Source organism: Numenius arquata, chromosome 7 (assembly GCF_964106895.1).
Source record: "Numenius arquata chromosome 7, bNumArq3.hap1.1, whole genome shotgun sequence".
Taxonomy (NCBI): Eukaryota; Metazoa; Chordata; class Aves; order Charadriiformes; family Scolopacidae; genus Numenius; species Numenius arquata.
The window spans coordinates 57,706,096-57,989,005 of record NC_133582.1 but is presented as its reverse complement, the minus strand read 5'-3'; the positions used below and the strand labels follow the sequence as shown (position 1 = coordinate 57,989,005).

The 282,910-nt window shown below is 37.6% G+C and overlaps 1 protein-coding gene across 2 annotated transcripts; it reads right to left on the bottom strand.

The window, feature by feature from the left end:
* Window positions 1-71,579: 71,579 nt before the first annotated feature.
* Window positions 71,580-264,094, bottom strand: AGMO (alkylglycerol monooxygenase). 2 transcript variants are annotated; one of them, XM_074150588.1, is made up of 13 exons: window positions 263,923-264,094; window positions 257,614-257,744; window positions 243,969-244,120; window positions 183,948-184,051; window positions 178,358-178,453; window positions 163,192-163,258; window positions 161,583-161,648; window positions 161,400-161,479; window positions 160,159-160,293; window positions 159,556-159,672; window positions 151,254-151,336; window positions 149,974-150,079; window positions 72,228-72,930 (listed from the first exon to the last, which is right to left on the bottom strand). In XM_074150588.1, exons 1-13 carry the CDS (start codon window positions 264,049-264,051, stop codon window positions 72,850-72,852), a joined length of 1,347 nt encoding a protein of 448 aa, XP_074006689.1. In that variant the 5' UTR covers window positions 264,052-264,094; the 3' UTR covers window positions 72,228-72,849. The 2 variants fall into 2 exon arrangements, with proteins under 2 accessions (XP_074006688.1, XP_074006689.1); XM_074150587.1 differs by lacking the exons at window positions 257,614-257,744; window positions 263,923-264,094 and adding an exon at window positions 244,341-244,612 and having other exon boundaries at window positions 71,580-72,930.
* Window positions 264,095-282,910: the final 18,816 nt, after the last annotated feature.

The window sequence follows — 282,910 nt, the reverse complement described above, 5'->3', positions numbered from 1 at the left end:
AATCTGAGCCTTTGTGCACTAAGAATACTCAAAACAAGTTTGTTTCTCATGCAATTTTGATTTCTGGTCTTGCTGCAGTGCAAAGTATTTTTGCATTTTACTTTAGAGTCAGGATGGAAGAGGAAGAAAAAAACCACAATCAATATACCCCCCCACAAATATCACAAACTGCAAGAACCCTTGGCCTGAAACAGTAGTTCAGTGAGGAGGACTGGATTAGAGAAGAGACTGTTTGCTTTCCTTCTAAGCCAGATACATTTGTAAGCCTTGCTGGACGGTCTCCTGCCTTCAACAGGAACAAAGGAAAAACGTCACTTAATCTTGCCTTGTGGTTAGGGCAGCTCTCGGGCTATAAGTTCTCTAGGTTCAAGCCCCATGAGGTTAGGGACATCTAGAACAAGAGTCTTTGCTTCATGAATGTCAGAATCCAAGGTTATTGTATAAAAATTATCAACCATTTCCTCCTCTGTTGCATTCTCAGAATTTGGACTCAAGCAAGGAAGAGGCTTGGAAAGGGAAGCTCTGAGAGATACTCACTGAGGCACCCCTTTGACTTCTGTAATATGCTACGTGGCTTTAGCCTTCTTCCCTTCTGGAGACACCAAATCACCAAATAATTTTCCAGAGGTTGTTTTGGTGTTTGGTTTTTCTTTTTTTCCCCCCCTGTTGTTTTGTTTAATTAACAGAAGTAGATGCCTACCTATCTTTGTCATCTGAAAGCCTCTCTCCATTACCTCATGGTGAATCTATTTTCCTAATTTAGGTTCATGGTCTACTGGGCAATTCAATCAGCTTAATCTTTGATCAGCTGTAAGAATGAGTGCTGTTAAATTGGCAATGTTTCCTTTGTCCAAATGATCAGGGAAGCCAATAAGCTGAATTAGACATACCTAGCTTTGGCTGAATGGCAATATGCATCTATCCATTTCTAAATGGTATTTATTTGTTCAGTTTTTCTTTCTTTCAAAGCTTGTTCCCTGAACTTTCTTACTGTTAAGTCGGATCAGTAACCAGGTAGTTGTGTGGATGGCATTTTTGATTTCTAAAGTTAATGGACTGTTTATTTACATATTTTAATTCCCATGTTATTCCATATTTTACTTTTTTCCACATTCTGAAGAGATGTTCATCTAGCACCCTTGCTTGAAGAAATCAAGCCCTGTGATTTTAAGTTCTATGCCCCCAGCCCCCGCTGCTCTCAATCACCTTCCCACCTACAACTGCGTGCTCAATATTACCATCCTTAACTGAATCCTGAAGTAAGGTAATTGACTACACTGAGATTTTTTAATATGCACGCTTACTCGCTTTGGTTAAAAAGTACAACATAGGTGTTTGTCAGTCATGGCTATTTTATGATCTTAATTGCCTCAGTAGTCAGTTGAGATTAAAAAGTTAATAGCTAAAACAATTATTGAAGATACAGTAACAAAAAACCTGGAGAATTTGCCAAAGAATAGTTTTCTCTCATTTCACGCATTTTAATTCGAGTTTTCAGTGCCAAAACATATTAGAGGCACTGAGCCACATGCTTTATTTTCTCCTTATCATTAGGTTTACTCTGAATATTCATAGTTCTCAACACGCTGAGATTAATCCACACCATGCCATCCTGCATCATTGATCTCTCTCTGAAGTAAATGAAAACAGAACATCTAGCAATTCTCAGAATGTGATTCTCTGGAATTTAAATTAAATATTAAATCAAAAATTAATGTTGAAGACTATAGTTTTACGAGGAAATTTTTTTTTTCCTTCTAAAAATGAAATTTCTGTGAAGTTTATGGAATATATCCTGAATAAGTTTCTTTTAAACAGTGAAACAGCTTTATCTGGGACAGGTATATTTTGTATAGGCTTAGCTCCAAACCAGAAAACCATAAAATTGCAGTGCAGAGGGCAGACTGAAAGATCCAAACAAAAATTAACAATATTTACGTTTTGCTAGTGCCCTGAAAACAGCCCCTCAGGGGACTATAATACAATTATAGTATGAATAAAAAGAATAACTGTGAATAAATGAATAACTTCTAAAGCAACATTACAAAAATTAGATTCAATGGGAAAGAACATAGTGTAAATCTATCCTGACTGAAGTAGTAGTTTTTGTATATATTTTAAAAAGCAGTCGTCATGCAGCTATCTGAACTTTTTAACAATAGTATTTTCAGAGGAAACTGTACACCTTTCCTCAACCATTGTAGCAAGTTTAGGAAGGCTGAGAAGCTGCTTGCCCCCTTGACTAATGTCTTTGTCTGTGCTGAATTCTCCAGAAGCATCTAGTACTGTAGTTCATAAGTGTCCCAGTAGATGAAAGAAATGAGAGTTGTGGAAAACCACACAGGCCGTGTGAGAGACCAGTGAAGATTACAGTTAAAATTGGTGAACATAAGAAAGCATGAGTTTATACCAGGAATAAAGATCTGTACCTGTTCTCATTTGGCTCACCTTCTAAAAGCCCTAGACAGATAAAGGCCACACAGCCTTTATGGTGGTACTTCTGCCAACATAAATGTATAAGGAGACAAGAGATTCTGTATTAAAAAGTATGGTCTATATGTTACTTGTGCCTGAGCTATGAGGGAAAGAAAAAAAAGCATAGAGGGAGAAGGTTCCTTATTCATGCAAATTGAAGTAAGAAGCAATAAATGTATTAAGAACATGTTATCATAGCACTATAACATTTAAGATCTTTTAGTACAGCGGCTGCGAAACTGGAACCCTAAACTTCCACCTTGTGCATCTAGACCTTGGGCACACTAGAATAAGTGTTCTCCAACTGGGTTTAAAGATAGCCAGTAAGAAATACTTAAGAAAATTGCACACAAGGACATACACCCTCTTTTGGGTCATATATGCTCTATTCAACTGCAAAAAGATCTTCAAAGATCCACACTCCTCAAAATTAGCACCTAGGTCTTTGAAAGAGATATTAGCTGGTTTCTTCTCTTGAAACCCAAGCCAGAGAAAACAGTGATCTCAACCAGGCTATGCGACTTCCTTTAGGAAGGAGGAGTCACAAATTCAAGCCCTTTTCAGGCAAGGAGAATGGTGCCCACCTGTTGTAGGCAAGTTTTTTAGTACACGAGGAGAAAGATCTTCTCTCTTCCTCCTGCTGAAGCTTTACTATTGTTCAGGGAGAAAAACAGAGTGATACATTCACAGAAAATACACTGCCAAAGACTCTGAAAGAAAATGCCAAAAACTGTCTAACACATTGACCAGAGGAAGCATCTCAGAGAGGTGCAACTTCTAAGAAAAATTTAGGATTTTTTAGTAGTATTTTTAAATGGTAATTTGAAAAGGTTTCTAAAAATTAAACCACTTATTTTTAAGTGTATTTTTTCCTCTGAAGAAAAAGCTGTTTAAAGGTGTGCTCTTTCAAACCATTCCTCAAAAGCACTTTCTGTGCTGTAACTGAATAGAGTTGCATAGATGAAGAAATCAGAGGAAAACAGAACCTTGAGTTTGGGAACAGGGAAGGAAAGACTATTTCCTTTCTCCTTCCATGGAGAAGCATCCATGTTGATAAATAAGTAGAAAGATCCTGAAATTAACAGATAGTTCTGACGAAGAACAAATTATGCAGCCAGAAACAACTAAAAATATTTCAGAAAGCAGTTAGTTACTTGTTAATGCATTAACCAATTAACATTAGGCAACAGATAAGTGAGACTGTTGATAAACTGGAAAAATAAATTGAGTCAGGATTTTTAATACATGGACTCCTACTCTTCACTTCTAAAACGCAAATTCTGAGTAACTTCAATTTATTCAATTCTTCATGACAGAGAAAGTTCTCTTGTCTCTGGAAAAAGTATCACCTGTGTACTGATGAGAACAATAAAAGGTAAGTGTATGCGACCAAATCCCCTGCAGCATAAAGTCATTAGAGTGAGCCTCTCCTTGAGGGAACAGAATTAGATAAATACTTGAGCAGTAATACTGCTGAAAAATTTATAATTGAACGAGAGTGAAGGTGGACTGACTACAGCAGGCAGCAACAATTTTTTTAGTTGGTGGTTTAGAGCCTATTGAGAAAATTTGGAAATTGAATTAACAGATGAAAGCCTTTGGAAGACCAGTCTTATAACCACTTTAAAAGAAAAATGAGCCTTATTGCCAATAAAGTCAGTGAGTTTAAAAGAAATTCCACCCCCCCTCTCCCTCCCATTCTCCCATGACTAAAGACTAAAAATATTAGCCTTGTCTCCTTCCTTGTGAGGAAAGAAACGTTTATCAGTTGTTCTAGCAACTTTAACTTAATACATCAAAAGTGTTCTATTTCAGTTGCATTACAAGCAAGATGGTAAGTTGGGCTTAAAAGCTATCAGAGACCAAAAAGAGAAGGTATTTATTTGGCTGCTCTTTAGTTTTGGCTTCATATATTAATCTCCAGTCAAGTAACAGAATCTCATTTTAATGACAGATTTTTTAGTAAAGATTTGCCCTAAGACTTTGGCAGGCCAAGAAACAGTAGAAAGAAAAACTTAGAGTCAAGACTTCCTTACAGGTATACCACAAAAAAGTGTCCTTGACATTTTATTCTTTATTGTTTCAGTGTATAAGATGCCATTATTTTAAAATCATGAAGAATTTTAAAGAATGCATGGCTATGTGTATACATGCATAAATGCTTCCTTAGAATGTTATACTTCACCAAAAGTTGTGGTCTAATATAAAATTTAATATATGTAATAGTGCCCATCATTGCTGTCCGAGACAAATACTATATATAATATAATACTCACAGCAGTCAAAAACTGGAGTTCCTACAACAGTCAGTGAAAGCTGCTTATCAAATTATGTAATCTCACAGGGCCCAAATAACAGGATTCTCCACTCTGCATAAGTGGAACTATTAGTAAATCCAAAGATGAAGCAATAAATTAGTACATTTAAGGAATATTTTTGCCCCAGTAAATACCATTCCTTCTTCACAAAAATGGATGCCAGCTGCTTTTCATTTCTTTTATCCATAATGATGCCAATGGTGGAAAAATTACTTATATTTAGCCTATATTAGTGTTAAAAAAAAATTACTTATATGTTCTTTTTCCTACTGCAGGTCAGAACTTTATCTAATCATGCTACATACTAAACTCAATAATAACATCATAAGGAGAATTATTTTTTAATGGTCATCTATTCCCCGTCATGTCAGGATATGGAGAGGATCAAACTTGAATTAAACAAAGGAACAGGCAGGTGAGGGGACCAAGAAGTGCCAGCAACGTTTCTCTTCATTAGGGTTCCATGGCAACTACAGTTAGCTTGTACAATAAATTATTGTGGATTTTGAAGTTGCATATTACTGCATTAAAACCCTAAACTTCAGCACACAAATACAAGAAGTGTGCAGTAGGTGTACCAGTAGCAACACAACGTGACAAGTGGTCATGCTCTATGAACTGGGAAAACATCTCAAATAGCAAACATCCATTGGATTCAAGCGCGTTCCCTTTGGATAGTGCCTTCACATCCTTGGCAAGCAGAATCAGCAAACCTCAGATAAACTACAACCCAGGTAGGAAAACCTAAATAGCTTTGTCATGCCAATTCCATGGCTTGTTGTTTCACAGATTCTGCCGTGCATGTTTTCACTGAAGGCAGGAGCTCATTTATAAAGGCTCACCCTCCATATTCTGGCAGTACAAAGGAGCTGTCATTCCCACATTTGCACACACCATGGTTAAAGCCATAGGCATGTCTTTTGGTCTGAGCAAAAGCCAAGCTCGCTGCTACATGCTGCAACCCAGAATTCCCCATCCCTTATTGTCCATTATATGAAGATCCCAAAATGCTAAGTTTCCTACCCCCACATTAGACCAGAATTTTATTCTGGTCTTTTATGATCCCATAGGTTTTCAAAATAACGTTTAAGATACCACACTAACTTGGCTGTAGCAAGGTACTTTCAATAAATCTGCTTTCAAGGAATGGGTGCCTTTTCTGGTGACCCTAAAGGAAACAGTTTGTGAAGAGAATCAAGGATGTTATTGAGATTAAAGTTAAATAGTTCTCTTCACCCTACACCACCAAGTTTTACAGTGAAGGTGAATTTTATGTACTGTTCTTGAATTTAACCAAGTTACAGTTTGCCAGATTGATTTGAACTCTGCAACAACCGTACCCTGAACTACCTGGAACCCATGAGCTTTTGTATTTATAAAGGAGAATCAAACGTTGCCACTTTGTGAATCGTAATTCCTTCTTATCTTCTGATCTTTCTAGGATGGAGTAAACAGTTTTCAGCATTATTTCAACATTCTGCATCAGCTCAGTAAGAGATTTGGCCTGTAATACATTAACTTATATTGGCACACTGCTTATATGGCAACAATTTCCAAGTAACACTTCCAGTGTCCAGTTATTTGACATTCAGGAATACTTTAAGGATGAGATATTTGCATTTAGCAACGCTTAAAAAAACAGTTAATGCAAAATTTGTCTTTTATGAATTTTTTTAGTTGCTTTTTGAATTTTCAGCATCCACAGTAGTCAAGACAAGCTGTATCATGCAGTCCATAGATCAAGGCATTAATGGAAGTACAGGTATAACTGCTCCTGCTGCCAGTTGGGGAAAAACAGAGACAAAAACAGAGCACAGTTGGATGGCTACATAGCCTCCTCCTCCCCTTTTAGGTAATTTAATGGATATTTAGACACACAGAAGTCACTTTGAAATCTCCAGAATATAAAAATAATGTCTGCTTCATCTCCTGTTAGCTGTGGTTATAGCCTATTTAACAGCGTATAAACATTTCTAGTTTAAACTGATAAAGTAGACACTGGTTTTGCCTACACTCTACTGAACCAGCCTTTTACAGTTCATCTTCATGGACTCCCTGATACCAAAATGCTTTGAATGTTTCACACAGTTTTGTACACCAACTACTTTAGTAAATCAAATTTAACATAAGTGGTGTTTATTTTTCGTACCTTTCTGCCCCAATAATTTCTTTTAAATAGAATTTTCCCTTCCCAATGTGCTTCCTCTCAGGAGAGTTATTGGTCATGCATATTAAAGGATAACAAATTCTTACTTTTCCTATTTTGTGCAATCACCTGAGAGCACCACTCCCAGCAGAAATCAAGCCTCGGGCTAAAGATGTACTATCGAACCAGTAAAAACTAAACAGTATTTGAATTGCAGTTGCTGGAAAACATCAGTCCTATTTCTTCTGAGAGATTTGTAATCTAATGAATGAAGGTAATTCTATCAGTCTGTAGCCACACATACAATTTACGTTCTGCAGAATGATAGCCCCTAACAGCAACTTCACTAAAGCCAAACATGAATAGAAAAACTCTGCTCTACGCTTTCCAGAAAGCGGACACTACACTGACATCAACAGCAGCGTTAAAACTAGAGGCCAAAAGGATTATTGTGTAATTTTCCATCAAGCTAAACACTGTCTGTGCACACCATATGATCTTTCTTCATCAGGATTGGTGTCATTTTGCTGTACTTTCCAGTACTTTCCATTTTAACAGTAATTATTATAATTAAACTCCAGGAGTGAGGGCTAGGGAGTAGGAGTTTGTGGAGGTGGCACAACTGTAACTTTAGAAAACAAAGTGAAACATTTCTAGTGAAAGATTTTGGCAACAAAGACTAAGAAACCAGATTTGCTTTTGACAATACATTGACCCCGTTTTTCAACTAAAAATTTGACTTTACATCAACTTCAAAATATAGGCACAGGGGAAAGACATCATTACTTTTCCGTAGCAGAAAAAAAAAACCCACAACAACAAATTTTGCAAAGTTATTCCTTTTAGGAACAAGAATATCTTATTAAGGGGTGGGAAGGGGTGCAAAAATTGCTTGTTAGAATTTCTGCTACAGGTATTTTGCTTTACCTGGGTGATTATAGAGGATTAAATTTTATGAACCTGTGTATATAGAAGTTTCACAGAAATAAATTCTTGTTGGCAACCTAATTACACTCACTTGCAGCTTTTTACAGGGCAACAACTAGCTGGAAAAAGATTTCTAGGGTCCAGATAGTATATCTGAACACCAATCCCCCTACTCAATACCTTATTCCCTAGGGAGCACTACTATTTTAAAAGCAACAAGAAAAGAATCTTCAGGTTTCTTTTGTGACTTTATTGCCACATACTCCCCTCCTTTCCAATCAAGTTCAGCACTGACTCTGCTGTTGGTATCACCTGATACCATCACCTGATATTTCTGATGGAGGACTATTGGGGGGGTGTGTGTGTGTAATAATCAGACAACCCCCAAACAGAAAGCCCCAACAAACATCCTCTTTATCCAAATATTCATTGACATGAAAAAACAAAACCTGAAAATTCTCTTTTGATTGTGCAAGTGTGACCCTTGAAACTAACTATAGCTGCAGTGAAGCCTCTCTGGTACGATATCTTTCAAGTTTTTTAAGTCTATGTCTGTGTACTATACATAATTGCTGAGATGTTAATGAGGATCTGGGACAAAAACAGTAAGGAAGTCACTATTTTGTAAAATTTCACTTTCATGCTTCCTTAACATTTTCTGCTCCCTGCTAAGCTTCATCTGTATGCTCTTTCCCACCCACCGCCCATTCCTTCATCAAATATACCTAGTGAACAAGAGAGTCTTTTCTGTTACATTACTAGCATGCCTACTTACATACTTAAAAACCCAGTGTTTGTTGTATTTGGTGCATTAAAAAAAATATTTTTATTGTTTGCAGTCCTTGAGTGTTAGAAAATACTCAGTACTTTGCCCTCTGGTTCATCATCTCTTCCTTTGTTTTCTTCCTCTCAGCCATTTTTCTGGGGCACTTAAGGGGAAAAGAGTTGCCAATAATGGAAAACCAAACAAATGAAAAAACAACCAACCAAAACCCAATCCAGGACCACAGTTAAAATGAAGGATTTCTCTAGGGTTTCACAAAATAAGTGAAGTTTCTGTTGCTGGCAGGTGACCAATTATCCTGTAAAACAAGGAGTAGAACAGATTTGATATTTTCTCTCCTTTGAGAAATCCCTGCAGAAAATAGTCACCTCTGTGTTTAAGGTTTTGGTTTTTAACCTTTCTATAGATATTTAAATTTAATTTAATTTAAATAGATATTCAGCCGCTTAGAATTCCAGAGAATGATTAAGAGTCTTGTTGAGCCTTTAATAGAGTCTCAAATTGTTAGATTATAAATTTGCTGACTTTAATATGTTTCTACAGAACACATTTGATTTCATTAGTCTTGCATCAAGGCCTACCTCCCACCCTAATAGTCACAAATCAGGCTAAGCACTACGAAGACAAGACATTTCCTCAGAGGCAGAGACACTGAAGAAACAGCAAATAGGTATATTCTATCATTATTACATCTTTCTAACCAGTTGTATGGATGATGTTGAAGATAACGGATAACTTAAAAACATTCTGTAGGTCTTGTCCTGAGGAACTATTCATGATTTCCATGAAAAGTATTAAGTTGAAGTTACACAGATGTATAATGAAACTAGACAAGCTAAACCATTAATTGTCTTAACAGCGCTTAAGTTTACATTATTTCAGCTGAGATTTTAGCCTGCCAAAGTACTGTAGACTTAACGTGTATTAAAGTTAACATCTTCACCCTACCCAGTAAGCCAGTGAATTTTACAAGCATTTGCATCGTGTACTCTCAGCATGAAATTCCTTTTAACGAGCAGGCAGACATATGTACCAGTTTAAACCAACAGAAGGATACACTTCCTGGGAAAGTTCCATGGGATAGTTCAGCTGCTGACAGCCAAGGTGACAGAGATTAGGTCTTACTCAAATTCAGACCTTGAATACCTCAAATTGAGGTATTTCCCACTTCCTTCCCCTCACCACAAGCTCTTTTTAACTATGGGCTGGAAACACAAGTAACCTGCAGCAACCAAACAGCACCTTGATGGTAGGTTTGTGTCAAGTTGCAATTGCATTTGGTGGATACAGGAAGAAATACAAGATGTGCTATTAATTTGTCAAAGGAGATAAAGACAAGTGTGAGCCCCAGCCAGCTAATATTCGTTGATATTCCCACTCTGCTAGACATGGTGTTATTGACCCTTCAGGGCATGGGGGGTGGTGTCAAGTCCAAAGGAAATAAGTAGAATGCTATTTTCACACTAGGGACACAGATTAATATCTCTTCATAGCCCTAAACAGTTTAAATAGGCAAAATACCCAGAAGGAATTTTGTGATATTCTGTATGCGAGACCTATATTTATGACACATAAGAGCAATTTTCTGCTATACTCCCCACATATGCTCCTCATATGTATCTTCCTGTATTTTGCATGCTTATCTCATTAAAAAGCCTTCTGTTGAAGTCCTACCTGGAAGTTTCTACACTTCAAAGCAACATGATATTTCTCCCCTTTCCCCCCCCTTTCTGTTTTTGATGCTATCCACAGATCCCAGACTCCTGGGCTGAAATAATTATTGAATCAGATGACGCTCGGTACAGCACTCGTCCTCAAGATGCTGTTCTGACAGTATCTCAGTAACGACTCTGCTTAGCACATTACTTATTGTGTATATACATTAGCTTCTTGAAGACATTCAGACATACCAAAACCCACTTTCCCACTCCTGCTATGGTTGGCATAGCTGAAATTGTGACCACCAGGATGTCTTCAGTTATCTCAAGTTTTTTTTTATCATGATTTTATTTCATAGTGCCAGACAGAGCAAGACAAACTAAACAGGCTGCTTCTAACCAGAGGGACAGGAGATAATGAAAACTTGAAGAAAGTCTTTGCCAAATCTTTCTTCTTCACGATTTTCCCCTCTATGACAGAGTTTGTAATACTTGGACAATGGATGAGATATGGCCTGTAGTATAGATGGGATAACATGGAAACCTCATCCAGTAAAGCTGCTAACTGCAGAATCTGCCCTGTCAACCAGAAGGTGAAGGCAATGACCATGGCGGACTACTTTGAGCCAGTGTTCCTGCAATCGTTATCATGAAAATAAATTTGAACCTGGTACCAAGGCCACAAGTGCACTGACAGAGCCTCAACTGCTCCAGTCTCACGCAGGACCTACATCCACTGATACTCAATTCCCAGTTCTCGCCTGACAAAAAAAAAAAAAACAAAAACAAACAAACAAAAAAAACCACAGTGGAAAGCCATGATAGATGACTGATCAGTTATACATCCCACAATTCCTAGAAGGTATCAATCAAGAAAAAAAACCCCAAACAAACAAGTTCTTATGCCACAAATTGTACTCAAGAGGACAATTTTCCAGAAAGTTGGGTTTTAGGAAGAGAAAGAAACAACTTTGTGTCCTCAAGGTGACAGCTTTTCTCTAAAATGTGTTTGAACTACAGTGGCCTCTAGAGTATGACTCAAATCATATTAAATTTGGAGCATACAACTATAAAGAGACGGTTCTGTGACACAGAGTTTGCAACCTCAGGATAAGAGAAACGAACATATTCAGCAAAGCTAAGGTAGAAGAAAGGCGTCAAGGACAGAAGAAAGGTGGGTACAAACAGGGCAATAAGCAATTTTCACAGCATATGCCTGCTTTTCTGCTGGTACATAACATAATTACATCAAAGGTACTTTTAAAGTGGAAAAGAAAAGAAAGAGTCCTTTGAAGCTCTCCTCCTAAGCCTTCTTTTAGTCCTACTGCAGCCTTCCTTTCTCTTCAAAGGGGTTTTCCTCAAGGGGTTTGGCTAAACAATGCAAACGCTATGGTGCGGTTTATTCTGACTGCTGGAGTTTTTAGATTTCAGGTAACTGCAAATAAGAGCCTAGTAGGATTCTGAAGAGCTGCTAAGCCTCTAACTGCAACCTCAAGTGTCCAAGTGCTTTGAATTCTGGCCCAGAATTAGAAGCCCTTAAGCTTGAGTTGGACAAAGTTTCCTAAAGGGCTATTTAGCAAGTCAAATTACTGGATGGTGTTTCAACAGCAATAATCACCCACAGATTCTGCTGTCCTCATTTTCTTAGCTTAAAGTTTTACCTACTTTTCTTTAGCTCTATGAAATCAATCTATAAAATAAGAATTATTTTCATCTGTTAAAAACCTAACCCTACAGCAATAGACTTGCGGTCGATGCATGACAATACCGTTAAACTTCAGCTTTCCTGAAGACGACTTTGAGACTAATTTATGACATTAGCAAAACATAAGTTAATTAGTGCTCAAGATAAAGTACTGAACTGTTTTTTAAAGCAATACAAATAGGACCTTAATTTAAGTTATTTCATAGGATCATAGAATCATTTAGGTTGGAAAAGAACTTTGAGACTGAGTCCAACCATTAACCTAACACTGCCAAGTCCACCACTAAACCAGGTCTCTAAGCACCACGTCTACCTGTCTTTTAAATAGCTCCAGGGATGGTGAGTCAACCATTTCCCTGGGCAGCCTGTTCCAATGCTTGATAACCCTAACACTCCCCTGGCGCAACTTGAGGCTGTTTCCTCTCATCCTATCACCTGTTACTTGGGAAAAGAGACTGACTCTCCACCTCACTACAACCTCCTTTCAGGTAGTTGTAGACAGCGATAGGTCTCTCCTCAGTCTCCTTTTCTCCAGACTAAACAACCCCAGTTCCCTCAGCTGCTCCTCACAAGACTTGTGCTCTAGACGCCTCAGCAGCTTCATTGCTCTTCTTTGGATTCACTCCAGTACCTCAATGTATTTCTTGTAGTGAGGGGCCCAAAACTGAACACAGTATTCAAGGTGGGGCCTCACCATTGCTGAGTACAGAAGGATGGTCACTGCCCCAGTCCTGCTGGCCACACTATTTCTGATACAAGCCAGGATGCTATTGGCCTTGTTGGCCACCTGGGCACACTGCTGGCTCATATTCAGCTGGCTGTCAACCAACACCCCCAGGTCCTTTTCCACCAGGCAGCTTCCCAGCCACTCTTCCCCAAACCTGTAGTGCTGCATGGGGTTGTTGCACTTGGCCTTGTTGAATTTGTAGTGCAACATTATGGATTGATATAAACTAAAGCTTCAGGTAAGTGGGTTATAATTAATTTTTTTCCTTTGTAGCCATGTTTTCAAAAGAGACCCACTAGCACCAAAAAATAAATCTTGAAATTTGCCAATATAGAAATTATTAAGAAGACTCATGTGTAAGGGTCCTGACAGTGTAAAAACTGACAGAGGAGGCAAGTCTGAAATTACTTACTGCAGCTGAGACTGCTTATTCAGATTTTTTTTTTTTTTTTTTTTTTTTTTTTTAAGGTTAACCAGAGTCTGAAATATGCTTATCTCCTCCTCCACCACCCTCCAATATGTAGTTTTCATGCCCCTGGACTGATTACTATGAAGGGCTAGTCTGAGACAGCAGCTTGTCCAGGCAGCAGTGTTTGAAACTGATCAGCCATAGAAACTTAAATGAACTTGCTATTTCTGATTTGGTGAATTCATTCTTTTGTTAAAATAGTCATCCAGTGTGAACGAATAAGAAAACCAACCAAACAAAAACCCAAACGCAATGAAATCTTTCATAGCCTACATACCTTAGCTTATCTGTCCTGCACATCCAGAAGGACTCTAGATCTCCTTCTCTAGAAATATTCAAAACCGTCCTGAATGCATTCCTGTCCAGCCTGCTCTGGGTGAACCTGCTCTGGCAGGGGGTTGAACTAGTTGTTTTCCAAAGGTCCCTTCCAACCCCTACAATTCAGTGATTCTGACTAACTACACCAGCATGACTTCAGGCCAGCACAAGAGAGGCGCTATCAGTGTAATCAGTAATTGTACAACAGCTTTAGAGAACTCTTCATTCGCAGAGGGCACACTTACCCACAGCTGTTCAAGGCTCCCTACACCATACACTGCAGAGCCGTGGATAAGCTCTTCCAGCTCAAGCAGGCTGGCAGAAGAGGAAGGTCAACACCCACAACACTTCTGCACTGCCTGGTTTGTGTCAGCAGATGTTGGCATTAATCACAGTTAAACTATAGCACTAGCACCTGATCTTTGCAAAAGACAGCCTATATATCTTCTTCACATCTGCAGCTAGTAGTCACATCCAAAAGCATCAGAATGCACCCAGTAAGAGGTATATGTCCATAATTCCATCAGCAGGAGAAGCTGTATCCTGGTTTGAGGAACATCTGGGAATACCACCACCTGAAGTAGCCACAGAGGGCCCTAGGACACGGCCGGCTTACTGCATTTAATCTATCTCCTCTCACAGAGAGGCAGGAAATTACAAATACTACCCTTCTTAAGTTGCTCAGCACTCTAGATGGCCTTAACTCCTGGCACTTTTTCCACCGCTTGCCCTTCAGAAGTAAGCAGAATCAGTCCAAGCACCTCCTTTCTCCTGAACGGAAGACCAAAATCTGAATTAGACATCTGGCAACCATTCCTCATGCTTCCCTATGACCTTCCTAAGTCAACTCCCCTCCTCGCAAAAATTCCCCTTTCATGACTCCTCCATAACTGCTCCTCACCTGGTACAAGAACCTCTCCTTTTACAGCAGCTGCTTCCAGGGGGCTCTTTACCACAGCAGGAGATCATTAAGCTCTTCATTAACCCCAACCAGGTTGCTGCTGTCCTACCCCTCATCTTAAAGAAAGAGTCCAATTCCTTGGGGATACAAATTTATAACTTTTGTAAATCAAGCTTGATTTTTCATGTGTTCAGCTGTGCTACTAAGAATAGGAAAAAAAAAAAAAAGTTAATTTAACATTACACCAAAGTGATTTAATGTTTCACCGGAGTGAAAGTAAATAGTACTGATTCATTTCTTTTTCCTGGATAAACACTTTGTGAGCCTACAGAATAATTCTTGCAATTGCTTGAGGATTAAACTTTGTTTCCATTTTCTTAGAGGAGGTGCAGCCAGATAACATGAAACGTAAACAGATTTTGTACTCTTAACTGCTGCTAAAGGAATGTGGGTATTTATAAGTAGTTAAAGAGAACATTTATCTAATGGGAAAACCTGCAGAATTTTTTAATGACACATTTAAAATAATTTGCAAGGACACGACATGAAAAGATGTGAGTTGTGTAGTACAACTTTAAACAAACAACAGTCGTGCCCTGATTGTGGGTGACAATGCACTAGGCCATGAAGTGACACATAGACATACCTTACATACCTTACATCAAAAGCAATTTGACTTCTAGAAATTCAGTTTCACATCCTTGAAACTTTCACTCTCAATTTCCAGGTTGCTGCCATAAATACATAAAGTGACAGATTATCCCATTACAATTTGCAAAGGTACAAATACGTGAACAATCAGAGTGTTAAGCTCGGTTTCTCTGTCAGTTGTTTTACAATGGCCCAATATTTCTTTTCACATAATCGCCTCAGAGCAATGGACTGATACACTCCTAACCTTTTGTCACCTCTAAAATAACATTCTGGAAGTAATTAGAAATCTTTGTGGTCCATCTTTCTTCAGCTTCCTCTTTGCATGTACATGTCTTTTTCTTCCTCTGGAGCAGTCTAAACAGACATGGAATCATGAAACATACAGAGACAATAGTTGTTCATAAATATTTATAAGCTAATGAATTCCAGATAGTTCATGATTATTCATCAACAAATCATACAGTGAAGTCAAATGAATTATTCACAAAGTTAGTTTATGGCTTCAGCATCTTGAATTAATTATTACAGGTTTGATTCCTTTTGAGTCACTCTGGATAGCATCCGTCATGATTAACGTGGCTCGAATGCACTGTTAGACAAATCACGGAGTTCCGGAGAGCGAGAAGCGGAAAGAATAATTTTCCCTTGTTTATTTTATCTTTAATCACTTACATTTCATTAGTTATAAACTGAAAATTCACCTATATGAGAATGGTATGAATCATTTTCAATTGTTAAATTGAAATAAGTCAAAAATATAAAAACACTGCAGGCAAATATAGTTGTTATTTCTTCCTTCCCCTCTTTCTTAAAGGAGGATTAAAATGATGTTTTGGGGTTTTTTTTACAAACATCTAAGTAAAAAACACTGATGCCTAAAAATAGCTTTATTTTTCTTTCTGGAAAGTACAGCTCACCAGGGAATGGCTTGTGTTTACATGGAATATAAAGTTTTTTTCTGCTTACATTAAAACTAAGCTATTCTACTGTTTGGGTTTTTTTTGTTTTTTTCCAAAACATGTCAGTCATAATTTACTTCCTACATACTTACGGAAAAGCAGGTGGATTAAAATAGGAAATAGAATCCCATATGCACTACAAATAACCACATGAAACAGTGTGACCCGAAGGAAAAAAGGAAGACCTCAGGTTACTAGGTCACATTCTTTGTTTTAAATATAAAATAAATGTATTTTATAATAAGAATTTGTGAACAGTGGTGAAAGATACGTATCATAAATTGTGAATCTATTTCACCTGTTTTCTGTTACTAACAATGTTATCTTCAATACAACGATATGTCACTTCCACACGTGGCCTTTTGCTCAATCCCTGTTTTCACTTATTTACCTTATTCATGAGTACTGAACTGGGACTGGCTAAAATCCTCTTCTATGACACAAAATACCTTCAGATTAAAATTTCCTAGAAATTATTCTTTTTGCTGAACAAGATGTCAATTTTTTTCTGACTATACTATGTAATTTGATTCAACCTGCAATAACTTTTCCCCTGTAATCTTAAAGGACACTAGCAAAATATTTTCTTCAGTCTCCTTCAGGAGATCCCACTGTCTCTTCTTGGCACTGCTTGGAAGTCTTTTATGTTCCACGTTTAAAGCAATGGCTGGCTAGGATCCTTCTTTGGTTAGGGAAGTTACTTAGTTTTATAAAACCTAAGGCACTTAAAGCCTTCCAAGGCAGAAGTAGGAGAAGCAGTTCATGTCACCGCCTACAGAGTGCCAAGAAATCCGTGTGAGTTGAAGCCCTGCTGTCTGAATTGTTGCTTCACCCTGACTACTTATTGAAGAAAAGCTGGGTGTGAACCACTGCTGGGTGCACACTGGTTTCCATTGGAAGGAAAGCCAGGATGGACAGGGAAATACAAGAGAGGACGCTCTATACCTTGAGATATCAGGGGATGAGGACTCCAACATGCATCGTGGAAGGCATCACTCCACTGCGGACACACAGACACTCTTGTGTTTCCTATAGGAACAACTCTTTTTTAAGATTTGAATGATATATCAGAACTTTCCAGAGACTGGATAAAACAGAGTTTGACATGAATTTTTCACAAAACTGAAAATAAAAGCCTTTGTAAAAATTACGGTGTAATAGATAAATAACACATAGTTGGTCTTACATAATTGGCAGTTATATAAATATTTGCAAGATTACTACAACCAGAAGGTTACCATTAATACTCACTAAATGTCAACAGCACTAGGTAGCAGGGGCTTAGACATGCAATATGATTTGATCATTGAAGCAGACATGGTAATTGTTCCTATAAACATGCCCAGCCTAAAATGAGGCAATTTGACTTGTTACAAATACCTTTCACTAAAGGGTAAACTAAGCAAAATTACTTTGCCATGAACGAGGCTTTCTTGTTTAAAGTCCCACAACCTGCCTTTCTATTAGTCAGGCTTTGAAGATATCAACAAGTCGTGCCTCTGTCATACACTCAAAACTCCAACTGTTCTTGCTTCTGTTATGAAACCTTTTATCCTTTAACTTTTCCTCTGGCATCTTTTATGATTACTGAAATTTTAAAGAAAGTGTATATGAGACTCACGCACAGGGAAATGTGAGTTTCTAACCAGGTAAGTCAGGAGTGTTGCTATAAGGCATAGAAATTAGCAGACATACAAAGAGGCAGGTGTCACAGATCATGCAAGTCCTAAAATTAAGAATTTTGTATTTCACCTAGATCAATTTTTTGACCTTATGCAATCACATGTACACAAAAATCAACAAAGGATGATCTAACCAAGAACGTAGTTCAATCCTAAAAAATAGCTATATATGTAAAAAATACCCATGCTTTCTATTGTCTTCATCAACACAGTTGCAACTTGGTATTTTTATCAATTTTTGTATTTTTATTCTACAGGTATTTTATTCGTAAGATCTTCACTACTCTAAGAATTCCACATCACTCTTTATTTAAATAACACCATTTCAGGGGGGAATAGAAAGTTGTTCCTTGGACTGTTTTAACATTTTTGTGGTACAGTGAAACCTTAATAATCCCAAAGTAGGAGAGACAGAAATTCTTCCAGCCTCAAGGCAGAATCCCATCCTGCTGAAGCAGTGATAAGAATCTATATGTCTGCACAAAAAAGGAGGGCTGTGAGTCGATTGAAAATGTATCCCCCCTCCCCCCCAGCATGCTGCCATTAGACAAGACCAGGAGACTAGGTAGAGATCCCAAAAAAGTATTTGCACTTCACGTTTTCTGGAGCCATGCTTCAAGGCCAATAATCATACAATTCTGTGACCATCTGACTCTGTGACAGACTTACAGATAAAACAGATATATGGTGAATTGGGTACTTTTGTCATAAGTCAAAATACATATGGAATGAACACACAGGTTAACCAGATACCAGATGTTATGTATATGTTAAAGAGGGTGCCTTAATTTGCTTGAAATCTGAAGTCTTGAGGTCCTCAAGTGTTTCTAACTCACTGATAGCTCAGTTTCTTACATATGCAAGTTCTATTATGAAGTATTTGTTTTATTCTTCTGCTTATAATTCCTAGTTGTAAAACAGGATTCCCTTAATTAGATACTGTGCATAGAAATGAAAAACAACCCCTGCCCCAAAGATCTTACAGGCCAACCATAAGAGAAAACAGATGGGCAGAGACAGATGGGGGAACAGAAGGAAATAATGAGACTTCTATGATGGATATAAGAAGTTTAACGATGCTGATCATTTACCCACGCATGGTAAAGTTTGCCACAAGTATGATGCTACAGAGAGATTTTGTAGAACTTCTGCATTACAGCCCTTTTCTCTCTCCTGCGGTAACAAGAGCACTCCTGCCACACAAAATAGCACAGTTCAGGAGTAGTTACTTGCTCAGTAATTGCTTATTCACATATATTTTGCTTAAGTGTCTCTTGGAAATTAGCCATCTTCTGAGCCCTATCACAGTGGGGAGATAAGGAAGAGATAGTGTTTAAAGCCTTTTGCTACTATTCTGTTTTGCTAATGAGGCATCTTCAGTTTGATAACACTCTGAGGACCATGCTTCCTATCAAGGGAGCAAGAGATAATAAAAAAATATTATTTTAATATCAAGGTAGTATTATTTAATAAGTAATTACACAGACCCCCCGCAGTGTTACATTTTTAGCAGTCGACTGAAATTTACTTCTGACTGAAATACATTTGTAGGTCTTTAGATGTTCACTTTTTTAAAATTATATTTGTGAAACTTTGCTTTGCTAGAAACTGAAGATCTTATGAATTTGTAATGTGTTAAAGAAAATCCACGAGGGATGGCTGTGTCACTTTTGGTTTTGTGTATAAATCAAACTTAAGCTCCACAATAGAAACAATGATTTAAGTTAAACAAGTCAACATATATTTTTCTTGTCTGTTTCATACTACATGCACAGGACATCTGCTCATCTAGAAAACAGACTGCATGTTTTTCTAAGGTTAAAAAACATATCACAAAATAGCCAAATTAATATATTATGTTTTATTGTTAAGCGGAATTACATATTTCTTGTCAAACAGATATATGAGTCTGTAGTATGAATATGTTGAATAAAGTAAATGGTTAGCATACATTGTCTCTAGAATTCAGATGAGATATTACAATGCCACTTTGAACATAAAATGCATGTGAAACTCTCCTTGCTCCCAAGAAATGGTCAAACCAACACAAATACATCAATAAATCATAAAGGACATTGATCATTCTACTGTTAAACAGAAGCATTACTGCACTAAACTACTTTGTAGTTCTTTCATAACTCTTGATATTTGAGGAATGATAAGATTTGTCTGATCCTCCAGTTCTGATATGGATCAATTCACATTTACGGCAGAACTTCATTAATTATGTTAAATTATGATTGAAATGCAAAGTAGGACTGATGGACATTGTGTACCTGAACATAAGGTGTTCTGGGAGGCAATGCCAAATCACTGAAGAGTACAAGTTCACTCTGGATAAAATGTTAAAAAGGCAAATACACTGGAAAGAAAATAAGAAATCTTCACTTAGAAGATCAGATCACGTAAACTCATAACAATTTTTGATTGTCAGCAACCGCCATTTCACGTGTAACGGCACCGTGGGATAATGACACTATCAACCTTTACATTAAAGATCTGTGATGTCCAATCTCCAGTCACCACAAAAGCACCCAGAATTCTTACATAAATTCCAGGTACCAATGATTTTCTCTGTTCGTGCACAAAAACCTAGTTTTGCTTCCCTTTCCTCTTTACAGATTAGGAAAATGGATCAGTTCACAACTGGCCCCACTGAATTGAATACAAAACTACTACTGACTTCAGTGCAAAGGATTTTCACTATAAAATTTATTTTCTTCTTTTTTTTTTCTGCCTCACAGCAGTGCTGCCAAGTGGCTGAGAGTAAAAATAATGCATACATTTCCTGTGAAGAAACTAGAGCTGACCAGGTGCAAACTACATAGTATCTTAACTGTAACAATAACTGAGGAAAACATTCCTCTTGAATTACCTACTGAAGCCACATTGTTTTTCTTCAGCTTCAGTTATAATATAAAATTTGAACTACATTGGTACATTAGGGTTTCTGACAGTTATTATAAATCTAATGTTCCCTTGGAATAGCTATAAATTATAGCCCAGCCAAATTTCTAGTCCCCCTTATCATTTCTTTCAACTATTTCCCTTCTTCCTTTTCTTCGACATTTTTCTTTCTCATATGTGATGGTACCCTGCCTTATATGGACTGGACAAATTCCCTTTTCCTGTGATATTCCTCTCTACACTGAAATGCCAGGCTAGTCTGCGAGGAATTTTATACACATTGTCAAAGATGGCTGCATCAGACAAGATAACTTGGAACCTGATGATTTCAACCTCACTGCAGGCTACTTTCTCCAGATTCAAACAGAATTTATGTTTATTCTTTTATCATTTCTGTTTTTCTACACAGTTTTGCTTGCCACTTCTTAACCAATCCTTCTCACTGTCAGAGAATCACCACACAGTATTGCAGATACCTCCTCCTCTGGTAACAGTTTGGAAAGGGAGTTATAGATAAGCTCTGTGTGGGCTGCCTTCTGGATAAACCCATGGTATTTCCACTGAATAAACAAATAACCATAGGAAAGAAAAAGGTGTCAGGATGAGGACTTCAATAATATTGCCACTTTCCTGAGTCACAGCAAAATTTGTGTCCTTGTAGGTAAGAAACTATTCTGAGAAGAACGTAGTAATGCAAAATTAGGCATTTCTTCAATGCAATTAATATAAAAAATACACACAAATTCTGTTTCCTTGTGAAGAGATGGAGGCAAACTACGTCAAGGTTCTTTGTTTTCTCAGACAAATTTTTTCATCACATTTGCTACTTCCCCTGATGCTGCCAAATGTGTCAGATGTGTCTGTCTTTTGAGTGTCTCACACAAATGTAAAATGCTTAGCAAACAGCTTTCTTTTTGTGCTTCAGGCCTTGACCTTGATACTTAAGAAACTGCCATAACTCAAAACTCTCCATCTGGGCTACCTAGCCTCAAAAACCATGTCTAAGGACTCTCACGTTTGTTGAGCAGCTTTTTTGCAAAATAAAGAGATTTGAAAGAGGAAATGGCAGGCAAAAGAGAGCCTTTTCACAGCTTCTGTAATGAGAACCTCTGAGACTGAACACTGCAATACAAAATGGACAATACAGTAACACATTTTTATTAACACCACACTTCACTGCTTGATTCATGTCACAATTATGTAGTGTACAATGCAATACAGCTCAATGCAGCATAAAGTATCCACAAATTCTGAAATATTCTGCTCTCACAAGATACGTAATATCCACGTTCCTCGCATTTTACAAGTGTTCAAATCAGCAATATTTAGCAATATCTAAAAAGAACCCTAAATTTATTACTAGTGTGATTTTTCAGGGACGACTTTAGTTCTGAATTCCAGTAAGGAATGGTAGAAGTATATTTTTAAATAATTTAATGCTTTCAAACAGCCCATTGTTCTACATGTCCTTGTAGACATTTGAAAAGCTACAAGATTTTAATAATTGAATTTTAGAGAGATCGATTTTATATCAGAATATAATTTGCAATATTTAGAACCAGCTCCATTTATCTTCTGATTTTATAGGTTCCATGCAGCTGTGTTATGTAGGGCACAAATGGCTTCAAGTGCTTCATGAAATCTAATAAAAATTGAGCTGTTTCAAAGGAAAAGTAGATCTTACAAATGTGTCGTAGCTAACCTTAAGCCCCTAAATGTTTCATATTCTGAATTGCTTGCTCCTAAGAAGCTAAAAGAGAACATAATGCCAGCAAGATTTGCATCCACAAGACATAAACCATAAAATTAGGCTAGTGTGAAAAAAGACATAAGCTGTTACTGATAGTGCTCAGTGTTCTAAGGCAGACAGTGAAGATCCGAAAGGGTATAAAACTGACTTTCAGCCATCAAATCAATATGATACTTTTTAGAAAGTCAATTCAAAGTCTCCTAATTCATAGTGAAATAGTGATAGATTTAGAAAGAAAAATGTATGCATGAGTAATCCCCAACAGTTGTGAAGGCAACTAAACTTGTCTGTAGGCTGGACAAAGCTTGTACTGAAGCTCATTATCTGACTGGGATTGGGAAAGTCCCTCAACTGTAAGATTTGGTCTCTTTCTCACAGTGTTTGAAGAATTCAGACATTCAGAAGAAACATACTGCAACTGCTATCTTGGCAACAAAGCAGATGGGCAGCAACAATGTATTCCTAAGAGCGCTATATACCAGCCCCACCCCAGACAACATAACTATTTCAGCCTGGGGCTTTCTGAACATGAGCTCTCATCTGCTTCATTAACGTGAGAATGGTGACTGGTGTATACAACCAACACATTCAAACTCAATTAAAGTCCGGTGTTTACGTAAGTGTATTATTCTCCACGTTTGTTATGTGGTAAGAAGTCCGAATGAAGAGCTAACCTGTCAGAGGGCAGTAGCTGGTAGAAAGGACTAGGAAGCCAATTAAAAGGGACAGAAGCACCAAGTAAAACATGGTGCTGAGAGGTAGTGTTGGCAGGTGATATGGGCAGAGAGGTAAAGAGAATGGCGCTACAGAAAAAAAAATGAATTAGAACTAGCAGAATCTGTTACTTCTTAGAGAGAGGGCTGGCTTTTCTTGTTATCTTTGTTTTATTATACTAGAATTTTATTACTCTGTTGTCAACTCTAGGTTTTCTTCCCTCCCCTCCCCCCTTCCTTATGCTTTCCCCTGTGCATATCTCCCTCTTAATTTTCAGTCTCCATTTACTCAACTCCCTTCAAACCACCCATGTTCCCCCTCCTCTTGCCCCTTGTTCAGGAGTGGTGTACTGTGTTTCACAAACAACAGAACATTTACTCAGAGACATACATTTGGTTTTAATAGTTCCACTTAAAAGCATTCAAGTTGAAAATGTTTCCTTGAATAATATTGCAGACCTTTTCATAAAGAGTCGGTGTTTTGAACATCCAGAAATCAATGCTATGTCTGGCAGTATGCTTGACATGAAAAGAATTAAGAGTAAGGGAATGACATATTGTGATGGGAGTATGTTGTGTATCTGAAGATCAATGTCATAATATGTTAATGAATATGAGAGTGACGGTTTCTAACACTGAGAATTACAGGTTTCTACCATTTTCAGCCGCTGCCGAACAGCACCATGGACAGTAACAAACGAGCCCCTGGAACGGGCAGCGCTGCGGAGCCCTGACGTCCAGATGTTGCCACCTTTCATCATTTCCAGCTCTTGATAGAAGACTGGATGGCTCGGGACATACTGAGCCTTTCACTTCTATCATGGCCTATCTCCTAGTGTTTAAAATGATGTGTGAAACATTTGATTTGCACCACAGAAGTATTTTAAATTTATGCTTGGTTCCGGTGTACCTCCTGCTAGTAAAAATTCAGTAAATTATTACTTTTTTTTCCTTCTCATGCTAACTTTTGAAGTTCTTTTTAAAATCTAGCTAGTTATCTTCAGCTCATACTAAGCTCCTATCGCCTGGTGAATCTCAGATTTCATTAGGAAAAGTCCCACTGCGAAGCAAAGAAAGAGTTCCTATTTGAGAATTACTTTGCTTTACAAAACCCTAAACTTTCCTAACCATTTTCAATTCAATAAAAAAAGTTTCTTAAAACACCATCCTTTCAGACCTTGACAAGTAACTCAATCATGAAACAAGGCTTGAGAATATATTTTTAAAGAAAGTTAAGGACATGGATGGAATTTATTTAAAATGTGTGGACAGAGGAATTTTGTGTGTAATGTTCAAAATACCATCAAAACATTCCAGTCGCACGTCCAAATTACCATCATATCTGGGCTATTGGTTTTTAATGCAAATGCAAAAGCCCATCTCCAATGCATTGACTCTGATATTCAGTCAGACTACTAGACAGTCTGCAAATAAAAAATTGCAAAGCTGACAATTTAGAATCTCCCATTATGAAATGAAGCTACTTGAATTTCATTGCATCAGTTCATCCCACATCATACAAAAGAAATATTCAAGGTGCTGCCAATCTCAACCATCAAAAATGTGCAGCAAAGATTTATATTATTGTTTATAAATTCAGTTCATATTAAGAGTAAAACGCATTATAGGGAAAATAATATTCTTATATTTAGCCCTTCAGGAACAAAAGCAACATTGACATATAAAATATTGCCATCTTCTCCAAAAGACTTTTGATTTTAAAAATCACTGTCATCCCACAAAATAGGCAAATGTTTTCTGTAATTCTTTTTAGTCTCACATTTCAGAACACAATAAATCACTGAAGTACTTTCCCTGCATTACTTTGCATGTATACTGCTGTTCATTGAAAGATTAAAAACAAGTGGAACATCAAGCCGAGCAATCAAGAGTTGATTTTGTATGCTGGCAGCTAGCTTGAAAACAAAAAGCCCTCAAACAATCAGCTGTGATTTTCCTGTAGTTTGAGTTACAGAGCCCTGGGAATGCATATCAATATACTGTATCTTCAACGCTGCATATTTTACTTTAAAAGTTGAAGATTGTGATATTTGATTATCTATAGAGTCATAGACCACTACTTCACATCTACAGAATCTGTAGTTCTTGTACCTGTGCTTTGAACTGTTAATGTTTACTTTTCAAAATTAAAGCTTTAGATTTACCTGCAGTTCTATTTGTATTTGTTAAGAACATAAACATAATCTTGCGGATATCCATCTAAATCAGGATTACGCAGAAGCCAATGCAGTTGTAATGGTTAGAAACAGAGTGAACTCAGCATGACGTTGAGTTTATCTTCTCCCAGGGGAGAAAGGAATGCCTATGGATTTGCAGTAACATTAAGCCATCATTTAAAAAGCACTTTTTCATTCCAGTTTGAAAAAAAGTTTAGTTTAAAGCTTAGTTTTCCCATATAAATTGAGAACAAGTAAAAAAAAAAAAAAAAACCAAACAAAAAAGTTAATCATATAGTCTTTTGATTAAATCAACCCAACCAAATACTTGTTCTATAAACTGTGATTACTCCTCTCAAGTTTTTTGGGGAGACTTTGTTTGCTTTACAAGAGGATCAACATTCTTATGTGAAAAAGCACTGCTGCAGGGGATTTGGTTTTTTGCTTTTTACTGCAACACACTGGATGCCTAAAAGTTCGTACTGACAGAATGAAAACAATCACTAAAAGATATTATTTCTGAAAATAGACCTCTATGTATCTACTCTAAAACCACAGATGTTGAAGTGTTTCTGCATCTTGTCTGAAAGCCATAATCCTGTATTTACATTATTCCAGTTAGCAAGTAGACACATGAATTACCGTTTTGTGTTATTTGATGGAAGCAAAGTTTCACAGCCACATGGATATTTCGTGTCCATAATCCCTCTTCCACCTTACCCATGACACTCCTCTCTGAGACACTGTGTCCCTATTTCAAATGCACTGATGCCTGCAATCTCAGGGAAATTCTCCAGAAAGAGAAGAGTTTGCACTTCTGAGCAGAGAGTGTGTGGGAGATGAATTGGTCACATTCAACAGCTGCAGCAGAGCTATTTGTAGTCTAAAATGGGCTAGACAGGCTTAGATGTGCAAAGAAAAAAGCCTTTGCTGAGGTGTTACCGTAGCAGTAAACACTGCTATATATAGCTTGGGCAGCTTGTGAATGAACAATCTTGCAAAAAAAGCCTGAATCCCTAAAACAGAATAAAATTAAAAAATATGGAATATTCACAGGAAATATATGAAAAATTCTTTCATTTTTTTTCTCAGCGGCACTGTGTCTCCTTATTTATTGTTACTGATCTTTTTACCAAACCTTGCATTTTTGATTTATCTACATGCAGAAAGTGAATCATGGTCTGAAACAGTAAGGTTTCTTTTGTTGTAGTGAGTAGAGACTAATGAACTTTAATTAAACTGGTTTATATAGTACCTCATGATTCACAGCTAGTGTATAGAATGATGTCAGTTTATAATGTGCAGTGTTTCGCCCTTGCACTCCACTTGTTTATTTGTATAAAATGTGAGCTTTACGTCAGATTCACAGAAATCTCTGAGAACCGAGTTGTTTGTTTTTTTTTTTAAGTAAATGCAGCCTTTTGTTTCCCCAAATCCAGTGTGTAGCATTGCCCATTTTCAGTGCTAGCCTCCCCATTTTACTAAATTATATTAAATAAATATGTATATATGGATAAATGTGGAGAAAATGATGCCTGAAGTTCTTGAAATCATTCTTAACCAGCCCAGAGGATAGCAAATTTCTTAACTACGGCAGGTGTCATATTTTAGTTACTCACTGACTCCAAAAGGCAGCAATTCCACAGTGGAAAGAAACGTGACAAAACCTGTACCCGTTGGCAGATCCAATTTTAGTACAGGTCTGTCAAAACTACCATCATGTCATACGAGAATGTCTCAGCTAAAATTTTTTCATCCCACAATGCTTCATTTCCAAGTTTTAATACCTGTTCTCTCTCCTGAAAACCATACATGTACGATATACAAGTGTAGTCAGAGTCAGCTGAGCAGGATACATTTTTTGTGAGCTTCGTGATAAAACACTAACAAGTTATCATTATAGATATTATCTGAAGTGTAATTATCTTTTATGACCTTTTCAGTGTATTCCTGTTTTATCTTTTAATACAGAACAATTCCTATTAATTAATGCTTGCTGATGCAACAGCAAAGACACGTTAGATTGCATGTATCAAGTTAATGCACTGAGCCTCCTTACTTTGAACACAGGTCCAGATGAGTCATTAAAAAGTTCCAATGAACAGAAAGGCAATAAGTAGGAACATCTACATAAAACTGTACAGTATTCAGAAAGTTAAGCTCCTAATAATCCATGCTAACCTTAAATTCTCTGACTACATGAATTGTTTTACTCTGAAACAGCGAGGGAAAAAAAAATCACTTTACTTTTGTGAAATGACTCTATGGCAACTGAAACGAGAAGCATTTGGCTTTAATTCTTCTACTGAATTTACCATTGAGAAGCACAAGTTATTTCGCCACCCTTTCAACGTTCTTAATCTCATTAGAATTGCCTAAGAAGCAGAGTCATGGCACAGTTTTAAAATGAATTTTTTCTCCCTATACAGAACATAGGTGACTGACATGATTTTATTTGATAGAGGAAAACCTCTAATTTGGAGGGAAAAGCAGCAGTATTCTTTCCACTTGAGCATCTGGAACAACAGCAATGCAATTCTTACTGTGAATTCCGTACACACACTGCTATTTTGAGATTTGAAGAGTTGCAGTGCATTTTTTTTTGTGACAGCTTAGTTCACAGCGTTATAGTTCGCCACAGAAATTTAGGACCTGAGCCAAAATGGAGGCAGTGGAAAGGTTCCCATTGACGTCAGTGAGCTTTGGATCAGGCCCCAGACAGCTAAGGACTGGGATGGTTAACTTGCAATTAATTTGCATCTACACTGACCCTAGAACAGTCCTGGTAGGAAATTCCTCTTTTGCTTTTACAATTGACTTTAGCATCTTTTACTGGTAATTTTGAGAAAGTACTAATTAAAAAGAAAAGAGAGGAAAAAAGAGAAAGACACCTACAGGTTTTCCAGGGTAAAACAGAAGCTTATACTCAAATTTCTGTATAAGCTGTATTTGCTGATCTGTAATATAGTAACAGAATCATAACATTCCACAACGCAATGCCAGTAGATACAAAAGTAATTTTTCTTCACAGTTCAAGATTATTGCCTTTAAGGGTCTGAAAGTTTTCTCATTTAAACTAAGGTGCCTGCAAAGAAAGGAGGAGTCTGAATCTAATCACTGAATTACAGTGATGACAGTGAAGTATACATTTCAGTTTATAAGAGAGCCGTTTCTGCTGTTTTAATGCGTTTACTACAAGTGTTTTTTGAGAGGTTGAAAAAGGCTACGAATGTAGCGTGTCTGACAGAGGATTACTAGCTTATATTGCAGTGAACAGCTTCAGCAGAACTACCAAAGTAAACAGTGACAAAACTTATTATTCTATTTCCTTATGCCTTTATATTCTAAGTCTTTTTCTTCCTAAATAATAATGTGTTTTGGCTCTCTACTTCATAATTTGAGCTTGGATTTAATTTTTTCTTATGTTTTGCATCACTTATGCTTAATTCTCTAAAAATGCAGACTCATTTTTCAGTTAATTAAATATTATATCTTTGTGTGAGAGATGCATTGTTTTCACAGACTGCAACTCATAAGCAGCTAGAATTCACAGCAGAGATGAATCATAGTTACATGTCACAAGAATGTGACGTATAATTAATGTCATTGCAGTGAATTCATAGGTTTCATTTCACTGAAGTTTTCTAAATATTACTGATAAGGCCTCATATTCTAGTACTTTCTCAGACACTTGTGAAATTTAAAAAAACAACTCATTAAATAAATATCAAAGCCATAGTAGGCAGGTTGATGTGATGGAAGCAATTACTCAGGTGTTCGTATGAACAATCTAATGAACATTGGAGCCATTTTTATGATTGCAGCAGAACATTTAATTTGAAGGAATAAATCTCCCCTGAACACTGATTACTCATTTCATATAAAAGGTAATTTTATTTTCCTGTGTTGCACAGAAAACAATACTGGTAGTCATATTCATTTCAAAGAAATGGTTTATTTGTAAAGCTTTTATTTACCCTGTGGGGAGTAGGAACACTTTCAGGCAATGTTTTATGTTCATGATGAGTCTGAGAAGCCTTTGCTTCAATGAAAATATTTTCCTTCTGCAATGTCTAACATTTAGCACTTACTCATAGGTATTTCATAGCTGTAGATGGTAAAAATCACAGTGGGAACTAGGGAAAAATAGTTTGACTTATTATTCTTGATTATAGAGAATTACAGTGCAAATGTAGAAAAAAAGTGCATGTTGCAAAATGGGATAATGTTGGAAATATTTAGGAATACATCTCTGTACACCTACTTCAGTAATATGCAACATTATGTGGTATGTCACTGAACTCAGCTACAATGTCTTTGACAACATAATGGAGGGAAATACAGTCACCCTGATCTTTTAGTCTGTGGGTGACTCATCCAACTAATTTCTAACTCTAGAAGCGATTTTAGATAGACATGAACAAAGACTGTTGGAATTAACACATTTTCAAAGAAGTACAAAGTTAGGGAGATAACCTCCTAAATTTGGGTATAGTTTCAGCAAATTTATAGCTAAAAAAAATAATGGGGGGAAAAAAGGAAAAACAAGATACACGAGTGCTCAGAATAATCGAATTTTTTCCTTTGACATTTTCAAATCATTTGATTTCATAATCAAAATATTACAACTTCAGTGTGTTTTTGTTTCTAAACTGCTTTTAACTCACGAAATATTAGGATATTAGAACGTTCCCCAAATAAAAACAAATAGTCCCAACTCAAGATGAAAAAGAACCCATCAAATATAACTGCAATAGCTTCCTTCTTGACCTTGCAAAGTTTCTGGCTCAGCCACTGAATCAAAACATCATTATTTGTATAGATCTTCCTTTCAGTTTCTCTAGGGACTGTTCTCCCTCTCTGGAAGTGGAATGATCATGCCCCACTATCTAAACTAAGTTGAAATACCAATGTAGTGACTTGTGTGATATGGCTACGCACCAAACAAGGAGTTTTGCATCTGTTAAGAAAAATATCTGGATGTTTTCCTGAAAGTTTATAACAGCGCAAGTGAAGACAGAGAGAGCATGTTCACTTTGTTGTACTCATCTTTCTCACTTTTGCAGCAGGAGGATGGGAACACCAACAGCTCTCCTCTGACTATTGCCGTTGCATCAACCAAGAAAGATAAGTGATCTCCTCTTATGTACAAGAGTTCGGAAATGTGAAAAATGATGAACCATCTCCCAAAGTAAAAACTGAAGCATAATATTTCTCAACAACAATATCTATTCAAAAAACTGGGGCAAGATTTGTAAAGGTCCTGTTTGTCTCCCACCTGAAGAATAAGTCTGGTGAGAGACGTGTTCAATCAGGTGTGTAGCTTTGGGCTACTCACCATTGACTCAGTCCCTGTCTGTATGAATGTGATGGTTAGATGTTTGAGAAATATAATGTGTTCCATACCAAAAGTGAAAACTCAGAAAAATAAGAGTAATTAATAAGATTTAACAAACATGGATTATGTCAGTTTACTTAGAAGCTTTGCCTTCTTTCCTGTTCATTTTTTAAAATACAACTTTATTCTCCATCATAAAAAATAAATAAAAACAGGTCCTCCTAAACTCAATATGGAAGTTTCTTGAGACCAAGATACCAGGTTATTTATAGGTATTTTAAAATATTGAATACATGTTTCATTAGTTGATTACTTTTAGATGTATATTTTGAGTATATATATGAGATGTATATTTTGAGAATATTTTTGCTGGAGACAAGACTGACTTCATAATTTGTTTCTAATTGTACTGATTTTCAGAGTAAAACCTCTGTTTAACAGCTTTAAATTCCTTTTCTTACAGAAAAGATATCCATAAAGCTACTTTAATGCTGTTCACTTTCACTTCAAGACATTTCCCATATATCTGTCTGACAGTATCCTTGCATTCTGTTACTACTTTCAAAAGGTGAAATAGTTATAAATCCTGGATGTTTAAACCAGTCTTAACCCAGTTGTTTAGGTCAGCTAACAACTCAGCAAATCAATGGGAAAAAAATGAAGAAAACATGGATATTAACTAATTGGTTCATAGCTTCTTCAGTATGGTGTAGCACGTTCTTGAAGACACAAACTCAAATGCTGTTATAAGTATTCTTTTGCAAAAGGTTTATCTTTTCTGGTTAAAAATAGCAGTTTAAAATAATGGGCTTCATAGTAACTATTAAAAAAAAAAATCAATTTGGTGTTGACTTGGAAAAGATACGAAGGAGATTAAGCAGTAGAAAATGTATATTTTCTTGAAACAAAAATATTCTTTTATCATCTGTGATATTTTGATGCTCATTGAAAGAGTGATTGTAGTCACTTCTTTGGAATTAAATTATCCAAACTCTGTGAGCTGACTGCTACAGATGAGATAATCTGACACGTGTAAATATATGAAATGGGAGTGGTTGATAAGAGACATGTGAGGATGTAGTCCAGCACCCAGGAGAAGAAACAATAAGAGTATGTCACACCTCAGTCGATGACAGGATGTGTTTTGCAATACTGTTTTTAGTTTCACTAGGATGCTTAAAGCCCTGAGAGGCCATAAATTCTTATACTTAGTAATTACATGGTATTTTTTGGATTATTATTTTTTTTTAAGTGCATAAAGTGGGGAAATTCATTTATACTTCCAAATCTTCAACACCTTTAGAAACTTCAGGTTGTTCCCTACCGAACCTTGAACACTTCAGCTGGATTTGTTGCCTTTTCCTCTTTGCTCTCCTGCATGGCATTATGACGTCATTGACCAAGAATTTGGACCCATCTGCAAAAGGACACTTAGGGAAGTTAAAATGAATTAACTGAAGGTGTGAAGTGAACTGCATCATCCAACTCTTGCGCTGCTGTTTATTTCATATGAAGGTTGACTTGATTAAGGAAACTGGAGGCCACTCTTCTGAAAGAGAACGTCCATGCAGTTGTAATGCAACGTAGTCTAACTTCACACCTTCAGCTAACTCCTCCTAATTTCCCCAGTGTCTATGTTTGGAAAAATATCCTGGAGTCACACCAATCTTTGAATCAGCTACACAATATTTGACTATAATACAAAATTGGCTCCATGCCTGGAACTTCTGGTCTCTGATTTTCTCTTTCATCCAGCATTTTTTCTTCTAATATTCCAGACAAGTAAAGTCCAGATGTTTTCTGCTGTTGAAGAAAGCAACCAGAGTACCTTAGAGGTTCATCGTTTTACTTTCAGAAAACATCAAATTTGGTCCATTTCATTTCAAAAGCATAGATACAGTTTGCCTGTGGATTGATATTCAAATACTAATTATTGCATAGTACCTTAGGGCTTCCTAGTTCTTGCATGCCTTTAAATGGAATAGGGTCCTGAATTACGTGTCACTCCATACAGTGATTTGTATTGCTAGAGCATGCAGGGCCTGAAACAGTTAAACTGCTCACCCCGCTGGTAAAATTGACTGTTCTACAAACATAGGTACAGATGTCTATTACAATAAATACCAACTCCAAGTCACTATTTTCTCGAAAGTTCCTGATCTTTATAACGATTTATCAATTATGTGGTTTGAAACATGAAACACTTTCGGAAATAAAATTGAAAAAAACCTAATTTTAATTCTCTTATAGCATTATATTCACTTAACTCTCCTCCACAGCTGTCCCCATATATCTTTAGCTGGATCTAGACTGGATTTCTTGAGACATTTCTTGAATAAATACTGAGGTTATGTCAGTCCTAATGATTTATAACCCAGCCTCGTGTTTATCAGTGAAAAACAGTAGTTCTTTTGATCCTACAGAACATATTTATTAAACAGGAAGAAAGAAATTCTACTACCGCTATGCCAATGCCACAATTTCATTCATCCTTCCTCTGCACAGTTTTTCTCCTTGTTCACTTATGCATTAGAAAACACTTAAAGAAACTGTAATTAATTATCAGGACTTTTATTTGTCTCTAATGTACTTTTATTTCACCCTAATTACATTATTTCCTCTGAACCATGTCTTAATCATATCACATTATATCACAGCTACAGTAAGGGTGCAATTTGGTGGCTTTTGGGTGAGGGCAATAATCAGGAAGATGTGTACATCCCCTGAATTGTATGATACATTGCCTTGTAAAAGACATTGCCTGTGGTCCAGAGAGCTGGCCAAGGCACGGTCCCAAAGATAGTGGGGAGTAATACAGGTGCTCTTTCATCTCTTGATTCCTTCATATTCCTCTGAAAAAAAAGTGTGTAAAACAGACAATTACAGAGGGTGGCAAAATTGCCAAACTATGCTAAAGGTGTTTTCTCATGCCACCAAGTCTACTCTATTGCCATAGAGCCCTGAGCAGCATCTTTACACCTGCCATAAGGCTGACTACTCACAGGCAGAGATTCCGTCCTAGCTCCTTTGTGCACACCTGTGCCTGGTACAGACAGCTCTGACCAGGAGAGCACTGCTTTCAGGGGGTTATTATTGGTATCATTTTAGACCTCTCTGGAATTTCTGTCTCGATTTTTGTACTATCATTATAGCTTGATACAAGTACAGATGCCCGCACAGGAGAAAAGGAAAGGCCCCTTGTTTCTAGCAAGTAAGAGACTTACAACAAATACTTTATTACCTTGGTGGTATTACTTGTTATGTACTTATTTCACATATTATACGCAGGCAAATGTAACGATGAATGCAATTCCATTATATTCTGGTTCCTTCTCTCTGAGCCCAAAACCATCATAGTGGTTTTCAATGTTTAATTTCCCTTAATTTTTTATGAGTTATTTCCATAGTGCATTATTACCATACCGTTTTATAACCACTGGTTGTGTTTTAATCAGTTGAAAATTGAAGCAGAAATCAGCAGAACAAAAAAAATTTAGAGATATTTTCTTTTTAAATTTTGCCTGACAAACATACAGATGTCCTATATCTAAAAATAATACTTCATAGCATCCTTTTTAATTCTTACAATTAAATAATTTTTGAAGTGTGCAAATTAGATCATTTATGATTAATTGTACAGCTGCTACCAATATGCTTTCTGAAAATCTTCATGTCTCACCCAGAGTCCAACTATCACAAAGTCAATGCAGTTATGGTTAGATTTAGCATGTGTGGTTAGATTTAGATATTTGTATAACATTCCAGAAGCCTAGAGGCAGTCATGTAAATAGGTTCTCAAGCACAAGCAAGGGGGGAAAAAAAAAAAAATAATAAAATCCAACAAGAGATCTACTACTGAATATTGAGGATACGTTGAAATTAAGCAGATAAAATGGTATTTCAAATGCTCAAGCTATATTACGTTTCATGGGTTAAGAAAGAAACTGCCTGTCAATATATTTCTGAGTGGATCATTGACAGAAAAAGGGTCTTTAAAAAAACAGAAAAAAAAAAGTTAAAAAACCCAAAGGCTGAAACCTGATCTTATATTAGAAACAATGGTATCAATCTAAGATGCAGCAATGAAGTTTTCAACAGGTTACCCAAGGTGATAATTTGAAATCTTTAATTAAAGACTAAGTTTAAAAAAAAATAAATAATCTTTCCACTTAGAAGTTCTGACCATGTGTCAAAAATTACTGGTTGAAAATATAGTTTGGGTTTATTTTTTGTTCAATTTAATTTTTCTTGTTCATAGTAAAGAACAGATCAGGCAAGCTCTCTCTAAAACATTTATGTATTTTCTCTCGTTGGATTTCTTACAACTTTTACTAATAATTAGAATAAGTGCATTTCTAAACAAAATAAAACTTTAAAATCTAAAGCCCAAGATATGGGATATCTTCTTCCAGATTAACAACAAGAAGAAAAAATAAACTCATATCTAGCATGCTATAATCCCTTTGTTCTCTGATTCCATTCTGGCGTCCCTAATAAAGTGCTGTTGCCATTCCTGAAACATCATTGTAACAAATGATTATGCCTTGCAATTCCTTTGGTCACTCATGTGAAGACGTAATATTTGGGACAGACATTGCTTTGGGGACCTTACTACTGAAAGGGAGCAGATTCAGCTAAAACCACGTGGACCTGATTTCCTGAATAGGAGATGGGGCTGGTACCAAGTCACTTCCTGGAGAAGAAATATTCAAGTAGAATTTTTTTTCAAGCTCTAGGATTGCCTATGTTATTCTGAGAGCATATCCACCTCTCCAAGAAAATCTGAAGCTAAGCAAGCTCTAGAGAAAATAATAGTCAATATCTCTTTCTCTTACCTATGTATTGGCTGCATAGGTTTTACTCAGCACTTCAAAACACAAAAACCATCTCATTCTCCAAGAGCACAGGTATGTGTTGTTTGAATACAATTTACTCCACTAGAGTAAAATTTTCTGACTCGCTGATCTTACCACACAGATTTATTTTTTAATTTTTTCTCCCTTCGGATAACCAGTGGAACTGTTAGTTTCTATCTGCAACTCTCTAGGAAATAAAAGTATCATGCAAAAAATATAAAGAAAAAACCCCCAAAACCCCAGCAAAACCCTAAGACTTCTAATTTTATTTCGTTAAGCGACAGTAAACCTGTGTCAAGTGATTTTATCTATTCCTACAGTAAAGGAACTGGAAAGGCATCAAAAAGCCCAGTAAGATCCTATTTAGAAACAAAATTGGACAGCAGCCCACTATCCCTCAAGAACGTATTTTTCTTCCCTTCTTACCACCCCCTTTTCAAAGCCACCATCTGGGATAGACACTTGCGTGAAGCTGCTGTAGAAGGAGCAAACAGGAAAGTGGTTGGTGGAAAGCCACTGGGGAGGTTCTACCGTCAATAAACAAACTGAAAAAGGCACTCTCTCTCTTTGCCACTCCCCTGAGAACACAAAGGATCATTTGTACGAATTGGTTGAAAGCTAGTCTGCTTTCCTCTTTTCCTCACTCTAGGTATTGCTGAAGTGATGTATGGTTTCCTTCTGAACGTTCACAAAGCTCAGCTGGGGGACTTCCAAGGATGGATTCTGCCCATGTGCGTCCAGGCTTGCCTACTTCCATCTGGGCTTCGGAGAATAATTGCTCACTTTCTACAAATGTTTTAAAGTGTGGACAAAAGACTAACTGAAGCTAATTTGTTTGTGGCCTTTACTTGATTTTGTAATAATTTTCATGTTGGCATATTTTTTGCAATTGAATTTGTTTCATTTATATATTTCATTAAAAATCCTCCTCCCTCATTTAACAAAACAACATTATCTCACTGACACACCTATATATCGCCAGTAAAGGAAGAAAGGATGAAATATGGCAATGCATGAACAAGCCATACATTTGAGCACAGATTTTACTTCTGGTAAATGCACAGGCTGTTTTTTCAGTGCCTTAATATCATATAATTTTAGGGCAGACAGACATTGCAATATAATTCTTTTCAGCACATTTTCTGTGGATTTTCACTGGCATATTTGATGTAATTCTACATTCTTCTCCCTATTTTTCTTCTCCCAATTTTAAGCATTTTTTCTTATCTTTATCCTTAAACAATTGTGCAACAACGTGGATTAGACCAATCTTTGCATTATACCTACACAGCACAATGACATTCCCAATGAATTTTAAAAGTAGAAAAAGGTATCCTACAATTAATATGCAACAGCTATTCTGTTCTGAGTTCCTATGTTGTTACTGTAAATTCCCCATCCCTTAAATTTTTGTCATTTTACTCCATTTCTTAAAATCTAAAGCTTTATTTCTTGTATATCTACCATATATTCCAATTACTTTGGGGGTTACATGTTTGAGCTGAAATACTATGGAACAAAACTGCTATAAAGCATGTTACAGCAAACGTGAGACCTTAGCAACTGGTGATACAATATGTTGGATTTAGTTGCAATTATGAAGTGATTAGAAATATCAAACTGCAAAAAATCACTTTGTATCTTTGCCAGAGGCAAAAATTACAATTAGCCTTTTCTCACAGTGCAAACACATGCTGTCTGTACTACAACAGTTGCAGATATATAATCTTTTTTATTTCGTGACATTGAAATTTCTTAATCATATCAGTTTTCCTAATTATCATTCAATTAAACAGATTTTCCTCTAATTACACTTGCTGTTTAAAAAGAAAAAAAAAGTTGCCTTTCCTAACCTTACCTTTTACTCTCTTTTGGTTAGTCTTATCTAAGTAACTTTAAAAATTGTACTAGAGTGCCACATGAATTTTTAATGGAATACAAATAATAAGGGTGAAAGGCTCCTTGTAAGCTTAGAGTCCAACCTCTGTTCCATGGCAGAATTAATTATTTCTAAATCATTCCCAGTTTGTTTGTCTAATTGGTTTAAACTGATGGTTAAACTTTTGGTTTGTTCTCATTCTTCACTGTCCTTACTGCTGTATTTGGTGCTTTAAGATAAAGTGTTTAAATCTGCCTTATTGTAGTATTGCCCTGCTCACTGTTTATTCTTCATCATAACCACAATGGAGAGAAAATGTACTCCTTTCCTATTAGTAGATAACACTGAGATGTTGGAAGACTTCCATCATCCTGTAGTGTTTTTTTTGTTTTGTTTTTTTTTTTATTCTCTACACTAAATCACTTCTTTCAGCTTTTCCTCATAGGTCATGTTTTCAAAATTTGCAATAAGTTTCTTTGCTCTCCTCTACAATTTCCAATGGCATTTCTTAAATTTGATAGACAAAAGGGGACAAAATACTCCAGCTGCTACTAATGCAGTAGTATTAGGTAAAATAGAGATGTTACACTGAATTTATTCAATTCCTAAAACGTTCAGCAGTCTGAAATTGCTGGTTCACATTCAGTTTGCAATTTGCAGTCAGTTTGCAAATCACAGTAACTAGTAACTTTCTCAGGAACTAGTTCTAATTAACAGCAAACCCCCAACTTGTCTTCCTGCATTTGATGATGTCTACCAAGGACAGAACTCCGCACATATTTAAAAAAAAAAAATAAACCAGAAATGCTAATAATAATAATAATAATTATTTATTATTATGCTTATTATTATTTCTCCATTTTACTAAGACACTTCGAATTACCAGTCCATCTTCCAAAAAAGTTGTACCTACTTTTTACTTGCAACTGCTGGACAGCTGAGTGAACATAGTCTTAATTCTATTTGTCCTTGTTAAAATACAGAACGGTACCAGAATCAGAAAAGATCGATGAAAACTTTCTATGAACACATCCTTCCAGCGTGCTTGGTAGCAATTGATTCCCACTCTCTTGGTAGAGTTACCCCATTAGCTTTGCACCCACTTTAGAGCACCTGTTTCCTTAACTTAATTGGAAATTCCTTAGATAAAAAGAGGCATTAAGGAAGAAGCCGTATGATAAATCTTATTCATTATGATGACATCTTGCCATGTATGTTTAACTTTCCTATCAGAGTTGACTCCCTCATTGGGTTATAAAATAAGTTTAATTTGGAACAGCATAGTGCACATCACTACTTGGCAAAGAAGCTGAAAAGCTGTAAGACCTTTTTCTAAATTTGTAATTATTTGAAATGGGTAGAAGTACGTCCTGCTTAGTACCCAGATATCATCGTCATTATAATAGAGTCCAGAATAGCATAAAGAAAATGCACTAGTGAGAGAACATAGTGCAGAAGACTACTCCAAGTCACAGCTAGGTAACCAGACTGTATGGTTCAATTTTTATGTACTAAGGCTTAGAATACAACTTAAAAGAAATAGCAAAAGAAGACTATTAGATCTCTTTTAAAAAAGTGGAAAGACTAAGTCTAGTTTTCCATGGCTATTTTTTCCACATAGAAATAACAAAGCTGACACCACGGTTATAAGTGAAAATAGAAGCAGTCAGCTGAAGTAAAGGGCATGAAATAACTGTGGAAAAAGAACAGATTATTTTTATCCTCTGTTTTGATATTGAAGACTGGTTCACTGCCTGTGCCGGTGCATTGCTGTTGGATAACTGAAATTACTCAAACTAGATATCCATGACACAATATGGATGGGGACACCCTGTAGGTTCTCTGAAAGCACAGTAGCAATCCCCAAAATCCTTCTCATCCTCTTCAGTCTATTTGCCTTTAAAACCTCACAAGAAGTATTGCAATCCTGTTACATATTCAAAGAATAACCTTAGCTTTGTCAGAGGGGCTCTTCTGCCAATTTAAAAATGGAATTAACTTTTAAGAAGTTCACCTCCTGTAATCAGGAAATTGCATGGAAGAATAATTATGAACAGAATAATATTCACAAACTGTCAAAGTTTATGAATGCAGAGATATACTTTTAAAAAGTACAGATGAGAAAGCAGAATTTCACATTTGTAATTAGTTTTAAGTGAGTTTGAAATACATTCCTTGTGTCTTCAGACACCATCTTGTGTGTAAGAGAGCCAGCACACTGTTCGTGTTATGATAGTAAGCTGCCTAAGGATGGTTCAGAAGTGTAGTAAATTTGATTTTAAATGTAAAGTAATTTGAGAGATTTCTTTCTTCAAGCCCTGCAATGCAGGAAATGCATTACGAACAGCTCTGTTTTTCAAGCACCCTTTGCTAAGGAAACTAGCCATCGAAGCAGCTGAAGATTTTGGAACAGCTATGAGTGCTTTGCTCTGCCTGAGAGCTGCAAGTGCAATCACAGCCTCGGCACCCCCAGCCACTGGAGAGGAGTTCCCCATAAAGGTCTGAAAAACTACTTTTTTATTCTTCTCCAAGCCACCCTGCAAGAAAGTGCTGGTTTTGACTGACCAAAGGCACATTCCGTACCATATGAATATTAACCTCTGCAGTGCAAAAACCTGACCATGTACACAGAGAGAGACCTCCGACTGTCATGGGTTGTCTAATCTCACTTCTCTTTTCATTCTGCTCCTGCATCAGTCTCTACCCATCTCATGTCTCTCTTTTTACTACTCTGTGCATCAGTGCGGTGAGGCAGAGACCTCTTTTTATTCTGTAATTGTATGCTCTATAGCACCAAGGAGCCTCAGGCTCGATTATGGCTCCAAGGTGCTGTTGTAGCAGAAATAATTATGTAGTAGAAAAGGAGAATGGGATGATCTTAGAGTTTTATCTCTGCCTAGGGCCAAAGACCCAAATTGGAAAAAGCTATTCATTATGTCTGCCAAGTTATCAATTGCCAAGTCTTCTGCAGAAGGTTGGTAATTGTAACAATTCTCATTTTACAACGGGAAAGCTAAGGACAGAGAATTAGACCAGAAAGGTATGTTGTGGAGGTTTTTTTGCTTTGCTTAGTTTTTGTGGAACAGGTTAAGTATTCACATAATTAAGTATGTGTGAACAAAACAGAACACAATAATACCTTTGATTGCACTTTTGAGCACAGCGGTCTAACCATTTCATTGCTATCTTAAGTTCTATTCTTAACATACAGAAAAGGTGTTGCTAACCGAGCCTCATTAGTTATTTCCTGAAATCTGAGAAAAGTGCTTTGAGGTGCTTCCCCTGGCAAAGCGTGGTTGTTAGCTAAATTAAAAGCCTTTCTGATAAAGATAAGTAAATCCTACTGTTATATATTTCCTACAGTAAACTCCATTCTTTCCGAGCAGGTCTACAGCTGGCGTGTTGTAAACTCATAATGCAGAATCGAAAACTCCACATGTAGCTTTAGACCTCTCCTGCAAAACTCTCTTCTGAACTGCCTCAGAGATGAGGCCGTTGGAATGGGTAACATCACTCTTCTGCAGTCATTTCAATCCTCACAGAGCTCTAAGGCCTTATGGACTCTCTCTAGAACTTGCATGTAAAATTTTACCTGTAGAGATACCTGTATTATCCATAATACTTGGTGGCTCTTTAGCATGGAAAGAAAATGCTCAAAATTTGGAGTAAATCCTTCAAGTGTAAAAAACAGGTATCGTCATTTTAAAATACAGAATAGATGAGTCAGCAGAAGTATCTTCCAATTCAAATTAAGTCTAGGATACTTTTTACACAACACTATTAACACAGAGCAAAAGTACTACTCAGTACTTGAAGCCATTTACATTCTGTAGATGGAAAAGCAAGCAATCCACCTTATAATATAGCATATAACCTCAGCTGATAACCTAATAAAAACCACAAAGTAATGAAACACTATGTTGAAGGAAAAAAACCTCACAAACAGGCCAATGAGACTTTTGGGAAATGATAGCAGCCGTGCAAGACATGCATTTGAAGAACCATCTCCAGGGAATTAATGACAATATTCAACAAAATACCTACAGTTTTCTAGGAGATCTTGGACAAGTACTATTTCCCAGTTGCCAAACTGACACTGGTGTAGCTCAAACCAAAGTGCACAAAGTTTTCCCCCTCCACACAAACACTTTTTCAGAGTAAAAGAAAAATAGATAAATAAAAGAATAGGCATGAATCTAGAAGAGATTAGTAAGGAAAAAAAAGTCTAAAGATATCCTGTATTTTTGCAATTAGCAAAGGAAACGATGTTTCAGAGTAGCATGGGATACATAATGTCATACTATATAATTTTCACACTTATCCTTTGCTGCCCATCCCTATTAAAGCGGTGAAATGGTTGAAGAACTTGAGATGGTCCACAATTCCTGTACAAATTTCACCCTGTATGACTTCAGTCCTTTTGTAGCATTTTCTTATATTGTCATCTTTATGTAACTATGATGAAGTTATGTTTAATGTAATGAAATGTTACCCAAAGGTTTATGTAAGGACTGGAATATGGAAACTCATGTTTTTCATTTGTTGACTCAAAGTTGAAATTTCTGCAATACCGAACTTATGAAGTTTATTTATATATTTATTTATTATTAAAAGGTCCAGAGTCTGAGCCATACTAAAATTGAAATGGCTGATTCCTGTATTTGGCACACAAACTGGAACTCCAGCCAAATGTAAGGAAAAGCTTTTTCTGAAATGGAGCTTGATTTCAATCATATGTGAGTGAATGATGCTGCAAGGTGTTAATTTCAAGTCTGTCCCCAGGTCATAAGGAAAGCATTTGGAGTTTTATGGAGATATCTCATCATTATCTCTTTCAAAGCCTCATCAACTTTGGAGGACAAATCTGTCTTGGCCAAACTGGTACTAAAAGGAAGATGTTCATTTAATCCCACTTAATCTTTTTTTCTTCTCAACATCGGGCAAAAGGGCTTTTGTTTCCATAGTTTCTAGGATATTTCCTTTGAACTTCTTCCAGAATACTTTTATCTCTTCCACATGCACTGACACACAATCCTACGAAGTATGTATGTATTTGTGAAACACTCTGTGCTTCATTACCAATTCTTCGCTGGATGTAACAGAGGAAACTTAGTCCATTGTTAAAGCTAAATTTCTGACTTGCTGATTTAGGTGTTTTAATACGTAGTAGTGTATTACTATAAATTGACTTCAGAATATTACAAGTGGAAGATTAAGTTAATAACATTTATTCTAAGAGCTTTTTTGAAGTTGTTATTGTGCAAAGCTGAATCCTTGCTAGTAGGTATTTGGAGTCAACATAGCTGCATGCTTTCTAAATTAAAGAAAACATTGTTTTGAAAATAAAATATGTGCTTTTTTTTAAATTTGGTATCAGTATCTGTATACTGGCAATAATAAAATCAGGAAAGCTAAGTTGTTTTTTTGGTTTTTTTTTTTTGTTTTTTTTTTTTTAAAGACAAAAATCTGAACTTTAGTGGAATTTATCTAGTTTTTCTACCTTGAAAACAATTATATTACTTAAAAAAAAAAATTTCCATTTTGGTCTTCAGGATGGAACCATTTTTAGCACTCCTCCAAAACAATTCCCTTTCAATTCAAAAAACAAGATTTAATCAAATGAGAAATACCTGTTCTATCTATCTAGATAATCTATCCATTCAAAACTGATGTCAAGTGCCCATGAAAAACAAAGAAAAAACAAAATTCAAGGTATTTCTTCTCTTAAAAGATTATTTTTAGAAGCTTGTACATAGAAAGATAGACAACCAGTTCCATGGCCTACGTAGTGGTAATCAAAGTGTGATTCTCTGAACATAGATGACTTCTAAGGCACCAAGGAGTGAGATGCGCTTGCAGTACAAAACAATGCTCAACCCCTCTTCTCTTACTCTGAGGTTTAGTGTTCCACATGCCGCTTGTCTTGCTACTCCTTTCATTGCTGCCTGCATAGCTTGCTAAAAAGCCTGGAAATATGGTCTGTACTGGGGGTGTCTCCAACACTGGATACCAGTAGTGGTATGAAAGCTATGTCAAAATGGTGCTATTTGGGCTGCCATCTTTTTTCCCAAGGGAAAGAGGCAACAAGTGGACTCCTTTTTAGCAAAGAGATGATTCAGCATCCAAATGAAATAAATAAATAAATAAATAAAAAGGATATAGGGCTGGAGTGTGCCTCCTTCCTTGCATGGATGTAGTAGATGAAAGGATAGAATTTCATTGTAATATCTTTCTTCAAGAAATTGAACAAACCCAAACCAAAAATCAAACAAGGTTCTCGCTAAGGCCAACAAAAGTTCTTTCAAATGTTGTCAGTTAATTTTTGTAGGAAAACACACAAACAGATGCACTAGCTTCATCTGACAAATGATTAAGGCTATACAAAGTCCATAAAAAGCCACAGAAGTCTGTGCAAAAGCATAGACTATGTTAAAGATCTCCCACAACATTAAGACACAAACCTCCCAGTATCTTGATAGTAAATAGCAGCCTCATTTATGTTCTTTTATATCTACAGTCTGAAAAGTCATCATTCAAAAAAAAGTTTAATCAAAGACTCCGTATCATATGTTCCACTGCCTTTAAAGATTGTTAGCAATCAATGAATTATTAGGAATGTCAGGTTTTCTTCAACTGAAGTATTCAGTGAAAATAACCAATAGCTGAAGTTTTCTATTTGCAATTATCTAAATACAGTTGTCTACATATTGGATCAACAACAGAACTGACCGATCTTCCACTCAGGGAATGCAAATGCCCCCAAACACAAGTGTCATTGACAGCTCAAGAAAAATACATACCAGAAGGGCTCTTTCTGATAGGTAAATTGATTTACAGAAGCTTTTGGCCTCTCTGAGAAAGTGATAAAGGGATAACAATAAAGACTTGTCTAAAATCATGCCTAAATTCACTAAGTGCCTGGTATCCCTAGTTCTCTGAAAACCATTGCTAAACATTGTGGGAGTGGAAGGTTTAGGGATAGAGATGTAGATGATTAGGCCATTCTTGATTCTACTGACTCAAGAAAAATAGTGATCAATTAGCCTAATTCCCTTCTGGTTCATCTGTTACAGCAGAATTTGGCTGAAGAAGTCCACCTAATTCATCTTGATATAAGAAAGAAATTTTTTTACAGTGAAAACAATCAGTCACTAGAGCAACCTCCCCAGGGATGAGGTAGAATCCCTGTCTCTAGAAGTTTTCAAGATGCAATTGGACAGGGTGCTAGATAATCTCATTTAGCATCCCTTTCCTTTGAAAGGTTGGACTGATGATCTTTCAAGGTCCTTCTAGTCTGGGCTGTTCTATGATTAATTCTGTTTGTAAGTGATCTGGTAAAAGGTTTAACCGAAGTTTTTTTGCTGCATGTTGTTTAACTTTAGTTAACTATATATATCCGTGAGATATGTGGAGAAGGTATTAAACAAGGAATAGATATGACAAATCGAATCTGGTGTGAGTGCAGTGACAGAGGTGTCTTCTCCAGATGCTTCATTGCTCCAAAATGTCATTTCATTTACGTGTGCAATGTGTCTGCATTGGCCCCAGTAGAGTTCAAAAAAGGATCATAATTTGGCTGCAAAGAGTAATTTTAAGTCCATTAGACCATTAAAACAGATCCCAACACATCTCATTTATTAAAAGGAAGGCAATGTTTTGTGAAAAATAGCTCCTTATTCCCAGATGGAACACAAGCTGCTCTCTGCAGTCACAGAGACGTTTGGCAGTTACGATGTGGTGTTGACACAGCTGCAAGCCCCGGCAGCTGAGCCAGTTTCACATGGCTCTGCTCTTTTCTTCTTCCCTCTTCCCCCTCAAAACCTAGGGAAAAGTACTGGACAGTTTCTTACCTGCCCTAGTTGGTTTTGTGCACAAGTCATTACAAGACTCCCATCACTCTCTTGTTTGATGTAGGCACATTTGGCTGCTCTACTTTCAGTAGGGTTATGCAGTCAGCTTGATGTCTGTGTTTGAATACAAAATAGGTTGTCTACACGACTAGGTCAAGAGTTGAATGACGACAGATCAACTAAGGCGAAACACAGATGAGCTAACTCACATGGGTGGGAGTGAACCATAAAAAATAAATCCATATTGTCTTTGTTTAGCCAGGTGTCTTACTGGATCTTTCACTTTTCCTAAACATGAAAGCCTTTTGTGTCAAACTCAAAAAGCACCATAAGAGAAGAGAAGGTGGAAAGGAAGAATACATTAATTTTTCAATGTTAAGACCCAATAGGGTTGTGAAATGTTTCTGCTTTAAATCACCAAATAGTGATGCACTACAACTGTTTTGCCTGGAAAAGCACTAGATGAAAACTAACACAGCACAGACTCCTAAAACACTAGTCTACCTTCCTTACCTTTTTTTGTGACTGATGAGTAACTGCTTTATATGACAAGCTCCTGTGCTAAGTTACATAAACATACTTTGATACAGTCAGATTTGTCCCCAAAGCAAAGTTTAGAGTTTTCACCTACCCCTGTTTTTAAAATACCTTCAAACATTTAACGTTCTTGTGACAATTGCTTATCCTGCAATAGTTTCTAGAAGCTCCTCCAGAAAACATTTTCACTGTGAATATAAGGGCAAAAGGGCAGAAGAAAGAAAGTTTTGTTCTTCCACCTCTTCAAGCTTTAAATTGGTCCAAAATAGGAACTACTGTGAGATACACATTACAATTACAAGAAAGAAAGTCTTTTTCCTTGTTTAGAGAACTGGTTGATGAATTATCCATTTGTGAACTACTGGGGAAAAAAATATGCTTTCTATGGATGATTTTAGTGTATTTTTTTTCCATAGAAAGCAAGGTTCAGGGAATAAATAAGACTGGTTTTAGAACCACTCTCTGTATGCAGCCATCATTAACTTTCTGCGTCAAGAGTATATCGACTGCCAATTTTTTTAAAAAAAGATTATTTCCAATATTTTTCATTCCATCACATTCGATTCAACTCAGTTTTGAATCCTGTATTAGTAGTAAATTTTTTTTTGTATTCTTTTGACAAATCTTAAGCCAATAAAATTAAATTTAGTAACACTGACTACAAATCCCAAAATTTAGCTGACGGCATGTCAAGTATTTTTAATACCAGATTTAAATAATAACACTTTTATAACTTTAGATGCTGTTATATAAGCTTCTTAATTGTATAGTGCTCCCTTATCTATGAAGCAGCTTTTGCCACAAACAGAATCAACACTTCTCTGTTGGCTTTAAACTATTATGATACCAAAAAAAGTATCCCGCATTTGCTACGTTATGAAAAGCTGTTGGGTGACACTTTCACAGTGCTTGGCAGCCCCAGCATTCCTGGCAACTTAATATTCCAGGAAGGAGAAATACAAAAAGTTCCTTCTGGGATCAAGTAAACAGGCCCCTCTGGTATACCTAATGCATATAGGCAGTCAATGAGAGGTAAATGTCTTTGAAGACCTTTGAAAGAAAGACCTGTATGACTAGATTTGGCATGTCCTTCCTCCCTTGACAGGCACAGAATTCAACCTCAGCAGTTTGCTGTAAATCATTCTGGGGCTCATCTATAGCTGGGTGGCTCACTTTGAACGCAACATAACCACTCTTTCAGGCTCCTCCAAAAGGCAGCAACATCTTGGTTGGTCTAAGGTGAGAGTAAAACAGATGGAATTGCTTACCTCAAACTTTTATGGTAGCTGGAGGAAAGACAAGTATCTCCAACTTCCAACAAGGGCCTCTAATCTAGCCTTTGCAATAAAAGGAATTAGATTAGGAGAAAGAAGATCGCCATCTTCTTCCCAATGACCAACTGAAGCCTTTAAAAAGTCTGTGTTTTCCAAGAAATTTAAACATTTGAACTATATCTATCTGCCTAAATTTGGATCAGGACGGGCTGTACACATCTGTCTCTCTATACAGGCATTAAACCCCACCCCCACCCCAAAAAAAAACCTCCAACAACAACTAAAGTTGCATACCTGGGGAATTTTCATACCAAATAGTGCCTAATGACTTTATATATGAAGGATTAACTATCCGGATTTCTGGCTGGGATTTATGTTTTATGGTTGCAATTCTCTTAGTGCCTAAGTGGGATTTGGGGATATTGGATCACACAATACTTGGCTTTTGATTTAAATTGTATATTCACATTCTACAGTTAATGGGAAATCATTGTACTTCACAGACCTCACAAAAGTAATGAAATGTAAATAACCAGTTAGAGAGAATATGCATTCCATGGCAATTTTTAGAGCTTTTGGAAGACAGAAAATATGCCAGATTTGTATTTAATAGACAGGCTTTAAAAAGCCCTAGATAAAAAAGTGGTTTCTTGTAGCTGGGTTTATTTTTGGAAGAACTGCTGTGTTTTATCCCATGAGGCCTGTAGTTCTGATGCTTCCTGAATAGATCTTGACCTTCTGAAATTCACTTTGCTAAAGCAGTTACAATACAGATTACACACCCTAAAAATAGTAATTCTAAGGATACTTCTGAATTTTCATCTCTTTTTGACTCCTTCTCGAGGCAGTTAGCATGCAAGAGGCCTCTCCTCTCTTTGGAGTAAAGATGAGGAGTGAAGCTACCCTAAGAAAGCTTATACCTGGATAGAATGATAATCCTGCAATTATTTGCTGTATCTAACGAACTGCATATAGCTATTTCTCATGATTTAAAGTTAGAATTGGAGCTTGAATTAAGACTTCTGTAAACCTCCTTCCTCCCCTCAAAATGTCTTGCCTCTTCTTTAGTAGGAGTCTGAATGCTTAACATAAGGCATGGACCACCTTCAGAGACATCATACTTAATAAATAACAAAATACTTTCTTGGAGATAAAATATGGTCCCTACATATTACAAAAAAACATTTGAAGTCATAACCATTTGCTAGATGTTTTTAATTGAAGAACAAACCATTCAGAATAGTAGTTACTACTAGGTTTAACTAAAAGGACGAACTAATTCTTCATTTAGAACTCTTTGAGGAATTGGAAAAGTTGAGTATTTCCTTTCTATTTTCTCTGTATGTACTGTTTGTACAACACAGAATCTACTGTTCTCTCTGCATCTTCAGACAGGAGCTGAGACGATTAGATGGCCACAACTTACTCGAGGACTTTATACATCTCTTGTTGCCAAGAGCAGATGACATGGTGTGGCAAGACTTTATTGGTCCTTCTTTTCTGTCTAAAAGCCATCCTGGACAACTACATGCTTTTGAAACCAGTATGAGTTTGGTTTTTGATTGTTTTTTGTTTTGTTTATTTGGGTTGTTTGGTTTTGTGGCTTGTATTTTTTTGTTTGTTTGTTTTTTAAACCCACACTTTCTAGAATTCTGATGTATTGTTGCCTTCCAGCTGCCCTTTGGTAATGGTAAGACTGAGATGATAGATCCAAGACATTAGAAGACAACTATCTGCTGAGGAACCGTTGTGTTGGGAGACATACCTCTCACAATAGTGAGACAGACAATTCTTTGTAGTAGAGACACCAGTTAATACCTAACAGGTATTAATTCCTGGAGAGCATGTGACATTTTGTCTGGTGGCTTCCAAATTCTTCTTGTGACAGAGTTTGGTATCTAAGTATGAAGTAATCAATCTGTCAAAGCTGTTGATGAAGCCACAGTGTCATCACAGAGTCCATGAACCATGCAATGGTTCCCAGAAATGGTGCTCCGCTTTGACTACCTGTCGTCACTTGGGCCTACCTCTACCAATGTCTGAAGCCAACATACCAATGATCCAACCACTACTGAGCCATTCCAGAGACTTAATTAGAGGAGAAACTTTCTGCATCAACCAGATACCATATTAATTCAGCTATCCTTAAGATTTGACCTTTGTCACGTCTGTTCCTTCTTCAGATGTGCAAAATAATAAACATAGCCTGATGCACTGGGTCCAAATACTACGAGGATCTACCTCTCCTACAGCTTAAATATGAAGCTTTACTTCATGTGGAGGGAATCATTTCCTTACATGTTGACTGATGTTTTTTGCTGGATATCATCAGGCAATTATTAAGACTTTTGAATTGGTTTATCTGATTTACCTGTATGCTAAATACACAGTATCTTTCTAGTCTTTTATCAGAACCACATGGCCTGTTTATGACATATCTTCAAATGTTATTTTTGGATCTCTTCCAGTCTACGTGTCTTGATTTTACAATGACACTGGTGCTTTATATAGATCTCATTTAGTCCTTGATGGACTACAGACATCCTGCTTGCTGTCCTATTATCCAGCTTCTTATCAGTTTCACTCTAAACCATTATTTCAGTTGCACAACTAGAGTTGTTAGGTCAACTCTTTCTCAATCTACCGTTTCTAAAGTTACTTGTTCCAAGTATTTGAGAAGCTTTTTCTAACTAAAGAAAATAAAATGCCTTTTAAGACAACCACACGGGAAAGGGCAAACAGACAAAAGGTAATATAACAATAGTATAATCTATACTTTGTGAAACAGAAATACCCCTTGCATAAGTTGAATGCCTGCGTAAATTAGTTGGGGCATTTGTTTTCAAGTGTGCCAAACTAAATCAAGTTCTCCTTTTTGGAAATTTCTGCAGTACGGGAATTTACTTCCCACCTGTCACCAGGTTTTCAAAGTGGATCTGACCAATAACCTCAGACTAGAAAACAATCTCTTTGGCAATGTGTTGGTTCAAGAATACGACAGGTCATAAGTTTTTTTTTCTGAAGGGAGACATTCATCCAGAATGTCATCAGATTGAATCAAATGTTCTGTTTGCAGGCCTTGTGCTCTCCATTCTATTTGAAGGGAAAAGCAGATGTCAGTTCTTTACAAAGAATTAACAGTATCATCTTTACAAACTTTTTCCCTTTCATTAAAAAGCTCTGTCTAGAAATTTCTGTACTTCTACCCTTTTTCCAGCACAAAACTAATTGCACATTCACTGACATGAATGAAATAAATCAAATTAGGAGCACTGCATTACTGTTTCTGAAAGTACAAATTAAAGCTATCAGCTTCCGTAGCACCAAATATGGCCTGATCTTAGTACACTACAGCAGATAGCTCATTGATCTATGTCACTTGTAATTCTTGAACATCATATGCTAATTTCTACTATTATGAACCCATCACTCTTGAATTGTGCCGATGTAGTTTAAAAGCACTGGATTTTGTTGTGCTATTCTGTTCTTGCTGCTTTCTTTAGTTACAACTATTCTACCTCTCTATCAATTAAGCCTATGTTAATTTAAGTGCAAGAAGTCTTCTACACAGTCCTTTCATACAGATCTCATGGTTTTATCTGGATGATCCATCCCAAGACTAGAAAAGGAAATTATGAAAACAATACAGTGCATTTTCTAACCAGGAGGTATTAATACCAAGTGTGAACATATAAAGAAATGAAACCTCAGAACTTATTTTTCTCCTCTTCTTTAGGATTCTCATACTTTATTTTCCCCATTGTGACTTAAAAATGTTTGTAATTTGATAAAAATATAAGACTGAATGTAACTGTGTATCATCTGACTTAATAAAAGAACTGTTTCTCAAACTAATAGATGGGGAACAGTGAAAGTAATACTGAATTTTTCCATCTCATTCTTTGATTTGAAGCTGAATCTAAGAGAGATACACTTTCACACTCTGGGGAAAGAAATAGAAAATTAATCTTCCATTGCTGTTATGACTCTGTTAGCAGTGGGATATGAGGTCACGCTGCTGCCTCAATAAAGATTGCTCAGCCTCCTTCGCCAAGTGCTGTGGTCCTGCAGAGTATGAACAGCTTGTCTATGAAAGACACTCTGAATGCGGTGGCTCTATAAATGCCTAGCCTGTGCTGTTAATAAGGTATATCAGCTGGCAAAAGTTCCCGCAGATGACTAAAGGCTATTGAACAGTAGTTTTCCAGCCTTGCAAAATTACTCTCTCCCCCACCTTCTCCTTAGAAGCCGCCCACAGAAAGGCACAAATACAGGTAGAACTGTAAATTCCCAAGCTGAAAGGGATAAAACCAGGGATTTAATGCCCACTTTCCCTCCACCATTTTCCTGCAAGATGGAGGATATAACAGAAGATGTAGGTGGGTGGTATAGTGGTGGTTCCATAGGCACCTGCAAAGCAAATACTGCAGCTACTGACCCCCTGACAAGGCTGGGAAGCATCTGGATCCCATTGGTAACCACCCTTAACATTACCTGTTTGTCCCCTGCATGGTGCACAGCATGTCTACTCTATCAAGCTGCATTTCTGAAAGGCCCACAGGGAAGACGAGGACAGCGGCTGCAACCATTTTAAACACATGCAGGCCAAGTTCCCTCTCCCTTTAAAACGTTTCCACTTACTACCCTCACTACAGCAGAATTTAGAAGACTCTACAGCTCGTAAATATCATCTAATATTGGCATTTTCCTACACCATCACGATAAAATATTCGACTGCAGGGCCTTAATAGGACATCTAGCAGATCATGTCAGAGAAGAAAGGGGAATAGATCAAAATATGGACTCACTGGATCTCTATCCACCCCACAGCCAAGAAAACAGGTATTCTGTGGCTTTTGGCAGCTTAACACAACACAAAAAACAACTACTCTGGCTGAGGAGAAAAAAGCCAATGTCAAAGGATGAAATACAAGAACAGGGCACTTTGTAGCTTTCTACCAGCCTCCAATGCCTTTAGTGCTTCATTTTAAGCCCATCGTGAGCTGCACTTGGTTCCTTTATTTCAGTCACTAACAAGTTCATGGAGATGTTCATTGTAAGTGACTAATATGAGTTTTTAACACATACCCTATTCTTTGAAAAAAGGTTCTACAGATCAGCTATGTATATGAGGGACCATTTTCGTCAGTTTCTTTTGAACCTGTCTCCGACTACTTAATGCCTACTGGTTGATTGAAAGGCTGAGAGAGCTGAGACTTCTTAGCCTGAAGAAGAGAAGGCTGAGGGGGGACCTTATTAATGCTTATAAGTATCTAAACGGGCGATTGAAGGAGGATGGAGGCTGGACTCTTTGCAGTGGTTCCCCGTGACAGGACGAGGGGCAATGGGCACAAGCTGCAACATAGGAAGTTCCATTCAAATATGAGAAAAAACTTCTTTCCGGTGAGGGTGCCAGAGCCCTGGAACAGGCTGCTCAGAGCGTTCGTGGAATCCCCTTCCCTGGAGATTTTCAAGACACACCTAGATGCAGTCCTGCGTAATGTGCTCTAGGCAATCCTGCTTTAGCATGGGAGTTGGACTAGATGATCTCTTCCAACTCTGAAAATTCCGCGATTCCATGATTTTGGGGTTTTTTTTGGTTCCCCCACCCCACAATGGGAAAGTATGGCAGCAATGTTTGCTCACATTCCCTGTGCTACTAACCTACTCTTGTCAAGTCTCCTATCAGTTGTCTTCTTTCCTTCAACCTCTTGGTTGAGATATTCGGCTCTCTAGACTTTTACTATTTGTAACAGAAGATAATTCAGATACCTATAAAGCAAAGGATGGCACCAAAAAACACCAAACCAAACCATCCCCAAGGGCCCCAACACATCCAGACTAGAGTGCATGATAATTTTAGAAATTATGCATCTTTCTGTGCACTATTGTTCTCTTAGGAAGAATACGATCCATTACACCTAATAGCCAGGTTTATGATGACTGTAAGTCCAACTTTACTTTACAATATTTAATTGTTATTATTTTGTCTCAAAAATGGAGGCATGTTATAAACCCTAACTATAGGGTCTGAACATTTCAGAAAAAAAAAAAAAAAGCAAAAAAACCCACACTTCAATATATTATTTTTATTAATTTACTAACAAAAAGCCTTTAAACTTTGAGCTTCCTTCTTTTCTTGACATGATGATACAGTTTATTTACATGAACACCCTGGCTTCCCTGCTTTCATCCTCTTCCTGCTCACCAAACTGGAGGCCAGTCCAGGCTCCCCAGCCTCCAGCTCCAAGGTCTGGTGTCTTTCTTTTATTTGCCCACGTTCACAAGTCTCTAATCTTCACGCACAAATACTTCACGGAGTTTCTTCTCTCAGTTTTTTCCACACACTCTCAAATCAAGATGACTCTCAACTCTTCTGCTCTTAAGTTCACAAGTGTCATTCACCCAACTACTCCAGCAAAGTATAATGGAAATCCCCTCCAGTACCAACTTTTAAACCTCTTTTCCAGACTTGCCAGTCTCTTGCCTAATCCTGCAATAAACGCCTTTAGAAGGTTTTTTGTATCTGTAGGGGCAAATCAAGGAAGTTTTCTGTCTCAGAGTCTGATATTTAAAGAGAGATGTTACATTTATAGACCATTTTAAAGGATATAATTATATAAACACAATTTAATCATTATGAGTCATTGTGGATATGGAAAGAGTAAATCATGTTAAAGAAATCTGGTTACTTTTTTTAAAAAATGAAAAATGTTATTAGCCTAGATAAACCAAGAGGCTTGACATTGCTGGATTTTTAAAAAGGTTCAGAGGAAATTCAAAATGATGGATCATTTTTATCTTTAAGAAACTTTTCTTGTGAATGGAGTAAATCTTTCTTAAAAATAAGTTTTAAACTTTTCTGCAATATCAAGCAATTGAGACCCAGCTTTCATATCTGAAGGTCGGTATCCTGAAGTCTGACTCCTTTGCATCCTTGATCTTTAGTTTGGGTTTTTCTGGGGAACCTGTGTTTCCTGTAGAGCTGCAGTAACTTCAATAGATTCCAGATCTGATGTAGTTGCCTGCCCTAAGGGATCAGCAGTTCCCAGATACCAATCAGTACTCAGAAAAACCAAGTTGGAGGGAAAATGGAAAGGCAGTTACTGAGAAGTGAAGTCCCACAAGACCACAGATTAACACCAGCAGATTTTCATATTTTATTCAATGGTCTAGATAAAGCTGTAATAAGTCAGATCATTAAATTTGCAGATGATACTAAAATAAGGGGAGTATTTAAGACTCAGAGGGATGTAAGAATAATCCTGACATTAACAAAATGGGCTCAGAGTTGAGATAGGAAGTTAAATAAGTATCCATGTAATGTAATGAAAAGCGACTTGCTTCAGAAAAAAAAAATGCCCAGGACACATGCTGAAACAGTTACAACTTAAATTATACCAAGCTAATTAATATGCAAAGAGAGAGAGAGAATTACAAGTTATACTTGCATTGCCATTCATATTCATAGTTTTAAATGACAGTAAGAAGACATGACCCCTGTCCTAAAGAGATAACAGATTAGCACTGACAAAATCACACACTATTATTTAACACAGAAAGACAAGGTGTTTGCCAGCACAATCCAAAGGGAGAGCTACAGCCCTCTTGACCAATCAGTTATTAACAAGACTCAGAATGACTGTAGCCACCACCACCACCGTCTACAACTTTCTACTGTCTTCTTCCCTACAAATTTATGTCTGATTAGACACTACTTCAAAATCACACAGATAATTTTTGAGAACATGAGTCCCCAGGTATGAAAAGAGCAAGGTTATATTACCTTGCTATCTGAATAATACTCAACAAAATTAAATGCCCATCTCTAAGAGGCAACCCCCTCCAACAGTAAAAAACCCCCAGTCTCTAGAATTAGGCCTCCAATCTCATCTCAATGTTGCATAAGAAAAAAGATCTGAGAATAAAGCAAGGAGAAAGCCAACAAGATACAGAGGAAAGGGGGGTGGAAAATGAAACAACAACAAAGTAAAGAACAAAACAAACCTTCAAGGAAGCTAAAGGGAAAGGTCCTTAGCTCTAGTTCACAAAAAAAACCCCAAAAAGCCAACCCAGAAAACACCATTAGACACCAAAACAATTTTGTTTATAAAGCAAAAAGACTGTAAAAGCCAAAGTTGCTCTCTATTAATACTACTGCAATAGCATGTCATAACACCTACCTCCACATTAGAGTACCTCTTTTCATTATACCAGTGAAAATTCTGAGGAAGACTGAAAAGAAATCCCTCCCAATTTACCCTTGAACCAATGCAATCATTTACATCGAGGGCAGCAAGTTCCCAGGTGTTCTTGCTTTAGCCAAATTTCTTCACCTAGCCTATTAACAGCCCCAATTGGTTACAAGTGTCCAGCTGTAGAGCCTTAGTTAGACCTACTGTTTGTTACAATTCGAAGAACAGAATTTCAAGGAAAAACAACAGCAGTGTTAACAGAGAGAAACTGTCAAGGTCATATGATTCATTTATCTAGGAGCTTAGCAACAAAGGAGAGCTGTGAAATACTGTAATAGCAATAAACCAATGGATTAACACAGCATCAAGCAACATCTTGAAGGAGATCAAAGTAGTAAATAAAATGAAATGCAGTGACAAGAATGAGAATAGGGTGTTCGGTTTCCTAACGGTATGAAATAGTGAATGAATTGCAAAGGACCCACACATCTTAGAGCAATATAAACAGAGAGGAGGGAAAGAAAATGCTAGCAAAGCTTTACCTCAGTTAATAAGCATTAAAATAAATTTCTATTTCTTCCTTAATGAAGCACATTAGTGTCTTTCCTAAACAAATAACATGAACTCTGATGTTTATAAATAATGTTACCCTAAAACATTTAAACAAAATGTAGAACAGTTAGAGGATATAATGAAGTACTATTTAAGATTCCCAGAAAACCAAATAATTCATCTAGCCTACACTGCAGGAAAAAAAAAGAAAAAAGGAAAAAAGAAAATCAGTGACTCATACTGGTAAGCAAGCCCTCTGATTTCAGTTTAGAAAACACTGTTTGAGATGTTTGTGAAAAGAATGCATTACAGTAAGTGTATCAATATCAATCAAGTTAGAGGATATATATATAAAAAGTACACTGTATCTGGAAGCATTATACCACACAAATAAAGCCTACAGTCTGTGGTGTAAATTGAATAGAAACTGTTACAATATCACAAATTCCAAGCAGTGAAGATAAAACATCATTTTAATATAAACTTACCAGAGAATAAAACCATTGTGAACGAAGAGCATGCTAGGTGTCAGGATGACAGAATCCCTTGAACTCAATAAATACGGGTTTAGCATCCTTCAGTCGTATCTCATTGCTGCAAGCACCAAATTACATCTGCAAATTTCTTCACCTCTATCATATTTGCTGTTAAATATCAAGGTCTAAGCTTGTATAAGAATGTGTACAAGCAACATTAAGAAGTCTAATTTAGCAATACTACTTCCTATGTAAGTCTGTAATTCCTCAGATACAATAATAAATATATGTAAATGGTTACTTCTTAATAGCAACTGCTATAGAAGTTGGAAGAGATCCAAAATCTGAAATCTTAATTTCCCGCTACTTTTATCCTTTGTGTCTCTGCTAGTGCTGCCCCCACCCCAGCCACCCACCCACCCACCCAACTGGTCTAAAAGTTCACTGTTGTCTCTCAGTCTGGTTTGCTTCCAGTATGGAATAAGTCCTTCAAGGATTCTGCACTTAATGACACCCAATCTGAGTGAGTTTTCACTTGGTTGAATAATTATGCATTTCTGTTTGGAAGAGAAGGTTAAGAAAGGAAGTGTTTATTCCATTTCTTTCTTTCACATTATACTGTAAAAAATACACAGGTTGCTCTAGGGCAAGAAGGGTGAGGAACTCTGATACTACAGGCAACTAGTCATATTAGCAAGCAATTCCAAAACATCTACTTTCAAATTTTTATTCTAAATTTATTGATGATTATTTTATCCATTGTATTTTAAGGCTTCTTTGCCAATTAGTTTACCAGTTCCTCCTTTTTTGATGTTTGCTCTCTGAGTACTTAAAGGTTATATGCAAACTGCCATTCTATTCTCCAAGGTGCTGGTGTGCATCCCGGCTGTGTCCTGACTACCTGCTGGCACGCGGCAAGGTTTTCCATATCTCCTTCCATCCCTATGGTGCAGACAGCTGGTTACACTGGTCTGAGAGCAGCATTTTTCGTGTCCTCAACCTGAACAAGAGGAACTCCCTGTTAATTCCAGCTACCCTGCAACTTACAGGCAGCCTGGACAAAGCAATCCTACTAGCTCTTAGATTTTGGTTTGTTTCTTCAAAAGATGAGTCCTTTTGCAGCCTTTAAATAGCCTTGGTGCCTTCCTCCTAGGCACCTCCACCTAGTATAGATGACTAGAAATATATCTAATACCATGGTGTTATGGACAGGATCTCATCAGTATCTTGTAAAATTAGAGCTTTTCTACCTTAACAAGGAATTTCTCACTGAGTACCTCCTCCTTTCTCAACCACAGCCCTTTAGAAACCCCTGGAACTGACTAACAAACCCAGCTCTTCCTTCTCAATTACTCTTGGTCACTTGTGTTTTGAGTTAAAAGCAGGGTTTTGTCATTAGCCCTTCAGTGAATGGCATTGCCGTTCACATTACTAAAGTTCATTAGATTTCTGTTATTCTATTCCTTAAGATTATACTATATCCAGATTTGTCTCTCCTGACAGATTTCAGCTTTATGAACTAATTTTAATTTCTACACTCATTCTGTGCCAAAATAATTAGAGAAAAGTTAAATAATAATAGCCCCAAGACTGAGTCATTTTTTATCAGCTCCTTCTAAGAAAATTAAAACAGGTGAACTGGGTGAGATGAAAATTTCCCTTCTACCTAGATGCTTAGGGAAAGTATATGATTTTTGTGTTGAATAGCCCATGATAGATATTTTTTTTATTCCATAAATCCATCTAAGTATTTTTGAACTTCATAAACACTTTATATATTTATAACATTCTATAGATGTAAACTTCACAGCTTAATTTTGTGGCAGGTGAAACAGTACTTCATTTTCTTTTGAACCCAAGAGCCTATAACTTCATTTGATCTTACCTAGATTTTCCGATTTTAAAGAAAATTAATAAGCATCCCCTACTGATGCCCTTTCTACTTGTGATGTTATAGACCACAGTCACATTCCCTTGCAGACGGATTTTCTTGAGGCTGAAAAGACCTGGTGTATTTAGAAATCCATTTTGTCTGTTTCCTTACACACCTTACAATTCCTGCATTTATCATAATCTCTCACAGCTTTGCTAATAATTTACCAAGCAGCATTATATAAAATTATTTGTTAAAGTATTGATAGATGATATATTATACTGTTCTTGTCTAAAAAATCAGTTACCCCATGTAGAAATGGAGCAATTTAACTGGCATGACTTTATTTTGGTTAACCCATGCTGCATTTTATTATGTTTCCTGTATACCCTTACATTTTTAATTTTTCTTTCTTTTATTTTTTAAAAACTTTTGAATTCTATTGAGGGCAGACTAATGATAGTCAAATTACTTCAATAATTTTCTCCTTTTATCTAATAGAAGTGTCGTATCTGTTGTTCTCCAGTGATGAAAGCATCTTTATTCCTTCATTATTTTGGAACAGAGAATAATGGGTGCGCAAACTTGAACTCATTAAGCTTACTTAGTTTTGTTTCCAATAGTTATTTTCTTTTTTATACATTCAAAGTCATGAAATTTCCTCATTTTGCTTTCATGTTCTATATCTTCCTCTTAATTTGAAACTGAAACAAGGCATTCATTTAGATTTGTAGCCGTGCTTTCTGAATTTATTTTTCCATAAAGTTTTCTTTGCTGATGAGTTCTTTTTTCCATTCCTTTTAGATTTACTCCTAGTATATTCACACCATGACTATTCATCTAGTCAGGCTTAGAAGTTTTCCTACATATTTATGTTCCTCCTGCAGCCCACAAATAATTCTTTCAACTTTGCAGCTCAGGTTGTACGACCTGTTTAGGTGTCATTGGGAGGGATCATTACCTCAATGCAGTGCCTTTCCACTGCTTTGCATTGACACGGACCTGGTGATGTGCCTGAACCCGCAGCCTGAATGCTGGGGAAACTGGTGTATCCAGCATCCAGGTGGCCCTGCGCAGAGCTGCAGTCTGTCACAGCTGAGATGAAGGTGGATTTTAATAAGACAGGACAGGCTCAGGCAGGATGTCTCTGTCCTGTGCTCTCAGGACATAATGTTCCAAGAAGATTATTAGCACAGCATCGTGCAAATACGGGCTGGGGCTTTTCTGAGCTTATGATGATGATGATGAGTGTGTATGATAGAAGAGCAGTACAGAGAGGCCTAAAAACCTTTACAGAATCTGCTTGAGGATGGTCAGGCATATTAGAAGTTCCAGGCCATACCAGAACCAGGTGCCTATATAAAAGACCTTTGTGGTGTCCTTACCCTCTGTTTCCTGTGATCTTATTTGCACAGATTTTACTGAGTTTTACTCATTTCAATTAAATAAATTTCTCCCTTAATATCTATCTTCAAGACTAGAGAAAAAAGCTTTAATTTGCTGCTTCTAGTATTCTCTCCTCACATTAATTTGAGCAAACAATGATCCTGAAATCACAGGTAGGTGGAGAAAAGCAACTCTACAGTGTTTGCTCACTTGAACCAATGTCACTGAAACTGCTCATACAAGCCAAATGGAGCCAGTACCAAACTGGGATTGTTCTTATGTAGCAATATTTGCGCAGAAAAGTCACAATACGCTGACTAAACTACTTGATTCTTTCCTATTTTATCCTTTTACAGACACTCTTAAAGCACCAAATAATGTGATAGAATTCCTATTAAATAAATGAAAAGTGAGATTAATTTGGATATATTTTTATTATAAAAGGTGTCTTTACAACATCATTAACATTTTATTTCTCCCTCAGGCTCTGTGAATGCTGAATAAGAATGGAGAACATAATGCTAGCTGTAAAAGTTGAACATTTCTCACCACGTAGCAGGAGAAATGGATATATTATTTATATGAGAACAATAATTGATTTATATGGTATATGAAGGGGTTTGTGCAGAGATTTGTGAAACATACAGTTCAGAAAATAGTCAAGTTATTTGAGGCTTTACCAAGTACTTTTGCACTCAGATTGTTTGAGTCAATTATGTGTGCTATTCTAGGATCATACTTCATCTCTTCATTTCATGGTAAGATCCTTGTCTGACTAGCTCCCCGACTGAGCTGTGTTTTTATTATCATAATGGAGTCAATAGGGTATAAGCCATGTTGCTATTGGTGAAGATACACCAGAATAAATAAGAGAAAAAACAGATCCTAAGATATGTGAAACAGTACCAAGAAGTAAAATGTAATTAAAACCTTTGGTTGTTTAAGAAAATAAACTTCCTCTAAACATCAGAATTAACTGAAATCAAATCATATGCAAAAAAAACTCAAACCAAAATAAAATCCTACCAAAATCTATAATCTGAGGGAATAATGAAATCTTCTGCTTCTTTCATCATCCAAAATATTAAGGAACTCTATTATATCCCTGTAGAAAAGAAGAACACAGGAAAAAGTCCCCAAAGTCACAAGCTGTAGCAAATAAACACAAAACTTTCATATGAAGATATTCATCATGGGCCAAATGTTATGGAGAGACATGGGTTGAGGAAAATAAGGCACATTTCTCTGGTGTGCATGAAGGCACTCTGGGAGTCCTCAGGAGAATGAGGAACAGAAGGGAAAGAGGCTGTCCTGGGGACCATGCTTGCCACAGCACATTCTCCTTGTGCATTTCAGATCTCCTAATTTCTCCTGGAGATTTTGTGAGGTAGCGTTACTCAGTACTGCCTGCTGCTGACACCAGGGGCTGAATGTTAAGAGTCTTCTGATAGTACATACACATTTAAAAAATGTAAATACAGTGGCTAATTTATTGTATTGTAAATCCATTGGCCACACTTATTCATTGTATATCAGTCTTGCATCTCTGGACAAGTCCAGGACCCTTGCTGTAAATTCTAAACGGACACAAGCCATATTCACAATATAATCCAGAGGTGTGAAGATGGCTCGCTTAGAAAAAAACAGAGCTAATTTCATCCTGAATAATCTGGATGGCTTTGTCCCTTTGACAGTACAGACTTTATTTGCTTATGAGGAAGGCTTGCCAAGTCTTTGCTGACTGCCTAACTGCTACTGTACCCACGCTGTTAGACTTGGTCTTATCAATACTTGTCAAAGTCTCGTGTGTATCTATAGGGGACTCAATCAAACCCTGCATTTGTTTCACTTTGAGGTTGCAACTTGGGTTGATGGGTCTCTTCTAAACAAACTTCAGACATCTGAGTGAGTTTCTAAGCTCACCCATCATCAAAAGAGAGAAAGGTACATTTTTTTTTTCTTGAGACTGATTTGAAGTTTTGCCATATTTTTCATTTTTGCATTGGTATTTTCATTCTTGTATGTGTTTTGATGACAGGTATGTATCTGCTTTTGTTTTGACTGAAATTTTTAGTTGCCAAACAATTTTTCTTTTACTAATATACATATGGATTTTTTTTTTTCTGGAGATTATTCTTCAAAGCTCCAATAGATGTCACTATCAAAATATAAAAGAGAGCTGGCTGTGTAATGCAGTCAAAGAGAAAGGCAGCAGGGAAGCCTTGCTCACTGGACTGCTTCAAATCCCAGCATGACAGCATAATTCATTAAGCTACACGTTGAAGTCAGCAGCTGCCAGCCAAACAGTGCACGTCTTTTCATTCTTTAAGCCCTTATTATTAGATCAAAAATATCTAATAGTTTCACTATGAAAGCAAGAGTAAACCTACTGAGCGTCTGGGCTAACAACCACTTGCCTGTTAGCTTTTTGCTCTGTCCTGATTCAACTACAAAAAATGGCCTATCTTTTCTTTAAGCCCACTTTGCACATTACTACGCTCTTTTACAAATGCTCGTTTTTCCTGTTGTTTTCAATAGCATCTGGAGTAAGTCTGTTATGAAGCTTTACTATTGCTTTTGGAATGACCTGTCAAAACATGACAGCACTGCTTGAAATGCGTAAGTAAAGCTTACGAGTAAAATGATTTCAGAGCTATTTGCCCACGCTACAGAAATCTTTCAGCTTTTGTACTGACCAAGCAGTTCTTTTTTGTCTCACCCCTAAACCTTCAGAAAAAAAAGCACATTTTCTGTGTGACTATTGGAATCTTTCATTGTTCTGAATCTTTCTTTTTTATACTGCTTGGAACAGAGCAGCAAAACCCTATGTAGCTACTGCGTCAGCTCTACTGCATGATATTGAGATGACTACCAGCTATACTGCTTTGTAAAACAAGCTACTTTAAAAAACAGTTTGTAGACCCTAATTATTGGGAACACACCTAAGAATGGGAGACTTTCTACCTTCAGAAAACCTAATGACTTTTTCTATAATCCTCTGTAAGAGATTTATATCATATGGGATATGTTGAATGTCATTTTGATCAAGTAGTAGAGCATTTTCAGTGGTGCAAATTTTTCAAAAAGTGCATCAGGATCCATCCCCAAACTACATTGTACCACAAGATGTCAGTATCCAATACAAACAGCTCCCATGTTCATGACTCCCTGTGTTCTGCTTGTGAACCTTGTTCCAGTTCAGGGTTATTTTGAGCAACAAATATGTCCAAAAAGTTGCCAGCCTATTTACAAGCAACTAGCTGAAGGTCCAAAGAGACAAGAGTAGCTGAATAATTAGTTGCAAACTACCTATCCAGCCTAGAGCCCTATTGCTCTAGGAGGTCTTCTCACTCTGTCTAGATTCTTGGACCCATGCATTCATTTGAAGACATAGACATTTGGGTGGTTCTGCTAATGACAAGTCTGTGGCTCCTGGTCTAGAGAACCTTTGTATTTTTACGCAAAAGTCTTCATGAAAAATTCTGCCCTAAGCTACAAAACTTACAACATGCTACTGCACTTACCTTTTAAACCATTTCTTACAGGGAATTTGGCTGAGCCACAGTTTAATGAGCTTAGGATGTGAGGAAATTCAATGAGCCAAAAAGAAAAAACAACCAAACACAAAGGTCAGCACAACTACCCAATTTATTTCAGCCAAGGATCAGGCTCTTCTTAGTGAAACAGTGTAGGAATAGGACCAAGCTGCTGCTTCTGTCTCATCTGCCTAACAAAAACGTTTTTCAAGCTCAGCTTTGCTTTGGGATGATGGGAACCTCCAAGAGATACAAACACCAGTGCATGCTGGAGACCACTAAGTATGAGTACACACTACAGGTCGTAGGGTTGCTTCCCACCAGAAATGGCAGCACCTGAGCACATATAATCTAGAATTAGTTCTCAGTGAACACAGCAAGGGGCTTTTTCATTTGCTTTTTACCTGCTGCTTCTTGTTAAAGGAGGGGTTACTCTTTGATCTCTCACTAATCCTCTCTAATGCGCAGAAACCTTACCTGTGAGACTATCTTCATCTTGGAATCAGCTCATGATAAAACAGCATAGAATCACAGAATCACAGAACCATAGAATGGTTTGGGTTGGAAGGGACCTTGAAGATCATCGAGTTCCAACCCCACTGCCATGGGCAGGGACACCTCCCACTAGACCAGGTTGCTCAAAGCCCCATCCAGCACAGTCTTGAAGCAAACCCCAGGTCCTCCCACATGGTGTCTAAGCAGTTTACTTCGGTGACCACCTCCAGAGATTTTGTAAAATGAGCAGTCAGAAAGCAAATTGAAACTGCACAGCATCCCTCGACTTTTAGAAGAATCTTGCATGGGTAATGCATTCACAGGAGATGATGCTAGGGTCCTCAGCCTACCTGGCTTTCCCCATTCATGTAGTTTCCCTGTAGAAGCTGTAGGAAAGACACTGAGACCTTTCAAAGAATCCGGTGAGAAAAAGTCAAAAGCAGCAGCCTCCAATAGCAATTGTCATAGCGCAGAAAAATCATTAATGGGATTTTTATTAGTCAGATTTTCTCAGACATCTAGAGTACAGGATTTTACCTAGCCTATAATTCTATACTTGCTATAAGGATAAAGAAAATAAAATTTGAAATAAGCAATGACCACACTATGAAAAGATGAAATGGAAAAATTTGTTAGGACTTCCAATGCATAGCTGAAAAAATTAACATATTTTCTCCAGACAAGCAAATAAGACAGAGAAATCATAAAAGAAAAGTATATTTTGACATAATTTTAGCTCACTTTTCCAGTGAGCAGCATCAGAAGCTGCTCCCCAGAGGAGGCAAATGTAAGAACAAAACCATGTAGTGTTATTATTTTGCACCTTTTTAACCTTGGCATCTGCTGCATACGTAAAAACATAGAGATTATGACTGCAGTTACTCAGAAATACTAGACAGTCGTTAAGAAATATGACTATGCCTTCTGGAAAACACAAAAGTATAGCTACATATCCTATTCTGTGAGAATTCAGACATAAATCTCTACATCTTAGAAACCAAACTAATATCTTCTAACCAGACAAGCTTGAGGGCTCAGGCACTATTAATTCTGTTGCTCTGAGATCTCCTTAACAGGAAAATGGGTCTTAAAGTTGAGTATTTTCCACAGAATATATTTAGACTACATAACTACATTTTCCATAAGTTCCAGAAAATCTTCCAGAAAAAACAAAAACATCCCAGTGCACATTTTTGGCAAATTTGACTGAGCTCAGACTGAGCAACTGAACTTGAAATGTTGAGTTACTTTTACTAATATTAATAATACAGTGATTAATATTTTTTAACTCTTACTAACAGTAGCATTGGTCATTACTGTTTTTTCCCACTAGAATCTGACTGCAAGTCATCTTTGATAACTTCTTCAACATACTGTTAAAAATTAACTTCATAGCTACTACCCTGTGTTACACCACCTACAACTATATTGTTTGTGAAATGCTATCTAGAACCTTTATGATGTGAACTTTTGTTCATTCTGAAAATTCAAAAGAAATAATCTTTTTAAAATATTGGACATCTGCACTCACTAACCAGAAGCAGTTTCTGCTGGTGATTCACAAGCATTGCACACAACCCCATATACTCATCCTGTTAAATGAGAAAATTACAGTAGGAAATGTACTAAATTATGCAATTTAGTGGACACATTTATACCAGCTTCAATGCCCAGTGCTACATCTCGCCAATTTTCATTATCTTGCATCTAAGTGCAATAGAATCTGACAGGACCTTAAAGATGTGTATTGCAAATACATGTCAAATGGTCAAACCCACCAGCATACCTTTTCATCTTCCTTATTCAAGTATTTGTAGAAAACTGCCTTCTCTGTATTAGAAGACCCATGTGTTTTGCACTTACCCAAGGCATAGTGATGGAGAACTTCCTGGACGAGAGAAACCCAAAGAAAGAATAATAACAATAACCCCCACCTACAAATAAGCCACAGGAACTGTTTGTGGACCATCTTCTCTGTCATATCTGTTCTTATTAACTTTCTATTTTGAGTAAGAGGTACTTTGTGCTATTCACTTCTGTGCCTGATAAGCTTGCAACTGTCAACCTCCCACTGCACCTCCCTGCCAGGGCACAACCTCCCACTGCCCCAACAGGGTCTGCTGTAACCTGTGCTCCTTCCTCACTCTGCAACTTTTGCTGCCCAAGTCCACTTCTACTTCCCCACCTGGAAACGCTGGAGAAGGGAGACCGGTCATCTCACCTTCGGCTGCTTGATATGGTACAACATCCACCTCTGCCAACGCTCAGATGTCTCTCAGGCACAGTGAGAAATGAGTTATTTTCCTTGTAGCATCTTAAGAGCCTGTTGATTCCTCGGGGAAAAATATTACAGGCTTCCATTAAGAGGTGCAAAGAGGAAGCCATTAGTAGTGTACAGCAAGTTTCCATGGTCCTGTAACACCCAGGACTATGCTAACTAAATTCCAACGCTACCACAGGGCTTTCTTGCAGAGAGAAATCCTGGGGAAAAAAATACTGAGCAATAATTTTGGTTCTGTAGCACAAACCGTTGTTGATTGTTTTTCATTAATAAGGCCATTTACACACATGCTACAGTCCAATTATCAGGCATAATTAACCATAGACATCAGGCACTCTTAAATTTTCCCATGAATAATCGGAATATTGCTGGTAAAGAAAATAATATATTTAAGTATATATCTTATTATTGGTCATGAAGGCAAGAATATATTACTCCTCCCTTACAGCTGTATTTCAGGGAAAATGTCATACATAAAATAAAACCAAAGGTGATCTGACCTTCAGTGGAAAACTTTGCTGTCAGAATCTTAGAAGCATCCCTTTCATTTCTCCCACCGATCCCTGATCATCAAGCTTTTCTCTGTTAGACATCGCTGTGAAATCCAGTTTGTGGTGATGGATAGGAGTACTTGAGGTTTTCCAAAAATAAGCATGTTGATACATACCTACACTACTGCAATGTATAACACCTCACCCTCCCTGAAAGCATTTTTTTTTGCACTGTGATTAAAAGAAGAGAAAAAAAAAAATCTGTGCTTTCAGAATGATTAAAGGTAATGAGTCAGCTGTGAGTCATGAGTGGAGAGAAGGTAAGGGGCTGTTAGAACTGAAATCACAAATGCTGCTTCTTGAAGCAAAGGAGTAATGCCAGTATCTTCAAATAACAGGCTCATGACCTCAATGCAGATAGACACCAGCAAAAGACATGATCACACTCTGTAAGTTAGTAGGCTATTCTTCAATTTAAAAATTGTAGTTCAATTGTCTTACAGTATTTTTCTTTCCTGGCAAAAATTTCTATAATAGTAATTTATGTGCTGATAAGTACTTATATTCAAGGTTTCTGGAAAAATGTAAGTAGCAGAAACACCACAAATTCCATAGGGTTTAAAATGTTCCATGATTTTCTTTATTCATTTAATTTCTTTTTAATCAAACATTATTACTACTGGGCTGCCTGCCTCTGCCACAGTAAAATCAGCAGGTTAGAAAATAGTGGGTAAAAACTGTGGCAGTGCATCCTGAGGCAGAGAGAGACAGTGACAGCTAAAGCACAGCACTGAAGGGACAGCAAGTAACTAGAAGGAATTAATAGCAAAGAAACAGGAGAGGGAGTAGAAACTGGGGAAAGGGCAGTGCTCTGTTACTGGAATGGAAATAGATAATAAATCCTTAGAGGACACTAGGCAGATATACATGAAATAAATAAATATAACATTAACAATGTATGAGAAGTATATTGTGTGTTTTGAATACTAGAAAAGCCTGTTGACTGATAGGAACAGTAGCGAAAGAGAGAAAGTAGTCACCTTTAGGTAAGTATGTTTGGCTCTCATCTATTAAAATAAAATAACATATTTGTGGATATGAAATATGCCAATATGTACCTCCACACATAACAAACCTAAAGCAAGACAGAAGAGCAAAGATAAATTTGCAGAGATAAATAAACACAAAAGAGAGACAGACAGAAAAATGGGAAGAAAGACTAAAGGAGGAAGCATTGAAAATTTAGCAAGGGGTGGGGGGGAGAGAGGATTCATTTAGCATCACTTTTCTTTGCCAAACCATAAACACAAGGACACTCAACAGTTCATTCTTACTCAATGTTTCCACATTTTTCTGCTGTTTTCCATAGGTGGGGCAAAAATGACAAAGGACCGAGCCAAGTTTTCCATTGGCCCTGATATTAATATGGAAGTGCTTCTCCAGTGTGTGAGATATCTTATTTTTGCTTTACCTTGTGGTTTGAGTCTGAGTTTCAAACTCGGTCTTTTTACACTTCTTTCCTCTGTAGAAAGAGAAAATCCTGAAGTCCGCAGTACATCTCTTGTTTGCTTTGACCAGAACCTCTGGGAGTGACAGGCAGCAGGACGCACTGTGGCTGAGGTCTGTGCGTCCCAGAGTTAGAGGGCAGTGGCCCCTCAAAGAACTGGCTCTGCATCCCGCTTTGTTTTAATTCCAAACTGAACAGGTCAAACATCAGCAGGGAACCAGGAAACCCAGCAAAACTCTGCCTTATGGCCATTGTATACGCCTACATCGGAACCAGAGGTTTTATGGAAAAAGTATAGACCAAGAATAGCTTTTTCCCATTCAGCATTAGCAACCCCAAGAGCTTAAAGATCATGAGTCAAGCCTCATGTAATCACTAGGATGGTTTAAAAAGGAAAGTATTTTAAAATATTACCTATTAAAATCTTCTTGTTTGCCTTTTAGATTTTGAACCTCTATAACTCATTTCCAGCAGTCAGAAACATTTGTTAAAGACAGTAAATATGTAAAAAAACTACCACCACAATTAAAAAAAAAAAAAAGGAGCCAGACTTTTAAGAAAAACTTCAAATATGGGCAATATAGTTTGCATGATAATGCAAGATGTGGCAATGCTTTGAGCATTCTCTGAGAGTTACTGCTTTTCTTGATGAACTCCATCGCTGAGCCATAGCTTGTTTTAGCACAAGAGTAAAGAAGAAAAGTCCAAACACTTACCTTTGGGGCCATTCAGCTCAGCAGTGTCTAATCACATGACATAAACCCCTGAAAGCTCGCAGAAATTTGTCTGTAAAAAGGAAGCTTTAACTATCTGATCAGCTCCCTCATTGTAGATAATGGTCTAAGTAATGATGTCCCTAATCCCACAGATTTGAGAGAAATCTTGAGACAGGAAAGTCAAGAGAAAGGGCCCTGAGTCCATTGTACCCAGTATGCATGGCTTACAGCTTTAACTGTCATCATTTACCCATCAAAGGTCTCTGATTTTAATATAACACAACATCATGTCAGCCACTTACAGGAACAAGTAATTGTGCAACTGTATTACTTTTAATTAATGCACCATACCACAGCTTGAGTTGCAGTAAATATTGCATCATTCTTGTTTCCATACAGGGAATGCCGTGCCCTGATCCTGAGGTCAGCAGCAAGTTTTTCAGTGACTTGAATGGCTCAGGGTCAGGTCTCAAGTGAATACAGGATTCAGCTGCTTATTGCTGGGTTTTTGGTAACTTGATAATGCTGTGTACACAGTCCGGGAAAGGCCCTGTGCAGGGATGCAACATTGCAACAGCTGGAAAGAGCAGGGGAAATAACTTTTTTAACATTCTTGCTGAAAAAAAAGTTCTGTTTATCTACATTTTTCCCCCAAGGTGTGCCACCGGGGAGTTTGATGACAAACAAAACCAAAACGGAAGTCTTAAGCAACACTGCAAATATGACAAATGTTATTTATGAAATTTCTTGGGCATGCCAGGCTAGGGTTTTAGCCTGCAGAATATTTTTGTTTCGAGAGACGTGAAACAGTGTCTCTCTAAAAGAAAAATAGTTACTTGCACAAAATCTATTAGTTTTGCATCAATACTTTGTTCACTAACATATTCACATAATTCACCTGATTTCACTTGATCCCATACAATTGTTCAAACCAGGCAATATGGCCAGACTCTAAAGAAATTAGCAATGGGATATTTAAAAGGTGAGGGAAGAAGGGTAAATTACCAAAATGTCACTAATACATCCTAGCAATAAGTGATGTTTGCAGTTAGGATTTAATTCATTCAATTAACTGTATGCAATATATTAACTACACATAATTCAATTCACTGGCCATCCAGCCTCCAGGGTCTCTCGATTACTCAAAACCAGAGATCTTCCGGATCACTGTTTCACTATATGGAGCTGCTGTAAAGACAGTGTGAACTAGATCCACTATTGGTGTTAGGTGCCTAAAATACTGAAATATTTTATATTTAAAAACAATCACGACCAGCAAGTTGACAGCGATACAGCTACCTACCACAGAGCTAATGGGAGAATGATGGAGTCAAGGGTGTTTCTTCGAGCTTGTTCAAGCTCGTTCTCTGGCAATGGCAAGCCCTCTCTTCCAGTCTGTATCCAAAGGATCCACCCGGTGGATGTTCATGTGAAGTACACCCAGGATAAGCCTGCTCAAGCCTTCAGCCGGAGGAATCGTTCTCAGACTGTACGTTGCTCAGTAGGTGATGGGAAGAAAGTTGCTCCTCTCCTGCACTTTACTTTCAAACAACCTATAAACAACGACAAGTCCTTGGAAGTAGGAAACTGGGATTTAAAACCCTTGGAAAAGAGGAAATTTATTTGGCTTCTGCTTTAATGACTAGGTTGCTTTCATCAGCCGCTTTTTAGAAGGGACTCAGTTCTGTTAGGCATGTTCCTGATGGTGGAGGTCCCCCCTGCCCCACGAGGCTAAGTGGGGCTGCCAAACCAAAACTGAGGAATGCTTCATTTCCAGATTCCCATCAAGCTGAGAAATGAGACACTTTTAAGGTAGGAAAGTAAGGTTTCTGTAGAGTTCAGGATCCCTGAGAGAGTAGGTTGTAGCAGGGGTACATTTGGATTATACTTTGTGCTTGGGTTTTGCATATTGCATCTATTAGAATTGACCTTATAAAAGTACAACTGTTTTCTTTCAGATAAGATCTTAGTTAAACTACTGTCTTTTATATTTGTCACTAGTTTGTCTGTATTTGTAGGCAACTGATAATGACTAGAATGAGAAACCACTGATTTATGAAGAACATTTACATCTTAATCTGAATTTACCTTTGAAATCACATTCCTTTCATTACTTCATATAAATAAATGACATTCATTAGGATATCTCTAAAATTCATTTAATTCAGATCTTCATTATTGTCCTCCAAAGACTGCAGATTTTTAAATGCAGAAAACGTTAAATCTTTATCCTGTTCCCGTTTCTGAAGGATTGATAAGGAAACTGACTCTCAATATAACTCTTTGTTATGTTACTTAGTCATTATATTAAACTGACCTTAATATATTCCTTTAAGGTTTATGTCACTATTACAAATTTTGAAAATATAGGCACACTAACTTATGGGATCACATATGAACTTTGTAGATTGTGTTGTACTTCTGGAATCAGATTCTGTCATTTTCTTAAATATCCTAGAATAGTTTTGTAAGGAGAAGATCCCAAATGCAATGCTTTGATTATGGTGAGAGACACCATCAGTATTGCTATCATCCCCATTCCACAGATGGAGAAATCCAGGCAAAGAGATGGTAAGTTTTGGTCAAAACTGGTAATACCAGAGAAAGGTCCCAGCTGTCACACCCTTGTGTCAGTCATGAGATTATATTTCCACTCTTGAACTCAGAGGTATATATTTGTATTTATCCATTTCTAAAAAAGACATTGAAAGCCTACCTTGTGATGAATAAAAGTTTGGATTAAATTTCTCAACAAGTACTTAAAATCGCTTTTCCTCTAGGGTTTTTGTGGGCCAGTTTTTTCATCTTGTATTTATGTAAAGTGAAGAAGATCCACAAGTCCTCTATTTAAGCATGCCTTCAGTTTAGGAAGGTATTATCCTTGCTTTGCACCCCAGGTATTAGTGCTTCTAATAAAAATAACACCTGCTTTCTCAATCAAATATTTCAAGGTCTTTGAGCATAATCTAAAGTGACAGGTACAAGGCACTTGATACACAAATGGAGTAACTTAAAACTTGGGTTTCAAAGTAAAAATTTATGTAAAATTAAGCTCATGCTATCACTAGACATTGGATCAATTTTATTTATATAATATTATCGTGTTTCTGACAATTTATTGGAAACATCCAATTATGTAGGCAGTGGCATCTGTTACAGCTAGAGACTGAAAATATGGGTTAATTAAAAGTAGGCTATCTATCTAATCTGAGATGTCTGTTAGCATGTCATTAACAAGCAAAATGGAATGGGAAAAAAACCCAACCCAAACTTAAACGCCTTTTTTAATCCAGGTATTATTACTAGTTTGAAGCATGCAAGACAGCCCACATTTTTTAGCTACTTGACTTTAAGCACTTCTAAAAGTCTTGGAGCCAAATAAAAAGTTGGAAGAGTGCGAGGAAAGAAAAACAACCCAGCTCCAGTATTTTTGCCAATCCTGCTGTTTGGAGACTCCCTTCACCATTTGTATTTAATTTTCCTATCTTAGTACAAACCATCTTTCCAACAGCTCCTGAAAGACAAGACGTGCATCTCCCCTGAGATTACCCCAGCAGGAAATCACCAGAAATTAAGGGCCCAGCCTTGCAAATATTTTGTCACGTGAGTAACGTTAGTCAATGGGATACCCATGTGCAAGTGCTGGCTTGATCAGTATCTAAAGTTGGCAACTGCAGGTGTACTCCTTAAATAATTCAGTCTAAACTGCAAGTCTGCATTATACAACACATACATTGGCCAATTTTATTGAAGATGTTTCAACTCATACTAGTTCAAGTTATTTTATCATGCTGTTTTTAATCATTTTCTTGCCTTGACTACTCATCCGCATGTAGCCGTATGTTATGAACACTGAATTGGGCATGACATTGAGATTCTGGTGTAATTCAATCATTACGGAAAAACTGACATTCACATATGTTTACGTTTAGCCTCGATAGGAAGACAGTCAGTCATTTTATACCAGCTTAGAACAGATATGATTTTAATTATTCCTCTTCTAAAAAATACTTTTCACATAGGATTATTAACAAAATCACTGCAAAATGCAATTAGTTTTACATGGTTTCTAAGACTTTGTAATCCTTTGAATGTAAAAATATATATTGTGACTGAATATTTTATTTAAATTGGAGGAAAAGTAAATATTTTTTTAAAAAATCAAACAAAAACGTCCTAATGAATCTTTCAAACCTTCATACGAAATCACAAACCTCTCCTATCATAAACAAAATGATTGTGATTCAGTAAGAATCATGGTTGATTAATTCTAAGGAACTTAGAAGGTTATTCCAAAGTGCTGGTTCCATAATTAAAGTGATGTTAGATCTGCTCTTTCAGTGATGTTTATCTTTGGATGAAGTGATCCGCTTCATAATTTGGATTCCCCAGAATGCAGCACTGAGGGAAAACAAGACCTACAACACAGAATTTAAAATGAGAAACATTATGTAAGATTTTTTAAATTATACTTGTCTGTAAATAAAACAAATGGGTGTAAACACAGAGCTCGAGTAGAAAAATTACACAAGAATGCCAGGTATACAGACAAATTCACTTTAGGAACGTATGCTTTCTTTTTTCTATTATTCTTTATTGTATACATTTCTGTTTGAATTTGTTCTTACTGAATGATATCAAAACAAGGTAACTGGCAAAGTCTGCATGACCTTCCCTATTTGGTCATCAAGGTCGGATTTGAAGTACTCAGAGTCATATATAATAAGACAGGACAATAATAACACCAGTTGTGAGAGAAAGTATGTGCAAAAACATTAACTGCTTTTTTGGCAAATGATCTGAAGAATGCTGACATTGCAATTTGCGTGGTAGGGTGCAAATACCCAAAGTAGCCTTAAATATAATCTATGGCAAAAGAAGTGTTCTAGCTGCACTACAACAGATCAGTACTTATTCCCCAACCTGCTATTTATGACTAGATATAAACTATATCGGAAACACCTTGAAGATACAATACTCTTTGTCTTGTCCTTGAATCTACACATCATTTTTTTTTTCATCAGTGAATTTTAATGAGAGATCTAATATTTTTTTTTCATTAATTTATTTGCTGAAAACTTGGGATGAGTAGGAATTATGCAAATAAAGCAGGGTAAAGGGTAAAGTCTAATTCAAGTAATAATATAATTTAAAAAAAAACAACAAACAAACAAGAAAGAGAGCAGGTCAATAAATGTGTGCCCATGTGAGTATGTGAAATTTTGTATTTTAAATTTCTTGAAAGAAACGTTTGTCTTTCACATAGAAAAAATGCTTTAACTTAGAAAATTGCAAAATTAAGACAGCTGTTATGGGTTACTGAACTAAGTGAATTTTTTTACTGTGAGTTAAACCAAAGTTATTTTGTTGGAGTCTTTCAGTCTTGTTGTTTGACGGGACAGAGAAAATTGAAAAGGAAAGGAATTCTGGAGTCAGGTTATGATAATTCTTTTTTAAGGACAATCTGCAATCAAAAGGTACTGACTAGGACACATCCAATTTTATCATTAACATCATTTAACATTCGACATTTAACAATACATGGTCCAAAAATCTACTTCTGTCCTCATCTACACCATCACTCACCAGAGCACATGAGATTTGAACATCCAATATAAATAATAAATCACCGTAACACCTAAAAGTTACTAATTCTGCATTCGTTGAAGGGAACATGATAGAATCGGGTCTGATCCCTCTCAACCTACTTTGGAACAGGTACAGGTTTCATATAATCTATGCAGTACATACTTAATAGCACAAGATGGAAGTAACACAATGTATCAGTAAGTGGAATTCAATCAAAAAAAAAAGAAAAATAATCAAATCACCATTCAACCTCTATCAAAACAAACTGCCTTCAACTATTTTCATTCAAAGCTTTAATTCTACTTGGGCAAGGGTGGGCAGTCTACTGTGTTTAAAACTTCTGATGACACTGTTGGTGCTGTATTTCTGGTCCCAAGACTCATAAAATTCTCACCAAAAGACCTACTTATAAGAGTTTCAGATCTTTAGGGATGAAAGATTTAAGTTCTTTTTTTTTTTTTTTGCTTGCTTTATCACAAACACCTTGTGAAACTGCTTAGCTCTATGTTAGAGTTATGGAATAGAAAGACATTTTAAGCAGTGCTGCAGGCACATACTCTCCGTGTTTTGTGAGATACCTCATTTCTATGCTGAGATGCCCCATAGAAGAAAAACAACTACAAATAACTACCTTTATTTCTGATTTGGCTCTTATGTAATTGAGATGAGTATTAATCGTGACATACATAAAATGATGGTTTACATATAATGTGCTCTTACTGTGGAAAAATTCTTTGTCGTGCTATCTCCAGAAACAGATCTTACCCACTTGTCATAATTAGTACTTCTCTGACACGTTACTAAACTCCTTTCATTCCTTACCTCAGAAAGATCACTCCTATTCCTGGAAGATGCATTAAATATAGAAGTATTTCATTTTCAGAAGCAGCACATTTAATGACTGAGGTGCAGGGCATTTGTAGGGGATTAATGACTGCTGGGAGATGATGATCACCTGAAGAAGCACAGCCATGGGCCATTAAGCCCCAGGAAATGTCCTCAGCTAAAGATAGTTATTGCTATTATAGCCAGAAAATGAAAAAAACATCTCGGGTGAATTTTTCTTTTTAAAACGGAGTGATGCAGTTTCTTCTTTCTTAATTAAATTCTTTATTGTGAATTTCTTAAAGCATGCAATCAATGCTTGTGGGGGCGTATTTCAAATTGCAGTTATTACCTCCAGAACGAAAAACCACATACTGCACATTGTGGATCTGCAGAACTAGTTTGGCTTCATGATTCTATAAAAGTATTGATTCACTGCCTATCAACGTCAGGACTGCCAGTACTCGATGGAAATAATGTATTCATGAAACAATAACGTTGCAAGGTTGTAGGGGACAAGGTTTGAGAAAAACCCAAACATCAGGGAAAAAAATTAAGGGGCCACATCCTCCCTTGCAGGACAGCAATTCTCTCTGGCTCTACTGCTATTACACCGACCTGCCCCAAGCAGAGCCAACTGAATGGGGCTACCAAGCAGAAATTTGCTGTGTAGGTTGGAGTTCAGTTTCTTTTGATTGCTGCTACATATTTTGGAGTTACAACGCTTGACCCACTTGAATGAATGGTGCAATCAGGTGATGTCAGCAATGGAAAGCCGAGACAGTACGTGCCAGAATTTTGAGCAGACAATAGCGTAGGCAGCAGGAAGCAGCAGAAGAGCATTCCACCAGGCGACCTGAACTATAGTTGACCGGTATTTTTCTAATGCCCTTCGGAAAACATATTTCCTGAATCCTATGTGCAGATATTTTGCAGTTTCTGTTCAACTCTCTTGCACCCTAACAGGTTGTTTTTTGGCTTTGGGGTTGGTTGGTTTGTTTTTTTTTTTCCCCTTGCAGTTTCTAAATTATTGTCACAGAAATTCTCATTTCATCTTGTATTGTCCAAACCAACTAATATTTGTCCTGGATAAAAATATTCACATATCACTTTCCTAATTCAGCCAGCTTTGCAATAAAAAGGTAGAATTAAATAGTATACTTTTTTTTCTATTTTTAAACTGAAAAAGTTGCACCCCCAGCAATATTACATAAGAACAATAGTTTCACTTCTCTCTTCAAATGAAAAATTACTGTGGATGGTGGTCATGTATGGATTAGCAAGGCCTAAAAGTAGAATTTCTCACAACTGTATTCCTAGCAAAGTTAAATGCAAACTTTTTGCCACCTTAATATAAGCACTTGTTACATTTACCTGTTCAAATAGCTACAGATTAATTATAGACTGTGCTTTAGACTGTTGGAAGATGACAGTCCTCTTCCAAATATTTACATTACTTCCTTTCATACAGTCTATTTCCATACAGCCCCTAAAGAAGCCTACAGAAATGAAAATAACATTCTTCACAAGAACAAAGGTAGCTTTACTAACGAATTGACTGCAGAACTGAGTCTGCTCTTCACAGGAAATCCCCACTGGAGTGATCGAAGTTTATTAAGGCTGCAAAAACCACTTTGAAATCATTAGCTAAATTCAGGCACCCACTTCTGCATGATTAGCTTTGTTGTTGATCACTAATGTTATTTTCTGCCATTTTCTCTTTTGTATATATGAGTTGCCTAGACACAGTGTCTTTCCTCTTGTTGATTTTGTCTGGATAGAATTACAAGGCTTTAGACATCAGTCTAGAAATGTAGAGTCATGTCCAGGTAGCCCTGCTTTAAAGAGGGGGAAGAGGCTCGAACCACAAGACCTCCGATCCCTTCCAATCAAAATCAAAGATTCTCTGACGTTTCTCAGATTCTGCCCAGATGTGTTAACTCTAAATTTTGTTGAAGAGAGAATCTGCAACTGTGCAACTAATTGGCTATATCTAGGGTACAACACCAAACAGGCACGTTTTTGATACTGAATTATCTGAACACCTCTGTGCTGGGTAACACATTCCTTAAATTTGCCCTTGGCTGTTCACATCATAAAGTGGACCCGGTACTGGAAAATGTGATAAGCAACGAACCCTCTCATTGTGATGCTGAGAACTGTTTCATGGACAAAGATAATCAAACATGATTATGGTTCTTTTTATGTTCTTTATCTACAAATCTGGACATGGCTTCTTCAAAGGCATCAGAAATCATTTCATACTATCAATATTAATGATAGAGTAATTTTTAGACTTTATCTGAGAAGGCTATGTCTGGGTAATGTTGTTGTTCTTTACTAGAAAAGATGGAGAGCACGAACTGATATAACAGCTAATGAAAAATACTACTATTAAAAAAAAAACCAAAAGGTTGAACAAACTACTCCAGAGTTTACAAATACCTAACTGGTGCAGTTTTCGCTAATACCCTTGCTGTTTTCCCACTTCTCTACACAGGACTGCTTCAGGTGCTGAACTACACAGAGGAGACAGAAAATATATGTCTCAGAAGCGGGGAAAGTGGTTCACTATTTCTGGAAGTCAGGCTTTGGGTAATAAACACATTCCCAGTGCAATGTCTTGAGATGAGCAGTCTGAGGGTAGTAAAGAAATGCCATGGCATTAACAGCAGATCCAGAAATCACTAATCTTGTACAGTGCACAGATTAAAAAGATTGCACTAGCAAACAAGTTGGAATAACCATACCTAGAAAGGGAAACCAAGAAACAAGATGGTTCCTTATCTGTTTGATGCCTTCCATATACTTGGAAATATCTGGAGAAAGGACTGGGAAGCTGATTATTATTTTTTTTTTTTTTTTATGAAGGAACTGTGGATAGAAGGGAACAGGGACAACTATGACAATAGCGGCTTCATAGTCTTTATCCATGATTTCTGTAAAAGTAGCAGGAAGTCTGGAAATTCTCCGTAAGGGTTCATGACACACATTCAGACTATTGGTGCAGCATGTATCTCGCTGATTCAGCGTGTCCCCGACATAGAACAAGGTGTGTATTAAGAGGCTGTTGGTACACACGGGATTAAGCCAAGTATCTTCAACTCCCATGAAGCCCATTGCTAGTTTGCTCACAGACTGGTTTCTTGCTACTATGATTTACCTCATTAATTTTATACTTCATTATTAACAGATAATGAGAAAATAATAGGGAGGTGATATATACATCTCCTTCCTACTCTGTTAAATGTTTTAAACATTCTTTCTTTTATTAAAATATGGTCTGAGACTCTAAAGCTAGATAACGCATGAAAACATAGGCTGCAAAAGTCCCCATACCTTAAAAGGCTTATATTACCTATCCAGGAAAGACAAAGAAAGATCTGGAGAAAGGATATATATTCTTCTGTTGCTTTCACAGCTGGGCACATCCCCAGTATGAAATCAAGTGCGCTGCAGAGATGCCTGAGCTAACAGGGACATAAGCTGCTAAATCTCTCTCAGCCCAGCACCAGGTTGACTCTGACTTTCCTGGCATTGCACACAAGCTAGTAAGTCACATCCCTCAGCTAAATACAGGGGGATTATTACACAGGCAGTGCTATTGCAGTTATATTTAGACCTAAAATGGCTTACTTGCATCCAGCATGGTATCTTGTATCACGTCCTTCACTCAGGAGAAACCAGCCCATAGCCTCTCAAATCACTTGTGTAGATATAAGTATTCTATTTAACTGTTACCTATGAAATTCCTTCTCTCTTGGGTCACAGAATAACCCACAACCTAAGCACTAGGATTAGGAAGCTTTTACCTCATTCCCCAGAAGACAAAAAACCCACTAAAGTGGGAAGTTTTGCCGTCAGTCATGTGAATAGAAACTCCAAAGCATGTTAATAATTATTAAATCTTCACCTTGCGATGAGCTAATGCAAGCTGCGGATGGTATCAACATTATACTCATTAACATACACAGAAACTTCCTGCATCTCTTCAGTATGAAATTTGTTTTAAAATATGTTATTGAAACATTTGAGAATATTTCCCACAGTAAGTTACCTAATTCCATCTAGAACTAATTTCTAGATCATTCTTCAACGTTTAGCCATGACAAGTTGTCCCCAAAAGTAAAACCCTGTCAGACAAAAAAGTCTTCTTATCTGTTCAATGAACATTTAAAAATAACTTCTGGACCAAGTCTGTTTTATTGTTTTGCAAGTACATTCATTATTTAGTGACTATAAATTGTCAGTTGTCATCTGAGCTCAAAAATTTCATGACCTGCAAACAAAATATATACTTTGTTACACAGAGTATAGTAATATTTTAGAATTTCTGTTTATTGTTCTTTCATATTGCCTTAGCTTCATTTTGGACAACACAGTACTGAAAAACAAGTTCAAAGATCAACAGTTTTAAACGACCTTAATTCTGAATGTCACCCTTTTTAGTTTAAATATTCCGCAGTTTTTCAACTTCCATTTTTCCCCAAAGTTGAGAAACAACAGGCATGGAAATTTTCTCAATTATTATATTTTAAATGAACAATTAAAAATAAAGCTTTCATAAAATTAAGAAGACAAAATTTACTCAATCTGTAAACATACCAGTTTAATCTGTTGCAGGCTAACAGGCCAAATGAGATTGAAAGTTATTAATAGCTGTTCAGTGCAGAAACGAAGTATTTGAGATAGTCCTGTCTCAGTCTGGCTGAAGCTGTTGAGTTTATTTTCTTAAACATTTAAACAGGAAATGTACCCATTGAGATGAAACATCTCATTTACGTTTATGCCTGTCAGCAGCTGTAGCATAATTACATACACCCCACTGCATCCCTTATAGCTCAAACACAAGTTGTAGAGTAAAAGACATCTGCAAAGAACTATTTCACTTTTTAAGATATTATATAAATTATATGCAAAGAGTAGTTTTTTAATCTCCCTTATTCAAGAAACATCAAGCTCATTTTAATCAAAAATTTCCTGCAGAAATCTTATATTTAATCAAATTTAAATTGTTCTCTTAGGCTAAGAACAATTGAATGCTTTTAAATGCATTACTATATACGAGAAAGACTGTACGTGTATATTTTTGGGATAAGAGTAAGGGTATTCCTTTTGTCATGGGTTTAAACACAGTTGAGGCACCATACTGCTTAATCCCGTGTTGAGTAAGTTTTACTTAAAAGATGGAGCAAATTCATTTAAAGGAACTCATGCAGGAGGGATCTCTCCTTTATGCCTGCATCCTTGCTTGAAAATACAGGAAAACTACAGCTACAGAATAAAAAAAAAAAGAAAGATTGTACTTTGTACACAGAAGAAAAATTGCTACACATAACATTTCAGAATTTGGACTGGATATCTACAAAGGTAATTCAATCGCTTCAATCCCTTCATTTTTATGCCAGTTTAATACCAAACTGACGTTGCAGGAAAAACGTTAGGTAAGTCAGTGTCTGACATCGTTGTCATTAGCAGACGTAAAATACTGTGTTTCTACATGGATGGTTTCATTTCAAAGCGTGGCTATTGTGCGTAAGCACCCTGGCGGGGTGATGAACAGAACCAAGAGCTCTCTGTCAGCCTGGAGAGCTCTGACAAAGGTGGCTGCAAAGTGGAAGATCTCCACTCGCTGGTATACTAAACACCCTCTTGAGAGAAAGTTGACTAGCTATGAGCTCTAAAATGGGAATTTTTCCATTGTGCAGGGAAAAAAGTATTTAAAAAAAATAATCCCAGCCTTTAACTATAACCCACAGACATTAGATCACTGACGGGAAAAACTTTGCTGCAGATGTTGAAAAGAAGTGATGGGAAAAAGCTGGCTACTGTGACTAATGGCAAACGTGAAAGAAAGGAAGAAGAATGTGCAGAGAGGGATAAAAAAAATTGAGTGACAAGCAAAAGGGATTTCCAGCACAGTGAACAAACACCAGAAAAGTATTCAAGAAAGACAGAGGAAGATCAAGGCTAAAAGTCATTCAAGACAAAGATTGCTCTTAAAGCCAACATGTCATAAGGAGAAATGAATCCTTTCATTGAAAAATGGAGAATACAGAAAACTGTTCTCAGCATAAAAAACCCCAAACCAAACAAAAAACCAACTTCTGAATGAAGGAAATGGGTTAATATTCATTGATACCATAGAGGAAAAAATTTGCCATAGAAGATACACATCCAAGTTAAAGATAGACAGAACACACCCATTCTGCTGGCCAACTGTCTTTTGAGGCCAAAAGCAGTAAACTGTGACTTTTTTTACTTTCCAAGGAGAAGAAAAATGCGCTGAGGTCAGTCCAGCCCTCTGTCCATCCCTTTACATGGAAAAGTAGATCTCCTTCTGGCTACTGGTGCCTCTCTTTCTTGCCTGCTCTCAAGACGCTCTTCCTGTGTTCCGCCTAGTTGTTTCTATTCTTGTCCGGGGAAACTCCCATTCCCAAAACTCACCATCTTTTGATTATATAAAAGTTGTTGTTATCCACATTAACCACAGATATATTCAAATCACTGATATTCCTACTCATTAAGTCAAGCCAATGTAGTTGTATTACTTAATTACCTTACAGAAAAAAAATATTAATGAAAGTGATCCATGTGACTCTCTACTAGAAAAACTAGGGAAATATGGTCTAAGTGAAACTTCTGTATGGAGGGTACAAAACTAAGTGGAAGAAATGTCCAGAAAGGAATAATCAATTATTATATCACAAAATGAGAGGGGAAATAGAATTTAGATTAAAAAGCAGGCATGTATACCATAATATTTCTAAAATACAAAAAACTATGAAACATCTTTTCCTGTAAAACAGGAGGAGATTTAATAATGGTTTTAAAAAACTCTGGAGATCCTGAAGAAAATGTGTAATTTAATAGAAATGGAAGGCACTAGACTTAAGAGAAACCAAATACACAAAAAATGCAGTGAGGAATAATCATTAGTCAGGAGTAAATCAGAAAAAAATTGGAGAGTTGGAGCAGTTCACAAACAAAACATGTCTTAACCATACAGTGCTGGTACAAAAAGATGCCAGTATCAATGTGGAAGAGATTAACAGAAGCGTTTCATGTAGCCCCTATGTACTGATCCAGCCTGCTGAAAGGTGATGAAGTCTTTAAGGAAAACATAGATAAGCTAGATATAGTCATGAAGCAGACAACAAGAATGATAAAAGATTTAGAAAAGATGACATGTAGGAAAGCTTGAAGAAATTCTGCTGTGTATTCTTGAGAAAAAAACCCCACCAAATCCACACCAAAAACTCGGGAAGGGCAATAAGAGCAACCTTCTGACATGTAAAATAATAATGCAGAAAGAAAAGAAGGTTATAAGCTACTGGTCAGAGTGATAAAAACAACAAAAAAAAATCTTTTTAAACTGAAATTTTCATTAGATAATAGCTGGCCATAAGGCCATAGCATTGGAGTCAGCTCTGGCCATAAGGCCATAGCATTGAAGTCAATGCTCCACAGCATTGGAGTCAATGCTCCATAGCATTGGAGTCAGCTATGAATGAAACTGCAAAAGGTGTGTAAATGGTCAGACAGGCATGTGTCTGTGGTGTAGCTGCACCGGATCCTTCTCCAGTGCAGGCTCCCCACCAGCCTGGTATTTCTGTTTATTCACAATGAATGGAAAAGGACTATTGACCTCTAACTAACATTTGCTAAGATCTGCTTTGCCAACAGCGGCTAATAAAGATGAGACTGCTAGCACATGGAGCAACCATTACTTAGCAACTATTTTTTTTTTTTTTGCCATAATCAGCCTCGTGCCAGATTTCATTCTCAGATGTGGTTGTCACCCTAGTAAAAGGACGAAAAGCAGAATCTGCTGCTTCTTTAATTATTATTATTATTTTTTTCATTTTCTGGCATTAGACAGGGTTGAACTTGCTCCCCGTCAGATTAGTCATAGGATTATTACATTTAGAGATCAGCTCGCATTGGCTCTTCAGACGAGAGCTGCAAAGACCGATGGTGGAAGGATGAGCTAGCTCACTCCTATTTTACACTCAGCACACACACTACACTAAAAGCACAGGACTGTACAGCCAAAATCATCTGCCTCTAAGACCGCGAAAGAATAATCAAAGAGATACAGTAAAAACCTGGGATGCTGGGTTATTCAGTTGGCATTCCTTGCCATAGATTAGGCAAGACATTTAGTCTTTACAGCTCCTTAGCTGTGAAACAGACAATGATTATGTCTCACCAAAAAGGAGTTCCTTTCCAATCCCTGACTTACAAAAAACTAAGATAGTTTCATTCACCACATTAGTGCTGAGAAGACAATGACATATCAAAAGGACAGAGATTTGACCTTCTGTGATTTTTTCTCTGACAAGTCTCAGATTCTGAATTTGTACTTTTTTTTTTTTTAATCTCAACAATTATGTACAACGGACATCCTTAAAAATCAGATAATTGCATGCATTTCTTATATCGCTCCAGCTATTTAGCAATCTTAGTTCCATAAGTCATGGCACTGACCACATGAAGAGCTAAAAATGGTGTGAGAATTTGTTTCCATCTCATAATTACATTGGTTTAAAAAAAAAAAATAATCACAAATCACTATATCATTAACAACTGCAGAATGTTGGAAAAAACACCAATCCAGGCTTCAGTTTTACAGAAATATATCCTCTCCTTATTCTAAGTTTTTGGCTTGTTTTTTTTTTTTTCTCCCTATGTGGAATCCTAGATTAAAAAGGATGTTGTGCCCTAGATATGCTTGTTTTGGAAAGGTTACTTGGTATTGTTGTATTTGTATGTCAAAGGGAGGACCGAAGTCTCAACAATTGTTAACCTCTCCCATGGTGTGCTAATAAAAGGTCAGAGGCCCACATGTGGCTTGCAGCCTGGGGAATTTCTCTCAATGTTCTGCCAGGGATGGACCGCCCGACCGGTTTCTCTCATAAGTTTTAAGCCATAAACTGCATCCTACTTGGCTTGCTGTGCCAAAACTGGACCCAAGGGTATCCAGAGTTTTGGCTGATGGGAAAAAATGAGTGCTTCCTATGGAAGCCACAGCTGTTTTCCTGAGAGAGAGAGAGAGCACAGATGCTCAAATATTTCTCTATTTTCCGTTTCTGACTACCTGTTCTGGCAGCAGCTCCGAGAAAGGGGGGAGGACAGAGGCAGGCATCCAGCTGCTTTCAATAAGCCTTGGCAGCACAGGTACTGATTCCCTAAACACTGAAAATGTTCAAAAAGAATTTTTCTGGATTTCAAACTATAAAAAAAGGTGAGACCATGCACTAATACCTCCCATCTTCCCCCCTTGAGCAGAAATTTAGTTATCAGGATAAAGACCTTAATTATGAAAGCAGAAACTATTTCAGGGAAAAAATGATACTGCATACTATTGAAAAGATATCGCTCATAGAAGTGTTTGTATATATATATGTATAAATATACGCACACAGAAATTCAAGCACATATATAAAATATCTATATCCTACACATTTTCTAGAAAGATTTGTTTCTTCCATCAGACTGTAGGCTGAATGTCACAATATGGATTTGATTTTGAATTGTGGGGCCATATTTATCCCTAGTGTAACTCTGTAAGTCAAAGAAAATACATATGCAAAGTTATATTATGCATTGATTTGGCCAAGAATTGTATATAAAATCAGCTACCTCATAAATTTCATTGAAATGACATACATTAGGATGTGGCTTATGATACCGTTTAGTAACTGCTTAGTAATTATTCATATCTGCCATATTTTTGCCTATACGTATTGAAGTCCAATGACCTTTTCATAAATATACTTGGTCAAAAGTGTACGCGTCAGCTCTGGACAGGTTACATAGCGGCTTCAAAGCCCTTCAATATTTTTCTCCAGTTCTACCTTTTGAAGTATTATATAAGTATTTCTTAAATGGGGTTAATTAGTCCAATTAAAGCACAGTTAATTAATGTAAGTAAAAATGGAATAGTAGGTAGTTATAGCTGGTATGTAAACAGCAGAACAGCACATACATAAGACTGTAAAAATCCTGAATTTAATGGTTATTCATTGCTCAGTGAATCAACAGAAGAACTATCAGTTAAGCTTATAGTTTACTAGTTTATTTGCTTATTTTTAAGGACAGCTCTGACAGTCTGGTTCATGGCTGCACCTATTTGCTACCTGCAGTGCTCTGTCAGTGCTTGCCCCTTCTCTCGCAGCCTCTCTTCCTATGAAATGAAGAAACATCTGTCTATCAACAGGGAAAGTAAGCAGATAATCAATGTTGTCTGCAAAAAGCTTTGCAAAAGTGCTCTGGGAAAGAGCAGCTCTATAAAAGTGGTAATTCTCCCCAACAGACAATCAAAAAGGCATTTTCCCCGCAAGATGTCTGAATGACTGCTTAAAGGCTCGCAGGAGGCTCCTTGAACAGCCACCAACCAGTCTCCCTCAGGGCTCTCCCTCTCCACCACATTGTTCATCAAGACCTTTAATTTATATTCAGCCCCCTAATTTTTTTGTTGCTTTTGTCTTGATCAGCGCCTAGACATCAGACACCTATTTCTACTCCAATTCAATGATCAAAGTATGCTACCAGTGCTCTTGCAGTAAGACCTGAGCTGGTCTCCAAGCCACTCCATTCCCCAGACAGAGCAATAGCTTTGGCTTGACAGCTTCCACAAAGGTATTCTGTAAGAGGGTGTCTGAGTGCTACCCCAGACCAGAGAAGCTTTCAAGCTGGTGAAATCAAATCCAGCGTGGTAGATACAATATTTCTAAGCCATAAGGATAAGAAGTTAGATCCACTCTGAGAGATGATCTCACAGCTCAGCCACGCTGGCTGCTGCTCCCCCCTTAGAGGCAGAAACCACCAGCAAGATGGATCACCTAAGAATCCTTCTAGGAATGGAACAAGAGGAAGAAAGTGGTTTTGCTTGACCAAACCATGAGAAGTCAGTGAGTCTGAGCTGGTAAGGAAGTCACAAATTCAGAAAAAGAACTACTGTATTTAAGCCACACCTTGCTCAAAACTGTTCAAACAGGGGAATGAGTTATGGGAATTCTGCTGCCTGTGTTATACACTAGAGCTTGACTCTGTCTCACTTTCTCCTTTGCAACTCATTCATTGCACTTCCAAAAGAACCACTGCCTGACCTTTCTGTTTTCTCGTCCAAGTATTTGTAACGCAGAATCTGATAGCCTAGCAGCTAAAAAGTGAGCAATCCTCCCTTTTTTTCTCCAAACGAAGTGACAGAGGGTCTTTCAAAATGTCAGATGGCTGCCCAAGATAAAGTGTCCCTTTGTGACAATAAGAATCAATTCCCCACTACCTATTTAAGAAATAATATAATCTTTTTCAATGGTTCTGCTAAGGATCAAAGACGTTTTGCTGATGCCTAATTAACCTAGGATTAACCTATATATATGGTATATGGTTATCTCTAGTTTTAGTTTAGTTATTTGAAATATTTTGCTGTGCTAGCTCATTTAATTATTTTTCTACCCTTCAACTGACTCGTTTTTATTGAAAGTACCTCCTACTTTTATGTCCTTCAAGCAGTCTCAGAATAGAAGCTTTTTGCAGCTATGCATATACATCAGCCAAATCATACTTTCAGCAGTACTATAAAAACACAACATTACTTTTCTTTTTTGTTGAAAGCCTGCATACTTAAATACTGAATCATACAGAAAATATGGAAAATAAGTATGTTATCATAAAAATCATTAAAGCGGGAGAGTGAAAGGGGACAGGTTTACAGAAGTGTAGACGCACTTCTGACAAATTCATATATATGTGATATAAGATCTAATCTTGCAACCCTTACTCACAAAAGTAATCTTATTGAAGTCTATAGGAATATGCACATAAAAAATACAGGATTAACCCTGAAAGCCTGAAAGAAATCAACTTATTTTTTCAGCTATGAGAACAAATATTGCATCATAAAACAAATGATGTCCAGATGAGTAAAATAGCTTTAGCAACAAGATAATCTTATAGAAGACTTATAGAAATGTCTACAGTGATGACAGATAATAGAACCTGAGGAGAGGCAATTACAGACAATATGGAGTACGGCCTTGAGTCTCCTCCTGATTGTTAAAGAAATTATTGTCAGATACTGCAGGAAGATTAGTCTGTATCTAAAGGCATTTACTACTGATATCATAATACCACCATCAGAGATAACTGATGTTTGGAATAAAGGAGAAGCTAACTGGTTTAAAAAGTGACCTATAAACACCTCTAGTTGCCCCTAACCAGAGGGGGGGAGGGGGGGAAGGGGGGGGCGGAAAGAGTGAGTTCTCCACAGGTTAAAAAAAAGCTTATCAGTCTACAGTAGTATGTAAATGCATTGAGGAATAAAGACAAAAATGAAGAGGAGCCAAACAAGTCTGAATACAGATGTTGTATTTTTGAATAAACAAACATGAGTTCTTCATTAAACAAACCCACACAATGATCTAATTTAAATGCATAAGTTTACCTACCAATGTAGGTAGTACCTTTCCTTGGGACCTTATTACAGGACTGATTCTGATCTGTGGAAGAGGAATGAGATCAACCTGCTTTCCTGTGCTCACCAGGTCATGAGCCATGCTAAAATATTGGGGAACTGTAGGACAGGAGGTGGCTCCCAGAGGATCTCTTCATCCACTCAGGGGGGCCTAGACCTGGCATCTTCCACAGGCCATTTTGTGATGGTATCCCTATGTACAGTTTCCAAAACAGGCCTTGAAAAGCTTATTGTAAAGTTCTTCTCCCACACGCATCCATAATAAGGACAAGTAATAATCGTAAAGTGAAAATGTAAAGTGAATTCAAAGTCTGTTGATTCCTCTGTGAATTTATATTCAGTTATGAAATATAATTGTCTCAAAAATATAAGAGAGAAAGAAATAACATTTATTTCTACATCTTTAACATAGCTAACCAATTTTAGAGTAAAATAATATGCAAAACCAATCAGACCTATATTAGTGATTTTATCTTCATATACTGGGATATATTCACTTAGAAAAGAAACAAACGAGAGTTCCATTTTAACGGTGTAAAACCTTAACCAGGGAGTTGTGAAGAAGGTGTAGTTGATTAAAAATGAAATAAAATGTGTAGTATGAAACTTTTATCTGGAAGTATGAAATACAGGTAAACACATGTACGTCTATCATTATTCTGTCAAAATGTACTGAAGCTCTTGTGTGGGACTGATATGACTGGAGCCTATTACAGTGATGAGGAGTGGGAAGGAAGAACCTATCAACCCAGAAGATATAACTGCAGATTTGTGTTTGTTTTCTTGGCATTTTTTTCATTAAAAAAAAGCATATGAAAATGATTTATCTCCATGAAAAAGTTTCTTTAAGGTATATTTAGATGTACTTTTAAAAGAATAATTTATTCAAGACGTCAACTCTTTTGTTACATACAATTTTTACAGAAACAGAATGACCTCACAATAGATTTATTAATCAAAATTATTTGGCTATTTCCTTATGGGTTCTGCTTTTCCTATAGATCATGCCTTATTGCAAATGCAAATATGATGCAAATGTGTCTGCATCATATTATTAACTTTAATAATTTTCTATGATATCTATGTTAAACATATGTCTAACCTTGTATGAAGACATCCTATTGTATTCCAGACATCTGCCCTGTACACACTTGACAAGGTGCTTGACAACTTTTGGGAAGGCAGCCCCTGGGAAGCCCCCAAAGAACTGTCCCTTGTTTCCCGAATCCAGTTGAGCCTATTTGGTGCATCAAGGCTAATACAACAGCTTTTATAGCTACCAGTAACGATAACTGGTAACTATATATACTGGTAACAGGTTTAACACTATCCAACCACCCTGATTCTCCAGCTGAAATAATCAGATGGACATTTACAGCCTTTGTTGACTGTCTTGACAGTCTTTGGCCACAAATATGGAGTGAGAATTGAATACTTGTTTCCCAAGCCATAGCAAGCAGGCAAACCACTCTACCAGCGTGCTCTCAAATACGGCTCCTAGTTCGTGGAATGGTAGGTTTTCTAAGGCCTTAGAGAGGAAGGAAAAGACCTGCAAACTGCCATCACCAGGTCAAACATATGGTGGAAGAAGCACCATTCAGAAAGAATCAGAAATTGCCTCATGCATGCAGAGTGGCACAAGGAGGCCTATTTACTATAGCAAGTCAGTGCTATCTTCTCATTGTTAAAGAAATAACTAAATGCCAAGAGATCAGCAGCATCCTAGCATCATCTCCATGTTGGTAGAGATCCCGTCTTAAGCTTACTAAAGTAAAAAATCTAAAAACTCAGGCTCTTGGGACACATGACAAATAAATGCACAAAGCACAGTGGACAGTTGCCCCTTCCACAGAACAGCAGCACAACTCACATAACTTCATCTTTGCTGCTCTCCCAAGGAAGGCACTCCTCACATACTGATGGTTATAAGTCCCTGTGTAGTTCTGTCTGGTATCCCACCTGTAGTAGAAACCAACTGCACATTTTTCTCATGTACCGGCCCCTCACGTACCCAGTTCCCATCCAGGACAGCTCACACTGGACTCCATCCGTGAATACATGGATGGTAATAACATACCTGAATAAATTATGGGGCAAAAAGGTCACAAAGAATTTTAGCTAATGGAAACAGCATTAAGGATTTATACATTCGTATCATTAAACTGCTTCCTAAGTGATATATTCTCTTTGAATAGGGAAAAAGGAACATGCAGCTTCTTCATATTGGTATACCATTGAAGGCCTGGAGGAAAACTGCAACCAAAAACTCAGATGGTTTCAACAAGTTTAGCTCATGCTTGAAGGACAGTCTTTGAAAAAAGCCCAAATAGACAGACAGACAGGGAAGTGCAAATGAGGAGTTGACACGTAGGGTGTCATTTTCCCTACCCAGGGCATTAAAGGACAAATATGGCTATTGTAAGTCACCTCTACGTGAAGTGGACATGATGGACCAATTTGGAACTTGGATTCTTATCCCTGCTCAGGTATTGTAGTGATGAGAACATTATAAACAAATATATATATACACTAGAATTCCATTACACGTACATTTGTGTTTCATATTGTGGAATTGATATAAGAGTTACAGGGGATATGGGTATTAGAAACATATGACTAGAAGAACTTTCTGAATCGAGTGCAGTTCCCACAGTGATAAGAAACCACACAAACAAATATTTTGTCCAGAAAAACTTACAGAACATAACACAAGCTAAAAATATTTCCCCAAGTGCTTTGCTAAACTTTAATCTGTAATAAAATCACAAAATCTATAACTGCTATATACAACAAAAAGATGAGGGAAGCCATAGTGGCATTCTAAGAAGCACACACAGAACTGGATTACAGATCCTCAAATTCCTGGCTGTATGAGACAGCTTTTCTCTTCATGCTCCAGATAAAATCTAATAACACACCACAGAACAGAAATATATTTTCTACACCAGAGTGTCTGAAGTGACTAATGTAGCCTAGAGAGTGCTTTGGAATTTTCTGGGAGGAACATAATATAAATTACATAGCATTATAGCAATCCACATCATTAATTTTTATATTTATTAATTCACATAATTAATTAATTACCCCTTGGAGAATTTGTGTGGTTTCTATAAATAATTGTGTGGCCTGGTAATCCATCACAAAAGATTTATTGTGTACATTTATTTGTGGAATGCTTAGCTGAAGCAGCACTCAATATCATACCAAGGAATACAGAAAAAAAAGACAGAAAACGAAACATGCATGATTCAGATAGAACAGCAGTGTGGCATGGAACTACGAGTAAAAGTGAAATAAAAAAAAATTAATTTATATGAACAGGTAGAACACTTCAAGGAAATAAAATGCACATAGTAAACTTCAGCTATAAATCCTAAATCTTGCATCCTATCAGAAAAACTCCAAATCTCCAAATTAGAAAAGTTGTGTGGAGCTTTTGATAATAGCCATCTGAGTGGCTAATTTAAAGCGAGATATTTGTTCCTTTCATATCAGAAACTAGTATTGCAGTTCAAATGGACAGCGGACCAAGTTGGAAAAAAATATCAGATATCATTTTATAAAACTCCAGAAGATTTTCTTTTCTGAAAAAAGTTTCAAGTCAGTGCATCTGGGATATAAGCCTCATCGAGAAGGTTGAATTCCCTCTAAAGTTCCTTTCCCTTACTGTTAAGAGTTTGGTTTCAGCTTTTTTATGAGTTACAGTTTATGAAGTAGGACATGGAACGTCCTGTCACCAGTCAGACCTTTTTGATACACAAATAATCTTCTGCAAAATATAAGCACAGTGAAATTAATTGTCTGAAGATCTCTGGACTAAACATGTTGGCTGCTTTTTATCTCCTGTGGTTTAAAATTTTAAAATCATCTCGAAGTTGCATCTTCATCTTATTATAACTATATACATATTCTTATCTTTGTAAAATTGGTAAAAATAACATAAAATCATAATAGTAACATTTTGTATGCATTCTTCAAGGGATAAACGACTACCAATATACATGACTATTGAGAGTTAAGCACCAATAACAAAAAATAAACAGTGACTCATTTTAGTGGCTTCAAACGTAATTATTTGTTGTGTTTGGGCGTTTTTTATACCAAAAATATCTCATCTTCCAACCTATGAAACTAAAGATGTTAATGTTATTACATAAATGAAATTTATCCCTCTTATTTTGTGCCCAATTCTCATTTATGTGAACTTGGAAGAATGATGAACATTTTAAATTAAACACAATCAAAACGACCATGTTGGTAATCTCAATTTTAGTTGTTCTCCGTTCAGTATTTTAAAACTGGCACTCTGACCTGTTAGTTTGTCTGCATTGCCACCTGGAGGACCTCATAGCAAAGTCAGGTTGAATTCCTTGAGGGAGATTCTATGTTAAAGCTCCAAGGGTTAAAGCAGCTTCTTGTGTTGCAGGAGGAGCCCAGCTGTGGCTTCCCACTGCCCCCTGCAAGGGAGAGCCCTGAAAAGCTCCAGAGATAGCCTGGAAGACATCTACCCACCTAACCACATACATGTGTACATAGGGGATGTACTTCTCCCGATTCCCCTCTCCTCCAGGCTGTCTTTTCTCATGTATTTGTTGGACTACTAATTGTGACGTTAGTTTACATACTAATAATTGTATTAGTTGTCTTAAGTCATAACAGTCTGACACTAGCTCACAGTTAGCTACCACGTATGAGACGCTGAGGAAAAGAGAACACAACTCCTTGAAAGCTGATGACTGGCAAAAAGGAGAAATTAGGGTTTTCCAGTCCAGCTGGCCTACTTAACAGTGTGGCAAATACTAGAAAAAAAAAAAAAAATCAGTCAAGAACTTGGTCCATTTTTTAAAAAGACAAAACAAACCCCCCTACTGATTAAATATGGAACAAACAGCAGCTTTTTGAAACTACTGGCCTTAGATTTACATAAAAACCTAGAAACAACTGAGGAAGAACAAGCTTCCAGGTTGAGCAACAGAGATTTGAAGCAAACTGCATCCATCGGAAAAATGAAGCTTCAAAAGGAATATATTGACCTGCAGAACATATCCATAAGACATCGTATTTGGAAAGGAAAAGAAGATGATGCTACTTTAAATGACTGTAAAGCCAAGTCTTTCATAGTAATCAGAGATAAAGAAAAATGTTTTAAAAATAACGCAAATACAGTGGTTCTGTGGAAAGTTAGAGAATAACGTATGACAGCAAGAAACAAACTTAACTGTTTTCACCAAAACTGCCGTATTTGCAAGAAGCAAAACTTTTTAGCAGAACCTGAAAACTTTTCCATATGTCCTCTGAAGGAACATAATCCTCCAGTCATGTTTTGGTTTTAAGTCTGGCTGGTCAAGCAGATAATGTGCCAATCAGTGCAGATCACAGTCTTCCCCATGGATCCAAGTCCTGGTGTACTTGTGAAAGCAGCAGATGTCACCCAAGACACGGAGGTGACATTGCTACAGCAGGGGAGAAAGGCAGTTTCGGCAGGAGGTGGATCAGTATGAGTGAAACAACCCCCATCAGAACTGTCCGTGAGATAACTACAGCTAGAGACTGGATTATTAAATGGAAAATCCTTATTAACCATAAGATGGACACAGGTACAGAGGGTTAATGTGATACCAGAGGTCTCACTAACAGGCCAGAAGAAAAAAACTTAGTCTTACGGAACAGAGAGATTCAAAGTTTATGTTATACACAGCGTGTGAGCACGAATTAGATAAAACTACAAGCAAAAGCCTGGAAAGTTGGAACAGTTGGCTGAGTGTTTCAGAAGAATAGTCTACAGAGATAGAAAGGCAAATGGAAACAGGAAAAGAGAAGGGAAAAAAGCTCACAAACTTATTTTACTAACAAGAAAGCTGAACCTCCAGGAACTAGAGAAATCCCATGGGATTACTGACAGAATGTTACTACAGAAGTTACTTCTGCAAGAGGGCAGGTTTTGGGCTGCCTTTCACAGTACCTGGGCATGAAGAACCGTCCTGTAGCCAGGACCTGTAAGGACACCTTCTGCTGCTTTTAACCAGAAGGCAAGATCTCAGTTCTCGATCCTACCTCTTTCCCAAAACTAGAATGTTGATGGTGTTGATGCTGTTACTGCAGCCACATCTGAGTGCCTGGATTGGATGTTTATAGGCTGCTTCTACAGCAGGAGTTCTCTTGCAGTAACTGAGGGAAAGCACTGGTTGGATGTGGTTGCTCCTCAGCTCTTTGTGCTCCACTGTGTTTAAGGAAGAGAGAATTAAGCTGGATGTAAATATTTGTATCAAATACAAATGCTAACACAAGCGTACCATTTCATTAGGCCAAAGCCTCCTATTGACGGATGTGGAAGAAACCCTTCTAAAATATTCTGTAGTCTTAAAGGACTATGACTACAATATAAAACGGATGTAAAATAAGAAACCCTCAGTGCTCTGATAGAAAACCAGAAGACTCCAACATGGAGGTGAGAAGGGTAGATGTAGTACAGAATAAAGAGTAGGGCCTCCAAAACAGTAAGAGACAAACTTACTTTAGCACGCTTTAGCACGCCAAGCCTACTAATCTGGTTTAGTATTATGCTGGATAGTCCTTATAATTCTTCTACAGATTTCTACACAGGAAATTAAAGTCTGTACTTACTGTATAGCTGTTACTTAACTGTAACTGTTAGGCTTCAGTTAAAGTCTCTTTCTTGAGCAAAAGAGTGCTAAAAAATAACAAATCAATAAGCTGCTTGAGACACATGTGATGAAGGATTGATTTGGAGGCCAGAGATTGTTTCCTACTGATGGGAACAGCCTTTGTGCAAACTAAGTGCTTTTTATATAAATATCAAATCTATGTAAAGAGGAAATTTTTTTAAGACACAGCAAAGAGTAAGCAGTATGTATAAAGGGATAGAAAAGCAGGGAAGGGACAATCCCCCAGAGGAGCTTAAATATTAGTGACAGAGAGAAAACAACGGGGCGGGGGGGGTGTGTGTGTGCAGAAAAGAGAAAGAACAGAGTCAGGAGAAGGAAAAGCAGCGAGAAGGGCTGAGAAGAGAGGCTGCAGGAGATGGAGCGAGATGAACACCACATAAAAGCACAAAAAGAGAAGAGGAAAGAAAATTAAGGAAAGAAAGAACCAATAATAATAGAAAAGAAAAATAGAAAATGGAAGAGCATAAAAAACGAAAAAAAACCTAATGGCTCATTCTAAAGGTGTGCAACAATTGAAGAACAGTGGATTAAAAGGAAAAAAAAAATATCTACAAATACTCTCTTTATATAGTGTGTACACCTTTCTTTTGCAGCCTTCCCAGGACAAGCGGCTTGCTGGTGTTTCATGAAGTACAGGTGTATGGAGTGGCTACACTGTCACCCAGGGGCCGACGTAGCCATCATTAGTGCTGTCCTGCTGAATGGGGCAAGGTTTATCGCAGGACCCTCTAACCCGGGGTGTTCTGCAACCCCACCAAGCTGTTCGGCTGCCATTTCATAAAGCAAAATTCATTTGCCAGGAAAAGGGTTAAATTTAATACAGCTGGACAGCTGAGCAGCTGCTTTCATGATTTAAATAAAAACAAGCTGAAATCCTCGCTGTCAGCTCAGTGATATATGACTTGTAATGGGATGTTTCCAACCTTTTCTTCCATATGGTCGCCTACGTTAGGTAATACACACAGCCTACAGTGCAACCAGCTTCCCAGAAAACATCTGGGTCCCATTCCTGCTCTGTTAGCTTCAGTGTTGCCTCCCACAAACACAGATGATTCATAGGACAACATCCCTTTGGTTAAGGATCAAATTAGGACGTTTCATTGATAATTTTATCATGCATCCCAACTGGAGTTATGGGAAAATGGAACTCATTCAAAAAAGAATTTCTCCACACATATTTCCACCCTTCTATCTGCAGTTGATAAAGTTAAGATTTCAGAAACAGATTTTAATGACTGCTTAGGAAAAAAAGAAAAAAAAAAAAAAGGAAAGAAAAAGCTAGCCTATCTCCTATGAAGAATGCGTTTCCGCTTGATTTCATCTTCTCTCTTGCCTAATTTTAGAGTATTTCCCCCTTTAAAAATGTGTTTGCTGACAGGAAAATCATAACATAATATTTATTTCTGGAAGCTGAATCAAACCCAGTTATTTCTTCTATTGATAAGAAATTAGGATCTGCTGTAAGAAAATTATTTCATGTTTTAAAAGATTATAATGGAATAAAGAGGAAATGGAGAGTCTGCCCTGGAGCTCATGGCGTGAGGGATACAGGCTGGCTGCTAGAAGTCCTGTTAAGAACAGATGAATTTGGCAAATACCAGCCAGTCACTTCTCTAGATTAAGTCCCCAAATACTAATTCAGAACACCATCGAATTACCTCTTTCTGAGAATTAAGGCCTATGCTGGTATCCATTACTTGTTTTTGTGGTCATACTTTAGAACGGGAATAACTGACAATGCCAGAATTTATGCAGCAATTCACTGATTTGTACAGTTCGTTGCCCACATCAATCAGTTGGTTTATGTGAATGTCTTTAAATCATGTTTTCCCAAACAGTCTAAATTCAAGATGAGTTGCTTTGGTATGATACATTACCCCATTAGTATTAGTTACAAAAAACAACAGCAGCTGAGGTATGACATTTCCTATCTACTCAGTTTTCAAAATGCTATTTTTTCCCCCTCACAATTCTAGTGAGTGACAGAAAGTGGATTAGGGAGAGAATATAATTAGTTGAATATTATTAAATAATAAGACAGCAGCTTGCAAACACATCTCTAGCATCATTTCATATTCAAGTTTAGTTCCATTATTTCAGATAAGTCAAAATAATATAACAATGCTCAACAAAAAATTAAGAACCTGTCAGAATGACTCTCTGCTTTTTTCTTTGGCACATGTCTATTTTGCCTGGGTACTAACATAAAATTAAAAAAGCTAAAAAAGGATCAGATTCTCATCCACTCCCCATCCCACGTATAAAATAAGATAAAGCATAAACCAGCAATATTCTCCCAGGGGCAGATGCATTCCTAAGTTGGTTTTCAAGAATCCCCTGGCTACCTTAGGATAGTGCTGGGCCACTGACACGTATATCAGGACTATCTGCCAGCACCGCAGAAGCCCTGGGTCGTGATCCTGCCCATAAGGAAACAGAGACTGACTACTATGAGGCCGTGTGGATGTAACTAGAGACAGGCCTCCCTAACCCCAGCCTTTCAAGACTTTCTAAATCATGCTGGGGCTGGTGGTGCCGGTCCCTGAGCAGAGCAGAGTCAGCGCTAACAAAGACTTACAGCCGCCCCACTCCCAGCTGCCAGCTCCATGGTGCGCTCAAAGGATATGCAGCACACATTCTCACCCAGTGCCTTACTGGGATTTACTGAAAGAAAAAAAATCAAGGCCTGCCTTTGTTTCGGGAAGTCTGGTTACATTTTTTGCGCAAAGACCTGCTGGTCCTTTTGTTTCACTGACACTTTGCTGAACAGCTCAAACTGTGATCGGTTGTGCTATAAAGTCTGCCATCTGACACCGTGGGATGCTCTGGAGTGATAAAGTACATGAAGTTTGTTAGAAAGTTGTTGCTTTTACTAGTAATTTACTTAAGTAATTTTTTTCCCCATCAAGTCACAATTTTTCTGTCAACTTAAACAACATTCTGTTGACGTGTCGGCAAACAAAGAAACTCCTCCAACAGCTTATACTCAGCAGCTCAACAAACTGACTCAAAAGGCATTGACTCAAAGGATACGTATTGCAGAAAAGTTCTTTTCAGAATTAAGATGAAGTGCATGAGATTTTTTCACATTGTTTACTCTGCTGTTAGTAGCAGAATTCACAGCAGTCCTTTACCTTTCAGTTTTGCAGAAAAGTATTTCATGTTCTCTCTAACAGGTCATTCGCTAGTGAAGACAAAATGTAATTTAAATTACTTAATCTTTTTCTGTATGTGATATTAATTTTTAGTTATTTTGGATACATTTCTCATCTTAAATACAAAATGTAAATTAATATAAAGGTTAATTTGAGTGCTCATTATCAGATTCTAGCACTGACACAATATCAAAATGCATATTATCTACCCCAGAAGTGACTTATCATGTGGAATGTCAACATGTTATAATGCACAGAGGAATTCTCAGTGAATGTAAATTAACGTGAGTAAATTTCTGTACCGTTTATCTGGAGAATGGAAGTGGTGGAAGTAGAAAGCAGAGTGATCATACCATTAGCAGTGGAAGTATCAAAAGAAACCGATCAGCTTTCAGAGCATGTGAGAATATCCCTGGGTAAGACACACGTGCTCATTCCTGTGCTGCCGATGCTTAGAACTGCAAATCCCATCAAATTCCATAGAAAGAAGGTGGCTAGACCAAAGCAAAGCGGTTTCGGTTGAGAAGAAAGTGAGATCACAGAAACAGTACTCTTTTTCTTTTTTTCTTACTTATAAACAGATTTGAGAGACCTTGTTTGAAAAAGCAGAGAGGACAAAGACGAAATATGCAAAACACCAGGTACCTGCCAAAAGGCAGAGGAGCTCACACTAAACCACAATACATTTGTTGCCAAAGTCTCAACTTCCTTTACACCTGCCTCAGCGACTGAAAAGCTTTATGGTGAGCTGAGACTCACTCCATTTCATCTCACATCTACCTTAAGAATTTGAGTAAAATAATACTAACCTGAAGTTTAGATAATGTCTGAATTCAGAATTAAATACTGTTTGATACCTAAAGACACGGATATGGCATTTTTGCCCCAAAAGCTAAAAGCATAAAAGGGTTAGGGACTGCATTCAGCCTTAAATATGAAAAATAATGCCATCATCAAATTTCACAGAGGTCTTTATGACATGTTGAAATGGGATTAGTTCTAAGCAGGTGGTATGCTTAAGTTTTAGCTTTCATTTCTTGGGACTATTTCATTCTTTCATTTCATTTTGTCCCTCCCCTTTGCACCTTTTTGATGTTATTACTAGGAATCAGCCATGATAGAAGCTCAGGAAAAAAAATTCCCAGAACGATACAACCATGAACAATGAAAGCACAACTATGAACTTTTCTTGAAAACCAAACTAATGGAACTTTGTCTTGGCCACAAGAGCATGTATTCAGGTAACTTAATGTTTATTAAGAAATTATATCAAAAAGACCTGCTTTCTTTTCCACGTAGTAGGTATCCAAGATACCCTATGCACAGAACTTTTCTTAGTTACAATTTCTAAGGCTATTTAACTAAGTATTATCAATGCTCCAATCATGACCTAGCTTGAATGAAGAAATGCTCTCATGCACAGGAAGCTTTTCCATGAAGAAAAATATGTATTTGAAGGAGGTTTGAAAGACCATTTAACTCAAAGAGGAATGACAGGCATTCCTTTCTCAGAAATACACATACATCTGCAATTCTTTAAGATTCAGCTAGATGCACATAAGTACATGAAAAACTGTAAGCAGATGACAGATTTAAAGTGTAGGAAAGTAACCAGAAGGACCATCAAACTAGAGAAAATTCCCTTTCTCTCTTGTGAAAATTAGTATGTTCCACTGGGCAAAATCCCGAACTGACTCATGTCTGTAGTTCCATCCTCCTTAATGAGACAACTCAAAGAGGTAACAGGGGACCAAGAACTGCAGCTTCTGAACACTCTTTTCAGTTTCTTGTTATTGCACACTGAGGTAACCAATTAGGTTGAATAAATGTTAAAAAAGTCTTCCAGAAAAATGACTTCCAGTAACTTTTCTTCATCTGCTTAACAGACACGTTGGTGCAAGGGACCTCAGCAGGAACAGTTACCTAATCTGAAACATTTGATTCCTGCCTGAACTAATTATGAGGATATTCCCAGGCCATATTCCCTCATTTCTGTTTCTTGAGATAATTATTTTCTTCACAGGAACTGATTTAATTTTATTTTTTTTTAGGGCAAAGAGATGTTTAGGGTGACTTTTCTTGTCCCTAACAAAGGTCTTAGACTGAATATAGGTGTTTTTCATGACTTAAGCATTTCAGAAATAACCATAACTCACTATTAACCTTTGGACTTCCCACACAGCCCTGAAAAGTAGTTCATGAAATGTCCAGGGCCACTGTAACTTGATTCTCTTAAAAAATGCTCTCAAAGTTGTACGTGCAGCCAGTTAAAAAGCACTATAGTTCAAGACATGCTGGTCATACTCCTTTGTGATCACCACACCTTCATTAACAGTGTGGAGGTTTCGAAGATGGCCGTGCGTCATTTAACATTAGCCTATGATTCATGAAAATTTTACTTCAAGGAAAACAACAAAAAATTAAAATATTATCACAGAAATACTGTTCAATAATAACATTGATGCTAAACTACCTACCTAGCACCCAATTAAATGACACATTGAAAGAGAATGTGTCCTGAAGCCCGAGAGTTCACAAAATTGCTGGGTGGGGAGACCAGGATGGTTATGGGAAGGAAAAAAGCCTGGAGCGTAGGAGATAATGCATGTCCAGGGAGAGGCGCAAGATGATCTGCAAGCTTTCTCAAGGGTGGATCAAGGCTTCAGCAACAGGAAGGTCAGAAGGAAACAGCTGGCAAATAGGTGTGGAATAATATTCTTGAAGAAGGCTTATGTGAGGGATGCAGGTTTGAACTCTGGCTAGCCTGGGGAGTTGTGTTAATCAAATTAGAAGTCAGAGCATAGCCCTGCCAGGAAGATGATTCTTCAGTGACAGGAAGTGAGTTTTTATTATACATAAAGCCATGGGACTAACCAAAACATTTCTCTGGTGCCTCAGAGAACTTTTTAAAATGTCTGGGCATAAACAAATGAACAAAAAATGTTGTAAAGATTATTTTTACTTTTTAGGTAGTAGAGGTCTAACCATCATAGACAATAATGGGAATTGGGAACCAAATACACCTTCACATACTCTGTCTATGGTGTCCAGGCTCCATAAAGAACACATAGAGCTTTAAAAGTACTAAAACCAGTTTGTAAATATAGGCAAATGGAGGAGTGATTCACCTAAGCTGCTCAACAGGAGGGTTAGGCCTGCCTCTCAGAGATGTAGGAGCAAGGGAAATGCTTTCCTACCCTTCGATATTTTCAACTCAGAACTCTCCCTTGGATCTGAGTGCCAAAAAGCGTTGCTAATTTTAAAGTAAAAATTACAGGAGATTCTTGTACCTTCTGGATGCTCTGTATGACCATTGAACCAGAGACAAGGAGTACAGCTTGGTAGCTCGATCACTCTGTTTAGCCCTCAGACCTTGAGTTCAATTTCTTCATAGAACATTGAAGATTTTCAAAGAAAACTGAAGAGCTTCAACCAAAAGAGCTTGAGTGCAAGCATCCCCAGAAAGTACTCTGCCCCTCTCCTGATCAGTAGGGGTCCTAATTTTAAAAGCATGGGCAATATCAGATAGCAGAAAAGCATGGTGAACTTGCATCTTCCTTTCACATCCTAGGCAGATTTAAGACGGGCATTGCCACCACTACCCGTTTGTTCTGTTTCATGGGTTAAACAAGTGATGCAGTAGTCAATAAAAAAGTAGCTAAACTCACTTCTCTTGTGCACGTAGGAAATAGGAAGACATGATGTTGGCCAAATTAAGACAGCGGTAAATCAATTCACTTACAATTATCCTTGATGCACTATTTAGGTAACTGTGCTCTGAACCTTGCTGAATTAGTATAACCCAGCAGAAAAATCGAGAAATAACTTGTCTAAGACTCGGGCTGTAGTCTGAGCAGCAGAGCTGTATCTGAACTTGTCTGGTATGTATTTAGAAGCCAAAATGCTGGTGGCTTAGGCCACCTCCCAGACTTAGGGACAGATGTCTCCGCAACAGCATTAAGTGTAGTGAAGGGCAGAGGAGCAAGGGGAGAGTTTTGGTGCGATGCAGAAGTTGGATGTAGTTGCATGAAAGGTAGTCAGATGTGTATCTATCTGTTCGACTTTGAAAATATTTCTAGTGATATTCTGTACGTGGATGCTTTTAAATACCTTTAGACATATGATAAAAATACTTGTGGGAAGACACTATGCTAGCTTTGAGTTATCCTCTTTCAAGTGGAAAAAAGACCCAGTCATTTAGAAAGTAGTGCTGCTTACATATTACTCCAGCATCCAAAACTTACCATATATGCTTGTTCATCTGGCTAGAAGTTAGGTTGATATCTTTCAAATGCGCTTTAGAGAAGACTGTCCAGAAAAAAACCTCCCCAAAATTCTTTTCTTTAATTAAGCCCAAGAACTTATTGCAAAAAAAATAAATATGATCAAAAGTCTTACGGAAAGAAAATATTTCAAGCAGATTTGAGTTGTTTGAGTTTTGCAAACCACTCCAAATTTTTATGTCTTACAAAATCTAAGACTGGATGAAGAGTGATTATTTAATTTTAAATAGTACTAATTTCTGTAGCCCTGGGGTAATTATGAGGTAGGTAGTATATCTTAATTTTGCATGCATTTTGAATGAAAAATGTTTTGTAGAAGGCTGTATTTTGCATTCAATACACTAACATTTAAAATGGTATAAACTGTATGACTGTAACATGGTGGAATTTGGCTCAGAATTTTAAAAAGAAACTCTCACCATAAGACACAGTAAAGAATATCATATTTAAATAAGTTTAAGATGTTTTCAGTCTATTCTATTTTATTCAAGAAGACATTTTTTCTTTAAAACAACATAGAGAAGAATTATATTTAAATAAGTTTAAGATGTTATCCAGTCCATTCTTTTTTCCTTTAAAAAAATATAATTCATCTGTCATGAAGACAATTATAATGTTTCTCAGAGATCCCATCCACAGGAATAATGAAAATACCATTCCTATACAACCTATCAAAAGAGAGAAAAAAACCCACATTCTAACATGACAGACAGACAAAATCGCCTTTAAAAATAAAATTAAAAGGAGGAAGCAATATGATAGCTTGACAGGTTTTGCTGACCATAATTAAATGCCAAATCAAATACAAGTCATGCTTTTTTGATCTGCCATTTTCAGATACATAGTAGAATGACTCAGCAGTGCCACCTTTATTATTTTAGAAAATACAAAGAAAAACTGTCATTAACACCCTCCTCCACTTTCTCTCCCACATAATATTTTTTCTATAGCTTCTTTCTTAGTAGCTAATCATGATTTGAGATCACAGTGTATTTTGTTACTCTGCCTAGAGTGAAAATCTAATTATCATTCCCTGTTTCATAGCTCCTTGGAAGATTAAAAAAACCCCACAAAACAGAATTAAAAAACAAATACAAAACCCATTAAAGACTAAATAAGACTGGTATAAGACTTCCTGAGATACAGGATGCTTGTCCTATCTACTCCATCGTTTTGTCAGTCATCTTTTGTGTGATCCCTAGAGTTCATATACCTTAAGGTAATATCATGATATTTTTAGGCTATAGCAATAAAGTACATTTTAAAGCACAGGGGTGCTTTCTAAGGAGGGGAAAAAGAAAATGAAAGAAATTTTCCAAAGCTCCAAAGTTAAGCCTGGTTCTGCTGAAAGCTGAATATCTGAACCTGTAGACATCCCGGTCACCCACCGTAGCTGCCAGCCTTAGCCACATGAACTGAATAGGACACCAGCATCATCTCCAGCTCTTTCACCACCACCTCTTTTTTAACAGCCTTTGGATATCCACAAACCACCCCTAATCTTCAAACGTGCAAAATTATTTTGGCCTTTACTCTCCGTTTGCCTGCAAGATGCACTTGCTATGCAGCACTTTCACCTTCTGATGCACAACACAATCTGAGGTAACCCAAATCTGCTAAACCCCCCAGATATTTTTACATTTAGCATAAACAGCATTTGCAATATTGGAAGAAAAGTTGCTTCTTTTCACAAAGAGGTAAGAAATTGTGATGGAGCAGTGGATTAAGAAAAGATACTTGGGAGTGTCTCATCTTAAAGTTCAGAAAAAGAAAACAAGAACACTTCTCAACAAGTAGAAAAATTAGGAAATCTTGAAGGAAATGCTCTTTTTACTCAATTAAGCATAAATCCTATGGAACTGTTTTACAATGTGGATGCCTTATGTGTACGTGCTTTTTATCTACTGATTTGGGGCAGGGAGCGGGGAACAAAGAGCAACTGATTACTCGCGTTTTTTACCTGTGAGATGGAGTCAAGCTAGAGAAAAATTTGTAAGAGTTTATGGTGGTTGTATGCTGCCCTAAACAGTTTAGGCGAGGTTGTGTTGTTATTTTGATTAATGCCATGCTAATAAAGTGATTTAGGTGTTCCATCAATGCCATTTGACACGAAAGCACTGTAACTCAGTGACTGGGGACAATCCTGATGACTCTGAATAACAGTTCATGTAGAATGAGCACATACAGACATTCTGAGACTTATACAGGAGACTACATCTGAATGCATTAAAATGCAGAAATCCTCACTATAGAAGAACTGAAAGGGGTTCCCGAGGGAAGTTAGGGTGTCTGTAGCTCATAATTTGAGAAAAAAATATGCTTGTCTCACCTTCAGATTAAGGGAGGATTTATACGCATCTTTGTAAACCTGAATGAACAAGGAAATTCAAAGGATTATATTAAAAATCTCACCATCCCAGCAGAGGTATGGAACTTCTGCTGCACTGCTAGAACTCAGGTCATTTGGAAATAGTTTGATAGACTGAATGATATATTAGAAAGAAACATGGATTTATTTCATGCTCCTGCAGTGCTGAAACAGAGAATGGTTTTGTTAAGTAGGTGATTTTTCTACTTTAAAAGCCCAGTTTCATACCAAAAAAGGACCCATTTATGAACTCAGTTATACAGTCACAGACTCATTTCCTGTCTTTATATTTCCAGTTTGCTTTCAAAGTTATTCCCTTCTGCAATTTGCCTTTTAAAGGAATAAACTTCTATTGAAATTGTGGGGGCAGAAAAAAAAATAAAAAAAATCACATTTCCTCCAATGCACTTGTGAATTTCATTATATGTGAAAAGCAGTTTTTAGCTGCAGAAGCCAATATTGCTTAGAGGAAGTAGAGTGGAGGGGCAGCTGGAGGTGAAAGGCTAGTCTATACTTTCTGTGACCTGTCAAGCTGAAGCACACACACGTGATGTGGGCCACTCGCCTTTTATTCCATTTCATTTGGAATAGGACAATTAAGATAGCCTAAATTTATTTTTTTCTAATTCAGTGTGTTTTATAATGAACATTTTTATTTTGAACCCATGAAGTTCAACAAGGTCAAGTGCAGGTTCCTGCACCTGGGTCGGGGCAACCCCCGGTATCAACACAGGCTGGGGGATGAAGGGATTGAGAGCAGCCCTGAGGAGAAGGACTTGGAGGTACTGCTGGATGAAAAGCTGGACACGAGCTGACAATGTGTGCTCACAGACAAGAAAACCAACCATATCCTGGGCTGCATCAGAAGTGTGGCCAGCAGGTTGAGGGAGGTGATTCTGCCCCTCTACTCTGCTCTCATGAGACCCCACCTGGAGTGCTGTGCCCAGCTCTGGGGGCCCCAATGTAGGAATGACATGGACCTGTTGGAACGAGTCCAGAGGAGGGCCACGAAGCTGATCAAAGGGATGGAGCACCTCTCCTATGAGGACAGGCTGAGGGTGTTGGGGTTGGTCATCCTGGAGAAGAGAAGGCTCTGGGGAGACCTTATAGCAGCTTTCCAGTACCTAAAGGGGGCCTACAGAAAACATAGGGACAAACTTTTTAGCAGGGCCTGATGCAACAGGGGAAGTGGTAATGGTTTTAAATTAAAAAAGGATAGATTCATCCTAGATATAAGGAAGAAATTTTTTATGATGAGACTAGTGAAACGCTGAAACTGGTTACCGAGAGAGGTGGTAGATGCACAATCCCTGGAAACATTCAAGGTCAGGTTGGACAGGGCTCTGAGCAACCTGGTCTAGTTGAAGATGTCCCTGCTCATTGCAGGGAAGGTTCAGATTAGGTGACCTTTAAAGGTCCCTTCCAACCCAAACCATTCTATGATTCTATGATTTCCTGGATAGTTTTCTAATTACCAACTTTTCCAATTTCTTCCCCCATTTTAGGTTTTCTCTGCATGAGAAAAGGAATCATTAAAATACCTTGATAACCTTCAGCTTACAAAGGTTACATCTTATCTCTCAGATGGAATTTCACCGTGTGACAATTTTTGTTGCAGCTAATTGAAAATAAAACCTAAATGGCACATAGCTGAAAGAGTAAAAACAAATCCATAGTCTCTCCTCTGTATCATTATCTCTCTGTAGATACCTCTACATGAAAAAAATAATACAGCTTCTTCTGTGGTTAAGCTGTTTGTATGAACATACTGCGTTTCTAGGGCCTTCAAAGCCATTTCTGAAATGCTTCATAATATATAACATTACAAAGAAATTCTTAAAAATACATCTAAGTAGGAACTCAGGTCTGCAAATTTCAGATTTGAAACTTGTATTGTAACATCTTGACAAATTAATTTAAATATTGTTTGCAGAGCAAGTACAGAAACAAGCAGATAAGAGACTTCCCTTAAAAATATATCTGTTTCCACAATGCATCCCACTTAATAGTTTCAACAGAGCTAGTTCAATTGCAACAAACCTAGTCCACAGAAAACGATTCAGTAAATTATATTTTTGGAATAACTGACCATTCCTATTTTGATTGATTATAGGTGGGTTATTAAAGCTCAAGTGTATGTCTGCATGTCACATGAAACTTTTTTCCCACACAGAATCAATGTTCAGGTGCTGAGAAAACTGATGGGGTGAAACAAAGGCTACTTCTTGTAAGCATCAGCATTTTGGAAAAGTTCAGGCTTGTTTTATTAATTAAGATGAAATACTCATAAGAGATGGGAATGTCCATGGTTAAGCCAGCTTAACCACTTGTTTGTTGACATGTCCCCAGAGTAGCGGAGCTGGGCTTGGGGAACAGCTTCATAATGCATTTAGTGATGTGCAAAAGATGCTAAGCAAAAAAAGTATCGGATTCCAGCCTCAGAGAAAAAGAAAATATGAGCCCTATACACACAAGAAAATAAAAAGAGTGTACAAAAAAAATCTTGAAAATAGGGCCAAAAGTGTCAGGTAATAGAGCAGCAACATGCTTTCGCAGATCTCCGACTACCAGAGTCTTGGCCTAGCTCCCAGCTTCAGAAGCTGGATCAAACTAATCTTCATTTTGCCAAAGCTGATGGAAGCTCTAAAAATGTAGATCTGAGCTACAGCATAAGAAGTGGAAGAATATTTCTTGCCTTATACTATTTTTCAAAGCACATAAATTTTAAAATTAAATGCTGGGACTCTGCAAGATTTGGACTATGCAACAGCCAAAATAAGTTACCAAAATTAATGGAAATAGGGCAGTAAGCTTTTTCAGGATTATAATGTGATGCAAGTGTTGGGCAGAGTGATGACAAGTCTGCTGCTCCTCTAGATATCTGTATTTCATCTTTCTGTGCTCAAAAATTGCACATAGTTGTTCCATTTACAGAAATCAACAAATTCTTGCATCTAGATTTGCACTAAACAGAACCATTTGTCAATCTACTCTAGCATGAATTATCATTTAACAAACCTCTGCAAGAAATTTTGGGTTATAAAAATTTGTATTAAAAATACTAGGAAGGGTGGTTTATGAAGGATTATCTCTTCAAAACTAGAGACAAGTGATAAGTGTGTGCACCCTGAGATCCTGGGGATTAAAAAAAAAAAATATTAGAAGGTTTGGAGTAGAAACACAAAGTTGATGGCTCACACTTACATATCACTTTCAGGTGCAACACTGGGTTGAAAGAAAATGGCATTGCTGGACAAGTTTGACTCTGTTGTAACTTTCTGGGTCAAGTTAGGGAAATACTAATTAATAAGGAAGTTGTGGATGCTCCATCCCTGGAGGTGTTCAAGGGGGCTGGATGGAGCTTTCAGCTACCTGGTCTAGTGGGAGGTGTCCCTGCCCATGGCAGGGGATCAGAACTAGATGATCTTTAAGGTCCCTTCCAACTCTAACCATTCTATGATTCTATGAAGTCATATACAGGTATTTTGTCAAGAAGCATATATGTGAAGTCAGCATGCCATATTGTGGTGAACATGAACATCTTAGTTAACTCATAGAGGGTACATCTGCACTGGTTTGTAAAGTGACAGGTTTTATAAGAACAACTAATACTTATCTTAAATAATAATATCACTAACCATGCCTGAGTTGGTAACCCCAACTGCAGCAAGAGAGCTGTCCTGCTAGGGAAAGATCCTTACATACACACTTTCCCCCCGTACATGAAAATACTTGCAATATTTCCCAACATATAATACACATACCCTGCTTTATTTGGTGGTTTGAAGCAAAAGAGTAACTTTAAGAATGCATCCCTGCAAACACTGCAAAATACTCTTTGCCTGGTATTACTCACTTCAACCACCCTAACACCTAACCAACTTGCCAACTTTACAACAACTTTACAAGTGCCAACACCTTGCCACTTTACAAGTACTGCTTTGTAAAATGACTTGGGATCTTTGATTGACCATTTTCCCCCTCTGTTTTACCTGTCCTGTCCCTGAACTGTGGAAAAGAGACTCTTCTAGCATGATGGCATGGTGAACCTTAACAGACACCTAGGTATTACTGTAACACAAGCAATAATAACCTAAGGTAGTGCTGTTAAGTCAGTGAACTGACTTTACCTAATTATTTCTGTTATACGAGTCAGTATCTTTCAGGCCTGGGCTGAGTTGTACTGGGTATGGTTTCCCAGAAGTAATGTAGCCTCCCATGATCCTTATATTTCTCCATTTCCCCTTAGTTTTCTCTGTGAATAGCCAGTTAAAGAATAAAATCCTTACTCATTCAAAACCTAAACCAAAACTCCCAATTTGTTTGATAAGACCTTTAAAATAGCATAAGAAATGGAGCTCCTCAGTAGCGGATTGCAAGAAGGGGCAAACTAACCTGGAGACAGAACATATGAGAAGATAAGGTGACAAACTCAGGTGGATGTTGATAAGGGAAAAAAGTGAACTCTGCTCACAGTTGGTATAAATATTGAATTTCCACCATATTTAGGAAGATGCTCAGGTGCAAAGAATGCATTTACCACAGTGTTTTATTTGAGGTCAGTATACTCAAAAAGCAAACCCCCTGGTTATCCCCATTGCTGAGCTTTGCAGCTCTGAGGTGTTAGAGCTGGATTCCTTTGGGATGAAACTCAACTGGAAGATGCCCTCTGGCAGCATGACCAATAGTCTCCAGCTGCCACCGGGCATTCAGTCTGCAGACCAGGCTACAGCAAAACATACAGCATGGGCTAAGATCCTCAGCGCCAACCAGTTCACTCTAGAGATGAGTTCCTGTTAAGCTGCACTGCTTTCTAGAGTGGGCAGAGCCGTATCACGCAGGCACTCAAGAGACAACCTGTAGGGCTCATCAGTTGTGCTGATGTCTCAAAAAACAATAGGAAATGTTATTTTCTGAAGCAAGTGAAGAGTACAATGAGCCACACTTACTGTTTTTGGAGGAAAACCAAAACAAACACACACTTTTTTAAAAAGTGGAAGAAAGCATCTGAAATTTTGAAACTCCTCAATAAAAGTTTGTTGTGGTTTTGCTTGGGTGGCTTTTTTTTTGTTTTCATAGTGCTAGTTTCATATTCCAACTTTTGGGAACAAAAAGGGCAAGTATGGAGTAAACAGAGTAGAGAATGACATATCTTCTAGGAAATTTTATGACATAAAACTACCTAGAAGTAGGATGCTGCTGACACATACTGGCAAGAAATTCAGTCATAAACGGGAAGATTGGTAACAGAACTTCTTGTGTGTTACCTCATTCATCCATGAAAGAGGAATACTCAGTGGTGAAAGCACAATTAATACCCTGTTTCCTTTAGGATCAATAAAATGCAAGAATTATAAGAAATGCTAATAGCATTGCCTTTCTACAGCTGAAAAAATGTCAAACCTCCTAATTTTTAGCTAGAGAAAAATTATCACAAAAGATGCTAACGTTTTTAACAACAATAATTCCGTTTAAATGTTACCATTTTGCACAAACTTTGCAAAAAATGAATAAAATAATATTTATAATATTAAGTCAAGTTATATTAGGAAGTATGAAATCATATGCAACAGAGAAATATATATGTCTCTGTGAACATCCAGAAATAAATACTTTGAGCGTTTCCTAAATATTTGTTAAGAATACTGGAGACCTATTAAAATGTAACTTAAAAAATATGGAATTAACTTTTTACATACATCAGAAGTGTATTTAAATACAACGTGCATTTATGTTGCTGTTGGAATATTGAACATAGCTCGTAGGAAAAGTTATGGGTGATTCATGCCTTGTTGTTTTGGAAGTTTACATGAAAGATGACGGTATAGCATGCAGCAGAAATTCTGAACAAGGAGTGGTGAACATCTGTGCTGTTTCCTCTCTAAGAAAAAGAAAAGTTCATATCCCACCCAGGGAGAAGAAATGACCCTGATAAAGAATGTAAGTGATCTTGTTTGACCTGTGACGCAAGACCAGTGCTGACCTCTGCCGCCTAACCACAATGCATGGTTTTTGTTATAAGAGGGAGCAAGTGTGCATTGCTAAAAAGGAATGCAAGGAATATGAATGATGCTGAAAGCCAGGAGAATGAAATATTGATTGTGGAAGTGAAAGTGTGTTTGTTCAGGTAGGTATGAAAGGCTAAATGGAGGAGGAAGAGGAAGAAACACAAGAAGAAAATTAAAATAAATATACACATAACCAAGCCATTCCCAGTCTAGAAACAAACCAAAGAATATGCCACTTCCTTGTCCCTCCTCAGACCAATATTGCTCTTAAAAACATACTACAACTGCTAATTATAGAATTTAAAGCAATAAATAACCCCAATATTGACTCATATAGTTACAGAAATACCAAAATGTTAGTCCAACTCTATTTGGGAATGTTAGTCATCAGCATTGTATATTATTTATGCAACTCTTCAAATTATAAATTAAGTACTTCTAACTCAGCATATGGAGAGCATGATTAATTGTTCTCATCCAGAAACACCCACTCCACTCATCTTTTTTCTTTAAAAAAAGCAAACACTCTTATTTGCCAATAGCTGGATGCATAAATATTTCTAATGTCAGTATAAAAACAACACACTGTTCCTGAAAAAATGAGCACGTGAAAGATTTTAATTGTCAGCCTTCCCATGTGGTAACATTAAAGTAAAATAAAATACAATTGGCTGCTTACTCACAATGTCTGCTATCTACAGTACAGGAAACAGTGTGCTTAATATCCAGCCCTTATAAACATATTGTCTAAGTCTTTTGTTAAATATGATTAATGCAACAGATGAAAAGCTGAAGTCAAATTTAATCCATGCAGTCTCAAAGCACAAATCAATGCACTTCTTTTCACATTCGAGAGGAAGGACAATTTATTAAGGGAACTCTGCAAGGAAAAGAATTTATTAAAGGAATTCACGCCAGCTGAAAATTTGGCCTCCAATTTAAAAAGTGACTAATAGAAAAATTAGAGAACGCAACAATAAATCTAATTATGTTGCAGCTATTTTTTTCTGGAACACTTTAATCCTGAAATATAAGCACAAGACTAGCATTAAGCACAAAAGAATAACAGTGCCAGGTCTGATGTACTAATTTGGGTAATCTGTGAAGCAATTGGACAAAGAGAGTCTAACCTGTCAGCAGTCAATATGCAGTACATTTTTAGCAACAGTAAGAATATGTTTAGTGGAGCTGGATGACTCAAAATACAGGAAATATAACATGGAACTTCACATCTCTGGGTCACAGGTCCAAATATAACCCAGGGCAGGATCCACAGTGCAATAATTAAACTTTAGGGACCTGCTAAGAAATTGTAACCTAGATGCCACTCACTCTACATACATGCTTAAGACACCTTATGAACATACAGGGGAAAATAAAAGTACTCAAAAGGAAATCCAAGAGGGCTAGGACACCAAACAAGGAACTGCAACCAAAAATCACAGAAAAAATACCTTTTCTCCCCACAGAATAAGCACTTCAATTATAGTGCAACTGAACACTTCTGGACCTAACTGATGATCTATAGTATAAGTCTATCTCCAGGGTCAGGTATTCAAGCCTATTTCCTAACATGAGCAAGAGCTGAGCAAGATTCACTCTTCTTAAGATGTAGTCAGAGAAACAGGTGGTTGTAACTGTACCAAGCTTTTACAAAGTCACCCTCCAAAAAATTAATCTATTAAAAAGTCACAAGAGAAATTGTTTAGGAAAAACTTAAATTTTCTCCTTAGTTCACAGGAGTTCACACTCACATCCACTATTTCACATGCTCCAACTGCCATACTAAAATCTATACTGAAAAAGGGAAAACACTCTTTCAGTCCTGCTGAAATTGTTATCACTACACAGGAATAGAATAAAAGACTTAAGAAATGAGAGAAAACATCTAGCCAAAGAGGTAAACATGACTCTACAGAGCACTGACTTGAGAAATCCGAATTCCAATCCTTGCTTTTGTCACTTTTTATGCAACTTCAGCATGCAACTTTGCATTGAAAGGACATTCACCAGATAAAATAAAGTCTGATTCAGGTACTGCTCTGGAATGTAACTGCTTTGGATAGTCTCTCTTGAAGTTGTAAATCCTTTATCCACCAGTCTAGTCTAGCTGTCAATCACCATTGTCTGGAGTTGCTGCCAGTTGATGGAACACTGGCAATTCATCAGGTGAACATAATTGTATTTGCAAAAAAATCTCCATCGCCTGGCATCTCTTCTAAAAGAGGTTCCAAGCTGTGAACGTACAAAGAAAAGAATACCTTCATCTGGCCAGAAATAAGGCACACTGCCCAACTTAACACACAATGTTGTTTAACCACATTTATTTCAGTGTCATCATCCAGTAGGTAGTCCAACCATAAATATGCACACAATAAAGGGAAGGTGTGCAAATACCTCTGTTGTATTTGATTAATTTCCTTATAGCCTCGCTGTCCAAATGAATACTTAAACTATTATGATGTTTATACTGTATTAAAATATAGAAGAATGATAAATGAATACCACCTGTTACACACCAGAAATTCTAGTCAGTAGGCTGGTTTCAGAAAAAAAATTTCAAATTAGGGAGTATGCTTTTAGTTTTCAGATTTTGCAGGATTAAAATTTCATCAGCAATTACAAATGAGCACTGTTAATTTACAGGGGTGGTTGATTTGTGAGCACATTTTAATTCTCAGATGCCCAAGCAACATTAGTTGCCCCCTCCCAATACATAGCCCACTTTCGTCTTCAGCTATCCGCGAATCAGTAAACAAGCACAAGAATACACGAATAAATTTTCAGAAGTTCGCATCCCACAGAACTGTTCTCTTTTTGAAGTCACAGCCTTTAGAAGTAGACTAGAAACTACACTGACATTGCATCATCCCACGGCAGGTTCGAATAAACTTTTTAAATTGTTGAATTTTTCTAATAAATACTGAAAGAAATGCGAAGTTATGTTGCTATTTTATTTCCTACAAGTTTTGTCTTGTAGGAATCGTAGCCTGTGAATATCATCTTTTCTCTTCTAAATCTCTATGAAGTTTGGATACTCATGTTAACCCTACTTTTCCAGCAAAATCCTGGTAGTGAATTCCTTCCTCCAGTGAATCTGGAAATGTTTCTTAGTGATACTGCTCAGTAGCTCTACATGTTCTCTCAGTAAGATAGCTTGCACAGCCATTGTATCATTTTAATTGAATACAAAATAAATAAAAGGCTTCCTAATACCTTGGTATGCTACCTTTTCCAACAAATACATATTTCCTGTCTTATTCTTACAGCAGAAGCAGTGTCTCGCCTCTTAAAATTAATCACAGTGTTCTTACTCTGCAAAAGAATGTATTACTAATAGCAACACAAGGGACTTGAAGGGTTTCTTCTGATTTTATCAATTTCATCATCATTCAAACTTCAAAATAAAGCAATGTGTCTTTTTACATCATATTTTATAGAACATTAACTCTTCTGCCCTGGGGATTTGCACAGACACCTCAGCCTGATCTCCAACAATCGCAATCAAAACTCTTGACATGTCCTGAGGTTGAATCCATTAAAGTGTAAAGGCTCTGACATTTTGGAGCATTCTCTTTATGTTACGTTGACAAATGGAGGGGTTTTGTGTTTCATTGGTTAAGAGGGAGTCAGGTTTTAGTTATTTGAACCTGGGGTAACTTCATTCATGGATCAAAAAAGACCTCTTGGGGCTTCCAAAGTCTTAATTATTTTAGAGCTACAAGGCATGATTTGGTAGAGATTTGGGTAATGGGAAACATATTCTTCTGGGATCACTTCACTTTGGGGAGCTTTCCAGCTGTGAAACAGGCTCTCAAACTTAAAAGCTCTCCAAAGCTCTACCTGGCCCCAGGCCCAAATTTCCCTGTAACAAAAGTTGACTCGTAGAAGAACTAGTGTAATATATGCAACCAAAAAACAGCAACATTAAAGAATTGGTAAGATTTATGATAACACTAAAAGTTGTTAAAGTGTTTTTAAAAGGTCAGCTTTTCACATTTAGAATCAGAAGAATGTTCATTTTTATGTAAACACCACATACCTAATTCCACTTGCAAAAGTGACAGCTATTTTATTATACAAGATATTGAAGGAGGTTTGCACGTGATAGTATTAACTTATTAAAATAAAGTGAAGGTTCCATTTGTTATCATTCAGAAAGATAAATATCAGCGCTCTTTTTACTTTAGAATTGGTTTCCTGGGAAACTGCTTAAATGGTGATGGCTTGTTTACTAGTTAAGGTAAACATAAATAAATAATAAATCCATTGAAATCTGTGGGTGTCTGACATTACTTTGCATCATTTAAACAAAATGTATCACTTTCAAGGAATATTTATCAACAAAATATATGGAAGACAGGCTACTAAGCCCATTAATAGTAATTTTATATTGTATGCACATGCAACGGTAGATAAGAGTTGTCCCATGCAGTTTGGGATCTGAATAAGGAGTCATTTTCATTCAGAACCGTTTAAATTGAAAATTTTTCTATTTCTATCAGTATGAAGCACAGCAAGTGACTTTTGAAAAATCTAAAACCTGGAATTTTATAGGCTCAAATCTGTTTAAAAGTGCACAGAAAACCTTAGGTGCCAGAAAGACCTTCAGCACAAAGTTCAGTTTGTGCTCTAATACGAAGATTTCTTACACAAGCCAAGCTGAAAATGTCTTTTTAACATGAGGAGACTTACAAACAACTGATGGAATTATGTATGCCATTAAAGAAAGCCATTAGGCTTGGGGAAATTACGCATGCACTGAAATCACACACAGCAACCACCAAAATTCCCTACTGTATCAAAACATCAGAAAAGCATGCGAGGAGAAAAAACCCTCTTCTGTTGAAGTACAGGGAAAAATTCTTTCATGTTTATGGGCTCCAGACTTCAAATAGAAGTCACACATCTCCTGTATTTAAGAAAAAAGAGCTGTAGATCAACAGTCTACCAGTGTCTTTATGGTGTCTCCTCTAGTCCTCACCTGGAAGTGTCTTGCATATCCTCTGTTTTACTCTGCAACAGTGATGTTTTTTTTTAAAAAGCTCACAAGGACCATGATTATTAAAGCTTCAATTCTATACTATGGGTGTCTTTGAGTAATATGTCTAAGCATGTATTCTCCTTTGATTCTGTCCTGATACCTCTTTTTCCTTAGTTATGTCTCTTCTTAAATTAAAAATTCTTCATGCCTCTGAGAAAGCACTCCAATCACTTAACTGAACAGCAACACAAATACTGCCACGTCTCTGGTAAATACAATAATGTTAGGCATCTGGCATATTACCTGAAATAGAAAAACGCAGAGGAGCAGAAGACAGACACAAGCCTACACTGGATCAGTTCAGGTGAAATCTAGTCTTTCCAGAGCCAGAACAAAAAAGATTTCTGTTTGACCAGCTTCCCACAGAGGACACGGTACTTTTAGACCACGATTCAACAATATCGGTGTTTAGGGAGGAGACAGGTTTGTTGGCATGGGCACAAACTGGGATGGGATCTATCTCCTTGAGAAAGAATAGGGCAACAGCCCAAATGACAAGTGTTCCTGGAATAGGTAGCATTAGGGAGTGTTACAGGCAGTGGTGGGAATGCTGCTCCTCCGTGACCCCAGCTCCACTGTATCAAGGACATGGACAGGGAGACCTCAGATGGCCATGTGTGTAATTCACTCTGCAACCCACATCTAACTGGGTTTATTAATTTATGCTCCTCCCTGAGCAAAAACTGCTAGCCTGCTCTTGGTCAAAAACTTTGTAGAAAGAAGTATAATCATGTTTGTCAAGTGCCAGGACTGAGCTAATAACCCAAGTTAATCAAGCTCAGTGTTTCTGTATTTATCTGGGTTGTACATCTACAACCTAGACAAGCTGTCATGGATAACTCAAAGCAGACTGCAATAATAAATATTGGTAATAAAAGCAAAATCTCAGAACAGTAACGTGTTGTTGCTTAATGAAATTTTAAAAGGAAGATTCTATTTACTTATTTATTTATTAACAAGCATACCTTTAGACACTTGAAATGAGGGAATTTGGAATTTCTTTTCAGAAAGGACAAAAGTCTAGGACTGAATTGAGAGTCTTTGACAAATATGGGACAAGGCTTGAAAAAAACCCCAAAAAACAACAACAAAAAAACAACCCACCACACTTGGAAGTGGTCTCATTTTCTTTTTCAGGGTTTTCTTCACGTAGTAGCACTGCCTGATGCATGCGTGTAGACTGAATGAGACAGACCACACTGAACAAGCAACGCGTATAAAATTATATAAAAATATTTGTATCTTTGGAATGAATTTACCTGACAAACTGCCAGGTTTCTTTTTGCCCTGTTCATTGCTTGAGATTATTAAGAAAGAAGTACTTAGTAAAATCAAAAAGTCTGTCTAGCTCAATATCTGATTTATAGCAGTGGCCAAAAGCTAATGCCTAGGGAAGAGTGTTAGCACAGGGGAAGCATGCAGTGATATCCTTCCAGAACACCCTCCCAGCCTCCAGAGATTTCCAGTTCACATACTGAAGGAAAAGATTTATCTGAAAGATGATTATTCACAATGTCCATGGCTCTTACTCAGTACACCAGCTGAGTAGTCTAAATTCTAAAAATTATCTTCATTCAGTAAAAATTAATATGTTAATAGAACTGTTATCTCAGTGCCTGCAACTGCGCTGATCCGAGCGTGAAATGTCCGTGCTGCTTATGCCAACGCTGGTGACATTCTTTATATCTTTATTCACATTCTCCTGAACGGTCTGCTGCCTGAGGGGCAGGTAGGTCTGATGAGGAGCCTCAGAGCTGCACACAGACAACTCAGACCCAGTCCCTGGGAGTATCCACACCAACTACCAAGAGTGTCCCTGCAGCTGCTCTTCACACAGGATGGACTTGCCTGTCGCATGGACAAAGGGCCTGCTCAAATGGATTTGAGCCTCAACAGAACTTCCATGCCCAAGCCCTCCAGGTGAGACCGTACGCACACAGGCTTTCTGTAGCCTGCCACCATGGCGGCAGCAGAACTGGAAGGCTGAGCAGTCACAGAGCATCTGCCCCTCACTGTTCTTCCCAGCCATAGCCACTGCTGGGCCCCAGTCCTGCCGACACATGGAGTTAGACCTAGGGCTACTCCTGTTCTACCTAGGCTTGCTGATGCTTAAAATAATAATAATAAATTTAAAAATCAGTATTATCAAATTATTGGTCATAAGATTAACAAGCCCTTCAGACTCTATTTCCCAGTGTCTTGCACTGACATGTTTTAAGTATTCCCAAAGAATGGGGCTAGAAAGACAATTCCACAAACTAATAGATTTCACCACAAATTAGACCTGCCAGGGCTGTTGGAAAGTTACGGTTCATGTCAACCTGTCACAGCTTGTGCAAGGGAAGAACATTGCCTGTGCTGCTGCTGGGCAATGCTCCTGGCCCTCTGGCAACTGGCAGAGGATTGCCAAAAAAGATCCCAAGGAAAGAGAAAATGGAAAAACTGTCCTTTTTGGTGTGAATAGTTAAAGACACATAACTTTTTAGTCAATGACTGTTTCTGTGAAGGAGCACCTGCAACTGAGTAATCCAAACTTTCACAAGCTGAAGAGGGCTAGGCAAATTGTGTCAGGGAGCCCACTAATTTATTCCTTAACAAGTCACTAGAATTTAACACACTAATTGTGAGAAGGGGAAAACAACAACAACAACAACAAAAACCCAACCAACCAAAACACTCTTGCAATTACAAAAAAGAAAATAAGCGAGAGAGGAGGAGTCTTTGTTGTCCCATCCACAGATAACCTGTATTTGCCAAAGCTGTCCTGCCTTGATGTGACATTTTAAAGATACTCATTTTAAACTGTATGAAAATCTTATCTCAGTTTGAACCAGGCTTATTTCAGCTGCTGCAGCTTCTCCATGCAGAAAACCCTGAATCTAATATGCAAAGCTACCACCAGGATCTGACAGGACAAGAGGTAACAGGCACAAACTTGAACATAAGAAGTTCCATCTAAACATGAGGAAGAACTTCTTTCCTGTGAGGTGGCAGAACCCTGGAGCAGGCTGCCCAGGGAGGTGGTGGAGTCTCCGACTCTGGAGACATTCAAAACCTGCCTGGACACGTTCCTGTGCAACCTGCTCTGGGTGGACCTGCTCTGGCAGGGGGGGTGGACTAGATGATCTCCAGAGGTCCCTTCCAACCCCGTATCATTCTGTGATTCTCCTGCGGCCATGCACATCAGCTTCAAACCAGGCCAAGACTATTTGCTTTATGTTCACAACCCAACAGACATTATCAGAGAACAGGACTCCCTCACCTTTAAAGATGGTTGCTTCAATACTTTCCCCTGGGTTTCATTTCAGGAGGTGTAGGAAGGAGACCCAAGAGTCAGGTTACACCTTCTGAAGGACTTCCTCACATCACAGGCATCCCCAGCAGGAATCTTACTGATCGCTGCTCCCTGACTCTCCTCTGTGCTGCATGACTTCCTTCCCACCCCCACTTGAAAGAGTAGCAATTAAATCATTTTACCTGATCCACAACACCTGTTGGAATGTAGTTCTGGGTAAGAAGTCTTCATAATTCAGGTATTCAAAACCAGCTTTGTACCAAGAATACGTGGACAGCAAATTACACTACTCTGACAAAAATATTTTCCTGCGCTATTCATCATTCTGTACAGTTCTGTCTCTCATACACACATACATACACACACAAGGGGCCCCATCCTCCTCCCATGGGTAAGAAAACTTTCGTTTAAATCGTGCTTATAGGTTATACTGAATGCTTGCATATCTTGGACATGTGAATGCTGCCAGTAGACATGGCCACGTGTACCCCTTTTATAGTCAAAACTGCAAATTATCTTCTGCGCCGAAGTAAGCCATCACTCATCAGTCACCTGTCGTACCAAAATCTATCTCTGTTTTCTCTCTGGGTAATTCTTTCAGAAGCATCTGCAGCAGAGAGCAGCTATGTATCCAAACAACTTGGTTCACATTTTGTGGATCAGGTTTGGTTTTCATTTAAAGGTTTTATTTTTTTTTACTCCATAATTTTTTTTAGACAAACATTAAAAGCTTTCAGACAGCTTTGGTTGCAATAAGTGATCAAAGCTGTGGTTATTTAGGCTTCCTTTTTACGGGATGGTTACAACCACATTAGCAATGGTTTTCATTCCTTTATTTTTCCGCCCCCATTATAGTTGGACAGCACTATCCCAGTCATCACCACATGAGTGACCTCTGCCCCAGCAGTCATGGCAGAACAGGGTAGTCTTTGCCCATTTATCATGTCAGGACATAATTTCAGCCATCATGATCTACTTGCTAAGGTCATCCTGCATATAGATTTTCCTCTTTCTTTTTTCTCTTATCTGCTCCTGCATGACAACTTCCCTTTTCTCACCTAGGTCTAGGAACTGTAATCACCTAAGCTATTTTCTTGACTCTATGAGACAATTGTAGGTCTGTTAACACAAAGAATGATTAAATATCGGTTTAGGAACTATTTTGGAATTTCAGCATAATGGATAAAGCATACCAGTGACAAATACGACTAAACCATGGGCTCAAATGTGTGTGTTGAGATGAGACTGTGAAATGAAGGAAACTGTTCTGTGGCATTATGAAAACAAATGCTTACAGGCACATTATAATAAACAAACCGCCATGTTTTTGTTATAAACCTTTGGAAGCTTTTGTGCTTTCATTCCTTCTGATAAGCGAGCTGAGACTTGCAGTCATAAACATGTACAAATAGTAGTGACTTGAGTGAGACTTGTAGGATCTGATCCTTCAGGAATTACTCATGTACATGGTAATAACAGATGTAAGCTTTTGCAGCACCAAAACCTCAAGTTTATACGTTATGCACATCACATTGTAAATTGTGTTATGCAAACACCATTTCCAGTATTTTCACACCTTATTTTCTGTCAGCCTGTTAATGTACATTTTTGTTGGTATCTAATACAGACACCATTAAATAAAACAACAAACCAAACCAAAAAACACAACAAAAAAGACAGACAGACATTGACTTGCAATGAAATGTATACAAAGGCTCCTAGGACTCTACTGGGCTGCAATTTTCTTGGTTCAGTATGGAAAAATCTGGCTGGGTTAAAAAAATTTCATTTGGACTTCAGCCTGAGAAGGTTTGGCAAAATTCCTGGTTTATAGAAATTCTGCTGCTTGCTGTTTGTGTTCCAGGTAGTGTAATGCTTCAGAATCTTACAGACTTCTGCTTTAGCAATTATTTTTACAGACTTCTTGATAATGCCAATTAATTGATTCTCATGTGATTTAGTTCTTACTGCTTATAGTATGTCATTTAAGATTAAGTTCAAAATCAGATGGTAATAGAGTTGCTCTGAATATTTTATTTAGTTTACTCTATATATTTAACTCATGGATAATGTTAAAAAAGAAAAAAATAAAATAAAATAATTACCTGCAAAGGTTTGGAACATATGAAAGTCTGCTGCATTTACTCAAGGAGACTAGAAAAATATTCAGTGTGATACCAAATCTTCATAAAAGTCTGCATTTCCATTTTGAGTCAGTTTTACTTATAGGATTTGACAAGACCAAGCTGATATTATTGAACATCTCAGCTGCTTAATAATTTATTTTATTGACTATGAGGGTTTTCTGCAAGCAACTGGCAAAACCCATAATATGAGTCTTGGTAATAATGCAAAATTGTAACTATCATGACATTTTTTGGGGGAAAAAAAAAAATTAAGCAGTACCTAGCTTGTCCTTTAAGTTTTTCTACTATTATACGATTTCTTGATACAGAAAGTGTAAAACCAGTAAGAAGGAATGAGCCTCTGTATTTGGTTCTTACCAAGGGGTAACACAACGAGCATATAGAATCATAGAATGGTTTGGGTTGGAAGGGACCTTAAAGATCATCAAGTTCCAACCCCCCTGCCCTGGGCAGGGACACCTCCCACCAGACCAGGTTGCTCAAAGCCCCATCCAGCCTGGCCTTGAACCCCTCCAGGGATGGGGCAGCCACAGCTTCTCTGGGCAACCTGTTCCAGTGCTTCACCACCCTCACAGGAAAGAATTTCTTCCTGAGATCTAATCTAAATCTCCCCTCTTCCAATTTAAAACCGTTACCCCTTATCAAGACATTATATATATAATATATATTATAGTATAATATAGTGTATATATATATAGTATATAGTATAGTATAATATATATTATAGTATATATAATATATAATAACACTATTATATATTATATTATATATCAAGACATAATTTGACAACTGTGGTCACAGTGAACATGAATTACCTTGTGGTGATTGGGATAGGAAGAAGGACTAAGAAAGAAATAAAAACAATGAACATCACTCCAGCAATGAAATTTTCAATAAACTTACAGAATTAGTTGTAGGTTTTCAAGGAAAACCAATCTAAGGTGAAAAGGCACTAAGGAGAGTTCATAGTACCTTAAGAAAAAGAATATTAAGGAAGTAAATGTTAAAAAAATCCAACATACCAACACAGAAAAACAAAAAAAACCCCTCATTATGAAGAAAAAAAAATATTAAGATATGTTGCCCTAAATCACGAACTTTTCCTGATTCCAAACAGAAGATGGAATGCACAAGAAATATTTGAAACATACTGTACAAAAGGTCAAATAAACTATTTATGAACAGATATATATGTACTAAAAAAATCCTCACAAATACACATGTAAAGCGTAACTAACAGAGTTGAAAAACCAACTAAATAAAACTATATCCATATTGCGTTGGACAAGAGATAGCAAGTATGATTCAAGCTTAGTAGTACTTTTAATTGCACGAACAATTAACCGCTGAAATACGTTGCCTGGGGAATTACCACTACTGCAAGTCTTTGGAACAGGCTAGGAATACATCTGTCAGGATGTTCGTTAGGAAGTGTTATTGACCCTGCCCTGGGGAAGGCAGGAGGATTGGAGGCTTTTTCTGTGGTTCTTGCAACCCTACAGTTCAGTGTCCATTTCTATTATTTCTAGCAGTTTTTGCATGATATTCTGTGCCCCTCAGAGCCCAACCCATCACCTCACTTATCTTATTTCTATGAACCTGTGGCTCTCCACCATACTCCCACTCACATTAAAGGTGAACCTCATCCATTTCCTGAGTATCTGATATCCCTGTTGGTATGGTAGGGAAAGAACTGGGCACAGGACACGAGAAGGACACGGTTATACTGCAGTCAGGGGCCGGAGAGGATTGCAAGCGGGAAGGAAAACAAGGAAAGAGTTGAAGGAAATGCTTGTTGCAGTTTGTAAAAAGTCATCGATAAATAGAGAGCTTGCCCACAAGTCCATGTGGTGCCTGAGGAAACTCAAGTGTACTAGCTCAGGCACCAAAGCAATATAGTACGACCATGCCATGTTCATGTGCTGTTCCACCAAGATAATAAGCCTTGCATTGTGTTGTGTTTCACATACCTGATGTTTTGCTTAGTTTTTAATCTTTTTCAGAAAAAAATGGGTTGATTGACAAACAATGGAACTTTAAAGAGCTGTAATATTTAGCTGAGGGTTCTTGGTCTGTGGACATTCTTTTATTAAAAGGCAAGTAATGGAGGGCCGAAAAACCCCAATCAGTTTTGTCATGTTTCTTATTTTGTTTATTACTTGCAATGCATGTTAGGTGTCCTTGAATCCCTAGTAGTTTTAGTTGGCTAAAACAGCAATTCATTTCTTTATTAATGCAGAAAACAGTGTGAGGCTAGAGGGCAATCCCAAAGTTCCTTGCATATCCCTGATCCTACCTTCCATCTGCTGTGCACAGTGGTGGCCCTAGTGCATTTTAGCCAAGGAAGACAGCCAAGGCTGAAACTGCCAAGTCCCCCTATGATAAAGCTACTAAACAGCCTAAACTCTGTCTAGCCCTGGAGCAGCAGGGCCCTGGAAGCCAGAAGAATTTCTTGCCTCACCTCCCCTTACTCTGAGCTCTCCGAGGGACAGGGAAAGTGTCTCAAGAGTCAGCCACGTAAAGATTTTGGAAGGCAGTCATGGAATCATTACTGTCACTATTTGCTAAACCATTTGCAGCTTGACAAAACTCCTACAGTATCTATAACTCCACTTAAGTATGTGCAAACTTGTAACAGTTTCTTTTATATGGCTGCCATTGACTTTAGGAAAAAACTCATGATCTAATAATCTGAAGACCCTTCCAATAACAATGTCACAGCTTCTAACTCCATATGAAAGCTTCTTATAAGTAACGTACGCATTTGAAACCTGAAGTACTTTAAGTATCCATATTCACCTGTGTACCACCATAAACTTTGCTATAAACATGCTAGTAAATGAAAATTCACATTTCCGCCTGGAAAGTAGGCTGTTTAGATACAAATGGCAAAGGTAGTAATAACTTTTCATGTTTTTAAGTTCTTTACTATTTCTCACTATTTGTGTGTGCTTTGAAAAGCATTTGAAAGGAAAGAAATTGTACACAATCCATATTCAAAACCAGCGATGCATTTTGTACCTATGTACAATAGCTACATCTGCCCATATTTGCCAGTTGTGCTGTGTTACTGTGCAAATTAGACAATCACTTTCCTAAAGAAATCAGGCTTTTTTTTTCCTGAATCAGTCAATAATTTCCAGCTTCTTTTTGTTTAAGCGTGATCACTGATGGCTGGTTTGCATTGAATACCAGCACTTTTCACAGAACATAAATTACAATATTACCAGCAGATATCTACTTACCAGCAGGTATCTACTAGGAATTAATCATACAATTCTTCAGTGCAAACATATGAAATCAAAACAGCAAAGTTTTAAGGAAAATTTATATTTATAGTTCAAATAAAAAGAAGCCTGTAGTTGCCTAAATCCAGGTTAGCACTTCTTCCTCCTTAGTTGTGTGTTGGTAAAAAAAATAATTATCGGACACTAAGCACAAGAATTTGAATGAGATTTAATATCACACATCTTAAATTGTCAAGTCCTTCTTGCTCAAGGAATCCCTGAACCAGCTGCGGTTTCTACATATACAAAAAACCTTCTATGAAATATTTTTCCATGAACTCTTCTAGTCTCTTCTTAAGCCTTTGTGAAATTTTTGTTTTTACAGAAGTTCCAAGGCCAAAACCACATTTTCTCATCAACCACATCCTTTCACCTTGTTGGTTTTTTTTCTTTTTGGATTTTGCCTTCAATACAGTACATATTCCCTTCAGCTTACCAGTAAGCAGTCTAGTACTTAATGAAGCAGAGGTGATTTTTTAAAATACTATGAATTACAATGCACCAAATATTACTTCAGGGCTTCTTCTTTTTGAATTTACGATAATACTCACATTTTGCATCTCTGAAGAGTAGAGAACATTCCCCAGTAGACAAATATGCTATTAATATGTTACTGTCTCTGGCTGATTTATTCTCACTTCCGTTAGCTTTTATGTCCCATCACTAAACCCAAGCACATGGTTCAGTCTGTGTGTCTATGCACCTGTCAGCAGATGTGTTAAAGTCGATTAAGGGTGTATTCAGAGGGTCTCAGTGACTCAATATCCTGTTTAGTAGGGTGTTTTTATGTTTTTAAGAAGCAATCCTAATATGCAAGATAAGGGCTGGTTTATTCCTGTCTACATTTATTAATTATCCCATCTTTGTTGAACATACTGCAGTTGATAGCTATAGCACACAGCAGCTCTGCAGGAGTAACAGGTGGATTTTAATTATTTTTTTAATTTTTTTTTTTTTTTAAACACAAAAATGAGATGCGGGTAGGGCAATCCTTTTGAAAACCTAGAAGTATGAATCAAAAAGACCAAATCAAGAATGCAATTACATTTTAATACTTAAGAATATTCCCTCTTGAACTGGTCAAGACAAGATCAATATATCCATAAGAATAACAAATAATGCATGTTGGACAGATAAGCCAGCACCCGGAGGGTATTCAGTAAGAAAGGGAGTGATGTCTAGCAGATTAAGGATTACACAGGAGCAGTAACAGAATAATTGTGAACAGAGAAAAAATAATATAGGTAAATTAGTACACAAATTACTCATTATTATTTCACCTGGAGATAAAAAAAAAGTTAGGACAGAACAGTTGGTGATTTCAGGCTTACTTCAAAGAAAAATTTGTTTGCATTTTTTAACAAAGGGATCAAAATGCTTCTTTTGCAAATCATTGAAAAAATGAAAAAAATATTTAAATTTCAATGAACACTTTTCAAAGATTTTTGTTTCTCAATCATTATATTGGCAAAACAAACCTGTAGTGCCAAACAATATATCAAGAAACATTTGTGTTCGCAATTTGTGATGCCACCTCTGTTTCTGTATTTTTGATGGGCAAAACCAAACCCAAAAGACTTTGGAAGAGTCTAGAGGCAAGAAAAAGGACATGTGATCATCTGGCTTATTATTATGAAAACAAAAACTAATTCTTTTTTTAATGCATTTCCTACGATACATATTTTATACTATATTCTTTGATATACAGCATGTTTGTGCATGTGTGTTACTATATATGTTCAACAAATGTACATACATTTTATTTTTATTTATATATATGTAAACATATAGATATTAATTCAATTTCTAAATTTATGTCTGCGTTCTCTTATTTTCTCCATTTGTCTCTTTAAAAATGTGGACAAAAGTGGAATTTCATGACAGATAACATTCTTTGGTATTCATTTCAGTAGGCAGTAAATAGCCATGAATGACCTTCTTGTCTTTACCTTTGATTTTTAAAATGTTTCTTGGCACTTTAACAAATGGTTCACCACACTTCAACTGAAGGGGAAGAAGATGTCAGTGACTTGATGGATGCTTTTTACTATAACTATGAGTAGAAAGAAGACATTTAGCACCATGTATTCTCATGATTTGTTCTATAATCCTATTGAATATGTACAATTATAGAATATATTGCTAAATACAGCATAAATATAAGAATATTGTTAAATCTTTCCATTTGAAATCTCTAAGATTAAATTTTATGAAAAGACACATAGCATTTTCCCTGTAAAGTTTATAATGAAGCAAACCTGAAAAGATTTTGCTCCTAAATCTTTATTGGAATTTGCTAATTTGCTCTTAGTCTTGGAAACAAGAATGTCTCAAAGTTTTGTGACAATGTTGAGAGTAAACATTATGTTGTGACATCCAAATAACTTCACAGCATCAACAAAACCAAGAAAACAATTACTTACAGAAAAATCTTTCTATAAAGAACTGTTATTAAAGTTGTATGCACTAAATTTAAAAAAATATCAATTTTATAATTAGTGACATAAGCTAATGGCAAGATACATACATTTTGGTAGTGGGAAAGAGGGGCTTTGATTTCTGGTGGAAGGACCCTCTGGTAGTTGGAGGCATTTCCTTTATGCTAGATTCAAGCTTTATTTAATTTTTAATCCACTGTTGGTTCCCACATCCTTTTGCAACTAGCACAAGCTAATGGGAGATAACAGACAGACTTATAGGAGTCACTTGGGTCCAGCTCCAATAAAAGACTTTGATGCCTCAATTAAATGCCACTATGCCAAAATATACTCAACACTCCCTCACAGAGATCTCTATGCAAGTTTTTTCATTTTTGAGCTGAAACTACATCTGCTGTTACGTCTTCTGGCCCCAGTACATTTGAAATTTCTCATGTTTCTATGAGGTAACTCAGGAATTTCCAGAAAAAAATAACAAATACAGGACTTCCGTGAAAGTCAAGTGTTACTAGAATAAAAGATTGAGCCTTATACTATTGTCAAACCAGCGTTAGTAGGCAAAGTACACAAAAAGGCTTGCCAGAATTGCCAAACACCCAAGTGAGAATTGACCCATATTGCTTTCCTATATGAAGTGTTACATTCTCTGCTCCATTTCTTGCTTTTCTTACAAACAAACAAACAAAAAGTCTTTGCACAGGTTCTTTCTGCCCTCATTGTAACTTGTTTAGTCAGTTCGATCTGTGCAAGTCAAATGAAGGTATGAATTCTAACAAACCACAGCGGTGACACAACGGCTACATGCAGTTCACAAAAAGAAACCATCAGGTACTATAATATGTAAGTAGCACCTACGATGCTCTTTCACATTTGCATTCTGTTCTCAGCTCACAGGACCCATTACAAGTCTGCAACCCAGTCCAAATGCTTGGTTTAAGCTGTTCTTATACAGAGTATGGCAGTTTCAAAGAAGGCCCCATTTCCAGAGGTAAAATACCTGAACTTACCCACTTTTACTGCTATACCGCCAAAGTAAGATGGGCACATAGCTACACACGTCAGTTTTGCCCTCACCTTTTTACATTCAGGAATACTCCTTCATCACCCATCGCACTCTGCTGCTCGTGGAAAACGAAGGCATTATCTCAGCTTGCCCTTCTGTGCCCTCCACTTTCTCCTTTCAGCTCTTCTCACAAGCCCTATGATTTTATTGTTCATTTCCTGCTGGACTATAAACATTGTCTTTCTCTTGGAATTTTTTCATACTACTTTTTTTCCTTGTTTCCTTTGCTGGCTTGTTCTACAGCTCCTCACCCTTTTGTATTTGCCTCTTAATTGCAGCCAACCTGAAAATTATTTTTGTAAGCTGCTCGTGGCTCCTTTTAATCCACTCTCCACTGACCTCCCCCTCTATTCTGCCCTTTCCAGCTAGGTTTACTGAAGTTCAGCCAACCGTTTCGTTGCTGTTAGTAGATTATTTCTTTTTAAATAATCACATTGCGGGAGTATTATCACGTCAGCTGTCAGATGAGTGGGCTAAGTAGAGGCAAATTCTTTAATTCTCCTATTCTACCTTTTCAGTTTGACAATCTGTTTCAATCTTTCCAGTTTGGATGTAAACCAGTGCACTTTTAGATTACAGAATTCTCCAAGTTCTCCTACATTAAAACAGAAATTTGTCCTTTCAATATGTAGGATGTCCTAAGCATTGCAGTGACAAAACCATTATCATTCAGTTTTCATTTGGTAAATTAATTTGCTAACCTGAAGTTCTGAATTTCCAATCTATAAACCAAATGGTGGCATAGAGATTTAGAGATAAAATAAGTGGGGAAAAATACCAGTTGCTCTCCAAAAAATTATATTTTCCACTTTGATCAGGAAAGCAAAAAGCATAAGACCTTTGTCTCTATGGCCTCACTGCAACTTTAGTTCAATGGGATTCCAAGGAAAACGGGAAGACTTATTAATCCCCCAGGGCCTGTAAACTGGCTATTTTTCCCTTCTTCAGCCTCTTTTGTAGGCGGGGTTCTTCATTTTCTAAAATCCTCTTAAGAGCTGAGGCAGTGGAATTTTAGGCTTCAGACTTAATAAAGGAATTCTTTTCCCTTGGGTATGCAGCACTGGGAAGAGTTATAAGAAAGTTCAAATCCAAAATGAATAGAATCGTTTCACATCTTTTTTTATTATTAGCCAGTTCAGGTGACTAGGGAACACTAACGGTTAAGTCAATAACATGGTATCAATACAGAAACAAGTGTGTATGCTAGCTCACTAATGATATTTTAATTTAAAATGACAATTTACTTCCATAGTGCCAAAGTGTATTGAGAAGATTTATTTGTACACCTAACGAACCATAACATAGAGAGCTGTATAGGAGTATATTACTATATGGAGCTCCTATGAGTTCCTCATTCCTATTTAATTTTTACTCTACTGAACAGTAATTAATTCTGGTCATTTTCTTTGACAGCTTTCTGTCAGGCAGCCAGGTATAATCTACAGAACATACAAAAAAGCTTCAGCATTGAGATTCGTATCACTCTACATGTAAAATATTAAAGCAGAAAACATTAAAAAACCGATCTGATTTATGATTGAAAAGGCAACAATAAGGAGCGTTTTCTCCATGGACTTGTGCTGAGATTAAACTGATTTGGACACATAAATGGCAGGGGCTTTATTAGGCAGATCCAAGAAAATGCAATGTTTTAAGAGGCTCAAGTTCACTGGCTATCATTCTGTGCTTGAACTTAGCCGTACGCGTAAAATTGCAAGCCCAGTTAATTACCAAAAGTAGCAAAATCCTTATTTGTCTATGTGGTTAATGCTTAGTCATTGGCTATTAACTACTAGATTTTCAATATATCTTTTCCCTTCCTTAATATGCCTAGTAGCTATATACATTATACCTCAGAGGAACTTGCCAAGCGTCTATATACCTTATCGTGACATTTCACTCCAAAGAAGATTCAGTAAACGTATACAGCTGCATTACTTCCTCTTCAGAAAATCTGGTCTAATTTATACGATCATAGTCCCACTCCCTGCTCAAAGGTTCCATCAGATGGCTCCATCAGAGCAGGAAGCTTGAATTTGTCTCAGTGGTGATGTAAAATTTTTCAGTCTGGGAATGCTGATTTAACACCTCTGCTTGAGGCCACGATTCTCAGCATGAAGGGTCTGTGCCCCTGGGCTGTTATGTATGACTCTTTTCTGTCCTCCCAACATAAATTCAGCCATGCGCTCCCCTCCTAGCTGCTAGTTTCCATTTCTAGCCTCGTACAGAGATTCAAGGGTTTCATTATAAGAATGCCCTCTATTTGAAGGATTCCCTGATGATTTCCAGGATAAAGCGCACTGTGTACCTGCTTTCAGGGCTTCTCCCTCTCAGCCTCAGCAAAGCACCTGCTGCGTGGTCCAGGACAGGGCCCGCACAGAGGTCACAGATGCCTCCTTGCAAATTCTTAGTATATCTTTGGCTGAAAATCATCCACTAAGCCATAACAGTGCCTACTAACGTATAATTCAGCAATTTATTTGGGGTAGCCTTCTTGGTTTACTATTTTACCATAGTCAACTTCTGCAGATGAAATGAAGATCAGGATTTCAATAAGTGAAGGATTATAAACAAGCCTTAAAATGTCTTTTTTTTCTCATGAGTTTATAACCTATAATGACAAATGAGCTTACAGACAAGAGAGAGAATTGTGAGTGTGCTTGAAGGACATGCCTTAGGCCAGCAGCCGTCTAAATGTTTCTTTTTGGCTAGTCCTCTAACACACTGGTTCTTGTCTTTCAGGAGCAGATTGTGAGAACGGATTTCAGGGAGACATTAATAAATAGTAACTTAAGAAATCAGTTTAAAGAAAGAAAGGACTAACCAGATAGAATGAACGCTTAAACAACCAGGCACATGCTCAAGATTGACTTCCCCGATGAAATGGGAGGTGATGGGAGACCAACTCCATGCAGTCAGGAGCATGGAGTAGGAGAGCGAGAATTTGCATGGCAGATCTGAAGATTAAGGAAAAAAGTTTGAACTCACTAGGACTGGAGTTGGTGGAAGTTCAAGAGCAGGATGATCACAAGTTATCTGGCAGGAATTATTATTTGCAGTTTTTTCCCTTTGGGGAAAAGAATATTTCAGAATCTTTTTTTGAACTGTGTTGGCGACTGGTTTGTGGGATCACAAGTATGAAAGGCACATCAAGCTAACGATAAGAACGTTTTTCTTCCTCTCACATTGGCCTTCTATGTGAGGCCTTCTAAAAAATAAGTCAACGCCACAGAAAATTAATACTAATTTCTACACACTTTCAAGCTGAAATCATCTGCTGAGTATGTGTGATTACAAACACCCTTAGTTTAATACATTTGTAGGGGTAATTTTAATTATGACAGTTCTCAGTCCAGATTCACTAAAGCCAGTTAGACACAGTCTGCCTAAAGATGGAGCAAATAAATATGCTTCATGAGGCAGGAGAGATTCCTCTTAGAAATGAGCAAAGCAGAAACAATCATAAGCATTAATGCAACTCCTAAAACAAGAAGAAATTATTTCCTCTGATATTTACACTCCACTATTCTGAAATGACTGGGAGTCATCCATGACCAGCCAGCATCAGAACTTAGGCTCTACTGACTTCAAGCACTATGCAGCCTCTAAGTTTGGTTAAATTTAGTTTATGTCTGAATTTGGAAATAACAGAGGCTGGGGGAATTTCACTTTCAGAGTTCTTGTCAGACTTGGCCCACTTAATCCTTTAATTGGATGTTGAACTTTCTAAGTATAAAAACAGAAACTGTACATGCTTCTCATATAGGAACATATGGGAAAATAATGTGTGCATAAAATTGATAAAAAATCAGGGGACTTAGCTTTAGAAAATACTTCTAAGGTAAAGTGTTCAAAAAGAGTTTTGTTCATTTTTTTAGTAGAAAATAGAATCCAGAAATATTTAGCTATATTGTTTTATGCTAACATACAGCTGACAACATTTAATGAGTTTCCCAATATTTATTTCAAAGTAGTGCTTTACAGCTTGAAATGAACACCAGCGCTGGCAGGTGTCAAGACTCAATAGCAATTCACTTTCAGAGTAATGATGCAAATTACACACTTGAATTCTACAAAGAAAAGAACAGCAGTAAAATATGTAGTGACAGCACTATGAAGTTTGTAAGAAGTGTGACGGATCGGCTTCCTGATATATCTGGTTTACCCAGCACAACAAAATCTTTGTGACTAGCACTGAATGCAGAGTGTGCTTAAATTTAGCTGTGGGATTGAACTCTGTAATAGCTTAACAGCTCCCTATGTTTCTTTCTATTTCCAGAGCCTAAATATTTCGCTCTGATTCAGCATTTCTCTGCATTCTTTTTACAAAATTGAATGCTGAATAGGAAATCTTCCAACCCCAGCACAAATTCACTCACTTCCAAAATGATAAAACAGAAATTATCAAAAATCAATAATTCTCTTAGATACTTTATAGCAATGTTGAAAGAAAGTTAAAGACTTATTCAAGAGTTACAAAGGTTAGGAGCCTGTATCATTACTAATAGATTTTAATAAAACAAGAATTATTTGGATTTTTATTTGAAAAGTAATTATACAAATAATTGCTTTGAAAAAGTAGCAAGTATACATAAGCTGTCTGAAAATTACAAAAATGTGCTACCAACCCTAAACAAAAATAGAAAACACAGATGTAATAAAATTAAAATTCCAGGGCAACTACGGAGGATCAATAAGAGAATTCAGACATATAAAATCTTCTCCATAGACAGAGAGAATTTTCAGCATTTCAGACCACTAAGGTAACTGCCTTGCGTAAAGGCTCAGGTTAGTGGAAAGGAAAATATAGACTACAATCCAGCAAAGATTTAAAACACATGCTTAACTTCATGCACCTAAATAGTCCCATTAAGGTGAAGTTAAGCATGTGTGCATGTCTTTGTAGGATCATACTCAAGTGATATCCCTTTGATGAATGTTTCTTCCTGTGTTAGCAGGGAATGGTGTTTGATCAGGCCAGCATGGGGTTAAGCACCCTTTATCTTTCACCTCTCCACTTAAGAGGACTGTCCTATGCTGGTGGGGGTGAGGATGAGGATGAGAGAAGCAGCATCCAACCCTGAAGCTATACAGTTCTAATTCTGGCTGTTTTAAGAAGTGGAGCCTCTAACACAGCTGAAACAGAAGGTCTTACCGTAGGATTTGTATCCTGCAGGTTCCTGATCTGCTTTGGGCTGCAGACAAATTCCTGATCAAAATGTTTTAGATTTCTTTTTTTCCCATGAATTATATCTAGTGATTAATATGGAAGTAGCTCTGCCGATTTCCAGGTTAATCTTGTTGTGTTAATCATTTTGTTTTCTGCTCCCCGCCAACTATGGTAAGAGGCCCATTTGTGTATCTACCCACACAATTTTTTTTTGCAGTCTGGACCTTAATTGCAATGGCAGTGATTGCAGAACAGCCGCATAATATATCACAGTGAACAACTGTGAGCCTAAGCTGAGCTCTAATTATATATTCCTGGCTCAGAGCTTCTTCAGGCATGATCACTACAGTAAGACTAGTACAGCCATCCCCACGATGGAAGAAGTGTGCCACAACAGACCACAACGTTTTGTGCAGAATAAAAATGAGAACACCAGGAACCACGTTTCCTTCGACAGTGTAACTTCCAATTGCTTAAGGCCCTTCATAGCGTAATTCTAGAGGCGCTTTACAAACACAGTAATCATACCTAATAAACGCATTATAATGTGGGCATTCTTGGATGCATTTTCCACTCAGTTAAACCAACACAAAGAAAGATTCTGTCATTTGCCTAAGCCGTCACTAATTTAGCAATAGGCAGGAATGGATCCTCCAAGTTCCTATTCTCGTTTTAGAAGTAGTTAAAGAGGTTGGATTTTTTCCCACCATTTTTATTGAAAATATATTTTGTTACACTTCTTCTAAACAGAAGTTTATAACTGCATATAACTACTGCATTATGGACTGCCCTAGAAAGACATGTAACTTGACTGTGTATGCCACAAAGACGTAACCATACATGCTTCCTAAAATGAAAAAGGACTCAAAACATATGAAGTATATCAGGAGAGACTATAAAAGAGAATTTAACAAAAGGACAAAAGGAATCCACCCTAGATCTTTTGGTGAAGAAAACCAACTGAGGATTATTAATGGCTGCAAATATTCAGTGGCTGTGAAAAATGTTGTCAAAAGCTAAACTGATCCAGAATAGAAACAGAATAGAAAGCTGAGAAGTTGTGTGAAAAAAAAAATAAGTATCTTACTCTTTTTCTTAAACATTAATATTCCATGTATTGTTCTAGCAAAAAGTGGATTTGGATGTATTTAAATACAGAATTGTATTAAAACTAACAACTAACTCATTATACATCACTTAAATTGTAGCATCCCTGAATTACGGTTTGTGATTGCTTTGCATATTCCTAACTTTACAGCTAACACCCTATCCAGTTTTTATTATCACCTCGTTACTCCCATTCTTCCTTCATGATGTTATGGTGACTAAAAAATATGTGACTAGAAAATAGCAGCCTTTCATACTTCAAACCCCTGACTTCCCCTGGGGGAGTGGATTACTGCATCATAATACTGGTATCTGTTAGTTAATGCTGTGGGCTTCACTCAACTTCAAAGCAAAGATATTAAAGGCTCGTTTTCCACTACAAGGCAGGTGTATTTTTATTAGCTCTTTTTCAAAATTGCTATGACTTCACTTGTGGATATCCCGCCAACAGCCATTATTGAAAGCTGGACTATAATTGCTAAGGAACATGCAATGTCTGAAGCACTAAACCAGTGTTACTGCAATCCTCCAACAATTGACTGAAACCAAGTGTTACATCATTAAAGCTGAATTACAACACACCCATGGCGTGTTTTCCATGTGTGCTATTTTAAACAATAGTAGAGAAAAACCTGGCTATAAATTCACAGATCCCCAATTTGTTCAAAATTCATGAACAATGAGGGCTGTCTGACAGGCTCTGTTGGCTCTATTTTAGTCAGAAATGTCACGCGCCATAATTAAATGTCTGTTTGGCTTTTATTGGAGATGGAAATGCTAGCTTTAGTTATAAATTTAAACAACCTGTCACAAGGGGAGACTCCACATTTGTATAGTTTAGGAAAGTTTAGCAATTGTAATTGCTCCAGGAAAGACAAATAAACTAATGGAAACTGTTCTATTTCTTAATTGGCTTTGCATCGGAAAAAAATAAGCTAATGTGGTTATGGTATAGCTTTCATCTGGCTTGGACTGAGTTCTTTGCTTCAGTAGATAAAGTTAGTGCACCAGTATTTTCCATTGTTGTTGCTTAATTTTCACGCAGGAATTTACCGAAGACTATGATGATCACAGCTTCTAGGTTAAGAGAAGATGCCATTGACAAGTGGCAACAAAATACCATCAGTCTTCCAGAAAAATGTTTAGTTCAATTCAGCGCAGTTCGCCCTGATGTTGTCCAAGTGGAAATATTTTGCCGTCACACTGGTATGCAGAGGCTATTATAGTTTAAGCAAATCCTGCAATTTTTCTACTCAGCTTCAGAAATTTTACAGTGCCCAGATTCCAGTGGAAAATATTTGATCACTCATATGCTTGGATAGAAATTTGTCACCTGGAATAGAAATCAGGGTAAACCTGCCAGCATCCTTATGCAGACAGGCTCTGCAAATATATACTAGGCAAGATCTCTGCCAAATAACTTGTGTCTGGCCAATACCACCTTTCAAATAGTCTGTGAATACCAGTTGCCAATAAAGATTCATTATACCATGTATAGGTAAATATTATTTTAGCTTTTGCATCTACAGTTTTAAGCTTACACAGTAGCAATTCATTTGCTCTCCACATATTACCTGTCTGCAAGTTTCTGTGCAGTAGCCAATCACAATATTCACACTTCTCACTAGCACCTAAACAATATTCTTCTTTTACTTAAAATAGATCACTGTCAGATGCAGACATTTCCAAGTTGTGTTTTTCACTAACACACAAAGTATGTACTATGGCTACTTTAAATAGTAATATCACATGCAAAACTTCACAGTAGATGTTATAATCATCTAAGTCTTTTCCTGCTGCACTCCTTTTCAAGAAGGTAATCATTTCAGCTGGGTTCTATAATCTATTTATAATGTAAGTCAATGTATAATGTCTTCTACTTCTGAAAATGTATGCAATATATTAAATTAATGCAGAAAATAAAATAATTACTATCTCTCTATTTCTCACATTGAAACTCTAGAGCCATTCCCTCAGCCATGGTAGATCCCTCAGAATAGTCCCAAATCATGCACTGGGTTACAGTTGTTAAAAAAAATAACAACATTTTAGAAGGGAGCATCTATCACTTTTCACCATAAATGTTGTTTATTACATCTTCATTCTCTCTCATTTAGAAAAAGACCACCAACTCAGACTATCTCACTTCAGAATGCTATTTACTTCGTCAAAGTTGCACCAAACTTGCGGTTACAGAATTTCTCAAGCAGTTGTGTTGATTTAATTTTCACTTTAATTTTTACCACTGTTTTCACCTATTAGAAGAACTGATGTGAAACAATCCAGTGAATAGCTATTAACATATAATTCCTAGAAACATGCGATAGCAATACTGTTTAGCAATATTTTTTTTCCATAACGCTTTCCCCGTTTACCTGACAAATCAGCTTGCTTTCTCTTCTCCTTCCTTTCCTCCTATTACTTCCTTTCACACAACTTCATCACTTCATTTTTCCTCACTTCTTCTCCATCATAAAGTCTTCTAGTGTCCCTATGTCTCATTAGCACTTCAATTATTTGAAGCCCTCTCCTGAATACTTTCTTTGTTATTGCTTATATATTCAGATTTTCTATGGGGTTTGTTATTTCCTTCTTTCCAGAAATGTTTGAAACTACTGAGGTTTATTTTAGAAGATCCTTTTTTCATATGAAGAGAGCTGGTAAATGAAGTTTTGCCTAGATTAAAGGCAAGTGTCTATATGTTCTTGCGTGCACCAGCCAGGACAACTAATGGCAAAGATCTAATTTTTTTTTAGAACCCTGATCTCCAGTGTTTCTGGTTATTGGTTTGTCACAAGCTTTGTTTACTGAATTCTCAACCCCAATTTATTCCTGCTTTTGCAGAAGACGTTAGTGACAGATCATTACTATATCATGGATGAATCCTCAGTCAGTTCTCTCTGACAATAGTAAGGTCTTTTTGTTGTACTAGAGCTCTCTCTTGCAACATGACCAGGGATCACATTTGGTCCCAGTTGCCAGAAAATTTCATTTTCATGTGCTAAAAAAAAAAAAAAAATCTCATCACCGTGAGCCCAACAAGGATAAATCTATTCATCTGTTGTATATTTGGACATTTTTCTTTAATTAGAAGATACGTCTATCAGTTTTTATTTTATTCAAAAGGTCTAATGTGTAGATCCTGTAGAAATAAATTCTATTTTATGATATTATGTAGGGCTCAGTAGATACATCACATTTTTATGCCATCACGTACAGCTCAGATACACCAAGTTTTTGTGAAAGTTCTGTCCTTGTTCCACTTTTGTACTCCTCTAGATATCATTACCCCCAGCACAAATTCTATCATCTCTATCCCACTCTCTTCTCCAAGTCTCTCTCCCGCCCCCTGCCAACTAAATTGCAGCCCTCCCAATAATATTGTGTGTCTGATTGTCAGCATAGGTTAAACATAGTTTAAGTTATTTATCTCCAGGACGAAAACATCCAAATGTTAACAACAAGATCCCTAAAACACTAAATAAAAGTTGAAAAGCATTTTCCTCTCTAAATATTTTGAATCAGAAATAGTATCAATTTTCTTATTTGGAAAGCTGGTTTTTTCCAACTTGAAGAACATGTTAGAGCTGGTTTTTTTAGCATGTACTAACACCTGTAAGGTGAATATAATTGTTTACATTCATGCAGAGATTTATTTACACTGATGGCTCCCCAGTTTTTCTCAATTATAACAGTAAGAGGAAATACAAAACAAGAAAACAAGTCACTAAACTACCAAATTTCATCTAATAATAAGGCAATCTATTCTTCTGTTCAGCTACATACTTCAAAGTGCATACCCAGCCAGAATTTTTCAATTTTTTTACCTCCTGTTAAAATAAAATGACGAGGTGTTTCATGTGTTTCACGTAATGCTAAGTGTTATTTTTCAGCTACACAGTATGAAAATGCTGGATGAGAATGAGCTGCAGAGAGCCGGCATTCCTTAAAAATTACTATACATGAATAGTTACACATGCATAATTATATAATTACACTTGATGGCAGCAATAGCACATAGAGAAGACTAATAATAGCAGGTAAAATCTGCAGAAATCTCATGAAGATGAATATCCTCCGAAACTATGAAAAGGTGGCACTTGGTGCAGAATATATTTTAGTTTTACATTTCAGCATGACAATTACCATGAAAGAAAGGATCAAAGTCAAATGGCACAGCTGGCAGCTTGAGAATAATTTAAGAGGTGTACTGGCAATAGCTTTTTGGTTTCAGTAAGATGGACTGCATTAACTGTAATAGGGAAACGATGGTGGGGAAAAGTCATACAGCATTCTTGCCTGGCATTAGTACAACATTAGCTGAACCTGCAGTTTTGATGACTTCATACCAATTTTAAGGCAGAAAGCTTCTCCTAATGAATATGAATAATAGCACTGTCTCCTCTGCAGTTTGGGACAAAACAACCCAACATCTCATTTAGGCTTAAATCACTGATTCAGGAACTCATGTGCACTGGGGAAATAAGATTAGCATGTGCTTATAGCATATCCAACCATGGTTCCTCAAATTTGTCCCCAAACTACAAAGAGATAATCTGTCTGCAAGGACATGACTAAATACTTTAGAAATCAGGGCAGCTGAGTTGGAAGGATGTAATATAAGCTACGCAGATAATGCTGTATAAACCTGAGGCTCTTCTCTCATTTCCCACTCTCCCTGTGAAGTTTGAATTTTACAGTATTGCAGGGGTGGGATCACAGAACCAACTTCTTGCCATTCAGTTCCTTTACAAAAGTAATAAAAGGAGTTTGGGAGAAGGTACAGATCCTCCCTACTTTCCATCCTTACTCTCTCTCCTAGATCATTACTGGTACCCTTTGGACCAGCCCTGTATGGACCAAAGAGGGTCTGTCACGTCTGCCTTTCCACCCCACACTGTTTCCTTCCACTCTGCTTTTAACTAGATACTATTTTGAATACGCATACTCTGTTCAACAAGAAAAACGTTGCATTTAATAACACACTTTATGGTCCCAAATTTCCAAGTGTCCCCCCACAAAGATGACCACACGTTGGACTGGAGGCAAAAGCGTGATGTGTCTTAGTTGAGCTTTCCTTCAAACAACTAAACATTCAGCAAAAGACCTACCTTTATTTGCTTTTCAAGGTATTAAGCATAGCTCCAGTTTCTTAGCAATTAAGCTAACGACACAGTTCGCCTCCAACCACAGTTTTCCAAAGATGATTTGCATTCTAAAGATTATCTAAGCCAAGAGGCAAACATTTGTCAACACATGAAGAGTTCTGGACATCAGAATCCGCGCTGCCAAATGTATTATGGGTTCTCCAAAGTTACTGGCGTATATGCCCAAATATGCACCATCTAACACATGCAGATTTTACAGTTGCAATATGTTTTTGTGTAGAGTTTAATAGTATGGATTATTGCACATTACAAAGCAAAATAAAATCATGAAGACCACGTAATCTGATCTACACAAAGACCAAAATAAAACAGTAGAGGACGTAAAGCAGTTGGTTGGAGAGATTTTATGTGGACTGTCAAGGAAAAATGGACCAGTTTTGGTTGCATGCTGCTTTCACAGCTATTATTTTTGTTAGTTTTGCAATCTGATGCTTTTGATTTTTATTTGACGCTAATAAGTACTGAAAGCCACAGAGTTTACAAAGCCAAAAAAATAAACCTGGATCCACTAAAGATCCTGTTTTCCTCTTTCTTAACTCTCCATTAGCCGGGAGTGGAGTGGTCAGTTCTACATCACCAGAAAAAGCAGATTTGATTCATCTAGTGGATTGAGATTTTTTATAAGAACTTGGCATATAAGAAATTAGTAAATACTTGGAGATAATAAATAGTCCTATAAGATACTCAAAAAACATCAAGCTAAGATGGCATCAATTTTTATAAAAATTAAGTCTATAACACTATATTTGTTCTATTGTTGTTTTTAATCAGAGTAACACGGTATAAGTTGACATTACAATGGGAAATAGTTATATAAGAATATACCACATTTATTATTTAAATTTGTTTCTTATGCTTTGATACAATTCATTGATAGCTGTGCACCACATAGACATGTAAAATAGAGACTTCTCCCTCCCTCCCCCATTAATGAAATAGAAAATAAAGTTTTCAATGGGGCAGAGCACATTGAGCTATGGCAGCTTGAGCATGACAGCAGAGCTGTCAGTCTTTACTGACCAATTCAAATATTTCGTCCTATCAATGTGCCGAATAAGTTCACTACCGTGTAGTTACCAACAGAAGGACCTTAAAATGTTATGAACAGTTCTGTCTGGAGCATAATAGATTTTATCAGAAAACTTGGCCTAGGATGTCAATACACAATTGCTAAAACTGGTTAAAGTTGTTCTTCTTGGAAATTCCCAATGAGTAATATTTATTTTTTTACTTTTTATTTTTCAAGTTTTTAAATTAATTTCTCTGTGTAAGTCCTCATGCTAATCCTCTCCATTTCCTTTTATTATCTTTTCCTTTTTCACGCATGGAAAGAAAAACACAAAAGTAATAAAAGGAGGGAGAGGGAGAAACGAAGGGGAGACGGAGAAACGAAGGGGAGACGAAGAAACGAAAGTTAAAAATTGGACTCTTATTTTAAAAAGTCTCAAATATTTTTCAGTGCTTTTTAAAATAGAAACACATAAAAGCACATGTCAGTTTTTGTCAGCCAACTGCACATTTCAGACTTTTATCCAGAGGCCATAGCAAATTCTAGCCAGTTATACCCTAATTTTTAAAATTTATTAAGTTCTCCTCAGTTGTTGATATCTGAGTAACACATTTTTGGTACAATTTACAAGTCTGACAGTTGAATTCCTGCTTTTTATATGTTTTATGGTCTAAGGATGCATTTTAATAAGGCCCAGATAACCCCAGAAGCTAATTTCCATCCATACACGTAGTGTGGAGGATACATTTGGAATAGACTCAGTTTAGGCCAACACTTTCATTAAAAGCGAAGACAGCCCAAAAAGATACTGAAATTAGACTCCTGAACGCACCTTGTACTGTGCTAGAACGTACTCAGCTAAAGACAACAGAGAACATATACATATTTTGTACACATACAAAATACTTAAACCCCCCAGTTTCTAAATAAGGCAACTGCTTAATAGGCTCCACCAGAAAGTCAGAAGTAAGAAATTAATTGGAATTTAACCCAGATGATGGTGTCTTACACAGTGCACAGAAGTGAGGTGGGCCCTTTATGTATGCACAAAGGCAGGTATCTGCCCTAAAATGTTATAATCTAACCAGACTTGTCACAAAGGAAAATGGAGATAGGGATGGAGATATGTACATAGAAAACATTGCAGTTAAAGGCCAGATTCTAGTTTTCAATATCCTGCTTAACCACCACTTTTAACCATTTCCTAATATTTGTCTGTTCTTTGTAGTCAACTTACATAAAGCCAACAAGAAGAGAAATAAATATATCTAGAGATTTATGGTCATCTGCAGATGTGCAATGAATTCAGGTAATAGCTAAGGACAAAATATAGCATCCTATCCTCCATAAAATCTAAAATGTTCAAACTAAAGCCAGGCATTCTCAACTGTGTATTAGCTTCCAATCAGCAAAATAAACAACCTATTACAGGCATTTCATAGGCTCCACATGAAGATAAACCAAACTAATTCTGTCAGGACAGATGTGATCACTCCCAGACTCCATAGGGGGTTGCTGCATTATTTTGCCTCAGTTTCAAGTGATAACTAGAGCTTTACATGTTCTTTTTTCCCATAACACCTATTTCCAACTTTTAAACATACAAAGTGTTTTGTGTGTTCTGCATTTGGGAATCAGTTGTTAAACATAGCATTTGCTAATCTTCTTTCATCAGGCAATTTTTATTTGGCATTGGCAGGAGAAGGAAATTTTAAAACATTCTCTTTGCCTTGCGTAATACCCAAATATAAAAAATAAATATAGCATTGTTGCTTCCTCTATATTCCCTGCCTCAACATATCATAGAAAACAGAACTCTGTAAGGAATGACTATAACAAGACAGTAATAAGCAAAATAAATCACAGCACAGATAATGGTTTGATCTTATCTTATTGATCTATTGCTCACTTTAGACAAGAGGCACTGGCTGGTTAGAATTTAGCATGCAATTGCCCATATGTCATGAACTAGCTTTCAGTCTCTGTGGTTATTTCAGGTGCTGCTAGTAGAAAAAGAGACTCAACTTTTACTGTGTTTTTCCTTCTTTGTTGTTCATAAGAAGCTTCTGAAAAAAATATTTTTTTTTTAATCAGCAGTTGTGAAATAAAATATAGTATGGAATATTCTTAGTTAACTTCTGCTTTCCTAAATACAGGTATTGATTTGGCTTTCCAATGGCCTGTGTTACAGCCCGATTCTGTGAGTCCTACACAGCCATTCTGTTCCAGAAATGCTGTTTTCATAGCCGCTGTGTTCTGTTCACTGTTACAGAAGTGGGAATGGACATTTATAGGGAGAAGAATCTTGTAGCTCCATCTTGCAAGATGTGTGAATTGAGTGACCCTGGACTGCATGTCTCTTTTACATTTGGGTTTTCTCTATTTAAATCTTGTGAGACAAAAACATCCAAAATGCTTCAAATATTAGGCTGGTTCTTTGTGGTCACCTTGTATCTGCCAAACCCAGATTTACTCCACATCAGAAATAGCTAGCTTAATTAAAGCTGTCGTCTCCTCAAAGCTAATTCAATCCCTCTGCCTGTCATGTCGAGGATAAAATTCAACCTAAGCCATCTGCCCTCATGCCCTTGGGAACACAGGCACCGCTCTCCTTTCTTTAAGTTTAGGGCAATTCCCACCTGCCAGGTGGAATAGTTTTGGTGGCAGACTATCTGATTTTGGAAAGAAATATACTTATTTTGCATAACAAAGACATATACCTGGGTGAGCTTGGTAGGCTAAAGACGGTTGGGCCACAGAGCACGCACGTGCACCGGCCATGCACAGCAGCGTTGGAAAACTCCCCACACCGGGGGGCTCAGCACGGCTGGGGGGACACAGCGTGACGGATGCAGAAGGTGTCTTCTGCTTCTCCCCCTACCATGCACGTGGATGGGAAATCTCAGCAAGTAAACCAGTGTCTTTCATTCAGGAAGCAGCAATTACTCATTTTACCCGTGCCTTTGACTCTTAGAGATCGCGATGTGCTTTACACTACACTATACCTGGAATCAACTTTGAATGTAAAACGTATAAACTTCAATGCGTAAACTGATCAGTAAGGGCTGGTCCTATCAAACATAGGAAATGTGAGCCTGCTCTGCCTGCCTTTGCATCTCCCCTACATAATGCAAAGGGCACAGGGTCTGTCTGTAGCCTGCCCCTCACTCCAGTGTGCCCAGCGCTGCTTGTGCTGTGATGCAGTGTTGCCTCTGTGCTTACACGGACGACTAATTACTGCAAACGAGGCATTTTCTGGGCACTCCTTCACTGCAAGTACTATTTTAAGCTCTTTCAAGGGAGAAAAAAAAACCCACCTAAATTAAAAGTTACTCTACAGATTAGTTTTTCTACCAGCACAACCTCTGCAGAAGAAATCCAGGTATGAAAAAAACTTACGCATTTGTGCATTAACAGAAAAAAGTCAGTTAATACTCTTGTACTGGAACGGCAATTACAGGGGCAGAAACAACTACCCATGTGGAGTATCTCAGTTGTCACCAGGGATTAATAGCGGTGAAGCAATTCACTGGTATGGAGATTTCTATTATTATTCATGTGTTATTACGATGTAGAGAAGAATGCAGTTTGATGGGGTTTGTAGCATTACTGGCTTTTAGAAAAATCATGCTTTGACGTATGAACCAAACCAGTCCACAATGCAAATTAGTAACAACATGTGTGGAATGGCAGTTTCATTTTTACAAAGACACCCTCAGCTGTATAACTGAACATATAACATTAATAATTTCATTTGGCATGGCTGTTATCTTTAAAATGCAAACATTGCATACAGATACAGGCCAATCACTAACTGCTTTGGGCTAAGAAGGGTCAGAAAAACTTTGCGACTATCAACGTGAGTGTTGACAGAACAAAACACAAAGTTTCAGACAGTATATGTGAATATTTTCCATCTTCGGAGTACCACCTTTGCGTGCTTCTGATTTCTATTAAGTATGACTACCTCCTTGTCTTGTCAAGCAATTAAAATGACAAAAGTAATAGCAGATGCCTCCTTCATAGTTAAAACTACAGCAGGCAGACCATAGCTTGCATTTTATTACAACCACTCTACACAGCCTAATAATTGCAAGGTAATTGAAAAGATCCTGATAATAAACCACCAGTTTACTTTTTTCAGACAAAATAAATATATAACCCAATTCAGGCTTCATTTTAACGACACATTAGATAGTTTCCAACTTGTCTTGATTTTTGTTTTATTTTATGATTGTAAATAAACCCTGGAAAATTCCTTCCCCCATTTTACCACCTGAAACTGCAGCTGTTGGCTGACACTATCAAAGCCTCGCAATTCCGAACTCACGTGCAAATCTCATCAAGTGCAGACACTTCTAATTGATTCCAGAAGTTTTTCTTTTGCTAAGATCAGCGGGCAGAAGAAGAATAATGAGCAGCTTTTAAGCAGGGTGGGGGGGAGGGTGTTAGCTTGGGGAGTGGAGATTTTAAAAGCTCCAGCTTGGCTGCTCTGCCAGAAATGCAGCGCAATTTTACGGTCAATTGGCCAGAGCATCTGGAACTATACATCATAGTCTTTAGTTGATGGTGGTGAAGCCGACTCTCAAACTGGCTAAGTCTAAAATCAGTAATGACTCTGCTGTCACACCTAAGTGGAAACTAACTTAATCTACTGCCAGATTTTACTGTGACTTTTTCTAAGGGACGTTATTCCCTTTAGGGCAGTTGTCAAGAATATTAAAAGTCCAGTCCCTGGGATACACTGAGCCGTATAGCGGACTTTTCTGAATGAAGCCAACATAGAAAATACAGATTACAACTTGTGTTTGTTCAATTCCATGTGTGTTGACAAGGCTTTTTATCATAAGGCAGTAGAGTTTCCTTCCATCCCCAGCTTCATTTCTGAAATACATTTCAAATACACCAGCCAATCTCGTTAGGGCACAGAGACTGCTTAAATGCTGAGGTTGTAAATCACAGCACAGGGCACGGAGCTTTCTCCTTAATGGAAACCAACTATGGGATATGCTGCTCTTTGAAATGTGGCACAGATGATCATAACGAGGGACCGAGGAAAAATGCTACAGAGCAGAAAACTATCGTTGATGTGGAAATAAGTTCTTATGAGTAAATGTTTGTTTTAAGTCAGTACTCGTAAGTCAGTATTCCAACACTGGTAAATTACACTAAGAAACAAGTGAGGTAACAGCAAGTCTTTGTACGATGAAAGGAGAAATAAGTAGCATGGTAATATATCACATTAAGAGGGACTGCTGTGGGACGCAGAATACAGTGCAAATCAGTTCTTTAATAAAGAGATATTATATATTTTATCCAGACAAATTAGCTGACACTCATAAGAAATACCAGAACTGCATCAAAGATCAGAGAAGCAGTCCATTTGGTACAGAATACTGTCTCCAAAAGTGTTTGGAACAGCTGTTTGGACCGAGTTTAGATACTCTGAAGGAGTAAATAAACAATCTGACCACAACGAAGTTAATTTCTGCCTTCATTAGTTAAGGGCTGAATTATACCCTGCAGCATAAGATTTTATATCTCTTCCAGAGTCGGTTATATCCCTACTGTACCACATGCCCACATAAAACAGAAAAGAAAACAAGTTATTCATTTAAAAATATCACACCTGTATACAATCTCTCTTTTTCTCTCTTTTCACCAGTGAAAGTTTTCGTAGATCTTTATCTTTCCTACCATCAAATTAATACACGCCTGCCTGCCAGGGCAGGGCGGGAGGAGTCTGGGTGAAGAGATTTACTCTCAGATACAATTCCTTAGCTGGCACCAAGGTAAAAGATAAACAAGCACATCAAGACAGACAACTCTGTTTGCTCCTCCAGCTTCCTCACTCCTAGCCCCCCAGCTTAGGAGTCTTTCTCAGCGCTGAGTTGCAGCCGCTATGAAAGTTGGTGAAAATATTTTAAGACAAGAGTTCCAACAACATGTCAATGGCTCTCATTTCTGCTTGCTCCTCATTAGTACTACTGTCAAATAACAGCCGTGCTTGACCAAAATCAGCTCATGGAATATGCTGGCTAATGCCAAACCGGAGCAGTTGGATGGAAACACTTTGAAGAGGTGCACCATCCTCACAGATTTATTTTTACATATCGTGCCTGCTGAACTGTCACATAACTGAACACACAAGCAATGTTTTCTGCTACTTCCAGGTGGTTAGGAGACTCCAGGCCCGGTCTGACAGAAAATGATTTGGCTTTAGTAATACACGATTATCACATTACACAGGCATGAAGTAATCAGCCTAAAGAAAACTAACTAGCATAGGATGTGGCAGCAGAGATCCTCAAGCAGAAACACATTAGCTCCTCAGTTCACTGTCTACAACCAGTCAAATATAATATCTCTGCCCCTATCATCAAGGTTTTTAGTAACTTCCACCCAAGAAACAATTTTCTTAAGATTTAAAAATTCCCTTAAACATCACCACTTTTTTTCTTAAAAAAAACAAAAACAAAAACAAACACAAAAAAGCCCTGCTTCTTTCACCTAACCATCCATAGAAAACTCATACGGCACAAGGAACAAAAAAAACATGCTGAGAAACGTGCATTGTTCCACCTTCCATAAGAAAAAAAAAGGGCCACTTTGATAACTTCAAATTATTGTCTTATTTGGAGAATGAAAGGACACCAGGAGACATCCCCCAGGAATATATCTTGGAAGGACTTCAGATACAACAGCAGGGAGAATGATACCTTCAAAGAGCCAGAAAAATAACACAATCTTCATATGGGACCAGGACTGGTAGCACACAACTTCAAAGTATCTATAGACACAGTGCTGTACTTACCAGTGTGGACACAATTAACAACCATATTAAGATTCCAACTTTAGCAAAAGCAGAAATCGTTCTTTCTTACACACTTTCGGCTTCATTTTACTTCCACCTTCCCTGGATCTCAGCATTAGGAGTCTTCCTTGCTTCACAGCAAGTTGTATCAACTCACTTATCTGAAGAAAAACCTTTGACTGGGTCAGTCAGACCAGCAGGCCAGCCCAATTAACTGGGCAGTGAGGGTAAAAGGCTGGAACCAGAGGGGCAGGACTGCTTCTCCTGATGGAATTGCAATCGTTAGCTGCTTTTTTCACACCCACCTGAACTCATTTAATGGCAAAATGGGAAAACCGTGCTCCTTGTTTCCTCTGCTCTTCTCTCCTTTCTCACGGCTCCTCTAGTTTTCTCTTATTTCGTCTGTATTTTCCTTCTAGTTTTCACCCAGAAGGCCTTCCTCCCATACAGCAGTTCATATAATTGTCAGACCTTTTTATGAGCCAAATGCAATCATTTGCAGTTTAAATCACCTAGTTTTACTAGTTAGAGTAACCTGCAAGTAGTACTGCAGGGATATTTACTTCTGAAATCCTATCTACTGGTTCTAAAATATTAATGAGAAATATGAACATATGAAACATGGCCACAGAAAAAACCAATATATATAGACAGGAGTCACATACTTTTTCATTAATGATTCATCATGATGTATGGCAAAATCAGTCTTGCACTTATCTGCTGCAATGTGCATCATTAATTTAAGAATGTTGTGACAGAATTATTTGTTAAATTGTAGACACACTGAGTAGTGCCATCAGGCCTCTTGAAGTTTATTTTTCTTCGTCCTTAAGTAAGTGCCCTGAAAGGCATAATTTATAGACTCAAAAAAAAAAAAGACAACAGAAATTCTTCCACAAGATGTCGTGCATTCATTACTATCACTCATGAATATTGGATTACTAAAGAATTGCTTATTTGGTAACATATAAGGATGATGCTGTGAGGAGGACAATATTTAAGTATTGTATGGATTATGAATACTGAAAATATAATATAAAAAAGACTGTAGTCAGATAAATCAGGGTGTATGTTAAAGATGGAATGTGTACAAGGAAAACAAATGGCTTAATAAATGGTTTTATTTTACATTTCTAAAACTTGTAAGATTTGAAAGAGAAACAGTGCAAAGGAAGTTGAAAAGTAAGCACATAAAAATTACTAGGACATATCTAGTAGAAATTAGAACTGCTTATGAGATAGATCTACGTTTACAGGACTCACAAGATGCTCAAAGTTATCTACACTACTATACTGTGAAGAATAGATAACCTGTTTGAACGTTGAACAGAAGAGAAACAATTTTTAGGAAAAATTTTAGACCTGATTTCTGAGAAAACCATTTATTCATTTATTTACTATGCTTTCTGGTATCTGCTGTTTCAAAACGATCAGGTCAATATTGAGCTAAAACATTAATATTTGTAGTCTTTTCAACACGAACTGACAGATCTCTGGCAATTTCCCTTTGCTCAGAATTTTTTTATAATAAATCCCATTATAACAATATTACCACACCCAAGAACATTCTCCCCATCAATCCAGAAATTGTACAATGCATTGAGAGCACAAGTGAATAATTTATATCAAAATGAAGGACCTTTTGAAGTTCATCACAAACATCACAAAAGCTATTAACATCACAAACTTGTTGATTTATGATAAAATCTAAGTCTCTAGTGTTGACATGTTGGCATTACTCGGACACATTATCTATTTTGGTCTCACTAAGAGCAAATGATTTGGAAGACAACTATTATTTCAGTATTTCCAAAGAAAGAAAAACATGTGAGAAAGGTACTCCTTTTTCTTGTTAAAAACGGCCAAACAAGAGACTAAGAAAAGAAAAACAGAGAAGTATAATATGAAGGATAAAAGGAAAAATGCTAGACAGAAGAAAGGATAGGAAAGTACAGTAGGGAAGAATTCGAGATAGCCAAGAAGTTAAAATTTTAATAAAAGATACATGTAAAGAACGGAGTAAGAACCATTTCATTTTATTTTCTTCTTCGTGGCAGAATAGGAAGTTGTATAGTTTCCTACACACAACAGAAGTAACAATCTGATGATTTTACTTTTACTCGTTTCTCAGTAAGAGACACTTCTACATATGCACACACACCTCAGCAAAGCAAGTACATGAACTTTTTTTTTTGAGTGTATATTTTGACATATAATTGTCCCCAAATTCAGCTAGAATAGTTCAAGTCTGAGAGCTATATCTCAAGAATTAAACACCAAATTTTAGATTTCTTCACTTCAAGCCCATCTACTGTAGAAGGCTACTCAGTAATAACAAAAACATTTTCCAAATGATATTTGGGCAAGTAAGATCCTTAAAATATCTGCTGAGTTCTGGCAGACTCTTATCAAAGGAATTCAAGAACTGTTTGATTTACACACCAAACTTTGAGAATGTAACAATATGGAAAAAAAATCAAAACATTTTTTGATTAGTGGCATTTATCTGGCTTTAAATATTGTCCAATAGTTATTGTTTCCTATCCCAGGTAAACAGACAAAAGAAAAAGAAAAAGATAAGATATTTTTCCATTCTCCTGTTGCTTGATCTCTTGGAAAAACAGGAGATATCAGCACCATTACTAGATATCTCCAATTAGGAAAGTTGCTATAAATTTTACAGATGTTTCAAGTCCAAGGAACTATTTTGAACTTGGTTTGAGTCTCAGTCCCTACGGTTTTATTTCATTTTTTTCTGCTTTTAATCCAAAAGGTAACTTTCTGATAACAGTCCTACTAGTCTAGCAAACTCTTCATACCCTTGCTGATAGCTGTCTTCTCTGGTAACCAGCACTAGATAGCGTGTGAATGTCATTCAGATCGGAATCATATTAATGAATTACTGTTATTTAATTCAGATAATATTAAAAGAGTTAATATGAAGTACCAACTGTACTGAAAAAAGAAAAACATTTAAGATTAAAAAGCAAAAGTCACAAACAGGATAAAAATAAGTCCTAAGAACACAAAAGCAACTACACTTAATCAGACAAAAGGTCTATTTAGTCCACCAGCCTATCTTTGTCAAGGGCTAAAAGTCTCTTTCTGAGGTACAGTATAAGTACAGAAAAAAAAAATTATTTTTAAGACTCTTCGAGCCTCCAAATATTTTTATATTTGCTCCATGAAAGGTGACTTAATCAATTCAAATTCAGCAACACATTTCTGTTATTCCCTTCGAGGCATATGACCACTAATTTATTATTTTTGCAAGAAATGATAAATATACACTTTCCTGACTCTTTTTAATGTAAATGACAGTCTGTAGCAAACCCCATTAATTTTCCTACAAGTCAATCGTAAAAAGGGAGACATAAAGAAATAAGAAAAATATCAATATTCTATCCATATAATATAATCAAATATAAGGAAACAAAACATAAAAGTTCAGTGTTTCTGTTTTTTCTAAAAAGATAAAAAAATCCAGGGTAATCAGCAGAGAAATTTAAAAATAAATGTCTTACCTCATATGCATAGCCCAAGGAAGTAAATTGACTCCTTAAGTTTCCAAATTTGTACACAGCTACAAAAACTAAGCAGCGGATGATTTCCAAAATGTCTGCTTTGGTCCTAGAAACAGGAAGTAATTCAGATTAACATCCAATCTTTTCTGCTTGGTTAACTTCAATGAAAAAGAGAGAATGTAGAAATAGTCTGTGATGTCCTGCACTTATTCCAAGTCATCTTTCTTAACTTTATAGTTTTTACAGTATCTGCCTTATAGAGACTTATAACATTGAATTTCCAGGGCAAGGTGGAGAATACATATACTCAGAAATTATATATTAGCTCACACAAATATAGATGTATATATAGCTATTGTCTTTTGATCTTAAAAATTACAACAATGAAATTCTGAAAACCACTACACGAGTAGTTCAGATTCTTTTCATCAGTCTATTTCTGTAATTTTTGACTAACTCACATTATTAACTCGCTAAGTTATACCCGTCTCCGGCATACTGACAGATTTTTGCCTATCCTGAAATGAACTATTCAGTCCACACAAGTGAAAGGTATTCCATTCTGAAAATAGAATGAATAGCAGGTGCAAAAAGGAACTGGCACCTCAGTCTCAAAGGAAGCTTCTATTCCACATTTTTGTTCTTGCAGGGCAAATAGCTTCTCTGTAAGAGACTGTGTGTGCTACTCACTCTTCTGTAGGGTCATGTTGTCCATGTGGACTACTCCCATGGTGTACATCTCACTGGGTTGGTGTATTCAAGACAAAATTTAATTTGAAACCATACTGACTAAATTCAGTCTTAAGTCCACACCATCTTTTACGTGATTTTGAGTCCACTCTGAGCTACGCTGTCTGCTTTCCGTATACCATCAGGGTGTCTGACACCTGTGGCATGCTACAGAAGACTGACACAACATGATTGCAGTCTGAGCTTGAATTGCCTTGGGACAACCTTCAGCTCTCCCTGGCCTGCCAGTGTCCCAAAACCAGAGATGTGGACCCAACAAATGCAAGCATGAAGATGCACATGGGTAGCCCATCCTGCAACTTTTCTGCAAGGGACAACATAGATACAGACACTAATCGCTATAGGAACACTCCTGGGTTTAGGTGCTTGCTATTCATGTATTATTTTCGGCTCAGCAGATAGCAACATATGTGTCCAAGTGTATCTATAGTTCTTTATCAATGTAACTTTTGACACACGTGAGATTTCCGTATAATGATAGATAATGCATAATGAGAGAAGGAAAGAAAAAAAAGTGTTTCTTATCTTACCTGTTCTCCATAAGTAGTCCGAAAGAGGTCAGGGACAGAATGATAAAGCCAATTCTCAGAAGAACAGTTCCCTGTGATAACATCTGTTAAAAAGTGGACAAAGAATTCATTTAGAGTAATTTTCTGTAGAGAAACTGTTTTAACAGAACAGTAACTTCAACTTCCTCACTCAGTAATGTCAGTGACTGCTTTTAAAGTACTTTGTTACTTTAAATTTTAGAACAAAAATATCTGCTCTGGATAGCACACTTATCTGGAGTAATCACCTGTAAAGCTGTTTCCTGAGTGCTGTATTTCCAAAATGTTGTTTAAGATATTCCCTTCTGCACTAGGTGTTTTCCTGAAGTTACTTGATTCCCTTATGCCTTTACCCAAGAGGAAACAAACTTATTTCTAAGATAAAAATCCCAGCAGCCCTGCTCTTCATCTTATGTTACTAGGTTTTTACAATAGTCATCTATGAATCCCAATGGATACCAAAAAAACAATACAATGGTGAGAATAAGAATTCACATCACATGACAATATAACCATATTTAAGAAGAAACAAAATTAACGTTGTCCCTTCACGACAACGTGACACATGGTTCCCAATTCAGAAAAATTCTTCAACTCATAACATTAACTTCAATCAGACTTAAAACACTTTTAAACATTAACATGTGTGTTAATACTTGGATGAATAGCATCATGAGGATTTATGTCCTTAAAATTTACATCAAAATGATATAAACAAAAGTCAGGAAAACAGAAATTATTTTCATTGTGAAGTTCGATTTTTTTCTTTTCATTTATTAAATATTTTTTGTATTCTACACAGCTGCCTCTGAAAATCAAATATTTAATCAGTTTTCTTGTTCCCTCCCTGACTTCCTTTCAAATATTAGTTTTGAGAAGCCTTTGTTTTTTCATTTAAAAAACAATAAAAAGACCAAAACAAAAGTAGTGGATCTTGCTGAGTTATAGGAATCCTTTCTGGCTTCAATAGCAAGAAGGTTTATGAACAGCATCTTGCACTTCAAGATTGCAGGCATCGGACAATTAAAAATCTATGAAAGTCTGCCCCGATTTCAATAAATAACACTTGGTGAAATGCCCACCTTCCTTCGGTGGTGGCCCCTACCCCTCGAAGAGATCTAAGGTAAAGTATCTGTGAGTGTGGGAGGCCACAGGAGGATATTCTCAAGTTTTACAGCTGTGTGAACTTACAGTGCCCATGTTTGCAAAACACATCAAACCACACAGTCAGGCTGGGCAGGTTTCTGTTGTTTTACTGAAGAATCACAAGCACCTACTTAGATATCCTTAGCAAACAGTTATTGAACAAAGAAAACACAATCCCACCAAGGAGCGAGGCAAACAGCAGCCTCACCAGTTTACAAGCCAGAACACTCTTCTCACAAATGACACCTTTCAAGTCACTCTGTTGCACAGATTTATACCGGGATAGATCAAGCTCATTACCGCATCACTATATTTCCAATCTGTTCCACCCCTCCTTATGATAAACTTACAAAACCTCAGACTGATGATTACCACCATCATCTACTTATATGTAAACCTTGAGAAAGGATACTCTTTACACTTTTCTTATGCTCTTACCCTGGGGATCTGCTATCGGCAGTCACAGGAGACAGGATACTGAACTAGATATTGAATCCTGGGAGGGGAACCGAGTATAGCAGTTATGCGTTGAGTCTCGCTTAAGTCAAGATAGTGGAAACTGCTCTGATGAGCTTATCATCCTTTATCAAGGTTTATATCTCTTGGAATACATTCGCAAATTCCAGAAACAAGTTTTGAAGTTGATCAACAAAAGATTGAATTGAGGGTGCTCTTTTTGAAAACTTGTTTCTAGAATCCGAAAATCCCACAGCTATCCTAAGTTTAAAAGACTTTCCATTGTTAATATGAAGCAATTTATTTTGAAGTGACAAGATTATTGGACAGAGCTTTTTATAAAAATCAGGCACAGACTCTATTTAAGTTTAATAAAATAAGTTTTTAAACTGCTCATCTAGCCACAGCAAGTTCTACTCCCACTTCAGCTTCCTGTAGAAACTGGGTCATACAAAAATTCAAGGAGTGAGCAAAGAAAAACATGATTTGGCACAGGCATAAGAGAACTCACCCATAAATTTCTTAGAAATGCTTTGATATGTTTTTCAATGATTGTTACTTGTCAAATAAAGGAGTTTGCCAGGGATCTAGGACTGGAATTCAAGACTTTCCTCCTTAGAGACTGTCCTCACTTTTAAGTTGGAGAATTACACCTTTTTTTAAACCTAGTCCTTCAGGCCAGGTGGGTCTGATTTTGCTTTGTGTTTCCAGTGTAATGCTCTAGCTTCTACAGACTGCCTTAAAATTGTTCCCACAGTGGTAGGGCACTACTGTGAGGAAAGGAATGTAAGGTTTTGTATCTCCCTTAGGCCAGAAAGAGAACTGAATATCAAATTCAAATTTCAAGCAAGTCACGTAATTGCTACATTATAATACATGGCTAAAATCACACTTTATGGAAAACAAATGAACCTACAATGGTTTTCAGAAAACAAGCATTAATATTTTTCTTCAGGAATGCTCCAGCAGTACCTGCTATGAACAAATAAGTGTGTCTCCAATTTCCAATTTAAAAGAGCTGCATGATTTCACACTTTTCTGCCCTCCCAGTGTTTCCGAGCTGACTAGCATTAGACGACCAATCCCCAAGTCCTAGGCATCTGGCTTTCCTTGTGATTCCAGTTTCAGAAAACTGAGGTGCTGATTCATTCTACCTTCTTTTAGTACCTTCACTGAAGTGCCTAAAAAACTGTTATTAATCTAAACTTTCTCTGTAATCAGTGGATAGAGAGCACTTTCTGAATGACTCGATTTCTTGCCATTAACTAGACAGCAAGTCTAGAGACTAAATTTGTTCCCTACACTAAGAGTTGGATTTGAGTAGATCAGGGAAACACTTCTCCAAAGCAGACACTTTTCGGTCATATTTTCAGTGTTGTTTTCTCTCATAACTTCTATCAGAATTCTTTCATTTGCTTAAAGACATATTTTTATTGTCATTTCTAAAAATGTAAGAAAAGATCAATTACTTTCTAATGTATTTTCAGGAACAAAATATAATTTTTTGTTATTGTTATATTATGTTGTTGTTGATGGACCACGAAATAACGACAAGGTTGATATCGGAGACACCGCAGTATTGTCATTTAGGCTGCAGCTTTCTCTCCACAAACAAAGGAAGGACTGAATACAAGAATTTGGAGTGAGAACCTGCAAACTTCTCTTAAACATTTTCTCCAAGATGTGCAAAATTGAAGCCTGGAGTTATCATTTGACTCTCCACATTTATCCAGCCACAGAAGAAAAAAGCTTAGATCAAGAACTTGAAAGGAAATTAATAAATTCCAGTTCAGTTTTAAACAAGATTTCCAGGAAAAAAAAAAAAAAAAGGAATAAAAATACAATCTAATGTATGTTAGCAAATCAGAAGAAAGAACTGAAGCAACCTTATAATTTAGGAAAATCTAACCCAAATACAAACAAGCCTTTATCTTAACATGGTAAAAATGCTATATGAGGTTCGCCGGTATAATAACTACCTGAGACAGGTATGATCATATTTTACAGATTCTGTTTTTCAGGCCAATTTCTATTCTTCTTCAGATGCTCTCCTACTTGAACCGTAACATTTTGAACACTAGCTGTTTGTAAAACATCTTATGGTCCAATACCATCTGTGGCCCAGAGTGTGAAGGACTGGAGGAATCTAAAACACAGCCTGCAGATCACACTTATTTGCAAACTGGCACTATTACCAGATTCACACAAAAGCATGACACTATAACGCCTGAGTAAAGTGTTGCAGCCTTCCAGTTCCCAAGCCTTCAGCTCTCTAGTGCCATGCAGGGTGAGGCGTAAAGCCTTACTGGGAACCATCAAGGTAGAAGGTTTAATTTACCCTTCACTGTAGGTACATGCACCACATTCACATATAGCAAAAAAAATGTGTAACCTCATTTATGCTCATAGTCAAGGACAAGAAATTTGCTGTGAAATACACCATGATGCCATATGGGAATAGCAGCTTTTAGAAAATCAGCCATGTAGCATAAGTTTTAGCATAGTTTGCTTCCATAACTTTCTCATTACAGATCCAGCAGTACAGTGACACACAGTCTTGATTCTTTTATTGACTTTCAAACTTGCATCGCCCTGTGAAGTGGATGCTGCCAGCTGAGGCATCCATTTTCTAGGCATTACTCTACCAAAATCAACAAAATACTCAGTGGGTTATATCACTAAACTAAACATCATATATTAAAACTACAGACTGCAAGTTGCAGTGTGAAAAGAATGTGCCTTTTACACCTTTGTCAGTGTTAGCATCCTTGTTCCACTTAAACATAATATGCATGAATATATATATAAAATAAATTAGTATTTATATATTGGAGTATTTGTATAAACAGAGAAGCCTGTGGGACCACAGCAGGTTCCCCAATCACAAGTCAGCCACAACTTTGCGATGTGGTTATTGGCTGCAATCAAACAGAAAAAAATATTTCTTTTGGATTTTTATTTCATTGAAAGCTTTAAAAATATCTTGGAGCCTTAAAAAAAAAAAAAAAAAAAAAAAGGCGTTATAGAATTTTGGGACAAGTTTACATGGCTTTGTAATCAACGTATTGCCACAGCTTTATTGTTTTTAGTAACAAAAAAATAACTCATTTAAACGAAGAAAATATGTCATTCCAAATGTATAGTTAGATGCAAATTGAAAGACTCCAAATTGACTTTTATATTTCAAAGGACTGGGATTCTTTTATTCCTTTTGAAGAATAACGTGGATACATTTTCTCATCCTGGTGTGTTCAGTGTCTCAACAGAACAGCTAGGAATGATGTCAGCACATTTCATAGTTTAACAGATGCCCTGCTGTCCTATATCAGATGCTTCCACCATTTAAATGAGGAATGCTACTAGAATGCTATGAAATTTGTATTGTTACCAATCTTTGTCTGTATGAGTTTATTTTAACTTAGAATTCCTAAAAAATATTGTAAATTCTTAGCAATATTCCATATTCATTACTTGGTGATGACCTACTGAATGGATGCATCATTTTGTTTTCTCAGCTTCCAAGAGACCTATCTTATCCCTTACTACTTTTTGTCTAATTCAAACTGCTCACATATTCATAGCGTTATAAGCACAGCAAAAGTTACAGTATCTATCAACAATAAAAAAGACACTGCAAAATGTGTTTAAGGTACACTTCACTTTGATTTATGTGATACACACAGTTCTGGAGCTATGAGACTTTTACTTTGAATGTACTGCAGTTTTACACTCCTACCACTCTCTCTGGGACTGATCCAAATCCCATTTCTTCAATGAGCTTTGGATCAGATCTAGACATGCAGAACTCAGAAGTAATTTTTATTCTCTGTACGTAATGCAGATCGCTATATAGAAAATAAACACTGTATGCTCTCTCCTGTGGAAAATATATATTTGTTCTTTCTTGTTTTGCTCTTCTTGCAAGTTAAATGTAGGTCATTCAGACCGAAGGTATACGGTTGCTCTTTACGTATAGAGAAATTTAACACTTCTACAGGGCGTGAGACCAAACACTGAGCAACTGTAATCACTTGAGAAATGTAATAGCTGTGTGCTGTGTCTTACGGCTATTATGAAATGGAACTTATACCTAAAAATGAGGAAAACAGTTAGCTTTCTCCATTTATGGAGCTATGCCACAGTTATGACATAATTCATAGCCAGACAGAAAGTTCCAGTTGTATCCATAGACATTTCATAACTCAGTGTAGTGGAAAACTGATATTGAAGAAAGGCTTTTGCCAAGAAAAGTTATTCATACACAAGCTTCCTTCTCATGACAGCTTCCCCACTACACTGCGAGCAATGCTGGAACTCTGGCTTTGGACCAGCACTTTCTACACCCACGCCAAAGGTTTATGTCCTGAGATGAGGTGCTTCTAGTCCCCCGTGCTCTCCTTCTTATCCTTACTACCTTATTACCCCACAGTTTTCTGCAGAGAATTTTCTAGTTGTTTTTCTACAATAAGTTCATACATGGTGGATCTTCAGGATGTTTTCTTCATGACTGCAAGAATTTAATGATCATCTGGGGCTTGGGTGCATTTTTCAACTTCCCTTATTCTTAAACAGCTGCAGTTATCAGCAGAAAAAATTATTTGGACCATTTTTCTTTCCAGGACCAGAAAAAGGCACAAGAAGAAAAGAATAAACTAGGAAAAAACTTATGAGCAGACTCCTTACTTTTTACTGCTAAAAGCAATAGCAACAAAGCAAAACCACAAAAAACCAACCAAACAAAAACCCCACAGTTTGATCCCTATGCAAATATGACTTGCTTCTGGTATGTAGGAATCTAGAAGCATATCCAGAAAATCTTGCAGAGGCTTTTCTCAATATAAGAACATTGGCAACCATGTATACTGTATATCTTGTATACATTGGATGTATTTATCCTTACCTTTGGCTTAATTTCCTGTCCTCAGAAATTTCTTACAATAGACTAAGCCTCAGATGTCTTAGTAATCTCCAAATTCCCTGCAGTTGCAGTGTGACCCTTTACAGAGGTGAACACTATGTATTGAATAACTTAATATAAATCAGAAGAGTATGCCTGAGATAGCTTTTATATTGTATCTGGAATGCTACATAAAATAGGTACTCTTTAAACTTTTCTCAAAAATTGCATCATTCCACTGGTCTGATGTGCTTCTCAGAATACATCTAACCAAAGACATTAAAAAAATGGGCTGTAGCAGCTTGTATATATATGCAGCGCTGCCAGAGCTGCTATAAGCCTGCTGCCACATATCCCAAGAAATTACTGCGGGCAGAGTCCCTCTCCTGCCCTTCGTGCCCTGGGATGCAGGAGGAATGTCTGAGTCAGAAGATCCAACCATTGACGTTTGGACGTTTTCCGACAGCTTTGAAATGGCTTTGCAGTTCTCTACAATCCTTCACAGATGACCACGGTCAGACATGCCACAGAGACTTATTTCTACTTCTCTCTTGGCTGGATTCAGACATGTTGGTCATGGGGAAAGTCATCAGGGTGCAGTGAGAGGGGCTGCTCCCTGGGGAAGGCGCAGGGGGCTGGTGGCAACTAGTGGTCAGGGCTGTGGCCCTAGAGGGAAGGGTGTTGTGCCACAGCACCCATCGAAGCGGGCACGGGACAGTATGGGCTCCAAGTGGGCTGGAGATCCGAGCATGCCAGGATGAGGCAGGTCCATGGTCAGGCAGAGGCTGAAGAACCCAGAGGGCCCTTGGCACTGCGACAGTAGGCCTGTGGCAAGGTGGGTGACAGAAACACAAAGAAAAGACTGCTGTTTAACCAAGGAGGTAGCAGAAAGGGTTTAAGAAGCAGACGAAAGACCACATCGTCAACCTGATAGACGTTTGTGGAGTTTTGGTAGGCCTTTGACTGATTTGTGGGAATATTAGATGCATTACAATTATGCATCATAACTAGAAAATTTTAGCTTTAGTAAAGTAGAAGAAGTTGTCAAGGAAGGAAGAATGAAAAGGAGGTTGGAAGGGTGTGAAGCCATGGAAGCAGTTAATGTTTCACTTCTTGTAGGTAGAGATGGCCTCATAGTTCACCTTCAGAGACCCAGGATACCCTTGGAGGAACCCCATTTTGTTACCAGGGAGACCCCATCAGCCCAAACACGAGATGGTAAATAACGTGCCTCTCCTCACTGTATTTCTATCAATGCTGTTGTACGTTCAAGATTGGAAGAAGGATTTGCCCTGAGTCTGTGCTCCTCCAACTCTGAACTCATGCTGACACCGAGCTTCCCACCTAGAAGCACCACAAGACCTTTGCAATCCTCCTTCTAAAGCTTGGGAACTACTAGCATTTAATAATATGACCAAGACATCTGAAAACCTACATAGTTTCAAGTCTAAGATACATTTTTCTTTTCATGAGGTCCTAAAAACTGAAGCAGACATACATCTTCTACGGAACATTTATTATTTTTAATTTAATTGCTTAACTTAAGCATATTCACCTGTAAATAATTGATATGGTTATTAAGCATTGTTTAATAAAAAATATCAAGCATTATATATTTAGCCATTCATTTTGATTCTTTTTACAGAATCTAGTTATTATTATAATAGTTTAAATAAGATATGAGTCAGGCTGTAGAGCCTACTCAATGCTTTATTATTTAAATACATTGCGTGTCATATTACTGTTAGTATGAGATATTATTTCATAAAGACAGGAATTACTCACAGTCACAGAACCAAGAAGTCCAGTATACAAGTCCATTATTACAGCAAAATGTACAACTGCGTAGCAATTAAGATAAGCTGGTACACTTGGATTGAAGGGAACTTCTTTTCCAGTGATCTGTATAAAGCAAAAGAGATAACAGCCTTCAACAGTGACCTGCTCCAGCCTGTTATTCCTTAGTATCCTTTATACTTACACTATAAAACATTAAGGGACCTAAATAATTGCACAAAGATAATCTACTATCAAATTTATATACTACCTAGTGTGAGACAGAGTTTAACTCTGTGTGTGCATGTATGTTCACAGCTAAAAGAAAAAGAGAAATTACCACACTCTATAGAATAATTTGGAAAATCTCTTTAGGAAATGAATAATGAAAAGATAAATAATTTTTTTTTTCTCCTTCAAATAAAAAGAAAAACACAGAGCTAAAACATTCATTTCCTTCAGTTTCTGTTCCCATTTCATCTCCCCTATGCTTTATGACTGCTAATTTGCTAATTTAAAATAGCATGTGTAGAGTTTTTAACATTGATCCAGTAGCATTAAGAGGTCCAAGTAAATTACACAAAACTGAAAGCCTGTGCATGTTCTATTTACCACTGGGATTTCCTCAGGAAGGCCAAGTCTAGGTTTGCCTGGTCCCCAGCCTGGCCCTTTGAATATGACAGAAAGCTTATTGCAGAATCCAGGTGTGGCCCAAAACGTGTTCCAAATATGAGCCAAGGGACGTAACTGGAAAAAAAAAAGCAAGTAATTTTTCATTGTTAGTAAAATAAAATTTAATAAAACATTATATTCTATTCATTTTTAGCTCTTAAGTAAATGATTTTTCGAAGTCTATAAAGAGAATAAATTATGAATAGATGAAGACAGTCAGAAGTTCAGAAAACCTGACTGAAATAGGCAGGAGCCATATCAAGCCCTTGGTTTATGGTGAGGATTACAGTGACTCTTGCCCAGAGGAAAATCTGTCTCTCCTGTAATCAATCCAGAGTATTTAGCGGTATGTTGCATAGCTATATTTATGGTAGGTTTTTAGAAGTTGATTACTGGGACCTCCACATGACATACTCTCAATAACTAAATTCCTTAGTACCTGACTGGAGTAGATATAATTGCCCAGGCTGTGGCCACCCTTCCGACTTCCAGCCCAGCCACACCTGCAGCAGAATTTCTCATTCTTTGAGATGCCTCCTTGGGTGAATAGTCATGAAAAGCCAACGGGAACTTCAACACTCCTCAGTCCCTGAGGTTTTCACAGAGAATTTTTATCCAGCTTAAGTGAAGCCTGGAACAATAAATCTAAGAAGCGCCACACTAAGCACTTTTTCTTCTTTTTTCTTTTCTTTTCTTTTGTTTTAATGCAAAAAACTATATTCAACCTGTTATGGAGGTTTTGATAGCTGCTATATAATGCTGTCAACACAAATCATTCTGGAGTACCTTGAATACCAAAAATGCAGAGCAGATAAAAAAAGAAAAGATATTACACCATGGGGTTACTTACGAAATAGCAATATTTAGAGAAGACAAACAGATGAAATACATATTTTTGTCTGTGCTTCGCTGCGTATTGCTCTGCGTACGTCAAAATGCACATCACTGTTGTATCTCCATTGTAATTAGTTGTTAATTTTACTGTATTGTATTTCCATGATGACAATGAGCTCTGCGTATGCTCAGTGCAGGGAGTAGAAATAATTGTTTTGTAATGAAACACTGAAGAAATTTTAGATAATTTAATTGATTGTGCAATAATGCAAGGATGGCCTCAACTGCGCCTAAGAGAGGAGTTTCTTTTGAACACTGTTGAAGATACCAGAGTCAGTAACACAAACCTGCAGCATGATGGGATCAAATGAATTTACTGGATGTGTTAAGCCATATACAACTTTTGCATCTTCTGCCTCAAATGTTCCTGATGGAAGAAGAAAAAAAGAACAGTCAACAATTAAATTCAAAAGTATATATATTTTTGTCACACTAACTAAATATGAGAGAGAATACCTTTTTTTACTTACCAAATATCCTGTCCCAGATAATGAGTGTGCCGCCATAATTTTTGTCAATGCAGTAAGGATTTCTACCTATAATAAAAATGAGCTTTGAGATCAGTAATTACATATACGAGAATACCCACAACTGAATTATGAAGGGAAACCTTCATTATTAGCATCAATTTATAATCTAAAAATAATTTTAAGAGATAGCTAACCTACCATTTCTTATACATCTACAAAGTTCCTTTTTTTCTTACTAGGCTTATTGATCTTTCTACTCAGATTCAAACACAGACATCAAACATATCATACCCAAAATTTCTGTGAAATAAAAGGATTCATCTGGACAGTAAATTCAGTTCAAAATATATTTATAAAGACAAATTAAAAAAGTAAACAAAAAGTCATTTCACCAGTTTATACGCAAGAAAATATATGCTAAATACATTTATGCGCAATCATCTCATTAATGGCTTTCAGCTGTCTCTATCTTCTATGCCATATGTCTGATCCTGCCTTCGTTGTTATTTACTTCATTGTGAAGAAAACCTGATCCTTCTCTCTGTTTTCTTGGGAATGTGTTTGTATATAAGCTGTCCTAGCAAAAACATGAGCAAAGAAACATTGATTACAGATGCCCAAATCTGTGGAGATTGTCTGGAGCAACTGTACAACACTTGGTCACCTCCAGAATGATTCTGCTTAACTCCGATCAGGATCAGAGGATTAGTCTGGATTTACAGCAGAGCAAATAAGAGCAGAGAGTCTCCCTCCAGGATTACCAGTACTCGTACAAATTTTAAGGATTAGACACTTACAGCACCACAGTCTTTTTAAAAAGTCTACATAGTGCCATAAACACTTTACACGTGGAGGATATAATAAATATTAATAACATCCTCTGAACATATAACAGCATTTGAGTCTGTTTCAAATTATTTTGTTCTTCAACTCCCCTATTACTTTTTACTTGTTATCTCTGCGCACTGAATGAGGCAAGGTCATCTATGAAATCCACTTCTGTTCCTCAGACATGTTCATGACATTTTTCAGTATGCAGTAGAGTTATTAAAGCAATTTACATTTGCAGGACAGTCTTGAATGTCTCTGAATATTGATGAAATGCCAATCATCATGTACTTCTGTAAAGTCAGATTTTTCAATAATTCAGAGAGCTAAAACAAATTTCCACTAAAATGTTAAATAGTTCTTCTAAAAGGCAACCACATCTTTTTGTACATTCAGTGCTTGAATTTGAATGCAAAGGCACATTAGTGATTGACAAGTTGATGGTGTTTTAGTAGTCAGGGAAAGATATTTATATTTACAAACATTGAATTGTTTTGCTCAAAGTCTTCGCATTATTTCCTGTTATTGAGGAAATTTCTGCTCAATAATTAATATTAAATAGAAAAAAAATTTAAATTAAATTTCAGTTATTTTAAAAAGCTTTTTAAAATACTACAAAATTTCTAACTGAACAAGGATTACTTTTGAAGTAATGATGAAAACCAAAATCCTTCTGTAAAACTAATTTTACAGTACAATTTTAGTAATTTATTATTCTGATACAAATAGTTACCATAAGAAAGGACACACTGAGGAATAAGAGGTTACAGTTTTAGCTTACCATGATGAACCCTGTGATGACTGGGAGTATTAAGAATCCACTCCAGGGGCCCAAGTTTGGTGACAACCTTAAGAAAAGTAATGTTTCAATGAATTCGAAAATACTGTATAAAATCAAGAAGAATGAGGGAAAAGAGGGGGAGGCAACACATAAAGAGGATGTTAATCTGAAGGAGAATTGCATAAAAAGAAAATAATGCAATTTTTTTTTTCCTGAACCATTTCACTGTATTACCGTTACAAGAATTTTCACAAAAAAAGTGAAATTTAGTAAAATGCAAGTTAGAAATGAAGTTTCTTTTTGATCCAGCAGCATATTTTCATCTTATTTTTATTATCAGTTCATGATTCCATTCAGATCACTTCTCTCACATTTTTTACCCATATCCATTGGCACTGCTTGGGAACCAGCGTTGCTGTAAGATCCCAGTTATGTGAACACTTTACATCAGCAAATGGCTGGCACTGACCCTGAAACAAGCACTCCTTCCTCCTTCAGTGCCTTTGGCTGCTTGTTCCTTCTGTCAATACCCTTCTTTTGCCCCAGCACAAATGCAGTAACACAACAAACCTCATTAGGGAATGGATGCAAGATAAAACTAACCTTGTTTTGTTTTTCTAAATTAGTTTAACTGGATCAGTTCCCGAATCTGATCCAACATACGGTCACAAATACACTGGCATGAGTCAGAGGCATGAAAAGAAAGATGACCAGCATAAATCCATAGTGGAGCTGTGATCTAAGGCAAGGATTCAACAGCATAAAAAATCCAGCCTTGATCATTTTAGTACCAGACAAAAAAATGACAGAAAAGTGTTGATTACCATAAACTCACTCTAATGATTCAAGCTTTGTCAGGAAATGCTGATGAATTAACTTTGTATCAGCAGGGTTTATGCTAAATTAGGTACTCTCCTGTATTATGGAACCAGAGGAAGGGCAGCATTAACTTCAAATTTTGTGCTTTGGCTAGCTCAACAGAAGTGTGTGGATACCCAAACACAGTAAACATCGCTTAATCCCAAACACAAACCCATCTATCACAAATAGATGCAATCACTGGATGACCAAAAAGGATTTTTGTCCAAAATATATCCTAAAATGGTATCTATTCACTATGTCTGATTATGACCATAACTATCTTGCAATTAAAAGAGGAGGGAGCAGCTAAATAAAAATGCTTAGACTATAAGAAACAAAACCCAGAACCTATCACCTTGTCTTTGCAGAATTTAATTTGTAAATTTAATACTCGTATTGCAGAAATGGGTGATCTGTAATACAATAATAGAGATAATACTGGCAAACAACACATTAAGTAGAGAATCAGACAGTCATTACTCATGAGAACAGGCCCATTCATCTAAATAACTAAACAAACAAGGATTTTTATTCAGATTTTATTTAGAATAAAGTCCTAAAATATACCGGTTCCATTTAATTTAATTCACACTTGTGCGAGTGAAAGTAGATGTGGACTCAAAAAGTAGACACAGGACATTCTTCAGATGTATTTAATTTTTTATGAATCAGGCAAATATCACAATAAAAGGATTAAATACCTTTTGTTCTCTTTTGTCTTTAAAACAGCTAAAAGAACGAATTAATAAGTAAAGCATTTCTGTAATAAAAGTAGTATAGAAATGAGCAAATTCTTCAGATAGAGAGAACTGTAATGTCTGGAGGTTCTGTCTCAAAATCCTGCACACAATTGACTGGAAAAGCAGAAAACTGGGACAAGTTTGTTTTGTTTAACTTGGAAGCCAAGGACAACATAAGTAGGACCATTTGTCTTTCTCAGTTCCCCCTCAAAAAAAAAAGTTCAATCGTGAAACAACCACCTAAAGGTGAGAAAAGATTAATTATTTATTCTAGTGCCATTTCCCGCCTTTCTCAAGCAGAAAATCCCACTGTTTTAAGCTATGTGAGATGTGACCGCTAAATTATTTTAATCCAAGTCAAATGTCTGGGACTGAACTGCAGCCCAGCACCTGAGAGAGCAGTGATTTATCTATTTGACCACACCTAACTTTGATACACTTGGTTTTAATGTATTTTTAGCTCAGTATTTTAACAATTTTTGTAAAAATAAACTAAATATGTGCTATGAGAGCAGAGAATCACTAAAGAATAGCGGTCTTCACTTTTAGCCTACAGGTGGATTACAATAAAATGTCTTCAGAATGAATGCCTTCAAGTCTTCAATATCCAGCTGATTAAATTAATGTTTTAAAATAAAAATTCAACCTTTTGAAAGTCCATTTAATACATCAGTATGCTAAAGCACAACTTCATGTCTTGGGGCTCCCTAAGAACCTCAGGAATCTGCGTAAAATTTTAAATAAATACTTGTGATTAATCCTAGAGAAAGTATTTTCTTTGGAAAATGAAACCTCTCTCATCCTTTAAAATAGTCTTTTTTGGGGTGGTGACATTTACAAATCTGCTGAAATATCTTCTCTGCAGCATCATTAGTGATTGATGGGTGAGCCTACTTTGATTCATCATTCAGCCAAGGTTACCTTCATTGCAAAGGCATAATAGCCACACGCTGATGGAAATATCATCTGAGATAACAATTATAACCATGTGACTTTTAAGATCAGAGGTGGTACAGAACTCTGTACCTGACCAAGCAAAAAATCTAGCATGCTGAAATTAACAATCCATAAATCAACACTTTGGCTAAAACACATCAAAAATATTTTTTCACCAGATATTCAAAATGGTACAGGGTGCTATTTCTAGAAAGTCCCATTGCTATCGGTAAGTTCACTTCTCTATACTCAGCATGTTTCTAAATCAGAAAAAACCTGTTGTCATTGGAACACTTTCGGTGCCAAAAATGTTATAAATATTTTATAAATGTATATTTTATAAATATGTCCATATACCATTCAGACAAATAGAAACCTATCACCTCTGGAAAGCTGAATTTTGAAGGCTCCTGCAGCACCACGTGGCAAAGAACATAATTATTTTGTTGAATTTTGTTGAATTTTTCTGTGTTCTACCATTTTACCATGGGCAAAACTCCTACGAGCAGATCTTTCATCAAAGTAAATTCTCAAGGCGAGGATAGTAAAACAATTTTTGCCAGGCAAGATGCTAACCCTGTCATGTCAGGCTGACAGGAACTTACTGAAATCACAGTGAAAGGAGTGAAGTTTGTAGGAACTGACTCGTAACAAAATTTAATGTGGTTTAACGGCAGCCCACGTTCAAAAGTATGCCTACCAGGCAACGGAGGGGAGAAAGGCAGCGGCAGGTACTCTGCCTACCTGTCTGCCTTTCAACTGGCAGTCTACCCTCGTTTCTGTGCCTTTACTGTGGCCAGATATTTTCCTTAGAGAACAGCAATGTATGGGAGCACCCAGCCAAACCGGTTTCAGAGCACAATAGGTGAGATGCAGGGGGTTGTCATCCGACTCAGCTTCATCTCCGCCTTGCCTTGTCTATGCAGAGATAACTTGGGGGGAGCTGCAAAAACGGCTCAGCCCGGGGTTGTCTCAAGATTGCATCACAATAAGAACCGAAACCGAATGGAGCCTTAACTCCCTTAACAAATAAAATGCCCTGAGTCCCATCCCACCACTAGTCCCATGACTTTGAGTGCTAGACATCACAAAATTGGCAACAGAGACTTGGCCATCGCACCACCAGAGGTAAACATCCCAGATAGTGTAATCCACTCAGGCATAATCCTGCACCCCCCCAGAATTAGGAAATATAAACCGCAAGGTTTGAGGAGGAAAATGGGGGTAATCTTCCAACGATACAGCTGGCCTGTAGGAGATTCGTCCCCCCCCTTGTCCAGGACGCTGTACAGGGTAACTTCCCAGGGATTGAGCGACCTTACCTGAGAGAAAGGGTAAGTGATAAAGAAACATACGTATGGTATATGGCATGCTATTAAGATCGTGATTTGTGCACTCTTTTAAGGTATTAATATCTAGCGCGCTTGTGGTTTGTGTTGTTACTTTTCGGGATCACTTGTAGGTTGCAATAGTGTATTCCGTGAATTGTTTTTAAATTGCAATAGTGTAATCGCCATTGTACACATAGAACTCGCAATAGTGACGTATTGGACCTGTGAGTGAAGTCCAAATAAATTGTTAATTTGAACCTCTCAGTGAAGTCCTTTTTCCCGTTTCGTCACAAGCAAGTGCAAAGGAGCTGGGAAGTGCTCACGGCAGAGGTAACCAGGCTCACGCTGCAGTCGCAACCACTCACCAAAGCATATACATCGTGAGGTCTCAGTCATTCAAGACAGCAAATTATTTTCAGCTTAAAATAGCTTTGTATTCCAAAACCGACTTTTTAGACTAAGATCTTTCACAATTTTCACATTTCAGGAAAAAAAAAATTAAAAATTTTTAAAAATTACAAAATACATGTGATATGAATATCAGAACAGCTCAGTTTTTGTGGCTTGTAATCAGGATTTTCATTAAAAAAAAGGTTTCTGCTATTATGATTTTAGTATGCAGTAGAAAGTTTTGGTTTAAACCTTTCTACTGGAAAGCAGTTTCAAAATTAAGAAAAAAATAAAAATAGGGGAAATGTCATTATTCAATGTTGTACTTCAAACCCTATTTCATACTATTGGAAGGAGAGTCTACTTGTGAATATAGAATATATTTTCCTTTGTATAATCATGTGGCAGTCATTTTGGCAATACAGAAAAATAGCTACCAATGCCCTAAAAGTTGAAATACCTCAACTGTTGTCCAGCAATGAATAACATTGTCTGTATTTTGCCCAATATGGCTGGGGGCTTTATGCTTGTCTTTTTTTCTCTGATACAGATACCTGCTGCTGAAAATCAACTCCTGTCTTCAGTTTTTCCTCTCTCAATTAACATATCCTGTGCACCTCAACTCCCATGCCAGTGACCCACAAATGAACTGCAGCAAAAGTCTCTTCCTGTTTGCTTGCTTTATTTTTTAATATCTCATAGCCACAAAAATAATTTTTCACTTACCAAAACCCTTACAAATGGACTCAATAAACTACCTAGGAATTGGATACATGGGTATCTTATGTATACCAGTTATAAAAGCTTTGTCAGATGTCTCCACAAAACATGTATTCCTTTGTGCTTTCTTCCTTTTTTTTTTTTTTAAACAAACAACATATTCCCTCCTTTGTACTTGGGCATCGCTGAATAATAAAGCAGAATTACTGACAATTACTTGAAGCAATTCCACAAGCAGTTTAATAAATAAAGCCGGCTAAAAGCTGCATGCTGAGAAACGGTTTCCATACATTTCTGAATAAAACATGCTGGAAGTGAAATCTTCACGTATAATGAGAACTAATTTTTTTTTTTTCCCCCTACAATAGTAGTTCCTATATAAAGATGTTTCCTTTGTGACAGCAACCCCTAGCCTGAAGGAAAAGAACACTATGCAATATCTCTTGCGGCATGTAAGCACCTCCGTTTGCGGTCTCCGAGTTTGTCAGCACCAAGGGAAATCTTTATTGCCTGGTACCTGCACCACTTCAATGTAGTTCTTGTTTAAATAATGAGAAAAAATCGTGACATGAAATCCAAGGGAAACTTTACATCTTGTGTAACAACTCCTCCTGTCACCACTACAACATGAATCTTTACTTAACTCTGTTTCAACATGAAAGTTAGGAAGGAATGTCAACTGAGCAGAGCAGGCAATGTTACGGAAAAACCATTCGTATGTAAAAAGTTTGGGGTTTTTTTTTTTCTTTGAGTATAAGAAAAGCTGTTTGTAACACAGCATTATTTTCAATATCATAGTGTTACTGATCTGCAGGACAGGAGAGGGTAAATTCATCCCTGGAGCATCACTAAGGAGCACTCTGAACTTAACTTTGGGGTTTCTGTTAGACTAGTTGGTAGCAAAGCACACATTACTATTGATTTCCTCATCATAATCAAGATAAGGTTTTTATTCCTGGTATATAAATCTGTATTTCAGACAGCCTGGTGAGGAAATTTAAAAATAAGACCTTAATTACATTCCCCAGTAGAGCTGCTGTGTTAATTCAGGACAACACACCCATGTATTTACACAGATGGCCCTGGTGATCAGATTTGCCATGTGAAATCTCTACAGGGAAGCTGGGGAAAGGCAGAACTCCTAGGATATGTGCTCGTCTGCCAGTTTCACACTTTGAAATCCTCGGCAAACCCTGATTTATACACCGCCAACTGTTTTCCTATCTGATTAGGTAGTTTTCTACTCCAGTAAGCGTGTAAAATGGATGTAGCCAAATTTCCACACTGAGGAGCGAAAAAACAATATTTATAGTTTAGAAGTAAAACAAGCGGGAGGAATCAGGCCTGTTGGGATCATAAAGAGTTTCATAGGGGGCAAATTTCTGATAAATCTGGATTGTAGGAGTGGGAGGTGAAAGCCTAGTTTTAATGGATAGTCTGGTTTAGAGCATATTTATATAATAAACACACAGACTTAAGAAATGTGTTTATAATAAATTATCTTGAAGGCAGGCCGTTGTCACTTTTCATTGTTTTACGCCTCAACCAGGAGGTAAGGTTTGAATCAAATTGGCATTTTACGTGAATATTTCACTTAACTCTTTCAAAAAGTGGATGGAACCTCTTCTTTTTTTTTTTTTTTTTTTTCCTTTAAAGGTCCAATTCAGCCTTGTTGTGGGAAAGACAAGCACGCATAGGAAGCTTCAATCAATTTTTTCACTAAAAATGAGAGAAAGCCTACACGAACTGGTCGTGTTAATTGCAGCATTACAAATAGCAGAGCATGGAGAAAGTTGCTCTTTCAGTCATATATCAAGTTAAGCATTTTAAACAAACTCCAGGAGAAAAATTGCTATACAATTTCAGTATTTTTCATCAGCTTGACAAATACATGCTGGCAATTGAGGGGGAAAAAACCCAGAAAGTAATAAATCAGTACGCCAGTCCTGGAATAAACTAAAATATAGCTAAGTGTGGCTCTTCACTTTCCTCTTTAAATAGATCAAAATAGAGTCAGCATCCTACACTTTGCGTTTTTAACAAATAAGGGTCTTTCAAGTTTTCTGTTGGCTTTGAAACCTTAACTAATATGAATAGATTCTCAATGAGTCCAAGCTATGAGAAAACCTCAGGAGTATTACATGTAACATGTTAAGATAGAAAATTAGATTTTTATTTTTTTTTTTTGACAGCAGTATCCCTAACTTATCTCCACATTAATGTGGTATTCTTTTGTTATTATATTAACTTTACTTGGTAAATTAGTTGCTTAGATTGTTTTGCAGGATGCAGAACGTTCTAAAATGTGTTGCATCTCTAAGGAGCTCACTTCACTTTATCTTGATAATTCTCCAGAGACATAATAGACATGAGCGGCCTAAATAAAACTCTTGAAATACGATTTTTAGTTTTAGGGTTCCTGCAGGCAGATTAGCAATAGCCAGGCCCACTTCTGCTGAAGTAAACATTTCACAGCTGTTTCTTGCAGGAAGATTCTTTGGTGCAAGAACCAGAAACCAACACTGAAACTCATGGACTTTATTAGGATGAAAAGTCAAGTTCCTACTTATATCCTTGTCCCATAATCTTTTCATTTCTGGCCTTACCAGTGACCCAGCTTCAACGGGGAAAGGGAAGGGTTCCTCTGCCTGGATTGCCAGCCATCAAACGCAAATCTCCAACAGAAGCTGATTATTATGGAGCAGCTGCTTTTGAACAAAAAAGATCACAGGTCCTGTGCTGCATGCATGTTGAACTCAAAGCTACTGTGTGCAGAGCACCACTCAGTTCTTCTAAATGACTTACATATTTTTTATGTCCCTCTCTATCCTTCAGTTCAGTTGAAAGTGAAGCTAGATAAGGATAAAATTCTTGACTCACCACATCAAGGCACTTCTGGATAGACTCAGATACTTAAAAGTGCCAAGGAGCACTTAGGTTTAAAATAGGATGCTCATCCTGGGGCTACCAAGGTGTAGTGTCAGCCCTTCTAATCATCACTGAGGTCCTAAGTGCCAGGGAAGGAACTCCAAACCTCATCCCATTACATTTTTACCCAATTAAACCGTGTTCAAGTGCAGCCTACACTTCGCAGGAGAGAAACTGTGTGCTCTCTTGTGACTGTTTTATTTTCCCTCTCTTTTTTTATTCTTCTTATTTAAAAGAAAAATTGGAGTTATATACTTTTTTTATCTATAAAGTCAATACTTTTCTCTCCTTGTAGGGGGACTGAAACATGGATAAGTGGAACGCATTTGCAGTTATTGCTAGTATTTCTGCTTAGTGATAGTGTTGTTAGCTTTGCTATTCTCCACGCTCTGGCAAGTGCAATGACGACAAGACTTTCATCCCATGGCCTAGTTAGAAAATCTAATAAGCCATTTTGGCACACAGGCTGCATTGAAGCAGTGAGATCTCTCTCCTTCTTGGAATCATGTTTTTATTGTCTATATTGTGTGTGTGTATATATATATATATATTTATATATCTCCTATCTGGACCTACAAAGGCACTGTCTGCATTAAAGAAAGTATTTTTATCTCCCTGGTATTTATTGATTTATTTGTTCTCCTTCTCTCCAGAGCAAATGCTTGTGGCAAGTGAACAATGAGTTTCTGAATGATAAAAGCATCAGCTATCAGGAATGGGACCAGAACTTTCTTTTGTAAACCAAAATTTTTCTTTATGCAAATCAGCAATTAGTTCATTCCCCACTGGTTTTAGAATAATTTCTTGGATCTTTGCAACAGTGAGAAAATCTAGCTTCTAGAAGCCGGTAGGCCGTCAGACAACGTGACCTGTTTCTAGGAATTCCACTTAAATCATCTGCATCATCGAGAGTTGTCAGTCACAGTCGTGAACATCATATCAGGAGAATGTCTGTTATAAAGGCTAATGACATTCATCTTTTTGATGACTTTTAACAAATTCTGATGAATTTAAGTTTTCAGATTGATCCACTGTAACCTGACTAGGACAGATGTGTGTGTTTTTAAATTGAAAGGGCATATCAGACGGACCCATGTCTATTTTTGGCTATAGTGGCTGAATTAAAGAAAATAAGCTTGTTCTTTCATTAAATGAACCAATGTATTAGAATGCAGAAAATGAAAGGTTTTGTTGGCATATGCTATTTGAATTCAAAATGAGTTTCCACTATTAAATTCAAGAGAGACTACAATTTCACAATTATACTCAATACAATGGCTTATCACTGATTTTACCCTTTACTGGTGAGCCTCTTTATTTAAAAAAAAAAAACAACCACAAAACACTAAAATCCAGCAACACAAAAATCCCCCAAAACAAAAGCCAAAAAACCCAAACCACATTTCTCATCTCAACTAGGAACTCAGATCAGTCCATCATAGTCTGTTTCCACTGTGATCCGTTCAGTACCACTTGTATACAAATTTGACTGATTGCTCACTGACCTTATAGGAACTACTCACAGTACATTAAATTCAGCATAAATATACGCCTTTATAAACAAGACCTTAAGATTTCTTTACTTACCAGCAGAGGAACTCCATTTTTCATTTGCAAACTTCTGAAGATTTTTAGCTCGTTACCAAGAATCTTTCTCCAACTCCACAAAACAACCACAAAACCAAAACCATCTTCTAACCACTGCAAACACTCAAAAGCATTACAGTCAACTAAGTTTTGTCAAAATGCTTTTAAAATTCAAAATTTCTTGATGAAATTTACCTTTCGGTTTCAAGAAATGGATTACCAAATTGCTTCTAAACTACTGAAAGTACTTTAAATAAACCTTGTTGTCCTTGTTTACTCCTGCATTCCTTTCTTGTTTATTTAAATGGGACTACAGCACACAACATGGAAAAGGTAGGTCCAAGAAATGGAAAAATGAAATTTGCAAAGAAATAGAGGACCAATCTCAATTGTTAGGGTCTGGGAATTAATAACTGAATATTAATTCAGGTAGTTTTAATTAATTCCAGAAATTGTGGATGGCCCATCCCTGGAGGGGTTCAAGGCCAGGCTGGATGGGGCTTTGAGCAAACTGGTCTAATGGGACGTGTCCCTGCTCATGGCAGGGGGTTTGGAACTCGATGATCTTTAAGGTCCCTTCCAACTCTAACCATTCTATGATTTTTCTATTGTCTCATGCTGTCACTTATTTATCACACTGTCCTAAAGAAATTATGATTCTTTTAACCCCATCCAATAGACCTTTGTCTCAAATAGTTTCTGCTTAAAAAGACACATACGTCCTCTAGAGCTTCAAGAATAGCTTTTGCTATTGATATGGTAATCACAGGTATACTGCTACTTAAAAGAAACACATACATTTTAATGTATTTTTCTTAATTTATTTAGTTCTTTAACCTGCTTCTTTAATTTCCTTATTGACCCTATGCTCGTATTTGGAGAAAAAAAAGAAACAAAACAAAACATAGAAGATTTTTTCTGAACCTGGCCATCTTCCTAGGTAAGAGCTGATGGATATAACGGCTTAAGAACTGGGCCACAACAGCTCACCTGTACTCAGGGAGCCCTGATGGGCTGTGCGTAGCGGGCTGTGCGTGGCTTCCTGCCAGCACAAGAATTCCTTTTCATGAAAGCATGAAGCCTCCACAATCTCTATCTCTTTCAATGTATTTTCATTAAAAAAAATTGAGCAGAAGTAAAAGCTAAAGAAAGTTATCGACAAAAACTTAGATCAGTACACACTGCATGTAAGTGCAAAATATTTTTTGATGAATATACTTTTACAGCAAGATTCAGTTTTACTGAATTGGTGTTTCCTAACAAACTCATTTTGGCCTATAACTGTATCAGTTTCACTTCTCTTTTTCCAGCCTGCATGAGGTGTCGCCAAATTTTTTCCCATTCCTCTCTGTTTTCATCCATGTTACTCCTGGTTAATAGTAGCAACTCACCTTTTTGTGCTCCCAGAGTTTGATGAAGTAGAAAGACTTAAACAGGAGAAAAAAGAACGCCTTAAGAAACCTGAGTTCCATAAGTATGGTAAAGGGCAGATTACAGTCTTTCCTTAAATTAGAAAATTAAACAGAAACTAATGCATGTCAAAGATCAAACAGGCAAGGAATAATCTGCTGCTGCAATTACTACCAACAGGGATTGATTCAGTTGATACTTTCCAAATACAATTTGACATCTCATAAAAATTACAGCTAAACCAACAGAAACTAATTTCTGTTTTTTCACAGGTGTCTATCAGGTTATAAACACACCTAACTTATTGGTTGTAATAAATGCATAACGGAAGGATATAGTTTAATATGAGCCATAGACCTTCCGAATCACCTGTGAAAATAAACTGAAATGGAGTATTTCTGTCTGTCAGTAACAGTCCTGAAACATTTTGTGGCTTTTGAAAAATTAGATTTTTAGTGCTCTTTGACCAAAGGGTTGTTTCTCTTTTTTTTTCACTCCCCTTATGATCTAGATGAGAATGGTCTAGTCAGAGAAACATTTCTCCCAGGCCATTTAAGAGCAGATCTACTGACTGAGTTATTCTATTGACCTAAATAGTATTGGACAGGACCCAAAATTGTTTTCTCTTGATTTATTTAGCTCCTATCTTTATGCACCATTACAGAAAAGTGTTTTCTTCAGGTTTTGGGTTGAATTATTTTTTTTTCATTTTTCATTTAAATAAACTATTATGATTTTAGTTCTATACCTTGGTGCTACTCAGAGATTTTTAAAAGACCTTTGGAAATTTTTTTATATCATTTCGGATTGCCATGTACACAGGGCAACAATGCAGAGAAGCAGTGAAAAAAAAAAGTGGACTTAAGATGGCAAAAATTCTTGTAATGGGAGAATACAGTTAAATGCAAACGCATAACTGAAGTGACAAAATTGTGCTTTCACTCTAGCACACCAAACCTTTATTTATTAATTACATAAATGTCTTTCCTGTATCAATAGCCCATTCTGATTTTAGTAATAATAAAAGATATCTAGCACCAAAATAACGCTATAGTACAATCTTTATATGAGTTACAGTGTTTAAAATACTGTACTATTTTTATATAAAAGGCTAAGTATGCAGGAAATAAAGAAGTCTAACTGAAGTTTTATGATTTGGTATACTGTCTTCACAGGAACGTACGAGCCACTTGTGTTAAAATACAATAGACAATGTCTGATCTGCTGGTAGGAAAACTGAACAAAACTGACATAACAAATATTGAAGAAGGTCAAAGTTATAACATAGGAAACTTCTCTTAGCATTGTTTGAAACAACACTGGACACATTCAAAATTAAAGGATAGAAAAATATCAGGGATCATACTTTGGTTATAAACTTTTGCTCTAGGCTGAAACATAGCATATAAAGTTACAGCACAGCATGATCATTGTCTTGTAATCACTGAATTCAATTTAAATTACTCCCAAAACAAAACATCTTCCCTCAGAAACTTTCATATACTTTTGTTCTTTCTTATTACTTAAATATAACTTTTTTTTTTCCTTTTATAAAACAGTAAATTGTGCATATCCTTTATTATGCTTTTCAGTGCTATGAAAAAAAGTTTACCTATCAAAAAAAAAAAAGAGACTTTTTCCCTGTATCTTAGGAGATTTTCTTTTTCTGAAGGAGAAAGATGTGTAATCAAAAGTCGTGAAGTTACAATTTTCAAACATACTTGACTAGTCAATATGGGGCCAAATCTTCTCTAAGGAAAGATCGATGCTGATTAAAAGCAATAGAAATCTGAAGAAAAACTTAACATTTCTCATCAAATGTTCCTGCATTTTAGAAGCAAACTATTACATCTTACACTAGCAGAATAGAAATCATGAAGCTTATCTCCACTAGACCCCTAATGACATGTACTGCCACCCTGTAACAGCACCCACCATGGTCTCCCAGAGGACACCAAAGCTGCTGGGGGATGATGAATCTCAGCTCTCAGAGCAAGGGCTGGCAGCAGTCACGGTGACAGGATGTGTTTTCTACATAACTACCGGCCCACAGGCCCAAGCAAACCTCATACGTTGGGAAACTGCTGGAAACTGAGACCTGCAGAAAGGATTTTCATTTTACTATAATCTCTGCAAGATAATTAGAACCATTAAAATTCAGGAAAAGAATTGTTACAAAAAAAATTAGAGTTGCTACAGTTTTAAACAGTTAAATTGTAATAGTTGTTGCAAAAAACCCCAATGTAATGGTGAAGCATCATATTAATTTCACCAAAAATATTGGCTAATATAAATCTGCGTGACTGCAATAGCTGCTACTGTTTCCCTTCCTTTACTTCTCTTTCCTGTTATACCCTTGCCCTTGAGAGTAGGAAATCTGCTAATACATGGTGTAACCCTATTTCTATTTTGACATCAATTTTGACCTTAAACTATGACTTCAATATATTTCAACTGATTTCAGCTGTGCTACAAAATCAGCTATACCAACATCAAGAATAACTTCCCTTTCAAACAAAGATCTACGATTGGATCAACTGGATCAGTACAAAACACCCATCGTTTTTCTACTGGCACAACACTTTAACAGTAAGGAGCACTTATCTTTTCACTGAGACTGAAATTCATTCTTGTTTAGACTAGTGTCTAAACTTGGCACATTGCACATAGAGTATGGAAATTCCTTTCGAGCCCTATGAAGGATTTAGTGCTTTAGAGGGATGTAGGTGATTCATAAGCCTCTGAAATTCACTTCAGAAACTTCAGACGCACACTGTGGCACAAGTGCCGATACTCATTGAGTTACTGCAATGCAGCAGAATGTTAGATGCCTCTCAGCCAAGGAAGAAATGGCTTCAGACAGCAGAGAAGACGTAGATGAGGCTTATTATATTTTTCTTAGTGGCAAAACACAGTATAACCACTTTGGGGAACCTAAGGCACGGTCAAAGAAACTTTGCTACCATGTGATTCAGAATGTTCATTTAGTGTAATTTCAAAGCGTTCAAATTTGTTCAAAACATTTTGACAAGCTTAATTGTGTATTGCTTGAGTTTATGCCAGTTCTGGTGACGTATGTGACATTTTATTGTAAGACTTTCTTATTCACGTGGTGTTGCAGAGCATCAGATGTATATTAATGATTTTAGAAAAGTGCCCAACAAGAAGTTTGCTATTGGGTCACTGTAAGTAGCTTTATTCCCTTTTAAATTATTATTCTTTCTTTTTTTGGTTGGTTGGGTTTTTTTCTGTTTGTTTTGTTTTTTTTTTTCTTCGAAAACACACAGAAAAGAGAAAATATAAACTGTAAATTATTTTAACACGGAATCATGGAATTGTTGGAGTTGGAAGGGACCTTCTAGAGATCATCTAGTCCAACTCCCCTGCCAAAGCAGGATTGCCTAGAGCACATTACTCAGGATCACAGAATCACCTAAAATAGCTGATAAAGAAAGTAAAATTGCCTTCCAAAAGAATTGTCCTATAGATTGCATAATGAAACTACAGGGGGGAAAAAGGAGTCTGTATAGTCAGAATAATCAAAGGACTAAGTGCTGTAGAGATAATTAGCCCACAGCCCATGATGGGCTACTGAGAAATATGCTACTGACATATAACATGGGATACCTTTAAACACCTCTACTGCAGTGCAAGAGGGAAGGCAAAAGGCCATTCAACTACCTGAGAAGTGTGGGAAACTACTTACTCATTACAGTGGGTTGTTAACTGTATACGTACATAAACTAGATACGGCATATGCACTCACAAAACACAAATACATAGGTGCAGTCATAAACAAATAGCCATCAGATAATCAAAGGCCATTTTCATTTGACAATTACTTTCACTAAGAAGGAAACAGTATCTGACTTCAGTTGCAACTCTAAATGATCTTTAAGAAGCACTGGGGTTTGCATATTTTTCCCCAAAATATTTATCTTAGAAACGAAATCAGTTTCAGTATCTGCCAGAAATGTTTAATAAGCTGCAAGATAGGAAAATATAGTATTAAAATAGCAAAAAGTTTTGGTTCCTTACAGTTACTACTTTTTTTTTTTTTTTAATCTAATTGGGACCAACTGGCCTCATTGCTTCTTATAAACTTAGCAATATATATTCAGAAAAAGGAATAAAAATGAACAGATGTTTCTCCTTAAAGAAGTCAGACAAAGATTTTTCTTACACAATAAATCAGCTGCTAGTGGATTTCCAGGACACTGCTCCAGGCTAACTGTTTAGGTATGGCTTAAAAACCTGGTTTACCTCTGTGTGTATCCAAAACTGGTAAAGTAGATTAAACTGCAGATGAACAGCAAACACTGAAGGGGGAATGAAAAGAGCCATGGGCAAGTTGAAAATCTGAAAAATGAGAAAGAAAAAACACATTGAATACATAATTCTAAACTTGTGATGATATAATGAAGTACCATCTCAGGAGCTCAAAGCACTGCAGGAGATAATTGCTTCTTCTAATACCTCCGAAATGTAGACATTACATAGAATAGATACTGATTAGTATGTTACTACCAGATGTGCTGTAGCAAATGAGACATAAATTGATGCAAAAGTGATTTCCCCAAAGTCGTACTGAGTAAGCAGAAAGATCAAGAAAAGAACTCAGAAATCCTGAGTTTAGATGTTTATTCTGTGTACTATATGGAACAGACAGCAGCATATCCATGACATGAAGGGTTCACTTATAGGGGAGGATTATCACAGAGCGAGCAAGGTGTGAATTTATAACACTATTGCTTTTCCATCTGAACTCCCTACGTGAGCATCACAAGGGCAAGGCAGCTTACTTGGCTTTCAAAATTAATTATAAATTCTCACCCTAACTTCCTCATGTCATCTCCCTTGAAGCTCTGGTATGTTGCTGAGTTCTAAAGATGTGCTAGCATGAGAACAGTTTCAGAAAACTGCTTACTTAGGAAAGATATTGGTATCTTACATACAGAGTAAAGTCTCAGGAATTCCACAATTATTGCTTAACTGGCTGAGCAATAGAACAAGGCTTCCAAGACCATCACACGTTAAAAGTCAGTCTGCTTTCTTCAGAAAAAGGCTTATCTTTTTTTTTTTTTTTTCTTCTACCTGACATTGTGTTATATCAGCTGCATTCAGAAGTTAATCCTTCCCTAAAATACAGAGATTTTTTTTTCTAAACCAAACAGTAGCTGAGGTATCTTCAAAACTTTAAGTCTCTTTAGCAATCATGGAAAACCTGGGTAGCAGATAAGAGCTCCCTGTGAAACACAGAGCAAAATTTGCAAAATCCTTTCGTCCTTCTCACAAAAATCAAATCTTTGAGCATCGGGGAAAGCAATCTGATGGCCACGACAGGCCTCCTGAGCCAGGAATTCCTTCAGCGTAGGTCCGCACATGGCGTTTAATGCTGATATTCCCTCAATTTTTGTCAAAAGGCCTGCCCAATCGGTAAGACGTCACACCAGGGCTGTGACACTGCCATCCCCACACTACTACTGCTGTTCTTAAGAAAGTCACCACAGCTGTATCTCACTGTCGCAAGCCAACGGAGGACTAAGGCCCTACTTGGACTCACAAAAAGTCGCAGCAACTCTTACCTATGGTGGGCGCTAGTAAATGCCATTGGGGGGAAGTGGCATTTAGGCATGAAGTTCTGGAGTAGTCATGGGCGTGAGCCCTCTTTAAAAATTAAAAATGCAGACCAAACTGTCTTGTGCAAAAGACTACTAAAAAGAAGAGTCACTTTCAAACCTACAATTCTTCAGGCTCTGAAACAGAAACATAGTGTAAGCTTCTCATACTTTAAAAGAAATGCCCTGAACACTGGCGTGGGGAAAATCTCTTTTCTGAGTTCCTTTTTCCTCCTTCCTCTAACCCGGACCCCCTTAGTATTTAATTATTAAAAGGGAGCAAGCTATAAAAAAAAAAAAAAAGGAGAGGCATTTGTCCCACAACAGCCAGAAGGCTGGCATAGTTTTTCTCAAAGATTATTTTACAAGGAAGCCAGCGAAGAAGTAGAACACAGGGCCACATCAGTAGTAAAGCTACTGCAGTTTTCTCTTATTATTGATTATACCTGTCTAGTGGTATGATAAGGGCAGCAATTTTTTTAAAAGAAATGGAGAGGAAGTTGATTAAAAAAAAAAAACAAACCACCAAAAAAAAAAAAAAACCCCAGATGGTTTTTGGATTATTCATGGAAGTGGTTGCAGGATTGAAAGCAGGGTTAAAAATGATATGCTTTTTCGCTAAAAAGTATCAGAGGCAATTTGGTGGTATTTACAGATGACTCAGAGGGGAAGGAAAGATCATCTTCATATTTATTTTCTAACCTACTTCTCACAATGAGTACTAGGATTTCCCTGCTAAGATGAGGGAAATTTTATATAAATTTACAGGTAAATTTGAGATTGACAAAGGAGAATGCCTTCCTAACTACCTCACATTTCCTTGCAATGTAAGCTTTATTTTGCACAGAAAGGATTTCAAAGATCATTTACAAAAGTAGAACCCATTGGGAGGAATGAAAACCTCTCCCATACAAAAGATTTGGTTTCTCCTATTTGTGGTTCCACTGGAAAAATAAGATCAATGTCAGAAAAAAAAATAAAAATAATTAAATAGTTTTTCACTGGAAATGCCAATTCACCAAATCAAAACATTTCATGGGAATGTACCAGCTTTCATTAATCTGTAGAGGAAAAGCTTTCCTGGCTCCAAGATGGAATTTCTGGTCAAAAATGCAGAAAAAAAAACCCCATTTATCACACTCACAGATCTTTTTCCCCTTGTGGATTCAGCAGCAGAGATTGAGAGCGAGCCCCAGTAACCAATAACCTGATGGGAAAGGCACTCAGCAAAGGGGGTTGGAGGGGGATTCCTACCTGGGGCAGCCGCACCGCGGCTGTGTGCCCTCACACTTATGGCATTTGCCCCTTTTGACGGGGACACGTCTGTGGCACAGTCCCCGATGTGGGCACGCTCTACCATACACACCTCACGTGGAAGTAAAAACTTACTACAGAAAGGGAAAAAAAAAATCTGAAGCTCCTGAGGGGTAGCAGGAGGGCTGAGTTTCCTATGCTAAGCCCCTCCGTTTCCACGCCAGGGCTCTGGGGCCACCGGCCGATGTGGCCACAGAGGGGCTGTGGGGCAGCTGCCGACGGCCAGTTCACGGGGGCTACATTTCTGTGAGGATTCTGCAGGAGTTAAAGGTAAGGATATAAAAAAAAACCCAAACCATTCCTTACAGACCCCAGACCTGGCAGACTCCTCATTAGATAAGAAGTGATCTTTGTGACTCTGTGCTGAAAAGAGTGGAGTTACAGATTCCCTTTCCAGATTTATATATAGCTGTTTCCACTTCTCTTAAACTATAATTCAATCCTTTATCTAAATGTATAGTCTGAAGCCATCAAATTATTATGGATCAAATATTTGCAATTAAATCTAACCCTTGGAGGAAAGTTGAGAACTGATACTCAAAGAATTAAATCACAGCTCTTTAGGGTGTATATGCAGCTCTCTCCTTTCACAATTACACTTTAACTAACTGTTTCATCAGAAGCAAAAATTTACAGAGCGTTAGCTTGCTGATTTCTTCTTAAAAATGAATATACATATTTTTCCCACATCTTCTTCCCACAATATGGGCTTCAGAACCATCTCTGTCTCAACAGTAGGTCTGCTTCCCTATGGCCCTTCCACTGGAGTAACAGAAACTGTGTGTGCAAACGACATGAAGCAATACACATTTGCTTCCAAGTGCAGGAGTATGTCTCAAACCACTGATTGTGCTTCAAGCATGTTTTTCTCTTCTATTTCACATCTTTTCAATCAGCTCGAGCACAACCCACACAGATTAATATGCTGATTTATTTATCTTATAACATTTAACTTAAAACACATACAAGCTGGCAGCAGAACAGTCCCACAATCCCGTATCATCCACCACAACTTTCCCACAGCCTCCACAAGAACTGGATGTCAAGCTGCATTCGACAGCACACATTCAGCAACATCAGATCGCTCTCAGAGATTAACTAAAGGCTTCACAGAGTTTCAGCTTCAAGGCAGATGCATCCACGGGATGCTGGACAAGTCTGGCAGTCCAAAAACATAGCAGCACTATAAGAATTAACGAGAATTGTGTTCATACACAGTAAGGCTTTGGAGAAAGAAAACCGGCACACCTCTCAAAAGTTCTAGGGGGAGGTAAACCAATATTTACATTAGTCAAATGTCTTGGCTGATACAAAAATATTTGGTGGAAAAAGCGCTGCACACAAAAGTATTATGGATTCCTAGGTTCGCTTCCCTTTGGTCAAAGCAGCTGAATTTTAAATGTACATATATTATTTGCCAAGTGATAGCAGTGTGGTCCTAAGGATGGCCTTCAGAATCTAAGGCGGCCAGACATCTTTGCCTTCCGGAATATTTTATGCTCTCTGAGGTATCATCCTCAAAACCACGCAGGGAGACAAAGTGCTGATGTACACACCCATACGTACACACAGGCTTTTTGTCTTTTTTGAATTATTGTTTTTGTTAAGCATTTGCACATATGGTCCCAATGGGTAAATGTGCAAAGGTTAAATCTTTAACACGGCAGTATTTACATAGGAAGCAGAGTTGTGACAGAGATGCATCACTTCTGCTATTGTTCATTGTGGCCATTTAAATTTGAGACACTCCTAATAACATCAGATGGCTATTTTCTGAATTAAAAAAGCAACAAGAATTTTCAGAGAAGATTTTAAAAAACAACATGAATAGTATCCGTTTCACAATTTCCAGGAGAAAGAGTAATTTTTTTGGAACCTAGCACTCATTTAATGTCACAGGCTTGAAACAGTTATGAACAGGCTACGTCCATGATCAGTTATGCGAGCATGAATCCAGAATAACTTTACTGAAGTTAATGGAGTTACACTGGATTTGTATTTGTGAGCACACACTCTCGCCTTTGAGTCATTTGCTCCTCGGTTGGACGACTGTAGGTATCCTCCACCACCAGTATTATACCTCAGTGGAAAGAGCATTTAATGTGTCATATACACAAAAATACATTGAATATTGCTTTTGAACTCTAATTTTGAAAGTTCAAATTTTGGAGTTATTATTCTTTTCTAAAAAACAAATAAAGAAAGAAACCACAACCCGAGTTAAAAAAATAGAGTTAAAAGAGAACATGAGACTGCAAGTGAGGAAATCAGCAGTTATCTTGGGCCCAAAACTAACCACTGAATAGTATATTTATGGATGTATTTGGAAATATAGATTTTTAAATCTGTAAATGAGTACTCCTCAATTTATATTGCATGTGTACACAGCTCACCATTTAAAATACATTATATCTGAAATAACACTATGTAAAAGTAGTGGCATAGTGCCCTTACTGGACTACTGACACATGACATGAATGAGCAGAGACAAATAAATACATCTGCAGGTCCAAAGCAATCTTTAGTAATGATTTCTCTCCCTGCTCCTTTCAGCTATACAGACATATTCTAAAGTAGTTACGTTATACTCTGATCTTTTCCTGTACTTATGCATAAGTGAATAACCAAATGAAAAAATTGTCCCATTTTACTCAAAAAGTTATGAAAATATAAATGCAGAGTTATTATTAGCATTCCTAAACTTCACTACTGTATCCCTTTTCAAGTTTGCTGTAAAACATTAATTAATTTATTTTTAAAGCTTATGATTCTCAGATACTTCAGTTTCAGCTTCTGTGCTTTCTGTGGCAAACATCTTAAATAATTTATATGTTTTTCTTGGAAGGGAAATAAACACTATGTTTTCACTTTTATTGAAACTTGTTGATATTAATTTGTTTGTCAAATCTTGTGCAACTTACCCAGGAGGTGTATTTCTGCAGTACAGATTGTCTCAAGGCTGTGAATAAGTTGTAATCTTCAGAACTATGATGTACTTGGTGCGCTGCCCACAGTATATTAACCTCTGCAAAACACATAATTTCTAATGAGGTATATACTAGAGAACAAAGCAACATTTGTTTCCCAAGGCCTTTTTTCTTAAACTCAGAGCAACTAATCCCCCAACTTACACTTTGCTGTTTCACCATAGTATAGCAGGTAATAAAACCTAATGCTCAGAGCCACGTACGGGTAGGCTGGGTTAAATGTCAGTAAGTGGACACAAGTCATGGTAGCTTTCATACTGAGAAAGGCAAGGCTGTGGCAGGAACCAAAATCATTGCTGGAAGAGCAGAAGGATGTGAGAGATGAGAGTTAAACAGCCAGAAAGCCCGAGCTGAGTCCCGATAACGTGAGCTCTGTCATGGGGTTCAGAGGGACAAGGACTGAGGATGCTTTCACGCCTGCGTTGGTTTACTGAAGTTATATTTCAAGACTAAAAGGGGACAAAAAATATTCCAAAAATCTTACACTCCAAATTTAAACAACTTAAACGGTGTCTGGTGTTGTGCTTACAGTTTTCTGAAACACATAAATCTTCAAGCCCACTTGTACCACAGACCACAAAGCACAGCCATCGCCTGCTCACTAGCGACAAATGGAAAAACAAATGGTCTCTTGCTGGGAACTCTGGACCCAGCCAAAGGAGAGCAGTGGCTCTATTGTGTTACAGTTAAAAAAATGTTGCTGGAATAAGGGCAAAACCGGTGTCAGCGATGTCCTCTGAAGGCACGACACCTCTAATGCACTGCAGTGAAGAAGATTATTTCAAAATCCTGGTTGTATTTCAGGGCATTTTCTCATTAAGTGCAGATCTGGGTGGCCCTTCTGCAGTGTATATTGATAGCTGGACAGTCCTAAGGGGGAGGTTAAGATAGAAACGTTCATGGTCATCGGATGTATAGCTGCAAGGATGACCTTAATTACAGCAAAATGAGAAAGTGGGTGGATAATGCAGCCCAAATAATGCCTACTTAGCATAAACCTAAGTGCAAGGTCACATGTATTTCAAGGGATGTAGTGTACACAAAGCCTCAGCTGATTACAGAAATTAAAAGTTCGCTGGCTGTAGGCCAGCTGCACGCTCCCATTGCCACTGACTTGTCTCACCGGAGCAATTAGAGAAGTGCCTTTGGCAGATACTAGAATTGCATTCACAAAATGAACTTATAATGTGTATTTAAAGTTCTGAAATTATCTGGTGCCAAGCTTACATCAAATAGTTTATATCTGGTGATTAACATGCACTTGCAACAAAGTAATGCCAAAAAATGCTCTTAATAAGCTTCAAGGTGTCTTTAAATGTCCCCCACCATTTTAGGGGACTAGATAGTCTTGTAACAGGAGGCAACGGTCTTGTATGCTAGAAACTAAGAATTTTAAAACTAATGAATTTGACAGTTTGGTAATTTACATGACAACATCATTTTTTAATGTCCTCTAAGTTCTTGAAAATCCTTACAATTGCTGAAATAAAACTGTAATTTCAACTAACATAAAACTCTTAACACAACCTGAGAATTCTCCCTTCTTGAAATGCATATGTTCCTGAAGGATCAAATGTTCCCTATACCAAGAATTAGTGATATCTCTCTCAAAAAAAAAAAACCAACCCAATAACATCTTAATGCATCTCTGCCTAATGAGCTCACTAGGAGATGAATTATTCAGGTGAGCTTCAGTACTCAATAATAATTTGTATTTGAAATGTTTCCCAAGACCTCGACAGAAGCCAAATGAGTGAACAAAGCATCTGAAAAGGTGGAGGTTAAAGACCTGTCTCCTTAGTTGTTTTAAAAGCATTTACTTCCTATCACAAACTGTGTGTAACACAAGCCTCCACTCAATGAAGTACAGCTGTACAAACAGGGTACAGTAACTGGATCTTGCTTCTTTCCCTCAGTCATTTTTCAGCATTGTGAAAAGTTCAAGGAAGGGAATCTATGATGATTTTTACAGTCTACTTTCATTGTAGTTGAGGTCAAATGGTTTTCAAAATGAATTACTAAAAAGGCATTTTATTAGCATTCATTTTTCAGTTAAACTGCCTCTTACACTAACAAGAATATGGAATAAGGTAACTGAATATTGGTAAAATGTTAATCTTTCAGATGTGTGAGTCAGCTTAAATGATCTATCATTCAAAAATACACCACAGGAATATTAGGGACATAAACAAACAATTCTGCCACAAGTAATTTAACTGCTAAAGCTATTTCTGACTTCTTCTGTTACAGCTAAGTAAATTAAAGCCTGCTCCTTAATCCTATTCTTGCTGACATCAATGGCACAGACTATGTTAAATTTCTTGGCAAAATATGCAGTGTTGATGATCGGAAATAATTTTTGTCTTCAAAATTTTTCTGAAGAGACTGATCATCAATAAACTTTTTATTCAAAGCAAAAGAATAACATCATGAATAAGTGTGAAATAGATCTCCCCAAACCTCAGCCTGTAACCATTAGTACATTAAAAAAATATTACAATCATAACGCCTAAAAGACATCTCACAAATGCAAGAAACAGACCAAGCACCCTTCAAGGAATAGAGCTGACTGCTCACCAACTTCCCGCGACAGAAACCAAAATGTGTCTATAGAAGAGTTGCGGTTTTGCTTTTTCATTCATAATGATGATAACTTGAAGCAAAATGAGAAAAGTTATTGGAATGAGAACAAAATTATAAAAGATGGTCTCACATGCACTCTCTCATATGTATTATTACATAATGACCAAAAAAGAGATGAAGACTGAGATGTGGCCAATTCCAACACAGGTTTCCTTTTTTTTTTTTTTTTTAAAAAAAAAAAAAAATCTATGTAGAAAACAGGAAGTATTACTGCATTTTTTAGATCTCACCAGTCAAATTGTTCCATGAAGCCACAGGAAAAAAAGTAGGTGATGAAATTGGAGAAGCCACCCAGACAACACTCTAACGGAATTTTTGATGTTTCTTAAGTCAAATATGGTTGGTAAATACAACTTAAAAAATACATAACCACAATACACATATGCACAAACACACTACTTTGCATTCAGAAGAGTGAACATCATAGAATCATAGGATAATTCAGGCTGGAGAGAACTGCAGGAGGTCTCTATTCCAGCCTCCTGCTCACAGCTGGACCCGGTTTATGTACCGGAGTACTCTGCCCAGCTGGGTCTTGGAAACCTTCTGCATCTTCTGCTATTATGAAGAACTATCTCTAACAGCAGATAAAGGTGGCATTTCTTTTTCATGTACTTGTGAGGAAAGTTATACAAATTATAACCTATCACAGCAAGGCCCTCCATTCCTGGTGTGGCTTTCCCCAGGTTCCTGTTAATGGGTGGAGACCTGATGAGCTATTTGCACCTGGGGAAGAACAGAACAACTATGTCTTGCTATTGGACTTAGTTATCATTTTATATGTTATCATTACCATTGAACAAAATCAGAGAGTATTCTCTTCCATCACTCAATGTAAACTGTAGAAGAATCAGCATGTAATCCCAAAAGAGAATAAATAATGTCATGTAGATAGGCGAGGAAGGAAAGAAAATTGGTGCTAGGCAGGAATTGCTGGACAGTTTCATTTGGCCCTCAGTTTTCACTCAAGCTCTTTAAGTCTCCATGAAGTTATCTCAGAGTCAAACCTGCAGTTGCCAAAATCAGCAGGCTCCAAGCAGCTAAGATATTTGTATCCTAATACTAACGAAAAATGAAGATTTCTTTTTTTAGCGTTAGTCCAATATGTGAATCCTACTGACAGAAGAAAGAAAATGAGAGGCTGAGGGAAGTGGACTGGAGAAGAGGAGGCTCTGGGGAGGGGAACTTAATAGTAGCCTTGTAGCACCAATGAAGCACCGGTTATCAAGAAGCTGGAGCCAGGCTTTGGCCTGGCTTATTTTATCTTTATTTTCTTATTTATATCTCATTTTCTGGGTTTTCCAAAAGGAAGAAAGATTAATGATGTTATCCTTCTTTCCCGCTTCTTCCCTCCCTCCACCTCCTAATTAATACATAAAATGTAATGTTTCACACATGGTCGCAACCATATTGGTATGGCAACCAATGATTCTACTTATCCTTTTTTTTTTTTTTTATTTCAAATTCATTTTTTTTGGCACTAATCAAATATCTTTGTATGATATCTAAAGTCAGATCCAATGCCTGGGCCATATTTACCTACCTCTGAAGTATTTCTTTTGCGGTAGTAGAAACCGTCACCATGCACATAAGATTTCTCTTTAAGAATATATATAATGCAGAGAATTCAAAATGTTGTTGTTCATTTCTGTTGCTTTAAGTGATTTCCACAGCCCAATACATTTTGATTAACAACAGGAGAAAATATGTATGCCAAAAAAACCTGTAGTAATTTCAAGGAGTGATATCAGTGAAAACAACCATTTTACACAATCCACAAAATCAGTGAAATGGTACAGATTCGATGACTGTTCATTTATTTAATGAATAAAAAAGATTAGATAGACCTTTCCATTAAAAGGGAGTAATTTTTTTGCACACAGCTTTATAAGACCTGGATCTAAAGGAAAGTGGAAGAAAAATACAGATTATTTAGAAATATGTCCATATGATGATTCACGTCAAGTTTCCATTCTCTTTCAGTCAATGCTGACTGTAGCCAGGAGAATAGGTGAAAGTTTCCTCTCAGCATCTACTTAAACAAAACTTTCAGTTTGACTATGCTTGCCACCTCTTACAAGATTAGATACCTCTGGCATTCAGTGAGGAACTGAACTACAGTTTACCTAGCTAGAAACTTAGAAGACAGCAAAATTACATTTACATAGTATTTAAATATTTCTCCACTAAACTATTAGTTTTTCTTATTCACAAAACAACTGTTTGATTACTTACTACCTTCCTGCCTTGTTCTAACTGATCTGTTCTGTTGATGCTTCCAAAATGTTTGAATAAATCTCCTCTCATGCAGGGCTTTTTCAGGGAGTCTCATTCCCTGCTGGATTCTACACTTGCATTGCGTGAATAACCACGGGGACAGAGCACCACTTAAGTTTTGTTACTGGGAGGGACGAATACTGGATTTTTTTTTTTTTTTAATAAAAGTTGCTAAAAAAAAATAATTGTATTTTGGGACCCAGAGCGAATGCCTTTATTGAAATTGGAAAGTCACCCTAGAATCCATTCCATCTTGTCTTAAACCAGAAATCTGTCTGCACAGATTAGTTATTGTCTCACAACAGACGTAGATATGAGCCGTACGTGAATCTCCTGTTTAGTCTGTCGTGGTGTGGTCCCTCTTCTTACTCTTCTGATCCAGCTTTGCTTTATGTTTTTTGTTTTAGTGTTATTGAATAAGAGTTGCAAGATAGGTTAGTGGCCAAAAGTCTCCGCTTCCTTCTTATTAGAAATATAATTCTTATAGGAACAAATTCTTTCCTCAGTTACATTAGCGTAAGCATAGAGCTGTGCGGGTTTAATGAGAACAGGACTAGATCCAAGGAATTTATCTGGAAGACTGTATTATATACCACACACAAAGAAACGTGTATACAGGGAAATGTACTATTTATTTATTTATTTATTTATTTTTAATAAGACACATTTTTCTTACATTGTGGCCTTGGCTACAGTGAGTATTAGCAGTTTGTATTCTCAGGATGATCATACAAGTGAATCAAAAGACTAGCTGTAAGGAGATCCGAGTTCAAGCGGTAAATTAGACTTGATTCACTATAGAGTTTCAAACAATTTTCTTAACTTTCTTCTTTTGCACATTTTTATTGAGCAGCACCTATCTTTGCATGTACCTGACACAGACCAGTTCTCAGCATTTAGAAAGTAGGAGTTCCACTGCTCCTTAGAATAATAGGAAAAACAGACTACGTTAGCCTTTGCTCCTAGAGTTTGTCAGAAGTGGAACAACTCTGAAGCTCTTCTTCAGCCTCAGCACTATCTAGTCCTCTTTGGTCATTTTGCAATGAAATATATCACGGTGTCCAGGTAATTCCAGGACGGGCAATCATACAGCATGTCACACAGCCAGCGTCAAACTGAAAATACTGCTACCATGAGACACTCTAACCTACATATTTGCAATCCAGCAGCTTAATTAGTAAATGTCACTAGGCATTCAGCATCTGATCCTTCCGTGATGCGAGATGTGCTTTTTCTGTGCTTTGTTCAGTATTATCTCTGTTTTTCAGCCTCCTTCTTAAATTACTGTATGCGGTCAGCAAACTATTTAGTGAGTGGGCTAACTTATAATCAAGTAATACATGGTATATGCTCCCATGCCTTACAGGCCAAAAATAAGAGCAACCTTCTACAAAACCTGCCTCCAGAATCTGTCCACAAGCCAAAACCTCCTGCTTGATCTGCTGCCATACCAGTTGAAAACACAAAACTGCTCCCACACAAAAAAATCCACAATAAGATCTGCAAAACCTAAGATGCAGAATGGTCTAGGGAAACGTGGGAGGAATCAAGACACTCCAAAGTATTACATATGCTACCCAGAAAAAACAATGGGCCAGATCATATCCCCTCTTAGCAAGAATCCGGGGGACTGTGAATTATACTCAGATACACTTCTGAATCTGTAAAATATTTAAGAAGTCATGTGGTTAGGAAAGCAGAGCTTTCCAGTCAAAAAAAAAACAAAAAACAAAGGTCCTCTCAACCCAAACATGCCTTATGTTACTTCTTGTCATCCTCATAAGCACAGGATACCAATGGAAAGGTTAGAAAAAGCCAGTGTTCCCCAAGACTCGGTCTCTTCTAGCAGGAGCAGTTCCCTCAGAATCCAAGCTGCAGGGAGCAAGCTTCACACAATGTAGTTATATCAACGTAAACAAGAGTAAGAGTCTCAGTTAATTAAATTAGGACAGTCCTAACCCACAGCCTGTGATCTTTTCGTACAGTTGGCGGGAATTGAAAAGTCTCTTTCCACACATGCCATGGAAAACCACAAAGGAATAAAATTTATTAGGTAAGGATTCAGAAATTAATTCACAGTGACTCAATCTCTGCCTTCACTCATAGTTTTAATAGAAAATGAATGTGCATTCCTTCGTGGGGAAAGATATTGAGAAGATAAACGATCCAAAGCAATATTAGCATGCAAATGTTGGATCTGGACACTTCCATAAATAAGACAAATAAGAAAAATTCAAAAGACATAGAAACACACACAGAAGGAATGAAGTTTTAGTAATGTGTATATATGTAACCTCTGAAAACAGTGGAATATTGGCCAAGTCTTTCAGTACACAGCAGGTCTCACAAATTCTGCTATACCAACTTGCCCAACCAACCTGCACCTTCCTGAAGCCAGTTGTTCCAGTTCTCTAGTTGCTTGGAGCAGCTCTGCAGCTGGTTAAAGTTGTGTTTGCCTGAGCTCCGGGTGATCTCTGTAGCCAAGATGTGAGTCTCTGGGTCATGAGGAACCGTGGCGGCGGCAGCTTTTACACTGTCACCTGTCTCTTTCGTGGGTGTTTAAGGCTTGATTCGGGTACCCTGTTTTCCAGTTGTTCTGGCTTTCATCACAGATTCCTTAAGTGTAAGAATCTGAAAACAGGTCTGATTTGTACCGAAAAATAAACAGGCACCGTGGCAGTTTCAAGGATAACTAAATCATAGCATAAAATCCTGTTTGTGAACCCAGCCCTGAGCCCTGTCAAGTATTTCCCACTAATATTGGGCTCAAGTTTTTCAACTATCTTTTCTTTAGTGAGGGTTCCTACTGGTTATAGCAAGGTTTATCCACCTTACACCCTCACAGACTCTTGATTGAGTGACACACTATACGTTAACTTCTGCAGCTCCTTGATGTAGCGATTTTTTGCAGCACTTAGCTCTTTCTGCACCTTTTTTACTACAAAGAGGAGCATATGGCTCATTAATTGCACAACTATAAATCATCCTGTTGGTGAAATAAGATTTATATATTGAAATAAAAACCTGCAACAAATTTCTGTGTAAAGAAGATCTTCAGCAGCTGGTGCAAAGTGACTTCTACAGAACTGTGCCGCTTTACACAAGCTGCAGACTTGACTCAAGCTTCCCCAAATATGGCCGATTACAGAATTGGCAATCTTTAGTTCTGAGCATTTGCCAACCTGTATAATATAACTTGGTGTTACCGAATACTGTTGTCAAACTCCAGTATAAATGTGTGAAACACATTAACTGTGACCAAATTAGCACTCTACTCCTTAGCTAGATGATAAAGAGAACTGAGACTAAATTAAATGAATGCTTTTTTTAAAAAATATTACTTCAGAAAACCTGCATTTTTATTTTTTTAACTCCATTCTTTTCTTTTTTTCCCTTCCCCAAAATCATCTCAACCACTGACATGTAGCTCATGCAATTTGAGAACATATTCATCTTTGAGGATCTTAGAAGGAAACTGCTGGAATGAAATGGGGGAAAAAAAAAAAAAAAGAGAAGATAATTCTCCTTTTGTTTTTTTTTTTGGTGGGGAAGTGGGGGTGAGAGCTCTTATTCTCCTGTATTCTGGGCTGTCTCTACAGAAGATTGATGTCTGGTGTCACCGTTAGGAAGTGCAAACTGTTCAGCTTCATTGCAATCTATGTCCTCATCCTCTTGCTCTGCAGGATACCACATATTTTGGCAGGCAATATTCAGATGGGAAGCACTTTAATGGCAAGAATGGATGCCAGTGAAACCTTTTCCCACAATGTTCAAAACTCTGAATGTGCATACATTAAAGCAACATAAAGCTGCAGGATATTAGGAAGAAAACAATAACTGATACTAACTCAGCCACATTAAACTTACTTTTTACTCCTCAGAACAATACATTCAAAGAACACTAAGGAAATACACACACACACCCCCCCCCACACACACACCCCCACACCCCACCAAACAAAAAAGAACAACAACAACAAAAAAAAGACGAACTGGAATGAATTAAAGACCTCCAACTCAAAGGCATAAACATAATTATTCAAAGGAAATATCCATCGCCCACATAACTTTCACCTTGTAGGCTGAATTCCTGCATTCATTTATTTGGTTATTCATTTTTCCAAGGCAGATACAGTAAAAATTAATACTGATAAGTCAATGGACTTATTCTGCGGTAAAAGAGGAATTAGCTCTACACAGTCTTCTCTTGCAGACTGTTTTAGAAGATTTATTAAGCCAAATTCCTGAATGATAGACGTGTGGAAATACAGACTAGATTTGCAAAGGAATCTATTGAAACTTACTGAGATATCAGGAAAGCCTGCGGGACATCAAGACACATCAACCCTCTTAAATAAACTTGTAAAATATTCTAGAAAAAAACCATTTACATCCCATTTCCATCCTACTCCTACACAGATTTGCAAACCATAGAAAAAGCATAGACACTAATGCACATGAGTTTTGTGCTCTCTGTGGACCTGATCCAGAACTTACTGAATTCCGTTGAAAAATATCCACTAATTTGAAACAAGTTAATTATATATTATACAACTCAAAAGGAAGGCAAGTTAACCCTTTGCTGTCAAGTTCAGGTATTTAGGGAGATTATCCACTCATTGATTTATACAGTTGTTTTACAAGTGTCAAATAATTTCTCTGAGAGATAAAAAGAAGCAATATATTAACAGGTACCGTGTGCTTATTTAACAGTGATAGATCCGTTGCTTTTGGTAGTCATACTGCTTATTCACAGTATTCACGGCGCATGCGACACATACAAAAAGAAACCTGCACTTCCACAGATTTCATTTGGACCAGTGTCGTCAGTTGGTACATTACACTCCCATTCCTAAAAGCACATTGTTCACCATAGATCCTCTGCATCCATCGAGTAGCTACCTATCACTGCATCTGTCATACAACAGATCAGCTCTGGACACTGTTAAGCGTGCTGAAACTTTAATAGCCTTTTCCATTCATCACTCTAACAAGAAGGACACGGAAGCCATGTAGACAGACAGATTAGATAAAAAGACCAAAACACAGGCAACTGTCAAAGCCCACAGCCTCAATTTAAAGGTGAAAAAGAAAGGGGGCATATAAGCTTGCCTCCATATCCCACCAAGCTGGGCTCCGTCTGGTTGAGCCCACCCCTACGCGTGTCAGCTAGAACGCTGTAGAGGATGCCTCTAGCACCCAACTGCTATCTTCAAGGTTTTCTCTTCCCACCACTCCCTGCCCTGTCCCTTCAGCAGGGAACAAAGACGTGTGCCTAAATTAAATCTACGCAATTAGGTCTCTCCGTTGGAGCCACCTCTCGGGATACAGATACCAGCAGAATGATCAAACACACTTAGCAAAAAGGCCTTTAAGAGAACCTTTTACTTGAGTGTCCATTGCTACTGACGCTCTCTCTTGTACTTTGACCATCAGTCAGAGGACTTGCTTTATATTCCATTTCCACTTTGCTCAGAATATTAACAAACAATTACTAGCTGAAGACTGTCGAAGCCAGAGACAGTGGATTTTCAGGTGCAGAGTCAAAAAGCATTTCAAAGCTTTTGCAGTGACGTTTGCAGGGCCAAAGCTTCTCCGGCACTGCCAGCAAACTCTGAAACAGATTCCAGGTCTGGGAGTGCAAAACTAGGGTTGGCAATGGCAGCAGCAGCAGCAAACAGATGAAGCTGGAGGTGTGGGGGAGCGGGAGTACCAACAGGCTCCTGTGATGCTAATTCAGACTGATCTGTTGAAGAACAGCTATAACACTTGACCTGTAAAGGCACTCCTCCTACATGCCCACTGCTTTTTACAGCCACATGTCTCTTGACTGATGTTGCATTTTCTGACTTTAAAAGCACACAGCTAGCAGATGGATAATTAGCAGCAGAGCTAACAGAAAGAAAAGGATTTCAGAGGCAAAAAAAATGAAGTACAGAAAAGAATGCTTTTTAACTGATTAATTACAACATTTTAGTATATTCCACTGTAAATTAATTATTTTTTATCCTTTATCTGTTTGCTCTGAGCTATAAAATAAGCTAAGATTGAAAGCTTAATGCAGGATGCATCTGTTGTACTTTATACTTTCCAAAAACACAAAAATAAGCATTAAAGCTATGAAGTGCAAGATACTAGACCACAGACTTACCTCAACCGCTAAAACTGTATATAGGAAACAGACTTGCCTAAGAAAAATAGGCTCCTCTATTTTATAAAGTGTCATTATTATCTGGCAAGGGTAGGGTATTTTATTTTCAATATAAAAATAGAAGTTTTTTGCTGCTTTGAGATCTCCAGTTAAAATCCATTGCTAGACAACAGAACTGACCCAAAATGAGAGCGTGCTGTTGGCCTCTTTAGGCAGATTGTGCCAAACATAACTCTAGTCTACCAAAAAAATTCTGTTCTTCCACAGCCAATCTCCTCCCACAGTTAGCAGGGGAGGAGAGGGAAACAGAGAATCTTTCTCTTTATCTGCAAAGTGTTGATTTTTTTATGGAAAACATACTTGTAAGTACAAAGTTTTACAGTGTGTTAAGACATATCAAACAGTAAGCATTTATGTATAATTTCATAGGATATTTTATATGCATGCCAGTACCCATTATCTCCATACCCAGCATGAGAGCTCTCAAAGCTTGTAAGTTAAATGACTACCCCGTATTCATCCCAGCAGTAACTCACATTCTTTGGTAGAAGGTCTCAGCAATGGACGAAGTCTTTTTCTTCAGCTGTGCAGCCAAAAGACACTCAACGGCAGCTAAACAACGACCAGAGGGAAGCACAGCACAGCTCCAGGCAAAGAATATCCTTGGCTAAAACCACAGAGGAATTGCTAGGAGCTTACACTGGGGAATCAAGACCCCAGATAATCAAAGTAGTATAATTTATAGCACCTGGTGCCAGTATCACAAAATCTAGGACAATGGCTATAGCACAGGAACCTTCTTTATTTCACCTCCAGGGAAGGGGGAAGAAGCAGAATGAACACAAGTGAACCTCATTTAGATTCAGTTACTGAAACACATCAAGACAGTAAATTCACATGTGTTTATAAAGAACTTGAAGGATATGAGGGTTGACATCATTTTGCAGAAACAGATCAAACCATTGTTGAAGTGAGTGTTTAAATCATTTTAATCCCATTCAAGTAAGATTCCCAACTATTTAACTGCTGCTGTAGAGAAGTAATATGTCCAATAAAAATGAATTGAGACATGGGCAGAACAGTAAATTTCTCTGTACTAAATACTCTCCTTATTCCCCTCCCAAAATTACAAGAAAGATAGTACTGCCTTGACAAAATTTGGAGGAAAGAATAATAAATGTCTTAGCAGGATGTCAGTACAGATTATAAATAGTACAGGTGTCTGTTGTTAAATCTAAAAGCAAAATAAACATCTGCATTTTGAATTGGTCAAGGCAATTATATCACCATATAGATGTTCGCCTAATTCTATCAGATCACTCTTCTAATCATCCAGGTATTTTCTCTGAAACTGGATTACAAATCCTTAGATCAGGAGCATTTCTTTCTCTCCATTTGTTGAGCATCCAGAACCTACCAGCTCCAATCTCTTCTGAAACTTTGGGATCTTCTGTACCATAAGACCACATAAGGTCTGAATAATCAAAGCTATGAGGAAAGATTTATAAAGGTGTACAAGAGACAGATACATTTGTTTCTGGAATAGGATAGGACTGGTGAAGTAGAGCTCACTGGAAAAGCAGGTGGTTGAGATTATAATGAACCAATCAAACAAACTCAGGCAAGCTGGACCAGATGGCCTTTTTTCTGTTACTAATATTACTTATGTTCCTATTCAGCTGTAAGAAGTTACAAATAGTTTACCTGTTCAGATTTTTCTGACTCAAATTACATAAGATCAATGCTCTCACTTCACCATCACATTAAAAGTTATCATGACACTGTCTGTAGTTGTATTTAATAATTTACAATGCTGCCTACCCAGAGGAGAAACTGGTAGGTGTAACAGAAGTAGTTTTGCCTTTTACAACACAAATTATGTAGCAAACCATATAAAAAGGGAAAGCAAAAAAAAAAACCAAACCCAAACTTAATCTAGAGGATTAAGTGCTACTAGATACAAACAAAATCTAAAGTTAAACCATATTTCCTGTATCAAAAGATGAAATTTTGAAGGAAAACTAATGGGCATGACTAACCTGTAGTCACACGGATTGCATGACACATCAATCTACAACTGCACCAACCGTGTCTAAATCTCTCCTTTATCTAGCATGGGTCACAGTTCAGAGGCTATAAATTTAAATTCAGGAAGGCATTTCACAGGTGCAAGAAAAAAATTTAGCATTTCTAAGCTCCCAATTTGCATTAATTTATTTCAAAACTATACAAGCAATTTTCACATATAAGATAAAGTTTATTTTAAAGTTCAAACTAATGTGATAATGGCTTTTGCGTGACAGCAGATCTAAATTACTGTTAGCAAAACAAACTTATTACCAGTTGTGGGGTACACTCTGACGCTGTAAAAATACTAGTAATCCAGTAAAAAGTTAACCAAAAGTACAGGAGTGACAAACTTTACAGGATTATGACTGGATGTAAGATCAATCCACTCAACATCTATCTTTACTTTTCAAAATAGCTCTCTCCACAGTAATTTCATCTCGTATATTACATTATTTATAAGAGAGTAAACTGCACCTATCATACAACTTTAAAAAGTTATGCATTTATGTCTATTTACATTTTAAATGTCATCTTGGTGGATTAGAGTCTGAGTTTTGATTCAGCTCTTCAAGCATTCCAGGTGCGGGAGCATGAGGCCACATGAAGAACTGCTAAATTCTAGTTCACATCTATCAAGAGCCTTAAAGGAAACTAAAAAATATATAAAATATCTGTACCTATTCCTCACATATGTTTATTAAAGCAGGCATAAAACATGGTACTTTCTTCATCTACTAATATTCATAGTTATGGATTGTTATGGATTATTTTCCCATTCCAGATTATTCCAGAGGAATACTGGAGTTTGAAACCAAAAATATACTATGATTCCCAGTATTGATCATATATCAGGAATAGCTTTAACAACACAGTTCACACGTTTTCTTGATCCTGATTCTGCAGACGTGCAAGCATGTGGTGGTACGGGGGTTTGGCCCGTTTACCATTTGTAGTCACAGTACACAGCACATTTTCATTAAATACACTGGCCTGGCCTGGCCATGGAATGACTGGTGGAGTGAGCATCGCCAAAGCTGATGAAAGAAGGAGACTTGCCAAGGAGCAGCGAAAAAACCACCTGCATGGGGATTATTCAAATCAGGATGTCACTATAAGTTTCTTGGAGTTGCACCCCATCCTGGAATGACATGATGGGCAGGCAATACATGGATTTTCACATCTTTTTCCAGCTTGACACATTTTAGAGGTTTTGGATATCTGTATTCAGAGAGTTTTCTTGACCTAATTTATTCATGTGTCTTCTGTTGTGGTAAGGCAAAACTTTAGAGATTGGAAACCTTCACTATATTCCAGCATTCTCGCATTTCAAGGAAAGTCAGATGAGCAGTTGTATCACAAGGGTCTTGTCAATTTGGGAACTGTTACACATGGAGATGTGATTATTTGTTTGTTCAAGTGCTTTATTCAATAAGAATCACAGAGATTTAAAAACGCTTCTTTTATTTTGCACCATGTTCAGTCTCGAGAGCCTTTGTATAAGCAACTGATCAACTGAAACAAGTTAATATTTATCCATCTATTACATCAGTAATGCCAGGTTCGTTACTTCAGCACAATAAAATAACTGCATTAATGCAAGAAATTCAGCTGAAAGAGCTTCTAATGCATCAAAATATACTGAGAGGTAGTTTTTGGGAGTGGCCTTCGTTTGAAGGCCACAGCCATAATCCATAGGTGACCATCTGACTAAATATTATGTTAGTGTACTTTATATACAGATGTTCCTTTATGCAGATTTGTTTCTGCATTTGGATATTTTAATGAAGATATTTATTCTGGGCTATTTCCTCTCCCTGTTTTAATGCAGCAGAGAAGAGCAGAATGCTCGTATATAATCAGTCTGAATATCGGAAGGATACTTAAAAAGTGAAAAGAATAAAGTGCAAAACCAGTATACTCTATGCCAGACACCACAGTCTTTTCTTTGACTCTTTTGGCATATTTTCAGTGGTAACAATATTCTCCCTGACTCTTAGACGAACAGATGAACATGCACAAAATGGGAAGTATATAGCAAGCAGATTTCTCAGTGGATTCTCAGAAGCAATAAATAAATAGCATGGTCACAACTTTCTGGTCACACTTAATTCTACTCTTCTCTTCCAGTAGAGAAATCAAGTGAACAGATTGAATCAGATTCAGACCTCACGGTTTCATAAGCGTAACCAGGGACAGAGATTGGTTTAAAAAAAATCTGAGTGGATTTTCTATGAACATTTTTTAACTGTTTGAAGATTTTTGGAGAATCTCTATTTATCAAAATTGCTTAGAAGCTTTCATTTTAATCCCGTTTAAGGATAAAAATAAATAATTCTTTCTACAACTGTATTTATTATTTAAAAAATACAAAAAACTCAAAAAGGTGATTTGCTTTCATTATTATGTTCAGTATTTCTGCATTTTGATTTACATTACTTAAATAGTAATATACACATATATTTTGAGATAGTTTCAATATTCTTATAGTCTGTTGTATACTAGAGTAGACAAAAAATGGCTTATAAATTGAGCTCAGGAAAAAAGTCCCACTCACAAGCAACTTTTCAGATAGGTCTTAAACCTGGAAGGTGCTGAGGCTTCAGCAGTGTGTACGTACAGTAGGCTGTGTCAGTCTTCTCTTGAGCTGCAGTGCTAGACTAGAGCAACAGGAGATAATAAAGCCTGTGGAACAATGGAACTCTTCAGACCATTAATAAACTTTCTTGAACTTAGACTCTGCAAGAATTTCACATCTTTGTTGTCCTATGGATGTTAGGAGCTTACATATAAATTGCCAACATCATGACCCAAGGAGTTTGCAGTTTAGGACCTCATGCACCATGAAATCTACAGATGAGGTGGCTTTCTTGCAGCTTAAAGAGTGAACCACGAATGAAATGAGAAAGCTTGTTGCATTTAAGGCAATGGAGTGCACCACCATTTGCATTAAATTCTCAGATAAATCAAGATGATCACCAAACATAAAGATCCAGAAGATTTTTTCTAGTCACTTTCAGAAATGTACTACATTTATTATTTATTTCTGGGTAGAAAAATTTTGCTGATGTTTTTCTTTGTAATTTTTTGTTATATGTCAAAATGTTGGAGGAAGTCTTGACAAGAAAAATTAACCTACTGAATAATCTCTGGTCATACTAGAAAAGATCAATGAGATGATTATTGAGAAATATAGCTGCTCTGCCCTGAAATTTCCAGCTTTTCTTCCCCACCAATCATTTATCCTGAATCTATAGAAGTTAATTCTTTCATAGTGACATCTAATGTTTTGATCACTAGGTGTCAAGCAGGCCTCTGGAATGGCCAAACTCCAGCTCCAGGGCCTGTGAGAGCAACTCACCAGCTCCAGCTTATACATTGCTGCTGATTTTCCAAGATATGGCTTTGTCCTCCCCCAACAATATCCTCATGGGAAACTCTGGTTTAGAATTAGTCCAGTTGCTATGACCCCAGGTGATGCTTATGGCAGTCAGAGCATGGTCAAAAAATACCACCTTATATTTATGGCCATCCTCTACTAACTAGTAAAGGTCTTGAGAAAGAACAAGAACACTCCTCTGACCCTCAGCTATTCACTTTGTCACTTTGCATGTCAAGATGGATTTGACGCTTCTTCAGCCCAGAAGATCAGTATAAAATCACTTAAAATATGGAAGAGGGGCAGGCTGCAGACAACATAAGAGGAGATTAGGTGTCATTTTGAGCTCTTAACAGGATGCCTCCTTTGAAGTTAATGTTATAGAAATGTAAAATCAAGAAAGCTGAGCAACGTGCACATAAGATTTTGAGTCCATAAACTTATCATACTTTGGGTACTTCTGTATAAGTATGTATTATCTAGTAATATCCCTTCTGCAGTACGGTCACCCATTGGTATACAGGTAGAGGTGACTGACTATGAACACAGACCCTACTCGTAGCTATTTTACTCGGCCAGTTTTCAGCACAACTGAACTTTAAAACTCCAAACGTGCATGTAGGGATTTGCCTGTGGCCACTAGTTTGGATTAATGAATGAGCCCCAGAAAACACTGCACATCTGATGAGATCTCCAGCTGCAGCCCAGAATTACAATTTATCATAGATGAGATCTGCTGGGTTCTATTAGGAAATGGTTTTAGAAGTAGGGGAGTGAAGATGTCATAGGTCACAGCCAAGGGACGGCTGAGAAAGCCTGTTGCAATTAAGGCAGCCTTACACAACTGTCATGAAAAATTTTCAGCTCAAAATACATCTGTGCAACCAACTCTACCATAGCATTTGCGAGGACAACGACCAAAACCCAAAGAAAATGATACTATATTCTCTCATTAGAAGTACTTCCCACAAACAGGCAGAATTTTACAAGGCTTAACTGAGCGAAATGTTGAGGTCACAAGGGAGAAGTTGCAAGGGGCGAGCAGAAGGGATAGGTCAAATGTTTATAAATAAGCATCAGCCATGTATTTGCTATGTGTGGCTTCAGTACTGCTGAGGGAGCCGTGAAGGAAAGCCTCCAAGAAAAGAGGCGAGGGCATGTAACTTAAGAACCAAGAAATCATTAATACTAAAATTCCAAGGAGACTTTAACAGTTATAATATTAAGAACTTATATTTTATAACTCCATAGGTATAAAGTATGCACTTTAACTATTTACTTACTAAGTCCAAAATGTCTTAATTTCTTTATAGCTTCAGGAAAGCAATAAATGACTTGGTTAAGCAGTTAGTGGATAGAATCAATGCAAAGCTACGCACAAAGGATTGGATATTTTATGAAAAGTACTGTTATCAAATTTTAAAATAGATCATGATAAATTTAAATATGTCGATAACTTAAAAAGAATTGCTTTAGAAATAGAAATAGAAATATTTCTTTCAGTGGGAATTTGAGTTAAAAATAAGAATTATAACAGGATCAACTGTCCATAGCATTAATAAGCTGATTAACAACATATAAATTAACAACCTATGTTGGTGTCCATCTGATCAACCATGTCTGTTCATGGACAGCAGGACTAAGTAAAAAGTGTAAATTATCTTGCTAACATGAATCACTCCAGTGAGTCACCCCAATAGAAAGCATTCTTCAGGATTGTGCAGACTTATACTAAGTACTAAAGCATATATAAGAATAATTTTTTTAATATTATTTGTATATTTATACAGATGAAAAGATCCTTTATCACTTAAATAAAATATTAATGCTTCTTCAGTAAAAATGAATTTTATCATAGACATATTGTGGGTTTGCTCTAGCTAGTAATTATTAGTTGAAATCTTGTTCTCAGTTCATTTCTTATAAAAGACATAATGTAATGGATATCAAAGTTAAGGTCAAATTATTTTTTTTCCCTACAAAGTGTTGAAAGTTAGTATATACACAGTTTTAGCGAGATGAGGTGACTCATGGTCATGGTACTGGACTACTTCAGCTATGCCCTGAATCGATGCACTGAGTTGCACTGACGGTGGGATTTGCCAGGCAGTTACGCTCTGCAGTGCATCTGCACAGCTCTACTGCATGTCAAGGCTGCATCCTCCATACATATGATTTTTTTCTGGAAAGTACACAGGGAAAAAGAGCTCTGGTGACATCCCACCTGGAGCATTATTGTGTCCAGCTCTGGAGTCCTCAGCACAGGAAAGACATGGACCTGTTGGAGCAGGTCCAGAGAAGGGCCGTAAAATGATCAGAGGGATCAGAGGCACCTCTCCTACAAGAACAGGCTGAGAGAGTTGGGGGTGTTCAGCCTGGAGAAAAGAAGGCTCCGGGGAGACCTTATTGCGGCCTTTCAGTACTTAAACGGGGCTTACGAGAAAGTTGGGGACAAACGTTTTAGCAGACTCCGTTGCAACAGGGGAAGTGGTAATGGTTTTAAATTAAAAAAGGATAGATTCATACTAGATATAAGGAAGAAATTTTTTATGATGAGACTAGTGAAACGCTGAAACTGGTTACCGAGAAAGGTGGTAGATGCGCCATCCCTGGAAACATTCAAGGTCAGGTTGGACGGGGCTCTGAGCAACCTGGTCTAGTTGAAGATGTCCCTGCTCATTGCAGGGAAGGTTCAGACTAGGTGACCTTTAAAGGTCCCTTCCAACCCAAACCATTCTATGATTCTGTAAGAAAAGAGTTGGAGTGTGTTCAGAAGGGTCTTTCAATTCTGCTGGAGACAAAGACCACAGCACACATAGCACACACTGATGTAAATCTGATTCAAGAATAGTTTCAATGTTTATCTTTAAATAATGTACCGTCTTCTTACCGTAATGTAACTTTCTGTTAAGTAACTTTCTGGTCTGTTCTTCAATCATCTTTAGAGGCCTCACTTTGCTACCCTTATGCTGGAGATCCAACAGCTGCTTTTATTGCCAATTTGAAAGTCTCACCTTACCATACTCTACTGAACCCAATTTCGATTTTACAGATTAAACTGATGTCTAGATGCTACTGACGTAGTTAAAGATGCATGGAAAAAGATATGGGACTTTGTTCTCTGCCTTCCACTTAGATTTCTTTCCCAGGGACCATGACAACAATAAATTAAACCCTACACAGGTGCAATCTTTCTTTTAGTGACTGATGGCCACTTTTTGCAGTTTCCAAGAAAGTAACTGATTGCATCTGTTCCATTCTCACAGCTAATTTGGATTTTTAATTTCAGGGAAAAAAAATCTATTTAAAACATGTATTTTTGTGTAAAAATTCCTTAGATTGGAATGCGTATGTGGAAAACCTTTACAGTTTAAAGGTATTTCTTATTAAGCTGCTTTGCTTGCTAGGACTAGAAATTGAAGGGCTTTTTTGTTTTAAGGATAAGAAAAATTGGAAGGAAGCATATTCTTCTAAAACTAACAAACATCAAAATATTTTTATTGTTCAAAGCTAAAACTCTGTATCCAGTTTTCCACAAGGCAATGACATTGGCTAAATTTATAGAAAAAGAAAATAATAAGTAAAGTATATACCTTCCATTGTAAATTTTGCCAGTGTCCAAGAAATCTGATCCTTTGTTAACCACAGAAACAACCATTATAAGTCAATAACAAATTTGCAGATAACAAAGAAAAGCACAATCCTACTCTTGAGTTTCACGTTATTCTGACACATCAGAAAATAAAACACAGCTATCTGGATTTTTTTAATAATCCAAAACTCAAAACAACTCATGGCATCAGAGTTCTACTGACTTTATGAAGTTTAGTATTTCCTAAAGCTTTGTAGAAGCAAAATTTGCTGTAAAAAAGTTAAAACCTGATGTTAAACATTTCCAGTGTCTTTCCTCATCACAGAAATTGGCTCCAAAATACTGAAATGCCCTCAGCATGACATTGTCAGTTGGTATCCTGAACTCGAACTTAAAATCAAGATCAAGCAAAAGTGAGGAAACACTGTTGTTGCTAAAATAATCCATTTTTTAATAATAACAAGGAATGGCGAACATATGGCTGTATTTTCAAATAAAATCCAGTGGCAGATTTTGGGCTGTGGTTTTAAGGGTGCTTTTGTAACTTTAATATAAGCAAAAGCTGTCAGTGCTCCAGAAAAGATGACCAATTTTTTTTTTTTTTTCTGTGCATGGGGCTTGATTAAAGTTTCCTAAAACTACCCCAAAGGGATTATTACTAACTGGGGCAAAATTTTCCTTTCAAAATTTTAAACATCTTTAAATGACGGAAATTAATGATAATTCAATGACTTGGAATTACCTTGTCAATATAAGCTTGTCACTATAACAATAAATAAAAGACTAAAAAACTCACCAAAATTAAATTTAAAAAAAAATTAATAAAAAAGAGATAGATCAAATTCTGCAATGTTTGATTTTTATCCATCATCACAAGGTAGTCCTTTAGAGATTTTAACCCACCCTTGAAGAACAGTCCCAAAGAAATCAGGAACATAGCCCTGAGAAGACCCACAAACATTACATTAAATCAAGGAGATTAAAAAGCAACAACAATTTTGGGGTTGTGATAATTTTCCATTTGATTTCAGAATGTGTATAATGCACTTGAATCATGCTTGTTAAGTTGTTGTTGGTTTTTTTTTTTTAATGAAATGACAAAGTCTAGAAATTTACTGTTTAAAATTATCTCTATTGAGACAGATTTTTCTTCAGTATGCAGCAGGACCAAGGGGTAAACCTTAAGTAAAACTACAATTATTGTGTCAACTGTAATAAAATTATGAGATTTAGTAATGGCACAGTATAAGAACCTACTAACAGTAAAATCTGCCCTCTATATCACAATGTAGTGCTGCTGCTACACCAGCAGTTACCTCTGAGCAACACAGGTCCAAGCACATCTCAGTGTATTGGTTCCTGAATCAAAATCAGAGCACACAAATCTAAGAGAACCTTGATAAAGGTTAACAGAAAACTTACCCAACTCTTTAATTTGGCTAAAAAACAATCAAATAAAAAAAAACTTTAAGGAAAGTAATTTTTTTAAGGTTCAGTCACGCATGTTTTCAGTGAAAATTCAGTGAAATGTTTAACGTCATCTATTCTAATGTAAACCAGGTCATATTCCCTGCAATCAGTCAAGTTGAACAAGTTAAATCAAAAATTAAAACTAAAAGCAATCTAGCAATGCTACAATCTAAATAATGATCTAACATTTTGAAAGCAGAAGTACGGTAACTAATAAAATACGAACACTATTTGTACTTCACATAAACGTATGTGTTAGGAACTGCTTCTGTAAGTCTTACAATGCTTATAACACTTCCTTATGGGACTGGAACCCCTATGCATCATTCATGTTCAACGCATGAATCTAAGTGCTAAAAATGTAAAATTTAGTCCAATCCAGTTGTGAAATTCTGCCCATAAGCTCGTGCTAAAGCTAACAATGCATTTGATGACAGGATAAGAGCCATAAGGGGTGCAGAGACAATCCTACCACTTTGTGGGAGAAAACTCTGTTTCCACCATGTCAAGCATGACATGAAAATGGAGTACAGAAAGTTCTTATTAAGTTTTAGGTAAGCTTTTTGGATATTTTATTTGCCTTTACTTGAAAAGGTACTATATTTGGCAACAAAAAAATTATATTCAAATATTATCGTGTGTCCTCTGTATCACGTTATCTATGTATGTATATTTAAACATAGAAAGTTATTGATATATTGGTAATATTATGTCATCAGATCTAAGTTTGTAAAATGCAAAACAATCTGTAAGTATTAGGCTTTTTGTATGGTTGTTTTGTTTTGGGTTTTGTTTGGTTTGTTTGTTTTTTTTTTAATAAGGCAGCTAATTTCTGCCGTCAGAGAAGGGCTGTCAAATATATATAAAGTACCAAGTCTTTTAGGATTTAGATTCCTTTGGGTTTTTTATTTCCTGCTTATTGGGGCACACAGCAAGAGCACGGTGAAACGCTGAAGGTGGTGTTTCAGCCCCCACATCACATGATCATACTGGGCTGGGAAAGACAAATCCTCTGTAGGATTCAGAAGCGGCTTGACTCCTTTCCTGCAGTACACTAGGAAGGGACGCAGAGCCAATATTATTGATAGCTTCCAACCTCTTTGTCAGCACAAACCACTTTTAGATTTCTAAAAGACAACAACCTGCCTGAGAGTGGTGAAGAGGAAACCTGGTGAAAAGGGAAATGCCTTCATTTCACCATCTTGCTTACATTTACAACAGATTTGTTTAGACGCCAAGTGTCAGATTCAGTACCAGGAAATCAAATTACTTGAAATTTGTACCATTCACAGGCGCCTGATTTGCAGTCAATCATTTTAGGCATCCATGGGTGTAATGACTTTCATTTTGGCTGAGTTTATTGCACAGCCAATACTGTCCTTGTTAAACCATTTAGCTGCCTCTGTGCAATTAAACTGGAAAAAAAACCACACCGAGACTACATCATACACTGCAAACGACACCAATTTGGGTGAGAGTGTTGATCTGCTTGAGGGTAAAGGCTCTACCAAGGGATCTGGACAGGCTGGAATGATGGGCCGAGGCCAATGGTATGAGCTTCAACAAGGCCAAGCGCTGGGTCCTCCACTTGGGTCACAAGAACCCCATGAAATGCTGCAGGCTTGAGGAAGAGTGGCTGGAGAGCTGCCCAGCAGAAAAGGACTTGGGGGTGTTGGTCGACAGCCGGCTGAATATGAGCCAGCAGTGTGCCCAGGTGGCCAAGAAGTCCAATAGCATCCTGTATTAGAAATAGCGTGGCCAGCAGGACTAGAGACTCAACACTGGTGAGGCCAAACCTCGAAGTGTGCTCAGTTTTGGGCCCCTCACTACAAGAAAGAAATTGAGTTGCTGGAGCGTGTCCAAAAAAGGGTAACGAAGCTGGTGAGGGGTCTAGAGCACAAGTCTTACGAGGAGCAGCTGAAGGAACAGACTGTTTAACCTGGAGAAAAGGAGGCTGAGGGGAGACCTTATCGCTCTCTACAACTGAAAGGAGGTTGTAGCAAGATAGAGTTGCTTTCTTTTCCCAAGTAACAAGCAACAGAACAAGAGGAAACAGCCTCAAGTTGAGCTAGGGGAGGTTGAGATTGGATATTAGGAAAAGTTTCTTCACCAAAAGGGTTGTCAATCATTGGAATGTGCTGCCCAGGGAAGTGATTGAGTCCCCACCCTGGAGGTATTTAAAAGACAGGTAGATGTTGTGCTTAGGGACATAGTTTAGTGATGGACTTGGCAGTGTTAGGTTAATGGTTGGACTTCATGATCCTAAAGGTCTTTTCCAAACGAAATGATTCTACGATTCCATGATTCTATGATGACGTACAAAAATCAGTGAATTTGTAAGACATGAGAAAAACATGGAAACTAAGCTATTGGAAGGAAGTGATAGTCAGGCTAATATAATATATTGCATTTCTTCAGGAGGTTGCTAATCAGCTCAACTTATTTTGAAAAAGATAGTGTTGCTCACCAAAGGAAGTTGTTTGCTGTGAACATTTTATCCTGAACACCCAATGTTTTTAACTTCAGATAATGAGCAAATTCCAGTGTGCATTTGATATGCTAATCTTACATCCACCCATATTTTACAGCGTTCTCTTACAGATTGGCAAGGGGAGCAGATAGGGAGAGAGGTTCAATCACTCTTCATAACTGATCGGATCACTTTGGGAGTGGGAGGATTTAAGCCTTCAGGATAGCATACTCCTGTTTGGGAGAAATTCCATGAATGATGCTTTCATTGCACACATCTGAAAGAAGTGTGCCTAACACATGTTATGCATCTAGGTGCAGTAGTCAGGAATCTTTGCATTTTTTTACCAAATAACTCATGTAAATTCATCAGCACTTAATAGAAAGATTAGTCTGTAGCTGTGGAGACCTTATCTGTAATAATTTATTCATCTTCACATTAGTAAGGTCATAAAGCTTTGCCTCTGTATCCCTCAGTATTCACTGGGGTTTGATATTGATCCATCTCTTCTTTTCCCTTTTCTTGACTATATTTCTTGCTTATAATCATCATTTTTATACGTACGTAATCAGACCTTTCAGTTAATACCTCCCCAGTTCCTATTGTTTGGAAATGCTGTAGGTCTTTGGAGGTCTATGGAACCATAACTTCCCAACAAACTTTTGTTAGGGGATCATAGTGAAAATTTTCTACTGTTCTACAGCTCCTTAGCAAGATTTTTGCTTGATTTGTGTCAGCCTCCAGATCTTTTGTTTCTTTACTCATGCGGGAATTGAGTATACCTCTGGCAAGATTCAAATCTCTTGGCAGTATCAGCCTTGAAAACAGAATCATAATCTTATAACTTGGTGGTTATGATCTCACAGAATTTTGATGTAATTTTTCCATCCACAACTTTGACCATGGAAAATGGAAATTGGGTCCATTTCATCTTTTTCTTTTAAAAACACTGTAAGATTGTTGAATCAGACTCAGGTCATCCTGTTTATATGTTTATAAACTCTGCTACAGTTTAGCCATTAAAGTAAGTTAGAGAAGATAAAAAAATTACTCCTCAATTGTAGATTCACACTTTTTATACATTCTTGCATAGCTGGTGGGAATGTGAACTCATATTTAGACACCTGTAATGAATTACAATTTGTCAATTTGCACTAAACCTATAGATATTCAGGATTTCAGAGACATCGGGTTTGCAAAGTTTTCCATAAATATAATAATTCTTAATTGTCCAAGAAGAAATGATGAAAGGAGAAAATTATCTATGAAGTACATTTGCTGAGTTCAGTCAAGTTATATCAGGGATAGATTAAACGTTATTTTGTATGCTTTGAAATATATAATCATTCTAGGTGAAATATATTGTTTTGACTTTATTCTTATTTTACTCCCTCCAAGTATTACTGCAGAAATTCTGAATTATGTCTAAGGGAAGATAAAGTTCAAATCTCCAATCCAATACTCCTTTGTCAACCTACCCTTCACTATGCTATTCACTAAATATGAGCTACGAACTATGAACTGAAAAAATCATCATGCCCCAGCTGCAACGTACAGATGATTGTTTAAAAGAAGAAGAAGAAAAAAAGACTGGATATATGTGCAAGACAATGTGGAGTACAGTCAGTCCTGATTACAAGCCAGCTGTGTGAGCTTGAGCTCTCATTAGCAGGGTTTTAACTTCCTGGGTTTAGGCTAAAAGTTAGCAAGTATTTTCTTTTTCTTTTCCTTTAAGAAAAAAGATATGGCTTCGTGTAAAGAAAAAAAAAAAATCCTTATCAGGGTCAACTTTACTCCTCTCCTCATCAAATGCAAACTTTTTAACTTGCTCAACCATAATTCTTGTTATGGTTGAGTTTGCAAGTTACACATTCCAGATGTGAGGCAATAGGAAAATTGCAATGTGGGGGTTGGCTTTGGGATCTGTGTGTGTGTCTGCAGCATTCTTTTCCCACTAGGAACTTTTCCCACATTTATAATAATGAAATTGTGAATAATGAAAAAAAAAAAAAAGTTCCTAAATACAAGGGCCAACGTATTCAAATTATAAACAAGAATAAAGTATGTCTTCTTACGATTCATCCATTCATTCTGGAAACTGGTAGGTACAGGTCACACCATTTATTTCAGAACTCAGAGGGAAAATCTGGGTGATGACTTCTTTTATTAGAAATATTTTGAATCTTTGGAAATGCAGCCAGCAGGAACTTAGGATGCAATGGAGTTCAAAGTTTGTGTGGGTGTATGTTGTAGTGAAGTAAAGAATGGTGATCCAAGCTGCTATAACTTGCCAGATACAATTTCCTTTCTCAACGTTGTTTCTATGCTTAAAAAAATGGAAAAATTTACTTTTTTATCTGCCAAATTGGCTATAACCGGAATCAATCAAGCAGTACTACCAAAACTTCAAGTTTCATGTAAGAGAAAAATAGTGACACTGGCTCAATGTTGCCTTTCTTATCCTGAAATAGATGCATGCCAATCACAGGAACTGTTCACGTTAAATGTACACAGATAATATGAATATGTATATATCATGTGGATACATGCACAAATTACATCTATGTGACCCAAGGTCAAGCCTAAGATTTTCTGATGCGATCAGTCTATAAATCCACAAATTGGCAAACAAAAACATCCTGTTCCTGCAAAGTACTGTGCTCCTGGGGCTTCTCTAGAAAGTACTTGGTGTGGCTGGAAACACCCTGGAAACAGGGCTGGGCACGCCCTGTCCTCTCCAAAGTCATAGATAATCCACCACATATGGAATGAACCCTGAATTTCTTTTTTTTTTTTTTTTTACTCTTGCTGCAGTCTTTCCCCTAATCAGGCAACGGGAAAACAGTTTATACCCAGGGTCAAGTGGAAAGAAACTTTGGAAACACAGGCTCCTCCAAATGGGTACCCTCAGCAGCAGGAAAAGCCTTCTGGTCCCAGAGGGACCCAACGCTGCCCTTCCCAGGAGACCTTCCCTGTCCTCAGAGCCTGTTCCTCTAGCATCTCTCCAGAGTGGTGGGATCTTGTGCTCAAGTCCTTCAGTCCTACTGTGAGGACACATGCAATTCCAGAGACTCCCAGGAAAACAAAAGGAGATGGAATTTTTTTAGCTTTCTGGCTCAGCAGATTGTGTAGTACAGACTTCCTCCACCAAAACACAAAAGGTGTTTCAGGGGCTGGCAAAACCAGCCCTGGGTACCTGATGTGGAAGAGTAAAACCAGTCTGGATTAGCAATTAAACACTTAGTTGTTTTGCTGGGAGTACAAACATGACAAGCTGAAATTTCACACTACTCTGAAAAGAGGACACTTTGTGTATAATCTGAACGGCCAGAGTCCTGGAGATGGCACAGGCCAGCTCTGCTGACTGACATAAGGATGCACAATGTCAGCTTTCTTCTCAAATCTGAACAGCTCAAGCAGCTTTTTGCAAGATTTTCTCTAGTCTGACCCCTAGGGCACCATGGTGTTGTGCCTGTCTCCAAAATCCACCAGTTAGCACCAAAAAACATTCATTACTTTTTGACTTCAGCAGCAGATATATTAGAGTGATTTAAAAGCAAGCAGAAGCTCAAAGCAGAAGACTTTTCAATGCTTACATTTGGCTATAGCAGAGACCCTGTCTTCCTAGGGAGGATATTCCTCCAGTCCCTGGTTTTGGACTGCTCAGAAATAACAAATACCTGGTTGTAAAGGAAAGGGGGTTGTTATTGTTTTTTTTTAAATAATATTTTATGATGTATTGTGTTTTGGAAGAGTTATTGAATACAAAAATGAAAGATAAGTGCATGTCCTTCTAGGAAATCTGAATTTATTACAGACAGAAAAAGCTTTAACTTTAAATTAGAAAAAAATAGATAAAATAAAATATTCATTTCCCTTCCGAGTGTCTTCATATTATGAATTTTTTCAAGCAGCTAGTAGATACATTGCTAACAAAAAGCAGATACATTTATTCTATCCTGCTGAGCCAATAGAAGTACATATTACAAGTTTATGAGGAGGCTCTTCTCATATGTTTTGGGAATGAATGTAGTAACAGTACATACTAGAAATCTAAAGTTAAACACTTATTGTGCTTAACTGTTCAGGGTTTTTTTTTTAACCACAATCTGCTGAAAAAAAGATTTCTGCTGAAACAAAGCAAAACTAATTTCACAGTTCTTTAATTCTTCACTGATGTGAAGTTCTTCACATTCTTCAAATGTGCAATAATTTTAGCTACTTACACATCTTCTGAGTCCTATTCAAGGTTACATTATGTCAAGGATTTTAAATAAAATCATTCAGCAAACAAACTAAGTGCTTCTGGTACCTTCAGAACTAAAGCAGAAAACAATTTTTGCAAATGAAATGCTGACCATGTATGAAGGTACCAGTATCTGATGATGTTTTCTGGGCGCAGCCAGAGGCTACTCCTTCCACTTCTAAAATTTTAGATTGGATGAAATGGCAAGTCAATATTTTGCCTCCTACAGAATTAAAATGATTTGTTTCTTATCTAGGACAAGCTGTTGTCCCAGGGTATCGTGCTCTGTTGTTTTATTTCCGATTCACATACACTCCTAAAAAAAGTATTGGACCAGTCTAGTTCAGAGTTGTTTTAAGCTAAAAGTGATTTTAAGCCAGGACAGAAATCTGACTTTAACATTTTATGTAGCTGGTGTATTAAAAATCATCTTGTCCAAGAGTTTCACATGAATTTAAAACAGTCAAACATCATCAAAACTGCTGACTCTGCAGGAGTATACTAAGGATAAGAGAAAGTGGCAATATGCTATCACTGCTGTTTATCAATGCTGCCATTTATCTGATATTCCAGACTCCTCTTTCTTCCCCTCTGGTGGGATGCCAGGGAATTAAAGCCCCAGTGGTATGTTTTTGATGGAGTAACAGGAGAGTTACTGAAGTTTTTTCTAACAGAAAACAAACAACAGAAAAACCCCACCCAACACACCCCCTACCTCCTCACTCCAAAGCCAAATAATAAAAAAGCAAATTAAATTGTGTGGAAAATGCTTAGCAAACAGTTAAAAGTGCATCTTGGAAGAAATGTCAAGCAGGAGAAAAAAACAGAAAGACATTTGGGTATCTGGGAAACTCCCACCCCTCCTAGAGCTCCTGCCAGAGACGGCTTTCACCTCTTCTTTCCACCAGCCCTGTGGGTTGGCAGCTTCTTCTCTTCAATTAGCTTTGGTTCAGCTACAGACTTGCCGCTCTCAAAAGCCTGAGACATTTCCTTCTGACCTTGCCTCCTCCCAAAGCCTTGGAAGGAGATGGTAATGTTTCATCTCTGCCAGTGCTACCTGTGATCAGCCCTCGCCTGTTGCAGCAACAGAGAGCTGGGACCTCTCTTTGCAGACCTGGTGATTCCCCCGGCAGCGTGGAATAGTGTGCGTTCATCAAAAATCATGGAAATATAGGGATTTGCAGAGGGACATGCAAATCTGCCAAATCTCCATAGTGACTTCCCTTGTGCCAGCCTAGCTGCGCTGGATTCACCCTGAGCAGAAAGGCCTTAAAGTCCTGCTTCGATTTGCATCTGGAGACACGGAAAAGAAACATTTTCTGGGGAAAGGGGAAGGGAGCTCCAGGGAGAAGTCAGACCACACGGCAAAGCCCATCTGGCAGTTTGTTCTAACCAAAGCAGCGACCACACGTCCCTCTTCAGCTGCTCTTCCCCTCTCTCCTCCTGCACACCCACACACACGCCTGCTCACTCCAGCACTCACGACAACACTCAGCAGGGTAATTCAGCCCACTGGGCGAGTCGTTGGCTGGGATCGTAAAACGAGAGGAGAAGTGGGACTGTCATCCTTGGCTCTGTCATCTGTCTAGTTTTCCTTTTAACCCCTGCTTTTCCCAGCATGGAGGGTATTTGGACACAGTTATAAAAATACAGTCAGGACAACAGTGAGCACAGAAACACCTAGAAGTCACACGTGAAGTTCAGAAAGCGCTTCTATCCTTCATCATGTGCACAGGGAAAGGTACGGGTGTCCAGAAGCGCAGGCACTGCTCTGAACTTCAGACAAGCAAAAAAAGTAAACCTCAAATAAGCAGTTTTCAAACCTTGCCCATCTCATGCTTTAGCACTTCCCTGCAGTCCTAAGATCTGTGCCTTCTTTGGGAAAGTAGGATTCATCACCTGAAAGGCTGCTGCTTAAACCACTGAAGTCATGCATTTGGATGCAGAGACTGGCTCTTCTCCGGCGTGATGGCAAGAGGTGTTGCAGTGCAAACAGGAACAGCTGTGTAGCTGCAGGGATCCCTGGACTGTGAATCCTATCCAGACTTCCTCCAAAACACACCTCAAGATTTTAATTGCTTGTCATTGTAGAAGAGCTAATAACTTTAGCGTTTTGCATACACAAACACCAACAACACAAAATAATAGAATCACCTCTTGAAACCTATCACAGAAGAGCAGCCAAAGATTTATACAAAGGAGAAAGGAAGATAGATTGAACAATACATAATTTGACTGAAAATCATGAAGAAAAGCTTTTTTGAGATGTGTATACATATTCACATTAAAGGCACCCTGCTCTCTGGCATGCTTTTAATTATTTTTTTTTTTAATTCCTTGAACATGTATTTGTTTATGCACGTGTCTGTCCTTTGGTGACCACTCTCAGCTCATTTATCATCTGTACAAAGTGTCAGACTGTTAAAAGTCAATGTAACCACCTGAAAAATCTGTGTGTAGATACAGATTTCTCCCTTCAAATATTACTGTGACCTTACTCATAGCCAAGTGTTCTTTATGAAGAAACCAATCATGAGTAATTATAAGTGTTCCTACAAATTATTCATATGTTGAGTCAGTGGAAGAGGGGATAAAAGACATGTATGGATGGGGTTTTTTGTTTTTAGGGAAGGCGTGAGTGGGAGGAGTAGATTAAATCCCAACACTTGCTTGCTGCTTCCCACCAAAGACAGTAAATACGTAAGAGAAAAGGCTTCATTCTTTCCCAGTGCGTTTTGGAAAACAGTTGTGCAAGATTTAAAGGTGACGGATATGCACGTGGCACCAAAGCATGCAACACAGAAACAATGTCTGGGCCTTCCACTGTAAGAAAACTCTTGATATTGCCGAGTCAAACTGGTCCTTTTTGAGTGGCATTCATGAATTACTGCTTACTGAAAAAACACCTTCACTCTAACTGGTATATATATGCCCTCTCTTGACAGCATCTTTTTACGCATATATTAAAATAAGGATCAGTACAATGGAGACAATGTCATCCATGAAATGTTACTTCTAAATATTTCTCAGTTTCCTAATACAACACTATTTGTTAATAAAGACAGAATATATAACAAAATTGCTTTTGTCTGTTAAAATTCTTTCAACAAAACTCTGAAATGAAAAACGTATTTAAATATATATAATTTTCTTTTTACACAAAAAAAAAAAGGGTGCTGTGAAAAAAATATCCCCTTGGGAGGAAATATTTAATACCATATTTGAGGTAATGAGATTTTCTAGTTGTAAGGGCCATACAAAAACACTGTATATGAATCACTGTGCAGCTCAAAAAGGAATTTCCTTCACTAATGGGTAAGAACTGAACTCCAGTTCTCTGTCTCTTTTTCACAGGTGTGCACACAGAAGCTCCAGTACATGCAATTGGAAATTATTTTCAAGAAACAAAGCTATTTGTTTGAGCATATTTTTCAAATACTGAGAAACAAACAGTATGCCAACTTTTGCCAGTAAAGAAGAAAAAGGAAATCTCTCATTTTACAGTGTAATCTGAACAACTCACTGAGATGCTTTAGGGAGGAAATTTCACATTGGAATTGCAACCTTTTTAAAAAAAAAATATCCAAGATGAGCTGTTGAAAACTCATTAAAATCAATGCAACTCAATAAACTGTCATGTGCTTCTACTTTTAAACACAGTTAAAACTGTAAAAAGCAGCACAAAAATCACTTTTTATTGCTTTCTAAACTTGTTCTGGATCAGAAAGTGCAATGCTTACTACAAAAAAATAATGAAAGCAGCTAATAAACCTTACAGAACAGTAGAGGCAAGCACATGCAAGCAATATGCCGAATAGCTGTTGATTTTCTGTCTGCTGAGTGACTTCAGATCTTGTCACCAGCACAGTCAATGGGGGACAAAATCCTATGGAATTTGCTGTGCGATGCTGGCCAAGCAAAACAACCACTGGATCCTAGGACACTGGACATGTCACGTGCTGTCATCACAGATCACACTGCTGTTCTCACTCTCGTGCCAGCAGAAAAGCCTGCTTTTTATATTAAATGCAGACTCTCTCAAATCAGTTTTAATAAAAAATTACTTGTGTGCCACAGTATTTAAATCTCCAGCAATTACTCTGATTGACTCAAGATGGTCTCTCTCTTCATTCAGCTCCTTATACTGACTACCTAAAAGGTTAGATAGAAAGCATATCAAAAGCCATTTTATTCTGCATTTGTTATGGTTCCTCCTTCTAACCTCATCGCTTCAGTCATAAACAAAGTATTGAGCACCTCCAAGAAACTTGTTGCCAAAGCGAGACGACAGATCTGTCATTTTCTGAACACTTACTAAATGAATGTGTCCTTGAAAGCTGACGATGGGCCATGCCCATTTTATGCAGGATTTAAAGACAATGTATTTTGCAGAATCACATGCACAGTATACGCATTCATGGCTGGTATCTACAGCCTACAATAATAAACTGAGGGCTTTTACACTGAATGTCCTCTTAACTAAAAAAAAAATATATATATTAAAAAAATAAAAATCTGAACTTTATATAAAAATGGCTTCCTGCTAAATCAGTCTAGATATTTCAGGCCTCAACTGTTCAGGCCCTGAACTGTTATTGTTAAAAGCAGTTTTGACTTTTTTTAAGGGACTATGACTAACTATCATCTGAGTAGATTACTCATGAAGGCTTCTTACAAGGCAGTTTGTTTGTTCTGCACAATTTCCAATTCCTTAGTAAGGCCACAGACACTGGGGAAGTGAAAACGTTGGGTAAACCGCGTTTTCTGTTCAATGCCTTGCTTTGTTCTCCTTTGGCCAAAGGAAGTGGGTTTTCTTGTTGTTGCAATAACTATGAATTGGAAAACAACTCTTCCTAACCTGGCTTTGAGAACTGAACAGGTACGGTTCAGTATAATAAAACATGGGGACCCTTTACCCTTTCTGGGTATTGAAATACAGAAATATGATGTGATACATGGAACAGTTGTTACTAGCACACAATTTATTGATTACTTTCCCCATAATACAAAAGGTCTGTAGCTGGCTAACGTAAAGATCTCCTAGTATGGCAGCAACAGACATGCCAATATGTAGGACCTTGATTTTCTCCTGTTTACTATAAGCTATTGTCTGCCCAGAGTCTATAGGGATCATACATTTGGCATTTTTCAAATTGAATTACAATTGTGAAATACCTGCCAAAAATACAAAATAGCTTCAAACATGTTAAAGGCTCACACCCTCAAAAGGGAAATGATTAGTTGTCCCAGTAATAATGTTTCCTAGTGAAATTATCAGGGTTTATTTTCCATTTTAAAAATCCATCATTAAGTTCAAAAGTTTTGGTGAACACTGGCTATCAAGAATATAGACCTTGCTCATTTTGTGTCTTGCTGACCTACACCGTGCTTTCTACACACTGGAAACAGTGGATTGTTTGTTTCATTTGCTAAAGACTGGAAAGCACAGGCATGTCAGGCCATCTACAATAAGACTTATTGGGAGAAATTCTTTTCAGATCTAGACCTTTGTGAAATTTGTTATAAAATAGGTGGGTCAGGCCACAATAATAAAATAGCAACGACGACTAGCATAAATAATTCAATCTTCACTTGTGAAATAATGAAGTTCTTTTCCTGATGTGCTATCTTTCATTTTAAAAATCACATTTTTCCAGTCTGCTAAGCTGTAAAAGACCCTGTAAAAGAATGTGACTGGCTAAATGTTTAATGCAGAGAATCTTTTTGTCAAATCAGCATTAACTCTTTTCAAATTTTTCCTATTTTCTCCATTTTTTCCTTCCATTCTGAACTTATTAAACTACTTTTCCATTTCTTTCCTGGTATGCAATTAAAATGCACTGCAATATGCAACTTGCATTCCTGATGATGGATAATGTGAATGATAACTCAGTCATATGGAGAATAACGTCGTCTGATTTTGTTAGGTATAATGTGTTGCCTAAAAATTTCCAACATGTACAGTAAGAATTTCCTGAACTACTGAATGAAAGAGCATTATGCTATAACATAAAGAGATAAAGTCCGGGCAGATTTACTGCAGAGGAACATTAAGTCCACCCATTATCAGCTGTTAGGGTTGTCCTCCCTCATTCATTCCCACCTCATGTCACGAGGCTGCACCCAAAAAGGTGGTCCCCTTCCCTGGCAACCAGATCAGGCTGTGTCTCCCACTGGATAGTATTGGCCCAAGCTCACAGCTCTACAGCGTGTATCGTTTATCATTTTTTCTGGGAGTACGCTGATGTACATATATTAATTACACTTCAACTGCCCATTATGCTCTATTTTCCATTTCTTTCTCCCTGTCATGATATAAACACACAAAATTAGGTCTTGCTGACAATTCTGGTTTCTGTAAGGGAATCTTGAGCAGCCTTTTTATAGGATTTTAATTTATTTTTGATTAAGCCTGTGTGAATTTAAACTCTTAATCAAAGCTCTTGCCAACATTTTACGTAAATTGCAAAGCCAATCAAGACTTGCTCATTTGTTTTCATTATGTTTCACCTAATGTAAATTTTCCACTTGGGGGAATGATGGTATGCTGAAATGTTAAAATAGCAAATAAAGAAAGGAAAACTTGCCCTAGAAATACTACAGCACATAAACTCTATCAACATACATTCTGCTCCTGTCCCAGCTCCAAGTATAAAAACCAAAGAGTCTCCCTATACAATTCAAATGGCCTTAAAGATGGCCCTGCATACCTGTCTAAATATTATACTTTCACTTCTCTGCTCTTCCCTTTCTTCTTGCACAAGAAACATGGATTTCAGTGTAACACAACTAATTTCCGACTGTTTATGCACAACCACACAGAGGGATAAAAGAAAAGCTTCAGGTACAGCCCAGAATTAGTGATTATGTCATCTGCAATACCTGCTGCAAAACAAAACCACCTAACTCCTACTGTAAGCCCAGTTAGCTCAAATGGCAGAAGCCTTGTGATTTTTGGACCTGAAAAGTGTCTATTCCATTTGCAGGGTCACCAGTACACAGCTGGCAACCACCAAGGCCTGCGGCTTCAGTACTGATGGAGTAAGAGAGGCTATGTATATTCCATATACATATATCATGTTTGAACAGGTGCAAGTATTAACCACAAAGAAAGTTTCTCAGTTTCATTCTGGACTGTGAGACTGGCATGTCATCAGTATGCTCCAAGGAGGCTTCTTCAGTCAGCTTTGAGAAAGTCCTCTACTGGAAAGCATCTAACTCAAATGATTAGCAGATGATAAGATAAAAACGTCTCCTGTAGGTTGACAGATAATACATTATATAAAGTTCTTTCCATCACAGCACGGCAAACATGTGGAAAGCCAAAGCAAATCAAACTCATTTATATTCTAGCCACTTTATCTTTTATGTTTTCTATTCTAATAAACATCTTTAATTATTACTGTATTGCTAAGAGAGAAACGAGAGAGTTTTCTACGCTGGTATTTCAATGATATTTAAAAAAAAAATAAAAAAGGATTTTTGCAGCTTTAAGATTTTGTACAGAAGGCTGTGAGGAATCTAAAATTAAAACTGTTATTAGAAGCAGTTGAAAGCAGGCAGTGAACTGAAGCTGTGCCTTGCAATCTTGGCTATTGTTGTATTATTGCAGAGTCCCATAGGCAGCCCTCACATGTACAGTACAGAGACTTCACATCCTGGCTCTTTTGATTCTTTTGTCTGCCCTCCAACCTGCACGGCCAGGAACTTTCACTTGAGAAAGATTTATGAAGCCTCCGCTAACAGGGTCAGCCCTGTTATATCACCAGAGGGCTTCTTCTTAAAAATAATAACATCTATCCGCAGCTCTGCAGGGCGGTCTCTCTTGGCACTCACTTTCCCTGTTTGTCTTAACAACTGGCGCACACAAAGCCCCGGGCTCTAGCGAAGGCGGCCAGCGATTCCCCTAGGCACGGTAGCCCCGTCTCCCGCTATCCACCAGAGCTGTGTTAGCCGAGATAACCCACACCTCCAAGAACCGCTCTGGGTTTCTAAATGCTTGACTCTTGCAGTCGGTGGGGTTATCTCTTTATAGACTCGGAAAAGTTTGCAAATCTGCAAAATCTGTAAAAAGTTTGCAAGGTGAACTAATAAATGCATTAGAGAGGCTCCAGTTATACTGAATTACAGTCCAAGAACCTTTATTTTTATGTGCCAGTCACAAAGATTATTTGAGCGTGTAGAGCGGTCACCCTGACTGAAAAACTCCTGTCATTTCTAATAATTAAGAGATTCTTTGCTACCATGTTAAAAGTTCCTTCCGAGGCCCTTATGACCTCTACGGTTCAAGTGTTTTGGCAATTTATTGCATACATCTTTTGGAAGAGGGACAAAAATTACTCTTTTTTTCCACTGAAGTTATCAAATATTAAAAATAGGTAGGGAAAATTATTTTTACAGTCACTTTCCCCAAAGCAGTTCATGCTTAGAAGCTTGGACAAATCCTCAGATAATCTGTCCTGCTCTGTATATTTCTTAATAACGTAAAAAGTTGAACTTGTTCCCATTCCTCCCCTCCTGCTTAAGAAAACGCTCTTAAATTTATTTTATTTATTAAGATTACATAAAGTGTTTCTTTCACAGTAAGCATTCCTAACAAGCTTAGTCCCCTGTTCTGGGAGGAGAAAGACTCTTTTCATGGATACTCAGCCAAGGGTTCCTGAGAGTTAATACTCCCACTCTTCTTCCTTGAGTGTCAAGGGATTTTTAACATCCGCAAAACAGACAGGAACTTGGTTTTATGCCTTAGGAAAAGAATGGATTTTTTTTCACCACATAATAATCTGCTGTGCAATTACCAATAAAAAAGTAATATTCTCTGCTATAAACTGAACAATGTGCAAGAAGCATTTATTGGTAATGTACTGCAAAAGGCATAAGGAATTTAAATTAAGTTTTAAAGCAAATAGAGAAATCAACAACACAAAGAATCCACGAGCACTAGACAATGCAAATTGTTTAAATGATAAATAAAAGTTTGTAGTATGACAAAGTATTGAGACATCACAGACTCCATTGTTCACTTTTATAAAATACTGATGACTAGTATTGTATTCACTGTATCAAGTGCTGTAAGGTCTAGATAGGTATAACATGTTCACATAAAAGCAGCATTAGTTTCAATCAGCTCTGTGTGGGAGCATTTCCCTTTGCAAATCCAGCTGGGGGACAGGGCCTTTATTAAACTAAAGGCTACTGCTTCCAAAGTCTAATAAGACAGAGAGAGAGAATGAAGGTTTTGTCCCTGCCATGTCTGTTTACTGTGTATAGAAATGAGGGTTAACCTGTCTTAAATTAGAATTTGCTTCCTTTTTTTTTTTTCTTTTCCTTTTTCTTTTGGCCAGAAGCAGAGTAGTTCAATGAAACAAATCCTTCACACGATGGACGATTTTAAGAGCAAGGAAACATTGACCGCCCCAACAAAAGCTGTTATTTTGCTCAAGGAGAACATTAGCAGCACTTAAATATTTCATAATAAATTCATCCTGAACCCTGAGCAACTGGAAAAGTCTTCCATTCAAAAATATATGCACACATTGCTATTGAGTCAGAACATGGCAGTAGTAAAGTCACATTCAGGCTGCACAAAACCATATTTTTCTCTCTTTTAAGCCATTTTATACATAGAAAAAATGTTTTTATAAAACTATAAATTTTTGAATCATGGTTACCTTTACAAAGGGAATCTTAGCAATGATGGCAATCTGCCATCATTAATTAAAACCATTCCCAAAAACTTAATCATCATTCTGTGCAACACAAATTTTGAAAGTTGCTTTAAGGTATGTTCTTCTAATCTTCCACAGGCAGCCAGTACAATAAGCTCTCAGAGGGTGCATATATTCTATGCATCCTTGGTGGACAGCTAATTCCTGCTTAAAGCAATATGAGATAAAAGCCACTGAGTGTGAAGACTTTCCCATGTGACTACAGTTTGGGTAGAGTTACCCAAGCTAACTTGCAACTAGTTCTTTTGCATACTGCAAATCAAGGCAGCAAATTATGACACAAACTAATCCTGTTTTGTCAGAACATCTTAGACCTTGCCATGAGCTCTTTTTTCATGACCATCAGAAATCAACCAGCTAGATTTAACGTCACCCCCATGAGCAGTAGTTAATTCCACAAGAGTAATTATTACAGAACACAGCTATTCTGGAAGAGAGAATGTTCTTCAGTCTCTCAGGGGAAAAAGTATTCCTTAGGTTGTTCCCTTCAGACATGAGAAAGTAGTACAGTTTTCTCCCTCAAATCAAGGTTGTTAAAAAAAGTATCAGAAATTGGAGCTCAGGTCAAACACAGATCTACATATTTTCCTTTAATTCTCATTGACTCGGGATCACAGCATGGACTCAATGAATCAGAAAATTATATTGATCGTATTTTGTCTTACCTCAATGAACTGATCTGTGTCACTTTACAGGTTATCACACCAAGAAGTAGAGCCTAGTGATTCAGAAGTCCACAACTGCCCAAGATATGACCTGAAAACGTGACTGGCAATTCACTTTGGGCTGACAAATGGAAAGCTCTGGTTCTGATTCTAGGTATCTCCATATTGATGATATCACCAACATAATTTTAAATAATGTTTCATATTTTATAATTAAATATAATTTTAAAATGTATTGAAAATGGCATTAAAAACTATGGCAAGAATACTATTGACTACCCTCTTTAGATATTATTTATGGTTATATCTTTATATGTACAGCTCAACAGTTGAAGAATTTACTAACAGTTGAAGAAGTTAATACATACACAGAAAATCAAAGGGATGCTCTCAGGTTTTCAGGACTTTGATTATTAGTTGTTGTTTGTCATTCAACAGTTGCATGACTCAATTTTAAAGATGTATTTATAAGAAGCAATACTTTTTTTTGCCTTAGCAGTCTCACTGCTCATCGTGTCTAAAAGTTTATCATTTGTCTCAAACTTTCTAAAATAGAAAATACTCCATATATTTGTAATGTTATGAAAATACAAAAATAGCCATCCATTAAATGTGCACAGGTTCAAAAACATTTCTTCCTGCAAAGATGACTTTTCCATACTTCCTCCACCATGGCTGGATGTAAAGTACATTACAAGTCACAGTGCAGTAAGGGAAAGGCCCTCCCTTCTACGCCAGCAGGGAAATGCTAGAGCCTCAGCACATCCCCAGTAACATTTCCGCTGACCTTTTCCACATGTATAGGAGGCTCCAACCCAAACCATCACCTAATTTCTCAGGCAAGAGCAGCAACTGTCCTCAGTCCTTTCCTTGCAACAGTTCACAGTCCCTTGCCCAAAAAAGTAAAGGAAAACTAAAAATCTTCTTCTTAAGAATTTCAGCTTTCTCCACCACAAGGTCAGCTATGCTTGTACTTTTTTCCTTAGGTCACCTAAACTTCCAAAGGGATGGGAACTCTGAACAACAGAAACGTTTTTCACTTTATCCGTAGAGTTAGTGGGGAGCTACTCCACTGTGGTCCTCAAATAGCAGGATCTCAAATAGACATGAATTGTAATCCTTGCCAACACACACACACACGCATACGCTCAGCCGGCACAGAAACATTTAAATATCAGCTTTGTGGAGTCATTTCTCAAAAGAATGCTATTGCCATAGAATTACATACCTTGATAATTAATTTTGATACCTAGAATTTTCACATCTAGGTTTTGGTACTTGCTACTGTATTGCTATAGAGCAAATACTTATAATTTAAACTAAATATATCATTGAACATTATATAGGTTGTATGTTTAAAAAAAATTGAATTCTACACGTTCTTTTAAAATGTCAGGGCCATCACCATATTCAAGACACTGCAAAATAACCGTTCGCTGTAGTAATTACCCCCTGCACTGTGCTACAGAATTAATGTTACCAGCAACCAAATGAGTGACTTCTGAGATACTATTTTTGTTTGTTATGTATATTCATTAAAAAAGCGTTACGTGGATTTCCAAGTCCTTCAATTCTTCAGCTTCTTAAATATAAAAAATAATCTTATTTTGTGCACCCTGTATAGAATTTTTACTGTTGCAAATCATGCTCATACAAAACCCTAGCACTCCGCTTCAGTCAACTAGAAAATTAAAGTTTCTGATTCACTTATTAAATGAAAACAATGAAAACCCTCTCATCTGAAAAAAACCCAAACAATCTTATAGTCTTAAAAGTAATTAATCTTATTTCATTAAAAAAATATGCCTTCAATTGCCAAGACTCTTTCATTTAATTGGAAATCTGAAATTATAAGAAAACTTTGTTCTTTATCATATTTCCAGAATATCAATGAGGAATGGACTTCTTTAAGAAGTCAGCTGTGCATCTTTACATTTTTACCAGATGGTCTGACAAATAATTGATTCACAACAGTAACAGAGGTATAGAATATTTTTTCTCAAATCCTAAAAGCAAATATCTTAACAAGTAATAAAATAGGAGCATTAAACTTTGTCGCAGGTTTGTATTTAGAACTTTCAGCAACAGGAAGTCTTTTTAAATTATCTAAAAAAATAAATTGGGTAATACTTTGTTCTATTTAATGAGTTAGTAAAAATATAAGCACTTAAAAATAGACACATTATCTGAGAACAAGAGGGTTCACTTTGTAAGATTTAAGAATCTTTGGGGGGAAAAAATAACATTAATAAACAGAATACCACAAGGACATGGAGGCTGATGGCACATGGAATCTAAAAATGTTACCTGTTTCCCAGCTAACTCCAATACCAGTCACAGCAGCAGTTCTTGCAACTCACAGTAGCAGTGAAGTTGCGACTCTTTTCCTATATATTATACCTGGAGACTGCCTGTGGCAATTCAGTCTTTAAATTCATTCTATATGATAATATTCCAATTTTGAAAAGGCGTCACAAAAGTATTTTGCTTTATTTCGATAGTTGTTCATTCGGGTTACAACACTGCAATAAGTGGTATTAATCTGAGGAAAGATTCTGGTTTTTGAGAACTCCAAAGCCAAGATACCATTTTTTATTTTTTTTTTAAATTACTTAGTCTGGATTATAACTTCATGAGTCTTCTCCTCACATACAGTGAGTCACCCTGTTCAATCCTCAATAGTTTCATTGCATTATACTTCGCATATGCACCAAATCAAACATGGCCAGGTCAGCTGTAGTACTATCAACACAATCTGCTCTGAAAACATAACCCTCAGATTACTATTGTTGTGAAATTTTACTATCCATGTCACACCACCAGATTTATTTGGCACTTGCAGTCATGACTTGTTCTTCCGGAGGAATTCCTCTATAATTGAGCATTAGTTATTGTACCATTAAACTACAGCGTTTCCGTAAATTTTAAACAGATAACAGCACTTTCTAGCAAGTGTTTTTTTAGATACAAGTTTATTACCTAGTTACAGGGAGAAAAAAAGAAAAATTGGCTAGAAAAGGTTTTCCTTTTCTAGTTAAAAAAAAAAAATGAGGTTAACAGAAAACATCCTGCCATTGCTCCCAAAGGAATATTCCCCAACTACAAAATGAGAGAAGGCCATTACTGAGTGTAAATATTTAAAACCTAATGTAATAATAAACAGTTATCCTACATATTTTTTCTAACGTGATCTTTGGTATATTTATACTGTAAGCATTGATCTTTTATAAGCATTTTTATCTGCTTTTTTCATTTGTGGATGCTTGGTTTAGGTTCGACATTATTAACAATGGCAACAGTCCAGCATCCTGGTAGAAATATGCAGTGGGCACAGATTGCTCCGGCTCCAGGGCTTACTCATGTTTCAGATGAGGAGTGGGCCTGTGCAGTTGAACTATTATTTTTCCACGAAAACGCTGAGAGACCAGGATGAATAGGCTCCTTTCATTATTCTCTGAAGGAAGAGGAAGACTAAAAGGTTCATGGCGAATTGTGTCCTCACATAGATGTCAGGACAAAGTAAGGCTCCCTGCAAAAACATTTTCTTTACAGTCTTGGCACGTCTTTCCCTAAGAAATACCGCAGAATTGTGCTCATGATGTCAGACATACTTTAGCGAGTACGAAGGATTAATGTTTTGTATCTCTCTGCTGATCTGCTCACCAATATGGGAAGCCAAAAAGGCAGAAGTAAGCTTTCGGTTAGCTCTCCTTAAAGCAAGATACGAAACTGTATCAGCCCTTAAGTTCAGGATGCTATTTGATCAGAAAGCTTGGCACTTAGGCATTTAACATAAAGAATACTGCTTGCTGAAATCTTATTTCCATATAAATATACCTGTCAAAAGCAGAACAAATGTCTCAAAACCATTAAGAGGGCAGAAGATTTATTGTGATTTTACTCTGTAGAATAACTCACTCAGTGCGGTAAAATTAGGTGCAGAATTAGCAATTTTAGTTTGCATTGAGAATAATATTCTTGAAGTGTCAGATTGCAGTATTATACATAAGTATTTTACACTAAACTGTAATCAGTATAACATCATGCTTTCTTCTACAAAACAACATTTTTAATGGTCATCACACTGTAAATGTAGTGTGTCGACCTAGTAGATTTATAGAGAATTAACAGTTATTCAAAGGGAAAAAAAAAAAAATTAGAAGAAAAAACTGGTGTTTTACTTTAAAATAAATCCCAGTCTCAGAATACCTAACAACTGTAACTTATTTCAAAGACTAACATAGTAGAAAGTTATTTAATTTTAAAATCCTTAAAAGTATTGCAAATGCAATTTAAAAGAAATAAATAAATAAACAAAATAATCAAAGGTTGATTTCGTTACTTGCCCGAAGAATAACCCCAGGCTTACAATTCAAGTTGTTCTGGTTAGTCTATAGGATTGGATAGCCTACAGTAGGACCACATTGTGGCTCGTTTGACCTTGTTAATATTTAGCATTCACAGCCGCTGCCAATACAGCATTCACCTGAGTCAGACTCGGGGCTGCAAGACTTTGGTTTCAATTAGCATTCCAAAGTTCTCTTCAGAGCAAATCACAGATACAGTGAATTTCTTCCTGAACTAAATACCATTCCCTGCATTTGGATTTTAATTGACAATACTTAGTAGCTACTCCTGTGTTCTATTTCTTCTGGAATGATTTGATTCTGACTGTGCCTCTACTGTGCTACTTCTGAACCACGTGGCAAACACTTCCAGCAAAGATACAGGTTTTATAAACAATTTTAGTAAAGTTAGGAGGGCTCTTCCAATCCTTTCAAAGTTAAAGATAACTGTGCACTTCACTATTGAACCAGTATCTTGCCATGACGAACTTTCCTGTATCAGTGTCTGACATAACAGAATATGTACTTTGGAGTTGGTTTATTTTTTTAAATAAACCAGTTTTACCCAGTCATTTTCAATTTGCCTTTACTTTGGATATACTGCAATCAAATTAGTCCTGACAAACTAATAAAGATTGGGCCAATGTTTGGATGTGACACCGTTAAGGAAATCTATCTTGCAAGAAGGAAATTTAACAGCTGCTTCTGGAGGAAGCATCTTTATCACTGAGTCAGAGAGGAACCAACTGCTTAGCATAACTTTAAAGGCAGCTCCTCTGTCACAGGCATCATCATTCAGTTGATGTGTAAAAACCATTTATAAATATTAGCAATCATCTGGCATTTTTCAAAAGAACGGGAAAGTTAATCCTGTTTCCTGACTGAGTTCTGCCTTGCATAATTACATTCTGACTACCTAAGTTCCCCTGCAATTTCAGTTAATTACAGTATTATTCTTACTTCCTGTCCTAAAGTTATTTGTGTAGTAACCATATCCTACTAGAGTGGAAGATGAAGTAAGCTCTGTGAATTATTTTGATTAATGTGTAAAATGTTGTGCTATCACCTCACACAAAAGACACTACATACTGGATATTATTCCCAACTAAAAAAATGTGTGAAACTTTTCAGCAATTATATTAACACTCAGTAGCACATGTCTCAAGGGATGCTTGTATTACTTGAATAATAGATATAAATCTATGTGTAAGTAAAAAATATTAATAGAGCCTTTTATGGAACATAAGCAAATGAAAAATCTTAGGTATCTCTAAAGGGATAAAAATATATACATAATATACATAAAAATATATTCCTCTAGCACTTGCCATTGCCTTTTCCTTTATAACAGAGTAGTGGACAATTTTACCCAACTCATCCACTAAAAACTACTACTGCCAGTTCTACACATTGAAAAATTGTTATATTTTCTTGACAATCATAAGCTTTCGAAGTATAACTAATTGGGAAGTGACTAGAGTACTTTCAGCAGATGAGAGGGGGGTGCCCAAACTTTGCGGCAAAAAAAAAAAAAAAATTAGCTGTATACATTTCATTTTAGCTGTACACAAAAATACAGGATTTCTTAGTGCCTGATATTTTTGGTGCAAACTCTCATTTTGTAATTAACAGTAAAAATTCTGTAGGCTTCTACAGGACAGGGCTTTATCCCTCAACTTTGTCATGCACTGGCCATAAATCTATCTATCATAAATTTCCTCCCTTAGCCTCAGACCACTCCTCCTAAACTTAGCCTGACTCCACATACATTCCTCCATACCCTCCCAATGCCTACTGTTTTCTGTCACATTCCTCTGCTCCACCCAGACCTCACCACGCTCTCCCCCACATCCAGCAGTGCTTCCATATTCCACCTTTTCCACAATTATAGAAAGGATTTCACTGATTTCACTCCTCCAAGATGCAGGGGAAAAAAAAAAAAAAAAAAAAAAGGAAAAATAAATGTGTCCTACAGGCACAAAAATCAAAGCCAAAGAAAAAATAATCTCAGAATTATTTGAAAGCCAACACTGCAAATGAAGTTCTTCTGGCAGGCAATAACATGGCAAGACCTGGCAATACATGCAGATAAGACGCCACGACATGCTTGAAAAACAAATAGTTTGACTAGAAAATCTGAACTACGTGTTTTATCACTCTGCTCTCCCGTCACCCCGCCTACACAATGAAACCGCAGCCACGAGTGGGAAGAGAAGGTGGGTGGCAGGGTCCCTGCTCACCCTGGGTGTTACAGTGTCCACCACAACCACAGTGATGGACCAGGGCGGCTTCCAAGCACCACCTGGTTACTTAACCTTTAACTGAACGAGTTTTTCCCAGGGCCTGGCAATTTATTCTCTCCTCATGGGAAGCAGCAGTTGCTATTTCTACATGCATGCAATGGCCCATCTTCAGGTCATGCTCCAGAGCCTATTTGTTCTCATACATGACTGGGAAGAAACGAGTAACTCATTGAAAAAAATTGGGCTTGGACAGCCTGTGTCTTTGAGACAAGGATTTCTGGAAGCTCTTTGTTTTTTTCTAAGGAGGAAGAGACTGGATTTCTGTAATTATATGGTTATTACGTTTTCTAATGTTTACACACAGGCAGAATGGGAACACAAAAGCAGGTCTACATAAGCACAATAAACAAAAAACCTTTCAAGGCTGTTTCCATTCAAAATTAAAGGCGATGCCATTTAAGGGAGTTTGCAGTGCTGGACCACGCTGCAGTCCTGCCTACCCAGGAGAAGGATAACCTCCCTTAAAAGGGTTTGTTTTTTTTATTTAAAAAAAAAAAAAAAGCCAAACCAAAAACACGTTTCACTCTTGACATGCTTATTTTGGAGCTCCTAAAGGAGTGGGGAGTTCACATAAATGAGTTCATCACCTCCCATGCACTGGGGCAGGCTCCAGCCCTCGCCCGCCTCTCCGGGGCCCTGCAGGCCATGGGAGATCTTTAGCCCGAGGAAGGAAAGATCTGGCCAGAAACAACATCTATGTGGTGGAAGGGGCCTCCTCTGCCTCACTGCTAGTCTGGTGGCAAGACCCTCTTATCCCTCATCAGCAGAGGAAAATCCCTTCCACATTAAGTACAATTATAGGTGAAAATTGGCTGCCAATTTTTGAAAATCTGTCCCTTTAAGTTTTAAGGGAGCTGGTTTCCTTTTCAATTTTAAATATATCTCACCCATATGGGAATAATACACAATCAAATCCAATATTTTTCCTACTGCTTAGCAGCTAAGTTATTTACTTGACTTTAACAAGACTTTTCTTTCCTCTTCCCAAGTTTGAGAGCAAGCACAAGCTGAGATGAGCTGTGCTGCTGTATGAGCAGGCAGCCGCTTCCAACAATTTATTTGAAAAGAAGCAGATCTGTACGTTAGGTGGGAAAGGGAGAGACTTAGCGTAGGCGGGGGAAAGAGGGGAAAAAGTCAAGGTTTAAATTTTTTGTTGTTGTAAATAAGCGGCCTGAAACATGGGAACAGAAAATAGGAAACTTTCAAAGACTCGACACACCTATTTCCTACTGCTGGAAAATTAAGACAGTTCCATAAGCTGCATCTCCCCTAAATTAAGAACAATGCACAAAGGGTGTTAAGTCAGCCACGCAGGCATAATGGCCGTTAAAAAAAAAAAAATCCGCTTGTGTGCTGTGCAAATTTGCATGTGCAACCTGCATCTGTTCTTAAGACACTAGATTGAAGACAAAACAAAGAGTTTTACTTTGAACCTCTTTTTTTTTTTTTCCCAAAAAAACGTAGAAATAAAAATTTAGCATGTTTACTATTTACAACTTCCTTCTCAGAAGACACAGGTAGAGCATTCATGCCTTCCAAAATGTAACCTTACACATCTGGCCAGCAAACATCTGGATATTTATCTTCACTCATCATTTCCTTCAGTAAGTCCAAAAACTGTCAGTTATTTCAGCTGAGATTCAGCCCAAGGGAGTACAAAAAAAAGTTACATCCTTCTTTTGTCCAGGTTTTATAAACTGCTTTTTACCTTTTTCCCTGGGATATCAGTAAGTATAAAAATAAGCAGTCTGGATTCCTTTGACTATGGTTTTTATTCTGTGAATATGTACTTCTGTAGCTACAGGGAGCATACATATGCAATTGTATTTATTACACAGTCATATCTGCAATGCATGCAAGATATCCTACATCTTTAAACAGGCTATGTTTTTTTTCCTTTTACTTCGTTACATACATCCAGAAGAAAGCGCTCAAATCATAAGAATAGAGACTGATTTGTGAATAAACTATATAGCAAAACTTACGCCAATTAAACTTTAGATTTGAGATAGTCACAAAACAAGAAATGCGAGTATCAGTTCACTTTATTTAAAAAATAATAAAATTAAACAAAAAAAACCACCCAAAAGTTTCACTTGCAGAACTGAAATGGAAGCAGTGGCTTTAGACTTGGAGGTACCAGCCCAAGGACCTCACCCAGAGTTTGTCCCTTGCTCTGCCACTGTTCTAGAAAAGTCTCTTCATCTGCCTTTGCCGTCCTTCTCCTATTTTACAGGGGGGCATAATGAAGCTCATCTCCTCTGCAAAATACTTTGCAGTTTAACTATGAAAAAAACCCCCACAACAATCTAAGACACTGAAATGTTATTACCAAAGATATATATTTAGCAAAGGAAAATGTCAATCATTTCTGAATCTACCTAATTATGAGTTTAGCTTTTCTTATTATTCAGTAATTTCAATGTACTGCTGACTTTAAATTTGCCAGATCACCATCCTGGTATCCAATCTGATATTGCCTAGCAAAATGTTTTGGACAAGAAATAAAGAATTCAAACTATGCAATGAGGTTTTCTGAAGTCTGTTGTTTACCTGGTCACACTCACTTCTTTGTTATTTCTTTCAACCAGCTTCACGCTTTCCAACTTAAATCTGCTTGGAGAAGTTGAAGTGCTCTTAGAAGAGGGGTTAAATTAAAAATCATACCCATATTTAAAGACCAAAGAGCAAAAATTAATATTAAGGCTTCTTAAAATTCTATCATTTGGTATGAATTCATTTTAGATGTGTACTGCGGGCACTTTGCACACTGCCATTTGTCCCATAGGAATGCTGCAAAGCATTTAGAACTCATCTTCTTTTTACCCATATGGCACAAAGAAAGCTGCTAATGATATAACAAACTCATATACTTAACTCTGCATTTCTCCATAATGCTTTTAGATTTATTTTCCAGCTTTATATCAACAAACAAAAATATATGTTTAAATATCAAAACAACATTTATAATTTTAAAAAATTAAAGTTTCGTATTAGAATGGGTGGATAAGAGAGATCAGGAAAAGAGCAAAGCCACAAATAGTGGGAAAGACTTGAGAGTTGGCTTTGACAGGTTTGCTCATTACTGCCTCACATCACTTCTGAGCAACAAACAACTCAGAAATAGTTCCTTTTTTTACTTACTTTCTTTTTTAAACAGAAGGTAATTTCCAGTCAAAAGTATATTAAGTTAAAAGACAGTTCTGGGTGAAAAACTCCTTTTATTTTTATTTCTGCAACACATTATAGGTTACCTTACTGGAAAAAAAGGTAAGACTTTATTTTTATGACTGCAAACTTTTTAGGATCTCAGCATCCGTATGTGTTAATAGTGACTCTAATTTAAAAGAAAATAAAAGAAAATACAAAAGCATGTAAAATATATGATGCACATATAAAGCATATACTTTCCCTACACCACTGTGTTGTAAAAGAAAAAAAAAATCATACTTTTTGCTGTCTATTTAATAGGCCAGTTTCCACTTGATGGAAAGCATGAACATGACATCATTGATTTCTGAAATGATTCCTTGTGAAAACATGTCACTTGCCATAGTGTTATAACAATCAAAGTCTGCACTTCCTGTTTTTTTACAGAGCAATAGCTTTGCCATTGCTGAACTTACAACTATAACATGGCAAAGAGTTCATAGGAATGACAGTGATATTTGTGATATACATTTACTAAATAGAAAGGAATCCTCCTAATTTTATTAAAGTTAAAAGTGACACCGGAAAATCTCACCCGTGTTTTACAAGCTCACCTGCCCAAGTTGCTCTGCTTTGTCTGAAGCAATGTCCCCCCATTTTCCTGATAGCCTGTGTAATGACTGCCACTTACTTGTCCTCATCAGAAAGGCTGCGTATGACCATATTTTTTTCAGAAGAAAAGTTTGCAAGAGTTTCTGGAAAGTTAAAAACTACATAGAATCAAGAGTCCTTGTCCTGGACCCTAGAAAACCTTCCACTTCCCCATGCGTGAAAACCCAATATGATTTGATTATTCACAATTTTTGTTTACCAGAAACATAAATAAATTCTTTTGATACTTAGTTCCCATTTAGCCATCAAAATAAGTAGCCAAGAGGCCAACATCCAGTGCTAAAATCCAAGTGCTTTGCGGAATCTAACTATGAAAACCATAACATCTGAGTTATTCTTATTTGGGCTGTCTTTCATACAGATTTATACAGAAGAACATTGTAGATATCTTCTTGCAACAGGATGTTTACGTCCTGTTTAGAACTGTCTTCGTTTTTAGATTAAATAGTAATTTTACTTTTAAAATATTTAACCTTGCTGAATTTATTCAGGTTTGACAGTTACTGACTCTTGTGAAAAACTGATTGCAAAATACTGTAGGTTATTTAAATATCCTTGGTTAAAAAAAAAAAAAAAGTTATGTCAAAAAAGATTTACTGGTAATTTTAGCTATTAAAAAGAGAAATAAAGGCAAAAAAATCTGGTTGGTAATTTTTATTAAGTTACACCTTCCACCAGCATGCTATCAATTTAGATAGAATGTGATGGGGAAAAGATTGCCCTTCCTACACTCAAAAAGCATTTTTGGCAGTTTCAATACTTTAATTAAGGCAATAAAGATGCATTGAAGGAAACATACATGCAAAGAACATTGTCCAGATACAATAATGTTTTGTCTGCTCCAAGCACACTTTAAATGTTAATTGCCAAACTTGAAATGTATAATAAAGTATTTTAAATGGTAATGGCCTGACTAGATTTTTAGCAAGCAAGGAAAACTATTACAGACATCCAGCTTCTAGAAATCTGAGTAATATCCTGAAAGGAACAGCTTGCCGTTTGGGGGTTGGGGTGGAATGCACTTTTTGTCTGTTTTAAAAAGTCATGTTAAATTTCTTACTCAGAGCAAAACAAAACAATACCCTTCTGAAATTTGCAAATAATCATGCACCTATTCTTTGTAAGGAGCACACATCAGTCAGTAAAACTGAAGGTCCAATTAACAATGAACAATCTTTTTTCTTTTAGCTAATTCTGAAATGATTAATTGTACACACTTGGAAATATTTCAGACCGTGACATAAGCTGATACTAAATATAATAAAAAACCTTCTCTCTATGCATACATGCATAAAATACACATATATTGATGGAAACGCACTGGAAAACTGTATTTAAATTACAGAAATATTTGCATCAAGAGCATATATCCTTGGAAGAAATGGAAATAACAATGCTATTTCTGATATGTCCTTGGTTCTGATACTCCAGAAATGGGAGTTTTTAGCAACGTCCCGCTGAGGAACATAAGCAGGAGCCCTTCAGAGTGGCCCATCTCCCCAGGAGGAGAGCAGGGTCCATATCCATGCTCTGCATCCACCAGCCAGAGAACCACAAACGCGCCTGTCGCGGACGGAGTGATCAACTAACTGCACTAGTTAGAGTGAAGTCGTGAAATATTTAAGGTGAAACAGGAGTCACCTTACCTTTCCCTGCAAGTAGACTGTGAAGGTGCTCCAAAGCTAAATTCTGCACGGTTTGAAAAGTGTTTGGAAATAAATTTCAAAAGAGGTATTTGAAATTGCAAAGTACTGTACATCTCCATAGTGCCTGTTAGCTAAAGTATTGCTTCAGAGCGGGGATGCAGAGATAGCATTCTGTGCATTTCTTTCTCCATGCTAAAACTACACACAGGGACTGACAAAAAGAGCAATAATGACCAGGTATGTTTTACTAGCACAGCAGGAGAAAAACAACTTCTTTTCCTAACAGAAAAAGCACAAGCATCTCAATGGGCCATCTGTTTTAACAATGCCTTTTATTTCTCTAGGCCTCTGCTTCTCCTTTAAAGCTTAGTGACAAGAAATAGTTACCACTGTTGCTGTTTGATGAATTACGAGATGTGTGCTTTTACTCTAAATTTAATTCCTTACAATCACATTTTCATATCACAAATTAAAAACTGTTGTTACATTTGGTACCTTTTATTGCTGACCTGCTGATTTCGGTAGATTGGCAAAACAAAGGGACATAAAAATGAACCTTGCCTCTCTACAAACATCCCTCCAGCCCCAGACAAAGCCCTCCACTAAGACAGCGTGCGAAGCTGCTGCATCAGAAACCGAGAACTGAGATCTCCAAAGTCATTGCAATGGGTTTAGGAAAGAAATGTGTTTCAAATGAGCCTGGATCTAGTGATTTGTGTGCAACTTATTTAGGAAATAGACATTAGCAACCATTTTTACGTTTCTCTCTAGTTTAGGAAGAAGTCTTTAGCTGAAATAAGTAACAAGGCTTAAAATTAGATCAAGATGAAATTGATCATGAACATATATTCTCAGGTGGGTTTTCACTTACTATAAATATAAGTTCCTAGCATAAGATACATATTCAAAGTTTAAGACAGAAACTAAAAAGGAAGAGCAGACAGACACAGCTGGACTGCTTTCCTCCAACAAGTAGTTGAACTTCCAAACATACAGTCTCTCTCTGCAGCTTATGAAGTCACCTGATTGAAGGTGGTTCTATCACATTTAGGAGGTCAAATAGTGAATACAATAGAACTATTTCAAACCTTTTTTTTTCAGGTAAAACCCCATAAAAATAAAATCTTCAAACTACTGCAGAAGACCTAGTTTCTCCTCTCTCTCCCACACTCACTAACTGCAAAAAGGTTCACTTGGATAATTCACATTTTGCTGTATGTTCTATAACACCTTAAGAAGTACAAGCGTTATGCATCATTTCATTGGTTTTCAGCAGCACACTTGGAAAAGCATGTCAAATGAACTGTTTCTCTGCACAGTGAGTTAGATGCTTTCACACTCATGTCTCCACTCAGACTAAAAAGGGATTATTCTTTTTCCCCTGCTTAAAATGCATACACACAGACTAGAGGGCAGCACTCGCCAAGGATACAAAGGCATGAAGACAGCTATCTTTCTGAATGGTCAGCCCATGCTAATTTATAACAAACTTTCTTCTCCCCCTTCATCCCATAAAATACTGTTTTAAGTTGCTCATGTGCAATGACATTTCTATTGGGTTAGCTTAATAGTCAGGATGAAACACAACTACATGTGCAATGTATCAGTTTCTTCATTAGAACCTCCCATTTAATCCACACACTGTGCACATTTCCCGGGGATCTCAGAAGAGTCATCTCACAAATGACTTTTGAAATTAACTTTAAACTTCAGAAAGTTTAGGTGTTACCACCTTGAAGAAAAATTTAGATTAAAAGTAACAGACTTTTTTTCCCTCATAGCTTCAAATATTCACTACTTTCACATTTTCTAGTGTTTTATTGTAAAAGCATGTTAGGAACTGGCTTTTGTGCAAGCAGATCCAGAGGTTTTTCCCCAGTCTGTGCGCTCTGGGACAACCACTGCAGATAGGAAAAAAGATGAGATTCTACCCTCCAGACACAGGTACCCCTAGTTAATGCATGTCTATATAGAGAGCCTCGAGACGGCCAATGTAATAAGTGAATCCTCAAAGCAGGATCTGAGCGGTATTTAAGGAGCATTAACCTTGTGCTGGCCCCTTTCCCAACCATAAGAAAAGACGACTAACAAGGAAAATGGAGGAATATGGTTTCTTCTTCATTTTCTACTGGGGAGCTTGCCAGATCTCTTCACAGTGAGAGCTTGAGAAAAGATAAACAGCGCTGAAAGGAGATGGAATTACCACCTGAATTTTTGGTACAAAAATTGTGTCATAATAATGTCAGCTCACGCTTTCATGAATATTTAAATATTCATGATATTTAAAAGACACATTGTCTCTGGCATCATCAAAAAATTTAAAAAAAAGATTGCTTTTATACTCACATCAAGGCCTAATTCATGACAACCCTAGAGGCCCATCTCTCCCAGTATCTTGTGGCAAAGAAAAGGAATTAACATTTACAGAAAACCTACAAGAGTCATGGCAAGCATATAGTGACTTTTCTCCTGATATCCTTCCATCATCCAAAGATAAGTTGCTTATGTCTTCTTGGATTAGATATTGAACCCAGACCATGGAGTTTGGTTCCTTGCCTATAGCAATGAGCCATGTCCTACCCTCTGCTACATCATATTCCCACTCCGGAGCATATCCTACAGCAGTTCTAAAGAGCCAAAAGTCTACAGCTGATCACTTTGCCTGCTGTCCAGTCTGCTGGTGGATTTGTTATTAGCATCATTCTTAATAATATCTGGTATATCACATATTTAGAAAATCTATTTACCTGTAAGCATCTTTTGGATATTCAGAAATTAAAATTAAGTAAAAACTCTTTAGTGGATTTCCTCTTATTCCCATCTTCTAAACTTTTCAGAGATTTTTCAGAGATTCTGTTATTATCTCACAGCTTCTAAAGTAAAACAGGAAGGGGCTTGTGATATCTGCATGTGCCACAATAAATTTAAACAGACTACATGAGTCAACTTCACCTCATATCAGGACATTATTCTTGCTGGTATACAAGAAATCAGTCTTTCAAACAACAGGAACTTATTATGAACAATAACAACCTGAAAACAATACAAGCAGGCTCCTATAATTTTATGGGACCCTAGACCACTACACGTCAGGAAGCCTCAGTGCAGCTGAGGTAGTTTTCAGGTGAACTTTTTCAACCAAAATATACATTTAAATGTCAGAAGGAATAGCAACATTTTGGTTTCCTACGATTGACTGTGGTCTTAAATTCAGTGTCTGCTCGGAACATTAAATGACACATGGTAAAGGAGCACCTCTTATTTCTGAAAAGTAAGAGAAAGGTGAAAAATATGAAAATGAGTGTATACAAATAACAAATGATGTAGTTTGTTTGCAGTGGAGTTGGAAGGCAGGGAATGAATCATAATCACATGAACTCTCTATTTTCAGTTCATGTTATGCTGTCTACAGGTATTACACTAGAAACAATCAGAAGACAGAACAGAAAATACGACAACCAGCTATTGGTTTTGCTATTTTTGTGAGGCAAGCAGAGTCAGCATTTTAATATCCTGCTTTCCCAAGCCTGTTTAAAATATAAGAAAAAACAACTGACAGAATGGCAAAAAAATGTTTTCTCTAAAATTCACAAGAAGAGAATATTTTCCTCTTAATCACTGGGTATCAATTCCCTTTGCAATCAACACAAGCTGTGACAAGAAAAAGAGCAGAGCTTCATCCAGTCACTTGACAGTTTCCAAAGTTTTCTATCTTTCACTGGGGTGGAATTAAATCTGTTTTACACTGGATAATCAATATGGTACTGCATTTCTAGGCAGGTAAACAGTGGCATTTTTCCACATGCAAGGTCAAGCCTAAAAAAACACCACCACCCAACCTTCCCCCAAGCCCTCCAAATGGAGCCTTTGCCATGTAAAAGAGCATTGTCATTTACTGTATTTCTATAGGAACACACATTTCCCTGAAATAAAACCTTGTGTCTCTGACCATGTTTCCAATAACAAAAGTCAGGCATCATTTTGTTATAATGAATTTCCCATAAATCTGATATCCTTTAAATCCAAAATCATTTCAATATACTATCAATTCTTAATATAAAATCTACTTAACAAGTCCGTTCTAATATACTGTCTTCAGACAAATACATTATAAAATGCAGACAGAAGGACCACTTCAAAGGCAGGACGGGGCAGATAAATAAAGATAGCATGATCACATGATTCCAATACAACCTCCAAAATTGAGTGGGAAATGTAGATGCTGAAGAGACTTCGAGCCCCGCTGTCTTTTCCTTTAACAAGCTTGCAAAGTCAAACTCGCCTTCTCATTCAACAGTGAACATAGCATTGCTATGTCAACATAGGTGTTGAAAGTGATAGTGTATTAGGATTATTACTGCAGACTACGTATTTAATTAGCAGAAAGAACAGGACTAGGTTTTGCTGTTGCCCATCCCTTTTTTAATGCCATGAATCTTGAGACACTACCTGCCCCAATTTATCCACTCTTAGATCCTTACAATTAAGAACGAGTTACCTGCCTGTGCACTGCTGACCCAGAAAATTCTCTCCACTCCCTCTAAAGTCTCCTGTTATCCCATAGATTCTGTGCTAGCAAATCTGGCTTATGTTGCTTATGTCCTTGACCACTGGCTAAGTTGACTCCAAGACTACTGAACTGAGCTGGATTGTTTAAGAAAGAAACCCAACACAACCCTGTTTTTTAACATGGACTACTTCGGTGATCTTACGTGCATAGTCTCTGTGCAGGAGGGGTTTTGTGAGGACCGAGTGGGTGGTGAACTGCAGCAGGGTGTAGGAAAAAGCAGCCAGAAACTTCTGAAGCCAGAAATTGTTCTATGAAACTGTAACAAAAGACGCTTACTAGGAGAAGAGGCAGAAGCAATGCAAGTCATGGCTAAGAGAACTAGGCATTTTAAAAATTCTGTGAAACAGGAGATGAAAAGTTCACAAAGCTTCCAATTCTTGGAAATCTTAGAAAGAAAACCTCCTCAACATCCTCAGTTGAGACATTTTGCCACAGATCTGAGGCATGGTCTCTTGAGGGACAAAGCTGAAGCGAGTTTTCAGGGTTTCTCCTCTGTCCTCTGACCCTTCAGAAGCTGGCCTTGGACAAGAGGTCAGTCCTGAGGGGTGGGAGAATCCGAGAAACTCGGAGTCTATTGTTCCAGAATATGCCTGGTGTAGTAGAAGGCTTATTTCTCATCCACCATAAATAAACTCAGCGTTATTAAGAGACACACCACTAACTCAAAATTTTATGTAGCAGCTGGGGAATCTGTCGAGGGTATAACTTATCAGTTGAGGTCTATTTTACGAACTCTGCACATAACTCAAACCATCAGCTCATATTGGCTCGGCCTTTCGCTGACAGGGACCGTGTCACGTATCCCGCAGGGCAGCTGGAAGCCGCCGGCGGACAATGGGGGCGAGCGGCCGACACGGGATGGGCCGCCACAGCCCTGGCAGAACAATGCAGCTGCTGGGGGGGAGGTTGGCCCCGCCGAAGGAAACTTGCTTCTCCCAGGTTGTCTGAGGGGAGGAACACTTGAAGCAATGGAAATTCCCCAGCAGTAAAGGAGAACAAAAGAAGAGGTGTTGGAAGCTGCTGTTAAAAAGAGACAGGCTCTCAAAACCTGCTGGCTGCCAGACTTGGACGGCTTCTTCCAGGGCCTGAGAGAGGAGAGGAAGGTCCCCTGGCTGACAGAAAACCACACTGTTCTGCAGGACGCAACCCCCCGGGACGTGTAGATTAAAAACTGCTCCCCTACAGAGTTTTACAGTTCCCCACTATCCCCTGTCGAGGCGCGGGGTTGAGAGCGCAGCCATTGCTGAGGGCCCTGCTCAGACCGGGGGGTGCCCTTGGGCCCAACAGAGCCCCCCACACCAGAGGCAGCCGTGAAACCCCCCCACCGCCCCACAGCCAGCACCTGGGCTCCACACAAGCCCGTCTCTCTTGTTTTCACATGGGTCTGGAAGTCTCTAGATTTCCTCCCCTGATTAAAAGGTGTGGCTGCTGAAGAAATTAGTTTACAGAGCCTCCAAATTCCTTACTGCCGTTGTCATGCGTCTGCAAGAGGAGTATCTGCGAGGCCAGGGCGCGGGGAGGGCTGTGCCGCACCAGGGCTAGGGTTCGGCACCCTCTGGGACCCCCGAACCCCCCTTTCCAGCAGGAGCAACTAGCGCCGAGAGGACTCTGCACCTGGAGAGGAAACTTGAGGACTAGACCATATACGCTAGATTAAAATATCTGGTAAAAAACCCTCAAACCCACACATACCCTTCCCTGAAAAAAAAAAAAAATTAAAATAAACCCTGTGATTTTACAGCTTACTTTTCTTAGTAGTACAGCCATAACGGGTGTTTTTACTGAAACAAAGGGAAAAGTTACACTGATTTATAAATTCATTAAAACGCTGGGAGAAAAAGCAGTGGCTAAGTACTCCCATTGACTGCCATGCCTTTTGGATCAGGCCCAGAAAAATGCTGGAAGAAGTGGTGAAACATTTTATTTTCTAACTTTTTAGTGGCTACTGCAAACAATGGAAAATACAAGCACATACTTAGAATAACTCTATCCTTTGCAAAATGAGATCACACCTAAAAATACTTCCTCTTGTTGCTGTATAACTTCAGTTTATGATAATAGCTATTACACGCATATAGTGAAGAGGAAAAAATAGCTTCCCAAGTGCTGGGTAGAAACTTGATATCATATAGCAGAGTTTCTGGGGCAGAAGAAACTTTAAAATCTGTAATAATTCACACTATTTATTCAAATAGCAGAATGGACAATGCAATTATCGCATGGACAACATGAAATAGGGTTGTAAAAAGCCAGGGGTTTGAGTTATCAAATTATTGCTTGGAGACAGGGAAATCTATATGGTGATGATGATTCTTTGTATTAAAATTATATCAAGTATTAAGAAACAACTGTGAAATGTATCTGAATTTTAGTTTTCCAGTTTGAAACAATTAGTGCTATTATTTACATCCCCACACATAAGGCCACACAGCTTGAATTTCCTGGGATATACATGTGCTATTAATTTTTAACTTTGCTCTAGGATCCAAGCCTGAATCACCAGGCCCTGTCACTTTCTAGTGCAAGGGTGTGTTTTGTCCACTTGTACCAGAGACTGTCCCGATGCCCTGGCTCCTCAGAGTGCAAAGGTAACTTTCAGGAGTTTATGTTTTACTTTTTAAAACCATCTCCTACACTTAAATTTCCTTAGCAACTTCCGAAGCAGCCGGCTTTTGCAGCTGTGTTGCCATACTAGGGATTTCATCATTGCTTGACCAGAGAAGGGAGTGTTGGTAAAGCTAAAACCTCCATATAGAGTTATTTTCTACAATGTTGCATCAGTTCCCTGCTGAGTAGCACAGAACTAATGGTGAACAGTATTTCTGTAATCCGAAGAAGAGTAAATTAACATTTACAGAATTGCTCAGCGCCGACCTTCTTAAGACAAGAGCAGCCTTTTCTTACGGAGTTTCCTCAACTCCATTACATATAGACAGAATTGGTCTGGATTTTAATTCTAAAGCTGCTAGTGAGATTCAAAGTGTGCAATCCCCTCAAAATATAGAAAACCAGACAAGAGTAAAGGCAAAGTTGCTGCAGGAACAGAAATAAGTGCAATTGCTTTAGAGAGCTCGGAACTGACCCTGCTCCCTTCTCTGCCAGTGGGAATTTTAGCACTGACTCTAGCAAAAGCACAGCCAGAATAATGATTTTTCTAACACTTGAAGACAATTACTTTTATTTTAAAATGCAGGAATAGCCTCCTGCTCTGGTCCTGTTCTCAGCCCGAGGCTGTAGCCCTGCCAGCACTGTTAATGTCATTGTTTGCGAAGTGTATTCCCAGTCTCCCGTACACCCACGCAGGGCTCCCAGCTCCGGGCTGCAATGTCCCCCCCGACTACATTGTTCCAGCTCCCCCCGGCTTCCTTGCCCCCCGCCCCGTCCCCCCCACCATTGTTGTCCCCCTGCACCCACCCTGCATTGTTCTCACCCCCGCCTGCCATCCCCACCGGGGAGGGACCCTTCCTCCCTCCCACTCCCCGCAGTGGCTCAGGCTCCTATCTTACCTACTTCCATATATTCTGCTGACCTATTGGCATCAAAACATTTTCCCTTTCTGAAAGCGCATTACATAAACTATCGGCACTACATCCCACAGCTTTTGGGAGCTGTGGGTGCTCTGCCTTGAGAAGCCCAGTCCAAACTCTCTTAAACAACAGCAAGATTCCTGTTTCATTGCTACGGACTTTAGATCAGGCCCAGTATTCAGATTGATAGAAGGTGTTATTGCACTTTAAGGTAGGATATAAAAGGCTAGAGCAAAAATATGTTGTCACTATAGAACAGTAATATGTAACAAGACAGATACATAGGGATTGATATTGCATCTTCGCAATATATATGTGCAGAAATAGCTGGTATGATTTATATAGACCCCATTGTTACAATAAATAACAGTAAAATTCCTTCTAAGCTGTGCTTTTTCATGTATAAAAGCAAGTAGGGTTAAAAGCATACTTCTAAACAAAAACAAGGCAAGGCTCACATTTACATAGTCAAGTGTTAATTGCAGACAGGATTTCTAAAATACCTTATTCATACATGTATATCTATCTCCATATATGTAAGTATAGAAACATTTTTATTCATTTACGAATTAAACAACGACTGAATGTTTAAAAAGATTTTTAAAACCACACAGAAACAGATGAAGTTAGCCAGCTGCCCTGTCATTATTTTGGCCACCTTGCTTTTTACTGCTCTCCATTTTGTACACCCACAAAGTCTCTTTCGAAATAGTTATCTGTACTGTGCTGTGTTTTTCCAACAGGCATATAGGAATGCTAACCCTAAATTTCAATGTGTTTCCTATTTTTTTCCTGTGATTCTTCACTTTTGCTGTGGTACTGCTTTCTAAATGATATTCCCTCTTTTCACAAAATCCAAGTTTCTTATACAGTGTATGATGTATAAACTGCTTTCCATACTCAAAGTAAAAGCCAGTATCCGCTAATCCTTGAGAAGGGGAGCAAATATATATGCTTAGAGTAGATTAAGTATAGAAACAAAACCAAATACCTTATTTTATTAATAAATAAATATTTTGTATTTTAATGCATTAAAAACTTGTTAACTCTTACCATGGCTTATGCGATGAAAACAGTAGTATGCAAAGTCCACTCCCAGGAATGTCATGTACCACGTCCATGGCGAGTCCCAGGGCAGTTCAAAGAGTCTGTAGTTATTCCATACATAGATATAACTAATTAAGTCAATGCTCCTGAATAAAACACTGAAAAAGAGATCCAAAAAATTTTTATCAATAATTTTGTCAGCTTTAATTGCAGAACCTTTTTACTACATATTTACCATTTATCAGACAGGAGTCTTTTTCTAGCACATAAAACCAGCCTCCAAATTCTGCAGTCTCTGTCCAGTAACGTACTATTGACTTCAGTGAAACCTTTGCTTAAGGTCTATGAGGTTTTTAAAACCAACCCTCACCCACTCACCACCCATGTTGTGGCATTAGGCACACTCAAAGGCACTCCTGTGCTCTGCAGGTGCTATGGCGTTCCTCTTCTCCCAAATCCAGAAGAAACTCATCCTTGCTAACTCACAAGTCAGAAACGACTGAAGCATAGCAGCAATTATTCTCAAATGCTAAGGTATGACATTAAAATACCTTGGCTACTTCCATTGTAAGGAAGGGCATGGAAGGTGAGAGGGCTTTTGGGAGCAGTGAGATATTCCATCTGCTCAGCATATCACTTCACTTTAAAAGAGGATAAATTCAGCAGGAGGAAACAAAGCCCAGTACCATTGAAAAGAAGATAAAAGGAAATTGGTATAAAAAACCAGCAGAAGCGAGCAACTACCCCTGACCTAACACAGGTCAGTGCTGAAACCAGGAGAAGGAGAAAGAAAGTAGCTCTGGGATGGGCAGGCCAGACTTGGTGGTAACTCTCCACAGCTGTTTAGGTTAATACAAATTTGGGTTGCCACAGTCACACCCTGCCCTCAGAGCCCCACCACATTTCACCCATTTGGAGGCTGAGCTGTCTCCAAACAAATTTATTTGTTTTTTTCTGGGTGAGTTTTTGGACAGATGGGGAAGCCTTAACCCCAGCATGAGGGAGATGGGACACCGTGGGCACTGGGGTGGCCCAGGTAACAATTGCCTTAGGTAGCTGTGAAATGGTGCCTCATCTGTGGATTGATGTATATTTAAACTGGCATTTTTGCAGAAGAGAGTAGCCCACAGCATAACTTGCAGCAGCTTCCTCACATCCCCTCCCGCTACCCTCCTTTGCTGTGTTTGTGAAAACGTTTATGGGACTGTGGTGAACTGAACCAGGGCAGCCTCTGAAAACAGCAAGTAGAAAAAAAAAAAAAAGTAGGGAAAAGACACAAATTGTAGGAAAGTCACACATACCCTTTTTTATATCAATGGATTAAATGCACCTCAGTTTAGGACCCAAGAGTCAGAAATAAGATTTACATTGGCACCATCATCTACACACAGAAAATCTAATCTAGTTCTCAGATGTTTTGCTGGTTTTTGTTGTTTGGTGGGGGGGGAGGGGGGTGGCTGGGGAGGATGGGTGGAGGAATTATCAGCAGAACAACATCTTTGTGGAAAGTTGTGCAAGGTTTCAGAAATTTATAAATCCTGTTCATGGCTGAAGGAAGACCAAGGGATACCAGTTCAGGGAACTTTAAATGGAGATTGCAGGTGACATACCTGCAAGATGCTACTTGAGCAGAGGTGGTAACAAACTGCACAGAGGTGGCACCACCTTGCGAACCTCAGCTGAAAGGCTGTCACAGACCAACATCTCTCTCTCTCTTCAGTCTCCCCTGGAACTTCACCTTACATTAAAAACAGCTAAGGGTCTCCACACACCCCTGTCCATGTCTGCTCCTTCTTGTCTCAGTGCCACATCCCAATGCTACTTCTTCCCAAACCCTGCTTTTTTTTTTTTCTTCCTTTTTTTTCAGCTAGATTATTTTTGATATTGTTTACAGCATAGCCCCAAAAATACTTGAATCTGCAAAACTAAAAAAGGATCTGTTATACTCCTTCTCCTCTAAAGCCTTATTTCACACATCTGGAAAACATCCCTGAAAACAGTGTGGCCGTGCCCCGTCCTTTCAGGTCACTGTACTGAGTCGTAGAATGGTTTGGGTTGGAAGGGACCTTAAAGATCATCAAGTTCCAACCCCCTGCCATGGGCAGGGACACCTCCCACCAGACCAGGTTGCTCAAAGCCCCATCCAGCCTGGCCTTGAACCTCTCCAGGGATGTGAAACAGGAGGGAATCTCAGCAAACATGGCTATATCAGCTCATGAACCATCCCACACTCCATGACTGAACTTCGTGGTCACCTCCATATTTTTGCAGAGACATCCGTTCAGAGCTTTCATACTTCTGGTGCTAGCACCCCTTCCCATAACAGTGTTTTAAATAAGGCTAAAAAGAAACTTCTTAAGCTTCTGTGCTGCTAGTTTCTCTATTAACGAGGAAAAAAGTCAGCTGAAAATCCCAAGCTCCCAATACTAGCCTGAAAGCAGAATAGTATCGCATCTACCACTTTATCCCAAGAATCTGAAGCATTACAAGGAGTTGTTGCTCCGGAAGAAGAGAACTAATATCTTTTCCACAGCCTCATCTTACCTGGAACTCATTCCTACCTTTACTGCCATCATCCCAGTTTTTCTCTTGGACAAAAGCAAAACATAACAAACCCCATGAAGTTTCATTTCAGCAGCTGGCAGATGAAGAATTTCTTTTCACTAGCAATGACAGGTGTATCTACCACTTCAAAAAAGAACTTAGCCATGCCCAGAAGTTGGACCATACACACCTGGAACATGTTTAATTTTCATAAGAGCTGTGTTCTATAAATATTTTTAAAGAAGATTATATGTGTCCAACCAGACTTTTGCAATTCACCTCAAGAGGCATCTGTAAAGTTCAGTATAAATTCTCAATCCCTTTCACAACAGGTCAGAAGGGAGCTGATATTATTCAAACACAAAGAAATGGGCATTTCTTAACATCTTTTCAATGACCAGGAAATTTAAAACACCTCTTGCAACATAGAGTATCAGTTATTATTAGGTACTGTTTTCTTACTTTATTCTTTTGCTTTTATTAACATATAATGCCTTTGCAGTACATCCAAAGATATGTGAACTGGTACATTTCCTCCATTTTTGATCAGCTTTCAGTATTTCACCCTTGAGTCCTTTTTTTTTCCTTTTTTTCCACAGGCTGAGGCCAAGGTGTAAAACTTGAGCTAACCCTGCAACGCATTTTTTATATATGTAATTTGCTGTACATTCTTTCCTTCATGCTTGAATCACAACTCTACAGCACATATACACTAGCTGATTACTGTAATTAATTTAGAGTAATCCATCATATCACTATGCAATGCTGGAGAAAGAAGAGTTGCTTAGCTAAGTATTTTTTAAAAATTTACAGCGTGATAGATAGGAAAGTCCAGAGCTTGCATTCAATTATGATTCTGAAAGTTCACTTGGAGTTTTAAAGGTTTATATCGCCCCTTTTTTTTTCTCCCTCAAGTTCCATTTTCACTTCTTGAAAATACTGAAGAGAACTTAAGAAAACTTTTTCCTCATTTAAATGTTAGGTTTTAACCATAAATATGACAGAGGTGGATAGGTAAGACTTTTGTCATCTAGTCCAATCCTCTGCATAAGGAGTAATAAATCCTGGAACAGACTGTATAGAAAACCTTATTATATACATTGCATAGATTTATCTTCTTGGATTTTGAACATTTCTGCTGAAAATTTTCTTATTATTTGCAAAGTATGCACTTAGGCAACCGTTTTGACTTTGAGACAGAGTTCTCTTCTCCTTGTTTCTAAAGTTCATGCATACTTTATTCAAAGGTGATAATATTTGTTTTAATAAACCATTTCCCCCCTTCTCCTTCCACTGGGTCAGATTATCACTTCCTCTAATTAAAAAAGTCCAAGAAGGAAATTCTGGGAGATGAACTCGCTATGTGGAAATGAAGATCTACTTATGGTAGATCCCTATGGGATAATGAAGGAGGGAAAAGGTGGAGAAAATTCAATTGGAAGAAAAGGCAGCTGCCCATTTCAAAGAACACAAGGTCCTGTTTTGCTTCCTCCAGCTCACACACCAGCCTTAGAGTCTGAAACGAACATTTTAGGAAACCTCTTTCATGGTGCCTGGGACAGTCACCAAAACGGAAAAAGGTCAGAGACGGTAGCTGTTGTCTCTCTTCTAAGCATGGAGGAAGATCTGCGTATCAAAAGCAAAGACCCCAAGGAAATCGCCTCAGCTCTCGCCACTATTGCAATCACCACCTTGTGTCACACTGGGAACCGACCTGGAGCCCCTGAGCTAAAAACACAACTCTACAGCTGGACCTACAAAAGCTCGACTCTCAGGGGCTCTCACTGACTTGCATCCTTGGAGGTCAGACACAGAGGGAAACATGTTAAGACACCCTGGTCACAAGGTTATATTATCATTAAAAATAGTGAGATATTACTAATACAGTTTCCCTGGGTTAAATAAATTCCATTTTCCTAGCCTGATTCAAACTGCATGAATGTAAAGTTTCAAAATGTTGAACAAAGGCAGTTTCTCCTCAATAATTTGAAATTATTCAGACCATATATGTAACAGCAGGATACATGAATAATTAAATGCTCTGTAAGCCTTTGTTTCAGAGTGCAAAGCATAAGGATTTCCATTTCCAAGGATACTCATAGAGCTTTCTTTTCCAGATGAAAAACTGGCTCCAGTCACAATTGAAATAAACATTTTGATAACGTGATTTCAGTAAAGAGGAGAAGGGGGGAGAAGGTAGAGGAGTCTTGAGAAAAGGTCCATTTGCAAAACAAAGCAAACCTCCTGCAACTGAAATCCCCTTTTATTTCCTGTACAGGTGCCAGGTCTTAAACAGACACCCAATTTATTACCTTGTCAGCTGACTTATTAGGGTTGACACAAATCGAGCTGAAATATGCTTGACATACTGCAGTCAAGGCTTTTTTCACGCTTTAGCACAAAGCCAAACTTTCCACAAGGTGGAGGGAAAGGGAGAGGGAGCTGTGGGAGTTCTATTCCCTGTTTTCTATCATCAAGATGAATATGATCCTCTCCCATTCTTAATATGCAAAACCAGTCATGAAATAACCCAAGGCTAAAAAATAATTCACCAAAATGATACAGCTGGGAAATTATTATCAGGCTCTGGAAAGCCCTTGATTACAGGAAATAGCACCTACATTTTGAGAAAATGTTCCCACCAGACACAAAAGCCGAATCAAAGCCTCTCCTCTTCTTCAGTATGACTTTCTTCCCTAGCATTTTAGCCTAAATAATGCAAATCACAAGTTTTCCTCAAGGAGAAATAAACACCAAACACAAAATAAAGCAAAATGGAGGTGAGTTTGGTATCCTTACTGGCTGCATTGTACACAGTACTGCATAACATTTTGTCTGGCAGAGGTGACTTTTTCTTCCCCAAACCTATTCCTGTTGCACTTCACTTTTTATCCCCTAATTTAGAACACTAATATTAATTTACAATAGTGGGTGGAACGAAACATGAAACAACAGGTTTTGGAAGGAAAAGAACAAAAGTCAGTGTAACGCTTTTTTATTATTAAGCCCAAGTCCTGTCTACATAATTCAAGTCGCTTGTTTATCTTTGCTCTTTCATATATAAATAAGCAATCAATTAAAAACCCAGCACAAGTTAAATATTTTCATGAGCAGTTCCACTGCCTTTAGTGATATAATCCATAGTAGCAACACATTTTGGCCTAAGTTTATGCAAGGTCTTCTGGTAAATTTAATTACATGTGATCTTTAAGAGATTACAAATCCTAGTTTAAAAGCTTCGGAACAGCTGAGCTTCCAGCATTGTATCTTACTCTTCTTCCTTTATGAGAATGGAAGTTACATTTCTTTAGACTTACTTATACCTGCCCAGCACACTGGGCTGTAAATTCTGTTCCAGTAAATTCAGTGCACACAACACTGGGAGATTGTAGAATGCCATCTCCTGCGAGACAACAGACCTGACTTTTCAATATTTGTGTAAATAGCACCATGTAAGTGTAACACAAATGGCTACTTAGTACCTTTTTCCAATATAGGGTTTGATTTTTGATCTCTCCTACTTGATTTTTCCACTGAAGTCAGCAAATTTGCATTACATTTTTAGTTAGATTAGGAACAAGCCTATAATATTCTCAAATGTCACAGATAAACAGAAGTAATGAGGAAAGAGAAAAGGGTATTCTATTCCACTCAGATTAGTTCTGAGTTTATATAGAACAAAGGAACTGGTAACAGATGACTGTTCCTATGGCCTATAAAAATATAAGGAAATAAATTCAATGAGACGTCACAGCACATCAAATCACAAAATGAGGAAAAATATTTACATGAGAATTTCTATTGAACTGCTTTGGTCGTACTTCTGAACTTTAAAAATGGCAGTTTGGTTTTGTCTGTGATATACACGGTGGTGAAAGTCTGTTCTTTTCAGATCTGTAACATTGATTTACAGAATCATTAAGAGACATTTTTCCCCAATTTCCATAACTTCTAGGTGTTGACCCAGGAAACTAGGTTGGCCAGCTCTAAAAATGCTACCCCTGTGCTCCATCTAGTGGAATTCGATTTAAGCTTAATGCATCTTTTAGCAGAGAAGTGCTTCAGTCAGAAGGGTACTCTACACAGAAGCAGCTCCTTAGCAGTTTTTCAAAATGCGTGCAAACGGATACAACTTATCTAAAAGAAAAATACATGGAATAAAACTCTACTACAAAATTTAATGGTGTTTTTTTTTTTTTAAATGGTGTATTTTGTGAGCTACAGAGACTACCGAACATAATTAATAACATATTTCCAATAAGGGTAAACTCAGTTCACAGTCTGTGCTCTCCCAGAAGAGCACACCTATATTTGAGAACAAAGACTGACAGCTCGTCTTTGTCTCTGGAGACAGGGCAGGTGCAAAGCTGGGCCCTGAGATTCACAAACTGGCCATCACCGGGCCATTTTACTGGCCCCACTGTCTAGAAAAAAGCAATGATGCAATACTAAGGATGTAGATAAATACACATTCTGCAGACAGCTGTGTCTGTGTAAGAGGTTACAATCTATAAGAGTAATTGGCTCCCTGACAGGCTTGTGTGAAATACAGCAATCTCTAGAACATTATGCTAGGTCGGGACTACCAGTTGTTTCAGGCAATTAGTTTAAGAACATCCTGACTCTCCCAAGTCTCTCTCCCGAATCCTTCTTTTTAACGTTTAGTAGTTTGTGCGTCATTTCATTAGAAACTCGAGAGTTTTAAACTCTGGCTCAGAATTTTCCTTAGTCATCACCAAAAAGCAGCACTCCATGCATGCCAGGATGCTGAGAGCTGCTCATTGGTACTCCTGGGCTCTGCCAGCAGTTCTGCCCACACGGGTGCTCTCCAGCTTCAAACAAAGTGAACCAAGTTAACAAAATTCTACAGCTTAAGCCACTGAGGGTAACACTGCTGATATGCCTGGGAAGGACTCACCACCGAGAGCAGTGGAGGTGTTAACAGGGGACGGGGGAGGCGGCAATGAGCACCTGACACCAGGCAGAAAGCACGAGCATCTTTACTGGGCACAGCTGGATTGGGACTTGCTTGAGGACACAGCATGATTTGCACCAAATCTCGAAAACTGTGTTAAACTGATGTAGTGAGAAGACAGGAACCCTCGTGTGGATTAATTATCCTAACTTTTACTGATTTAACTCCACTCAATTCATCAATGACAAACCAGATCAAAAAAAAAAAAACCTAATTAGACCAAACAAAGATTGTTCATGTACACAGTCACTGCCATGAGCTTAACTAAACTGATTTAGATAATCCCCTTCCAGAGTCAGTTTTGCCTGCTAAAAATGCTACCAGCTCCTGCTGCAGAGCACTACCCCCTTACTGAAACTCTTTATCCTACTCTGACTGCTTTACCTACAGAAGGTTAGTGAGTTATTTCAAAACCTGTTCTTCTGACACAGCTGCGAGGGCTGTGACCTTTGGCAAAACGTGGGAATGATGAGCAGTGTATACCTGGGACAGTGCAGCCAGGAAGGTGCTCTTGTGAAATACATAACTACGTAGTGCTACTTGGAGAGTGGGAGGAATGGGGAGGCAAGTAGATTCCATCTCTTCAGGCTTGCTATCTATTAAAATCCTATTTTTTGGAAACATCTATTGACAGGTAGTGTCTCAAATTGCCATAGCTAGCTGCTGCGAGCCTGGCTGTGACTGCAGGTTCAGTAGAGCCTGAGTCTGGTGCCTAACAGCTCTTGGCTGACACATTCCCACTCGCTTGCCTGTCTCTGCCTTAAGCAAATACCTTTTCAGTCCCACAATGAACTGAAATAACTCCACACGGGATCAGATGAGCACCTGAACCAACAAAAAAGAAAGGGAGGACTACGTGAATGAGTACAGGAAGGACAGAAGTGCAGTAGCCAGAAGTTAGGTTGGTTTGGGGGCGAGGCATGGCACGGCAGCTTTACTTGCAATTTAACCAGGTTAAGTGATTACCTTTCCAGTTTGGCCCCATCTGCTCATCACTGCCCTAACTGTGGTGGTTACCAGCCCTCGGACCTGCCAGCGTAATTGCATGCATAGCTGCTCCCTGACCTGGCTCTGTCAAAATGAATGCAGCTGAGCTTAAACACCTCTTTTATAGTTCTTGGGGGGCTTTTGTTTCTGCTTTTAGCTGGATCACTTTGTCAGGACCAGGTTAGGGAGCAATTAAATGTGCAGTTATGTTGGCAGATCTGAGGGGGCACCTGGATCAGAAGCAACACATCTGACCATGCTCTAAATAAACATCTGTCCAAGGCCTTAGTAAAACAGATGTGGAGAAAAAAATGTACCTAATAAGTCTTGAAGCGAAAATATAATTTACGAGAAACCGCATGTATCAAATTTTCTTCTAAGAGATGCGATCACTAATTTATGAGATTATAATTTTCTGTAGTCACACATGAGGTATCTAGTAGATACTTCAGGAAACCAGGACTTACTTTAAATGGATAAATCCATGCAGGCAAGTATTTTGAGATCTGTCGGGACACTGCCAACTCCACAGGGTTGTGAAATGCTTGCACCAACTTGAACCGAGTGTATTCTAATCAGCTCTGCATATTGCTGCTATTAAGAATTGAAAACTTCTGGTTTCAGATTGCAATTTTGCATATGCTTTAAAGCAGATAACTCAGTAATGCCGCAAAAGAATTGAGTGTTTCTTGTCCCGCGATCCTGACTGCTTTTTTCCAAACCCATTTCTTGTGCTGGCACAAGATTTTGCAAAGCCATAGTCAGAACTGATGTGGGTTAATATGATGGGAGGGGCCAGGGGGTGCTGGACCTGCTTAATGGGCCACTTCACCACAGGGCAACACAAATGCCATGCTGGCAAAAGGGGAGAGAAGGTGCCGAGGCAAGAATGAGCAACCAGAAGTACAAGTTAGTCAAAGATGCTTCAGTTGGCAGCAGTGCTGGTCTAAAATGTACACGAATGCCTCTGCAGTCTGGCTTCTGGAAGAAGATCATTTAAAATCTAGATGACGTGCAAAACTGTGAATATGCTGGTCTAGAACAGAAACAGGATTTGTCTTCCTTTGATACAATTATTGCTGATGTGCATACACCTTAAGATGTATAATAGCATGAACTAATCAAAAAGCATTTTCTCATTCCTTTCTGATGTTCCACAATACTTCAGAGAACTCTAATCCCCTCTGTTTCAAAAACCAAAATAAATAATGTACACAAATTGTAACATTCTCTTTAGCAATGAAGTTCATTGCAGACTGGACTGACAAACCTCTGTTAGACATACATACACGCACATACTGTACGACTGTGTTGCAGAGTTGAACACTAAAAACTGGCAATTGAGCATGACCGTAAAGAACGGAGACTTTCCTAACTAGTTTGAAAGTATACCTACCTCAGTTATCCCCCAAACGCTTTTTGATTTGATTTATGTTCTGCTGCTTTAAAAGAAGAAATGGGCCAATATGAAATAATGCACATACTTGTATAGTGGATATTTATACCCAAAATAAACTTTCTCTTGGGAGAATATTTTTAAAGCAGCATTTCAAGTCTCCTGGCAATGGTTAGTTCGAAAAGTTATTTATTTATTTAAAATAAAAGTTCTCAGAAATTTTTTAACCACCAACATTTAGGATGCTGGGAGTAAGCTTAGTAATTCGGGTTTCTCCCTTTCCCCCAAATTACTTTTCATTGCATACAGCATTTAGTATTCATACATGCAGAGGAATGCATAGTATGCATTAAGGCAGAGAAAATTATACTTAAGAAACATATAGGCTATTTTACAAGAGACGATATATACGCACAAAGCAATTCAACTTACTACATGCTGTTGAGTCTAATAAGCCTAAAACCAAAACACATTGCCTTGTCCAATTAGACTTTTCCTCTTGCACCTACATTTTTAAAATTTGGCATACAAATATCAACAATTTATGATTTGCACTTTCTCCAACAATGAAGTAAGAAACACTGAATAAATACTGTTTTCCCTCAAGATATGCAGTACTTCTGTTATACAGACTGTGAAATGGAAAAACATACTTAGAGGCTGAATATGGTCTGTGACTCCTAATTTTTTCATTAAATGTAAAGACCGCTTTGCAGTGATGCATCTGAAGCTTCATTCTAACTAATAGACTGAAGCCCACCATTTCAGATTCAACCACAGATTTTTTTAAGGAAGTGGCAAACCATTGCTGCTAGTTGAGAAAATGAAAATTAGTCCCTGGGAGAGGATACAATCAATGGTGTGTTAATCTAACCTTCAGCTGTTAATGATTTGCACTACTATTTCCCCTGATGCTGTGGGTTCTGCTGAAATATTGTTTTAGCAGTTTCTGTCAGCTTTCCCTACCTTTTTTCTGCCTGAAAGGGAGAGACTGAAGTGAAAGTCTTAGCAACAGATTTTGCATGTGCTTTTTCTTTCCTCCTGACCCAGTTCTTTCACACCATGGAAGCAGAAGACAGAAGGGTAAATTGTTCTGTTTTCACAGTTCAGGCCTTTTTAGCCACTCTGTTATTCACAACTCCTCTTACTTACAAAAGAGGTGTTACACTAAGCAGTCACCATTAGAATTCTGATATTAACATGCGATTAAATTTTTTAGGAAGTCTGTATTTTGCCTGCTTCTTTCACATTCAGCCAGAAAGTTAAAAGCTTTACAGAACTCTTTTTTTGGAAAGAACTGTTGAGGAGGGTCTTGTATTTCCAGCCCTGAGAGCTGGACAAGCGACCTGGAAGAGACTTCTTGTGCTGGTGTAGCAATGAATAAGTGTACCCGATCCCGCAGATTTGCCTGGTCCTGTGAAGTTTGTGTCCTTAAGGCTCATTTGGTTCACTCAGTCGAAACAACCTTGCAAAATAACTCCTATCTGAAAGAAAAGTGCAGAGCCCACAAGCCAAATTCTGCAGCAAAGTACTGAGTGCCAAAATAATAAAAGTACTCAGCACCTTGCAGAGCCGCGTTCCACACACGCAATGCTAGCTTTCTTAGCAAGCATTTGTTCCAGGAATAAGTATTCTTAAAATAAAGCCAAAAGGCCTCACAAAACCATTCAAACTTACTTTACATGTATCTCAGTCCCCTTGTTTAACTTAATCAGTCCTGAATACTTCATATGAAAAAAAAAGTAAGTATTTAGCATGGTAAATCTTTGAAGTGTATGACTGTCTGCAAAATTTGGGCTAAGTTGAAGAAGCAACATTTGAACTAATTCAATATTAGCTTCATGCAAACTAGAGTTAAGCCTTTAGCAGGATTGTATGTTGGTGCACACAAGTCTAATATATTGATAAATATTTAATCTCTTACAGCTTAAAATATAATGAAAAATTGAATGTTTCTCCTTCAAGATCATGTTAACAAGTCATTAAAAGCAACAAAATGGTTTGAATATAGGTTGTACACTAGCTGAAAAAATAGCTTCACAAAATTCTCCAATAACTTAGACATTACTTTACACTTGAAGAAATTACTTTATGTTTTAATATTTCTCATGCTGAAAGCTCATGCCTCTTATTTGCGGACATATGAAGAGCTTGGGAGGGTGTCTCTAACTGACATTGTTTATCTCCCAAACTCCTTGAAAGGCTTCGTCCATGATACCTACTACTAACTAACATAATCCATCACAAATTGTCTCTGTCCCTAATCTAAAGGCACAGACATAAACCTCGTCAAATCTTTTCTTGATTAGAATTTTTTTTAAAAAAATAAATCAAGTAAATGCCAAATGCTCAACAGATTACAAAGTAGGTGATTTACACATTTCAGAAAATGGGTGCTACTTGCCAGAAGGGATAATTTTTTTATTGCTGTGCTCTTTTAATGTATTTTATCAATAACCTGGATTGAAAGAGAAGATTTCCAGTAAAATTTGCAATGACAATAAACAGGGATCTCTAAGTAACAAAGGCAGCATTTCATGGATTCAGACTACTTCAGGATGACCAAATGTACAATCCACGTATTTTTATGTGGCCAAATATATGAACATATTGCCTATGAATGAGGAACGTAAACCACAGAATCTAAAAAAATATTTGGGGATGAAGGATGGCTCAAAGGGCCTGGGATATATAAAGGGAGGAACAACAAGTAGAAATAGAGAACAAATGACTTCATTATTTGGCACTGATGTAGCACTTTCTGAAATATGGAGTGCAGTTGAGACATCAACACTAAGAAGGCTGAAAAACTGCAGAGGATTCAGAAAAAGGACTGTGGGAATAATTGAAAGACCTGAAAATACACCATATAGTCAAATTCAAATCATAAAACTTTTCTTCATGTAATGAAGAGATTATATGCAGTTTGATGGTAATCTGTAAATTCATACATGGGGAATAGAAATGTAATCCCATTCTAACAGAAAAGATGTAATAAAATCTATCATCTGGCAGCTCATATCATCCAAAGACAGATCTAAACCATGACATTCCTTAGAAGTAATTAGAGCTCCTGGAAAACCGTTAGGGCAACTTATATAAAGAACTTGCTGGATTCCCTGTTACTGGATATTTAAAAATCCATGATGGATATTTCTTTAAAACACAACTCTGTTCACCATGAACTAATTCAGTTAAATCATTGGGGAATAGATTACATGATCATATTCACAACAACTCTCTCCGGTATTAAAATCCACTGAAGTCAAACACAAGATTATGACTGAGTTCAAAGAACTTTAGATCACATGCATATTCACAATTCTATCAATAGGGTTATATGCACACAATTTTATTTTTAAAGGCTAATGAAAATAATAGACTTGATTTGATGCTTTTGTTTTCTTTTCTCTGAAGTTTAACAAAAGAAAACTCAGATTTTAACATACAGTCCAACATAAGATATGGTCAAGTGGGTGGGTCAAGTCCCAGAATAGGCAAAAAGCGACAGTCAAGATCAAATAAAGATGAATATAATTGCAGATGGAAAATATCCAGCAAGTATCATATTTAGCCTTACAGATTAAAAAGACATTTACACTCTTTATGCCACTTCATTTTAGCAAAGTAAGACCCAGATGCCTTGTTTAATCATTTTGGGATAGCAGTAAGAACTTCAATATAGAAATCTCTTTTCTTCCTTCTTAGTGATTAAAGAACAATCTTAAACTAATATAACGTGTACTTACTCCGGCAGTCGAGACAGGATACCTAAAGAAAGAGAACTGATGCCATCATTGATCCGACCTGCCAGTTTACGCTTCTGAGCCCAGCTGACAGCAAACTCCAGCACAATAAAAGCAATGAAGAATGGAATGCTCTGAAAAAAAAAAAGTTTGAAGACAAGAAGTCACAACACAAACAGAATTAGATTCACCTTTCCTAACAGCAGTTTATGCAGCCAGACACTTCTTGGGTTGGTTGGCACTTTACTGGCTACTACTACGATAAAGCTCTACATGGACCTTAAGAACCAGAACCACCAAGGCTACCATGTAATCCACACCACAAGCATAAATCCAGCACAATAACCTTCTCCCATATTATTTTCTTTTGTATCTTCTGCACATAAATCTTTAAGTGGCATCAAAACGAAACACAAAAGTCTTTCCAAACTCATATTTCTCATATTCAAGCAAATCAGTGAGAGGAGCGATATTCACGGACTCCTCTAGCCACAAGGTAAAACAGAATCAGCTTTCGATTTCATATGTAAGCATTTTTCGAATGTGTTCAGCCACTGAATTTGGCATCTAAAAATATTATCTGAAAGACAGAAAAAAGTGAGTTTCTTTCTACTCGGCATTTCTGTTGCCATGCTTTCTGCTGCAGATAGCAACAGCTCTTCTTTATGTGTACACAGAGAACCCAGTAACTATGCAGCCCATTCCAATTTGGGCCATACCACACGTTCTCTTTCCAGACCAAGTAGCAATGATACAATGATCCCTTTTTTCTTTTGGGTTGCACTAAAGATAACATAATTTTCTGCCTTTCTGAAGAAAAGTGTAACGATGAGCAAGACTAAAACATTTCCCACTCACAGTGCTGCTTCAGTCCAGGATTCAATCCACACTGTCCATTTTGAGTCCCAGATCAACTGGCAAATTGGTAACGCACAACAGCAGCACCCAGTAGAGAAAGGTACGGCTGTGCTAGTGGTAAGACTGGTAACGTTACCGTGACACCACCATTTTTCATCAGTGGAGCAAGACTGCTACAGCTGTTCTCAAATTTTCATCAGCATAGGCAAGAAAAAAGGATGGAATAACAGCAATTGGTAGAGCATATGCTTTTTTACCGACACTGGAGTCCTAACAGCCCCTGCATTTCATGGGTGGAAGGAATGACAAGGCAGTGGCAGCGTATCAGCCATCGCCACCAAAATTTAGAAGGCCTGTGGCAAGGAAAATTAAGAGCTATTTTACTTGCATCAGATCTCTGCATCTGTGAATGTTCCTTCTACTGCCTCCTTCACTCTGCAGAAAACTTTTAGGTGGCCTTGGAGACATTTGGACAACTCTTTCTCAGTGGTATTTAGGCATAAAATTCCCATCATGTTTTGCAGGGCAAGAGAAATGCAAGACCAGTGAGACTTTCTGCACCGTTATGAGAAGTATCAAGCTGCAAGACTTTCCCTGTTAGTCTTCTTCTGCTGCCCTGTTCAAGTGACCTGCAAACATGTATAGATTCAGAGACTGAAACCCTCCAAACTGCACTGCTGTAGAAGAGAGGCTGCTTCCGCCTATACAACATTTTAATGGAAGAAGCATGTTGCCTCTGCAAATGCCATTGCGTTTTGGAGGGTGCTCGTTTTTGTTGCCAAGTGAGATATGATCCGGGAATTCCTACCAGGCTGGGACACTAAAGAGACTAAGATGGATATAGACCAGATTGCTCAGTGGAAGAAGAATTGGATGATTCAAACCATGCAAGCAGCAAGAGATTTATAGTGTCTAGGAAATGTGAAAGTTCATAAACTTCAGCAGCTGAGGGTTAGGTTACAATAACAGATGAACAGAGATTAATATCAACATGGCACTTTTTAATTTAAATGCCTATCTTGCTCTTGAACAGCATTTTAGGTATCTAAAAGGCTGTTTGGGATACGCACTAACTGATGACATAAAAAACTTCGAAAGCAAAGGAAGACCTTTAGATAAAGCCTAAACATCAACCAAGAAAACCAGCGTGGTAAATCTTTGGATATGTGAAATCAATAATACAGAAATAAAAACCAAACCCCACAACTTCCATCTGAAATCACGGAAACATTCTAGGAAAATATAAATACTCCATGTTTTGCTCTAGCTGCTTCACTTCTAAGTAGGCAAGACTTTTAATGTACTTTTCTTATTATATAATTAAAGAACAGATTCCCAACTTATCAAACAAAAGTTGATGACCACAGCTGTACAGTCCAGCAGAGATAAAAAGGGTCTTATGAAGAACAACTAAGAAACACTTGACCACAATACCAGGAGCCAGGTCTAGCACAGCCTACAGGCAGTTTGAAGTTACGGAACAGCAGAAGCTGCACAGCAAATTGAATGGGCTCAGGACTGACAAAGTGGGATGCTTTATCCATGAAATGAAAATAGTGAATCAGAAATATACAATACCTGCACTCCATGTTGCAACTCACTTTACCTAACAACATCTGAAATGGTTAAAATACTTGACTGACTTACTCCTAACGCATTAATATAACTTCTTTCCTGTTGACTTCATTAAATATTTTCTTCCCACTGTAGAGCTGTGAGACAGCCAAGCATTTGACAGCACACTTTGACTCACAAATAGGGAGTGTGATAGCAAGGAGGATAGAGAAACATTCAGACAGCCTTAACCTCCAGCCCATCAAGTAGCTTGCGAAAGGCAAGATTTATGGCATACCTCTTAGTATCGAAGAAATCACTACCTCTCTCCCACACACCCACATTAAGCTTTGTCCAAAGCAGATCAAAGGGATCAGCTATGTCAAGACCAGTATGTGTTATTTATGTGACCATAACACCTAACAGCTATTGTCATGGAGCAGGATCGTACCATGTTAGATGTCGTTCAAGGAGAAGGAAAAGGCACCCCCTGTCCCAAACAGCCTGCGGTCTGAGGATGAGATGTAAGACAGCAGAAGGATAATGCAAATAATTCAGGAAAAAGGGACACAGTCAGCAAGACAGACAATAGTCTCACTAGCCTAACCATTACTTTGTCTTTCTTCCTTTTCTGTTTAAGTTAAAGGGACAATGAAGACATTTAAGGAACCTATTGAGGATAGGTAGCTCTGCAGAAGTTTTCAAGGATCGCCCCTACAAACAAAATGGCACAAAGTTAAGAAATAGCCACTGTTGGCATCACAGGCCAGAGACAGAAGCTGGATCCTTTTGATATCTTCTGGCCTTTTAATGTTTTTCTTTCTCTCTGTTTCCAGCTTCTTTCTCTTCAGCCATCACCAGAAATACTTAACAGAGATTTGCATTAGCGTGTGGTTTCGTCGAATAACTGATCCATAACTTGTAAGTCTTAACGCTGAGCACTGAGTAAGAGGGGTTTCCCATATAAGTAACCAACTCTTACAGAATGCAAAGGACCTTTTAAAATCAGTTTCTGCTTTATACAGTTGCAAAAAATAATATTCTAAGTTGAAACTCAACATAAATTCATGGTTTTATTGCAAGTCTTGAAACAGTTTCTGTTTTCTTAAAGTCCCAAGCCCTTATAACATAAGAATCTCAACTTTCATGTAAAACTAAATATGAAGGTTCTGTGCCTCATTATTTAGAAGCAAAGCCTAAAATGTGAATTGAGTGTAAATGTGAACTTAATCTTTAGGCAGAGAGTAAATAGAAAAGAAAAACAGTGAATATTAAATTTAAAGCTTTCATTTTGGGGCTCTCAGCAAAAGGAACAGTGCTCTCTCTTCCCGAGTCTGACTCGTGGAAGTCTTTACTGAGTGAGCACAAGTGACAATTTCAGAACATGGCAAGGAGCAAAGTAAAATTGTTGCTGTTCATGAGAACTTGCCAAATACTGGCAAGCAAAAAAGCAGCACTCCATCCACCCATCCGTAGGTTATGAGAGAATCAAAAAACCAGAGCATAATCTTATATCCATAGCAAAGAGAATGCTCAAGAAAGGACAGGGCAAGCGTCAATATTCATTGTATGAGCCAGGATGTTCTGCCCTGGAGAAAGAAAATTGACTTATAACTTCTCTTCTATTCCTAGAAATAAGGGAAAATCAAGGGTTTCAAATTCTACATGACAAAAGCTCACGTAAAAATAAATTCTATGATTATGGTCCAGGATTTGAACCCTTTTTCCCAGAACTTTGGAGATTACTTGGAAGGGTGACTTTTCCCTGGGCACTGCTGCAGAGCTTTGCTACTAGTCACTGGAGCTGATCAGCTAATGTTTTAAACAGGACTCGGGGCCTTCACATACAGCTCTGCCAACACAGAGAGCATGATGCAGGGATGGGGGAGCTGTTCTTTCTCTGAAAATGGAAGTAATATAACCACAGCCAGACACAAGCTGACAAAATTGTCCTGTTCTCAAAATCAGAGCTGCTTCACCCACTGCTGCCATTTGCTGCCCAGATGACTCTAGCTCAAAGGAGCTACTCCTATGAAGTGCGTGTATTTTAGAAATCACAAAAGGGCTCAAAAGAATGATACTAGGCTGGAAAAGTGGAGTCAGCAGGTCAAGGGAGGTCACCCTCCCCCTCTACTCTGCCCTGGTGAGGCACCCTCTGGAGCACTGTGTCCAGTTCTGGGCTCCCCAGTTCAAGAAGGACAGGGAACTGCTGGAGAGGTTACAGAAAGGACTACAAAGATGATGAGGGGCCTAGAACATCTCTCTGGTGAGGAAAGGCTGAGGGACTTGGGTCTTTTTAGTCTAGAGAAGACTGAGGGGGGACCTGATCATTGCCTATAAATACTTAAAGGGTGGGTGTCAGGAGGATGGGGCCAGTCTTTTTTCAGTGGTGCCCAGTGACAGGTACAATGACAGAGGTAACAGGCACAAACTGGAACACAGGAAGTTCCATCTAAACATGAGGAGGAACTTCTTTCCTGTGAGGGTGGCAGAGCTCTGGAACAGGCTGCCCAGAGAGGTGGTGGAGTCTCTGTCCCTGGAGACATTCAAAACCCAGCCGGACACGTTCCTGTGGGACTTGCTCTGGGTGGACCTGCTCTGGCAGGGGGGTTGGACCAGATGATCTCCAGAGGTCCCTTCCAACCCCATATCATTCTGTGATTGAGAAAGGCGATAGAGAGAGCTGGAGCTGAGCAGGCAAAACTGTCAAACTCTAGACAGTCTTCCTCGATCACGACGCTGCAGCTTAAGCTGCAAAATGCCTCCGTGGAAAGCAGTGCATCGACCAGACACTGCACACACCCGCTGGGTTTGCAGCAGCTCTCTGCTTCCCCTGTCCAAAAGGGCAATGGTTTGCTGATAACAGCCTTTGGGGAAGGGCTGCTCCATACTACTACAATTCCCAGAAAGCTGCTGACGGTGCTGCACTGCTCCCCCACTGCAGCCCAATAGTAGGTGCTGCACAGCAGCCCAAGGTTAACCTGGCAGAGTTACCCGTATAAAAAGCATGGCTCTTCAGTGAAGCTGGGCTGAATTGACTTTCACAAGGGGCAAAAGAGCATTTATCTGCTGTCTCCACAAAAAGCTCACATTGGTTCCAGGTTCAGCAGGAGCTGGGTGCCCAGATATGTGCAATCGGTAGGACAGAAGGGAGCAAAGGTACCTTCATGGAAGCGGATAAGCTGGCAGGGCAGGAGGGAAGGGAGGGATATGCTGCTGCCTGCTGACAAGGGAGTTCTCACCCCTGACCTCTGTACTCTTGCCTTAGAGCTTTGGGAGACTGCACTGTCCCAACTCAAATATTTGTTCTCTTAAACAATCTTTTTTTTATTATTATTATTTTAAATAGAAAATTTTATTTTTCCTTCTTTGACTTAACTTGTACCACTCGCCTTAAGGGCGCAGAGACCTGACTTTTTGCTTGCTTTAAAGACCGTAATAGTGCTTTAAAACCATAATAGCCAAACAGAGTGTCACGTTTTCTTGTTTGCTGTCACTATATCCAGCAGCACTGACAATCGCAACTGTGTTTCGCATCAACCCCCAGAAATTTGGGGTGCTTCTCGGAAAACTTTAGCTCCTGGTATCAGGAGAAAGCATCTGAGCCTTCATTTAAAATACATGAAAATAGAGGGCACGGTTACACGGGCAGCTTAAAACAGGCAGCTTGCGGATAGAGAGCCCAGAAGCGAAAGCGGTCAGAGAAAGACAAGGTATTTAATTTTAATTTAGGTGCCCTTTCGCGGCCGTTGTTTCCTTGGGCCGGCTGTGGCTTTTGGAAGAAGAAGAAAAAAAAAAAAAAAATTAAAAAATAAAGGAGGCGGCAGCAGCGCGCAGGGTGGGCAGGGTGCGGAGAAGGATGCTGCGGGGGGAGCGGAGGGGACGGGAGGGAACTCTCACCTTCTCCACGTAGTCGGGCACCTCCTCCACCGTGCGGAAGGAGCTCTCCCCGGGCGGCAGCACGTAGAAGAGAGCGCGGAGCTGCTGCCCCGGCGCGGTCGCCCGCGGGCCACCCGCCTCGCTCCCCATAGCCCGCCGACCCGCTCCGCACCGCGGCTGCAGGTGCGCTGGCAGCGGGGAACCTCCCGCCCCTCCGCGGATGTGCCGACAGCGGGGACCTTCCGCCCGCCCCGCTCCGCGGCGGCGCAGGCTCCCGGGCGAGGACAGGGCTCGGGCTTTTAACCCGGCCCGGCGGGCTTCGCTTCGCCGTGGCGCTGGGGGGGCTTGAAGGCTGCTTTGGGGAAAGCCTCGACTTTCTTATTTTTCTTTGAATCGTGCTGTTTTGCAGGTTTTCTTGGTTTCTGGGGTGGTTTGGGTTTCTTGGGGGAGTTGTTTGTTTCTTTTTTTTTTTCCCCATGTCATCACAAAAGAATCACATAGAATCTGATCGTTCCCCCCTGTATGTGGCACTGGTGAAGCCATACCTCAAATACCGTGTCCAGTTTTGGGTCCCTCGCTACAAGAAACACATTTTGGTGCTGGAGGGTGTCCGGAGAAGGGCAACGGAGCTGGTGAGGGGTCTGGAGAGCAAGTCTTATGAGGAGCGGCCGAGGGAGCTGGGGGTGTTCAGCCTGGAGAAAAGGAGGCTGAGGGGGTCCATGTTGCTCTCTACAACTCCCTGAAAGGAGGGTGTAGGTCTCTTCTCCCAAGTCACAGGCAATAGAACAAGAGGAAACAGCCTCAAGTTGCACCAGGGGAGGCTTAGATTGGAAAAATTAGGAAAAATTTTTACACTGAAAGGGTTATTAAGCACTGGAAGAGGCTGCCCACAGAAGTGGTAGAGTCACCATCCCTGGAGGTCTTCAAAAGACAGGTAGCCATAGTGCTTAGAGATAGGGTTTAGTGATGGTTTTTGTCAGTGTTGGGTTGATGATTGGACTGGATGATCTGAAAGGTCCCTTCCAACCCAGGCAATTCTATGATTACATGATTCATTATGTGCATGGCCCACTTAGAGGAGTCAAGAGAAAGCCCTTGCACACCTACCCACTGCATGTCCCAACTCCCTTCTCACCCTCAAAAATCTCTCAACAGCAGAGCTCAAGCTGTCCTTTTTCACTTTTAGACAGGTGTCCACACACAAAAGATATTGCTCAGGTTTTTGACTTCTGCATAAAAAGCAAACCTTTTAAATTTATAAAAGTCAAGGGTTTTGAGAAACAAGCTGAGGTGTGCTTGTTGGCTCCTTGGGTCAGCCCAGCCGTCTTCCCATTAAAAGTGTTTGGGTTTTTTAATCTTTCAGAAGGGCTTATCATGGCTCAATTTTATATATCTCTAATTACCATGACTATACTAATGGTAGCCTCTAGAATCCACCTATTATGCTGCCATTTACAAAGGAATAAAAACTAGGGATATACAAAGGAACAGTAGACATAAATGTATGCTAGATCCTCGTAGAAAATGACTTTTAGAAATGGGAATAAGGACAGGCTTCGTAGATTCAGGCCTTCAATCTGAAGCTCAGGAGCATGCATTTCCCTGTCCAATGTTTGTCAATCACACTTTATACATTTGGATTTGATAAAGTAAGCTTTGTGATAAAATAGATTAGCCGGAAATAAGATAACACCCTGTCCCAGCAACCCCTTTATCTCAAACTTTCAGTTCCACTTCACCCTGTCTGCAGAAGAAATGGACTGAAAATCCTGCTATGGGATTTTGCCCCAATTTAAGTCCTGCCAGTCATTAAATTAAGAAAAGCATTATAGTTTGAATCAACTCTTAGTTTTAGAAAGGAACTATGACAGATAATTTCAGGTGAAATTTCTGTTTAGAAAAAGAAACATATGTAGAAATTGACATTAAAATAATTGAAGTAATGCATATTTCTGATGCTTGTATTTAACTATGTTGCCATTTAAACAACAGTGGGGGGGAGATTTAAACAATATTCTGCAGTTTTAGTAATGTAGCAATAACATAGTACATGAATGTCAGAAGATTACTGGAAGTACCAATAAAAATATTTTACTTTAAGTTGAACAAAGAACAAGTGTTTTAAAACGGTGTTAATGGTGAAATAGATTTGGGCCGTCTCTTAATATGTTTTGTTTATACTAGTAGCATGATATGAGTAAAAATTAATAAACTTTATAAAGTGCTTTAAAATTTCATCCTAGTGTTCTCAACTTCAATGTTGATTTATGGTAATTGAGGTTCCTATAGAACTCCAGTTATTAACTTCTAAAATTTGAATTCATCTAAATGAAAAAATCCAAATTTACTCAAAATCACACAAATCAACAGCATTCTGACTAGATCTTCACTGCAGGCAATGACATATGGTAGAAAGTGTTTCCCCGTGTTTCCCCTTCAGTGCTCTGGTGCTGGTGTTCATCTTGCTCCACTGTCAGCTCACAGAGTTAAAATGACCAAAACGTAATCCCACCAAAAAAGTTATCAGTGGACAGTATCTGGGGTCCGCTCTGGGGTGAGAAGAGCCATCAGTGGGGCAAGAGAGCCCATGGCCCCACAAGGCGAGATAAATTTCAGGTACTATGGAACCACTACCTCACATTGCACCATTCTGGGAAAGAAGAGAATCCATCAGTTTTGGGTCTCTTTTCTTTCTTAAAATTTATTATTTTGGACCCTGATTTCAGTGTAAATTATCACCCACGTATCATCATACTGAAATTCTTGGTTTCAAAACTATAGGAAAGAATTTGGACTTGATTATACCTCACAGGGGAAACAGATGGGTTTTCCAGCTTCTGTGTCCGAGGAAAAATAGATGATAGCGCTACAATAGCAGCACCTCTGGTGAGGAGAAGAGCAATTTTCAATCCTATCTGGACCATCGGTGAGTTTTAGATGAGCTTCAGTAATCTGGTTCTACAAATGTAGCTGCTGTTGTCTATTTAAGCCTTGAAACTTAGCATGCAGTTTCCAGTGCTCACTTTTTTCTTTGTTAAGAAGGGAATAGAAAATAAAGCTGGGAATATTGCTTTAATCCTCTACCAGACTATGCTCCATCCATTAAGTGACCTTGCAGAATTTTTTTGGCAGGAGTTGATTTTTAAATTAGTATTATTTTGTTTTCTGCAAAGAGTTAAATAACCTACTACTTTTCTTTTTACAACAAAAAGTAAAGAAGTCGCTATTTCCCATCCTATGCTGCGATCAAAAATGCAGAAGGATGTTCTGTCTGGAGACTGGGATTCTGCTGTTGACTTGTAGATCGTTCCAGTAACTAAGGCAACAAAAGACTCTGTTCTACTTAGAGGAAATTGGGGAGCTGGCCTAACATGATCTGTAGGTGGATCGTATTTTGTTTTCTCTAAAGAACTCCATCCCACCCACTTCATGAACAGAGAACGCCCAGACGCTTCCTGTTTGGGTCTCTCCAAGCACTAAACCAGCATTAAATAATAAACTCATAAAGGGAATTAGGGCAGGTTGAAATTGGGATGGGCGATATAGTCTGCCTTGGCAACTGTTCACAGCAAACTGAATCATATCCAGAACCGAGTGGGGTTTAGTGTGCTGTATTTATTTAGTAGTATCTTTGAATACAGAAACACTTTAAGTGAGTACATTGTGATGAGCAGATGTCAGAATTTTCTTGTATCACTGCTCCAGGTATTCACAGCACCTATATTCACGCTTGGCAATGGATGCCATTAGGGGAGCACTAAATGCATCAGTGTTATTATAAAACGAGTAATTACAAAAAGTTTTAAATGTTGTCTTTGCCGGTGATAAACCCTGCATCATATTTGAATAAAAAAAATTATTCAAGTGTTTATTTGTACTTGTTCATAGCTTATATAAGCTAAAAGTATTAATACACAATTCTTAATAATAGCATAACACTGACTCCAGAAACCTGAAGACAGATGTTCTGCATGTTCATCAGCGTCATGCCATGCACTTACCCACTTACTGCTAACTTTCCATTTCTCCTATGCAGGACTGTTAACCATAGAACAGTGCTCATTCTAAACTATTTAATTTAGTACAACTTGTTGGCAAACTCAGTTTAGTCAAGGATTGACATGATGTCCAGAGAAAATAGTACATCCTTCAGGAAGTCTGTTGGGGAAACTTACTGTGATAAATGTACATATTGGTCACAGAACTTCATCCTCTATGTTTATTTGTTAATAGCACCTACTCTTGATCCTATAGCAGCTTTTTGTTTTGTTTTTTTGGTTGGTTTTTTTTTTTTTTTTAAACAGGAATATGTCTGATGTTTCTCCTTTCTCTTATGGAGAAAATATTTTTTTTTTTGTTTTATTCTTAAAATTCCTTATCTTACTTCTTCTGTCCCCTAGTGTATTGACCATGGGAATCACTTGACCCTTAGGCTTTGGTTCCCTACTTACCTTAGCCAGCTGCTGACTTTCTGCTGGAGAATGGGTGAGCAGCACTGCTTGTTCTCTCCCTCCTTAGAACAGGCTTCCTCCCCCGTTTGCCTTGCCCTGACACAGAGACTGACAGGATTCTTCCATGCATTGATTTGCCTCACAAACTCACATAGCAAGAAATTAAGCCAGAAAAGAAAGAAGTTTAAGAAGTTTTCTCTAGTGAGCTAAGTGGTTCATGAGAGGGTCCAGGGAGTGCAGGAGTTGGCATGAAAGCCCAGGAGAAAGAGGGCAGGAGCCCAACCAGAGATGGGAGAATGAGGTGGAAACAGGACTTCATTTCAGCAGCAGCAAGTTATTAGATCAACTGAGGAGCTCATGGAGTCACAGCCTCCTGTGCATTTGCCAAAAATATGGCTTCAGCAGGCTATCACGTCAGCACACAACTGCATCCAAATGGTTGATGCTTCCTTTATATCAACACTTCAGTAACTGCCTTTTTCAAAGTTACCCTTTTTTTTTTTTCTAGCAGAAAGGAAGCTTTTTCTTTTATTTGCCTATTAACATAACTATATATGTTACATACTGCATTCTGTGGATGGGTTTTGGCTGGACAGGAAGGCTCCCTGGTACTCCATGATTTAGCTGCCACACACGGATGGGGTCATGGGGCATCTTCTGGATGGAGAGGAAGATGATGCTCTCCCTGGAATCCACAAGGGACTGGGAGGCTGCAAAGAAGCCAGGAGGGAACAGTTCAAGAGGTTTAGATGAAAGATGCAGTATGAGATGAGGAGGCAGGGGCCTGATCAGGAAGAGGACAACAGTGGCTCAGAGCTGCAGGGAGGTTCTCCTGGAGACCGGAGGAGCTTTGCAGAGGTTGCTGCAACCCAGAAAACCAGTTGAGACTGCAAGCTGAGACATACAAGGTCTGAAGGTAATGGCTCACCCCATTAGAACACAGTGAGTAGCAGGGGAATTGGCATTCATGCTCTGTATTTTCACTAGTCCTCAAACAGCAAAACCTCAGTTTTCTGTATTTCAGAAGAATACTTTGTTTTATTAGAATAGGAACTAAACTGATGTTAGAGAAAGAAAACCCTTTGGTGTGGTTGCCACACTGCAAGGAAGACAGGCAGGAAGGTTCACCCTGAAGCTCTGATTTGTGGGAAACCAGTCACAAGTGGAAAGCCCTCTAACGTGTTTGCACGTTAGCCTTCTTCAACAGTGCTGTAATGGCAAAAAGTTCCCCAGAGAGCCTAAGTACTGGTTTCAGTCCTCCCCCACGTCCAGCTGGACACTGTGCACTCTTGGTGCTTTCCTTGTGGTCATTAGACTCCGCATTGAGCCAGTTTAACATGTTCCATCAGCAGAAAAAAAAACAGCCCAACAAAACAAAATGCCAAAACTGGCTCGAGTTTTTCTGGACTGAAGTCAAGCCAGACATTCACAACAGACAGGATGATCTGGACAAAGTGGTAGCCTAGATTCTACCCCGCTGGGGATTGCAGAACATCAGACTTATCTCGGTATCTCATGCCTAAGCTCTGTAGAAAGATTTGTCAACAAACAGGCATGTGATCTAACCAAACGATTGCTCATCTTGTCTGCGGGCCTCATTGCCCAAGCCGTTGCACTGCCCACGGGTGGGCTCCTCGGCTGCCCCGTCCATTGGGTGTTCAGCTACCAGTCTGCTTAAGAGGTGAACTCTTAATTAGGTCGGTTATTGGCACTCCCTGAAGTTGGCTTCTTGGGCTGCTTATCTCTGCATAACCTGAAACAGCTCCAAAAAGCTGCTTTTAAACTATGAACAGCCCCACACGAGCTGACTCGCTCGTGCCCGGTTCTGATGCAGACAACACGGCTGCCTAATAAGTCAGGAGGACAGGGCACCCAGGCAGGCTGAAGAATAAAGCAGAAACATTTTAAGGGTATTTTTGTATTAGTTTTTCAGTGTTTTCTGCTCTTGAAATACTTTAACCTTTTGTTCCTACAGAGGAAAAAATGTGTTTTGTTTTTTTGGTGCAGGAGGGGCTGGGAGTTGCTGGAAAAATAAATTCCATCTTCAAGGCAGGCCTATCAAGTAACTTTAGAGGAGCAGCCTGCCCACCTGTTGTGAGTGTTTCCAAATTTTATTTGGCATGCTCTGGCTGTGCAATTTCTTGCACTTTTATTTCTGAAAATCTTACTTTAGTTTAATTTATTGGGAACACCAGGGTTCAAGCTGCTGCACACTATAACCCACATGTATGTCAGCATTATATAGCTTACAACCTTAGATTCAGGGTAGATATACATCGAGCTCATTTGATCAGACATGTTATAACCTATTTAATAGGTCTTTGTACTATCTGACCAGCGATTATAACTGTTTCTTTGTTACCACCAGAATAGTTTATTTCATAGTTTTGAATTAGGAGCGTATGAATATCAACACTAGATAGATCCAAAATTATGAAATGTCTGTCAACATGAGCACATGCTGCCACTTTACTGCAGTTGTGCAGGCAAGATTCATTTGGGTCATTTCTGAGCAGAATTGTAGAAGTACCATCTTTCAAGCAAGGCTAACCAAAACACTGATTATTTTTTTAATCGTAAAGAACAGTCCTAGAGAGTTTTAAAAATTATGCACATATATCTGAACTTCAGCAGAAAGACAGTTGTCATAAATTGACACTGAACATCTTTTAAGATATTCTAGTGCCAGCAGATGTACTTGATAAAAATCACTGCATAATATTTTAAAGCTTGAGATCTTGAAGCATCATCTGGCCTTAAATCAACTATTTTTCTTTATCATGAGGAACAGGGAAAATTTTCTTTTTCCTAGGAAAATCACATAGTTTCTATTTCTTCCTAGCCTGTGAATCTCTAGTCCTTGAGGAAGAAATTATTTTCTGTAGATGACTCCCTTAAATAAACTACAGCAAGTTGTAAATGCTGAGTGCAATTAATGTGTTTTAACAAACTAAAAAAGTAAAATGCTTAGCACAGGTGGAAATCCCCATTGCTTTTTTTCTGATGAATAAGTTACTTGGGCCTCTAGCAGGCAACAAGCCTTCTGTGCCTATAAGGAGATGGACACTGCCACCCCATCACACCCCAAAGGGAGTCTACAGCCACTGTCCCCTGCCACTCCAGAGCTAGCGCTCTCCTCTGGTCCAGCTACTGCTGTGCTCCTACTTAGCAAAGGTTTTTTCCCTTTTCTTGCCTTTGAGCCACTACAGCAATACTGCAAATTCAGGTCTGAGGGCACAGAAGGAGCCCCACTGGAGTCACAAGCTGCCAGCTTCCTCCACCACTTATCCACAAGCAGCATCTCACTCTCCTTCCTTCATTATATCCTTTGTTACATCCTACAGCTGATGCCTGTGCTGCTCCAGGGGCTCTGTACCCTGAAGCCACAGTGTCACACATTTCTACCCACTGCTCCCTTACCCAGTGCCCAAGTCCCTCTGCCAAAGCATATCTCCCACTGTGAGACCACCCAGAAAGAAGCACCAGGTGCTCCTCACAGCCCAAACCTGTGTAAGAGCATCCTTTGTTGCTCCAGTACTTTCAATGCACTCCAGGTAATTTATCTACCACGTAGTGAGAACCAAACCTTACAGTATCATACAATGCCATCCTACCTGGAGACTTTCCAGCATGCTCTTCACACCTCAGCTGACTCCCTAATTGCCAAAGAACCAACTAGCTGAAGTCCTACTGCCCTAAATAGGTTCTTTCCTAATCAGCAATCAGATAAAGACAAAAGTTGCAGGCCCTTCTTAATCAGCAGCCTCCATTTCAGAAGGTAACTAACTGAAGCTTTAAGCTCCAAAAGGCCCTGGAAGCTTCTAGAAACAACAAAAAGCTGAAATTTGGACTGCAGAAAAATGAAAACCAGAGCAAAAGCTAATTAATAAATACACCAAAATCTGCGAATAGTTGTTAGGGGAAAAAAATTTTTTGGGGAAAAAAAAAAAGCAAAAGAAAAGTAAGTGAAAATTCATAGAAACCCCAAAGTTTCTGGAATATTTGAAATCTAGAGCAGAAATCTAGTTAGAGGTCCCAGTAAAAGGTAGCATATGATGAGGTAATTGAAGACTACCATAAAGCATAAGCACTGGAATTATCTGTTAAGGATAAATGTTTTCAGTCTTTGAATGCTTTTCATTTTGCAAGATTGAAGTTCATTTCATGCCCCACACTTTTTGATACAGTATAAAAGAAAGAATAACTCAAAAAGTTATTTGGCAAAATAAATGATTGAAATTACTATGATCAATCAAATTACAAGCAATATGTATGTCACATTTTACTTGCTTGCTTTCCTTTTCTCTTTTTCTCATAGCATTTACAAAATCTTATTTTTCTTTTTTTTTCTCTTTTTATATGACAAATATAAATGAAAAGATAAATGAAATTTCTCTTATGCATACACATCACATTGAGGCAAAAAAGATTATCCACTACAAAATTCACTTATGAAATGCCTATTTTTTCTTCCTTCATTCTAGTTCCAAAATTTAGTTCCCCGTATATTCAGGGATGTTTCTAATCTCTTTTTATGTTCAGGGAATGAAATAGGCTTCAAATTTGTATGTCATAAGTATGGAATGTATTCCCTGATATTTAGCTGTGGGGAATCCTTCCAGTGTTACAGAGTAATTTACACAGCAGCTGTGATCAAGATGTCTGTAAGGTTTTCTTTGCTCTGCTGTTTACCTGTTCTGAAACACTTACTGGTTTAATATCTGAGCCAAAGCCCAATCAGACCAGTAAGATTTGTATGTGTAGTGTTTTGGGGGATGCTTAGGGGTTTGTGGGTTTTTAGTGGCAGTTTTTCAAGATACTGGGAGACAAAATAGTGGAAAATTAGAAAAAGATTTGCAAGAGTCCAGATGCAACTATCAAGGTCAGTTCTGTCTACTTAGAGTAGGTTTGCAATGAATCAGCTCCATAATTTTGACATGAATCATCTCCCCAACTTTTAAGAGACTGATGAGCTACCTGGGGAATGCATGTTGATTCTTAAAAGATGGCAAAATCTAGCATAATCTGAATAGTCAATCTGAATAAAGCAATGCAATTTATAAAATACATTATTTTGCATTTTTCATTTAAAAAAAGAAATTTACATTAACCTCACGGTTCTCTGTAATTACTTGTAAATTGGTGAAGATTTTAGACCCCAGTTCTCAGTCAGTAAAACTGCTGTTGACATGTTTGAGCCATTTCTGTGACATCATTAGTCTTTTCTTTTGGGCCACAGAGAGGTGTATCTTTGGATTTGGGATGCAGTGAGAAGAAGGGATAGGATGGGAAGTGGGGAAACCAAGAATAAACAGACTTTCCTCTACCAAGTCTTCAGAATTCAGAGAAGAACGTTAATACCAACTTCAGACTGTCTGTGGGAAGTGTCACTGAATATGGGTGTACCTTTGGAGTCCGGGTGTTGTTACAAAGATAAAGGAACCTGAAACACATTGATCTATGTCTCCAATTTAGCTCTCAGTATTTTTTTGCCTTTATTTTTTTTTTGGCTTTTTTTACCTTTCCACCTGCGCAAACCCTGGTTTTTACTCTAATATAGTGAGAAAAGAAAATTGTCAATGAAAAAGCTTTTTAGAGGATTCTTTCCCTATTTTCTGTTGGTGTTTTTTTTTTCTCTGCTAGACACTAAATGTAATGATCACATACAGATCTGTGTTTGTTTTAGCATTACAGTACTGTCGCTGACATTAGGATCTGCAATGAGACATTTGGTGGGTAATTCTGAACTACCAGGTATGCAAATAGTGTGTAAAATGTTGATATCTGTCACATCCAGCCATTCTGCTCCAGTGAAGCACATCCCTACATAAACTTCCTCCCAGACATCTTGTCTTACTGACATTATCATATTAAAAATATCTCGGACCTTATGCCAACTGGCATTTCAGAAGCTGAGAGTTTTCTTTTTGTTTGCCAAAATGAGAAGGGGAATATCTCTACATTATTTTTCTTGGCTATTTTGGGCAACTGAAATTCTCTGAATTGTTCCATTACTCACATAAGCACTTAATCTAATTTTGTTTTTCTGAATCACATCCATGCAGAATGCCTAAGCCACTGCAATAGGGTGAAGAAAAACCAAAATTTTATCAATTTTCTAACTTAAAAAATGAAATGTGAAAGTAGCATTTTAACTCAAAATGTTTTTTTATTTTATGTTCTCTACAAGTTTCAACTTTGCTTTGTAAATGTTTTCTTTGTTGATGATTTTCTGTTGGCCAGGTTCACTTTGCAACTTGATTTAGGGTGAAAATTAATTGCAAACATCAAATTTTCCACAGAACAAGTATTACATTTTCCAAAAAGTTCCGATTGAGTTCTCTATGATCATAGATGCGCCGTAGATATAATAGACGTAATGTATGAAGAGTTCTTTTGCAACAGGTTAATTAAATTCAGAGGAATTATTTGATTTCGTCTCAGATGTGTCACTAAGTCACTTGATTTTGTAACTCACAAATACACAAAAAAAAAGATCTTAAATGTCCTTAAAAATAAGTTATCCTTGTTGCCTCGAGCATCACCACATCACCTGCAAAATGCAATCTCATGTTTTATGCCAGGTTAGGACATGCTTGTACTTGAATTGGAGAAGAGCAGTGTGGGAACTGAGCTGATGAATTTGTTTCCATACGTTGTCCTCCTTTCTTTACATTTGCGAGACGTAATGCCCAGGGATGATTTTATTGAAGCTACTCTGGGGAATCTGCCATTACTCAGTTGATATGTGAGGCATATCTGCCAATTCATAGTTACTAAAAATCACAAACTGTATTTTATATGAGTAATTATTGCAATCATATTTGGCTTTCCCAATTCACTTTAAAAAAAAAATAAAAATCCACACATTGTTTTGCTTCCAGATAGGAAAAATTAAAAGACAGAGGAGTGAAATCCAGTGTCCCGATTAAAATCCGGTTTGTGTAATTGCAGTAATCAAAGCGATGCTAAGGAAGCAAACTGCAGTTGCGGTTAGATACATCATTAGTCACATTCACTTCTTCCGTTGTCATTCTCTACATTGTTATACAGCTGCGAAGTTTCACCTAAGAGAGAGCTGCACAGCAGTGATAGGCAAAAATAGGGATAATAGGTGCTTATGGTTTGCATAAAGCTGCAGGTACCTCTTAGCATATAAATACCTGGATGATAATATAATCTTTTGCTGTCAGAATTTATGTGAAACCTGTATCTGTCTTGGTCCTCAGAGCTTCATCAGACTCATCAAAGATGACTCTAAAAGGATTGTTCAGTGAAAAAGCCTTTTTTTTTTATACTGATGTGATTTTCTATTCTGAGGCAGTATAAGGTGTTTGCACATATCTTGCAAATGTGTTAGGAGACTATAGTATTCTCCCGGAATTAAAATAAATCTCTGTATTGAACTGTCAAATGTTATATTCACAAAGTCATTCAAAAGGCCATTGAAGGATGGACTCAGTCACAAAGTTATGGCTTCATCCTCATTTAATCCATAATGTGAGCAGGTGCGGGATGGATTTTAGCCATTAATGCATTACAGCACAGGAGAAATTTCAGTGCAGTTTTCAGCTTTGTTTTCCTTTCATTCTAATCAAAATGTGTTTATCTAAGCCTGTGTTCTGCAAGTTTAATGAAGAACCCACTCTAACAAGTAAATACTGGGATTTTGTTAGGTATTCAACCCAGGCCAAGAAAGGATTTTCGTTTTTTTTGGTTTTGTTGTGTAATGAAATGTCAATGGTATATTTCAATAAATGTATTCATCCAAAGTCTGCTTTTAATTTCACGAGATCCGAACTCCAGCTTCATCAGGCTTATCTTCGTGCCATTCCTGGATCTTTAATTCTTCTTTTGTTAGTCTCTTAAGAGTCCGCATAACTTTTAACAGGAATCTGGCTGAGCCAAAAAGGAAATCATCTTAATAATGCTGCATGCCAGTGCTTTGTGTACATCTCATTATCGCAATATGCTAAGTCAGTCAGAGGCTAAGCATGAGATTGAAAACACAAGAGGAAGTCCTTATGAAAGTAAAACTGTTCTTCGCAGTAGAAGACTGGTAGTTCAAAATCATCCAGATGTCTCAGAGTTGATCAAAACTGTAGCAGCACTAGATACTCAGTTCCTTACAGGACTGCTCTTTATCTCAGTGTCATATCAATCTATCGTAAATATTTTGTCAAGGGTTCTGCATAAGGCTGGGGAGAAAGTTGGATTACTTTCATCACTGATAAAGCAAACAATGCAAACTCTTACTGTCAAAAGGAGAAAACGTGCCTGTGCTTTCCTCATCCCCATTTTTTCAAACCACTAACAGTGTCATTCATTCTGAATGCCAGGATAACAAAGAGTAAAAAGGACTGTTTATTCAAAAGACCTTCTGAAACTGGGGAGGAAATAGGAAGCCTTGCATTTATACTGGTAATCCCTCACCTCCTAACAACACTCATCTGCTCGGGAGAGAGAAGTGTTGTAACATCTGGCCCAATGTGGTGAGTTTTCATCTTCTGTTGGGAGGGCTGATGTCATGTAAGGAACAGAGGAGCAGGCTAACCCTTGTAAATGCGAGGCAGCAGCAACGCTTATCCTGGAAGCTGGGGCTCATGGATCAGCTGAATGGCTGCCTGCAGCCCCCATGTGTTGATTCTGGCCCATTAACCATCCTATTAATCTTCAGAAAAGCTTTAAAGCCCGAGTGTTTTGGAGAGTGAATATAGGTGAGAATTTGCAGGTGTCATTCACACAACACAGCCATCTTCCCCGCTCTTTTCAACAAACGGCTCTCCCAGTCTATTAAAGTGCAGAAGGAAATTCTTTCCACCACCTCTTCCCCCCTCTGAAATTTCTGAGAGCATCAGGATTTTTAACATTTTGCAAGATGGCAGTGCAAACGGAAAGGAACTGAAAGGCAGCTTAGAAGAATCAGAAGGATATTTGTTTTGGAAAATTTATACGCTTCATTCAAGCCACATCCTTTAACTTTCAGTTTTTGAGTGTCACCACAATATATACTGCTGCATGAGTCACCTCAGTCCTGTATCAACCAACATTTCAATTCTCTGTAATACTCTGTTCTATTCTTTTGGGAAAGAACAGCCTGCAAGAACAGGGCAATTTTAGGTAATTCGAAGGTTATACCATGCTTGACACCTGACTTCACTTTAGTAACACCTGCCTGAAGAATAATTAGCAGCCCACTTTTAAAGAAAGAACTTCCATACACCACAGATGGCATTTTTCATACCAGACAGGCAACGATGTATGTTGGAAGTGAGCCAAACTGTCTGCAAAAACTGTGAGAAATTCAAGACAGACATCTGAGTGGAAGGAAAGTTTTACCTTCCTCGACACCCCCTACACCCCCACCACCACCACCACCATTTGGGAACATCTGTTCAAACCTACCTCTACATATAATGCACTTTATTTTTCTTATCTACTAATGCTACAAATTACAGGAGAAGGAAAGCAGCATAGAGAGTTTCTTTTATATTGGTTGTGAAACCTACAATTTAATAACATAATGTGATGATTTGCCAGCTACAGAAATCCCATGTTATAATACTCTTGCTAGAACCAAGAACAAAATTTGCTTAACTGGCGAGCAATATGGGGTCCTCAACTCACATTTCCATAAAGTGGTCCTAATTTTCACTGTGTACTCAAAACTTTGTTGAAATCAGGATACCGTGTGTCATAACGGAGGCACAAAGTCAACAGTCACTTTGGAAATTATTGGCTAATGTCTTAATCCTGGACTGTTCACTGATTTGTATGAACTTTTGTGTGTACTTTGGGCTACATCCAAATCCCTGTGAAATCAATCGTAATCTTTCCATTGCCATCTATAGGCTTTAGATGAGGTCCTTTGCTTCCTTAGAAGAATCTTTACTTCTTTCTTGCAAAAATGTTCTATATAAAAGGAGTCCTGAGAACTCTTCATAATATTGTCATCAGAATCAAATGTCTTACATAAAACTGCTAAAATTAGAAAAGTAACAGCTCTGTGTTGTACTTAGTATCACTTATGAAATATAAAATTGTGCATTTTATTTCCACAGTTCCAATGAATAGGTATATATGTGAGAATTATAGAAATACATCTATGACATTATTTACAATGTGTTGTAATTCCAAACTAGGGTGGGTTTTTTTCTCCCCTGGTAGATTTTACTCTCTTAAATGCATTTCTGTGGTGATTGCATAAAATTTTTCTAAGGGCACTTTTCAAGATAAATTTTTAATTTGGGAAAATGCCCATTTCAGTATTTTCTCAGCTGTGCATGTGACTTTCTTGGCAAATAATGGTAAGCGTTCAGAATAGGCATATTTCTAAAAACCCTGCAGTCCATAAGCAAACATTAGCAACATATACAGTGTCTATACGTTCATGGTGACACTAAGGATGAGAATGTGCCTCTAAATACTAAAACACTTTTATAGATATTTGCCGTGTTCATTGCTTCATCTGGTTTTGGAGCACACTTTTATAACACAAAACCCATGATATTATCATGTGTTTACAAGACAAGAAATTTCCTAAAGAAATCAATTATTGTGCTGCTCACTTAAAGGACGAGTGAATCTGAAACTTGTCGGTCACTAATGTAAAAAAATAATATTTTACAAAATTTCTCTTAATCGATGCTAAATTTTCAAAATTTACAAATAAAATCCAAACGTTAGCAGAAAAGTACTTATGGCCAAATTTTGTCTCTTTTTTGACAGATAAGTGCATCTGTGGACTAGTAATGTCATTTTGCTAGACATTAGAACTTAATATTTAAATTCAAGTACATATCCTCGGTAGATATAAACATAATAGGTAAAATTTCCAAAATAATCACATTGGTACACAAAAATATGAAATCATTTATGGAAAGTACAGGGATGAAATGAAATGCTTTATTCCACTCAATTAGTCTGTTCAAAACTTACTTTTCTTTAAAAAATCTTTGGAGTCTGTCTACAGAAAAGCACTGCAAAAAGGAGGCCTATGATTATTTCCTCCTACAACTACTATTTAACAAGCTCTTCATTTACACCACTTTTTGGGGTCTTCTCTTTTTGGGGTCTTCTCTGTTGATACTAACCAAGTCTACTGCCCAGGTGATTGATTGTTTTCAACTGAATGAAAGTAAAATTTCATGAAATTCCGCAGATAGGCATCATGACAGTTCAGATGCCAGACAAAGGACAATGCATGACTTGGACAGAAGTAATAAATGGCTGAGAAACTCTAATACATTTGCAGTTTATACAGATGACTGCGATAACCTCTTATTATGCCATATGGAGCATAACACTATGACTAACAGCCAGGGGCCTTAAATTACATTGAAATTGATTCCTACACTGCAGCTTTCAGCTGTAAATGATGTCAAAAGACTATGGGCTTAAAATGAGAATGAATAGAAGTACATAAAAGCAAATGCGCTCTAGTAAATCCTTATTAATCTGAGGTAATAATGTGCATCATCACTGAAGCCCTATGCCAGTTATTGCCAGCTATCGGCCACATTGCCTTTTTTAAATTAATATAGACATCAGGTTGGGTACGGAATTCTCCCTTTCAATCCACACATATTACATAAGGCTATTAAATTACAGTACATAATTGGTTAAACATTACTCTCTAAAATTTCTTGAATCTTGTAGCCGATCTTAAATACTGCATGTACTCTATTAAATACAAGCTCACCCAAGAGACATAAATTGACTGAAGCCAGGAAATTCTAAACGAAGGCTCAAGCTGACATTTTGTCCCTAACTTATATAACTATGTTTCCTCATAGCTACTAAGGGTGCACGTCCTAATGGTGTTTCTTTCTTTATTTGTACAAATAATATTATTGCAGCAGTCAGAGCCTTCATTTAAGAAAGCAGGACACATAAACTACCTTGAAACTGGGCCTGTGGTGAAAAGACATAAGTATAGAATCCCTCCTTCTTGTGCTTCCTTTTTGACTATTTTTTGATCTGATGAAAAGGAAAGAAATTGAAGAAAAGATAAGCATTTCATGAAATTCCCAAACTACTTCCAATTTGTGAGTTAAGAAGTTCAGCCAACTTGTAATGGTGTTATTTTAACCATGCCTCTTGAACTGCTATCGTCAAAATATGAAAACAATGAATCCATAATAAACAAAAACACAAAATAAAAAATTCAACAGCCATAAGGAAAAAGAAAGAAACCCTGCAAATAATATATAGTCTTGTACTACGGAGGTAGCAAAGAAAGAATTCTGATCATCCATCATGTCGAAAATTAAACTGTTAAGCATCATTGCCTTTTTCAATCAATTATATTTTCTGTGTATGTTTTCTAAGAGTACATATTTCTATGTCTAGTTCAGTAATACACTAATAACAGAACTTCAAAGAGAGATGGACTCTGAACTGATACGATCTCAAAAGTACTGTAACTCAAAAAATACATCATCAGTCCTCAGAAGCAGGATTCATTGACAGTAAGATATGAAAGTTATTAGCCACTATTTAATATCAGGAACTAATAGAGATAAATAAACCAAACTAGGTTTCATCACATTTCATTCTACCACCAAGTGTGTGCAAATCACAATCCTAAGGCTTGATTTTGTCCATCTGTTAAATGGTATACTCTTAGCTACGCTGCATGGCTAGATAGGCAGAAGAACCCTCTCTTAGTCTGCAGACAGATATAGTTCAAAAGCCTTTATCTATAGCTGTTTTCATCAACAGCTAAAACTTTAACTAAAGTTAGTAAAGTTAAGTTAACTAAAGTTAACTTAAGCTAAAACTTCAGCTAAAACTTTAACACAAAGTCATAAGATGCTACAGCAGATGATTGATCCCAGAGTCTCCCATAAGACAGTTTCTGAGTAATTGGAGTATTCAGAACAAGATGAGACATCATCTGCTTTGATGAGTCCTGAGCAGACCCACTAACCCACAAATTGGCGTTAAAGCACAGGGTGTTCATTGCTGCTATGTGTGACTTGAATATGAGCTAGCTGAAATCTGGAAGAAGCGTGGCTCCATTGCTGTGGGGCTGTGCTTGTAAGTAAATTCCTTCAAGACTGTGGTAGGAAGCTCACTGTGCTTAAACGCTGTAGCTTTAACCTCTACCAGTGTGGGATCTCTGCACCATATTGCACTTACCAATGGTGTGCCCACAAACAGTTGTTTAAAGCCACCAGAGGTCTTTAAGTAATCCGGGAGGTTACTACATACAGTTAGCACCTTACAGCCAAATTCAAATTCTGAGCTGCTTTGAAGGAGCAGGAGACGATCAATTTTGTTGGACTTTTTTTTTTTTTCCTGGATTATAAAGTTACATAATTTGGTCCTGTATTTGAAGGTTGATTCAATTATCTGAGCAAAAATTCTCCTCGCGCTGTAAACCCATTTCCAAATGTTTCTCTCTCTTCAACCTGTGCTTTAAGTCTCAACAGAGTCAGTTAAAACGAGGAAAATGGAAAAAGACTCTCTCTCTCAACAGGAAAAAATTCTTCCTGGTAATGAGATTATTATGGCTCACAGATTGCAATCATCACACATATTGGCTGCTCCTCCAGTGCAAGTATCCCAGTCAAATCACGGTGCTGCAAACAGAACAATACACCTCTCAAAATGCCTTGGGCTAGGAACAAACACATCGCTGGTGCATTTCAGGTAATGTAAACAAAGCACTTCCATTTGTTCTATAAAATATCAGCTCAAAGTTGGCTGATCCCTTTTCAGATTCAGTCTTAAACTTTGCATGAAAGACAGCAACAAAGAATTCTGCCAACCTGAAAAGGCATTTTTGGCAAATAGTGTGTTTGAAAGACAAGAATCCTCTGTCCTCTCTTTACTAGCAAAAAAAGTCACATTACATTTGACTTTCTGTTGTTCAAAGGTGTTATTTGAAAATTCAAGATGCTGTTTTTCATTCTGATTTTTCATTTTGAAATTTAGCTATATTTCATTTTAAGAAATTTAAGAAATTTCACTTTAAGAAATTTCATTTAAGAAATTTAGCTATGTTTCATTTAATTTAGCTATATTTCATTTAACCCAGGTGAGAATAAAAAGCTGTGGTCTCATTCACTGGAGGTTTTTTTTCCTGCTTTGATAATCACCACCACCAGCCAAAAAACTTTCCCATCCAGCCACGAAATCAAAAATATCAAGTATTCACAAGTAGCTGGCTTACTTCTCTAACCTACTCCTTTTCTCAGCAATTTTATATGACAAAGGCATTTGGAAAAGAACTAAGAAACAAATGCAAAACCCCTTAACTGCTGGAATCAATAAAATGCTCTGAAGTCTTTAAAGAAACGAATTACCCATTGCTTGGATATTTTAAACTAAAATGATCGTGACAACAATTAGCGTGCAAGAAAGATCAAACCTACAATGGAAAGGATTTGGAAAACAGACGCAGAGCTCTTGATCGCATTTAACTTTTATGATGCCCTGCTGCTCCACAGAGCAGAGCTTCAGGGAATGCACACAAGCATTTCTTGCTCACTTTCTTTCACTCAGCTCCTTCTATCGCACCACTCAGCTCAATTCATCTCCAAACTTTTTGG

Bases quoted from the DNA above. Each gene is read 5' to 3' on its own strand.
- AGMO (XM_074150588.1), bottom strand. From the start codon at position 264,051: ATGGGGAGCGAGGCGGGTGGCCCGCGGGCGACCGCGCCGGGGCAGCAG. The intron at 184,052-243,968 runs GTAAGAGTTAAC...TGTGTTTTGCAG, and splicing joins TTTTCATCGCATAAGCCATG to AGGTTAATATACTGTGGGCA. The intron at 160,294-161,399 runs GTTTGTGTTACT...TTTTTTTTCCAG, and splicing joins TTGATCCCATCATGCTGCAG to TTACGTCCCTTGGCTCATAT.